Source organism: Saccopteryx bilineata, chromosome 4, assembly GCF_036850765.1.
Source record: "Saccopteryx bilineata isolate mSacBil1 chromosome 4, mSacBil1_pri_phased_curated, whole genome shotgun sequence".
Classification (NCBI taxonomy): Eukaryota; Metazoa; Chordata; class Mammalia; order Chiroptera; family Emballonuridae; genus Saccopteryx; species Saccopteryx bilineata.
In genome coordinates, this window is record NC_089493.1 from 153,822,186 (window position 1) to 154,060,035 (window position 237,850).

The following is a 237,850-nucleotide window of genomic DNA, read 5'->3' on the forward strand; positions in this document are numbered from 1 at the left end:
AGAGTTATGATGAAATGAATAAGAGGGAAACAGGAAAATGTGGGGAGAAATTTAAAATTTTCTATTATATTTAGTGGAACAAGAACTAGATAAAATGGAGAGCCAGGGATGGGAGCACTGCTAGTGAGTTAAAAAGGTGAATTAAAAAAACCCCAAAATGCCACAAACATAAATTTGAGCCCCATATAAGAGAATTTGTTCGTTATTGAGGTTTGAATGAGAGGAGACATAAAGGAGAAAGGAAGAAACTAATACAGAGGGAGAAAAGAAAAAGATAGAGAAAAAAGAAGAGGGAACCCTTAAAAGAAGAAAAAAGAATAAAGAGGAGAGAGACAGAGAGAGTTAAGGGTTTTGGAGTGCAATCCTCATAGAGAGAAAGGAAGAGGAAAGAAAAGATAATGGGAGATGTAACACTTATGGGTAGTGTAGTTCAAGGAGAGGAGAGAGTAAGACCGGCAGAGAGTTAAACGACGAAATTGGAGGAGGAAAAAAAAAATCAAGAATGAAGATAAGGCCCTGGCCGGTTGGCTCAGTGGTAGAGCGTCGGCCTGGCATGCGGGGGACCCAGGTTCGATTCCCGGCCAGGGCACATAGGAGATGCACCCATTTGCTTCTCCACCCCCACCCCCTCCTTCCTCTCTGTCTCTCTCTTCCCCTCCTGCAGCCAAGGCTCCATTGGAGCAAGGATGGCCCAGGCCCAGGCGCTGGGGATGGCTCTTTGGCCTCTGCCCCAGATGCTAGAGTGGCTCTGGTCGCTGCAGAGCGACCCCCCAGAGGGGCTGAGCATCGGCCCCTGGTGGGCGTGCAGGTGGATCCCGGTTGGGCGCATGCAGGAGTCTGTCTGACTGTCTCTCCCCGTTTCCACCAGCTTCAGAAAGAAAAAAAAAAAAAGAATGAAGATAAGAGAAACAAACGAACAAATATATTAAAATGGGATAGGTTATAAAGTCTGCGGATTATTCTTGATTTTGAGAGGTTATCTTCTTGCTTTTTCTTTTCTCTCCCTTTTCCTGGTCAGTGACTCTGTACCCTGAGTTCTGCCCCTTTGGCACGCTCAGGTAGAGGTTTGCAGTTGATAAGTCTCTATGGCAATGTCATGTATTGTGCTTCAGTCTCGTTGGCAGTCGAGGCTCATTAGCATTTATAGGCTCTGACAGTGAGATAGTTCGTGTTCCTGGAGCCTCTCTCCTAATCTTCCCTTCCTCAATTAGTAGCCTGATAATCCAGCTATGGGGTTGTTGCTGCCTCTGCCTGGATAGTAAGAGGCTCAAAGAGCTGGCAACTCCCCACTCTATTCCCACTCAGCACAGGGCTCTGGGTAAGGCTCAGTCAGTCAGAGCTGCTAGCATAATCAGGCGGGGCTTCCACCCACTCAAAGACCTCTGGCTCTGCCACTCTGTCCAGTAACACGGGCAGGCGCCCACTCCCAGGGCGCTTGGAGAAAACTCTCGCTCACTATCTGTGCGCAGACCAGGATATCAGGCCGGCCGCCTCACCCTCTGAGTGAAACCCCCGCCCGCATGGAAAAGTTTCAGCGTTGGAATTGGCTCTTGCTCCCTCCCCATGCGCGCCTTTTTCAGGGTGCTCGGGCGGCACAAGATTCCGCTTCTGGTCCACACAGAGGCCTCTGACTCTGCCCCTCTGTGGGATAACATGGGTGCCCACTCCCGGGTCTTTTGAAGGAATCTCTCGCCCACTATCTGCGTGTGCCGACCAGGAGATCGGGAAAATGGCTGCCTCACTTGTCTTTCTTTATCTGGGTTTGGCGCGAGTGTTAGCTTGTATTGACTGGGTTGCCACAGGCATAGTTTTTCCTTCTTGGCTTGGATCTCCGTGCCACAGCCTGATTCGGCCGTTTGTGCCTGGATCTATTCACCCCCTTTGCCCGCCTTAGTTTCTATACTCTCAGTTCCCAGTGAAAGCAGCCCTATTTAGGTTAGTGAAGAAGGCAGAGCATTTCTTACTCCCTATTTCCTTCGGGGTTTGATTATATGTTTAGTCAATTTTTCGCTCGACCATACCTTCGGGTGTATTGCGAAACATCTGGAGGCTCCAAGGATAGGTTTTTCTGTTTCTGGTTGAAGATTTTGTTGAGTTTTGGGAGAGATTTATCGGTATCGCTTCCTACCATGCCATTACTCTGACGTCATCTTGGCCTCTAATTTCTTTTCTTTGTAATGTCTTTATTTTATTTTAGAATTAGAAGAATGCTGGCCTCATAAAATGAGATTGGGAACATTTTCTTCTGTTGAATTTTTTGGCATAGTTTGAGAGAATAGATATTATTTCCTCTTTGAATCCTTGGTAAAATTCACCTGTGAAGCCATTTGGTGGTCCAGGACTTTTGTTTGTTGGGAGTTTTTGATTACTACTCTAATTTCATTAGTTGGAATTGGTCTATTCTTATACCATACACAAGAATAAACTCAAAATGAATTAAAGGATTAAAGGTAAGATTAAAAGTCATAAAAAATCTAGAAGAAAATATAGGCAGTGAAATCTCTGATATTTCTTGTAGCAATATATTTTCTGATATGTCTATCAGACAAGAGAAATAATAGAAAAAATAAACAAATGGAACTACATGAAACTAAGAAGTTTTTGCCCAGCAAAGGAAACTATCAACAAAATGAAAAGACAACCTACTGAATGGGAGAACACATTTGTCAGTGACACATCTGATAAAGGGTTAATACCAGTGGTGGGATTCAGCCAATTTGCACTGGTTCAGCAGAACCGATACCTACTTTTTGTTGAGTTTGGCAAACTGGTTCTTAAAATGGCACTTGTAATCAGGGTTCTCTTTATGGTGGGCACCTGGGCAGCTGCCCAATGTGGAAATCACAAATTTACATTCTGTACTCTTTTTTAACATTCATCTATGCAGTAGCGTATTCTAAGCACCTATAGTCATGTTCATTCTGTCTATAGATGAAAAAAAATTGCAAGTGAGGATGCCAGTCAAGAAGCAATATGGAAATATCTTAAATAACAGTTTTATTGTTTTTTGTCAGGTATTATTATTTTTTTATTAATATTTTTAAACTTTTTTATAACAATCTTGTTTTGTGTACCTCTTTTATTGTTCTTATTTAAGTATTAAATAATAAACTAACTTTTGGTATATAATTTTTTATATTTAAAATGGTCATTAGGGTAGAGAACCAGTTGTTAAAATTATTTGAATCCCACCACTGGTTAATATCCAAAATTTATAAAGAACTTATACAGTTCAACACCAAAACAATAGCAATAACAAAACAAAAAAAGTACCAATCTAATTTAAAAAATGAGCCAAGGACCTGAATAGATACTTCTCCAAGGAGGACATAAAGATGGTCACTAGGCATATGAAAAGATGTTCAAAGTCACTAGTCATCAGAGAAATGTAAATTAAAACCACAATGACATATCACTGCATACCTGTCAGAATGGCCATCATCAATAAATTAACAAACAACAAGTGTTAGTGAGGATGTGAAGAAAAGAGAACCATTGTGCACTATTGGTGGGAAGGCAGATTGGTGCAGCCACTGCGGAAAGCAGTATAGAGTTTCATTATAAATGGGACTGCCGGGGGAGTGACGTCACGGAAATGGCGCCGTGAGCAGCGCGTCCGACAGCTCTCCCCTAAATCACAACAAATTTATCAACTAGAAACAGAAAAATTTATCCTCGGAGCATTCCGGAGTTCCACACAAACTGATAGCAAAAGGACTGTTATCACTTGAATCTGAGAGACGAGGGTGTGGAGGAAGCTACCGCAGGGGCATTCATTCAAGCCGCGAGGTTGTGCGCCTGGGGTGAGTCAGCCCATACTCGGGAGCCGCGAGCAACCGCGAGCCGCCGCGAGCAGCCGCCGCGAGCCGCCGCGAGCAGCCGCGGGCGCGCGCCCGGTCCGGTTGCAAAGCGAGCACCGCTAACGTTCCCAGCGGCCCGCGCACTGCGAGTGAGAGTCGCCAGCCACCGGTGCCCGGAGCACCCCATTCGCGCGCGTGCCCTGGGCATTCCACGCGCCCAGAGCGCCCTACTGGCCCGCACACCCAGGGTGCCCCATTATCCTGCGCCTGGTTCGATCCAGCCGCCAGCGGCAGGGCGAGCAGGAGAGGCACCAGGGTGGTCTTCCCTACTTGGGAAATTCTCTCCGTGGGCGGGGCACCTCACCCAGCCATTCAAGCTAACAATCAAGCGTTGGGAGAGGGGCGCGCAGGCAGCCTAAAATACCTTCGGGAGCACAGCTGCGACCCAATCACTGAAATTAGCTTAACCCATGAAATCTGTGCACCCTCGGTTCTAATTGATAAGATCTCTCTCAGTTCAGTGACCCAAGACAAGAGGCGTGATATTTTTTAGTGCCTCTCGCTAAAGGGGCAGGGGCAACTTCTGATTGATAGAGCCTCCATATTCAGGGATAAACGCTAACAAGAAGGACTTGGCAGATAATAAGATCTATACTACACTAGTCGCAAGCAGAGACTAGTGCCTCTTCTTCCCAGCAAAAACAGGCTACAAAGTGTGGAAAGCCTGGGTTGAGAGGTACAACTGAATGATAGGCGCTGAACAGTCACCTTGACAACAATTGACTCCCACCCCCGCCTGATTACACTGGAGGCCCTGACTCTCAGAGCCTTTCCCAAAGCCTTGCACTGAGTGGGGATAGAGTGGGGATTTCCCAGCTCTTTGAGCCTCTTACTCCCCAGGCAGAAGCAGTTGCAGCCTTATAGCTGGATCACCAGGCTGATAATTCAGAAAGGGGGGACTAGGAGAGAGAATCCAGGAAAGCAAACTCTCTCATCTTTGGACCCTGCAAACGCCAACAAGCCTTGACTACCAGCAAGACTAAAGCCAATTATAGGACATTGCCATAGAATCCCATCAACTGCAAATCCCTACCTAAGTGTGACACAGGGGCAGAGCCTGGGGTACAGAGTCACTGACCAGGAAGAGGGAGAGAAAAGAAAAAGGAAGAAGTTAACCTCTAAAAATCAAGAAAAATCCACAGACTTTACAACTTGTTCCACTAATTTTTTTGTTGTTGTTGTTGTTTGTTTCTTCTATCTTATTGCCTTTATTTCCTCCACCTCGGTCCTTCTATTCTCTGCCCATCTTATGCTTCCCTTTTCTTGAACTACACTACCCATGAGCATTACATTTTATTTCTCTTCTTCATCCTCACCCTCCTTTAAGGTTATACTCCAAAACACTTAACTCTCACTCTCTCCTCTTTTGTTTTTTTTGTTTGTTTGTTTGTTTTGCTTTATTTTGTTTTTTTCTTTTCCTTTTTATTTCTTCCTTTGTTTTTCTCTTTTTCTTATTTTTTCCTTTCTATTCGTTTTTTCTTCTCTCATTGTACTTTCCTCCCATTTAATCCTCAATCACGAACAAATTAGTTCATTTGGGACTCAAGGCTTTTTTTGGCTTTATTTTTCTTATTTGCTTTTGTTTTTATTTTTTTCTTGTTTGTTTATTTTTGTGGCATTTTGGGTCCTCCCAACCCAAGGTCTCCATTGTATTTAGTCTTCGCTCCACTTAATACAACAGATTTTTACTTATTATTTTTATTTTTCTCTTCTTTATTATTCTTTTTTGGTCCTTTTTTCTGGTTCCCTCTTATCCCTCTCATTATATCTCTTAGTTGACCATCACTTACAAGCAAATCATCTTATGCTTGTCTAAGATTTTCTTCCTTTTTTTTTTTTTTTCATTTAATAGGTCCCTACTCCCTTTTTTTTTGCCCCTTGAACTCTTCACCCCAAATCAGGCCCTCCATTATAGGCACGATATTTCCCTGAGGAGGGGAGAGGAGGGAAAGAGAAGAAAGAAAAAAGGGGGAAATAATAAATTATTACTGCTTTTTTTGTGGGGTGTTTTACCTTTTTTTTTTTTTTTTTTTTACTTTTTACTCTTTATTAATTCTAATTAGTGCTATCAACAAGACCACCCTCAGATGCCAATAAGAAAGAGGAAATCGAATATTATGGATACAAAAGAAAGAGAGGTAACACAAATAGATGTGGAAAAATCTATGGAGAAAAGACTTAACATATTGGAAGCCTTGGAGCTAAATGACAGAGAATTTAAAATAGAAATCTTAAAAATACTCAGAGACATACAAGAAAACACAGAAAGGCAATATAGGGAGATCAGAAAACAACTCAATGAACACAAAGAATATATTACCAAGGAAATTGAAACTATAAAAACAAATCAAACAGAAATGAAAAACTCAATTCACGAGCTGAAAAACGAGGTAACAAGCTTAGCTAACAGAACAGCCCAGATTGAAGATAGGATTAGTGAAATAGAAGACAAACAACTTGAGGCACAACAGAGAGAAGAAGAAAGAGACTCAAAAATAATAAAAAACGAGAAAGCCCTACAGGAATTGTCTGACTCCATCAGAAAGAATAACATAAGAATAATAGGTATATCAGAGGGAGAAGAGAAAGAAAATGGAATGGAGAATATACTCAAACAAATAATAGACGAGAACTTCCCAAGCCTGTGGAAAGAACTAAAGCCTCAAATTCAAGAAGCAAACAGAACACCGAGTTTTCTTAACCCCAACAAACCCACTCCAAGGCACATCATAATAAAGATGACACAAACCAATGACAAAGAAAAAATTCTCAAGGCAGCCAGGGAAAAGAAGAGTACAACATATAAAGGAAGGCCTATTAGATTATCATCAGATTTCTCAGCAGAAACTCTACAAGCTAGAAGAGAGTGGACCCCAATATTTAAAGCCCTGAAAGAGAGGAACTTTCAGCCAAGAATACTATACCCATCAAAGCTATCCTTCAAGTATGAAGGAGATATAAAAACATTCACAAATACAGAAAAGATGAGAGAATTTATCAACAGAAAGCCCCCACTCCAGGAAATACTAAAGGGGGTTTTCCAACCAGATTCAAAGAACAAAAGAAAACAACACCACAAGTAACAGCTCCACCAAGAACACAATAAAACCAAACTTAAACTGTGACAACAAAGGAAAAAAAGGGGGGAGAGGATGGAGATTAACAGTAGCAAAGGACGATGAAGTGCAGAAATACTTATAAGATAGGGTACTACAATGAATATGGTAGGTACCCTTTTCATTACTTAATGGTAACCACCCTTAAAAGCCACCACAAAAACACTTGACTTAAAAAAGGTAGCAACAGAGGAAAGAAGTATGGAACACAAACAAACAAAAACAAATGATAGAAAAACAAAAGAGAAGAATCAAACAAGATACAAAACTAGGCCCTGGCCGGTTGGCTCAGCGGTAGAGCGTCGGCCTAGCGTGTGGAGGACCCGGGTTCGATTCCCGGCCAGGGCACACAGGAGAAGCGCCCATTTGCTTCTCCACCCCTCCGCCGCGCTTTCCTCTCTGTCTCTCTCTTCCCCTCCCGCAGCCAAGGCTCCATTGGAGCAGAGATGGCCCGGGCGCTGGGCATGGCTCTGTGGCCTCTGCCTCAGGCGCTAGAGTGGCTCTGGTCGCAATATGGCGATGCCCAGGATGGGCAGAGCATCGCCCCCTGGGGGGCAGAGCACCGCCCCTGGTGGGCGTGCCGGGTGGATCCCGGTCGGGCACATGCGGGAGTCTGTCTGACTGTCTCTCCCTGTTTCCAGCTTCAGAAAAATTAAAAAAAAAAAAAAAAAAAGATACAAAACTAACAGAAAGCAATTTATGAAATGGCAGTAGGAAACCCACAAGTGTCAATAATTACACTAAATGTAAATGGATTAAACTTACCAATGAAAAGACACAGAGTAGCAGAATGGATTAAAAAGGAAAATCCAACTATATGCTGCCTACAAGAAACACATCTAAGCAACAAGGATAAAAACAAATTCAAAGTGAAAGGCTGGAAAACAATACTCCAAGCAAACAACACCCAAAAAAAAGCAGGTGTAGCAATACTCATATCTAATAATGCTGACTACAAGACAGAAAAAGTACTCAGAGACAAAAATGGTCATTTCATAATGATTAAGGGGAAGTTGAATCAAGAAGACATAACAATCCTTAATATATATGCACCAAACCAAGGAGCACCAAAATATATAAGACAGCTACTTATTGACCTTAAAACAAAAACTAACAAAAATACAATCATACTTGGTGACCTCAATACACCGCTGACGGCTCTAGATCGGTCATCCAAACAGAGAATCAATAAAGATATAGTGGCCTTAAACGAAATACTAGAACACCTGGATATGATAGACATCTACAGGACACTTCATCCCAAAGTGACAGAGTATACATTTTTCTCTAGTGTACATGGAACATTCTCAAGAATTGACCATATATTGGGCCACAAAGATAATATCAGCAAATTTAGAAAAATTGAAATTGTACCAAGCATATTTTCTGATCATAAAGCCTTGAAACTAGAATTCAACTGCAAAAAAGAGGAAAAAAAAACCACAAAAATGTGGAAACTAAACAACATACTTCTAAAAAATGAATGGGTCAAAGAAGAAATAAGCGCAGAGATCAAAAGATATATACAGACAAATGAAAATGAAAATACGACATATCAGAATCTCTGGGATGCAGCAAAAGCAGTAATAAGAGGAAAGTTCATATCACTTCAGGCCTATATGAACAAACAAGAGAGAGCCGAAGTAAACCACTTAACTTCACACCTTAAGGAACTAGAAAAAGAAGAACAAAGACAACCCAAAACCAGCCGAAGAAAGGAGATAATAAAAATCAGAGCAGAAATAAATGAAATAGAGAACAGAAAAACTATAGAGAAAATCAGTAAAACAAGGAGCTGGTTCTTTGAAAAGATCAACAAAATTGACAAACCCTTGGCAAGACTCACCAAGGAAAAAAGACACAGGACTCAAATAAATAAAATCCAAAATGAAGAGGAGAGATCACCACAGACATCATAGATATACAAAGAATTATTGTAGAATACTATGAAAAATTATATGCCACCAAATACAACAATCTAGAAGAAATGGATAAATTCCTAGAACAATACAACCTTCCTAGACTGAGTCATGAAGAAGCAGAAAGCCTAAACAGACCAATCAGCAGGGAGGAAATAGAAAAAACTATTAAAAACCTCCTCAAAAATAAAAGTCCAGGCCCAGATGGTTATACTAGTGAATTCTATCAAACATTCAAAGAAGACTTGGTTCCTATTCTACTCAAAGTCTTCCAAAAATTTGAAGAAGAAGCAATACTTCCAAACACATTTTATGAGGCCAACATAACCCTCATACCAAAACCTGGCAAGGATGGCACAAAGAAAGAAAACTACAGACCAATATCTCTAATGAATACAGATGCTAAAATACTAAACAAAATACTGGCAAACCGAATACAACAACATATTAAAAAAAGAATACATCATGATCAAGTGGGATTCATCCCAGAATCTCAAGGATGGTTCAACATACGCAAAACGGTTAACGTAATACACCATATCAACAAAACAAAGAACAAAAACCACATGATCTTATTAATAGATGCAGAAAAGGCTTTTGATAAAATACAACACAATTTTATGTTTAAGATTCTCAACAAAATGGGTATAGAAGGAAAATATCTCAACATGATAAAGGCCATATATGATAAACCATCAGCCAACATCCTATTAAACGGCATAAAACTGAGGACTTTCTACCTTAAATCAGGAACAAGACAGGGTTGTCCACTCTCTCCACTCTTATTTAACGTGGTGCTAGAAGTTCTGGCCAGAGCAATCAGACAAGAGAAAGAAATAAAAGGCATCCATATTGGAAAAGAAGAAGTAAAGGTATCACTTTTTGCTGATGATAGGATCCTATACATCGAAAACCCGAAGGACTCCACAAAAAGATTATTAAAAACAATAAACCAATACAGTAAGGTCGCAGGATACAAAATTAACATACAAAAGTCCATAGCCTTTCTATATGCCAACAATGAAATATTAGAAAACGAACTCAAAAAAATAATCCCCTTCACGATTGCAACAAAAAAAATAAAATACCTAGGAATAAACATAACAAAGAATGTAAAGGACCTATATAATGAAAATTACAAAGCATTGTTAAGGGAAATCGAAAAAGATACAATGAGATGGAAAAATATTCCTTGTTCTTGGATAGGAAGAATAAATATAATCAAAATGGCCATATTACCCAAAGCAATATACAAATTTAATGCAATTCCCATCAAAATCCCTATGAGATTTTTTAAGGAAATGGAACAAAAAATCATCAGATTTATATGGAACTATAAAAAACCCCGAATAGCCAAAACAATCCTAAGGAAAAAGAATGAAGCTGGGGGCATTACAATACCTGACTTTAAACTATATTATAGGGCCACGATAATCAAAACAGCATGGTATTGGCAGAAAAATAGACACTCAGACCAATGGAACAGAATAGAAAGCCCAGAAATAAAATCACATATATATGGTCAAATAATCTTTGATAAAGGGGCCAACAACACACAATGGAGAAAAGAAAGCCTCTTCAACAAATGGTGTTGGGAAAACTGGAAAGCCACATGCAAAAGAATGAAACTCGACTACAGTTTGTCCCCGTGTACTAAAATTAATTCAAAATGGATCAAAGAACTAAATATAAGACCTGAAACAATAAAGTACATAGAAGAAGACATAGGTACTAAAATCATTGACCTGGGTTTTAAAGAACATTTTATGAACTTGACTCCAATGGCAAGAGAAGTGAAGGCAAAGATAAATGAATGGGACTACATCAGAATAAAAAGTTTTTGCTCAGCAAGAGAAACTGATATAAAAATAAACAGCCAACTAAATGGGAAATGATATTTTCAAACAACAGCTCAGATAAGGGCCTAATATCCAAAATTTACAAAGAACTCATAAAACTCAACAACAAACAAACAAACAATCCAATAAAAAAATGGGAAGAAGACATGAACAGACACTTCTCCCAGGAAGAAATACAAATGGCCAACAGATATATGAAAAGATGCTCAGCTTCATTAGTTATTAGAGAAATGCAAATCAAAACTACAATGAGATACTACCTCACCCCTGTTAGATTAGCTATTATCAACAAGACGGGTAATAGCAAATGTTGGAGAGGCTGTGGAGAAAAAGGAACCCTCATTCACTGTTGGTGGGACTGTAAAGTAGTACAACCATTATGGAGGAAAGTATGGTGGTTCCTCAAAAAAATGCAAATAGAACTACCTTATGACCCAGCAATCCCTCTACTGGGTATATACCCCAAAACCTCAGAAACATTGATACGTGAAGACACATGTAGCCCCATGTTCATTGCAGCACTGTTCACAGTGGCCAAGACATGGAAACAATCAAAAAGCCCTTCAATAGAAGACTGGATAAAGAAGATGTGGCACATATACACTATGGAATACTACTCAGCCATAAGAAATGATGACATCAGATCATTTACAGCAAAATGGTGGGATCTTGATAACATTATAAGGAGTGAAATAAGTAAATCAGAAAAAAACAAGAACTACATGATTCCATACAGTGGTGGAACATAAAAATGAGACTAAGAGACATGGACAAGAGTGTGGTGGTTACCAGGGGTGGGGGGAGGGAGGACATGGGAGGGAGGGAGGGAAAGAGTTAGGGGGAGGGGGAGGGGCAGAGAGAACTAGATAGAGGGTGGCGGAGGACAATCTGACTTTGGGCGAGGGGTATGCAACATAATTTAATGACAAAATAACCTAGACATGTTTTCTTTGAATATATGTACCCTGATTTATTAATGTCATCCCATTACCATTAATAAAAATTTATTAAAAAAATAAATAAATAAATAAATAAATAAATGGGACTGCCTTATGACCCAGCAAGTCCACTTCTGGGAATATATCCAAAGAAACCTGAAACACTAATTTGAGAGAATATATGTATCCCTATGTTCATTGCATCATTATTTACAATAGATTTAGAGCAGCCCAAGTGCCCATCAGTAGATGAGTGGATATAAATCTGTTGTACATCTACACAATGCAATACTACTTGGCTATAAAAAAGGAAATCTTACCTTTGTGACAGCATGGATGGACCTGGAGACTATTATGTTAAGAGAAACAAGCCAGTCAGAAAAAGCCAAATACCATATGATTTCACTTATATGTGAAATTTAATAGACAAAATAAACAAACAAGATAGAAACATACTCATCAATACAGAAAACAGAAGGACAACTGTTAGAAGGGAGAGACTTTGGGGGCTCGGTGATTAAACAAAGGTGTAGGGATTAAACAAACAAAGAAAGCTCCTAGACACAGACAATACTTTGGTGATTACCACAGTGAAAGGGGGTTATGGGGAGGCAGAAGAAGGTAAAGAGGCAATAAATGGCGATGGAGGAAGACTTGACTTATGGTGGTGAACACAAAGTACAATATACAGATGATGTATTATAAAATTGTACACCTGAAACTTATAATTTTATTAACCAATGTTACTCCAATAAATCAATAAAAATAATAAAAAAGCAGGTCCTTACTCATCATCTTCCCTACCCTTTGTTTTTATTTTTTGTACCAACACCAAACCACAATGAGATACCATTTCACACCCATTAGCATGGCCATACTAAAAAATAATGAAAAATAAGTGTTGGTAAGAATATGGGGAAGTTGGCACCCCTGTGAATTGTTGATGGGAAGGTAAAATGGTTCAGCTGCTGTAAGAAAAGGGTTGGTGATTCCTCAAAAACCTAAACATAGGATTACCAAATGATCTAGCAATTCCATTCTTAGGTATATATCCAAAAAATAAAAAATGGGTGCTCAAACAAGTACATGTACACCTGTGTTCTTGGCAGCAGTATTCAAATAGCTGAAAGGTGGAACCAACCCAAATGTCCATCAATAAATGAATGGGTAAAGAAACTGTGGTATATACACACAGTGGAATGTTATTCAGCCATAGAAAGGAATGAAATGCTGATATAGGCTACACATGGATGAACCTTGAAAACATTATGCTAAATAAAAGGAGCCAAACACAAGTCATGATTGATTCTGTTCATATGAAATGCCTAGAATAGGCAAATCCATAGAGATAGAAAGCAGACTGGTAGTTCCTAGGAGCTGGGGGAGAAAGTAATGGGTATTAGGTTTCCTTTTGGCTGATGACAATGTTTTAAGAATGGATAGAGATGGTAGTTGCACAACATTGTGAATATACTAAATGCTGTTGAGTTATTCACTTAAAATGGGTAATTTTATGTTGTATTAATATTTTTTCTCACAGAAAGTGAATTAAGGATGGGGGGGTGATGCCAGGAACAGTGTTCCCCAGGCAATCTTCTCTCCAGAGCCAGAGGTCATCTCCAAGCTCAAGAAGGGCACAAAGGACTCTTAGAGTCTATCCATCCCATTTTACAGATGGGAAAGATAAGCCCAGAGAAGGCAGGGACTTGCTCAATGCCTCGAAATGCATGGGGAGTCACATAGGAGTTAGAGGTAGTACTTTACAACTTGAAGCCAGCACTGCGTCATGATGCTACATGGCCTTTGCTGGCCATGGTAGGCTAGAGGGAGCTCATGGGACAAATGAAGTTTAAACTCACACTGGCCTTTTGAACTGAGCATGTGAAAGGGACAAAATCATCAACTGAATGGCTATCCAGACTCGCTTAAGCCAAAGGCTTTGATGAGTCAACTTGGGTCCTCCTCCCTGATATTCAGTCTCCTCCATAAGTGCAGTTACAGCTGAAGAGGAAAACTCATTAACCAGCTGTTCTGTTTCTGCACCCCTTGACTGAGGTCATCAGTTTCTCCACAAGGGTCATGGGAGGAAGGCAAATGTCCTAGAATTAGGGCATTCATTGATAACCTCTGATAGACTAGTGATCAGTCAGGGCCTGGAGGGTGAGGCCAACTGAGCCTCTGGAGTTCTGAGGGGTCCTTTCATTTTTTAAGGTTTTGCTGGCTCAGACCTGTTGGGCAGGTATAAATGGGAATGGCCACCCTCTGCTGGGCACCAGGCTCTCTCAGTGTGGTCTCAGGTGGATGCTGGCAGATGGAGACAGAGTGAGGGGTGCCATGGAGGAGCCACCTGAGGAAGGTAGATGTGATGATGAGCGATGAACAAGAGGGAGGTGTGGAGGGGGCATCTCTTACAATATTCCGAGGGACCTGGACCTACAGGCAAGGAAAGAGCTGCCGCAACTCGTGCTGCATTCCACAGTGAGGCTGGAGAGGCTGGATTTGAAGCTGGATCAGCCCCACTTCATGAAGTCAGCTGTCTCGCACAGGGGACTGGTGGGTGCTGGAGTCACTCAAAGCTCGCTCCTGGTTTGCCTTGCCTGCACTCTGTAATGCGTCTCTTCTCCTGAGGATTTATGTGGTTTTTGCATTCATTGAGCTGAGTATTTTTCTGTTTTGTGGTTTGTGATTTTAAAAAATGGGTCTTGGTAATAAACAAGCATGGAAAGGGGACAGGAGAGGTTTGGATTTAGAGAGGACTGGGAGTCGGGGTTACAACTGAGTAGGAAAATGGTGGCCACTGTGAGGGGTTGAAACTGGTATCAGAGGCCTGCACAGCCCTCCAGGCAGTGCCTGGTCCCAGGGGCCTGTGCCCCAGGCCACCAGGCCAGAACAATGGTAATGACACCTTACCTTTTGGTTCATGGCAAACCCACCATTAAAAAAAGTACAAGCAGTCATATGGAAATAAACAAAGGAGAATTTCTGGCCCTTCCTCTTCCATTAGAACATTTAAAATGGAACCCAGCCCTCAGACATAGCACTTGTTTGGGTTTAATGACAAGTCTAATGCATTTTTTCTGACTTGGCTGATACTTGCATTTTCTTTTCATGTGAATTTTGGTCTCATCTCCCTGGTGACTTCCATCTATGTTAAACAGAACTAGCAAAATGAGACAGCAAAAAGACAATGCAAGTGTGTGTCAGGGACAACAAATGACCCTCCAAAAGTGTTTCTGTTGAGCAATTATACCATCCAGAAGGGCTGTGTGGGTGGCACAGTCACTGAGCTGCCTGAGGAGACTTGTGGCAGAACTGAGTGACAACCGAAGTCTCCCAGATGCTGGATGAAGACTGGTTGAAGCGATCAGCAGGAGCCAAGACCTCCGCACCCAGTGTTCCTCAGGGATGGGACTCAGGAAAGAGGGGGCCGGGTTCTTGTCCTGGACTGGGCATCTTCAGTAGGAAAACAATCCCATCCTGATTTTCACTGCACCTTTAACTAAAATACACCATTTCCTTTTCTTTTTAACACAGGCAACAAATCATGGTCATATTTTTTTTTTTTTTTTGTATTTTTCTGAAGCTGGAAACGGGGAGAGACAGTCAGACAGACTCCCGCATGCACCCGACCGGGATCCACCCGGCACACCCAGCAGGGGGCGATGCTCTGCCCATCCGGGGCGTCGCTATGCCGCGACCAGAGCCACTCTAGCGCCTGGGGCAGAGGCCAAGGAGCCATCCCCAGCGCCCGGGCAATCTCTGCTCCAATGGAGCCTTGGCTTCGGGAGGGGAAGAGAGAGACAGAGAGGAAGGGGGGGTGGAGAAGCAAATGGGCGCTTCTCCTATGTGCCCTAGCCGGGAATCGAACCTGGGTGCCCCGCACGCCAGGCCGACGCTCTACCGCTAAGCCAACCGGCCAGGGCAGCAGTACCTATGATTTTGTTAGCCATGCAAAATTAGCTATATTTTCATATCATATTGCAATTATTATAGAATCTAAAGATTGTTAATTCACATTGTTGTTTTGAAACTGTAAGGTATTTTCCCCACCAAGGAAGAAAGAAAGACTTAGCCACCAAGTGTGAAACAGCAAAAGCTTTATTTAGTAGAGTGCATCCTGGACGAGGTTCTCTGGTCCGCGAGACGGGGGCCAGAGAAGTCACGCCGCCTTCCCTGTTTGGGGGTAATTTATAGCATCGTTAGAGTGGTTGGGCTGATATGATGTGGCGAAATTTCATTGGCTGACAGATGGTCGTTCTTTTTCAAAGAAATAATACATCATGATCAAGTGGGATTCATCCCAGAATCTCAAGGATGGTTCAACATACGTAAAATGGTTAACGTAATACACCATATCAACAAAACAAAGAACAAAAACCACATGATCTTATCAATAGACGCAGAAAAGGCTTTCGATAAAATACAACACAAATTTATGTTTAAGACTCTCAACAAAATGGGTATAGAAGGAAAATATCTCAACATGATAAAGGCCATATATGATAAACCATCAGCTAACATCATATTAAATGGCACAAAGCTGAAGGCTTCCCCCCTTAAATAAGGAACAAGACAGGGTTGTCTACTCTCTCCACTCTTATTTAATGTAGTACTAGAGGTTCTAGCCAGAGCAATCAGACAAGACAAAGAAATAAAAGGCATCCATATTGGAAAAGAAGAAGTAAAGGTATCACTTTTTGCAGATGATATGATCCTATACATCGAAAACCCCAAAGAATTCACAAAAAGACTACTAGAAACAATAAGCCAATACAGTAAGGTCGCAGGATACAAAATTAACATACAGAAGTCAATAGCCTTTCTATATGCCAACAATGAAACATTTGAGAACGAACTCAAAAGAATAATCCCCTTCACGATTGCAACAAAAAAAATAAAATACCTAGGAATAAACATAACAAAGAATGTAAAGGACTTATATAATGAAAACTATAAACCATTGTTAAGGGAAATCAAAAAAGATATAATGAGATGGAAGAATATTCCTTGTTCTTGGTTAGGAAGAATAAATATAATCAAGATGGCCATATTACCCAAAGCAATATACAAATTTAATGCAATGCCCATCAAAATTACAATGACATTTTTTAAAGAAATGGAGCAAAAAATCATCAGATTTATATGGAACTATAAAAAACCCCGAATAGTCAAAGCAATCCTAAAGAAAAAGAATGAAGCTGGGGCATTACAATACCTGACTTCAAACTATATTATAGGGCCATGACAATCAAAACAGCATGGTATTGGCAGAAAAATAGACAGTCAGACCAATGGAACAGAATAGAAAACCCAGAAATAAAACCACATATATATAGTCAAATAATTTTTGATAAAGGGGCCAACAACACACAATGGAGAAAAGAAAGCCTCTTCAATAAATGGTGCTGGGAAAACTGGAAAGCCACATGCAAAAGAATGAAACTCGACTACAGTTTGTCCCCTGTACTAAAATTAACTCAAAATGGATCAAAGATCTAAACATAAGACCTGAAACAATAAAGTACATAGAAGAAAACATAAGTACTAAACTCATGGACCTGGGTTTTAAAGAGCATTTTATGAATTTGACTCCAAAGGCAAGAGAAGTGAAGGCAAAAATTAATGAATGGGACTACATCAGAATAAAAAGTTTTTGCTCAGCAAGAGAAACTGATAACAAAATAAACAGCCAACTAAATGGGAAATGATATTTTCAAACAACAGTTCAGATAAGGGCCTAATATCCAAAATATACAAAGAACTCATAAAACTCAACAAAAAAACAAACAATCCAATAAAAAAATGGGGAGAGGACATGAACAGACACTTCTCCCAGGAAGAAATACAAATGGCCAACAGATATATGAAAAGATGCTCATCTTCTTTAGTTATTAGAGAAATGCAAATCAAAACTACAATGAGATACCACCTCACACCTGTTCGATTAGCTATTATTAACAAGACAGGTAATAGCAAATGTTGAAGAGACTGTGGAGAAAAAGGAACCCTCATACACTGTTGGTGGGAATGTAAAGTAGTACAATCATTATAGAAGAAAGTATGGTGGTTCCTCAAAAAACTGAAAATAGAACTACTTTATGACCCAGCAATACCTCTACTGGGTATATACCCCCAAAACTCAGAAACATTGATACGTAAAGACACATGCAGCCCCATGTTCATTGCAGCATTGTTCACAGTGGCCAGGACATGGAAACAACCAAAAAGCCCGTCAATAGATGACTGGATAAAGAAGATGTGGCACATATACACTATGGAATACTACTCAGCCATAAGAAATGATGACATCAGATCATTTACAGCAAAATGGTGGGATCTTGATAACATTATACGAAGTGAAATAAGTAAATCAGAAAAATCCAGGAACTGCATTATTTCATACGTAGGTGGAACATAAAAGTGAGACTAAGAGACATTGATAAGAGTGTGGTGGTTACGGGTGGAGGGGGGAGTGGGAGAGGTAAAGGGGGAGGGGGAGGGGCACAAAGAAAACTAGATAGAAGGTGACGAGGACAATCTGACTTTGGGTGATGGGTATGCAACATAATTGAACGACAAGATAACCTGGACATGTTATCTTTGAATATATGTATTCTGATTTATTGATGTCACCCCATTAAAAAAATAAAATTATGCCCTGGCCGGTTGGCTCAGTGGTAGAGTGTCAGCCTGGCATGCGGAAGTCCCGGGTTCGATTCCCGGCCAGGGCACACAGGAGAGGCGCCCATCTGCTTCTCCACTCCTCCCCCTCGCCTTCCTCTCTGTCTCTCTCTTCCCCTCCCGCAGCCAAGGCTCCATTGGAGCAAAAGATGGCCTGGGTGCTGGGGATGGCTCCGTGGCCTCTGCCCCAGGTGCTAGAGTGGCTCTGGTCGCAACAGACCAACACCCCAGATGGGCAGAGCATCGCCCCCTGGTGGGCGTGCTGGGTGGATCCTGTTCAGGCGCATGCGGGAGTCTGTCTGACTGCCTCCCTGTTTCCAGCTTCAGAAAAATACAAAAAAAAAATAATAAAATAAATTTTAAAAAATTATTAAAAGAAAAAAAAAGAAATTAGAGACCAATATTCCAGATGAATATAGATGCTAAAATCCTCAACAATATATATATATTAGCAAACTGGATCCAGCAATACATTAAAAAGATTATACATCATAATCAAGTAGAATTCATTCCAGAGATGAAAGGTTGGTACAGTATCCACACATCAATAATCAAAATACACCCCATAAACAACATGAAGGATAAAAATCACATGAACATATCAATTGATGCAGAGTAAGCATTTGATAGAACCCAGTACTCATTTATGATAAAAAAATTCTCAGTAAATTGGAAATAGATGGGACATACCTCAAAGTAATGGAGACCATCTATGACAAACCAACAGTCAACATCATACTCAATGGGCAAAAACTATAACTGATTTTCTTATGATCAGGAACAAGACAAGGATGTCTGCTTTCACCACTCCTATTCAACATATTACTGGGAGTTCTACCCTCAGAAATCAAAAAAATAAAAGGCATCCACATTGGAAAGGTAAAAGTAAAACTGTCATTAAAATCGTTATGCAGATAACACGATACTGTATACAGAGAGCCCTAAAGATTCAACCAGAAAACTACTAGATAGATTGGCTCAGTGGTAGAGTGTCGGCCTGGTGTGCAGGAGTCCCGGGTTCGATTCCCAGCCAGGGCACACAGGAGAAGTGCCCATCTGCTTCTCCACCCCTCCCCCTCTCCTTCCTCTCTGTCTCTCTCTTCCCCTCCTACAGCCAAGGCTCCATTGGAGCAAAGTTTGCCCGGGCGCTGAGGATGGCTCTGTGGCCTCTGCCTCAGGTGCTAGAATGGCTCTGATTGTGGCAGAGCAACGCCCCAAGATGGGCAGAGCATCGCTCCCTGGTGGGCATGCCGGTTGGATCCCGGTCTGGTGCATGCGGGAGTCTGTCTGACTGCCTCCCCATTTCCAACTTTGGAAAAATACAAAAAATAAAATAAATATACAGAAATCAGTCAAAATTTTGTACAACAATAATGAACTATCAGAAAAGGAAACTGAGAAAACAATCCCATTTCCAATTGCATCAAAAAAATAATAATAAAATTCTTAGGAATAAATTTAACCAAGGATGTAAAAGACCTATACTTGGAAAATTATAATACTTTAAAGAAAGAAACTGAAGAAGATACAAACAAGTGGAAGTATATACCATGTTCATGGATAGGAAAACTTAACATGATTAAAATGTTTATACTACCCAAACCAATCTATAGATTCAACACAATTCCTATGGAGATATCAACAGTGTATTTAAAGGAACTAGAACTAATATTCTAAAAGTTTATATGGAACCACAAAAGACCCTGAATAGTCACAGTACACATGAGAAAGAAAAACAAAGTTGAAGGAATCACACTAACTGACACCAAATTATTCTACAAGACCATAGTAATCAAAGCAGCATGGTACTGGCATAAAAAAAAGACATACCTACATCAATGGAACCGAACAGAAAGCCCAGAAATAAATGCACACCTTTATGGTCAATTAATATTAGACAAAGAAGACAAAAATATACAATGGGGTAAAGATAGTCTATTCAATAAATGATGTTGGAAAAATTAGACCAATACATGCAAAAAATTGTCCTGCTTTTAGCAGATTAGAAAACAGAGGCTCAGAGGGGTGAAGCAATTTGCTCAAAGACAGTTTGCATTTACACAGCAAGTCAGCATCTGAGACACAGCATCGTGTTTTTTTTCTAGCACTTATTACTATCCCACAATAATCTACCACATGGTTTCTGGGCTTTTCCCCACAGAATATAAGCATTATGAGGGCAGGAGCTTGGTCTGGTCTCTTTACTGGGAAGTAGTGGAATGTGTTGGTTAAGAACTTGAACTGTGAAATCAGATTCTCTGGGTTTGCCCCTCACTAGATCTATGACCTCTCCATGCTTCAATTTTTTTACCTGCAAAATGGGGATAATCATGGTACTTATCAAATGGATTTGTTATGAGAATTAAATGAGTTCATATACGTAACGTGCCTGACATCTATTAGATGGCCAATCAATATTTGTTGAAGGAATGAAAGCCAGAGCAATGTGATGGGAACCATGACTGCAAGCACAACACTTTGTTCAGGTGGTAGTTGAGATGGACATGTTCTTGGTGTCCACATGCAGAAACCCCTGGACTTGGCATACACAGAGGGCCAGGCCCTGCCCCCAAACAGCCGCCTTAGAAAATAGACCTGCTAGCCCTCCTTTACATGTCAATCTCTTCCCACGTCGCCCCCTCTTCCTTCTTTTCCCCAGTTTCTTGAGCTCTGTTCCAAGTTCTATGCTAGACTCCAGCAAAGATATGCAGCTGAACAGACACTTTCTCTGCTTTCAAGGAGTTTGCAGCATTGCCTCTTGGCCTCTGGCAGGGAAGCACCGTGCTGAGTGCTACAGAGGCCAATGGACTAGGAAGGGCCAAGGAGACACAAGATATAAAGGTGAAGGAGCAGTACCATGATTGGTCCTGTGTCCTCTTCTCCTTCTACCAGCCTACAGACCCCCACACACTGTGCCTTGGAAGGCCCCAGTGCCAGGACTAGGGCCCAGAACCTCAGCTGAAACCACATTCTCAATCAAGGTACGTTGAGGTACATCAAGCCCCTGTCCAAACCCAGGGCCAGGAAACCAAAGCTACAGATTTCCTGCTGCATGCCAGGCCCTGGGCTGAGACCAGTGGCTCCTGGTATAGGCACCCTTCTATGAAGCGAAGCACTGGCTGTGGTGGGTCCACAGGATGGGCCTTTCCCAGTCTACAAGAACTCCTGCTGCTGACCACTCAACAGTCACCTGCTTCCCACTTTACTGGGCACCCTGTGTGGGGTCCTACTGCCTATGGAGGTGGTCAGAATGGTAGGGATATGGGGGTGAAATGCAGTCTTCTCTTCTTGCTTAGAATGAGAAGAGTGGCCTTGTCCAATTGGATACTAAGTGTTGGCTTCTAAAACATTCTTAGAATACAGAAACCTCCCAACACGAAAGAGTTTCATGCTTTGAGTTCACTAATCTTCATCATATAATAATGCTGAGCATCTTTTTCGCATGCTTATTTGCCACTAACATATTCTCTTTGGTGAAGTGATTTGCACATTTATTATCATCAGGAAGTTTTTTTTCTTATTGAATTTGGAGAGTTCTTTATATATTCCAGATACAAGGCTGTTGTGGGATATGTTCTATGCAAATATTTTTTCTGGTCTGTGGTTTCTCTTGAAAATGCTTTTAAGTGGTAATATGCCTCCTATATGTTAAGTATTCTCTGAATGACTCAGAATGGAGATTCCAGGAAATGTCCCTTACTCTGGGCTGCTTCCCTGGAGCAAGCAGCCTCCTCTCTGCAAGGTCAACAGTTGCAGCCACAAGTTCCCATAACTTGGCTCAGGGAAGTGAGAGAATGTAATCAGACTAGATTATCAGGGCTATGTGTTCCTCACAAGTTTCTGAAGGTGTCTGCAGAGTCATGCTCAGCAGCCTGATCCCCAGTCCCACATGGGGGCATCTCATTACCACCCCTCTGACTGTCCCAGCTCAACCTTCCACAGTTTGGATGTGGAGGTTATTGTTAGGCTGCTGGGGCAGGAACAGGCTGGGCCCAAACCTCTAGGCTAGGAGGAGAGCTGCAGAGACCAGCCTGAGGCTTCTGGCCTGGCCACCCGCCTGGGGCCTGGGGCAGCCCCTCACCAGGCAGTGCCCATCTGATACTCCCATCTCGGTTCTTTAGGGAACCTCTTTAGAAGCCCAAAAGCTGTTCTTTCTTCCTCTCTCCCTCTCCTCTTCCTACAGGCAGCTCGGAGCTGACTTTCCATAGGAGGGAACAGAAGGGGAAACTCTTCAGGAAACCACTATTTGGGTGTGTGAATGAAAAGTCAAAAACAACCTAAATGTCCACCCACAGATACTAGTTAACAAAGTGAAATGTAAAGTTAAATAATGGTAAATGGATATTTTTTAAATCAACGATGTAAATTCACTTTTGTTGGCAGAAAGCTAGGACCACAGAATATTGGGTCTTTTTTCAAAAAGGCTGCAGAACAGCTGGAGCCCCTTGGTGAGCAGATGCACTGAGGCTGCTCCACAAGGGCACTCAGCCAGGGGGCCACACCTACGATTTCTGCAGCCAGCATTTCAGGTGATTTGCTGTTCTACCTTCTTTAAATGTATCAGTGTTGCCTAAAGATTTTTTAATGATGAGAAGGGCTATTCTAAAAATCTGAAATATTTGTTTAGGAAAGAAAAGGAAATAAATGTCAGTTGATATGTCTTAAGAGACTTTGTTTGGTTTTGGTTATTGCCCAGAGTAGTGGTTGGAAAGCCCTTCCTGGCATATTCCAGAAGCAACTCTTCCAGCTGTGGTTTGGCGCCTTGGAGGAAGGGGGATTGGTGCTTGCCCAGGAGAGGTGTGATATGGAGCCCTGGCGAGCTGAGGGAAGTTCACAGTGTACTCCATGAAGAACAGACATGGACACAGAGCCCCTTGTCCCAGAGAGCCCAGGACTCTGCAGGCCATGCCTGCTCAGGCCAGTGCTGGAAGCTCCCTCACAGGCTCTGCAATGGAGCCTGGGCCAAGGACGGGTTCCTCTAAGCAGAGTGCTCTGGCACTACGGCAGAGACAAGCTGGGGCTCGGACAAAGAGCTTCCCAAACTCGGCCCAGCTTGAAAAGTCTCTGATCCCAAGCCCACTGGAGATTTTCTAATTAATCATGGATTCTGTGAGATCCCAGGAATATGGCAGTCAAGGCTGCGGAACGTCAATTAATCCAGCTGCATGACATTCTTTTTCGTACGCATTTAAAATTATGTCTCAGCCTGATGTTATTTGGCACCACAGTGCCCCTTTCGTTTTACGTCAAATTCTTCAACTTTTCATCTCCCCCTTCAACATGCCCCCTGGCATCATTCCCTTCATTAAGAAATATTATTTTTATAAAAGAGTCTCTTTACTTTCTGTGAATCTTGCAAGATCAAGTAAAGCCCAGTGTCTGAAAAACTCAGGTGGATTCAAACCCCAACTCAGTTGGGTAATCTCTTATTCATCCATCCATCCATCCATCCATCCATTATCATCCACACATCATCCACTAATCTACCCATCCATTCATTTATCCATCCATTATTCACACATCTATCTGTTCATCCACTTTTTCATCACATCATCCACCCATCCTTTCATCTATTCATCATCTATTCATCGACTCATTCATCAATCCATTTCTTCGGCATATACAGTGTGTCCATAAAGTCATGGTGCAATTTTGACCGGTCACAGGAAAACAACAAAAGATGATAGAAATGTGAAATCTGCACCAAATAAAAGGAAAACCCTCCCAGTTTCTGTAGCATGATGTAGTAACATGTATGCATGCGCAGATGATGATGTAACACCGTGTATACAGCGGAGCAGCTCACGGCCATGCCAGTCGAGATGTGGATGGTACAGAGGGTAGTTCAGTGTGTTCCGTGGCTCACTAAATTCGAATCTGTGACCAAAGTGCAACATGAATATCGGTGCATTTTTAACGAAGCACCACCACATAGGAATAACATTACTCGGTGGGATAAGCAGTTGAAGGAAACCGGCAGTTTGGTGGAGAAACCCCGTTCTGGTAGGCCATCAGTCAGTGATGAGTCTGTAGAGGCTATACGGGATAGCTACCTAAGGAGCCCTAAAAAATATGTGCGTGAGCCCACATCGAACTGCACTGAACAGGTATAAAACTGGGACAGTTTTCCTTTTATTTGGTGCAGATTTCACATTTCTATCGTCTTTTGTTGCTTTTCTGTGACCGGTCAAAAGTGCTCCATAACTTTACAGACACACTGTATTTATGGCACTCCCCCTGGGGCCAGGGACTGAGCTGGATCAAACCCTAGTCTTATTCTCCTCCTACTGTCCTGCACTCTGTGAGGACAGCATGTCCCCCACAGAGCCATCACAGGGACAGGCAGCATCATGCTGGACAAACAGTGATGTCTTTGAATACCTAACTAACTTTTTTGTCAAGGAGCATAATACTATCTATCTCACCAGGTTATTACACAGTGAGGTGATAATAGTGAACAAATTCCCCATGTGATTATTAGAGCTTAGATACTCAAGTAATAATGGCTGTGAGTACTAAATTCCCTGGCCACAGGGTCCCTGTCTGATTAACTCCTGTACTCTGAGGCCAGCACAGAGGGGAGCCCAATGGCTACTCCCAGATGAAGCCCTGCCCACAGTCCAGCTCCTGAAGTACACATGACCTTGGCTCTGGATGCGATTTCTGCTTCTGCTGTTCAGAGACCTCAATGAGGAGAAAATTCTATAGACCACCCCCACACCTCCATAAAAGAAAACTCTTAAGAAAGTCGGGTGGATGCAAAAACCTGGCAGGAGTTGACCAGACTGGGTGGAGGGACGCAGGCTTGGACTTCACTGGAGAGCCCTCGGGGAAAAATCAGCCTTGAGTTTTCTTTGCTGTCTCCCCAGCTGCCTTTTTATTTCCTTAATGTCTCCCTTTTTCCTCATCTCCTGGTTCTGGGCCAGGTAGCATCTACCACCACCTCCAATGGGTCACCCAGTCCTGCCCAGCTCTGACTGACTAGCTTGGCTGCATCCCCACCTCCCTGTCCTTAGGCACCTGGGGGTGCTGTACAACCCTGAATCCCAAGATTCTCCCTCTCAGAGCCCCCATTTACCTTCCCCCTCACTTCCTAAAACCAGAGCATCTAGGGCCAGACCCTCCTCTATCCACTCTTACCCCAGCCACCTCCTAGCTGCTTCTACTCTATTTAGCTCCACCCTAGAAAGAATCCTCTCACCTCCCCAAGGCTAGCTATACTCCAAAATGACACATTCAGATGATTGTTGATTTTGTTAGACGTGATGGGGGGGGAGTGTCTTTTAGTTTTAGTTTTAGTTTTTAAAGTCGTATCTGTGCAATTTGTCCTGAATATTTGTGGGTGAAATGTTATGATGTCTGAGATTTCATTTAAATTTAAAATACTCCAACAAAAAAAAATCAATAAATACAAAATGAAGAAGGTGGAGAAGAAGAAAGAAAACAGTGTTGGTTGGACTTGAGTGACAAGTACCTGAGGATTCGTTTGTACTGTTCTCTCTGAATCTATGGATTTGAAACTTTCAATCAGAAAAAAATAAAAACAATGCAAATGGAAGCACAGTTGTGCTGAGGCCTTGGGGTTCCTGCTGCCCTCAGGAAAAATCCAAACACTGTCAGAAGGTGAGGTACAACATGGGCACAGTTCCCCAACACAGTTAAGAATTTTTGGCTCAGGGTGATTATGAGCAAACAGTCTGCAGTCGGTTTATTACTGGTTTAAAACGCCCTACAGGGAGTGCAACCAGGGTGTTCTCTCACCACCCTCCCTGGTACATCAGCCATCTTAGCCCTGGCACCCGACCCCATCATTTCTCTGGTGGTCCTGAATGGCCATTTTTCTTGCTTCAGTGTCTTTTCCTATGCTGTTCCCTCTGTCTGGAGCCTCTTTCTCACTGTTTTTCACCTGCTAACTCCTGCTTTCCTGAGGACTTAGTTTCAGCAATATCTCCTCCAGGAAGTACTCCCTGACCTCCCCAGCTCTGTGTTGTCGCAATTGCTGTCCTGTTTCCATTGTGCTGAGAGGACCCATCTTTGTTCCTGATTGGAGGGCAATGATCTTATTCACTATTGCATCCCTGGGCCTGGCGCAAGGGGGAACTCAATAAATATTTGTTAAATGCATGAAATTTTGTTCCTACTTCCATTTTGATACAAAACAAATCCATAACTTCCATGGAAGTAAACATTTGTTAACTGCTCAGCATCAGTTTTAAGCCTCATACTCAATTTTAGGAAGGGCTCTCAATCTAGCCGTCCCTGAAGTCTCAAACATGGGAATGCGAGCCTTCCTGAAGGAAGAGGCCCTGATGCTCACCTTTAACACTTCACCTGAGGCTCTTGAAAGTCTGCAGCTGCAGAGCCTGAAGGTGCAGGGATCCTTTAAGACTCCTGTCTATACCTCACCAGAATGGGAGAGGAGAATCACCTGGAGACCTGCGTTCTACCCTGCAGGCCTGCCCAAACCCTCCCCAACTCCCTACCCCAACCCCCACCAGGCCAATTCAATCTCTGGCCTAAGGCCAGGGGCAGGGTATTCAAAGTTAGTTACTCACATGATTCCAATGTGCATCCAGAGCTAAGAAGCATTGGCTTAAGTCAGAAACCTACCCAGTAGGGAAGGGCCAAATCCCAGAAACACCTGCCACCTGCTGAGAACATTTAAGGCCACACCTGCCACCTGCTGAGGGCATTTAAGACCAACCAGGGTGTTGTGAGCTGTAGCTCTCTGCTAGGTGAGAAACAAGTGGGTGGTGGCCCATTCCTGTGCGTAAGTATGGCTGTGTCTTCTCCAAAGTCTCTTTCCAGGTACTGACCAGACAGCTTGCTCTTATTCAGGTAATGAGACACAAAGCTGAGGATCAGTTGAGGTGCTAGAGTCTTGCCCCCCACAAAATCAGCGGCTCCCAGATGGCCTTGGCCAGGTCTCCTTGTTGAACTAGGCCTCTGTTTACAGAACGTGTGCTCAGGAGCCCTTGGGTTGGTTCCAGGGTGGGTGAGGAAGATGTGGCAGCTGTCGGTGTCCATATACTCTGCAGAGCCCAGTGGGGAGTTTGCAGGGTACGTAGAGCCATCTGTGACCACACAGCAGTCATAGGTCTGGGTGCCTTGTGACTATGCTTGTGTTCTCACTCCCTGAAATATGCCTCCGGAGATTTTCACCTGTGGTAATTGTATACCCAGCTTTGTCCCTTCCACAAAGCCTTCCTTGAGTCTGGGAGGTGGGATCACCAGGAAGAGGGCCTGGTCTCCAGCCTCCCCTCTGGACCAGTGTAAGTCCTGGAGGTAGGCCTGGTTAGGACTCCCTGCATCAAACATCGGTGTTTGGAGACAGCCTATCTATGTTGCCAAAGCCCTTTGGAAAGCCAAAGTACACCGAGATGGCACCCTGTTCCTGGGGCCAGCAACCCCTGTCCGGGAGCCCCACCCCAGCCCTGGGGCATCTGCTTGCTGACCTGTGCACATCAGAGCGGCAGGCAGCTCAGTGCTTCCTGGGGACTAATTCCTTATGGGGCCGAATTTGAGATTACTTAAAAACAGCCCCACATTAGCTTTAGCTTAAATCCCACTTTGTTTGAAAAAAATGTCTGTTAGTGATGTAGATCTCAGCATACTGACATCAAATGATGTCCACAGTACAGGCCAAGAGGAAAAAGTGTCCCAAAACCATGTGGCCAGTTCCCCTTGTGTGTTAGCCACCCGGTGCACGTGTGGAGTACTCAGGCATGTAGAAGGTGGTCCGAGTATTTCAAGGTTAACTTGGAGGAGGAGCGGGATTATTGGGAGTTAATGTTCCACACATTTCTGAAGGCTGTGTTAATTTAAAATCAGAAAACTGCTTTAGAGAAGCCAACCTTGGATGATGAACTATATCTTAATTTAGTACAGTTCTCAGTTCATGAAAGATGCTCACAGTCAAAGCTTGGCTACATTGAAAAATGCACAGGAAAAGATGTCCTGTAATGGCCCAACCAGGAAAAGTGACTCAGGACCATTAACAAGACCTGGCCAGGGTCCCTTGTGTAGGTCTCTGCCACCTGACACCCAGTGCAGGGGTCTCTGTGTGGGGAGCAGCAGAGCTGGCCTGAGGCTGGAGGAGTAGGTGTGCTGGCATTTGCCTAAATAACCCATTTGACTTTCTCTGGAGCTCACATCCAGAAGCGACTGGTACGGAATGACAGGGTCGGCAGCTGTCCTGGACACTGCACACAGCCTGTAAGGGAAGGAAGCACATTTGAGTGGGACTCGAGAGGTTGTGAAAACCAGAAGGGTTTGCTTTGCAGCTGGCTGTGCAGAATGTACCCAAATGAAGTGGTTTGGCCAAATCTGTGACTTTTAAACCCTCAACATGCCTCAGGGAGAGGAGAGCCCCATCTGATCTGAAGTTGAGCTTTCTCTGCTTATGCCATCTCATACTCAATATCTGATTTGTGATCAATGGGATGTGGCAGCCATCTGAATCCCTGTACCCACTTCCAAAGTTCCTTTATGGCCATACCTTCTGGAATGTGGCAGAAGGACAAATGGTTCCCATGGCAATGGTACGAGAGTTAAGAACTGCCTTGGGCCTCCTCTGAAGCAAAAGCATCTTATCACCTTATATATACCAAATGGGCCTCTTACCTATGCACATTCAGACAGTCTCATGAACTGGGCTGGTCTGTCACTGACAATTGGTGACATGGCAATGAGGTGGTCTCCATAGTTTCCACTGCCTGCCTAAAACACATGCTTTCCTGTTTTCCAACACACAGTTTCCAACTTCCTAATGTTAAGTGCCACAGTGGTGACTTGGTGTTTTCCTAATCAGACCCTTTTTACAGATTTTTTGTGGCAAAGATGAGTGATCAGAAGTGTTGGCGCAGGGTGCAGACTGACCTAGGCTGAAGTGCTGGCTCAGGTGTGTGACAGAGAAGGGACTCTGGATTCTGTGGGAGATGGTGTCTGAGATGGGTCCTCACCCACCAAATGTGACTGTCTCTGCCTTACTATTAATGTTGCTTCACTTAATCCTAAGTGTCCAACACTCCTGGCATGTAATCAATGTGTTTAGACCATTGCTCCTGAAATAGGCCCATAATACTAACCTACTCCAGACTGATAAAAGGCTATATGTCTTCTCTCTTGTGGAGATATAGTCTATAGCTTCTTATTAAACCCAAATCTCAGATTCCCACTGATAATCCTCTTGCAACTGAATATTACAGCAACTAGAGAACTCTTTCAAGATGATATTTGAAAGGGTGTCAAAATTAATAGCAACGATTTACCTTTCAGTCATGAAAACCAACTCTTCCTTAGGAGGCAGAATTTGAAATTACTTAGAAGTCCATGAAAGGTTAGGACATGGTCACTCTGGCCTGACCTCTCAGGGCTGAGACTACCCTGCAATATGGTACTCTCCTCTTTCTGACCTGCAGGCTTCTGCTGCGTTGCTGGAGCTGCCTCCAGCTTGACATTTTAACTGAATTAATCCAAAAGGCTGAGATGTTTTAAGGCAACTTCTGTAAACTGCTTCTCCTGCAACTATACAGCTACTGAAGGACTATGGATGTCACCAAGACCCCTCTACTTTATGTAGGTGGTGGGGATGTGGAGGTGGCTAACATGACCTTGTAGACAGAATGGCTGAGAGTTTCTTTAACTTCCTTTGAAGCATCTTTTCACTCTCCACTTCTCCAGACTGAGCTGTGCTGGGGGTTGCAGGAGGGTTTGGTCAACTCCAGGAAGTAATTGGCATTTTTCATTTGTGGATATGCAGACAAATTGTAGGCTATTCTTGCCCAAACTCCTAAGGAGACTAATGCTTTAAAATTGGCAAAATCACCACCACAAATCCTCAGCTGTCAGGTTCTCCTATCTTACTGTGGCTGACTGGTGGTGCTCTGGTCTTGTGACTTGTTGCTGGCCTAGTAGCCAGCTGTTACCAGTCGTGCCGCTGACACTATATTCTGTTGTTCTATCTCCAGTTCCATTGTTTCTCCCGGTCTCTTGCTGGTTCTTTATTCTCTTGGGCCCTAATATGAGTGCCACCAAGATTCAATTCTTGTTCTGTTCCCACCTGGAGTTCATCTCTCTGCATAAGGCATCAGTCTTAGCTCTCAGCTCACTTATAGAACTCTCCAAATTGTCTACACCAGTAATTTTCAACCTTTTTATACTTAGGGATTGGTAAAAATAGGACGATTATGTTGGGGACCACTAAGGCAGAAATCATGTAAATTCTACTAAGATCTTTGGGTCTATAATCTTCATACATTATGGTGGTTAACTGTTGCACAGACCAGCTCTCAATTTCTGATGAACTAGTCCACAGACTAGTAGTTGAAAAACGCTGCTCTATGCTATCCTTTCCAAATTGATATGTCTAAATTAGCCTTTCCTCCCAAAATTATTTTCAGCTCTTATACACTCAAGAATGGAGTCAATAGACTCTGGCCTTCTTTATCCAGCTTTCTCTTTCCTATAGTGTAGTCTTGCACATTCTGTATGCTTGGAAACAAAGTATGTAAATATTCATTACATATTTTTTTTTTTTTTTTTGTATTTTTCTGAAGCTGGAAACGGGGAAAGACAGACAGACTCCCGCATGCGCCCGACCGGGATCCACCTGGCATGCCCACCAGGGGGCGATGCTCTGCCCCTGCGGGGCGTCGCTCTGTTGCGACCAGAGCCACTCTAGCGCCTGGGGCAGAGGCCAAGGAGCCATCCCCAGCGCCCGGGCCATCTTTGCTCCAATGGAGCCTCGGCTGCAGGAGGGGAAGAGAGAGACAGAGAGGAAGGAGAGGAGGAGGGGTGGAGAAGCAGATGGGCGCTTCTCCTGTGTGCCCTGGCCGGGAATCGAACCCGGGACTTCTGCATGCCAGGCCGATGCTCTACCACTGAGCCAACCGGCTAGGGCTCATTACATGCTTTTAAGAAACATTATTTCTACAGCCTGTAGAAACTTCAAACTTGGCCTGATTTTAATAACCTCCTCTAATTGAGGGCCAATTCCCTTTGTGACCTTACCACATACCACCCTCATCCAACAAATATTTGAGTACCTACTACCTATATGTTATGCATTGTGAAGGACCTAAGGAATTGTACACAAGACACACATGGTCCCATGTCATTGGGTGTAGGGGGAGGAAGATACACAAGAAACAAGAGGATATTGGGTGGTGTTAAAAAAAAAACTATGAGAAAGTAAAAGTGAGTAGCAAGATACTTAGATTCTTGGACGGGAAAGCAGTGTTGGAAATGGAGTGGGTTGGGCCAGCTCACTTGGCGTCACAGGGAGTTTGAGTTTTCTCTTAAGATCAATGGGCAGCCAGTAGAGAGTTTTCAGTGGGAGAAATTACATGATCAGATTCTCATCTTTAAAAGATCCCATGGCCTCTGTGTAGAGAACAGATTAGAATAAGGCAATGGCAGAAGGAGGAAGGACAGTTGGGAGGCGATTGCCATAGTGTGGATGAAAGGGGATGGAGGCCTGGGGCAGGGTGGAGGCAGTGCACTAAAGAATTCAAAGAAGCAGGTCACACTTGAGACCCAGGGGGCTGGTGGGTTGTGTGTGGAAGAAGGGGGCCGTCTTCCTCTCAGAGCCTGGTTGGGTTCCTTGCCATCCTGCACACACACTCTGTATAGAAATTCTTGGACACAGCCACAGGGAAGGGGTCAGTGCTTTATTCCCAACCTGCCCTAGCCATCAGAGGCCCGGTTCAAGCCACACTATCCCTAAAAGTTTCCCCTTCCATCTGCAGCCCAGGACCCTTCTGCACTCCACAGTGCTGGTCATCTATGAGCCAGTGATGCCTATGGCGCAGACTTCCTGAGTCTGCTCATTGCTCCACCATGAGCCCCATAAAGGCTTAGAATCTGCGTGCCTTTAACAAGGTAACCCACACACTGGACCCTGAAAATCTCTCTGTAACTGTCCTGCCTGCAGGTGGTTTACTTCTTCCAGTCAACATGCAGACTTCAGAAGCTCCAGAAGAGAGGCTGAGGAAATTTAAGTATCGAGGCAAAGATGCATCTGTGAGTATGAGGCAACAGCCTTGCTCTCTCAATGACAGTGCAGAAAAAGTCACATGGTTATAATGCATCAAAAATAGAATGGGGGGGGGTGTGACAAAGCAAATATAGCAAACTGTTTATTGTGGTTAGGTGAATGAATGTTCATCAAAGAAGTCTTTCAACTTTCTACATGTTAGAAATTTTCATAATAAAATATTGAGAATGAGAAGGACAAGCTCAAGGACTCAGGAGTCAAGCCACTATGGACTCAAATCAAAGTCTCCATGTGGTCTTGGAACCATTTACTTCAGAGCCTCAGTTTCTTCATCTATAAATGAGGGCTGACACCTCCCTCTTAGGGACTGGACGGCAGCATGAGGGGCCTGGCATAGAGATGCCAACATGCAGTCACTTGTGTCAAGAAGACTGACCAAGGAGCTAGAACATGGGGAGTACAGTATGGCCAACAAGCATGCCTTGTAGAAATAGGACTTGGAACTGAAAAGTCCAGACTGTTCTAGCTGCTGGGCTGAGTGCAAGAGCCCAGGGCAGGAAGCAGAGCTGGGCTTGGATTCAGACTCTCCCTCAGCTTCTCTGGGTTCAGGGTTCTGGCTTGAGCTCCATGTCCTACATCTATATGTTTTGACTGTGGTATCAGACAAGGTTGGGTGCACTTTGGGAATCTGAAAGGCAGCTGAGGATGGGAGAAGTCACTTGGTTAGGGCACCATCCAGAGCCAAATCACTGTTATACCCTTTCCAACAAGCATGGCTGTCTGACTTCCAAGACCACTGCAGATGACCAGAAACCATTTAGCACAAAGGAATCGGACCCACTACATGGAGAGCAGCAGGGAGGCCAGGAGATAAGAAGGGAGAATACACAGGGAGGGGCCATGACAATGGGACAACAGTACAATGGGCTCAGTAGGCCCAAAGGTGTTTCTGCCTCACTGAATGACACCACAGTGACCCTACTATCCAGCAAGAATTACGTGGCTTGTTTAAGGAACCAGAAGTATCCAATACATATAAATTCTCTTAAATTAATACTTAAGTCTTCAGCCTAAAACTCATCTCTTCAGATCATTTCTCTAGTATTCTCAATACTACAAAGTCTGAGTTTTGCTTAATATGGCAAAAGGGTTGTTTTTATTTTAAATTTTAATCTCCCTCAGTCTGGTGTCCAGGTAAAACTCTTAGGACTGGATTAAGATTTGCCTGTCCCTAGAGAGTGATTACATAACAGTGGAAGTAGGCAGGGATGTCTGGGCCTGGTTAGTTCGTTCATAGCCTCCCTGGATCCCCATAATTGGAAGGCCCAGGACTGCTCGTCAGGAACTAATCAGCACCAGTGAAGATGTGCCATGCTCAGGGCAATGGGACACTTTGCTAGATGTCCCTATAGCTGAGAATCCTGGCCTGCAGAGAGTGTACATGATCTTCCTTTACTTAGGAGAAGGTGGACTATTCTTCTAGACGTGGTGTAGGAGGAGGAAGCAGAGGAGGACATTGAGCTGGGACTATTTACTAACTGTGATCTTACATCTTCTGGCCTGTTGAATCTGTAAAATGAAATCACATGCTTTAAGTGTGATCTAAAGGCTAACAGCCTGAATTCCCAACTCTAAATCCTCCAGTTCTTTCCCTTACTAGATGAGGCTACAACAGCGGATAGCAGTCAGCCTGCAGCTCCAAAAGGCCAAGAACGATGAGCAGGTCTTAAAGAGAAGAAATATCACCAATCTTTCCTCTGACCCAGCTTCTGAAGAAGGGACCAAAGGGGTAGGTTGGAAATGTGGCAGTTAGAGCAGTTGTGTGTAAAACACATCCTTAGTAAATTTCTCTGGCTTGAAATATTTGATTCAGAACTTGCAAACTCCAATTGAGGATCTTGAAGGAAGGGGCTGGAGAGATCATGGCTAGAGCTAAACTGGTGTTGTCAGAAGGCTAAGGGTCATTACCTTTGTGGCTGTGAGTCTGGGATCTGGGGTCTAATGGGGGAAAATTGCTGCTTCTAGTTGAAAATTTGCTTGCTACCATTCAGCCAGAAACAGGGAATGAGGGGTTATGAAGGTTATCTCTCTGCAGAGGCATCTGGTTATTCAGCAAGTAAAGTCTTGCCTAGGACTTGAATGCTGTCCACTGTCTTCCCTTCTCTGTCCACCCTAAGCTCGCTCAATACAAATCCTGGGTTGACTTCAGGCCAATACTGTTTTTTGTGACCCTTTCCAGAATGCCCTGACCAGGAGTTTTTCCTTCTTAGAACTCCAGTAGCATTGTGTCTACATGCCTTTGTGTCTGTGTGCCTCTTATGATCTGCTGCTGCCTGTCATCACAGCACTCTGCTGAGCTTATGGCTCTTAAAGAACAGGCATCTTTCAGCCTGGGCAGATGGATTCAATGGTGTGTTACCAGCCATCAAATAGATTGGTTATCGCCCTGGCTGGTTGGCTCAGTTGTAGAGAGTCGGCCCAGCATGTGGATGTCCTGGGTTTGATTCCCAGTCAGGGCACACAGGAGAAGCAACCATCTGCTTCTCCACCCCTCCTCCTTCCCCTCCCCCTTCTCTCTCTCTCTCTCTCTCTCTCTTTCTCTCTCTTTTCCTGTCCCACAGCCGTAGATCAGGTGGTTCAAGTGCATCACCGAGGTGCTGAGGAGGGCTCCATTGGAGCCTCCGCCTCAGGCACTAAAAATAGCTCAGTTGCCAGAATGGTCCCAAATGGGCCCCATCAGCCCCAGATGGGGGTTGCTGGGTGGATTTTGTGTGGGGCACATGTGGGAGTCTGTCTCCCTATCTCTGCTCCTCTCACTTGGAAAAGAAGAAAAAAACAAAAGACTGGTTATAACCATTCTCTGAATTGCAGGACTCTGAACCATATCTCTACTTAGCTTTGTTTATCTAGAATAGTCCCAAAGAGTCCCCTCATCCAAGAAAGATGAAACTATGAAATGAAAGAGTTGTTTTCCTTTTTATCCTATATTACCATGCCTTAAAAAAGAACAAATATAATTCATGTATCACAGCGTTCACATTTTTAAAGTATATTATCAATGTTTTTTAGTATATTCACAAGGTAGTACAACCATCACTACTAGCTAATTTCAGAACATATTCATCACCTCAAAGAGAAACGCCACATCCAGTAAGCAATCACTCTTCAATCCTCCTTCCCCCTAGTTTTTGGTGACTATGAATCTGCTTTCTGTCTCTGGATTTATCTATTCTGGGGATGTCATAGAAATGGAATCATATACTAAGTATGAGGAGGGCTCCATGGAGCCCTCTCAACTGAGCATCATGTTGTTAAGGTTCAGCCCTATTGTAGCAGGTTGTATGGATAGACCACATTTGGTTTATCCATTTATCAGCTGGTGAACATTTGGGTTGTTTCCACATTTTGGCTATTATGAATAATGCTGCTATAAACATTTGTGTATTATCTTTTATGTGAATATGTTTTCATTTCTCTGGGTACATAACTAGGGGTAGAATTGCTGGGTCATATGGTAACTGCGTTTAACTCTTTGAGGAACTGCAGATGGTAAGCTGAATAATGCCCCCCTCCAACAGCTCCATCTCCTAAACCCCAGAATCTATGGGTGTTACCTTATACCAGGGGTCCCCAAACTTTTTACCCAGGGGGCCATTTCACTGTCCCTCAGACTGTTGGAGGGCCATACTATAAAAAAATCTATGAACAAATCCCTATGCACACTGCACATATCTTATTTTAAAGTAAAAAAACAAAACGGGAACAAATACAATATTTAAAATAAAGAACAAGTAAATTTAAATCAACAAATTGACCAGTATTTCAATGGGAACTATGCTGCTCTCACTGACCACCAATGAAAGAGGTGCCCCTTCCAGAAGTGCAGCGGGGGCAGATAAATGGCCTCAGGGGGCCCCATGAGGCCCGCGGGCCATAGTTTGGGGACCCCTGCCTTATACAATGAAAGGGACTTTGTAGACATGATTAAATTAGGGATCTTGAGCTAGGAGATTATCCTGAATTACCTAATGGGCCCAATGTAATCACATCAATCCTTATTATAGAAAGAATAAGGACAAGTCAGAGCAGAAGGTGATCTGACAACAGAAGCAGAGATTGGAGTGCTGTGCTTGGAAGGTGGAGGGAAGTGTCACAAGCTAAGGAGCGCAGGCTGCCCTACTAAAAGCTGAAAAGGGCAAGAAAACAGACTCTCCCCTCACAGCCTCCTGGAGGAACCCGCCCTGCTGACACCATGACTTTAATCCTGTGAAATTGATTATGAACTTCTAACTTCCAGAACTGAGAGAGAATAAGTTTGTGTTGTTTTAAGCCACTAAATTTGTGGCAGTTGCAATGGGAAATGGGCTGCCAAACCCTTTTCCCAAGTAGCTGCACCATTGTACGTTCTGATACTCTTACCAGCACTTGTTATTGTCCATTTTTGAATTATAGCTCTCTAGGGCCTGCGAAGGGCTTTATTGTTGTGATTTTGAAATTTTTTTTAATGACTAATGAGCATTTTTTTCATGTGCTTATTTGTTTATTTTCTTTGGAGAAATGCCTATTCAAACCCTTTGTCCATGTTTTAAATCAGGTAACTGATCTTTTTATTCTTGAGTTGTAGAGTTCTTTATAAATTCTGGATACTAAGTCTTTATCATGTATATCATTTGCAAATATTTTTCCCATTCTGTAGATCATCGTTTCAATCTTTTGATAGACTCTTTGAAGCATAGAAGTTTTTAATTTTGAAACAGTCTAATTTGCCTACTTTTTTCTTTGGTTTTATGTGCTTTAGGTATCATATCTAGTAATCTATTGCCTAATCTAAGGTCATAAAGACTTATCCCTTTTTTTTCTAAGAGTTTTATGGTTTTAGCTCTTATATGTAGGTCATTGGTCCATTTTTAATTAAATCAGTAGGAGTCTCATTTCCTTGTTTTGAATGTGAATATCCATTTGGCCCTACACCATTTGTTTGAAAGACTATTCCTTATTGAATAGTCTTGACACATTGTGAAACATCAATTGATAATAAATATGCTGGTTTATTTGTGGACTCTGAATTCTCTTCCATTGATCTGCATGTTTATCTTATGCCAGTCCAATACCAACTTGATGACTGTAGCTTTGTAGATTTTGAAATTGAAAAGTGTGAATCTTCCAACTTTGTTTTTCTTTTTCAAGATTATTTCGGCTAGTCTAGATCCCTTGCAATTCCTTAAGAATTTTAGAACTATCTTGTCAATTTCTTCAATAAACTCAGCTCAGCTTTCAGTGGGGATTGCATTGAATCTATAGATTAGTTTGTGGAGTGTTGCCATCTTAAGAGTGCTAAGTCTTTCGATTCATTAACATGGAATAGTTTTTCATTTATTTAGGTCCTCACTAAATTTATTTACAATGTTCAGCATATGTGTTATGTACTTTTATTAAATTTATTTTCAAATATTTTATTCTTTTTGATGCTACTGTAAATATTGTTTTCCTAATTTTAATTTTGGATTGTTCATTGCTAGTGCATAAAAATACAATTGGTTTTTGTATGTTAATCCTGCAATCTAGCTGAACCCTATTTATTAGCTCTAATTTTTTGTATATGTAGGATTTTCTACATCCAAGATCATGTCATTTACAAATAGAGATGGTTTTACTTCTTCCTTTCCAATATGGATGGCATTTATTTATTTATTTTGCCTAATTGGCCTGTCTAAACTTTCAATACTATGTTGAATAAGAGTGGACAGCCTTGTCTTGTTCCTGATCTTAGGGAGAAAGTTTTCAGTCTCTTACCATTAAGTATGATGCTAGCTGTGAGTGTTTTGTAGGTTTTGTAAATCAGTTTAAGGAAGTTCTCTTTTATTCCTAGTTTGTTGAATTTTTTTTTTAAATCATGGAAGCATGCTGGATTTTGTAAAATGCTTTTTCTGCATTTGAGGTGATCATATGATTTTATTTTCTCTCTATTCTATGAATTTAATTTACCTTGCATTCCTTTTTTTTTTTTTTTTTTTTTAAGATGAGAGGTGGGGAGATAGACTCCTGCATATACCCTGACCAGGATCCACCCAATAACCCCATCAGGGGCTGATGTCTAGCTATTTTATCACCTGAGGCTGATGTGCTCCAGTAGAGCTATCCTCAGCACCCGGGGCCATATTCAGACCAATCAAACCACTAGCTGTGGGAAGGGAAGAGGAAGAGAAGGGGAAAAGGGAGAGAAGTAGATGGATGCTTCTCCTGTGTGCCCTGACCTGGAATCGAATCTGGGATGTTTATAAACCAGGTCAACGCTTTATCCACTGAGCCACCAGCCAAGGCTCTATCTACCCTTGCATTTTTTAGTTAAATCACAATTGCTCATGATGTATAATCCTGTTCATATATTGCTGTATTTAGTTTCCTAGAATTTGTTAAGGATATTTGCATATGTATTCATGAGAGATATTGGTCTGTACTTTTTCTTGTAATCTCTTTGTTTGTCTGGTATCAAGGTATGGCCAGACTCATAGAAAGAGCTAGAAAGTTCCCCCATTTTCTATTTTTAAAAAGAGTTTATAAAGATTACTGTTAATTCCTTTTTAACTATTTGGGAAAACTCACCAGTGAAGCCAGTCTGGGCCTAGGCTTCTCTTTGTGGAAGTTTTTTTGTTTTTGTTTTCTTGGCTTTTTTAAATTAATACTGTAGTTGATTTGTTACAAGTCTATTAAGATTTTCTATTTCTTCTTGAGTCACTTCTGGTAGTTTGTGTATTCCTAAGAATTTGTCTCTTATTCGATAATCTAATGTGTTGGCATATTTTGTTCATCTACTCTCTAATCTTGTTTATTTCTGTGTAGTAATGTTCCCACTTTCATTCTCAACAATAACTCCAGTCTTCTCTTTTTCTCTTGGTCAGGCTAGCTAAAGATTTGTCATTTTTGTTATCTCTTGAACCCACTTTTGGTTTCATTGGTTTCCATCCCCCACTTTTCTGTTCTCTATTTTATTTCCACTCTAGTATTTAATATTTTCTTTCTTCTGCTAGTTTTGGGTTTAGTTTGCTCTTATTTTTCTAGGGTTTTTTTTTCTTCTCATTTTTCTGAAGCTGGAAACAGGGAGAGACAGTCAGACAGACTCCTGCATGCGCCCGACCGGGATCCACCCGGCACGCCCACCAGGGGCAATGCTCTGCCCACCAGGGGGTGATGCTCTGCCCATCCTGGGCATCGCCATGTTGCGACCAGAGCCACTCTAGCGCCTGAGGCAGAGGCCACAGAGCCATCCCCAGCGCCCGGGCCATCTTTGCTCCAATGGAGCCTTGGCTGCGGGAGGGGAAGAGAGAGACAGAGAGGAAAGCGCAGCGGAGGGGTGGAGAAGCAAATGGGCGCTTCTCCTGTGTGCCCTGGCCGGGAATCGAACCCGGGTCCTCCGCACGCTAGGCCGACGCTCTACCGCTGAGCCAACCGGCCAGGGCCGGTTTTTTTTAAGTATAAAGTTATATCATGAATTTGAGACCTTTTTACTTTTCTAATATATGGCTATATATTTTCCTCTTAGCCCTGCTTTAGCTGTAGCATCAGTTTTTATGTTGTGTTTGTTTCATTTATCTCCAAGTGTTTTCTAATTTCCCTTGTGATTTCTTCTTTGAGTGTGTCACTTAACTTCTACAAAATTGTAAATTTACTAATTTTTCTTCTATTATTGGTTTCTAACTTTATTGTGGTAGAAGAACGTACTATGCATGGTTTCAGACCTTATAAATTTGTTGACCTGTTTTATGTCACATGGTCTATCCTGGAGAACATTGCATGTACCTTGAAGAGCATGTGTATTTTGCTCTTCCTTAGAGTAGATGTCTTTTAGGTCTGATTGATTTGTAGTGTTGTTCAAGTCTTCTATTAACTTGTTGATATCATAACTAATTGTTCCATCTATTATTGAGTGTGGGGTTTGATGTTTCCAATGGTCATTGTTGAATTCTCTGTTTCTCACTTTAATTCTGTAAGTTTTTGCTGCATATATTTTGGGGGCTTTGATAGGTACGTACATGTTTATAATTATTATTATATACTTTGGATGAATTGACTTTATTATAAAATGTCATTGTCTTTAGTAACAACTTTTGTCTTTAAGTTTGTTTTGTCTAATATTAGTATACCCACTTTAGCTCACTGTGGTTACTATTTGCATGGCATATTGTTTTCAATCCTTTTATTGTCAACCTGAATCTAGTCTGTCTCTTATAAATAGCATTTAGTTGTATCACGATATTTAAATTCCTTCTGTCAATCCTTGTTTTTATTGGGAGTATTTAATGTGTTTACATATGCAATTACTAACAAAAACAAGATTCATGTCTGCCACTTTGCTACTGTCTTTTGTCTTTCTTGTGCCTTTATTTCTTCATTGCTGTCTTATTTTGTGATAAACAGATATTTTCCAGTTTAATATTTTTATTTTCCTGTTGTTTCTTTTGCTATATATTTAATTTTTTTTATTTTAGTTTTTGTCCTGGGGATAGTTAACATCTTAACTCACAATAATCTAGCTTGGAGTAATATCAACCTAATTTTAATAGTGTACAAAATTTACTCCTATATTAGCTTCATTCCCTCCCCACTTCCTTTTGTTCTTATTGTCACACCAGTTACCTCTTTATACATTGTATGCCCCTCACTATAGATTTATAATTATTGTTTTATGCAGTTCTTTTACAGCATATACCTTATTTCCCTGTGTATAAGACACACCTTTTTTCGAAAACTTTGAGGTCTAAAAACTGGGTGCGTGTTATACAGTGGTTGTAGTTTTTTTACTTGCATTTCTTACTTTTTTGCGCTTGTTTTTGTGCTCATTGTTGAAGACAGTGACTGTCATCAGACACAGATGACGACAAGGTTGGGAGTTTTGACAGTGATGAGGAGTTATATGAATTTTATGATGAATAAAACTTGAGTTCAATAACTGTATGTAATACATTTCTTTTATCTTGGGCCCCAAAATTAAGGTGTATCTAATACATGGGGAAATACAGTAAAAACAGTTACAATCAAAAATATATTTGTATTTTTATGTCTTTTACATTTACCAATATATATCATTACTGGTGTTATTGATTTCTAAATGTGATTTTAATTATTGTCTACTTTTTAGCACCTAAGGAACTCTTTTTGTACAGTTGATTTGCTAACAATGGATTCTGTTTTTGTCTTTGTCTTCAGTCTAGGCATGTCTTAATTTCCTCTTCATTATAGTTTGCTAGATATATAATTCTTGCTTAATAGTCTTTTCTTTCAGCATTTAAAATAAGTCAATCTGTTGCTTTCTGGTCTTCATACTTCCTGGTGATAAATCAGCTCTTAATCTTACAGAGCCCTTGGGTGTGATAAGTTGCTTATCTTTTGATGATTTCAAAATTCTCTCTTTGTTTTTGCCCCTTTCTCTCCTCTCCATCCTTTTATGAAATCATATGCTTGATGGTGTTTCACAGATCTACACAGATCTGCCAATTTTCATGTTTATTCTTTTTTATTTATCTTCCTCAAACTGGATAATCTCACTTGACCTATCTTCAAGCTTACTGATTGTTTATTCAAATCTGCCCCTGAGCTCCTTTAGTGAATTTTTTATTTCAGTTATTATACTTTTCAATTTCAGAATTTCTAGTTGGTTCCCATTTGTAATTTCTATCTCTTCATCAATATTCTCTATTTAGTGAGACATCATTCCCATATTTTCCTTTAGTTCTTTAGACATGGTTTTTCTTACTCCTTTGAATATATTTAAAGTCTTTGTCTATTAAGTTCAATGTTTGGACTCTTCAGGGACAATTTCTATTAATTGTTGTTTTTTTCATGTGTACATGCCATATTTTGCATGTCTTGCAATTTTTTTGGCAATTGGTCACTTTCAAAATATTATGTAGCGCCCTGGCCGGTTGGCTCAGCGGTAGAGCGTCGGCCTAGCGTGCTGAGGACCCGGGTTCGATTCCCGGCCAGGGTACACAGGAGAAGCGCCCATTTGCTTCTCCACCCCTCCGCCGCGCTTTCCTCTCTGTCTCTCTCTTCCCCTCCCGCAGCTGAGGCTCCATTGGAGCAAGGATGGCCCGGGCGCTGGGGTTGGCTCTGTGGCCTCTGCCTCAGGCGCTGGAGTGGCTCTGGTCGCAACATGGCGACACCCAGGATGGGCAGAGCATCGCCCCCTGGTGGGCAGAGCGTCGCCCCTGGTGGGCGTGCCGGGTGGATCCCGGTCGGGCGCATGCGGGAGTCTGTCTGACTGTCTCTCCCCGTTTCCAGCTTCAGAAAAAAATGAAGAAAAAAAAACAATTTAAAAAAATATATATATATTATGTAGCAACTTTGGATATCAGATCCTTTTGCCCACATGTTGTTGTTGTTGTTGCTGTTGTTATTTTTTGTTCAGTGACTTCTGAACTAATTTTTTAAAGTCTGTATTCTCTGTTAATGTGTGGCTACTGAGTTCTCTGCTCAGCGGTCAGCTAACAGTTAGACAGATTTCCTTAAATACTTGGAACCAAAAATTCACCCAATCTTTGCCAATGGGTACTGTGTGCATGTTGGGGCATGCCTTAAATACTCAACCAGACAGCTGACAATCTTGACTTAAGCTTTCTGTAAAGCCAGGAGGCAGGGCCAGGGCCACCATCAGAGCAGCCCGGCCCATGCAGGTTTGCATTGGATTCGGACAGTCGGCAAAGAAACAGCGGAGCCAAAAACTGATGGGCCATAGTCTTTAATTCTAGCTTGCACCCGGCGGGCAAGTAAAAACACACACTGGGCTCCAAAACCCAATCACATTCAGTGCTCACAAAGCTACTGACTTATCCAAGTTTCCTAGAATCAAAGGTTTCTAGCTCACCAGCCTTATTCATCTCTGTTCCCCATCTCCTTCCTTATCCCAGATACAAACTCTACACAAACTGGCATCTCACTTAGCACTCCGCCATCTTGGCTGCTTCTCCTGGCCTACTCCATGTGGCCTCCTTCTGCTCTGCTCTCTCCTCTAATCATCCCAGGAACCAAGAGCCCAAGCTCTCGTTCCGTCCCCATTTTATAGTGTAGCTTCACAACCTCTAATCCAATATACCAAAATAGGGAAGTCTCTAATACAAAGTCACTTCTCTGAGGCATGATTGGATTGTACCACCCCACATCAAAAAGGGTGGGAAAGGCTTAATCCCAAAACCAAGCCCCAGGCTACAAGGATTCTCAACACACGTTAATATCACCTGGGCAACGGCCTCCATCTTTAACAAAGTGAGCATAATACATTTTATCTGCCCAACACTTTCATTTCTTGCTTGCACAGAGTCTTGAAGTTAGCCAGAGGTGAGGGTGCAGGGCCTTCTCGGTGTTTTATAAGCATATGTACAGCCCTGTGTATGCACGTGGCCTTCTAGATTTTGGGACTGTGTCAGAGCTCCCAAAGCCGCAATGAACATCTCACTCCCCAGCTTTTCCTTTCAAGTTTTCTGGTTTAGTCTGTTATTTGTCCCCAACTCTTATTCAGCACCCCTCCTTCCAAAAGCAGCTGTGAAGTTAAACAAATTCCTCTGACTGTCTTAAACAAATGCCCCCAGAGAAAGGACTTTTGCACTGTGCGATATCTGAGTCAAATAAAATAAAGAGAACCTTACAAATGGGTTCTCCCAGGAAACTACCAAATAGGTCAAATAATGATTTATGGGAATAAGACTTTGAAGGAGCACAAACTCATTCTGCCTCCTCCAGTGGCTACTAAGCTGTTGGTTTTAAAGGCTAGCGTGGTGCTAGGGGGGTGGGGGGTGGGATAAGGCAAAGCAAATGGCACAATACTCACTGTCCTTACTGAGATCTAGATATTTTTCTTGAATAAACTCTTTTATGCTTAAGTAAAACAAATTATTGCAAGCCTTTGGTCAGTTTCTAGAGTTCTGAAAAAGTCGATTCCAACTATTGTTAATTTTCTTGTTGCTTTTATGAAGAAGATAATTTTGGGTGGTACTAACTCTGTCATTTTTGCTGAAATCCACTAGCATATTCTTACTGCATGTTATAAAAAGGTTCTGGGATCCAAGTGATGATAGGAATTGCCTCTCCCCCAGAGCATGAGAAGTACCCCAGAGATCTATGAGCCTCATGAGACCAGCAAATCTTCTAATATAGACCAGTATGCAGATTGGGACATCTTGTCCAAGCCAGCCTGTTCTAATCAGATAGATGGCTAGACTCGATGACCTTCATGGTTCCTTTTGGCAAAGACTCTGACCTGAATATGTGTCTCCTTCCTTGCAGGCCAGCCTCACCCTACAGGAAATAATCAATGGAGTGAATGCTTCGGATCCAGACCTGTGTTTCTGGGCCACCAAGGCAGCCAGGTATCACCCAGCAGACAGTGGCTGTTCACAGGTTCACAATTAAAAATGAGTTCCAATGGCCTATTTGGTTTCTTGGCAGTGGCACAATATAAGACATAATATAAGACAAGGCTAGTCCATCCAAAAGTGAGACTAAATAGCTCCTCTCCACTGCCCTTGAGAACTTAAGATACACAAGTATTGTCAGAGATAAATTGCTAAATTTAAATTGGCCTCTACAGGAATCCAGGTAATAGATAATACCTGAAGGGGAAAATGTTGCTTCATCTCTGCAAAGTGCTTAGGCCAACCTTCTAGGATGTTAAGTACCTCTGGCCTAGCCGTTTGTCTCACGTGATCTTAGGAATGCCAGGAACACATCTATAAAGGAAGTTCTTAATACCTGCTTCACGTGTCTTGTTTTTCGTTTGTTTGTTTGTTTCTCTTTCATTGCAAAGGAAACTACTGTCCCGGGAAAAGAACCCTCCTTTGAAACTGATTATCGAAGCAGGGCTCATTCCCAAGCTGGTGGAGTTCCTGAGGTCATCACTCCACCCCTGCTTGCAGTTTGAGGCAGCCTGGGCTCTGACCAACATTGCTTCCGGGACTTCGGAGCAGACCAAGCTGTAGTGGAAGGGGACGCCGTCCAGCCATTGGTGGAGCTCCTGTCTTCCTCCCAGATGGCTGTGTGCGAACAGGCAGTGTGAGCCTTTGGGAATATCGCAGGTGAGCCTCTCCCCTCAGAGGACTAAGATAATAGTGAGCCAGGAGTGTGGCATGTAGTGGGAGTCCTCTGGATAGTACTGTGGACTCAATACTTTAAGTGTAAATACCTGGAAATGCTGGGCAAAGTACAACAGGCCACATCCAGAGGCCATAAACTAAAGCTGAAGATAATGCAGTGTGTCCTGAAGCCACAGGCTACCTAGGGACAGCCACATACCAGGACCTATACCATTAGGTGTTAATGGTTTCAGGAACAAAAGACAAGCCTTTGGCTCCTGCAATGTGGAGGGTTTTGACAGACCTTTATGTAAGCCAGACCCAAAAAGTTCTGCCTCCAGAGAAAGTTGCCAAGGGAACATACAAAAAAAAGTATTTCCTTAGCTTGGGGTAAAGTCTCCCCTGAAAACACAATGCTAAGACTGGCCTTGTGGATTTGGGACTTGCTGCTGTATTCTCTGCATTGTCCAGGAGAGAACAAGCTGGGGGGTTGCTGCTGCAGGGTTGGCTGAATACAAATACAGTGCTCTCTGGTGGAAATGAACTCAACTGTGTCCCTCAGGATTCTGACAAAGTAAAAACAGCCAAATATTAGCAATTTCAAGTTCATAGAATCAACAGCCCACCATGACTGAGTCAGCAGAAACAAACAATATGATTAGACCTCCAAGGACTTTAGATATTGGGGTTAGCAAACACAGAATATAAAACAAGTCTGCTTTTGAATGCTTACAAAAATAAAGCACTACTGCAGATACATTGTCTTTTGTTCTGATGGGTTCAGTAAGGAACAGGCAAAACGGGATGGTATAGCATAACTGATGCCTTGCCTGATGATTGAAGAATTACAAACTGAGACTTCTAGGATCTAGAAATATGAAATTGTAGCCTAAGTCACAGATAGCTGATGACTAACACCTATCCATCTCCCAGACTGTTCTGAGTGCCAGTCTTCTAGGAAGACAATCTGGTTAACAATAGCCTTCCGTCTTCCTGAGAACCATGCTGTAAAATGCTGTTAGCATTTAGAGCACTGCTGGGCCCAGCTGGCTGGCCCCTTATGCGTCCGCAGACCCTGCTTGTGGCAGAGTGTGCCTGCTCACACAGCCCTAGCCACCCAGCCAACGTGTTGGAGACTCAGGATCTAGTTCATGACCACACTCCTTACTTACCCAACATGGGAATGCGTTTTGGCCTCTCACCCCTTGCAGAAATTTTTAAAAATGAGTCACTTATCCCAGGATTCTCTTTATTCCCTGTTTGAATGCCCTGTCCTTATCTATCTGTAGGTGATGGCCCAGAATTCAGAGACTTTGTCATCTCAAGCAATGCCATCCCACATCTGCTGGCCCTGATATCATCAACCATACCAGTGAGTGTCTTTGCATTAGAAAACCTAGCTGGTGGAAAGTTCCCAAAGTTGGGGACATTGAGGCAATATTTCCAAATCAATGCTAGGTAGTTGTCACTGCCTGGCCCCTAGTATAAACAAGGCCTAGGACTGAATATCCCTGTGGGTAGAAATTGATCCAAATTTTCCTCAGCAGGCAGTAGTGCTGATCTTTCTTTTGAGAGCATTGGAAAAGGTCCATTAAGATTTTTCTCAGCTTACATTCCTGCAGAATTAGATGACTAAGCCTGACCATTCAAGGGGCACAGAGAGAATGAGTGGCTTACCAGTTCTTTTCCTCGGTAATAAAGTTTAGGTTTGAAGATTAGTCAAAGTCGATTGATGTGACAATAGGGGACTTTCTGGATTAAAAATTAAATTTGGATTCTAGCCTTATCTCAAACAAACATGAAGAGACGTTAGCTTCCAAAAGCCAATGAAATATTCACACAGCCTTCCAGGTTGGAAAAACCCGGCCATGGTTGAACCAGAAGGCTGGTGTGATCGAAGAAGTTTGCAAGGAGAAGCTGTGTAATGTGGCAGGTAGAGTAAGAAACATGGATATCATCCTGGTGGCAAAGAGAAGCCTTTGGAGGAGTTCAAACAGGAAGTGAAGTGATCTAAGCTTTCAGAAAGACCCTCTGGTTGCTTGCTGGAGGGTTGCTGTAGAGGGAGATGGGGAAGCAGATGGGTCTGGGAGGCCGCTGTGCTTGACACGGAAGTGAGACAGCGAGAAGCAAGGATGCCCCAGGTTCTACACGTGGCTATTTTAGATGACTGTCCTGCTAGAGAAGTGGGGAAGTTGTCCTCCTAGAGAAACATCAGGCAGAGGGATATGCAAGTCTAGACACTTGTGCCCATACAGTCATCCAGTTGGGCAAGATCAACTAGAGTAGAGGTCAGCAAACCCAACCTGACCAGCTGCTTGCTTTAGTAACAGTTTTATTAGAACACAGCCATGCCTGTTCACTTACATACATATTGTCTGTGGCTTCTGTAGTGTCATTAGGGCAGCATTGACTAGTTGTAACAGAGACCCTGTGAGCCCACACAGCTAAATATGTTTACTGTCTGACCCTTCACAGAAAATTTTGGCAATCCCTCCCCAGAGCATGAGGAAAGTCCAGGACCAGGTCCTAGGGGCTCTGACACACAGAAGTCAGAGCCTGCTGAGAAAACTAAGAAACAGCAATAAAATACCAGGTTCAATGTCACAGATGCCAAGAAGGGAGCAACTGGCTGCTAAACACAACTTAAAGGGACAGTAGAGAAAGCAGCTGTAGGACTTAGTGACTTGGAAGGAGCTGATTTCATCATTACCTGCAAGGAAGTAGGGTCAGGAACCAGACGAGGCAAAGTAGAAGCACAAAGGGGAAGCTACAAGGTGGATGGGGAACACAGATGCCTCCTTCACACAGATTCTGCAAAACAGAAGCAGGTGATGGCTGCCAAGGTGCCCAGGGTAAAGGTTGGTGATCACAGACTGTACCTCTATCCTGGCAGAGGTGATCCAGGGGAGAGAGGTGGTCCTGGGGACAGAATCTTTAAAGGTGAAAAGGGATGGAATTCAGAGGCAAGACAGGAAGACTTATCCTCAAATAGAAGATCAGAAATGTGTTTGCAACATGTTGGGTATAGACTGGTAGGAAGAACAAGAAACTCCTGTTTCACCTTCGTTTTGCCGATAAACATTAAAATTGGGTCATCAACTGAGTCGAGTGGGGAAGGACATTTTGAAGAATATAAGGAAACCTCATCTAACATTTAAATAGGAAACAACGTGTTCTCTGTGTCACTAATGTGTGTGTGTGTGTGTGTGTGTGTGACAACAGATATTGACAATAGATATATATATATTACTACCTAGAACAAATTCCTGTTTGTAGCTCAAATTCTTTGGTTCATGCTGGTCAATAATATTGATCAAAGATGGCAAGGACACAGTGCCATTGCATTTTTTCTTCTTTGCACCACCTGATCCTAGAAGCAGTCTCTTTTTACAGATGACATTTCTGCGGAACATCACATGGACCCTGTCCAATCTGTGCCGGAACAAGAACCCGTACCCCTGCAAGAAAGCAGTGAAGCAACTGTTACCCACCCTCTTCTGCCTCCTCCACCACCACGACAGCAAGGTGCTCTCTGACACCTGCTGAGCCCTGTCCTACCTCACCGAGGGCTGTAATGAGCGCATTGGCCAAGTGATGGACATGGGGGTGCTGCCCAGGCTGGTGGAGCTCATGACCAGCTCAGAACTCAATGTCTTGGTAAATGTCTCAGGTCTTGTCTGTCTCTGTGTGGACCTTCTGACTAGAGTTGTGAGTCATATTTACTTTAGCAAGCTCTGTTCTCCCCACCCCCAACCCCCCGGCGGCCTTAGAGATTGTCTGTTCTGAGATTAGTATAGTATTCCTCAGATACCAAGGTCACTTTGGGGATAGTGCAGGTAGCATAAAGGGTATGAAGACAGTATATAAGAAGTTGTTTATCCTGGGGGTTTGGAGGTAAATTACCAGGCCTTGCAAGGCTGTGATTTGGTCCATAGCACTACTTCTACCTCTCACTTGAGTAGCTGATGCCCAGCATAATAGGCTAGAAAAGTTCTAGAACTATTACCTCTCACTAAAGTGCAGAGAAAACAAATCCAAAGTCAGCCCTCCAAGGTCAGTTGTCTGGAGTTCAGTCGTAGACCCACCCTGGAAGCCATCAGAGTCACTGAGAGGGGATTTGTGAATATACCAACAGATGCCATCAGGATCTCCTTAGCTCCGATAATATATACAACAAAAATTTGACTCCGGTGCGAAATATAAATTTAATAGACATCATTACATTATAAACACTACAATCACTTGAACAGTTTCCCTATGTAGGGATATAAAAGGGAGACCATTATTTCTTGATAAAGGTGTCTCTTGACCTCTATCCCCACTTGAACCACTACTGCTGGGAGGCTGGCAATTACCTTTAAGCTATATAAACAGCCATTGATATGCTGAATTAATAAGGGGTATGGCCCTGGCCCGATAGCTCTGCTAGTTAGAGCATGTCGTTCTGATGCACAAAGGTTGTGTGTTTGATCCCCAGTTCAGGGCACATACAGGAACAGATATATATATATATATATATATATATATATATATATATATATATATATATATATCGCTCTCTCCCTCCTTCCCTCTCTCTGTCTCTCTCCCTTGCTTTCTTCAAAAATTTTTTTTAAATTTAACAGGTATTTGGAAGCAGATTCTACTCCCTCCCTCATGCTTATGCCATTGGCTAGGACTTGGCTCATTTAAAAATTAAAAATTAGGCCCTGGCTAGCCGACGCTCGACCACTGAGCCAACCGGCCAGGACCTAGGAATGCCCTTGTTGATCAAGCTACCCAAACGAAAATTATTTGGAGCAACCATGACAGATTGAGCAATTCAGTCTCATACTATTATTCATCACCAGAACGCTGCAGCCCTGTGTAAACAGTTTCAACTTTCTCGGGAAGCAGCACAGCAGATTGGGAAATCCTGTCCAAGGGGTCCTATACTACAATCTGTCCCTTCATTTGGAGTTAACCCTCAAGGACCCATACCAGGACAACTTTGGCAAATGGATGTTACTCATATACCTTCATTTGGCAAACAGTCCTATGTCCACGTTACAGTTGATACATATTCTGGATTTATAGTAACCTCTGTCAGAACAGGAGAGGCTGCTAAGCATGTTATAGCCCATTGTCTGTATGCACTGTTCTATTATTGGATTTCCTAAACTGGTTAAAGTGACAATGCTCCTGCATATGGAGCAAAAGCATTTACTGTATTTTGTCATTCTTACAATCTTTAAAGTCAAGGTATTATTAAAGTGTACCCAGCAAATATTTTAAGGTCAATTTAAAAAAATTTAAAAGGGGGGAGTCATATCCTGGAACTCCCATGGGTCTACCATATCATGCTTTTTACCTAAAAAAATTTTTAATATCTTTTGAATGCTGATGAACAGGAGACACCAAATCTTTTTCTCCTGCAAACTAGTACCTTCTTTATTTGATCCAGCTAATAACACTGTTTTGTCTTTTTCCAAATAGCTCCAGATATATGAAAAAGATTTATATAGATGGATGGGGATCCTCAAACCCCTCAGTGAGATCTTCTGACAATGGCCTTTAAGATACCAAGAGGCAGAAAAAGCCCAATAGAGATCAGGGGAACTACCAGCTTTTAGGATATGCCCTTAAAGGCTCCAATGCCTCAAAGGGGTCTCATAGGATGCCAACTGGGTCCTGCTTCAATAGAGGAAAGGAAGGTCATTGAGCTAAAGCCTGCCAGACTTACATGCCTCTGCTGTGAGGAAACAGGGACACTGGAAGGAAACAGGGACACCCTCTAAAGGAGGGTTCAGTCTCTTCCAACCCTGCTCCAGCCACCTATGACCTAACCTTGTCCAGAATGCTGGGATTTGCCACTGAAGGCTGAAGGTGCCCAGGGCCGTCGGCCCCATCTATGACACTGTGGACGAGCCTAGGGTATTTCTTCCAAGAAGCAGGTAAACGGATCTCATTTGCACAAGGGCCACTTAACTATGTCTTGCCTGAATAGTCAGATTTTTTATTCTTCCCTCAAAGATCTCTGTTGTGGGTCTTGATAGTCCTATTTTCTGCTGCTTTGTTTAATATATAATGTTTCCTTTATTCCTCCTACCTCAATGCCCCACTCATATTTCAGGCTGGGACCTTCTCCTAATTTAGAGCTCTCTTTCCCCCTTTTGCCAAATTCTATTATGAATCTACCTTTGCCACCCAGCTTAGTGTATCCCAAGGTTCTCTTTACCAAGCCACAGTCGCAGAACTCCAGGGAAAAGCAACCTGGTCTCATCTCTCCAGGCAGAGGAGAACAGAAGCTCCATCTCCACAAATGCTGCAGATGGCTTTTCCACTCTACCTGAATCATTACCAGCTAGAAGCAGCAGTCATTGGGACTTGGATGTGAGCTGCAAAGTATAGAATTGTGACAATTCCAATGCCATGCGGACTTTTCCTGGAGGTGGACTTGTCCTGGAGGTGGACTTGTCCTGGACTCCTGCTCCTAGTGACAGCTCATAACAGACTGAACTGGGGTTGGGTTGCATTTTTCAGGGATTTGGCATGGTGTTGGGACCAACTTGGACTTGGTGAACATGTTAAGGACACTACTCTTTTATGGATTCTTGCTGTACTGGCCAAGAGTTTGCTTAAAGGCTTTAATCACTGTAAAAAAAAAAAAATAGAAGACTGGATAAAGAAGGTGTGGCACATATACACCATGGTATACTATTCAGCCATAAGAAATGATGACATCGGATCACTTACAACAAAATGGTGGGATCTTGATAACATTATACGGAGTGAAATAAGTAAATCAGAAAAAAACAAGAACTGCAGGATTCCATACATTGGTGGAACATAAAAACGAGACTAAGAGACATGGACAAGAGTGTGGTGGTTATGGGGGGCGGGGGGAGGGAAGAAGGGAGAGGGGGAGGGGGTGGGGGAGGAGCACAAAAAAACTAGATAGAAGGTGACGGAGGACAATCTGACTTTGGGTGATGGGTATACAACAGAATTGAATGACAAGATAACCTAGACATGTTTTCTTTGGATATATGTACCCTGATTTATTGATGTCACCCCATTAAAATAAAAATTTATTTATTAAAAAAAAATAGGCCCTGGCTGGTTGGCTCAGTGGTAGAGCGTTGGCCTGGCATGCAGGTGTCCCGGGTTCAATTCCCAGCCAGGGCACACAGGAGAAGCGCCCATCTGCTTCTCCACCCCTCCCCCTCTCCTTCTTCTCTCTCTCTTCCCCTCCCGCAGCCAAGGCTCCATTGGAGCAAAGTTGGCCCGGGAGCTGAGGATGGCTCTGTGGCCTCTGCCTCAGGCACTAGAATGGCTCTGATTGCGGCAGAGCAACGCCCCCTGGTGGGCATGCTGGGTGGATCCCAGTCGGGCGCATGCGGGAGTCTGTCTGACTGCCTCCCTGTCTCCAACTTAAGAAAAATACAAAAAATAAATTAATTAATTAAATTAAATTAAAATTAAAAATTAAAATAAATAAGGGGCATGGATATCATCACTGCTCACAGGCTTCCAGAGAGCCGTCATCATAGCACAACTGATGTTTGGAAGGGCACAGATCTTGATGTGATTGTCACCTTCCCCTGTGATAAATTTGCAATATTCGGTTACACTTCTAGCCTTGTTCTTCCAGACCCCACCTCTTCAGACCATGGGGAACGTCGTCGCAGAAACAGATTGCCAGACCCAGGTGGCTATTGATGCGGGCATCCTGAGCATGCTGCCTGGGCTCCTGCTGTACCACAAGTCCTGCATCCAGAAGGAATCAGCCTGGGCCCTGAGCAACAAGGCTGCTGGGCCCTACCAACACATCCAGCAGCTGATCACCTGCAACATTCTGCCCCCCTTGGTGTCTCTGCTAAAAAATGTAAGTGGCACACTCAGTGTCCATGACAGAAGGCTACTTTCTAACTGGCCCTTTATTAAACTCCTTCAGGAATCCAGGCGCAGGCTCAAAAGCAAATTATTAAGACCTCCATCAAAACTGTAAAACATTAGTTTCCCGGCTCTCCCAAACAAATAAACAGGGCCCCACTTTGAATGGCTCATAGAAAATTTAGAAGACTGAACAAGTATCATTTAATGAAAAGGTAGCCCCACAGCTCAACTCTCCAGCATAATCCTGAGCTGTTAGATAGTGTTAAAAGAATGTGCCCAGTACTCCCTACTTGCCAAAAGAGGAAAGAGGTTTTGTTTTAGAAGGAAAAACATAACCGGTTATGCTGATATTATACACTGAAGAATGTATAAAAATCACATTAATTAAAGTAGTAACATACACAGAAAATCCAAATATAAAAGTTGAAATACAATAAAGCTTCCCCTGTCTCCTGACTCCACTTCCCTTCCCAGGACAGCTCCTTTCATCAGCATTTCATTCCCCACCCCCACCCCCCTTTGATGGATGAGCTGTGCTTTTCTGCTTAGGTGTTTCTGTTCTGTGGTTGGATGGTGGGTTCCCAGGTTTTCATTAAGTATGAAAAACTAGGCCAGGTGTACAACCCAAACCATAGCATCTTCCAGCCTGTCAGACGCGTACTGTCCTACGTTCTACTGCGCATATTCTAATCAGAAACATCCAGTCAGGACTCGAGAAGTAATCTTATTTCAAACTGTGCCTTTTGAAGTAGAACTTGATTGGAGCTATAAGCTATTTGGTTTTTTATTTTTGTTTTAAACTGAGGTCCCAGTTTTTGCTGGCCACAAAACAGGAATAACTCCTTCTGCCCAGGGATAGAAGGCCTCGTGATAAATCACTCCCATATCTCTGGGCCAAGTACTTTTTACAAATGCATCAGATGTATCGAGTGATATTTCAGTCGCCTCCCACTGTAACCTCTGGGCTGTCTTCACCGCAAAGATCACATCTTTGTGCTTAACATTGTAGCTGTGAAGCCTCTTATCCAAAGTTTTAATAGGGCAGCAAGACTAGAAACGTAAACATAGGCCACTATAGTCTAAACTTCCAAGCATAATTCCTAATCTGTATTGATTACCTGGGTTGGTTTATGTTGGTTCATCTCCCCCCCTCCCCCAAGTTAATGAAATGAATCTGTTTGAACTTAGAACCTCCTTTTTTCTTTTTCTTTTTTTTTTAATTTTTCTGAAATTGGAAATGGGGAAGCAGTCAGACAGACTCCTGCATGCGCCCGACTAGGATCCACCCGGCACGCCCACCAGGGGGCGATGCTCTGCCTATCTGGGGCTTCGCTCTGCTGCAACCAGAGCTATTCTAGCACCTGAGGCAGAGGCCATGGAGCCATCCTCAATGCCTGGGCCAACCTTGCTCCAATGGAGCCCCGGCTGCGGGAGGGGAAGAGAAAGACAGAGTGGAAGAAGAGGGGGAGGGGTGGAGAAGAAGATGGGCACCTCTCCTGTGTGCCCCAGCCGGGAATCAAACCTTGGACTCCTACACGCCAGGCCGATGCTCTACCACTGAGCCAACCGGCCAGGGCCAGAACCTCCTTTTAAAACCCCACATGAGTCTGCCTGCCTCCATGGCTTCTCAAAGATGTATTCTGCTCATGATCTAGAGGCAAGTCCACAGGATAGCCTGTGTAAGTTGCACATATAGTCCTGGCTTCCCCAGCATACCTTGGAACTGGTTAACATCACTATATTTAAGTTCTTCAGGATCTATGAAGAATATAAACATTCTCTTTCTGCAGGGAGATTTTAAAGTCCAGAAAGAGGCTATCTGGGTAGTGGCTAACTTCACAAGTGGGAGCAGCTTGAACCAGTTGATGCAACTTGTTCAATCTGGAGTCTTGGAGCCACTGGTGAACCTCCTTACTGTCCCAGACACCAAATGTGTCATTGTCATCCTTGACATCATCTCTTTCCTCCTCCAGGTAAACTGTTCTTAACAGATTGGTTTCTAAACAGCAGTCTCCAAATTTAAGACATTTAATTTGGTTCTGAAAACCCAAATAGGATTCTCTTTCTTCCTAACTCCCCTCTCTTCCCTGTGTGCATACATCTTCTGGATAACAATAACAAGAGGCCTTTTAAAGAAGGTACAGCATCTTCATTTTCTCAGATGAGTGTCCTGTGCCCAGCACTGTTTTAAATGCTCAGGACATGGTGTTAAGCCTAATTTGGAGGGACCCGAAACATTGAAGACAGGAACAAGGTCCGTTGGTTACACATCAAAGCTTTATTGTCTAGCTTGGCCAAGCTGCGGCTACTCCGACAGAATTCTGAAGGAAAGCGTGCGCCGGCCCTTTGTTCTACTTAGTTTTTTTAGTTTTGTAAGTGGGAAGTACAGAAGCAAAAATTGCAATTAGGAGCCCCTTACCACTATTGGTTATAGTCATATGTCCTTTAAAATGATAGGGCCACGTTCAATTTGCAAGCCATACATCCTTTTGGCGAAAACAAAGTTTACAAGCCAATACAATGGTAGAAAGACGTCTCTTTACATATTAAAAGGCATTCCTATATTATCTAGTGTTTATCTGCTATCTCTCTGTCCTGAGTCACACGTGTTAACCACATGCATTTACATAGGAGAGGTAGTTTCGGTGGGGACAAATGCCCGCAAATGGCTCATTGCTATGAGAAAAGGTTTATTTTGGCTTTTCTCTCCCTGTACCTGGCTAGCCATTCACCCTTTACCCCACAGGTATAGTGGAATGTCTGGGATCCATGTTTTCCTCCCCTTTGCATTTACAACACAATGCCAAGGGCCATCCTGATTATGCCAATCACACAGTACAGAGACTATTCTCACAATTTCTCTGCATATCTTAACCCAAATCAACAAAATGTTTCTCAAGCCTCCCAAAATATTAATATTAATTCTGTAGCCTTTGGTACTTTACAACACTTGTGAGTGAAATGGCTCAGTGGCTCCTCAATGGCAGAGCAAAGTCCTGGCTCTCATAGATCTCAGTCATAGTGGGAAGGAAATAGACACATCAGGTAGGGAGTTAGGGAGTTATGGGCAAATATATCTGACAAAGAGGTAGTCACTGATGGCTCCAAGTCGGGAGGGGAAGGTGATCTCTCACATGCAGTAGTCCGGAGAAACTCCTCTGAGGAATACAATTTGAGCAAAGACCTCAGAGAAGTGAGTGTCTTGTGACTATCTGGGGAAGAACAATCTAGGAAGAACAAGGAGGGGTGTGACCACAGCAGAATGAAGGGATGCAAGGTGGTGGGAGATAGGACATAGGCACCCAGGAGCTAGGTCACATCAGTCTGTGAGGACTTTGAAATGAGTGAGATGGACAAAAAAAAAATAGTAAGCTACATCACTGGCTCTTTTAGAAGGCTAAAACATAGGATATACTTGAAGGAGCAGCAAGATGTTAGCAGGGATCTATGTGAAGAGGCCAGACTAGAATTCCTTTTTCATTCAAAGGTAGGGCTTGGGAAATAGACTACAAAGCCTTGAATTAGAATTCTAGAAAAGTTATTTCTGAAAGAAAGGTACATTAAGGCAATATTTTAAACTATTTGTCTCAGTTCTATATTGCTGCATAACAAATTACCCGTTGGTGACTTAAAACAGACTATTATCTCACATAGTTTATTATGGGGTTGGAAGTCTGGGACAGCTTAGCTGGATGGTTCTGGCTCAGCACCTCTCATGAGATTCAAGATATCAATTGGGGGCTTCAGTCTCATCTGAACGTTTGATGGAGGCTGGAGGATCGGCTTCCAAGATGGTTCACTCAGGTGCCTGCCAAGTTGTTCTCACCACATGGACCTCTCCAGAGGACCACTTGAGTGTCTGTACATTACAGCAGCTGGCTTCCTCTGGAGCAAGTAATCTAAGGAAGCAAGGTAGGAGCCCTGTGTCTTTCATGACCTGTGAAGCAGTTCATTTCACCCACATCCTATTGGTTTTACAGATCAGCCTATTTAACACTCACACCAACACAGGGGCATGAATGCCATGAGGCAGGGATCACCTGGGGCCATCTTGGTTTAGGTCCTTTTTATCTACAACTAAGCCATTTGAAAAGTTTCAGAGTAACACCAGGGCACTCCTTCTGAAAACTCACTTAAGTAACCATTTCATGCAAGTGTCCTGGGAAGAACTGACCTGAGTCAAGAACAGATTTGAAACACAGCCCACTGGACACTGGGACTTGGAGCAGATCACACAGGGAGCAGAGACTGGGTGGCCAGTAAACTATGCTGGAGATAACAAATTTGGGAAAACAAATTTAGGCTATAGAAATTTAACTTCATCTGCTTCATTTAAATTAATACATGGAATTCTTTCTTGGAAGACTCTGGGTAAATCATATCAGATGGACCAGTGAAGCCCCTGTATCAGACAGAGGCACTTAGGATAGTAAATTAGAAAGATCCTGATGAGACAGGAAAAACTTTGGATGGGCAGCAGCGGTTCTTTGAAGTAACTTTGGAACCATTTGCTGTCAAGATTCAGAATCCTTTGCCCAGGCTCCTGCTGCCCACAGCCCAGTGTCCCTTCTCAGACTAACCTAGCATGTTGATTACTACCCTGCTTTCTTTACTCAAATCCAGTAACTCATAGGACTAGAGCAGTGGTCGGCAAACTCATTAGTCCACAGAGCTAAATATCAATAGTACGATGATTGAAATCTCTTTGAGAGTCAAATTTTTTAAACTTAAACTATATAGGTAGATACATTAGGTTATTAACTTAATTAGGATACTCCTAAACGACCTTTGCTAAAAATGTCCTCAATCTAAGAGCTGCATGTGGCTCGCAAGCTGCGGTTTGCTGACCACTGGACTAGAGGGTACTGAGGTTCAGACATACAGGGCAAACTGTCACCAGGTAAATACTGTGGCCCAAAGAATGTTTAATTTGACCCATAGGAAGTCTTATTACTGCTCACAAAATAGCGAGTAGAGCCCATCAGGATATGACAGCAAAGTATTTCATCTTCCTCCACTTCCCTCAGATCTGCTGTTTAGCTGAACAAGGTCCTTTTCTCCTAACACGTGGCCCTTTTTCCTTCAAAACACTGTCTTTGCCATTCTATCTTTTGGGGATGTCTTGACCCGATGACTGACTTGGCACAGTATTGTTCATTAAGAACTAGTGTTACTTTCCAAGCCTTCTATAATTTAAACCTCTGATCATTTACCATATTATATCAATACTTTCTATATTGTAACAATTATTCACTTGTCCCCCCTGACAGTGTGAGTTATGAAAGGCCTTCTTTCTCTAAATCACATATGTATGTTTTGTGTGCCTCACCAAGCACATATGTACACGTGTATGAGTGAGTGAACGGCCCCAGGTCATAAATCTGGTGGCCAGCATCAGATTAGACCCTCTCACATTGCTTGTTTCCTGAGACTTCATTATTTGCTGTGGTGTGGCTTTTGTGACCAAGGGTCTCCTGTCTTACCTTTCAAGGTCTGCCAGGAGTGCAGGGCCAGAACATCTGCATTAAGGTAGCATTACTTGAACATTCTGTGAACTGCTATTAAAATAATTTCCATTCATTAGGAAGGTGATATCTACTAAATAGTGGTTGTGATATATTTATGGATGGCAGTATATTCAGCAAAAGAGATATTGTACGCTGGCAAGCTCCTGTCCTCAGCTCCTACCCAGGGTCTGTCTGTCTCTCCACTACTCCCAGGTAGCGGAGAAGCTTTCTGAGAAAGAGAGTCTGTGTCTGCTGATAGAGGAACTCGGTGGGGTGGATAGGATCAAGGCTTTACAATTGCATGAGAACCATCAGGTTGCCATGACTGCGCTGAGCATTCTTGAGAACCACTTTTCTGAGGTAGGTGACTTCAAGTATAAAGGAGTGTTCATACCTCCTGGGGGGGGTCACCTCAGCAGGGGGCCACCTAGCAGGTGCCCCTTGCTGCTGCTGTGAGGCTGTAATCACCCAGGTGGGCTTTTCTCGGTCTCCAAGTCTCTCTCCTCGCCATAGTGTAGGGCTTTCTGGTTTCTGAAAACTTTTTTAATTCCATAGAGCAGTGGTTCTCAAACTCTTTGAAGTCAGGGCACATTTAAAATCCTACAAATAATTGTAGGTGCACTATATACAGATTTCTGAGAAATATGTTATAATAATAAAGTCAAATATTAAAGAAAAAAATATAAAGTCCAAGCATGCTTTTATGATAATTAAATGAAATAAATACGACAAAATCAAATTTATTCTGACATTAAAAAATATTTTTGTTACATTTTTTGTTATGCTTTTTAGAATTCATAAAAAAGAGGGGTTAAAATTTTTTAAAAACTACAAAAAAGTTATCCTTTTATATATATAGATACATTCTTAGTAAGATTTAGTAAATTCGGCAGGTCTCACACCAATGTTTTAAGTTTTTTCATTCTTGTGCTTATGAGAAACATGAGCCTGATGTGTCCTAGCAGTTTTTTCAATGTTTGGGCATATATTTGAAAGGCAAACTTTTCAATACATTGAAGAATTCCTCTCTTTTTACTCTTAATTGTGTTGAGTGCAGAAAACCCCCACCATACATATCATCTTAATTTGACACCAAATAAAGGATAGAAGAAATTTGCCTCCAGTCTTTCTGGGAACATAGGGGGTGGTGTAGACAATCCAGCGCCACAGCTTAACAGCCTTTTGCAACCTAATCAGCAAGTGAGGTGGGGGGTTGGGCAGATTATCAGTTTACAGCCAATTCTGCACACCTCTGTCCCCCAAAATCTAAACTTCAAAAACCCTGTTGGTATTTTGGCCCCCAACAGGCACATATTTCTCTGGAATACCATAGGGCGCACCTGGAAATCTTCTAGGGTGCACCAGTGTGCCCTGGCACACACTTTGAGAACCACTGCCTTAGAGGCTTTTCCTGTTGCTTCTGGCTTCAAATTTTACTCTTTTTTTCCTCCTTGACTCTTTTGAGGGGAGGGCAGTAGTGTAGAAGGTGATGAGATGCTACAGCGGCTCTTTATTAAAAAACACAGACAACTAAGGCAAGCCCAGCTCCTGAAAAACCGTTTTGTTGTTTACTGCACTTGGTCTCTTTCTAGAATATGGTGCTTGGGGATAAATTCTACAAAAGGCTTCTAATTTCTCTGCAGGAGCCAGTAGTAATGATCAGATAACATTAGACATTTTTTTAAATGTTTTTTTTATTGTGGTAAAATATGCATAACACAAAATTGACCATTCTAACCAACTTTTAAGTGACAGTTTCGTGGCATTAAGTACATTCATTTTGCTGCGCAACTGTCACCACCATTCATCTCAGAACTTTCTCATCTTCCCAAATCAAATCTCTGTATCCATTAAACACCAACTCTCCATTCCCTTCCCCCAGGCCCTGGTAACCACCATTCTACTTTCTCTCCCTGTAAATTTGACTGTTCTAAGTACAGTGTGTCTGTAAAGTCATGGTGCACTTTTGACCTGTCACAGAAAAGCAACAAAAGACAATAGAAATGTGAAAGCTTCACCAAATAAAAGGAAAACTCTCCCAGTGTCATACTATTCAGTGCAGTTCGATGTGGGCTCACGCACAGATTTTCTAGGGCTCCTTAGGTAGCTATCCTGTATAGCCTCTACAGACTCATCACTGACTGATGGCCTACCAGAACGGGGTTTCTCCACCAAACTGCTGGTTTCCTTCAACTGCTTATCCCACCAGTAATGTTATTCCTATGTGGTGGTGCTTCGGTATAAACGTGCCAATATTCACGTTGTACTTTGGTCACAGATTCAAATTCAGCAAGCCACAGAACACACTGAACTTTCCTCTGTACCGTCCACTTCTCAACTGGCATGGCCGAGGGCTGCTCCGCTGTATACACAGTGTTACATCATCATCTGCGCATGCACACATGCTGCCACATCATCCTACAGAAACTGCGAGGGTTTTCCTGTTATCAATATTTGGTGCAGATTTCACATTTCTATTGTCTTTTGTTGCTTTCCTGTGACCGGTCAAAAGTGCACCATGACTTCACGGACACACTGTACTTCATTTAAGTGAAATCATATATTACTTTTCCTTTTGTGACTGTTTATTTCATTTGGCATAATGTCTTTAAGGTTCATCCATATTGTAGTATATGTCAAAATGAGTTCCCTTTTTAAGGCTACAGAATATTTCAGTGTATGAATATACCACATTTATTTATCAATTTATATCCATCAATGGATATTTGGGTTGTTTTACTTTTTGACTGTAACAGAATACTGTTGCTATGTGTATGGGTGTACAAATGTCTATTCAAGTTCCTGCTTTCAATTCTTTTGGGTATAAATTCAGAAGTGGAATTGCTGGATAATATGATAATTCTATTTTTAATTTTTGATGAGCCACCTAAATTAGTGGATACATATACTCCATAGTGGATACATCATTTTACATTCCCACCAGCAGTGTGCAAGTGTTCCCATTTCTCAACCAATACTTGCTTTTTTTTTTTTTATTATAGCCATCCTAATGTATATGAAGTGGTCGTAGTTTTGATTTGTACTTTTGCTAGATGTTTTTCATATGAGGAAGGTGAGCTCAAAGTACTTAAGTGGCCAGATAAACATGGGACTAGGGGTTTACAGAGTGAGTGATACTCTAGTAGGTGGCAAAGTTAATTCATACAATAAACATCACCCAGGATGGTGGTTGTTGCTAACCAGAGGCAGCAAATCTTGGTTTGGGACCAAGAGAAAGCAGAGAACAGTGATTAGCATCTTTTGAATTTAAAGCCCTTATGAAAACCTTATAATTTAGAAGACTTGTCCCTTAAAGAGAGTTTGGATCCAAACAACTCATCTAAGGGCTCAAGGTTAAAGACTTCTGATCTAGAAGTAACAGCTACACTCATTGTACCCTTATTCACAGTGTGGCTACTGTTCTATATCAAAACTGCATTTAAAAATAAGCCAGACACAAAAGGACAAATACTATATAATTCCACTCACATGAAAGACCTAGAGTAGTCAAACTCATGGAGACAGAAAGTGAAGTGCTGGTTTCCAGGGGCTGAGTGGGAGAGTGATACAGAGGGTGCTTAATGGGTACAGAGTTGTGGTTTGGAAAGATGAAAAAGTTCTGAGATGGATGGTGGTGGTTGCATAGCAGTGTGAATGTACTTAATGCCATGGTGCTGTTCACTCAAAAATGACAAAAGATGTTAAATATTATAATGTGTATGTTTTATTACACACAAGAAAAAAACCCTGCATTTAAGATTCATCTTGCAAATATTTCAATGCTTCCCTTCTTCTAGTTCTCCTCTGAGGGAGCCTCGAGGCTAATTTAGAGTAAGTGCTCATCTACAGAAGGCTTTAAGGAGTCAAATATGTAGTGATAAGTGTTGAGAGCCTAGAGGTATAATAGTGTCTCTCTTCCCTGAAGGAAGAAGAAAATGACACAATGTTACCATCCCGGGACCAAGATCATGTATTCTTAAAGCACTTAACATAAAAATGCAGAAGCTCCGCAACTTCTAAACCAAGGACCAATCTCAAAGGGTAACTTTTTTAAGAAGCAGCACTTTTATATCTTGGTATGCCATGGGTATAAAGCTTTTAAAACTGAATGTTAATAAAATTTTTGACACTTTCACCTCTATCAGAAACACAGTTAAACGACTTTTGTCTGAAAGCCATGTGGAATTAATCTCTTAAGACTGTGGTTTGCCCTAGCCAGGTGGCTCAGTGAATAAAGCATCAACCTAGCACACCAGAAGTCAAGGGTTTGATCCCCCATCAGGGCACATACAAGAAGCAATCAATGAGTGCATAACTAAATGGAACTATCAGTCCTGGGCAGTTTGAGCCAGATTATAATTTAGATGGGGTTCTACAAATCATTCCAGGAGTCGGCCTGAAAAGAAGTCTGGCAGTTATCAAAGTCAGGGATTGCAGAGATATGGAAAAAAGTGTATGTGCATATATATAACGTAGCTTATACTACTAATACAGAACATTTCAGGGAAAGCAGAGTGGGCCATCAAAAGGAGGCAAAAAGAAGCCTGACCAGGGGGTGGTGCAGTGGATAGAGCATTGGACTGGGACACAGAGGACCCAAGTTCAAAACCCCAAGGTCACCTGCTTGAGCATGGACTGGACTCACTGGCTTGAGTGTGGGATCATAGACATGACCCCACAGTAGCTGGTTTGAATCCCAAGGTCACTGGCTTGAGCAAGGGGTCACTGGCTCAGGTTGTAGCCCCCCCCCCCGGTCAAGGCACATATGAGAAAGCAGTCAATGAACAACTAAAGTGCCTCAACAAAGACTTGATGCTTCTCATCTCTCTCCCTTCCTGTCTGTCTGTCCCTATTTGTCTCTCTTTCTATCTCTCTCAGACACACACAAAAAAAGGCAAACGGATAGAGTGACTGGGATAGAATGACCTAGAAACATAATACTAGCCATTGGTAATGAATGTGAGATATGTTTAAAAGAGGGTTGGATTTGATTCATGTAATGTGAGTGTAGATATTAGATCAAGTTATATAAAGCATCACAAGAAAATATCAGGCCCAAAGCATGTCTTTGCTGGTGGTTGATCATGAAAGATGTGTGGGTGTCCATCTAAAACACCGCAGGAAGACAGTTCATGCCCTCACAACTTCTCATTCAGTGGTAAGAACAGATCTACAATTTAGTGGACGCAGCCTTCCAATCAGTGTTCTCATCTCCTTTACGGAGGCTATCCATCCACAGCTGAGGCCTGCATTGGTGAGCTGGCATCCTCCACATGCTCTGCTCTCCTACATGGAAATGGAAGGGACCTGGAAAGCCCTTTTAGCTCCCTCTTTAGTCCATCAGCTCAGGACATTATACCTTGGCACAGGCAAAATCTCATCCTGCAAGGCTTTGTATCTTAGACCCAGGGGCTGAACACAGAAAAAACAAATAGTTGGTGAGTGTTCACTTCCTCCAGTGGCAGGGTTATGCTCAGTGGAGTGGGGAGTCGGGACACTCACAGTGGCTCCCTGCTCCTTGCTTCTCTAAGGCTTCCCTTCGGGTCCTGTACTCCCCCCCCCCATACTCTTCCAATACATTCTCCTTGTTTCAGAAGTAGCCAGAGTTAGTTGCTGTTGCTTATGGCTAAAGAATCTTAACACATGAAGGGTGAGAAACTAAACCATAACTAGTTATTATTTAAATCCAAAAGATCTATTAAATCAAATTTGGTCAAGACAGACATTGTATAAAATTTGAATTTTTAAATTTAAATTATGTAAATATATAATATAAATTATATCTAAAATATTACCACATAGTATATGTACAATGTTTTGGTTATTATTTATAAACATTTTTAATCAGAAACAAAACTAAGAATAGAAAAAGAAATGATCCTACCATTCCAACACAACTATTTGTTTTCATTTTCCCTTCCAGTTTGAGTCAACATACACATTTTTATTTATCTGATTCATTTTCAGCATTTTAAAATATCATTTTATCCCCTATCAGTAGACTGAGGTTGAGGGGAAAGTAGAAGTTTTCCCTCAACTGTTTATAAAAGTACTTCTTCAAGGAAAAAAAATTAATTAAAAATGTTGAAACCCCATTGAGATTAATTACTGTTGCCCAAATGGTCTGCCCTTGTTGGCTCAAAATACTCTTAGCCTTTTTTTCTCTCCTGACAACCTTTTTTTTTTTACTAAAATTGCATAACGCCTGACCAGGCAGTGGCGCAGTGGATAGAGCGTCGGACTGGGATGCAGAAGACCCAGGTTCGAGACCCTAAGGTCGCCAGCTTGAGCGTGGGCTCATCTGGTTTGAGCAAAAAATCCCACCAGCTTGAGCCCAAGGTCGCTGGCTCCAGCAAGGGGTGACTCAGTCTGCTGAAGGCCCGCGGTGAAGGCACATATGAGAAAGCAATCAATGAACAACTAAGGTGTCGCAACGAAAAACTGATGATTGATGCTTCTCATCTCTTCGTTCCTGTCTGTCTGTCCCTGTCTATCTCTCTCTCTGACTCACTCTCTGTCTCTGTAAAAAATAAATAAATAAATAAATAAAAATTTAAAAAAAAAATAAAAATTAAAATTAAAAAATTGCATAACAAAAGAGTATTTGTAGTTTAAAGATACTGATGACAACTTGCCTAGCAAGGTTTTAAAGAAAGGAGCTATTTGCCTGTTGTAGGTGGTTTGGGTGCAGAGATGGTGTTAGTCACCTGGCTGGGTGCCCATGTGCTTGGTCTCAGTGTCAGGAGGACTGGCAGAGCAACAAAGAGCAGAAGGAGGGAGTCTGGCTCTATGTCAGCTCTATAATGTGAAAGCTGAGTTGGGACAACTCTGACCCTCTTGCCTTTATTTCACATTTGCCATGTGCCTTAGGGGAAATACAGCTCTCTTTTAGTTAACCATATACAATCCATCATTTACCTGCAGTCTATTTTTCTGAAACATGGAGTGACTGTCTAATGATAATAGCACATGAAGCTTTGGTCCTGGCTCCTTTTCTAAATAGTTAAGCCTAGAAAAGTCATGTAACTCCTCTGTATCTAAATGCCTCATAAGCCACTTCTTTTCATTCCTTTTGGCTTCCCCTTTTCATTTGTAAAATAGGATTAGGCATTCATGAACTTATTCATCTTGTCCTGAATCTGTTAGAAAGTGGTTGAGCAGAAACTCAAGTACAGACCTTGCTGTATGAATTATCTTCTACATAACAAATTTTCTTAAAAGTAAACAGCTTAAGAAAAACTCACTGCAGAGTTTCTGCGAGCCAGAATCTGGAGACAGCTGAGGTGGTTCTGGCTAAAGTCTTTCATGAGGCAGCATTCAAGCTTCTGCTGGAACTGTAGTCTCTTCTGAAGGCTCAACTTGGGGAGGATATGCTTCTAAATTCACCTATGTAGTATGTAGTAGGTTTCAGTTTGTCCATGGATGTTGGCTGGAGACCAGTTTCCCGCCACATGGGCACCTCCAAAGACTGCCTGAATCTCCTGACCACAGGGGAGCTCACTTCTCCCAGAACCCGAGATCTGAACATGTGTGTATAGGAGAAAAAGTGTGCCAAAGACAGAAACTCTAGTATTTTATAAGCTAATTTCAGAAGTGATATGCTGTCACTCCACCCATATGCTATTGATTATGCAAACTAACTCTGGTAGACCATTGGAAGGCTACATAGCGTGTGAAGACTAGGAGACAGGGATCCTTGGGAGCCACCTTAGAGGCTGACTATCACATTCTGCCACTGTACCATATGTTCACATTTTTAAATAAATCATTTAGATCATAGCTTAGGATCAGTGAATCTCAGCAAAGAAACAGAAGAGATAAATAACCAATGGAAATACAATAAATAACCAACTGAAAAATATAACTAAAATTAAAAGTTTACTGGATGGGTTCAATAGCAGAATGGAGTAGACAGAGGAAAGAATCAGTGAACTTTAAGATAGAACAATGTAAAGAAGCAAACATAGATCCAACTACCAATTTACAGGAAGTACAGACACAGAAAAAAAGTTTATCAACACTTCAGAGATGCAATCAGCAAAATCTGTACTGTGCAAAATTCTTCAGGATAAACAACTCTGTCTCTTCATTTAATATATTACATTTAAACACATGGGGAAAACTATAAATTGAGACAGAAAAAACATATTGACCAGCCAGAATGTATGGACCTTGTTTGTATTCTAATTACAACAAACAAATGTAAAAATAAAACACATGACATTTATGATATAACTGGAAGTTTGAAAACTGAATGGGGGTTTGATATTAAAGAATTGTTACTTTATGTTGGGTTTTTATAATCAAATGTTAACTAAATATGTCCCTATCTTTAAAAGGTATGTACTAAATGATTGCAGATACAGTAATGTTTGACATTTGTTTCAAAGTAATATGGGATAAGAGAAGTAGAAGAGAGAGATACATATGGGTCCAAACTAGCAATGATGATGGCTGGAGATATGTATTTTTCCCTGCCGAGAAGGAAGAAAGAGGGCTAGAGCCACAAAGTGTGGAATAACAATAAGGCTTTATTGAGTACAGAGCATGCATCCCGCCCAGCAGGGTTCCCTGGCCCCGAGGTAAGATGGAGGCCAGGGAAGTTGCATGGATTAAACCGAGTGGGAGATATTTAAAGGGGTCCCTCTAGGGAAGTCGAGCTAACATGACGTGGTGAAATCCCACTGGCTGGTAGATGGTTGCTTTTTTCCAAACGGTTCCTGTGAAGCCTCCTTTGGTGCGCTTGGTTGTGGGTGGTCCTAGCCAAAGGTCACGGTTCTGAGTTCCCCACGTGACCATCCTCCATTATCCACCGACCTTACATTCTGACCTTTTGTGTTAAATAGAAAAAGGGCGCTGTTTATTCATCTGGCTACTTCCTACTGACTAGGGACGTCGTGGGGAGGGGGAGATTAGAAGGTGGTGGCTTTGAGGGGTGTCAGGAGGAACATCTGTGTGGCTGTGACTGGAGAAACTTCACGGATGCGGTCCTGTAAGGATTTTTTTTAAAAAGAGGAGTAATAGGGGGATTTGCAAGGTCCAGCCTTTTGGTGAGCTGGAGATGGATGGAGTCCAGTGGTTCTGACTGCCAGTGGTCCTATATGGACACAAACTTGAGGCAGAACTGCACGTCAGGAGTGGCATAAAAAGGGTAAAGGAAGGGGCCCCATCCATTCCCATAACCGAGACCTGTGAGGGAACTAGAGGTCCAGAGTGTGATGGCAAAACAGAGAAGGCAGCTCCCATGTCCACAAGAAATAAGATAGACTTACCCACTTGCTGCAGCATACCCTGGGTTCTCCAAGTCCAGGCTGTGTCCTAGGAGTTCGAGCAATGCACCCACCTGGCTGGATTGGCCTTCCCATTTGGGCGGCTTGTCCTCCACATAGAGGCACTGAGGAAAAACCTGTTGCCCAAAGGGGCAATCGCTCCGCCAGTGACTGGGCTGCTTGCAGTCAGGGCAGGGTTCAGTGGGCAGCCGCCAGCAGGGGCCCTGCCAGGACCAGTGGTCCTGCTTGCCACACTTAAAGCAAGCTGCTGGCGGCTCTGCTGGTCTCAGGGTTGCCACAAGAGTTTGGGTTTGGAGCGTTACCTTCTGCTGCATGCAGGCCTGGTGAACAGCTTTGGCCTGTTTCTACTAGTTGGGACCATTAAAAACTTTAAATGCCATGTTCACAGATTCCGGATAGGGATTTGGGGGATTGGGGGTAAGAGGAGGGGGGCTCGTGGGGAGCCCGGCACCCAGATCCCGCAGAAAATGCTGGAGCCAAAGGCAGAACAGGGCAGGAACTTCCTGCAAGAAAATTGGGGTTGGACGTCCTGAAAACCAGTGTAAGAGTCAATGCCAGGCTAAGAATGGCCTGACGGAGGAGGGGTTAAAGAACACAGTGGAGGGAGGGGCCCCTGGTCAGCAGGGGAGGAGAAAGAGAGATGGTAGTGGTGAATAAGAAATAGGTTTTTGCGAAGGAAGGGGATGGGGCTCTCAGAGAGAAGAGACCTGAGCACAAAAGAGGTCCACAGAGGGACCAGAGAAAAGTCCCGAGAGAGGGGTGCCCCTGGGGGTCAGGCAGGAGGGAGAGAGAGTTGGGAGTCCATGGAGAAGGAAAGATCAGGAGTGGAGGTTTTAGGTGAGGTTTCTCTGGCCAGAAAAAGACCTGCGCATAGAACAGGCAGCACAGAGATTAAGGACGGGTGCGCGAATAATTAGAAGCCGTGAATGTAAGAGATCTCCAATCAGTTCCCAGCTTTTTTGGCGATAGTTAAATTGATGAGGGTGTTAACACTGGAAGTCCCTTCGGGAGGCTAATTCAGTGGGTTCTGTGGCCTGGCCACAGCAGAGAAGAAGAACAGTTTCTTCTTCTTTAAGGAGGGAGATTCCTGTGTCCCCACAGCCGCCCTCAGTCCTCGGAGTGGTCATATTTGAGTATTAGCGTCCTAAAAACTCAAGGTCTGGCCATGGATATAAAAGGTAAAGTGGATGTGCTTGGGGACAAGCACACGCACTCGGACAGACGGAAAAGACTTCCCTGACGTAGCTATGGTTTCGGACAGGGAGTCTCGGAGGAAAGAACTGAGAGGAAGGCGGAGGCAAGGGACTTACCGCACCGTGTGCCGAAGGTGGAAGGTCGGAGATCCTGGTTCTTTCTTGGAAGGGATGAGGAAGAAGAGCGGTCCTTGCGGACTTCTACTCCTCCCGGGTTTTGGCACCAAAATGTAAGGTATTTTTCCCCACTGAGAAGAAAGGAAGAGGGCTAGAGCCACAAAGTGTGGAATAACAATAAGGCTTTATTGAGTACAGAGAGCGCATCCCGCCCAGCAGGGTTCCCTGGCCCCGAGGTAAGATGGAGGCCAGGGAAGTTGCACAGATTAAACCGCGTGGGAGATATTTAAAGGGTCCCTCTAGGGAAGTCGAGCTAACATGACGTGGTGAAATCCCACTGGCTGGTAGATGGTCGCTTTTTTCCAAACGGTTCCTGTGAAGCCTCCTTTGGTGCGCTTGGTTGTGGACGGTCCTAGCCAAAGTTCGCGGTTCTGAGTTCCCCATGTGACCATCCCCCATTATCCACCGACCTTACAATGTCCATGGAGGGTGATTATACTATTCTGGTTTTTACCCCTGTGGATGTTTAAAGTTCTCCATAATTAAAAGTTAAAGAAAAAAAGCCATAATATCTTCTACTCCATGATGCTGATCATCAGTCCCTTCACGCTGGCAGTAAACAGGAAATTTGTATTTGCAATTGGATAAAAAAGGTTTCTGTAGTGGAATACATTGGACAAGGATGAAAACAGATGTATCATGTAGAATGCAGGGGGATTAAGTAAATTACATAAGGAATAGTGAGCTCCCCTCATCCCACACATGCTGGGTAAACGGAATGCTGCCAGCCAGGTTTGCACCCTCCAGGCAGGAGACTAGAAGATCCTTATCTGGGAAATCTGATCATCACAAGAGGAAAGACCCAAAGACACTGACATGATGGGTTCCTCAAGGAAACCACCTATCCAGAATGCCCCAGGCTCTCAGAGCTTCCATCAGCTCCTTAGTCCCTCACTTTTTTAAAAGGCTTTATTTATTCATTTTAGAGAAAAGAAAAGGAGAAAGAAGTGGGGAGGAGCAGGAAGTATCAACTCCCATATGCGCCTTGACCAGGCAAGCCCAGGGTTTTGAGCCAGTGACCTCAGCATTCCAGGCCAACACTTTATCTACTGCACCACCACAGATCAAGCCAAGTCCCTCACTCTTAAAGCGTACAAACCAATAACTGTCAGACATTTGAAGAAGGCCTCTGACATAATAGAAAATCAAATGGTGCTGGTGGAAGATTTAAAAGAAAAGTCATGCAAGGGGAAAAAATCCTAGTATACTTGATAGATAAGATATTGCTTCCATGAAGTAAAAATAGAATGCTATTTTTTTTAAGTTTAAGAACAAAAAGGTCTTGAAATTTTAAAATATGTATGATAGTAAAGATTAACAACTCCACAGTAGAGTTTGGAAGATGAAGTTGGGGAGGTCTCCCATAAAGTAGAGCAAAACGACAAAGATTAAAAATAGAAAAGGTGAAAAAATAATAGAAAAGATGAGATACAAGGTGATGCAAAAGTAGGTTGTTCATAATAATACAGTATAAATAATAATACAAGAATAAACTGTTTTGAGTATCACAACTATATAAATCTTGGAGTCCAAAATCTGAATAGAGGAATTCAGAAGTATAGGATGAAAAAAATGAGGAAAGAAAATGATCAAAGAAAGAATTTGAGAGCATTTCTCAAAGCAGAAGAAAACATTTCTACCTGACTAGTGGTGGCAGTGGATTGAGTGTTAACCCAGGACACTGAGGGCTCTGGTTCAAAACCCCAATGTCCACAGTGTAAGCACAGAATCATTGACATAATCCCAAAGTCCCTGGCTAGAGTCCAAAAATTGCTGGCTAGAGGCACAAGGTAGCTGGCTTGCTACCTTGTAGCAAGTGAGCTCAAGGTCGCTCACTGGTGTGAACCCCAAAGTTGCTGGCTTGAGCAAGGCATCACTGGTTTGGCTTGAGCCTCCCAGTCAAAGCATGTATGAGAAGCAATAAACAACTAAAGTGAAGCAATATGAGTTGATGCTCCTCATCTCTCTGCCTTCCTGTCTCTCTCTCTAAAAAAAGAAGAAACATTCTAAGTTTAAAAGATCCAACGAGTGGCCCGGAAAAACGGATGAAAAGTAACCTATGCCAAAGCCAGAGGCGGATTAAGGTCAGTTGAGGCCCCCGGCACAGAAGAAAATATTGGGCCCCTTAAAAAAGAGAGACAGGGAAAATAATATACATTTTAACCATATTTTAAATAAATAAAAAATATTATGTACTATTAATGTTAAAATTGCACATATGAAACCAAACTTGGTGTCATTAGAAAGAAGTGTAAAATTGGGGTTTTGTGAGGCCCTTCAGAAATCGGAGCTCAGGGCATGCCTGGTGCACCCACTGTTAAATCTGCCTCTTGCCAAAGCACATCATTGCCAAATTTCAAAACTCTGGTAAAAAAGCCTACAAATTTCCAGAGAGTAAAAACAAGTCACATACAAAAGATCAAGAATCACAATTACTTTCTTCATACTCAGCTGCCAGTCATAAAAAGCTTTATCACATCCATAAGGCACCCAGTTAGCTAATCTATTCATGGGAGAATCCTGATGAAAATACATAGGTGTGTGTATGCAGGAAACCTCAACCAATTGTCAGAAAAATTAACCCAGGCTCCCATTCTTAAATGTGCATGATCAGGCACAAGAAAAAAACCGGCCTGATAAAAGGGAAAGGCTAAAATAAATAAAACAACAACTATCCCCAGAAGAAGCAGAAGCTAGAGGAATTAACTCTCTAATTTATATTCTCAACAGATTTGAGAGCATAGATATGGTAGCCATACACAGAAGATGCTATAAAACAGGAACAATCTCAGAAATTAAACAATTGTCAGGAAAAAATAAGAAAGAGAAGGGTTTGAAGATAAGGTATGGAAGTCTTTCACTTGTAGAAGATTACAAGATAAAGTTGGGAGAAAAATAAGAGAGAGGATTAATTCAGAATCTCCACCATGTGAGTATCTGGAGTTCCAAAAAGGCAAAAGAGAAAACATGGGGAAAACATTATCAAAGAAATCATGTAAAAAATTACCAGAACTAAAGGAATCTTTAGGCTGAAGGATTCACAGAATGCCAATGAGAATAAATGAGTAAAAGATTAATACTTACATCTTATGCTGTGAAATTTCATAATACCCAGAATAAACAGAAGATCCTAAAAATTTCCAGACAGAAAAAATAAGTTCCATACAAAAGAATCAGATCAGATTAACATCAGATTTTCTTCAGGTATACTGAATACTAGAAGATAATGGAATGATGCCTCTAAAGTTCCGAGGGAAAATTATTTAAAACTAATAATAGCTACATAAGGTATAATAATCATATTTTCAGATATAAACTCAGAATGATTACATTTGAAATACTTTCTAAGTAAGCTACTTGAGATTGTACTCCGTCAAAAAAAGTATTAAAACAATCTATTCCCTACCTAGAAAAGAGAAATATATAAAATACAAGAAATGGTGGAACCGATCCTTGTTCCATATTAGAACACAAATGGAGGGAGCTCCAGATAGAATGTCCTCAACAAAAAGACTGAAATAGAACCAAGTAAGAGATAACTGAGAATCCAGATGATATTAATGACATGATGAAGAAAACAATGTCTGTTTCTTCCATCAATTAGAAGAAAGTAAGGCAATTAGAAGCAACAGGAAGAAAACTGTGAGAAACTTATGGCCTGCCTGGCCAGTGGTGGCACAGTGGATGGAGCATTGACCTGGAGTGTTGAGGTCATCAGTTCAAAACCCAGGGCTTATCTAGTCAGGCACATCCGAGAAGCAACTACTACAAGTTGATGTTCCCACTCCTCCCCACCACCCTTGGCCTTTCTCTGTATCTCTTCTATCTGGAATCAATAAATAAAATTTTATTTAAAAGTCATGGCCAAACATGAAGCAAACCAAAGTATGGTATGATTTTGATTCAAACAAACTTTTTTTCAATTACCGTTTATATTCAATATTAGTTTCTATTAGTTCCAGGTTTATAGCACAATGGTTAGACAATTACATATATACTTTACAAAGTGTTCCCCTAATATTTTGCCTAACCAACTGACACCATACATAGCTATTACAATATTATTGACTATATTCCCTTTGCTGTACTTGGTATGATTTTAATCTTGATTCTAATACAATCAACTCATGGAGCAAACAGACAAAATGGGGAAGTCAATCCTAAATGCAGAAGAGAATGTGAATGTCGTCATTCTTGAACTGTCCTAGTTCAGCTGACAAACATGAAGGTGGGAACGTAGAGGAGCATAAGGTAGGGGACAATGTCTTCATCTAACACGGAGGAGTCACAAGTTACAGGCTGATAGAAGAGCAAACACAGTTCAAAAAATTTATTTAAAAGTACAAATACAGCCCTGGCTGGCTGGCTCAGTGGTAGAGCATTGGCCTGGCATGTAGAAGTCCCGGATTCAATTCCTGGCCAGGACACACAGGAGAAGCACCCACCTGCTTCACCACCCTTCCCCCTCTCCTTCCTCTCTGTCTCTCTCTTTTCCTCCTGTAGCCGAGGCTCCATTGGAGCAGAGTTGGCCCAGGCACTGAGGATGGCTCCATGGCCTCTACCTTAGGTGCTAGAATGGCTTCAGTTGCAACAGAAAAACAGCCCAGATGGGCCGAGCAAGGCCCCCTAGTAGGCATGCTGGGTGGATCCTGGTCGGACGCATGTGGGAGTCTGTCTCTCTTTCTCCCCGCTTCTCATTTCAGGAAAATACAAAAAGAAATACAAATAAAAGAATCAAGAATAACTACAAAAATGGAGGCAGGAAGAAATTGGAATAGTTAGCTACCCAGCTTCTCCTCTTTCATAATGGGGAGCCAACAAATATCTTAAATAGGTGAAGCAAGAAACACCAGTGTGTCTATACTATTATTTGTAAGGATATTATATATCTGGTAGAAAAAACTACTGGGAGCCTCTTTGCTGATCTGCCAACCTCCAGCTGGGAGGTTTAATCGAGGGGAGTCAAACTTTGTTGTTGGTAGTTGTTTAGTAATAATTAAAAATAGAAAAACTCTCAAAGACATTGGAATTGTATAATCTCATGGTATATTGCATAAATGTGGATAAGTCTTGAATTATTGAAGCATAACTACATACAAGGAAAGCCTGACAAATGACTTGGGAGTTACCAGTAATAAAAAAACGTGTTCATGTGTGAGTCTCTCCCCCCAAATCAACACTTTTTCACTCAGTTTGGGTGATTATAAATGGGGAAACAGTCCATATACCTGATGTGCTTGTTGTTGAGAAATGTGATTGTTTAGAAAACCTTTAAAGTATTTTTTGGGGGAGGGTGGAAATGGAGTATCATAACTTTTTTTTAAAGTTGTATTTATTGATTTTAGAGAGAGAGAGAGGAGAGAAAGAGAGACAGAAACATTGATCTGTTCCTGTATGTGCCCTGACCAGGGATCAAACCAGCAACCTCTGTGTTTGGACTGAAACTCTAAACAACTGAGCTATCCAGCCAGGATGAGTATCATAACTTTTAATAGTTATTAAATATGGGAACTTTTTAAATAAAGTTCTGGTTACCACCTATGCATTTAGTTGAGTAAATGCATGAAGAAAACAAAAGTCCCTCTCTGGAAGCTTGTAGGTTTAAATACAGATGCCCATAGGTTAAGAACAATTTTTTATATGACACTTATTCAAAGAGTTTTCACTGCAGACATTGTCTTCCATACCAGTGATGCCTACAATAACAGTTTGATGTTGACACTGTATCAGTTTTATAGACATAGATGAAGAAACTAAAGCTCAGAGATGTAAAGGAATCACTGGTGATCACATGGCCAGAAAAGGGGCGCATTTCAGCTTGTTCTGCTGATGTTGCATCTGTTCCAGGTTGAACCCCTAATGCAGTGATTGCCAGGAAATTCATTGCTCTGGGGTTTATTCTGGTTCTCATATGCCTTGGGCTTTTACTTCCCTGTGAATTTTGAGGGAAGGAAACAAATAATTGTTGCTAACAGTTGATGACATGTCTCTAATTTTGACAAAAATTGGAGAAAGTAACATTTGGGTGATCAAGAAGTCAGAATCCTACAGAAGCTTAAGCAGTCTTTAGCAAAATTTCCAAGGAATATACCCACCCTGTAACTCTGTATACAGAGACACAGTCTTTCTCTCTGCCCAAAGCCATAAATCTGGCTTCTACATATAATTTTTCTTCTCCTGTCACAACCCCAAGAATTTTCTAATCTGAGTGACCTAAGGTCTAGGCAGCAACTCTCCTTTGAACATCCAGGCCGGCTCTCTCTGATAAGAAGAGAAATAGCTTTTCGGCGAAACACCCTAGTGGCCACCTAAATACTATATTCCAAGTAACTGGCTGGCTCATAACTTCCCTGAGTTATTCATTGTTGGCACCAATCTCCTGATACCCCCTTTTCCCTCCCACTTATATAGGAATCATTCTGTAGAGATTTGCTTTCAGGGAGTGGAAACTCCTTCAGGGAAGGATGTGTTGTCCCATGGGTTCCCTGAAACATCTCTAGTGAGATGTTCCCTTTTTCCAGGGAAACATTTTCCTAAGACCAGCCCATTATTATCAAAATATTCCATTCAGATGCAATGTGGTTTATTTAGGATAACAAGTAATATTCAAGTCTCTCAATTTTCATCAACAAGTTGAGAAACCATAATCCATAAATTCAGCTGTACAGCCTTTCTTCTTTGCAGCTAGTACTTTCCTCAGTGAAAATAAATTTTCCTATTTGATTCCAAGGACTCTCACTTATTAGAGGCATGGTATCCCTGTCCTGCACTCAGTTAAGACATTGCCGACTTTCCTCTTGAGCAAATTGCAATGTCCAAATTTATTATACCTCTAAAATAAAATAACAACTGAAGGTGAAAACTCACAGCAAAAATAGATGTGGCTTGTTGAGAAAGCTGCTCAGTCCTTCTAAAAAGCCACAGTTAGGGGGCTGCCTAATGAGATAATAGAATTACCAATCATGTGTCTCAAGTACAATATATATAAATTGGATCAGCTCCTGAATTAATCAATGCTAATTTTTTATTCTCTTTAGCAATTTGAGGCTTAAGATATGGAGCAAAAAGCAGTTACCTTCCACATGCTTCCAGGTGAAGCAGTTGAACCCTTCCTTTCATTCACTGACACCAACAGCATATCGGTGTCCACAAGAAAGGGAAGCCTCCAGTCCGGCTCTTCTGCCTCATTGATGCATTGTTGTAATGATTTACTTATGTGTAATCCCCACTACTAGATGTGAGCCACAAAATGCAGGGACCATAACTAATTAACCTTTTAAAATTCTTTGCCAGAAATCCTGATTCAAAAATGGGCAAAGGGCCCTGGCTGGTTGGCTCAGTGGTGGAGCGTCGGCCTGGCGTGCGAGGGACCCGGGTTCGATTCCTGGCCAGGGCACATAGGAGAAGCGCCTGTTTGCTTCTCCACCCCCCCCCCTTCCTCTCTGTCTCTCTCTTCCCCTCCCACAGCCAAGGCTCCATTGGAGCAAAGATGGCCCGGGCGCTGGGGATGGCTCCTTGGCCTCTGCCCCAGGCGCTGGAGGGGCTCTGGTTGCAGCAGAGCGACGCCCCGGAGGGGCAGAGCATCGCCCCCTGGTGGGCAGAGCGTCGCCCCTGGTGGGCGGGCCGGGTGGATCCCAGTCGGGCACATGCGGGAGTCTGTCTGACTATCTCTCCCCGTTTCCAGCTTCAGAAAAATACACACACACACACACACACACACACACACACACACGAAAAAAAAAAGGGCAAAGGCCTTGAATAGACCTTTCTCCAAAGAGGATATTCAGATGGTCAACAAGCACATGAAAAGATGCTAAATGTCATTAAGGAAGTGCAAATAAAAACCACAATGAGTTAGCACTTCACACCCACCACTACAGTGGCTACTATTAAAAGAGAGAGAGCTTGACCAGGTGGTGACTCAGTGGATAGAGCGTTGGCCTGGGAAGCAGAGGACTCAGGTTTGAAACCCAGAGGTCACCAGCTTGAGTGCAGGCTCACCAGCTTGAGCATGGTGTCACTGGCTAGAGCCCAAAGGCCGCTGGCTTGAAGTCCAAGGTCTCTGGCTTGGGCCCAAGGTCGCTGGCTTGAGGCACGGGGTCACTGGCTCGGCTGGAGCCTCCCACCTCGCCCCTGTCAAGGCACATGTGAGAAAGCAATCAATGAATAACTCAAGTGCCACAACTATGAATTGATGCTTCTCATCTCTCTCCTTACCTGTCTGTCTTCTGTGTCTCTATCTAAAATGAAAATAAAAATAAAACAAAGATGTGATTACCATAAGAGAAGAGTAGTTACCAGGAAGGAGCTGGCTGAGTAGGGGATCAGGCGGGCCAATGCAGGCTTATTCCAGGGCCTGGCAATGTCTTCTTTACCTCCTAGTGAATGCACAGGAGTTTTACTTTTCTGTAAATATGTCACATTTCACAGTAAAAATATTTTAATAGCAAGTAAAAATTCTTTGCACATTAATAAATATCTGCTTAATATTCTACAGTACAATAAAGAAAGTGCACTCATATTGCAAATTGGTGCATACAAATGACAAAAATGTTTTCTAAAATATGGTTCCTGGGAAAAAAACTTGAAATCTTAAAGCTATTTTGTGATCTAAGCCCCACTCATCCAGGGAGATCATGGACAGATAGGAGATGGATGCAGGCTGGAGAGATGGACAGATGGACAAAGTGTTAGCTTTCGGCACACCACAGTGCTGTAATAGACACCGATAAACGGATGAAACTGGATCTGAAGTAGCTATGAGATAGCTATCCTTGAAAATCTTTATCCCGTTCACTAAGTAGGAATAATTACACAGCTTAAGCTAATAATTACACAGCAGCCCTCCTTCACACAAACCAGAACCCCAAATTAACTTAATTTGTTTTTAGTTATGTCTTTAAGTAATGAGGTACGGCCCCCACCCCTTTCAGTACTAGGGGAATCTTTGTCACTTCCATCTGCACTTGTTTCTATTTTTGTACAATTAGGGTAAGGTTAGAGCCTCTCCAGATCTCAGCAGAAAGATGAGTTTGATTTAAACAGTGGGCAGAATTCATAGTGATGATTCGGTTACCAGTCCAGCAAATCTGTAGGACTGGGGAACTGGGTCACCTCCACTCCAGCAGAAAGTATGGTTAATATTTGCCACAGATGGGCACTACTACAGCTCTTTTTTGATAATTAGTGCAAGAATGTGTGATTCATGGATTTTCCAATTTGTTTTACATCACAGACTTCCTTCAGTCTTTCCTCTTCTTATACTGCCTCTACCTTCACATTCAAGCTAGTGTGTCCTTGGGGAACCAAAAACTGATCAATAAATTACTGGTATCAGTTTCACTGAATTATAAGAAGTGTTCATCTGCTGCTCTCCTTCCTCCATCACATCCCTGAGACAGGATATTTAATCATTTGGAGGCTGTTCGGTTCTCTTCCTATTAGGGTGAAAGCCCTCCTGTGTCATTTGAGCAGGAGGGCCACAATTTCCACTACAAAAGTAAAAGGGCCTCCTCCTTCTTTCTTGCAGTCCCCAGGACTAGACTCAGCCAACGGGGAACTCCTCCCAGAGTTTACAGTCTTGAGAGAGTGACTCCAAGGTGACAGGATAGGTGGCACTAATTCCTAGGAGACCAGGGGTAGCCTCCTGGCCATACTACTTCTGACAAAAGAGTCTGCTACTTGGCTGTTCAAATGTGTTGATCACTGCCACTTCTCTATTGTAAAATCTAGCAAGGATTCTCTGACCTCCCCGAAGCTCTTCTCATTCATCCCATTTGTACTTAAGTTACAGAAAGTTGTTTTTAACATTCTGGCCAAAATACCTTTCCTTTGAATTTTGTGCATCACTGCTCTTTTCCTTTAGTTAGGACAACAAAAGGTAACTGTACGCCTTCTACAGTGGTTCTCAAACCCAAGCCTGCATCAGAGTCACCTGGAGTGTGTGTTCAACACAGTTTGTGGGCTCAACTCCTGAATTTCTGATGTACTAAGTCTGGATGATAACTGAGAACCTGCATTTCTTTTCTTTCTTTCTCTCTCTCTCTCTCTCTCTCTCAAGTGAGAGGAGGGGAAATAGACTCCCATGCACCCTAATTGGGATCTACCCAGCAGCCCCTATTTGGAGCTGATGCTTGAATCAACCAAGCTGTCTTCAGTACCTGGGTCCAATGGACAAACTGAGACACTGGCTGCAGGAGGAAAAGAGAGAAAGAAGGGGGAGAGGGAGGGGAGAGAAGCAGATGGTCGTTTCTTATGTGTGCTCTGACCAGGAATTGAACCTAGGATGTCCATATACTGGGCCAATGCTCTATCCCAGGGGTCAGTAAACTTTTTGGCTGAGAGAGCCATGAACACCACATATTTTAAAATGTAATTCGTGAGAACCATACGATATATTTAACACTAAATACAAATAAATGTGTGCATTTTATGTAAGACCAACACTTTTAAAGTACAATAAGTCTCTGAATTCTTTTTAATAACGTTGTTATACTGTTGCTAACCAATGATAAATAAAATACTTCTTACCATTAATGAGACTTCTGGTGCTGCATGGTTTTGCTGATGGCTTTGTAGTCTGGTTGATACATGGTGAGGTTAAGCTTCATGCAGGCATTGAGACTTCCATCCGTTAAACGTGATTGTAGGTGGGTCTTAACATTCTTTAGATGTGAGAAAGACTGCTCACATGCATACATAGAGCCAAATATTGTCAGTACAGCAATACTCACATGCTGCAGTGTGTGGTATGAGACAGGAAGTGCGTTTCAAGTTTTGACAATCAGCTGGTCCGCAGGTTGAAGTTTTTTCATTTCTCCCCACTTGTGCTTGCTCGCCAATTCTGCTTGCTGTCGTGCAAGTCTTTCCAAATCTTCATTCAGTGACTTGAACTTATTCACCCACATGTCTGAGGCATTCAGGTCAGCAGCTTGTAGCTCAAAATCTCTGATGGAGACACCGGGGATGTAACTCAGGTCGGCGCTGTCCACTGCACACTCGTGTGGATGGATGATGAACTTAAAAAGAGTGCGCTCACAAAATTCTCCAAAGCGTGCTTTGAATGACTGCAGGAGATTAGATGTGAAGCCCACTAGCTGCTGGAGATCAAGATGTTGAGCAGGGTCACTTGCTGTGCGTGCATCTTTAAACTCGCCCAGCTTTTCAAAATGTAGTAAACGACCTGTTTCAATGTCCGCAGTGTAGAGTTTCAGCTTGTTTTCAAATGCAAACACTGCTTGTTGAAGGGATAAGACTGTATTTCCAACACCTTGTATTTTCACATTGATCTGGTACAGATGTTCAGTCACGTCCACGAGATAGTAGAACTTCAGGAGCCACTCGGTGTTAGCTAACTCAGGATGCTCGTCGTTTTTCGTTTCAAGAAAAGTCCGGATTTTGCTCAGACAAGCCGCGAGATGGCTGAGCACCTTCCCTCTTGACAACCAACGCACATTGCTGTGCAGAAGCAGACCAGGATAATTATTCCCAACTTCATCCAGCAGTGTTTTTAATTGGCGATCATTTAAAGCTCGGGCAACAATAAAGTTGACCACCTGAATTACCAGTGACATCACCTCACCAAGCTGCTCACCACACATCTGAGCATAAAGTGCCTCCTGATGTAGGATGCAGTGAAAACTTAGGATGGGTCTCTTTTCATGTTCACGAAGAAGCGCTACGAATCATCTGTTTTTCCTCACCATGCACGGAGCACCATCACTATACACCGAAATAAGTTTATCCATTGGTAGATTTTTTTCTTTAGCAAACTCAGTGAAAGACTTGAATAAATCCTCCCCTCTGTTGTCTCTTTCATAAGCAAAACAGCAAGACTTTCCTCACGTAGTATGTCACCGACAGCATACCTTGCAATTACGCTGAACTGGGATAAATGGCTTACGTCTGTTGACTCATCCAAAGTGAGAGAAAAGAATGGTGCTGCATTTATGTCCTTCACTTGTGTTGCCTCAATTGATTTGCCATCATGATGGTACGATCGTGAACAGTTCTTGCCGACAGAACAGAGGCATGTCTTTAATTCATTTGATTATCTTGTCTTTATCTGAAAAGTCATCAAAAAGTTCATTGGCAACATGAATGTTTTGGTATACTCCCCATCTGTGAATGGCTTTCCGTTTCCCACAATTGCTAAAGCACCAGCAAAGCTAGCCGAATTCCAGTCACCTTGTTGGGTCCAAACACGGAGTTGCTGCTGACTAGCTTGCACTCTGCACAGTGGCTCCTGACATGCTTTCTTCCTGCTGTCCTCCGCTGGATATTTCGATGCAAATGTAGTATGGCCTGTGTCGAAGTGCTGCTTTATATTTGACCATTTCATCAATGCAATTTTATCATTGCATATTAGACACATCGCAGAACTTGCTCTCTCCACAAAGGCAAATTTCTCTGTCCATTCCTGCTGAAAAATATGATACTCCTCATCTTTTTTTTCTTTTAGCCATCTTCCTCATCAAAAGGATTTCTGCAATTAGCTAGCTGACTCCTTGATTAAAAGGAGGGAAGTTTACTTCCTGACCTCACAATGACCTGTGTACGTTACACATTATCCAATAAAAATTTAGTGTTGTCCCAGAGGACAGCTGTGATTGACTCCAGCCACCGACAACCATGAACATGAGTGGTAGGGAATGAATGGATTGTAATACATGAGAATGTTTTATATTTTTAACTTTTTTTTTTCCATTAAAGATTTGTCTGCGAGCCAGATGCAGCCATCAAAAGAGCCACATCCGGCTCGCGAGCCATAGGTTCCTGACCCCTGCTCTATCCACTGAGTGGACCGGCCAGGGTCAGAAGCTGCATTTCTAACCAAATGACACTGCTGCTCTTGTGATCACCTTCAAGAACCATTGGCCTGGCATGTACAGTATAACTTCCTTCAATGCTGTTCAAAAATGAGCAAAAATACTTAGCCAATAAACAATGAATCAGGGTGTTTCTAGGAATTTCCTTTTAGTTTGTTGATTCTCTGGTTATTGTTGCTTATATATTATAGAAGAGATATAACAAATTTGGAGAAATATTTTTTTATTGATTTAAATTTATAGTGTTTACATAAATTCAAGTGTCCCACCAAATACATTCCCTGACTCCCGTGTTCCCCTCAACATCCCCTTTGTCCCCTCCCCCAACACCCTTCCCTCTAGGATTTTCTTTTCTGCTCTATATAATGCTATGTTATGTATATATAATTTCACCAATCTCTTTCCCTTCTCTGATCCCATCCTCTCATCCCCTTTCCCTCTGTCCGCTTTCTTTCTAGTCCCTTTGATCCCACCTCTGCCTCTATTCTGTTCCTCAGTTCACATTGTTCATTGGATTCCTCAAATGAGTGAGGTCATATGATATTTTTCTTTCTCTGCCTGGTTTATTTCACTTAACATAATGGTTTCCAGATCCATGCATGTTGTCGCAAAAGGTAAGATTTCCTTCTTTTTTATGACCCCATAGTATTCCATTGTGTATATGTACCACGCTTTTTAATCCACTCATCCACTGACGGACACTTGGGCTATTTCCAGATCTTGGCTATTGTAAACAACACTGACATAAACATGAGGTACATTTCTTCTTTTGAATCAGTGATTTGGTGTACTTAGAATATATTCCTAAAAGTGAGGTGGCTGGGTCAAAAGGCAGTTCCATTTTTAACTTTTTGAGGAATCTCCATACTGTTTTCCACAGTGGCTGTATCAGTCTGCATTCCCACCAGTAGTGCAGGAGGGTTCCCTTTTCTCCACATCCTCACCAGCACTTATTATGTGTTGTTTTGTTAATGAGCGCCATTCTGACTGGTGTGAGGTGATATCTCATTGTGTTTTTAATTTGCATTTCTCTAATGATTAGTAATGTTGAACATTTTTTCATATGCCTATTGGCCATCTGCATGTCCTCTTTGGAGAAGTGTCTATTCATTTCTTTTGCCCATTTTTTGATTGAATTTTTTATCTTCTGGGTTTGAGTTTTACAAGTTCTTTATAAATTTTGGTTATTAACCCCTTATCAGACGTATTGTTGAATATGTTCTCCCACTGTGTGGTTTGTCTTTTTATTTTGTTCATATTGTTTTTTGCTGTGCAAAAGCTTTTTAGTTTGATATAGTCCCATTTATTCATCATGTCTTTTATTTCACTTGCACGTGGAGATAAATCAGCAAATATATTGCTGCGAGACATGTTGGAGAGCTTACTGCCTATGTTTTCTTCTAAGATGCTTACTGTTTCATGACTTACATTTAAGTCTTTTATCCACTTTAAGTTTATTTTTGTAAATGGTGTAAGTAGGTGGTCTAGTTTCATTTTTTGGCAGGTAGCTGTCCAATTTTCCCAACACCATTTGTTGAAGAGGCTGTCTTTACTCCATTGTATCCTCTTACCTCCTTTTTCAAATATCAGTTGTCTATAAAGGTGTTGTGTGGGTTTATTTCTGAGTTCTCTGTTCTGTTCCATTGATCTGTATGCCTGTTCTCATGCTGGTACTAGGCTGTTTTGAGTACAATGGCCTTGTAGTATAACTTGATATCAGGAACTGTGATACCACCCACCTTATGTTTCTTTTGCAAGATTGCTGAGGCTATTCATGTTCTTTTTTGGTTCCATATAAATTTTTGAAGTATTTGTTTTATATCTTTGAAGTATGTCATTAGTATTTTAATGAAAATTGCATTGAATACATAAATTGCTTTGGGTAATATAGACATTTGAATGATGTTTATTCATCCTATCCATGAACACGGTATATATTTCCACTTGTTTGTATCTTCCTTGATTTCTTTTATCAACGTTTTATAATTTTCTGAGTACAAGTCTTTAACGTCCTTGGTTATATTTACTCCTAGGTACTTTATTTTTTTGTTGTTGTTACAATAGTGAAGGGGATTGTTTTCTTAATTTCTCTTTCAGACAGTTCATTGTTGGTGTATAAAAATGCCTGTGATTTCTGAATATTGATTTTATATCCTGCCACTTTGCTGAATTCATTTATCAGTTCCAGTAGTCTTTTGACTGAGACTTTAGGGTTTTCTATGTATAGTATCATATCATCAGAAAATAATGATAGTTTACTTCATCTTTTCCAATTTGGATGCCTTTCATTTCTTCTATTTGTCTGATTGCTGTGGCTTGGACTTCCAAAACTATGTTGAATATGAGTGGTGAAAGGGGGTACCCCTGCCTTGTTCCTGATCTTAAGGGGATTGCTTTTAATTTTTGCCCACTGATTATGATGTTAGGTCTGGGTTTGTCATATATGGCCTTTATCATGTTGAGGTATGTTCCTGCATTCCCACTTTGCTGAGAGTTTTGATCATAAATGGGTGCTGAATTTTATCAAATGCTTTTTGTGCATCTATTGATATTATCATGATTTTTCTCCTTCCTTTTGTTTATGTAATGAATCACATTAATTGATTTGCGAATATTGTACCAGCCCAGCCTCCCCAGAATAAATCCCACTTGATCATGATGTATGATTTTTTTCATGTATTGCTGGATCCAGTTTGCTTATACTTTGTTGAGAATTTTAGCATCTAAATTCATCATGGAGGCTCTGGCTGGTTGGCTCAGTGGTGGAGCGTCGGCCTGGTGTGTGGGGGACCCGGGTTCGATTCCTGGTCAGGGCACATAGGAGAGGCACCCATTTGCTTCTCCACCCCCGCTTCCTCTCTGTCTCTCTCTTCCCCTCCCGATGCCGAGGCTCCATTGGAGCAAAGATGGCCCGGGTGCTGGGGATGGCTCCTTGGCCTCTGCCCCAGGCGCTAGAGTGGCTCTGGTGGCGGCAGAGTGACACCCCGGAGGGGCAGAGCATCGCCCCCTGGTGGGCAGAGCGTCGCCCCTAGTGGGTGTGCCAGGTGGATCCCGGTTGGGCGCATGCGGGAGTCTGTCTGACTGTCTCTCCCCGTTTCCAGCTTCAGAAAAATACAAACAAACAAAAAAAAAGAAAGAAAAATATACCTCTTAAATTCATCATGGATATTGTCCTGTAGTTTTCTTTCTTTGTATTGTCCTTGCCTGGTTTTTGAATCAGAATTATGCTCACCTCATAAAAGGAACTTGGAAGTCTTCCCTTCTCTTGAATTTTTTGAAATAGCTTTAGAAGTATAGGAGTTAGTTCTTCTTTTAATATTTGGTAAAAATTTGCCTGTGAAGCCATCTGGCCCAGGGCTTTTGTTTGTTGGGAGTTTTTTAATAACTGTTTTGATCTCATTTGTTGTAACCAGTCTGTTTAGATTTTCAGATTCTTCTAGATTGATTTCACTGGGGAACAAAATTTTTGTTGCATCCACAAAAAACACTTGTTCTTACCTAATTCAAGTGTGCTGATCTCAAGTCTGACATTAGTTTTTCTCTGTAAGCTACAGTTTTTTTGCAATTCAAGATTTTAGGTTTTCATCTTATTATAAAATTTTCAACATTTAGTTTAACATAATGAAGTATAATGTCTTCTTGGGCATCATCTTTGTGAAAATATAATAATTTATATAATGCAGTAAATACACTAATACAATAAAACATGATTGCATCAGAATTTCTCTACAATTTTGAAATAGAACATATTAGAACACATTTTAATCATAAAATTTGCACAAAACTTATTTAAATTCTATTCAGGCAAAAAATTTGCATTTGTAGCTCTTGCATTTGTGTACTTGTTGAGGACAATCTCATTTGATCTCCAGCAGTAGTCTGCTCATCACTAACAGCTCCAAGATATTTGGGAAACTTATCAAGGTGACTGTATAGGAAGTGAATCTCAATGCTCATGTTACATCCAGTGTCATGAAAAGCCAACAGCATCCTTTGAACCAGAAGTTCATAGTTTTCTCCTTTTTTGTTGCTAAGGAAGTTCTTTGTAACTGCCATAGAAGACTGTCTTGCTGCTTTCTCCTCTTTATTCACCTTTCTGGCAAATTCTTCATCACATATGAGGGTTTGAATTTGAGGTCCATCAAATACACCTGCTTTTATCTCTTCAAAAGACAAGACAGGAAAAGCAGAAATAATATATTGAAAGCATTCACTTTCTCTATTCAGAGCCTGCACAAACTGCTTCATTAAGCCAAGTTTGATGTGAAGTGGGGGAAAAATGATCCTGTCTTGATTAACTACAGATTCATTCACAATATTTTGTATCCCTACTTCCAGAGCTTCACATTTCAGCCACTCCTTCTGTGTCCAGTGTTTCTCCCAATCTTGGCTGTCCCACAAACACAGAAAGCAAGGATACTTCGTGAAACCTCTCTGTTGTCCTAGCAAGAAATTTACCATTTTAAGATCCACACAAATGATCCAGTTATGCTCCTCATACTTCAGAAAGTTGAGGACAGTTTTTATGTCATTCTTACTAAGTCATTCAATTCGGGTTGGCTAAACTGCTGAGGGGTTAATGACTGCTTCGCATCAGAAGAAGACCCTTCAGATTCTATAATCATTTCTTCATGCATCTTATCAAAATACACTTGATCACCATGTTTACTTTCTTCATCCTTAGAATAAATAAAACCATTGAAAACTGGAACCGGGAATGTCCCAGAGTATGGTATAGGTCATATTGCTGAAGGAATATTAGGATATGCGATCATATGCCATTTTTTTCTTGTTGATGCCCTTTGTATGGATCAGAAAGAAATAACAGACACTGCTGTGGTACTTAGGTTCACACCAAACCATAGAATACCAAAAGGCATTCCTTTGCGTTTTCCTTTTTGTCTAGTCACGAAGCATTTCCTCACAATTATGACACACAATATGATAAGCCCAATTCTTGTCTTGATTGCCAAGGGGAACTTGAAAATATATATGCACGCGTCACAAATGATGAAATAGTGTGCCTTTGACGTTGAAGTGTGTAATAGCCACATATATAACAGAAGGTGTCAGGACTATTCTTACATTTACGCCTATTCAAAGAAGCCATGATTCAATCTTAAAACAAAATAAGAGGGTGTTTTTATCAGATAATTTTTTACATTTAAAAACAACTACAATTATGTAAAAGTGATGTTTGTAAAACATTAATTGTCTTGAGGTTATGTTCAATCCAGAGCCATTGCCCTTTAACTCCAATTTAAAATCCAATGAATGTCATTAACTGTAACAAAAAGAATTTAAAATTGCATAAAAATTAGAGTGTACACCAAAAAACGGATTTTAAATTTAGAATCAGCAATGCAGAAGTATATAGAAACAGTACTAAAACCTCATGAAACAGAAAATGAAAAAGAAATTGTTCCCCTGTGTTGTTGAAAGATTATATGTATCAAGGAATTTGTCTATTTCACCTAGGTTGTCTAATTTTTGGCATACAGTTCTTTATAGTATTTTCTTACAATCTTTTGTATTTCTGCTGTGTCAGTTGTTACTTCTCCACTCTCATTTCTAATTTTATTTATTTGAGTCCTCTCTCTTTTTTTCTTGGTGAGTCTGGTTAAAGGTTCATCAATCTTGTTTACCTTTTCAAAGAACCAGCTCTTGGTTTCATTAATCCTCTGTATTGTTTTTTTAGCCTCTATGTCATTTATTTCCTCTCTGACCTTTTTATTTCCTTCCTTTTACTTCCTCTGGGCTTTACTTGTTCTTTTTCTAGTCTTTTAGATGCAGGGTTAAGTTGTTTGTTTGAGCTTTTACTTGCTTCTTAAGGTATGCCAGTAATGCTATGAATTTCCCTCTCAGGACTGCTTTTGCTGTGTCCCATAAATTTTGAGTTGTTGTATGTTTGTTTTCATTTGTTTCAAGGAAATTTTTTATTTCTTCCTTGATCTCATTGTTAACCCATTCATTATTTAATAACATGCTATTTAGTTTCTAAGTGTTTGAGTGTTTTTCAGTTTTTCTGTTGTATTTTATTTCTAATTTCATGTTATTGTAATCTGAGAAGATGCTTGATATGATTTCAATCATCTTAAATTTACTGAGACTCGTCTTGTGTCCTAACATGTGGTCTATCCTAGAGTACCATGAGCACTTGAAAAGAATGTATATTCTCCTGCTTTAGGGTGAAAGGTTATTAAGGTATCTATTGTATTAAGTCCAGTTGACCTAGGGTGTCCTTTAAGTCTACTGTTTCTTTGTTAATTTTCTTTTTTGAGAATCTATCCAGTGATGTTAGTGGGGTATTGAAATCCCCTACTATTATAGTATTGCTGTTGATCTCTCCCTTATGTCCATCAAAATCTTCTTTATATATTTAGGTGCTCCTATATTAGGTGCATAGATATTTATAATATTTATATCTTCCTGTTGGATTGCTCCTTTTATCATTATGTAGTCACCTTCATTATCCCTTACTAATGCTTTTGTTTAAAAGTCTATTTAGTCTGATATAAGTATTGCTACCCCAGCTTTTTTTTCATTTTTATTTGCATGAAATTTTTTTCCATCCCTTTACTTTCAGTCTATTTGTATCTTTTGTTTTGAGTTGGATCTCTTGTAGACAGTGTATGTATGAGTCCTGTTTTCTTATCCACACAGCTACCCTATGTCTTTTGATTGGAGCATTTAATCCATTTACATTTAAGGTTATTATTGATATGTAGTTGTTTATTTCCATTTTATTCTTTAAATCTTCATTCCTCTTTTACCATATTTCCCCCCTTTGTTCTGTTTACAACATGCCCCTTAACATTTCTTGCAGCATTGGTTTGGTTGTAATGAATTCCTTGAGGTTTTTTTTGTTTGTTTCTCCTTCAATTCTAAACGATAGCCTTGCTGGATAAAGTAGTCTTGGTTGTAGGCTCTTGTTTTGCATTACTTTGAATATTTCTTGCCATTCCCTTCTGGCTTCAAGTGTTTCTGTTGAGAAGTCAGAGGTCATCCTTATGGGGGCTTCTTTGTAGGTGATTGACTGCTTTTCTCTTGCAGCTGTTAGTATTCTTTATCTCTTAATTTTGGTATTTTAATTATGATGTGGCTTGGTGTAGGTCTCTTTGGGTTCCTTTTTAATGGGATTCTCTGTGCTTCTTGAACTCATGTGACATTTTCCTGCATCAATTTAAGGAAGTTATCAGCTATGATTTTTTTCAACCAGGTTCTCTATCCCTTGTTCTCTCTTTTCCTTCAGGAACCCCTATTATGTAGATGTTGTTTCTCTTCATGTTGTCACAGAGCTCTCTTAGAGTTTCCTCAGACTTTTTGATTCTCTTATCTTTTTGCTGTTCTGCTTCCATGCTTTCGCTTATCTTGTCCTGTATATCACTGATTCGATTCTCTGCTTCATCCATCCTACTTTTAATTCCTTCTAGTGGAGTCTTCATTTCTGATACTGTTTAACATTTCTTTCCAGTTCTTTTTTATGATTTCAATGTCCTTTTTTTTTTTTTTTTTTTTTTTTTTTTTTTTTTTTTACAGAGGCAGAGATAGACAGGGACAGACAGACAGGAACAGAGAGAGAAATGAGAAGCATCAATCATCAGTTTCTTGTTGCGTGTTGCAACTTCTTAGTTGTTCATTGATTGCTTTCTCACATGTGCCTTGACTGTGGGCCTTCAGCAGACCGAGTAACCCCCTGCTGGAGCCAGCGACCTTGGGTCCAAGCTGGTGAGCTCTTTGCTCAAGCCAGATGAGCCCGCGCTCAAGCTGGCGACCTCGGGGTCTCGAACCTGGGTCCTTCCGCATCCCAGTCCGACGCTCTATCCACTGTGCCACCACCTGGTCAGGCTCAATGTCCTTTTTGATGCCTGCTAGCTCTTTGTTTAGGTGCTTATTTTGTCCATCTGTTGTTGCTCTAAGATCCTCAAGCAGCCTAACAATCATTATTCTAAAGTCTGCATCTGGTATCTTGGTTATTTCCATTTCATTCAGTTCTTTTTCTGAGGATTTCTCATTGATCCATTTGAATTGCATTTCTCTGTCTTCCCATTTTGTCTCTGTATAGACTGCTCCTTTAGATGTGTTGTTTATATAGCTAGCTGAGTATAGGGTTGGTGTTGTCTGCCTCCAGCTTTCGGTTGTTTTGTTTCTAAATCTTCTTGGGATAGCTTCAGCTGTTTGTAATCCACTGTGGGCTGCTTGTCTGCTGCTACCACTCTTTTTGCTGTTTGTGACAGTGTTTTCTATGCCTTAGCTGGGTCAGGTGTAAGGAGCCTCTTCTTAAGATACCACTCTAACTATGGTTGTTAGGTCCTGAGCTGATGATCTCCATATCTGGCCGCTGGATGTACCAGCCCTAGACCTCCCTGGCCAGAACCTGGCACAGTCCAGTGGTGGTCACTGTTTTTGACTGGCCCTTAGCAACCTTCTTGGAGCTACAGGCGATCCAGAATTTGTAACTATTAGCTACACTCCTAGGCTGGCTTTTATCTACTCTTGGCCAGCGCGCATGGCCTCTCTATTCCTGAAGTAAGGTCTTTCCACCGGCTCCCCTATACCTCCACCTCCTCAGGCACTTAGGCACAAGCACAGGCTCACGGGCTGCAGCTCGGGCTGCTCTGCGGCCATGTGGAACTCCTTGCCTTGCTGGGCTCTGCCCCCTGCAGGTGCACCCGGAAGCCTCTCCAGGCTCTGCCTTCCATGGGTGCGGGATTCCTCACCTGACTGGGGTCCACCTCTTGCTGGCTCAGAGGACACCTTGCCCTTCAGAGTTCTGCCTCTGTGGGTGCACAGGAGGCCTCTCCAGGCTCCGCCCTCCACTGTTGTTTTTGAAGTTGGAAACAGGGAGGCAGTCAGTCAGACTCCCGCATGCACCCAACCAGGATCCACCTGGCACGCCCACCAGGGGGTGATGCTCTGCCCAAAATTATATTTTTAATAAATAATAGCAGTTCAATAATTTTCTAATTTTCATGGATGACCTCAGCTGTTTCTGAACATAGACTGTCGGGTTCAGCTAGGATCTTTACAGAAAGACATTTAAAAAAGACTATTTTTCTAGAATTTTCCCTAATTACTTGGCTACATATATTTAAAGAAATAATCTATACCTCAAAAAATTCCACAGCCATAAAACAAAACTACATACCTACCAGGATGGTGAAAAGGAATACTAGTGACAACACCAAATACTGGCAAGGATGCTAAGAAACGTTGCGGGTAGAAAGTAAGATACTACATAGCCACTCTGGAAAAGAGTTTGACAGTTTCTTACAAAACTAAACATGTAATTTTCAATATGACTCAGCAATTGCACTTTTGGGTATTTATTCCAGAGTAAAAAAGAACTTATGTTCACATAAAAACCTGTACATGAATATTCATAGTGATTTATTTGTAATAACCAAAAACTGTAGCTAGCCCAGATGTCCTTTAAGGAGTGAATGATTAAGCAAACTGCAATATAGCCATACTATGAAATACTAGTCAGTGATAAAAAGGGTCAAACTATTGATACATGTAATACCTTGGGTGATAAACTTGATACATATAATAACTTGCTTGACTCTCCAGGGAATTATGCTGTTTCCCAAAAGATTAAGTTCTGTATGGTTAGATACACACATGCGCGTGCACACACACACACACACACACAAGATTTTTGAATTGACAACACTTCAGTAAAGGTGGATGTATTAGTGGTTGCCAGGTCTTGGGGATGGGGTAAAGGTATGGTTATAAACATGGAAGGATTTTTGTGGTGTTGGGACTGTTCAGGATTTTCAGTGTGGTGGTAGATACTTGAAACTACATGTGTTAAAACTGTGTAGAACTTAATAAACACACATACACGACCCTGGCCAGTGGCTCAGTAGATAGAACATCAGCCTGGCATATGGACATCCTGGGTTCAGTCAATAATCAGGATACACAGAAGTGACCACCTGCTTCTATCCCCCTCCCATCCCCCATCTCTCCCTCTTCCCTTCCCACAACCAGGCTCAGTGGGTTCAAGCATGACCCCGGTCACTGAGAATAGCTCCATTGGAGCACATCAGCCTCAGGCACTAAAAATAGCTCAGTACTCAAGCATCATCCCCAGATGGGGTTCTTGGGTAGATCTCAGTTGGGCCTCATGTGGGTGTCTGCCTCACTATCTACCCCTTTCACCTAAACAAACAAACAAACAAAAACAAAAAACACATATACATCAGTACTAGAAAAATTGAGAATATCTGAATTTCCTTGGATTGTGCCAATGGCAATATCTTTGTTGTCATATTATACTATTTTTTGTTTTGTTTTGCAAATAATTTTTATCATTGGGGAAAATAGGAAGAGTGTACAAAGTAACTCTGTATTATTTCTTACAACTGCATGTGAATCTACAATTACCTCAATAAAATTTTCAATTAAAAACCCAAGTAAGCCCTGGCCGGTTGGCTCAGCGGTAGAGCGTCGGCCTAGCGTGCGGAGGCCCCAGGTTCGATTCCCGGCCAGGGCACACAGGAGAAGCGCCCATTTGCTTCTCCACCCCTCTGCCGCGCCTTCCTCTCAGTCTCTCTCTTCCCCTCCCACAGCCAAGGCTCCATTGGAGCAAAGATGGCCCAGGCGCTGGGGATGGCTCTGTGGCCTCTGCCTCAGGCACTTGAGTGGCTCTGGTCGCAACATGGCGATGCCCAGGATGGGCAGAGCATCGCCCCCTGGTGGGCAGAGCGTCGCCCCTGGTGGGCGTGCCGGGTGGATCCCGGTCGGGCACATGCGGGAGTCTGTCTGACTGTCTCTCCCTGTTTCCAGCTTTAGAAAAATGCAAAAAAGAAAAAAAAGAAAAACCCAAGTAATAAACCTTACCAATAATAATACTATAGTAAGACTTGCATGTTGGTAATATTAAGTTTAAGTTGTAATTTAAAAGAAGATTCTAATGGTTTCTGGGCATAAAAGAAATAAATGTGCTAATTAATCCAATTGTTTGAAGAACTTGATGTTCAGGTGAAAGGCAAAAGAAGACTAGGTCCTAGATCTAGAAAAGACCTTAAGGCTAATCTGATCTAGCCACTAGCCACCAGGGTACTGGCACAGGTATAGCAATGTGCTCTCAAGAGGCAGTTGTTACAGCCACCTGGGACCACCTACACAACATCCCAAAAGATTTCCAGAGTCATAGTACTAGTAGGTTTCAGAGCAACCTAAAACACACATTTTCCATGTACTAATAAGACCTGTCACTTATTGAATGCCTGATGCAACAGACTGCTAGGTTCCCATCCCTGGTTTGATTTAAATCCATTATTTCAATTAAATGAATTTAAATAAAACTCATCATTTATTTTTTACCTTTGGGTGAGAGAAATTATCTTCATTTTACAGATGAACAAAGTGAGGATTAGAGAACCCTGGCCGATCACTCAGCTTGTGAGAACATCTTCCCAAAGTGTAGAGCAGGGGGCCCCAAACTACGGCCCGCGGGCCGCATGCAGCCCTTGAGGCCATTTATCCGGCCCCCGCCACACCTCCGGAAGGAGCACCTCTTTCATTGGTGGTCAGTGAGAGGAGCACATTGACCATCTCATTAGCCAAAAGCAGGTCCATAGTTCCCATTGAAATACTGGTCAGTTTGTTGATTTAAATTTACTTGTTCTTTATTTTAAATATTGTATTTGTTCCCGTTTTGTTTTTTTTTTTACTTTAAAATAAGATATGTGCAGTGTGCACAGGGATTTGTTCATAGGTTTTTTTTTTAATAGTTTGGCCCTCCAACAGTCTGAGGGCAAGTGAACTGGCCCCCTGTGTAAAAAGTTTGGGGACCCCTGGTGTAGAGGTTGTTGGTTCGCTCTCCTATCAGGGCACATACAGGGACAGATCAATATTCCTGTCCCCTTCTTTCCCTCTCCCTCTTCCTCTCTCTCTAAAAATCAATAAACTAACATTTTTTAAAAAAACTTTTTTTTTTTTAAAGTGAGGCTTGGAGAATTAACTTTCTCTCATACCAGCTAGTAATGAGGGAAAGCCAGGGTAGTCTTGGTCTGCGCAGGTCAGAGCCACCCTCTTTCCAGCATATCCATTGCCTTCAAAGGGGACTACTACTGTGCAGTTTTCTGAACAAATGCATATGGACCATTCCCAGTGTTGTTTGCTTGACCATTTCCTTTAGAGCAGGAATTCTTAATCTAAGAGCTATAAGACCTTACAATAGCCACAGGTTGGTTTCAGATCACATACCCACTGAAATCAGATACAAAATTTGGTGTGTATTTACACACCAGTTTTCCTGAGGAAAGGATCTGTTGCTTCCGTCAGATTCTCCAAAGAGGTTTGGGACTCAAAAAACAAGTAGACAACTCTGCAGTCAGATCCAAAGAGATCTTTTTTCACTGGCTCAGGGAAGTGATGCATCTGGGGGAAATAAAATCAGCTGCTAAATCCCACAAAGAAAGCAGGGTCAAACTGATCTTTGTAAAGTCATTGCGAAAAGGATACTTGAAGACACTCACCGAATTTAATCTCTTTCTCAGCAGAATTGTTTGACATTTCCAGATACTTTTAGAAGATAGTATTTTTGATAAATGTGATACATGATGAAAGGATATCAAGGTACACCTTAAGTTCAGTGTAAGAACTGGCCCACAACCTTAGCACAAAATTGAGCCTGTTGATTTCTAAGTGGGCAAATATCTTTTATCATCTTATCAATTTTTAATGGAATTAAGATGTAAGGATAGAAGATTAAGCACTATGTGACTGCACTTACACTGAAACACATTCATTTTCCTGCCCTTGTACAAGCTGTTCCCTCTTGTTTACAGAGCCCTTCTCCATCTCTTTGTCCAACAAACTTGAACTCTGCCTTTAAGTCCTAGACAAGGTCTTCTATGATTCTTCTGAGATCTGCCCATTTCTCTGCTCCCAGACAGACTGTCCTGTAATCTGTGTTCTGTACACATCTCCATCACGGCATCATTATCAGTTGTTCTTGTCTGTTTCATCCAGTCAGGTGAGTCTGAGAAATGCTATAGCTATGACTGATTTGTGTTCCTAGTCCCTAGTCACATGTAGGTGGCCAATGTTTGCTGATAAATAAAACATTAGCTTCCATTTAGGAAGATCCTACTTGTGCAGGCTGTGTTGAAAGGCACCATTAGATGTAACTAGTTAAATGACAACAGCAATTACTTATTAATGAGTAAAATGAGATGACTTTCGGTAACTTCCAGAAGTGACCTCCTGACTCGGTTGTTGAGGAAACATTAAGCAAAGGAAGGTACAAACGTCTAGGCAGGTATGAAAACAGGTTAATAAATAAAAGGTTTCTAGGTCAGGTAAACAGATGGGTATGAGAAGAGGCCAGAGAGATGTTTAGTCTGGTTTAGAGAGAAGAAACTTCTTAAATATGGAAATAAAGAGGAGGGGGAAATACTACCTGGACTGGAAGAGTGGATTTCTTGGGGGCATCAGACTCCAAATGCATTTTTCCATACCCTGAAAACATAGCTCGTATGCTTCGGTATTTCTCAAGAATCACTGGAAGTCAGAGCTGCAAGGGGTCAGTGAAAGGATGTAGGCCTGTCCTTTATTTGATGGATGGAAGCTCAAAGAAGCCTTGCATCTAGCCCTCTGAATCTGCTTTCACAGGGCTCAGGCCCAGGTAGGTAGGTATGTCAGGAACTCTAGGGCCAGGGCTCTATTTATTCTGGCCTGTGATCTCAGAAAAGGCCCATAGCTACAGGAGCGGCAGCAATGGCTCAGAACCTGATTTCCTTAAGACACAAACTAAATAAAGGCATTCAAAGAATTAGGTAGTTGGTCAAAAACAGGTTTGATAATCAAACTCAGCTTTCGCTCTTTATTAGCATATTATTTTCCTTCTTTAGCAGGTTAAGAAAGAGGAGCTGGTTTGCTGGGGAAAGCATCATGAGCTTTTAGTTTACCCAGAGACTCCGGAAGGGAAATTTGAGCAGAAGTCAGGGAAACAACAGGCTGTAAATGTGTTTTGTTTGGCTAAAATTGTATACATACTGGCTATAACAAACATCTACCTCTCTATTTTATTCTCTCATATCTTGCTTACCTTGTGTGGCACTCTCTGTGATTCTGGCAACTTGGTCATGGGTCAATATAGAGTACTAGTTACACACCTAGAGAGACAACTTTGTCTCTTTAAGTCACTCTCTTGAAATTGTATTATCTAAAAACTCTTTGCTTTAAAAAATAAAAAGGTATTGCCTATTTGTGCAAGATGCTTGGTGTAGTAACACGCAACGGGGTTTATGTAACCACTATCAGGAACCCAGTCTTCAGTAATACGTCTGCAACATCAGCTGGGTTCTCTGACTCTTAACGTCCGCATCTGTAAACAGGTCTCTTCCGAGAACGTGACAAATATCTTCAGCTGCCGCGCCGTCCCCAACCTCTGGGCACCGCTGGTGCTGGCGGCCAGCGGCCTCGTCTCCGCACATCCGCGGCGCGGGATTCCGGAGCCCGCTCCACTCCTGCGACCTGACCTCCTCTTCCAGGATCCCAGGAAAGCTGCCCGCGCTGGAGGGAGCGCGGCGTCTAGCCACAGTATCGGGACCCCCACGCGCCCGAGGCTGGGCGGGAAACGCAGCCACGCGGCGCGCCCCGCCCCGCCGTGCTCCGCGGGGGCGCGCACGCACAAGGCGCGGGGGCACTCAGCCCGAGCGCGCGCGGGGCCGCGCCGGCACGGCGGCGGGAGCGCGCGCGGCTCCAGGAGGCGGCGGCGGAAGCGGCGAGAGCGGCGGGCGTCCGGCTCTGAGGTGGTGAAGGCGGCGGTGGCGGCTCAGGACTGGGTTGGGCTGGGAGCGACCGAGGGTCGGGGGCGCCGGTGGAGCGCTGATTTCCTGGCTTGAGCATCCGCCGCCGCCCGGACGCCTGGGCCGCGGAGTTTGTATCCCGGCTCGGACCCCGGCGCCCAGCCCGGAGCCGTAACCTTGAGGCGGCGGCAGCGGCGGGGCCGGGCCGGGCCGGGCCGTGGGGCGGCGGCGGCACTGGATCCTCTGCTGCCCGATTGTTGGCGGGAGATGTCGAACCCCGGGACGCGCAGGAACGGCTCCAGCATCAAGATCCGTCTGACAGGTACGGCGGTTGGGAGGCCCACACCGTCCCCCCCAGCGCCCACTCGCAGCCCCCGAATTTCCCGCAGAGCGCCCTGCCGAAGGGGCCCTCCCCCACGCCGGCCGTTGTCCCGGGACCTCATCTCTCCCGTCGGCGAGTGCCCCTCTCTGCTCCCCGGCCCGGCCCGGCCCCGCCCCCTCGCTTCTCACCCCGCCCGCCTTCTCGCTTCCCTCCGTTCCCCGACCTGCCCCTTCGGCTCCCTCCTCCTGGCCCACACCTCGCTTCTACTCCCTAGACCCCCTGATTTCACCCCCTTCTTACTCCACCCTTCTCATTCCCCCTTTTTCCTCCCGGGTGTCCCCTCGTTTCTCCCCCTCCTGACCCCATCTCCCGCTCCTCATTCTCCTTCCTTCCCTGGCTTCCCTCTCCCCTCACCTTGCCCCTTGCTTTTCCCTCCGGCCCCACCCCTCCCTTCTCCCCACCTTCCCATCCTCTGGCTTCCTGGTCTCCCCTACCTGCCGACCTGCCGGGCTGCTTTTCCCTCCTCCCCGCCCCCACTTATCATCCCCTCCCTCGTCCTCTCTGGCTTTACTCTCTCGACCCCCCTATGCCCCCTTGGTTCTTCCCTGCTGCTCCCGCCCCTTTCTTCTCCCCTAGTTTCGCCCCCTCACTTTCTCTCCTAAACTCCGCCCCTCATTTTCTATTTAGTCTCGCCCTCGCTTATCTTTCAGCCCCGCCCCTTGCTTCTGTCTCGCTGCCTCCACCCTTTCCTTCAGCCTCAAATTCCTCAATCCCCTTGTAGCTTCTCCCGGTCCTGTTCTCCTCACTTCCCCTCCGGTCCAGACCTCTTCAGTCTAGTCCACTTCCTTTCTCTCTCAGGCCAGGCCGCATTTTGCCATCGCACCCTCCCCCCCATCCTTGAGCCCCGCTTCTGTGTTGATTTCCCCACCTCGCCGCGCGCGCGCGCACACACACACACTACCGTAAACTCCTTTATTCACTCTCATTTAGTCTTCAATGAATTGCCTGTATCTCCTAGGTGGCTCTGTAGTGCCACCTTCTAGAGTGAACGCGAAGCTCTGCACTGGGCCTGCGACATGATGGTTTGGGTGTGTGTAGATGCCAACGGTGGCGGCTGGAGGTGTCCCGCACTAGCCGGCTCCAGAGGCCCTGGACCAGTTCGCGTCCTTATCTACCCCTTCCCACTTTCTTCATCACTGTGGGGCCGCTGCTTGTCTCCCAGTTGAACTTAATAGTTGAGGCTAGATTGTAGTGTTGCAAATACCGTTCTGCGGGGGGACTTTCCAAACTCGAATACTTCCAGCTCTGAAGAGGAAATAAAAAATTTAGGCTAATCCCTGTAAGGGGTTTTCCCCTGGATTTTTATGTTCAGTGGCCTGTCTGAGGACTCCGTAGTTCAAAGAGAGTGAGCATTTTGGACACTTACGACAGATGCATAGCTCTAAATCATTGGTAAATCTGTGAAAACAGCAATGGGTAATTGTTTTCGAACTAAAATATTCTTTGAAAGTCCATAGTTGTTGCACGATCCATTTTTGTTTCAAGATGATTTGAACCCAAACCCAGACCGTGGTTTTGTAAAGTAACAGGCATATGCCAGGGATCTTTGCTTCTGGAGAAACATAAACCTTTATTCCAGGGCTGGTAGGAAACACTTCTCACTCTGTAAGTGCAGTATATACATTGTTATTTTTATGGTTACATAAAAGCCACGTTTTTGACTTTGTAATGCTTGTAAAACTTTAATTACTGACTTTAATTTTGTTACCATTTACAAAGTAATCTATAATTGGCATCAGATTGGTTTTAGTTTTCTTGCTAAAAGCAAAAGTAATTGATTTTGTGAGTTTTGGTAGAAATGTGATTAACGTTTTAGAAGTAATAGGTTTTAATTACAGTGTTTATGTCAGGTGTGTATATATTAGTCCTAATGGGCAGGTCTGTGTGTAGGCCTTTTTCTTATGAAAGGGACGGCTTGGCTTGTCCTCCCAAACTATTTTTGAATTCAGGAATTTAGATGTCATAGATGTAGAAATACTTTAGAGAGTTTTACATTATTTGATATTGAAGGATCAGATAATGAGTGTCTTTTCCAAAGCACCTTTTCCCTTTCCCCCGGTTTATGTTATTAATGATACGATGGAGTGTGGTTATCCTTGCAACAGGATTGAGAGTTTAGGGATGATTGTGGATACACATGATGCCAGTTGTCGAACTACATTACACAGAAACCCACATTAACTACATTACGCAGAAACTCAGAAACATTGGAACTAGATATTTTGTTGAAGATAGTCTGGGTTTTGGCCTCCTGTTTACAGTTGTCAGGGTAAGTTCGAATATATTCACTTCTGGCAAGTTGGCTAGCCATCTTTCGAAAGTGTATACTTTGTTACAGGTTTCAGAATTTATTTCCACATGTGATACTTGAAAAAATGACTTTTAGAAATGAGAGTTATTCTGACTAGTGAGTACTGCACAGTGTAATTCAATGCAAAATATGAAGACATGGGCATTATAAAAGAGCATGTAGAACTTTGGGGGCTACAGTTGTGATTGGTGGTGAGTAGAACATTGCATTTAGACTTAAGAGATTTGATTTTGGTCAGCTCTACCATAAACTGCATGATAAGGAACAAATTATGTAACCTTTCTGAGTCTCAGTTTCCTCATATATAAAATGAGATTGCAACTTCATTTATAACATTCTTTGACTCTCCCTCTTATAATATCTATCAATTTGGCTTATTCCAAATTACCATTCATGTTTATGTTTTATATTAGGTCTCAATCCTGATATTCAGAAATTCATGTTAAAACACAGAACTCAGCCCTGGCTCATTGGCTCAGTGGTAGAGCATCGGCCAGGCATGTAGAAGTCCCAATTTGATTTCTGGTCAGGGCACATGGGAGAAGTGACCATCTGCTTCTCCACCCCTCCCCTTTCTCTTTTTCTCTTTCTCTCTCTCCCTTTCCACCTCCCGTTACCCTTCCCATAGCCATAGCTCAAAAGCTTCCAGCAACTTGGCTCCGGTCATTCAGGATGGCTCCATGGCCTTGCCTCAGATACTAAAAATAGCTCAGTTGCCAAGCAACAGAGCAGGGATGGGCAGAGCATCACCAGTAGGGGGCTTGCCGGTGGAACCTGGTCAGGGCACATGTGGGAGTTGGTCTGCTTCCCTGCCTCTCATTAATTGAACACATACACACACACACAAAAAAAAAAACCCTCATATTTGATTTATGTCAGGCATTACTTTTGTGAATTGATTAGATTTATGATTGCTTTTCTTTTTTTCCCCTTCCTGTGGAACCCCTTTTGTTTTTGAAAACTATTGGATAGTCTGTTGAACAGCAGCTTTAGAAATCTGGCCTAAACAGTAGAAGAATGTTAGAGTCTGTATATTTAAAAGAATATAATTTTAATGAATGTCTTTGTGGTAGTATAGCAGGATAATAGTTTTTAAAGGTATCAGTAGGTTTGGGACATAATCTTTTCAAAATGAATGATCTTTGTTAAAAAACATTATCTTGAAGACAGTTTAAAGTTCACTGGCAAATCAAACACTTAGGAGACATTCTTATTTTAAATTCAAGCAGGATTTGCAAAAACTGTGTTCATATGTGGTACACAAATGAATCCCAGATATCTTACTTAGGCCACTCTGGGTAAAAGAATGAAATTTTGAGCTCTAAGGGTTCCACAGTGCTCTTCAAACACCTTAAATTTTATTCTAATGTTAACCAGTTAGTTGAAATACCAAATGCCTAAACTTTGTGGTGTGTTTATGTCTTGAAATACTCTCAGACCTCCTTATGTTTTTCTCTTTTGGATCATGACTGAGTATTGGGAAGAGAGAAAACTTTTAATTGCAAGTAGAGGGGAGGAGAGAGACCTTCCTTGATAGCATATGAGAATGGAGGCTATTTTTAAAGTTGTAGCTCAGGTAATTTAAGGTTGGCTTATGTTTTGGCATCCAGATGAAGTAACTTGGAGAGAAATAGCTGTAGTAATAGCTTTTAATAACTTCAATTGATCAATAACAGTTAGATGACCTAATTGATTCAAAATATGCATGTTTGTCTTAAGAAAGATAAAGCTGTTAAGAGTGTTGACTTTGGCCCTGGCCGGTAGCTCAGCGGTAGAGCATCAACCTGGCGTGTGGAAGTCCAGGTTCAGTTTCCAGCCAGGGCACACAGGAGAAGTGCCCATCTGCTTCTGCACCCTTCCCCCCTCCTTTCTCTCTATCTCTCTCTTCCCCTCCCGCAGCCAAGGGTCCATTGGAGCAAAGTTGGCCTGGGCGCTGAGGATGGCTCCATGGCCTCTGCCTCAGGCGCTAGAATGGCTCTGATTGCAGCAGAGCAATACCCCAGATGGGCTGAGCATCACCCCCTGGTAGGCATGTTGGGTGGATCCTGGTCGGGGGCATACAGGAGTCTGTCTGTCAGCACCCCCTTCTCACTTCCGAAAAAAAAAAATGTGTTGACTGTCGATTTGTACCAGCAAAGAGTTTCCCTTATTGAGGCAGGCAAAACTTTTAACAACTTTAACTTGGGTAAGTTGGAATTTCTAGCCATCAGTCTTTTAACCTTGCATTGCACCTGACTTTACATATTTTCCTCAGGGTCGACCTCAAGTTTATGAAGCCTCAAGTTATGAAGTACACTTCTTTCGACTAAATTGTTTAAGGATGTGGAATGGGTTAAATTAAATACTATTGCAAAACTTAAACTGCAATTATACTTTAAAAGGAGTCACATTCTGCCAAATACAGTACTATTATTGATTTTATTTGTGATTTCATCACATTTGTATTATCTTAAGAAAATCCCTTTTTTGCCTGACCAGGCGGTGGCGCAGTGGATAGAGCGTCGGACTGGGATGTGGAGGACCCAGGTTTGAGACCCCGAGGTCGCCAGCTTGAGCGCGGGCTCATCTGGTTTGAGCAAAGCTCACCAGCTTGGACCCAAGGTCGCTGGCTCGAGCAAGGGGTTACTCAGTCTGCTGAAGGCCCACCGTCAAGGCACATATGAGAAAGCAATCAGTGAACAACTAAGGTGTCGCAACGAAAAACTGATGATTGATGCTTCTCATCTCTCCGTTCCTGTCTGTCTGTCCCTATCTATCCCTCTCTCTGACTCTCTCTCTGTCTCTGTAAAAAAAAAAAGAAAGAAAATCCCTTTTTTAAAATCCATTGTTTCTTTTTAATTTTCTTGATCTGACTTGAGAAATATTTCATGTACTTTATTTCTATCTGTATTTGTACAGAAGTTGTGATTTATCGGAGTAGAATTTTTTACTTAAGTCTATTTGTTTGTCGGAGTTCAGAATTTCTATTTTGCAATGTGAAAGTGGTGTCTAGACTTTGGGTTTTTCCTTCTCTTCTACAAATTTTTATTTTCTCTGTTTGGTTATGTTGTCCCGTTCTGTATGGAACACTGGCTGAACCAAGGAGGTCTTGGGGGCTGAGTCACTGGTAAAGAAGTATTTCCTCATGAATAATAAAAAAAACCCCATAATATTTCAACATCAGTTTAATAATTCAGTTAACTAGACTGGTTCTTGTGTAACACATCTGTGGGCACTGGTTAAAAGTTAAAACAGCTGACTCGTGCCTTTTGTGAGTGCTAGACTAAAAGGGAAGTTTATAAAACCTTCTGAAATGGATGAAATAATTTGGTATTTTCTGGTTTGGAAAACTTAACTTTGATCTTATTTGGATCAAATTTTTATAATTTCAAAGCCATTTTAGAGATTATATTTTTTAACAAAGAATTAAAATTATGTGGGGTTTTTGGTCACTGAACAACATAAATTACTGGTTGGCTTGTTGTAGGTGAGTTTTATTGAGTAAAAGCTCTGAGCTTAAATTGTCTTGTTGTTCACAGCACTCTGACTCTAGCTGACCAGACCCTAGGCTATTCTAGTTAGGGAAGAGCTGCAGAGCTATGTTGGAGAAACAAAAACTCCTAGCCATATGGATCAGGCAAATCTTTTTTAAAATGTTAGAATTATTGTTGTGTCTATAGATGCAATTTACTTCATTTAGATATTTAAACTAAGTGAAATGTTTCCAAATTTCCAGATTAAAAGGGAAAATCCTTTTATGGTTTTAAAACAAGGCTTAAATAATGTACAATCAGTGTGGCTGGTGATGCACCCCACTCTGTAATTCCAGCCGTATTCACCTCCATTGCAGCTAAAAGGAATTCTAATTGGCTGAGGAATGTTGTCAACATCATGTATCACTGAGCCTGAACCTAGTATGCTGGCTGCTGGGTGATGCATTTCAGATGTTTGAAGCTCCTGACTCCAACTTGGAGATTGCTCTCAGGAGCCTAGAGGAGAATGTTGTGAAGCTGTGGGTTGTAGATGGCGGCAGCCTGCTTTCTCCTGCTAATTCTCTGAAGGCTACAGCGTGTGCTTATGTCTTAAGCACAGGATTAGGAATCAGAAGGTGTGAATTCTGTAACTCACAGAAGTACCACAATGAAGAGAGGAGGTGGGTGGAATTATAATCTTTTCATGACTTAATTTTTCTATTTAATGCGAGATATTTGCCTTTTTTATTGCACAAGGACTTGATATTAATTAAGTAGTTTTGAATTATTTATGGAGTGGCATAATGTAAAAACAGAGTCCTAGATTCCTGTTACTTCTTATTCCTAAACCATCATGTAAATGCTAAAGCTAATGGTGTACATTGACACCGAGGAAAAGATAGAACCTATCGATAAACATGGAAAAATAACACTCAAAAACAAATTGTTAAAATCTCTATGTATTCACAGAGTTCCTTAGAAAAATCATGTTACAAGCCAAAGACAGCATCATCTTTCATTATGAAGCTTTGGAAGCATTTTCATTAAAATCAGGAACAATATAGGGATATACACTGTCACAGTTGTTATTAACTAGAAGAAGACATCAGAAAGAAAGAAAAATTGCTATAATTTGCAGGTGATATGTTTTTATATCTTAAATCCAAAAGATTGAGCTGAAAAACAATTATAAGTAGGTTTGGGGGGGGGTGTTAGAGACAGGAACAGAGAGAGATGAGAAGCATCAGATCATAGTTGAAGCATCTTAGTTGTTCATTGATTACTTCCTCATACGTGCCTTGACCAGGGGCTTCCAGGTGTGCCAGTGACCCCTTGCTCAAGCCAAAGACCTTTGGGCTCAAGCCAGCAACCATGGGGTCATGTCTATGATCTCATGCTCAAGCCAGTGACCCCGCGCTCCAGTCAGATGAACTCGTGCTCAAGCTGACAACCTCCAGGTTTCGAACCTAGGTTCTTAGCGTCCCAGGTTGACATTCTATCTACTGTGGCACTGCCTGGTCAGGCCAATTCTAAGTAATTTTTAAAAACTTTTAGTAAATTAGTTGGATAGAAAATTTCTTCATGGAAGAATAAAATGGATAAAAATCGTTATGCAGCTTGACTGGTGATGGCACAGTAGATAGAGTATTGACCTGAGACAATGAGGTTCTGAGTTCAAAATCCAAAGATCACTGGCTTGAGCACAGGGTTACTGGCTTGAACGTGGGAATATGGACATGATCCCATTGTCGCTGGCTTGAGCCCAAAGGTCACTGACTTGAAGCCCAAGGTTGCTGGTTTGAGCAAGGGATCACTGGCTGAGCTGGAGTCCCCTTGTCAAGGCATGTATGAGAAGCAATCAATGAACAACTAAAGTGCTGCAACTATGAGTTGATGCTTCTCATCTCTCTCTCTCTCTCTTGCTGTCTCTCTTTCTCTTAAAAAATAATCGTTATACAGAAACTAGAAAAAACAATTTGCGATCTCCATGCAAATGAAAGTCTAGATTCCTTAATATATGAAGAACTTTCAAAATCAATTAGAAAAAGGTCAGTAACCTGTTTGGCAAAGAATATGGACAATTCACAGAAAAGAATGAAAATGGATTTCAAATATATTAAGACTCAGCCATATACATACTAAACAAAATACCAATTAAAATTAAAGGTGAGGCTCTGGCTGGTTGGTTCAGTGATAGAGTGTCAGCCTGGTGTGTGGATGTCCCAGGTTCAATTCCCAGTCAGGGCACACAGGAGAAGCACTCGTCTGCTTCTCTACCCTTCCCCCTCTCCTTTCTCTCAATTTCTTTCTTCTCCTCCCAAAGCCAAGGCTCCATTGGAGCAAAGTCAGCTGGGCACTGAGGATGGCTGGCTCCATGGCCTCCGCCTCAGGCACTAGAGTGACTCCAGTTGCAACAGAGCAATGCCGCAGATGGACAGAGCATCGCTCCTGGTCTGGCACATGCTGGAGTCTGTCTCTCTGCCTCCCTGCTTCTCACTTCAGAAAAATACAAAAACAAAGAACAACAACAAAAAAAAACTGAAGGTGAAACAGTTTTTCATATAACAAATTGGTAGAGACCAAAAAGTTTGAAAATATGTCATGATGACGAAGAAAAACAGAAGTTCTTTTACACTGGTTGAGATTTAAATTGATACAGTAGAATAAGGAAGGCAGTTTGGTATTGTACTGTTAGATAGTAAATGTTTATACCCTTTGATCTAATAGTTCTGCACCTAAGGATTTTTCTTACAAATATATTCACATTTATGTGCAGGTTTATGTGCAAACTTATTGTAGCATTGTTTGAAATTATAAAAGACTAAACACAACCTAAGAGATCTAGTTAAGTAAATGATGGTATATCCCCAGGAATGTGTAGTTGTTCAAAAGAATAACATAGACCTTTATATTCTGATATGGACCATTCTCCAAGATATATTATTGAGTGGGGAAAGCATGTTTCAGAAGAGTATATATTGTACATGCTATCTGAATAATAAAACAAAACAAATATAGAAGTGAATTTATAGGTGTAATTGTATCACTGCAAGGATACTCTTGAAAATATTGATTGTGATTTCCTCTGGAGCATGAGGGTTCAGGTAAGAGATATTTTTTCACTATATTGCTTTTGTATTGTTTAATCTCCCCCTTCCCATTCTTTTTTTTTTTTTTCTGAAGCTGGAAACGGGGAGAGACAGTCAGACAGACTCCCGCATGCGCCCGACTGGGGCGACGCTCTGCCCACCAGGGGGCGATGCTCTTCCCCTCTGGGGCGTCGCTGTGCCGCGACCAGAGCCACTCTAGCACCTGGGGCAGAGGCCAAGGAGCCATCCCCAGCGCCCGGGCCATCTTTGCTCCAATGGAGCCTTGGCTGCGGGAGGGGAAGAGAGAGACAGAGGGGGGGGGGGGTGGAGAAGCAAATGGGCGCTTCTCCTATGTGCCCTGGCCGGGAATCGAACCTGGGTCCCCCGCACGCCAGGCCGATGCTCTACCGCTGAGCCAACCAGCCAGGGCCCCCTTCCCATTCTTTTTTTTTTTTTTTTTGACAGAGACAGAGAGAGAGACAGACAGGGACAGACGGACAGAAAGGGAGAGAGACGAGAAGCATCAATTCTTTGTTGCGGCTCCCTAGTTGTTCATTGACCGATCTCCCACATGTGCCTTGACCAGGGGGCTACAGCAGACCGAGTGACCCCCTGCTCGAGCCAGCGACCCTGGACTCAAGCCGGTGAGCCCTGCTCAAACCAGATGAGCCCGTGCTCAAGCTGGCGACCTTAGGGTCTTTGAACCTGGGTCCTCCGCATCCCAGTCCGACGCTCCATCCACTGCGCCACCACCTGGTCAGGCCCCTTCCCATTCTTAAGCATAGATTTATTCTCAAAAATTAAAAATATTAACAAAATGAATCAATCTACAGCTCTTAAGAGTTTCTTAGAGCAACTAGTACATTAATTGCCAATAGTAATTGTTTTCAAAAGTAGATGTTCTGAAAATTCAAAATAATTGTGCCAAATATATTTCAAAGATTTAAAATACTCTAAGGGCATATACCCATGTTTATGTATATTTCCTCATGAGGAAGACTCTTGGGTTCTAGAAAATAAGATATTTTGCATACTCTGTAGGTTTGAACAAACTTACTTTCCCAGAGAATGTTTATTCTAATACTGCAGGCCACCCCCTCAACTGCCGCCTCCCCTAAAAAATTGTTCCAACATGATTTTAGAGTAAGCATAAATGATTCATTCCAGATTAAGAAGTCTGGTCCTCCTTAGACCTACTTTTTATGATGAGTCCTTTGAAAAACTGGGTCAGGTCTTTATTCTGAATAATAGTGTTGGGGTTTTGGTTTTTCTTTTTCTTTAATTAATTGATTGATTTTTAGAGAGAGAGAGAGAGGAAGGGGATGAGAGAGAGAAAAAGAGAGAAGGAGAAACATCGATCATTGTTCTACTTATTTATGTATTCATTTCATTGGTTGATTCTTTAATGTGTCCTGACCAGGGATAGAACCTGCAACCTTGGTGTATCAGGATAACATGCTAACCAGTTGAGCTACCCGGCCAGGGTCTAATAGTGCTGATTTATATCATTTATTTGGAGTGTCATTTGGGGTTATCGCTTGCTTTTTCTATAAAAGTAGAAAAAGTAATTGCTGGTAATTTATTGCCTTTTCTCCTATTAGATCAGTGGGATAAAATCCTAAATTTTATTGGATTGTACTTCTACATATATTAGTTACAAATTATAGATTTGAGAATTGCTTGCTGCCTTTTTTATAAATGTCAGTATTATTAATGCCTCATGTTTTATATTGTTTTATATTTTCCAAAGAGTTCTCCTATACATTCCCTCACTTGAGCCAAAATATCAAGCCAGGCTCAAAAAGTTTATTTGCATGTATTTTTATTTCTAGGTTAAACAAATATAAAAAGCATGTTAGCATGCAGTTTTCTTATTTAAAAACACGTTTTACAGAGAGAAAAGAATGGTTTTCATTGTGTTAAATGGATAACCATAGCATGTCCAGATTAAAAAAAAAATACTCAGAAGCACATTTAATCCAGCTATAGTAAATTCATGTTTTGCAAAAACATCAATAGTCATACTCAGGAGAAGGCTCAAATTTACTCATGGGACATCGATTTAACTCTTCTTAGGCTTTAGTGAGGATAATTCACACTCACAAAATTAGACAAGGTTTTTAGAGATAATGTAGCCTTTTTTCCCCTCCATAATTAGGGGAAAAAAGGGTTGGAAACATGACATTGCTGTTCTCCCCAAACATGCCTTGTAGACACCTTAATCTTATTATTCCAAGACAGTCTTCTTGGTTCCTTCTCCCCAGAAATCTCATCTCCCCAGTCTCCCCCACTTCATTAGATCTACCCAGTTGCTTAAATAAAAAAAATCAAGATTCACTGTCAGTCATATCTAATTTATCCTCAAGTCCTGTCATTTCTGCCACCACAGTTCATTTGGACTGTCTTCTCCTTGTCCATGTCCCCATCCTGGTCCAAACTGTAATCATCTCTTGCTTGGACAGATCCTTCTTGCCCTTTTTTATTTAAATGTTACTTGCAACCCAAGCCATTCTACAATATTATTTATTTCTCTATTTCAAAAATGTTAAAAGATTAATTATAAACTTCCTCATTTTGGCTGACTCTAAAGTGGAGTTGGAAAGCAACTTGCTAACATTGCCCTTTCTCCTGGCCAGCACAGCTCCTTCCTGCTGCTTCTGTGTCCACTGTCTGCAGCCCCTGCTCCAGGAGCTGTGGTGGGGATGGCCAGTTGTCTCTGTCAGGGTGGTGTGGAGCTTCTCATGGTTTGATGATTCAGGATGGCCAGTGGCAAGCTTAACTGTGCACAGTGATGGAGAGAGCTAGGGAAACCAAACTGAAGACAACTATTCGAAAGAGTCAAGAATGGGGAACATAGTAGTCTTCACAGTCCAGAGTGCACATTACTTCGATTGCCTCTGGATAACTCATGATTTTATTACCAACATAACCATTCCCCAAGATGCTCTGACCCTTGTGGCCCCATCTTAGTAAATGACACATCATCAACCAGTCAGTTGCTCAGACAGAAAACCTTGGGGTCCTTCTTGGATCTCTTCTCATCCTCTAGAAGTTGTCACTTCTTACCTCATATACCATGTCCTGAATCTTTTTACTTCTCGCCGTCTTCACTGTTTCCACCCTAGTCCTAGGCAGTATCACCTCTCACTTGGATACCTGCAATAGTTGTCTCCTAAATGGTTTTCCTGCTTCTATATATTGAAATATTTATACGTACAGAAAAGAGCAGCATACAGCTTGTTGATCTTTTATAAACTAAACATACTTGTGTAATGATATCTTAGAGTAGAGGGTCTCACCTGGAAGCAGATTTGTTTCTCAAGGGACAGTTGGCAATGTCTGGAGACATTTTTGATCATTACAACTTTGTGGGTGCCACTGGCATCTAGTGGGCAGAGGCCAGGGATGCTGCTAAACATCCTACCGTGCACAGCACAGAATCCCCACAACAAAAAATTATCCAGTCCAAAATGTCAATAATGCTGGGGAAACTCTGCTCTGGATCAAGAAGTAATATGTTACTAGTATTTGAAATATCCCACCAGCTTCCTTCCCAGTTTCTACTCCTACTTCCCTAAGTCAGCACAGATAATCACTGTTCTGACTTATAACAACCTGTTTTTGAATTTCATATTAATGGAATCATACGGTATGCATACCTTTGTGACTGGTTTCTTTTGCTCAACTCTATATTCATGGGACTCACCACTATTTTTGTGTTTGGTTGTATATCATTCATCCTTTTTGCAGAATAGTATTCTATTGTATGAATACACCATAATTTATCCCTTTACTAGATGATGGGCAATAGAGCAATTTCTAGTTTGGGCTATTATGAATAGTGCTGCTATGAACATTTATTTACATGTGTGTGTTTTGGTGAGGATATGTATGCATTTGTTGGATATATACTTAGCAATGGACGTGCTGGGTTATAGAGTAGGCAGGTGTTCAACTTTAACAAAACTGTCAAACACTCTCCCAAAGTGGTTGTGCCATGCGCATTTCCATCTGCAGGTGTGAGAATTCCAGAGGCTCCATATCTTTGCCAACCTTGGTGTTTTCTTTTTCATCTCCCCCTTTTGGTGGGGGTGGCATGGTATTACTTTGTGGTTTTGCTTCTGCTTTCACTTTTCTCTAGTGCATACCTTAAATGTCAGACCTAGACATCTTGTATTTTTAACTTTTTTTTTCTTGGTAGGGTAGAGCTTTGGTGTCAGCATTATAATACTTACATCAAAGGATTTTTCCTCTCACAAGACACAGTTTTCACCACCCTTCTAGGCAGTATTGACCTGTCGAGACTGAATGCTGAATGCTCTCCGCTGGTGTGTGTCAGAGTCCTCCAGAAGGTTTGTTGAAATTCAGATTGCTAGCACCCCTGCCCCCCACCCAGTCACTTGCAAATATGTTTATATTTTAAAAAATCTAGATCTGTATTTGGGTGTAATGTAAAAAATATTAAAAAAGAATTTTAGTCAAATCTTATTAACTTGTTTCTGTGATCGTTTCCAATTTATTACTTATATAATATTTTGTCTGCATACCAGGTTTTCTTCCTGAGATCTCCTGTATAGATTCAGACTTTTTTTTTCCAAATAACTAGTACTATATTAAAGTAACATGAACAGAGAGTAATTATAGACTACTATATTATAAATATAAATTCAATATTTTTGGTCCAAAAAGAAATAGATGTACACTTTTCATAAAATCACTGTTTTACCTATTTAATCTTTTGTTTTTATAAAAATATATACTAGTTATACTTTTAGTTTTTAAAATTTATTTTAAAATTGAGATATAATTGACATATAACATTAATTTCAGGTGTACAATATGATATGATATTTGTATACATTATGAAATGGTCATAATTCTAGTTAGCATCTGTCACCTTACAGAATTACAAAAATTTTTTTCTTGGGATGTGAACTTTTAGGATGTACTTAAGCAACTTTCAAGTATGCAGTATATTTTTAACTTTTCATTTTGAAGTAATTATTCACAAGAATAATTACTTTTTGAAGTAAAATTACATTTACTACAAAATTACATTTTGAAGTGAAGATTCACAAGAAGTTGCAAAGAAATGTACAGGGAGGTCCTTGTGCCCCTCACGTAGCCTCTCCATGGTTAACGTCTTGCATAATTAGGGGATAATGTCAAAACCAGACGCTGGATGATCATCATTGGTATTAGTCACAGGGCTTCTTCAAATTTCATGAGTTATGTGTGCACGTGTGTGTGTGTGTGTGTGTGTGTGTGTGTGTGTGTGTGTAGAGTGCTGTACAGTTTTATCACGTGTACATCTATACCACCACCACAATCAACAACTGTATTGCCACCACAGAGCTTCTTTGTGCTATCCCTTTATAACCACACTCGTCCCCTCTCTCTCATCCTTGGAACCTCTGGCAATCACTAATCTGTTCACCATCTCAAAGTCTTTTCAAAGCAGAAATCAGATCATGCCATTCTCTTCCTTAAAGTCCTCCAGTGGCTTCCTATTCGGCATCAAATCAGACCCCCCCTGTGATTCGGCCCCACCTGCCTCTGGCTGCCTCTGTGTCACTCTCTCCCTTGTCCTATTGGAGGGTGCCCTTGCAGAGGCAGCATTGTTTTAGTAGGGCACTCCTTTTGGGCTGCATTGTGAGTTAGGAGCCTGAGGACTGGGCAGTCACAGGCTGTTGTCACCAGACTTGGGATTTCTTTGACTGTATGACACCCAGGAAACCTAGTCTGCTTTCTGCTTGGCTTCTGGACCATTCCAGAGACTTGAACCAAAGCCTGAAATGTTCCTAAGTCTAGAATTTGGCCCATCTTCAGGGCCTTTGGTAGCCTCGCCTTCCCCTTATCCTCTCCCTCAAGGCCTTTGGAAATAACTGTTTGGGGGTAGAGGGAAATCATTCACTTGCCCCTCATTCAGGGGATGCTTCGCAGTTAACGTCTTGAATCACCTTTTTCATTTTCAGGATGAGAATACCTAACAAGAGTGTTTGATCTCCTGGAGGTCAGGATTCTTTTGTCTACCCTACTCCAGTCTCATCTTCTGCTCAGTCTACCACCTCCCTCCTCTCCTTAGCCTGTTCTCTCTCTTCAAACCTCTTGAATCGCAGTTTGTAGCTGAAAGTGGGCTTTCTGCAAAGGCATATTTTCCTCCCTTTCTCTTGTCTCCTTACAAGTTCCTACTAAACTATTTGAGAAGTAGAGCTTTTCCTTATCTGGAATCTTTCCTATCAAGTCCCCTGTGCTCCTTGTAGACTTGCTGGGCACCTCAGGCCACATCTGATGATTTTTTTCTTAAATAATAGATAATTAAATGCTCAGGCCAGGTCAGTAGTCTATTGAATTTTACCCTGCCTCAATTCTTAAGCCAATTTCATATTTTATTTTTATGTAGTATTTATAATACCGCACTTCCTGATACTGGTTTTTTATTAGTTAAAAAAAACCAGGATGCTTTCTTATGTAATTAGCAGAAAACCTAGCGTAAATTGACTCAATGAAAAATAATTTTATTTAGGCCCTGGCTGGTTTGCTCGGTGGCAGAGCATCAACCTGGTATGTGGATGTCCTGGGTTCAATTCCCGGTCAGGGCACACAGGAGAAGTTCCCATCTGCTTCTTCACACACACCCCACTTCTCGCTTTCTCTCCCTCCCTCCCTTTCTCCCTCCCTCTTATCCTCCCTCTTTCTTTCTCTCCCTCTCTTCCTCTCTTCACTCCTCCTGCAGCCAAGGCTGTATTAGAGTGAGTTGGCCCCAGGCGCTGAGGATGGCTCCATGTCCTCTGCCTCAGGCACTAAAAAATGGCTGCAGATGTAAGGAGCAAAGGCCCCAGATGTGCAGAGCATCGCCCCCTGGTGGGCATGCCGGGTGGATCCTGGTCGAGGTGCCTGCAGGAGTCTTTCTCTGCCTCCCTGCCTCTCACTAAATGAAAGAAAAAAATTTTTAAAGAATTTTAATAAATTAACTGAAATTTCAAAAGTAGTTCCAGGGTGAGGCATGATCCTGGTTCTCTTCATTTCGTAGTGCTGTGACCCCAAAGCCATTTTTGCTCATCTTTCCCTTTTGTTCAAAAGGTCACTACCAGCAGCGCCTGTGGCTGTTTGCTTTTAGCTTTGACCAGCAAAACGGTTCTCAGCCCAGTTTCCAAATAGCTCATTCCTGGAATAGACGTCTGGAGTTGAATCCTCTTGTCTGATTGACCTATTTGAGTTATTGAACCAACCGCTGTGGCTAGGATGATGGGATGTGCTAGTTGGACAACTAGGGTCCATCTTACAATCTAGTCATGGTGTCTAGACTAGGGTCTTTGCGGGAACAGTGAAAATGGATGCTAGGAAGGCAACTAACAAATAAATAACAATACCTTTTTTTAATAAAAGATGTATAATGCTAGCTTTGTGTATGCTGAGTGTAAGGATGTAAAGCTACCAATTTGATGAACTTCTGAAAAAGAAGTATGCCTTCTTTGTAGTGTGTGAAGCAAAAGACCTATTTTTATAAATGGTGCCAAGCATTTTTGCCAAGAGTTAGGAATGGTAGCCTTATATGCAAACTTCTACAAATTCCATTGTCAATTTGTATTTTAGAATGTTTCTGGACTGTTGTACAGTGTTGTTTTATTTGGGATTATTTCAATACTAAGATTTAAACAAAAATTCAGATTGTAGGAATTCATTTTTACATCATTTCTCTAGAGATAATAGAGTATTTGAAGAAAGAAAAACTCATGTTAATTGTTTTTTAATTAAATTCAGACTGTAGAGAAAATGAAAAAATGACTATGCAAGTGTGTAATTTTTATTAGATGATTACCAGTTCTTCCCTATAATAAAGGCTTTGAATGAATATATTGTTCTTGATGTTTACAGCTCTGTATTTTCACTTCTATAGTCATAAAAATGTGCTATAGGTTGCTTGGCAGAGCTATGAACCTATGCTTCAAGAAATGATTGGCTCTCTCAGACCCAAAGCTCTTCCCTCTGTGGAGTCAGTGAAGTGGCTGGTTAGAGCTGGGCTGGAGCCAGCCTGTGCCCTTAGACAAGTGATCTCATCTCTTAATTTCTTTGGCTGTTAAAATGGGGGAAAATAAGTGGAGCCACTTCAGAATGTCATGGGTATTAAACAAAATAATCCACATGCAGGGAGCACCTGGTACATAGTATTCAATACATGGTAGCTAATATTAACACTGTCATATTTCAGGGAACCTAAGTTTACTTTAATTGAAAGTCACACCATTGTTTTATGTACCACTGAAAAAGAAACACCAGTAATTACAGTATAATGTGATTCATTTGAAGATTTTAGAGATTTTAAAATATCACAAAATGTGTCTTAGAATCAATAATATATGGTATTATAGCTGTCTCTGAACTTGAAAATACTGGCAATTGTTTACATACCCACAAATTAATGTTATCTGTATTCAGTTTATACATAACACACTGTGATCTAAAGTTTCTTTTCATTTTGGTTTTTGTCCTAAACTCATGTTAGATTTGGTCTGATGTGTTGCGATATTGGCAATGTAATAATTACTGATTCATCATATAGGTTCTAATAATGGACTGTACAGGACCAATGCTAGTCTTGGCAACTTTGGTTATTTGCGTTACCTCAGTGATTTAGAAAAAAATCATGATACATTTTTAGAAATCATTAATATTGATTGAATAAACCTATTTGGAAGCTAAAGGCAGGATAAGTGATAGTGCCTACAACCTTTCAGAAGAGCCCAAGTTGTTGGCAGAAAGCCTGATAAGGAAAACACTGTTCATTACACCTGAACACAGTTTAGAAAGCATAATCCCGATATTTGAAAGCAGCGCATGGTAGTTGATTTCCCACTAAAATATAAATGTGGACAATGTATTGTAGTGCTGGAGATTTAGTCACAGGCTTTCTAGGTACCAACTTCGAGTAGTAAAACATTGCTATGTAATATGTTTAGTAAATTTAGAAATAAAATTTGTAAGGGTATCATAGGTAGTGCTGCTTCTCTTGGAGCCTGATATTTAGAATGTTGTGAATGGGGTAGTATGAGCCTGGATTTTCTTTTTTCAGTCCTATTTTTTTATATTAAAATTAAAATAAATTATGGAAGTCTTTTTAGAGACTTGACCTGTTTACTTATTGCATAATTTATGGCTTCATAAGCTGAATGTCAGCAGGATTTTACTTCTGTTGAAGACAACCACATGAACAGAACACATAGACTTTTGGGTTATTTTGTCATGAGCCCTGGAGGCTGTCTGTCCCCTGCCACATCTGGCACATGAAGTATTTAAATATTATTTGAGGGTGTTGATTGTTATTTTAGAAAAGATTGTATGTAAGTTCATTCCATATTTAATGCATTCGGAAACAGCAGTATTGTTATTCTTTTTGGAAACCCAGAAGGGTTTGTGTGCTGTATTTTGTATATGGTTCAGCTTAACAGTATAAAAGGTATAATTTTACTTTAGAAAGTTTGCTAAATTCAAATAACAGGAGAATAACTTCCAAAAGGAGTCAGTTCGTCAACTTAAGCACTTTTATCATTACCTGCTTAGTAGTGGAGTTTACATGTAGAATAGGCAGAAACCAGTCTAATATCTGTCAGCAAAGCTTTTACCAAAGGATATAAATATGTCACTGTTACTCCAGGTGTTTCATTTCAAGTAGGATGAGTCAAGGATTTGCTGTTTCTTCTATTAGAATAGATTGGATTTTTATTCAGAAAATAACATTAATTAATTTATTTATTTATTCATTTTAGAAAGGAGAGAGAGAGGGAGAGAAGAGAGAGACAGAGAGAGAGAAGGGGGAGGAGCAGGAAGCATCAACTCCCATATGTGCCTTGACCAGGCAAGCCCAGGGTTTCGAACCGGCAACCTCAGCATTTCCAGGTCGACACTTTATCCACTGCGTCACCACAGGTCAGGCCCAGAAAATAACATTAATTTGAAGTGTGTATATCAGAGGCTAAAATTTATTTCAGAGTTTTAAAATAGATAATGCAAGCTTATGATATGAAAGGATGCCCATTAAAAATAAATCTCCCGCCTGACCAGACGGTGGCTCAGTGGATAGAGCGTTGAACTGGGATGCAGAGAACCCAGGTTCGAGACCCCAAGGTCACTAGCTTGAGCGCGGGCTCATCTGGTTTGAGCAAAAGCTCACCAGCTTGGACCCAATGTCGCTGGCTCGAGCAAGGGGTTACTCAGTCTGCTGAAAGCCTGTGGTCAAGGCACATATGAGAAAGCAATCAATGAACAACTAAGGTGTTGCAACGCGCAATGAAAAACTAATGATTGATGCTTCTCATCTCTTTGTCCCTGTCTATCCCTGTCTCTGACTCTCTCTCTCTAAAAAAAAAAAGTAATAATAATAATAAATAAATAAATAAATAAATCTCCCTTCCTCCCTGTCCTTTGTCAAACAGCTTGCTTCCAGAGGCGTAACAATTATTCCCATGGTATTATTAGTTTCTCCTGTATTCTTCCAGAGACTTTCAGTTCTCTTTTCCCTCTCTCTTACAAAGCTGGTAGTATACTGTGTGCACTGTTGTGCACTTCGCCTTTCCACATAATCAGGGTTGCTCCATTTTCCTATCTCCAGAGCTGACTTTGTGGCAGAATCATCACTGTTCAATGACTGTTCCATTTCCCAGCCGCCTTGCAGTTAGGTAGGACCACACGATTGGTTCTGAGGCATGAACTATGAGGAGTGATTTGTCCCACTCTGGGGCTCAAGCAGTAAGATCCTACAGCTCTGCCGTGGAGCATCCTGAACTGGCTATCAGAGGGTGGCACCTCTATCAGCCAGAGTCCCTGAATGATGAAGTGGACCAGAGGGCCCTTTTTGCCCCCGCCTGCCACCAGACCCAACCTGTGTTGGATATGTCTTGATACAAGGAATAAACCTCTGATACATTCATTTGTTTCTACGTTATATCAGCCTCCTTGATTGAGGTAGCCTATTCTTCACAACTGAGAAACATATGACACTTTGAATGGCTCAGATCAGATGATCTGATAGTTTGTTTAAGAACAAAAAAGTATCTAATTAAAGAATAATCACTTTAAATAAACAAATTCCAAAGAAATAAATTTTACTCCAGTGTGTTACTATACAAATATGTAACTATTGAAAAGTATAAAGAAAAAATGAGTATTTTATTATTTTAATGGGGCTTGATTCTTTATAGTTCATACTTTTTGAAGTCAAATTTGATATTAATCTCCTAGTCAGATTTTTTTTTTTTTTTTTTTTTTTTTTTGCAAGAGTGAGTGAGAGAGAGATTAAGAGAGGGACAGACAACCAGGAATGGAGAGAGATTAGAATCATCAACTCATAGTTGTAGCACTTTAGTTCATTGATTTCTTTCTCATATGTGCCTTACCCGGGGGCTTTGGCTGAGCCAGTGACCCCTTACTCAAGTCAGCTACATTGGGCTTCAAGCCAGTGACCTTTGGGCTTAAGCCACTGACTATGGAGTCATTTCTATGGTCCCATGCTCAAACCAGATGAGCCTACGCTCAAGCCGGGTGACCTCTGGGTTTTGAACCTGGATCCTCAGCATCCCCGATCGACACTCTATCCATTGAGCCACCACCTGGTCAAGTGCTAGTCAGATTATTTCTAAAGAAGGGTAAGCGCCAAAGTTATATACATTAACTTCACCCAGTATTGAGCAGTCTACTTAAAGATGAAAGGAATGTTGAAAAAATATAATTGTCTCTATGGGGAACTTAGCAGTACAGGGAAGTGAGGCAAGTCTGCTGGGAAGGCCAAATTTGGAGTGGCTCAGGAAAGATCCAGGTGAGAAGAGGGATCATGTAAAGACAGTCTTGAGTGGAGCAAGAGCATGGCCTTTTTGAAAGTCATACTGAAGTAGGAGACACCAGACAAGTAGAGGGAATAAGGACAGTTTTCAGTGGGAGGCTGAAGGGTCTGTCTGCATAGCAGTGGTGAGATGTCAGAGAAAATCCGTCAGGAAGTGAGATAAAAATTCTCATATTTTTGGCCCTGGCCAGTTGGCTCAGCGGTAGAGCATCGGCCTGGCGTGCAGAGGTCCCGGGTTCGATTCCCGGCCAGGGCACACAGGAGAAGCGCCCATCTGCTTCTCCACCCCCCCCCCTCCTTCCTCTCTGTCTCTCTCTTCCCCTCCCGCAGCCGAGGCTCCATTGGAGCAAAGATGGCCCCGGCGCTGGGGATGGCTCCTTGGCCTCTGCCCCAGGCGCTAGAGTGGCTCTGGTCGTGGCAGAGCGACGCGCCCCAGAGGGGCAGAGTACCGCCCCCTGGTGGGCAGAGCATCGCCCCTGGTGGGCGTGCCGGGTGGATCCCGGTTGGGCGCATGCGGGAGTCTGTCTGACTGTCTCTCCCCAGTTCCAGCTTCAGAAAAATACAAAACTGGAACCGGGGAGAGACAGTCAGACAGACCCCCGTGGTTCCAGCTTCAGAAAACTACAAAACTGGAACCGGGGAGAGACAGTCAGACAGACCCCCGTGGTTCCAGCTTCAGAAAACTACAAAGCTGGAACCGGGGAGAGACAGTCAGACAGACCCCCGTGGTTCCAGCTTCAGAAAAATACAAAACTGGAACCGGGGAGAGACAGTCAGACTCCCGCATGCGCCCGACCATCCACCCGGCACGCCCACCAGGAGCGATGCTCTGCCCACCACGGGGCGATACTCTGCCCCTCTGGGGCGCGTCGCTCTGCCCCGACCAGAGCCACTCTAGCACCTGGGGCAGAGGCCAAGGAGCCATCCTCAGTGCCCGGGCCATCTTTGCTCCAATGGAGCCTCGGCTGCGGGAGGGGAAGAGAGAGACAGAGAGGAAGGAGGGGGGGGGTGGAGAAGCAGATGGGCGCTTCTCCTGTGTGCCCTGGCCGGGAATCGAACCCGGGACCTCTGCACGCCAGGCCGACGCTCTACCGCTGAGCCAACCGGCCAGGGCCAAAATCTCATATTTTTGAAGGGTTTCTTTTGGACTTAGAGGGCAGCAGCATCATAGGAGCCAGTGAATGGAGTAGCCTAGTGGTTAAGAGTCTGAGCACTGGACGCCTGAGTTCCAATCATGGCTTTGCCATTTTCTAGGCATAGAAAGTCCCGGGAAGGTGTAAGTGCTTAGAGAAGATAGTTGTGATGTCTACATTGCTACTACTTGGGAAGAAACTTGGTAACAGTGAAAACCCTCTAATGAGGGAATAAATTAGGTCCTTTCACAAGTAGTAAGTGTTGTGTTACTGTGTTTATTATGCAAATGATGAATGGTATTCTTTCTAGGGTGCTTTATAAGGAATCCTTTATTGGTGCCAACTTTAAACTAAATGGCCTACAAAGTTTTTATCTTTTCTTTTTTTTTTTTTTTTTTTTTTTTTAATTGAAGTGAGTGGAAAGGGAGATAGACTCCCACATGCCACCCAACGGGATCTATCTGGCAACCCCATCCAGGCCTTTGCTCGCAACCAAGCTATTTTTAGCATCTGAGGCAGAGGATTCCAGAACCATCTTCAGTCCTGGGGCCAATGCACTGGAATCAATTGAGCCATGGCTGCAGGAGGGGAAGTGGGGTGGGGGAGAAGCAGATGACCACTTCTATGTACCTTGACCGGGAATTGAACTCGGGACTGACTTCCACATGCCAGGTCAACGGTTGGCTAGGGCCCAAAGTTTCTTTTAACAAACATTTACTGAATAACTACTAAGTGGTAGGTTGTCTGACAAGTCTCATATATCATGAAGTGGATTGATACCAAAAGAACACTATCTATGCATTGTTACAAAATCAACATCAGTTTTCTATTTGACTCTTGAAAAACCAACTAGAGGAGTGTCTGCAAAGCAAGTTAAGTGTTGTGTGTACCAAATGATGTTGGACATCCTGGTAAAATACAGTAAGCATTCAGGGGAAGTTGAGTTAGCCCTTCCTTCAGTGTACTAACTTTAGTATCTTGCTGGTTGATTGCAACATGCTTACTTCAAACCTTCTCAGAAGTTCTATTTGGAGCCCTACTGTGGCCTCTCCAGTCTAGATGTTTGTGTAGTGTTTTTTCTTTTGTTTTATTTTGCTTTGTTTTTCTTTTTAACAATTGATACTCAGTTTATTAAAAAGGATGATTTAAGCATCTGCAATGGTGACTTCCACCTCAACTCCTGACTCAGTACTGATGGAAGTAGGCAGTTTAACCAGCTCAGAAGGGCTGTACAAGTCAGTAGGTCTCTGGTGGATCCTCATCTGAAACCCATGCCAAGCCTTAGAACCCTGCCCAAGAGCAGTTCTTGCACAATTCTCAGTCATGGTAGGCATGGAATTGGTCGTTTCACTTTGAGGTTCTTTTCCGTCCGCTTCTGATCAATCAGCACACACCTTCTCCAAAAACTGTATGTTACAGCTTGTTAGAGTAATTCTAATTCAGCGAGTGGCCACCAGGTTCCATGGGTGTCTTTCTGGTACCTTTAAAGGCCATGGCTGCTGCTGGCTTCCTGACCAACTTACTCCTCTGGAGTGCGAACAGCAGTGAGTCAGGAGAGGAGTGGGCAGGACGGAGTTCCACTGCAGCTGCACCCCGTCCACCTCAAAGAGCTAGTGATTTTTTTTCTTTTGACTCCAGGCCAACTTCCATTTACAATCAGGTGCTGTTTCAGATCTCATTGTGGGCAAAGTAGGTCTAATGTAAAGTGCACAGGAGAGGATTGCACAGGACCCGGGATGGTCCTGAGTGCTTTCCCATCCCTTAGCTCTGCCCTGGGTCACTTAGGAAGGCTGTGTAACCGTCATACCCAAAGTTTGGAATCTTTTCAAAACATTTTAGAATGAGAATCTGCCAAGTGCTAGCTTTAAAGCTTCAGTGTTGGGACATAATTCTTTGGAGTGTCTCTTCTGTTCTTTGGCCTTTTTAAATGGGAACTAGGTCAGGTAATACAAACTCCACACTGTAGGTAAACACTATGGTTAGAGCATGGCTTTTAGAGTACAACTGACCTAGGTTTCAATTCCAGCTTTGCTGCTCCGGAACTAGGTGAGTAGGCAATAATAACTTGTCAATTACTGAAACTTACTACTTGCCAGGTAGGCACTACACTAAGCATTTTTTATGAGTTATCGTATTTCCTCCTATCAATCAACTTACAGGGACTTTTTTTGTGTGTGTGTGAGAGAGGAAGACAGAGACAGACAGGAAGGGACGGAGATGAGAAGCATCAACCCATAGTTATGGCACTTTAGTTCACTGATTGATTATCATACATGCCTTGACTAGAGGGGTGGCTCCAGCCCAGCCAGTGACCCCTTGCTCAAGCCAGTGACCTTGGGCTCAAGCCAGTGACCTTTATGCTCAAGCTAGCAACCTCCAGGTTTTGAACCTGGGTCCTCAGCATCCCTGGTCGACACTGTATCCACTGCACCACTGCCTATTCTTGTCTTCATTTTTGGGACAGTGGAGTCAGCCAACCCAGATCCATCAAATACTGTAGCCTTGGGAAAATCATGAATTTCATTTTTAAGGCTCAAGTAATACCTATGTCATAAGGTTCTTGCAAGGAATAAATGAAGAAACTTGGCACACAGCTGTTGGCCATCATCTGGTAGGGGCCAGCTTCCCTAAGTCTTCACTGAGTACCTTCTAAGTAGACTAAAGTTTAACTGCTCTGTAAAGTTACTTTGCTTCTTATTTTATTAGTTGGTGTAAACATTGTTTCTGAATCTAGTATTTAGTTCTTCTTTGTCTCCATAGTCACATCTTCATTAAATATCAATCAGAGGCCCTGGCCGGTTGGCTCAGCGGTAGAGCGTCGGCCTGGCGTGCCGGGGACCGGGGTCGATTCCCGGCCAGGGCACATAGGAGAAGCGCCCATCTGCTTCTCCACCCCCCCCCTTCCTCTCTGTCTCTCTCTTCCCCTCCTGCAGCCAAGGCTCCATTGGAGCAAAGATGGCCCGGGCGCTGGGGATGGCTCCTTGGCCTCTGCCCCAGGCGCTAGAGTGGCTCTGGTCGCCCCGGAGGGGCAGAGCATCGCCCCCTGGTGGGCAGAGCGTCGCCCCTGGTGGGCGTGCCGGGTGGATCCCGGTCGGGCGCATGCGGGAGTCTGTCTGTCTCTCCCCGTTTCCAGCTTCAGAAAAATACAAAATATATATATATATATCAGAAGCTCTTGTGTTCAATCAGCCATCCCAGAAATCAGTCGCTTCAAGGATTGTTATATGGAGGGAAAATGGCACTGGCATGTGACATGATGAGTAAAAATATAAAAAGGAAAGAGAACACTTGTTCTCTCTAATTTTTAAATTTTTTATTGCTATTCCCTACTTGACTACACTCCTATTGATTATTTTCTAAAATATTTTTAAAAATCAGAATAAACTGTGCCTTATTATTATCTATTATTTATTCCTGAAATGTTACTCAGTAATTACTGTTTCACTAAAAAATAAATAAAATTATAATTTGGTAACTTTCAAAAGTGGAGTCAGCCAACCCAGTTCCATCACATACTGTAGCCTTGGAAAAATCATGCATTTCATTTTTAAGGCTCAAGCAATACCTATGTCATAAGGTTGTTGCGAGGAATAAATGAAGAAACTTGGCACACAGCTGTTGGCCAGCATCTGGTGGGGGCCAGCCTTTGAACTCATAAATCAAGTTTGGGAGAGAATTTGCTAGTGTAGATGCTGGGACTTGGAGACATTTCGAACAGTGCCCAAACACAACACCAGCGGTTGTTCAAAAGATGCAGGGAAATTATATGAAATTATGATTATCTAAAAAACGTATAGTTGATGTCAGTGTGATTGAGTCAGTGTTCTTAGTATCAGTAGTGCGGGGAAAGGACATTAACATTTTAAAAAACACTAAAAACAGGCCATTCTACAGTAGTGTTTTTTATTGTGTCCTAACAGCATCAAGCAGCTACCAAGGTGGCACTGTGAAGGGAACATGCCCAGTGGCACAGGTAGTGGAGACAACTAGCTCCACACTCCTTGGTTCCCATGTGGAGCGAGCTTGATCAATAGCTTTCCCAGAGGTTTGAGGAGCTTGGCCTTGGGTGTGTGGTGCTTTCCTCCACCATTTCTGTACTTTCTAGCCTGCTATGATTTTATCTCTCAGCAATGTTCTAGGTTTTAGGGAAAATGTAAAAATGCCAAACCGCCTATCAAACTGAATTTGAAAAAAGACCTCTTGGGAAAGCACAAACTAAATATTCTAAGTGGTCTATGATCCAAAGCATTTCCTGGACTGAGTGTTTATCAAGGCTGGGCTTTACTTCCAAACTGAGCTTGAGAAGAATCTGGGATTGTTTCCCAGCTGATGGGGGGGGAGGGGGGACAAGAGAAGGAAGCTAGTTTGGAAGAAGAGAGAAATCTCAGTCTCTTTTTATCTTTAGCACAGTTATCTGATGAAATCTGCCTACAGATATGGCTTGCAAAATAAAACCATTTTAGAGTATGAAGTTAAAACTTCTTAAAAATTAGCTTTGGCCAGATAGCTCAGTTAGAGTGTCATCTTGAAGCACAGAGGTTGCCAGTTTGATCCTCAGTCAGGGCACATACAGGAACAGATCAGTGTTCCTGTCTCTGTCTCCCCCTTCCTCTCTCTAATATTAATAAATAAAAAGTTTTAAAATTATATAGAATATTTTAATTATATTTTGGGAATGGAACATTGGGTCACATTAACTTCTCAGTGGATCAGTCTTAAATTAATGCAGACAAGAGAGCTTTATCTCCCTGTTAATTGTCATTAATTCCACATCACACCAGTGTTTTTACTATGACTGTTATCTCAGAGTTCAAGATCTAAATTGACACATTTGGGAAGAATGAGGTGTTGAGGAAGTAGTAGTTGTAAGTAAGTAAATGATTTTTCTGTCCTGTCTGACTCAGTGTTCGTGAACTCTTTGTAGACAATGTGTTGATTTTAATTCCTCAATGCCAGATTATATCACTAAAAACGTCCTGGTATAGAGAGTGGTTCCTTGCTCTCTCAGTAGAAATCGTATAAAGAAAACCTGAACCCCTTCTTTCATTTTCTTTTCCTAAAAGTTTTTATAGTCACTACTCCTTTGTTGAGAGTTAAGGTGGTGGTGGTACCGGAAGAAAATGTCTTTGACTGAATAGTGCCAGCTTCACTTCCCTCAGTGGTGATACATTTTATGTAATTTATAGTTGTCCCATCGCCCCACACACACACACTGTGCTGCTCTGCGTGTGGGTTCCCTCTTAGAAGAGGCTGGCTTTGCTGGTGAAATACTTCAGTCTAAATTTAGACTCTTTTCTGAGGTTTCATAGAACAGTTCCTTAAAGTAAGTCACAGACTGCAAATGCTGCTGCTGCGTGTGGCTTCCAGGGTTGTTGTTTTTCTGCTCTAGAAATAAGACAGGGCAGGAAGGACTGGCTCTTACTCCCTGCTGCTTCAGAAAGTTCTGCCCTTGTAGTCAGAACCCCCAGCAGATTCTGTAATGAATTTAAAGATTATAGGAGAGAATCTGATGGTGTTCCAACAGAAATGGCAAACCATCACTAGTCTCAGGGAGTATGTGTCAAACAAGCACTTTGGATTGGATTGTAAATTGGAGGTAGTAATGGAAAGATAGGACTTCTTTTTATCTGACACTTCTAAATATACCTGGAGTCTAGTAAGCCATGAATGAAACCAGTTCACTTAATTTTTTTTTTTTTCTTCTGAAGCTGGAAACGAGGAGAGACAGTCAGACAGACTCCCGCATGCGCCCAACCTGGATCCACCCGGCACGCCCACCAGGGGACGACGCTCTGCCCACCAGGGGGCGATGCTCTGCCCCTCCAGGGCGTCGCTCTGTTGCGACCAGAGCCACTCTAGCGCCTGGGGCAGAGGCCAAGGAGCCATCCCCAGCGCCCGGGCCATCTTTGCTCCAATGGAGCCTCGGCTGCGGGAGGGGAAGAGAGAGACAGAGAGGAAGGAGAGGGGGAGGGGTGGAGAAGCAAATGGGCGCTTCTCCTGTGTGCCCTGGCCGGGAATCGAACCCGGGACTTCTGCACGCCAGGCCGACGCTCTACCACTGAGCCAACCGGCCAGGGCCCAGTTCACTTAATTTTTAAGGATAGCAGTACAGTTGGAAGATCTTCAGTGTCAAGAGAAAGAGTTGAAAATGGTCCATTTGACTATAAACGTGGGTAATTTTATACCAGTGTTTTTCAACCACCAGTCCACAGATGAGCTACCAGAAAATTTGTGCCTGTCCGCAAAAGAGTTAACCACCCTGACACTGTGATCTTAGTCAAATCTGCTTATGTCAGGATGATTTCTGCCTTAGTGATCCCAGAGATAATTCTATTGTCACCAGTCCCCAAGTGTAAAAAGGATGAAAACCACTGTTTTATACAATTTCCCTCTCTGTCCTTGAATCATTAAAAAGGTGTTTTAAGGCTTCTTTCAATATGGAGAGCTCCTTGACCTGTCAGTGCTGAGGTTCAGATGGGAGAGATATGAAGGAAGAAGACCCGGCCTTTCTGTCCCTCAGGAGTTGGGGGTCCTGAAGGTAGCTTGCTGGTTAGCATTTATAGTTGGACCAGCCTGTTGTCCCATACTTAGCCTTTCAGTTTCTGTTATGTAAGCATTACACTGCTTATATAATCTTATAATTGGGAAGTGAGTAATTACATTCTTAAACAGTATTCCAGTACCTTTCATTGTTAGATAAACACTTGTAGAATCTCATTCCCAGGGTCCTCCACCCCCATACACCAGCATGGATCAACAACCTTCTCATTAGTGTATTCTCATTATATAACTACTTCATTTAAATATTTACTCTTTTTAAAAGGTTAATTTGGGGGGGGGGGGGATAGGCAATATATACATGGTACAGCATGTAAACTATACAAGATGGCTTATTTTGAAAAAGAGTTCTCTTCACACCTGCCTCTTGGCCTTAACTTCTCTTTCCCGGAGACAATGCACTGGGAACCGTTTCTTGTATATTTTTTGCATAGGTATGCTAGATAAAAATGCTCTTATATTCTTCCTCTACTGAGCCCCTTTTAAAGAGGGATCATATGCCCTGGCTGGGTGGTCAATTGGTTACAGCATCTTCTGGAAGCACAGAGGTTGCCAGTTCGATCCCTGGTCAAGGCACATATAGGAACAGATCAATGTTCTCTCTCTCTCTCTCTTTCTCCCTTCCTCTCCCAGTGAAATCAATCAATAAAAACTTTTTAAAATAAATAAATAAAGGGGTAACATAGTATACACAGTTCTATACCTTGCTTTCTTCATTCAATAATATATATCTTGCAGAGCATTCCATATCAGTATATATGGAACTGCCTCATTCTCTTTTTTAAATTTTAATATCAATTTTATGTATTTATATATTTATAAAAGTATATAAATATATAAATTTTAATGTAGAATTCACCATGTATAATTCAGTGGCTTTTAGTACATTTCCACTGATATGTAGCCATCCCACTATCTAACTCCAGAACATTTTCATCACCCCAAAAAGAAACCCAGTATCTAGCAAACAGTCATTCTTCATTCCCCCAACCCTATCCCTGGCAACTACTAATCTGCTTTCTGTGTCTATGAATTTTTCTATTCTGGGCATTTCATAAAAATGCAATCATAAACTATATGGCCTTTTGTGTCTGGCTTCTTTTGCTTGGCATAAATGTTTTCAAGGTTCATTCATGTTTTGGTATATATCAATAATTTACCTTTTTTTCTTTTCCAAGTGAGAAGAGGGGATATAAAGAGACATGCGCCTCAACTGGGTTCCACCCAGCAACCCCCATTTGGGGCCAATGGCTCAACCCATCCCGGGCCATGCTCACAACCGAGCTATTTTTAACACCTGAGGTGGAGGCTCCATGAGCCATCTTCCGCACCCAGGGCCAATGTGCTTGAACCAGTTGAGCCAATTAAGGGGAAGAGTAAGAGAGAAGGGGAAGAGGGAGGGGTGAAGAAGCAGATGGTCACTTCTCCTTTGTGTCCTGACCGGGAATTGAACCTGGGACATTCGGACACTGGCCAACACTCTACCACTGAGCCAACCAGCCAGGGCCTAATTTGCTTCTTTTTATGACTGAATAATATTCCATTGTATGGATATACCATATTTTGTTTATCCATTCATCAGTTGACAAACATGTAGGTTATTTTCACTTTTTAGCTATTATGACATTCATGTGCGAGTTTTTGTGTGAACATATGTTTTCAATGTTCTTGAGTGGTATATACCAAGGAGTAGAAATGCTGAGTCTTAAGGAATCCTATGTTTAAATTTTGAGGAACTGCTAAATTGTCTTACACAGTGGCTGTATTATTTAACCATAATACCAGCAGTGTATAAGGGTTCTTATTTTTCCATATCCTAGCCAACACTTGTTATTTTCCTTTCTTTTTTTAGGTTGCCATTATAGAGATTCTAATGGGTATGAGGTGGTATCTCAGTGTGGTTTTGATTTGCTTTTGTCTAATTACTAGTGATGCTAAGGATTTTTTCATGTGCTTATTGGCTATTTGTATATATTCTTTAGACATTTAGAGAAATGTCTAATAATTGGATTGTCTTTTTGTTGCTGAGTTGTAAGAGTTCTTTATATAGATATTAGACCTTATCAGATAGATGATTTCCAAATATTTTCTCCCATTCTACAGGTTGTCTTTTCACTTTCTTCATAGTGTTCTTCATGTACAAAAGTTTTTAATTTTGATGAATTCTTTTATCTTTTTAAATTTTGTTGTTTATAGTTTTGGTGTCATATTTGAGAAACTATTACTTAATCCAGAATAATGAGGAATTTATCCTTATGTTTCTACCTGAGAGCTTTACTGGTTTAGTTCTTACATGTAGATCTTTGATCCATTTAAGTTAATTTTTGTAGATGTTGTTAGGTAGGGGTCCAAATGTATTCTTTTGCAGGTGGATATCCAATTCTCCCAGTACCATTTGTTGAAAAGACTTCTTGTTGAAAAAGACTTTTCCTCACTGAATGGACTTGGTGCTTCGTTGGAAATCAGTTGACCATAAATGTATTGCTTTATTTCTGGACTCTCAGTTGTATACTGTTGATTTATAATGTCTTTCCTTATGCCAGTAGCACACTCTTTTGATAACTATCTTTTTTGTAATAGGAAGGGTCTTTGTTTTTTCTCAAGATTGCTTTAACTATTCAGGTCCCTTGCAATTCCTTATGAATTTTAGGATGACCTTGTCCATTTCTGTAAAAAGGCAGTTGGGTTTTGATAGGAATTGTTTTGAATCTGTAGACAATCAATTTGGGAATTATTACTATCTTAACATTATTAAATATTATGATCCATAAACATGGGATGTCTTTTTTTTTCTTTTCATTTTTCTGAAGCTGGAAACAGGGAGAGACAGTCAGACAGACTCCCGCATGCGCCCGACCGGGATCCACCCGGCACGCCCACCAGGGGCGGTGCTCTGCCCCCCAGGGGGCGATGCTCTGCCCATCCTGGGCGTCGCCATATTGCGACCAGAGCCACTCTAGCGCCTGGGGCAGAGGCCACAGAGCCATCCCCAGCGCCCGGGCCATCTTTGCTCCAATGGAGCCTCGGCTGCGGGAGGGGAAGAGAGAGACAGAGAGGAAAGCGCGGCGGAGGGGTGGAGAAGCAAATGGGCGCTTCTCCTATGTGCCCTGGCCGGGAATCGAACCCGGGTCCTCCGCACGCTAGGCCGACGCTCTACCGCTGAGCCAACCGGCCAGGGCCAACATGGGATGTCTTTATTTAGGTTTTTTAAATTTTCTTATAACAATGTACTGTAGTTTTCAGTATGTCTTCTTCTTCTTCTTTTTTCTATATTTTTCTGAAGTGAGAAACAGAGAGGCAGAGAGACAGACTCTGGCATGCACCCGACCAGGATCCACCTGGCAAGCCCACCAGGGGGCGATGCTCTGCCCATCTGGGGTGTTGCTCTGTTGCAACCAGAGCCATTCTAGTGCCTGAGGTGGAGGCCATGGAGCCGGGTCAACTTTGCTTCAGTGGTGCCTTGGCTGCAGGAGGGGAAAAGACAGTCAGAGAGAAGGGAGCAGGTGAAGGGTGGAGAAGCAGATGAGCATTTCTCCTATGTGCCCTGGCTGGAAATCAAACCTGGGACTTCCACACGCTGAGCTGACACTCTACCACTGAGCCAACCAGCCAGGGCCTACCCTCTTCTTTTTTAAAATTTATTGCCAAGTATTCTTTTTGATGTTAATGTAAATGGAATTATTTTTTTATTTTATTTTTGGATTGTTCATTGTTAGTGTATACAAATACAACTGATTTTAGTGTATTGATCTTATGTAATTTTGCAGAGCTATTTTATTAGCTCTAATATATTTTTAAAGATTTTATTTATTCATTATAGAGAGGGGAGAGAGAGAAAGAGAGAGAAGGGGGGAGGAATAGAAAGCATCAATTCCCATATGTGCCTTGACCAGGCAAGCCCAGGGTTTTGAACCGGCAACCTCAGCATTTCCAGGTTGATGCTTTATCCACTGCGCCACCACAGGTCAGGCGCTCTAATATTTTTTATGTGGCTTCCTTAAGATTTTCTGTATATAAGATTATGCCATTGGTGAATATAGATGAATTTACTTCTTTCTTTTCAATCAGGATGCCTTTTATCTGGCAAGAGCAGACATTATAGTCCTATTCCAGTTGTTAGGGGGAAACCATTTAGTATTTTGTAACTAAATATGATATTATAGCTGTGGGCTTTTCATAAATGCCCTTTATCCAGTTGAGGAAGTTCCCTTCTGTTCCTGCTTTGTTTGAATGGGGTGGGGGGTGTTGTTGATCTAATCATGAAATGTTACTACAATTTGTTAAATGCTTTTTTCCATATCGATTAGGATGTTATTGTGATTTTTTTCCACTACTCTATTTAATATGATTTATTATTTTGCTTTATATTTGATTGTTGAACCACCTTTGTATTTCTGGAATAAAACCCACTTTGTCATGTTGTATAATCCTTTTTATCCACTGTTATATTCAACTTGCCAGTATTTCAGTGAGGGTTGTTTACATCTGTAGTCAGAGGAATATTGGTCTGTGATGTCTTTGACTTTATTATCAAGATGGCCTCACAGAATGAGTTAGGAAATGTTCCCTTCTCTCCTATTTTTGGAAGCATATATGAAGGTTGGTGTTAATTTTTCTTTAAATGTTTGGAGAACTCAACAGTGAAGCCATCTGGTCATGGGGGTTTTGTTTTGGAAATTTTAAATTACTGTATCAATCTCTTTACTTATTGTTAGTTCTATTCAGATTTTCAGTTTCTTGAGTCACTTTTGGTAGTTTATGTGTTAGAATTTCTCCATTTCTCCTAGGTTATCTAATTTGTTGGCATATAATCGTTCACTGTATTTTCTTATAATTATTTTTATTTCTGAAAGATTGGTAGGAACGTACTCACTTTCATTCCTTATTTTAGTGCTTCTGTCATCTCTTTCTTTTGGTCAGTCTAGCTAAAGATTTATCAGTTTAGTTGATCTTTTCAAGGGACCAACTTTTGGTTTTTTGATTCTGTTGTTTTAATATCTTTTTCACTTATCTTTACTCTAATTTTTATTATTCCCTTCAGCCTGCCTTGGATTTAATTTGCTCTAGTTTTTCTAGTTCCTTTAGATGGAAGGTTAGGTTATTAATTACACTGGGGAACAAAATTATTGTGGCATCCGCAAAAACACAAGTTCTTACCTAATTCAGGTGTGCTGATCTCAAATCTGACATTAGTTTTTCTCTGTAAGCTACAGTATTTTTGCAATTCAAGATTTTAGGTTTTCATCTTATTGTAAAATTTTCAACAGTTTAACACAGTGGTAGTCAACCTGGTCCCTACCACCCACTAGTGGGCATTCCAGCTTTCATGGTGGGCAGTAGCAGAGCAACCAAAGTATAAATAAAAAGATTTAACTATAGGCCTGACCTGTGGTGGCGCAGTGGATAAAGCGTCAACCTGGAAATGCTGGGGTCGCCGGTTCGAAACCCTGGGCTTGCCTGGTCAAGGCACATATGGGAGTTGATGCTTCCAGCTCCTCCCCCCTTCTCTCTCTCTCTCTCTCCCTCTCTCTAAAATGAATAAATAAAAAAATAATAATAAAAAAGTGGCTAGTGCCACTCTAGAAAAAAAAAAAAAGATTTAACTATAGTAAGTTGTTTTATAGAGATTTATTCTGCCAAATTTACTTTATCTGACAAAGTATTTGGTAAGTAATTATTATTATATGCTTTAACTTGCTGTAACTCTGCTTTATAAATTTTACAAAGTAAAGTTACTTCCCTACTTTATAAATCACCATTACTGTGGAACCGGTGGGCAGTTAGAAAACTAACAGAGATACAAAAGTGGGTGGTAGGTATAAAAAGGTTGACTACCCCTGGTTTAACATAATGAAGTAGAATGTCTTTTGGGGCATCATCTTTGTGAAAATACAAGTATAATAATTTATATAATGCAGTAAATATACTAATACAATAAAAGATATAATTACATCAGAATTTGTCTACAATTTCAAAATAGAACATATTAAAACTTATTTTAATTATAAAATTTTCACAAAACTTATTTAAATTCTATTCAGGAAAAAATTTGCGTTTGTAGCTCTTGCATTTGTGTACTTGTTGAGGACAATCTTGTTTGATGCTCCAGCGGTAGTCTGCTTATCACTAACAGCTCCAAAATTTTTGGGAAACTTATCAAGGTGACTGTTCAGGAAGTGAATCTCAACGCTCATGTTACATCCAATGTCATGGAAAGCCAACAGCATCCTTTGAACCAGAAGTTCATAGTTTTCTGCTTTTTTGTTGCCAAAGAAGTTCTTTGTAACTTCCACAAGACAAGAGACTGCCATGCTGCTTTCTCCTCCTTCCTGGCAAATTCTTCATCACTTATGAGGGTTTGAATTTGAGGTCCATCAAATACACCTGCTTTTATCTTCTCAAAAGACAAGGCAGGAAAATTAGAAATAATATGTTGAAAGCATTCACTTTCTCTATTTAAAGCCTGCACAAATTGCTTCATTAAGCCAAGTTTGATGTGAAGTGGGGGAAAAATGATCCTGTCTTGATTAACTACAGGTTCATTCACAATATTTTGCATCCCTACTTCCAGAGCTTCATGTTTCAGCCACTCCTTCTGTGTCCAGTGTTTCTCCTGAGCTCGGCTGTCCCACAAACAGAGAAAGCAAGGATATTTCGTGAAACCTCTCTGTTGTCCTAGCAGGAAATTTACCATTTTAAGATCCACACAAATGATCCAGTTATGCTCCTCATACTTCAGAAAGTCGAGGACAATTTTTATGTCATTCAATTTGGGTTGGCTAAATTGCTGAGGGGTTAATGACTGCTTGGCATCAGAAGAAGACCCTTCAGATTCTACAGCCATTTCCTCATGCATCTTCTCAAAATACATTTGATCACCATGTTCACTTTCTTCGTCCTTAGTAGAAATAAAACCATTGGAAACTGGAATTGGGAGTGTCTCAGAGTGTGGGATAGGTCATATTGCTGAAGGAATATTAGGATATGCGATCATATGCCATTTTTTTCTTGCCGATGCCCTTTCTATGGATTAGACAGAAATAACAGTCACTGCTGTGGTTCTTAGGTTCACGCCAAACCATGGGAATACCAAAAGGCATTCCTTTGCGTTTTCCTTTTGTCCAGTCACGAAGCATTTCCTCACAATTATGACACACAATATGAGGAGCCCAATTCTCTCTTGATCGCCAAGGGGAACTTGAAAATAGGCAATATATGCACGTGTCACAAATGATGAAATATTGCGCCTTTGATGTTGAAGTGTGTAACAGCCACATATATAACAGAAGGTGTCAGGACTATTCTTACATTTACGCCTACTCAAAGAAGCCATGATTCAATCTTAAAATAAGAGGGTGTTTTTATCAGATAAGTTTTTACATTTAAAAACAACTACAATTATGTAAAAGTGATGTTTGTAAAACATTAATTGCCTTGTGGTTATGTTCAATCCAAGAGCCGTTGCCCTTTAACTCCAATTTAAAAACCAATGCATGCCATTAACTGTAACAAAAAGAAATTAAAATTGCATAAAAACTATAGCATGCACCAAAAAATGGATTTCAGATTTGGAATCAGCGATGCAGAAATATATAGAAACAGTTCTAAAACCTCATGTGACAGAAAATGAAAAAAAAATTGTTCCCCAATGTTAGAGATCTTTCTTCTTGTTCAGTGTAGGCATTTACAGCTATGAATTTCCCTCTGCATTGTTTCTGCTGCATCTTATGCATTTTGATATGTTGTGTTTTTATTTTTCTTTATCTCTAAATATATTCTAATTTACCTTATAATATTTTTCCTGATAACTTTTATTTTAAATGTATAATTTCAACATATTAATGAAATCCAGATTTTCTTCTCCGATTGATTTTCAATTTCTTAACACTGTGTTCAAAGAAGATACTTTAAATTATTTTAATCTTTTAAAATTTAATTGACACTTGTTTTGTGGCCTGCTACAGGGTGGGTCAAAAGTGAGTTTACAGTTGTGAGTACACGAAATACAGAGTTTATTCTTTTGTGTGTGTATGTGTGTGTGTGTAACAGAGACAGAGAGTGGGACAGTTAGGGATAGACAGACTGGGAGGGAGAGAGATGAGAAGCATCAATTCTTTGTTGTAGCACCTTAGTCTCTTTAGTTGTTCTTAGTCTCTTTAGTTGTTCATTGATTGCTTTCTCATATGTGCCTTGACCGGGGGCTACAGCAGAGCAAGTGACCCATTGCTCAAGCCAGCGACCTTGAAGTTCAAGCTAGCAACCTTTGGGTTCCAGCAACCATGGGATCATGTCTATGATACCATGCTCAAGCCAGCGACCCCACACTCAAGGTGACCTCAGAGTTTCAAACCTGGGTCCTCCATGTCCCAGTCCAACGCTCTGTCCACTGTGCCACCACCTGGTCAGGCCAGAGTTTATTCTTCTATTCTTATTTATTAATTGTATTTTTTTTATTTTTTTACAGAGACAGAGAGAGAGTCAGAGAGAGGGATAGACAGGGACAGACAGACAGGAACGGAGAGATGAGAAGCATCAATCATTAGTTTTTCGTTGCGCGTTGCGACACCTTAGTTGTTCATTGATTGCTTTCTCATATGTGCCTTGACCGTGGGCTTTCAGCAGACCGAGTAACCCCTTGCTCGAGCCAGCGACCTTGGGTCCAAGCTGATGAATTTTTGCTCAAACCAGATGAGCCCGTGCTCAAGCTGGCGACCTCGGGGTCTCGAACCTGGGTCCTCCATATCCCAGTCTTACACTCCATCCACTGCACCACCGCCTGGTCAGGATAATTGTATTATTTTCCAGATGAGTAACTCTTAACCTACTTTTGCCCCACTCTGTATATGGTCTGTCCGTGAATATTCCACATGGAATTGAGAAAAATGTGTGTTTTTTTATTGTTAGATGAAATGTTCTGTAGATATCTGTTAGGTTAAGTTGGTATAGTGTTAATTTTTCTGTTGCTTTGTTGATCTCCTGTTTGGTTGTTCTATCCATTTTGAAAGTGGAGTATTGGTGCCTCTAATTATTATTGTAGAACTTTCTATTTCTCCCTTCATTCTGTTAGTTTTTCCTTCATGTTATTGGGTGCATGTATATTTATAATTGTTTTTATCTTTTTTCAAAAAAATAAATGTTATTGATTTTAGAGAGAGGAAGGGAGAGAGTAAGAGAGAGAGACAGGAACATCTCTCTGTTTCTGTATGTGCCCTGACTGGGGATCAAACTGGCAACCTCTGTGCTTTGGGACGATGCTCTAACCCAGTGGTCCCCAACCATTTTTGGGCCACAGACTGGTTTAATGTCAGAAAATATTTTCACGGACTGGCCTTTAGGGTGGGACGGATTAATGCATCACGTGACCAAGACAAGCATCAAGAGTGAGTCTTAGACGGATGTAACAGAGGGAATCTGGTCATTTTTAAAAAATAAAACATCGTTCAGACTTAAATATAAATAAAATGGAAATAATGTAAGTTATATATTCTTTCTCTGCAGACCGGTACCAAATGGCCTACAGACCGGTACCGGTCCATGACCTGGGGGTTGAGGACCACTGCTCTAACCAACTGAGCTATCTGGCCAGGTCTGTTTTATCTTCTTGATGAAGAGATTCTTTCATTATTCTATAAGGTCTTTGTCCCTTGTAATGATATTTTGCCTTGAAGTCTATTTTGTCTGGTATCAATGTAGCCATCCAGCTGTCTTTGGTGTGGAATATTTATTTCTATTCTTTCACTTTTAACTTATTTGTGTATTTGGATCTAAACTGAGTGTCTTTAAAAAAATTTTATTGAATTTATTGGAATGACATTGATTGATCCAATCATACAGGTTTCAGATGCATAGTTCTATAGTATATCATCTGTAGATTGCATTATGTGTTCACTACCCCAACTCAAGTTTCCCTCCATCACCATCTATTCCTCATTTACCCTCCTCCACCTCTCTCCAGCCCCTTGCCGTCCAGCAGTTCCACACTGTTGTCTGTGTCTGGTTTTTTTCTTTGCTTAATCCCTGCATCTTTTTCATCCAGCCCCCAACCACATACCCTCTGAGAGCTATCAGTCTGTTCTGCATATCTATGTCTGTTTCTGTTTTGTTTGTTTATTTTCTTCATTAGATTCCTCATTTAAGTGAAATCATATACATGTCTTTCTCTGGCTTATTCCATTTAGCATAACAATCTACAGGTCCAGCCATACTGTTGCAAAAGGTAAAATGTCTCTTTTTTATGCTAGCACCATTCTGTTTTGATTACGATGGCTTTCTAGTATAGTTTGATATCAGGTAGTATGATTCCTTGAATATCACTGTTGCTATTCAAGGTCCTTCATGGTTTCATATAAATTTTTGGAATATTTGTTCTAGCTCTATGAAATATGCCATTGGTAGCTTGATAGGAAGTGCTTTGAATTTATAGATTGCTTTGGGTAGTATGGACATTTTATGGATGTTAATTCTGTCTATTCATGAACATGGTATATTTTTCCATTTATTTGTATCTTCTTCAGTTTTTTTCTTTGGTGTCTTATAAGTTTTCCAGTTCAGGACTCTAGCATCATTCGTTAAATTTATTTCTAAGTATTTTATTCTTTTTGAAGCAATTGTGAATGGTATTGTTCTTTTCGTTTCCCTTTCTGATAGCTCATTATTGATGTATAAAAATGCAACTACAACTAATTTCTGGATATTTATTTTGTATCCTGCTGCTTTACCGAATTGATTTATTCTAGTAGTTTTTTGATGGAATCTACAGGGTTCTCTATATACAGTATCATGTCATTTCCAAATTATGACAGCTTTACTCCCTTCCTTTCCAATTTGGATGCCTTTTATTTCTTCTTGTCTGGTTGCTGTGGCTAGGACTTCTAGTACTATGTTGAATAGGAGTGGTGGAAGCAGACATTCCTGTCTTTTTCCTGATCTTAAGGGAAACACTTGTAGTTTTTGCCCATTGAGTACAATGTTGGCTGTGGGTTTGCTATATATGGTCATTATTATGTTGAGGTATGTTCCCTCCATTTCCACTTTGCTAGGAGTTTTTATTATAAATGGATGCTGGATTTTATCAAATGCTTTTTCTGCATCTATTGATATGATCATGTGGTTTTTACCCTTCATTTTGTTTTAGGTGCTGTATCATAGTAATTGATATGCAGATATTGTACAAACCTTGAATCCCTGGAATAAATCCCACTTTATTGTGGTATATGATTTTTTTAATGTATTGCTGGATCTAGTTTGCTAATATTTTGTTGAGGATTTTAGTATCTATGTTCATAAGGGATATGAACCTATAATTTTTTTTCTTTGTAGTGTCTTTATCTAATTTTAGAATTAGGATAATTTGAACCTCATATAAAGAGCTTGGAAGTCTTTCCTCCTCCTGAACTTTTTGGAATAGTTTGAGAAGGATAATTATTAGTTCTTCTTTGAATGTTTGGTAGAATTCACCTGTGAAGCCATCTTGTCCAGGGCTTTGTTGGGAGTCTTGATTACTGCTTCAATTTTTTATAAAAACCACCCACTTTTGCAGTGCTGGTCAACCTGCAAAGTGGGCGGTTTTTATAAAAAGGTTCGCCATCATGGATTTAGAGTTTCTGATTCTTCCTGATTCAGTTGTGGAAGATTGTATGTTTCTAAAAAATTATTCACTTCATCCAGATTGTCCCAATTGGTTGGCATATAGTTGTTTGGAATATTTTCTTACAATCCTTTGTATTTCTTTGGTGTCAATTGTTACTTCTCTTTCATTTCTGATTTTAGTTAATTGGGTCCTCTCTTTTTTTCTTGATGAGTCTGGGTAGAGGTTGTCAATCATGATTATCTTTTCAAAGAACCAGGTTTTATTGATCTTCTGGATTGCTGTTTTTTTACTCTATTTTGCTTATTTCTGCTCTGATTTTTATTATTTCATTTATTCTACTCACTTTGGGTTTTGTTTGTTGTTCTTTTTCAAGTTCTTTTAAGTGGAAAGTTAGATTGTTTCTTTGAGATTTTTCTTGTTTCTTGAAATAGGCTTATGATGCTATGAATTTTCCTCTTAGGACTGTTTTCGTTGTGTCCCATAGACTTTGAGTTGTTGTATTCTCATTTTTATTTGTTTCAAGGTATCTTTTGATTTCTTCCTTGATCTTATTGTTAGTCTATTCATTGTTTAGTAACATGTTGTTTTTAGCATTTATGTCTTTGTGTGTTTTTTGGATTTTTTCTTGTGTGATTGATTTCTAGTTTCATGCCATTATGGTCAGAGAAGATACTTGATATGCTTTCATCTTCTTAAATCTGTTGAGACTTGTTTTGTGTCCTAGCATGTGGTCTATCTTAGAAAATGTTCCATGTGCACTTGAAAAGAATATATATATATTCTACTGCTTTGGGGTGAAATGCTGTGAAGACATCAGTTAAATCCAGCCAATCTAGTGAGTCATTTAAGGCCATTGTTTTCTTGTGAATTTTCTGTTTGGAATGTCTACCCATTGATGTCAATGGGGTGTTAAAATCTACTGTATGGATGTCTTACTGTTGCTCTTTCCCTTATACCCATCAAGATTTGCTTTATGCCTGACTGGTGGTGGTGCAGTGGATAGAGCATCAACCTGGGACACTGAGGTCCCAGGTTTGAAACCTTGAAGTTGCTGGCATGCTTGAACATAGGCTCATCTGGATTGAGCACAGGTTCACCTGGCTTGTGTGCAGGTTCACCAGCGTGAGCATAGGTTGCTAGCTTGAGCAAGGGATCATTGGAATAATCCCCTGTTTGCTGGCTTGAAGCCCAAGGTTGCTGGTTTGAGCAAAGGGTCACTGGGGTATGTATGAACAGCTAAAGTGATGCAACTATGACTTGATGTTTCTCATCTCTCTCCCTTCCTGTTTCTTTCTCTCTCTCTCTCTCAAAAAAAAAAAAAAAAAAGATTTGCTTTACATATTTAGGTGCTCCTATGTTGGGTACTAAGTGTTTACAAGGGTTATAGTCTCTTATTGGATTGTTCCTTTTATCATTTTGTAATATTCTTTATGTCTTACTAGATTTAGCCTTTGTTTTAAAGTCTGGTTTTTTTTTTATTGTTGTTGTTGTTGTTTTTTTCCATTTTTCTGAAGCTGGAAACGGGGAGAGACAGACAGACTCCCGCATGCGCCTGACCGGGATCCACCCGGCACGCCCACCAGGGGCGATGCTCTGCCCACCAGGGGGCGATGCTCTGCCCATCCTGGGCGTCGCCATATTGCGACCAGAGCCACTCTAGCGCCTGAGGCAGAGACCACAGAGCCATCCCCAGCGCCCGGGCCATCTTTGCTCCAATGGAGCCTTGGCTGCGGGAGGGGAAGAGAGAGACAGAGAGGAAAGCGCAGCGGAGGGGTGGAGAAGCAAATGGGCGCTTCTCCTATGTGCCCTGGCCGGGAATCGAACCCGGGGCCTCCGCACGCTAGGCCGACGCTTAAAGTCTGTTTTGTCAGATACAAATATTGCTACCCCAGCTTTTTATTTATTTCCATTTGCACAAAATATCTTTTTCCATCCCTTTACTTTTAGTTTGTGTGTATCTTTTTTCCTGAGGTGAGTCTCTTGTAGAAAGCATTTATATGAGTCTTGCTTTCTTATCCATTCATCTATCCTGTGATAGGAGCATTTAAGCTATTTACATTTAAAGTGATTATTGATAGGTACATATGTATTTATTGCCACTTTATTCTTTTAACTATGTTCCTCTTTTTCTTCTTCTTCTTAAAGCTAAAGTGACTGTCTTTTAGACAGGATTTGTTGGAGCATGTTTTGTTATCCATTCTGTCCATCTGTGCCTTTAATTGAGGAGTTTAACATATTTACATTTATGTACTTGCTGATAAAAACCTCTATCATTTTCATATTTGTTGTCTATATGTCTTATGTCCTTATTTTGTTATTTTGTTGCTGTTACTGCCTTTTTCGTTTTAACCCTTTGAGTAGTGAGTTTTTATTTCATGCTCACTGACCCCTGGGAGTTTTTTTTTTCAAAAAATAAAATTAGTTCCAGTTACAGTTTTATTAACTTAAAATCATGTTTGTTTGATAACCAATTTATGGAAACAAGAAGAACATACACTTACCTTTTTTTAATGTTGCCTTACACATTTTTTTTTTTTTTTTTTTTTTTTACAGAGGCAGAGATAGACAGGGACAGACAGACAGGAACGGAGAGAGATGAGAAGCATCAATCATCAGTTTCTCGTTGCGTGTTGCGACTTCTTAGTTATTCATTGATTGCTTTCTCACATGTGCCTTGACCGTGGGCCTTCAGCAGACCGAGTAACCCCCTGCTGGAGCCAGCGACCTTGGGTCCAAGCTGGTGAGCTCTTTGCTCAAGCCAGATGAGCCCGCGCTCAAGCTGGCAACCTCGGGGTCTCAAACCTGGGTCCTTCCGCATCCCAGTCCGACGCTCTATCCACTGCGCCACCACCTGGTCAGGCTGTTGCCTTACACATTTTTAAGATAAAAATTTTTGTTACGATCATACTCTGGATAGTCAGGAAGCATGCATTTTTACACATGATGCTGCAGTGAATATCTTTGAACACATGTTATTTCACACAGCTGCAAGCATATCTGTGGGTACATTTCTGCAACTAGAAATCCAGCTGCAGAAAGAGTGATACTGACAGAAATAGGAAAACAGGTAGGAAGCCCCTTGTCTCTCCTGTCCTCTTCAGCCTGTTGAGGAGTCCCGCTTGGCAGATATGAACAGGGAGCCGGCCAACACAGGGGTCCGGGAAATATAGTTTGTAGAGCTCTAGCATTCACATCACAGAGTAGATCAGAGTGGGTCTGAAGAAGAGAGAACGTGGGTAAATAAATGCACATACGAAATCATATTTTTTTAACCTTTTACTTTCAAATATACAGACTGATTTTCAGCTTCTTAAAATATACTTAACGTCTTAATATATTAGGGAAGATCAATCTCTTCTAAATTACAGATCACATCACAAATTTGTTAATCTTGTACATTCTGAATCCCATCTAGGGTTCTTACTACCATTCTCCCTGGATTTAAGGTATGCATGTCACATTAGGGTTGCAGTTGTGTCTTTAATGACTGAATTGAAAAAATGGTTCTGGAAAGTGTGTGCATCCAATAGACAGTTCTTCTAAACCCTTTAAAATCTTGTATGAGTAAGAATGCCATCAGTTCCTGCATTAGTAAATTGGACAAACAGCATATTTCAAATATTTCAAGTCTCAGTACCTTCCTTGTTCCCCTAGTTTCTACTGTTCTGCCATTATTAAATAATATGCCTAAGAGGAAATGACTTATTGCATAATTTGGCATTTATAAAACAGTGGAAATATCTCTTGGAACTGAAAAAAAATTTTATCTGTTGGGCATATTCTAGAGTAGCCATATTTTCTTCTACTTGAAACAATTCTGTTTTAAATCTGTTGTCCTTTCACAATTAATAATAGTACTCTTTCTTTTTCTAAAAAGTGTCCTGGTTTGGTTAATTTAGTTACTTGATATAAAAGTTACTTATCTGAATGTTCAAGTCATCTTCTCTGGTATAGTTCTATTCTTAGAAATTCTAAAACTTAATCTCTTAGATGTTTAGCAGTGTCATAGGACACCATGTGAGGAAGTGATACAGAAAGAGGCTAAAGTCTGGAGTTGGGGTTGGCAAAGGGGCGTGAGACTGAAGGCGCGTGTAGATACATAGACATAACATTTACAGGATCTTCAACATTCATGCTTTTGTAGTGTGTGTATACTCATACATCCAAACACCTGCCCATCTCTAAAGAGTTATTTTTCTATCTTAAATGTAATTAGTCTTTATTAAATGGATTATTCTTTTCAAAATAAGAGATCCTCTCAATCTTTAAAAATCAAAAGCCTTGAGTGCAAGGGCGTAACAGGGAAGGCCTGAAATGGACCAGTTGTTGAGACTCTACACAGCAACAATGGCCAAGTGTTCTTTGGGTTGTAAGCAGAAAGTGAGCTTCATTATGATTTGATTAGGTCTGCTCTATTAGTGCCTTTCACATACCTTCAAGGGATTTTCTTAAACTTTTAAGTGAGTTTGGATGTGTGTGATGAATGATTTTTTTTAAAAAAGAATGACTTTTGAAAGAATTCTCACATATGCATATTAGGTTAACAACCATACTTTTCATCCTCTTCACACTTTTGGTATATTTGTCACATATTTTCTGGGTCAGATGTGGATAAATGCAAATAAGCCTGCAGTTGGAGTAAATAATAAAATGTCTCACTATGCTGGTGTTGTTACTCAAAAGAACAAGTGAGATTTGTGAAGGGTAGCAATCTCTTTTCTTTGGGAATCACGTTTGATGCCACTTTGGAACTGGCTTTGGGAAAATTTCGCCCAACTTAATATTTCTTGCTTCCTATAACTGTATGGCATTTGGCACAGGACAGCCCTGCAAGTAGGACCTGAAGATCATTTGCATTGGAGACTGTTGGAGGCTGTTCTTCAGTTTTTTCTGTATCTGAGAATAGTTGTTTTCCTGTTATTAGGTGTGTTAGGGGCAACAGATTTCAAGGAACACTTAATGAACCAGCATCATAAGGAATTAACCAAGCCAAATCAGAAGGATCACCATGTAGGTTTTACATTTTTAAAAGTGAGGCTCTTGTTTTCTGAGGGAAAAATGTGTTCCTTGAGATGTTTCTGTTCTTGAAGATTCCTCTTCCTGCAGGCAGCATGGAAGAGCCCCTTCTGCATGTGGTCTGCACGTGGTGGGCCGTGAGTTGTCTTTGTTTAAATCTTTTGGTGACACAGGAATGTACTTTTACTGAAAACTGTCACAGAGTCTACAGTATGTGATTTCCATTTGGTTAATAATTAACTGCATTTGGCTTGCTTCCTGCCATTTTCATATTTGCTTATCCAAATGGGGAAGATGAAAAGGGACTATTTCATCTTCAATGCAAGGATGGCAGAGAGCTTCTAGATAGCTTTGATTTAATTCATAAGTCACTTGAGGAAACCCAACTGAAGGAAGAAAAGAGATTACAGAGGGTAACAGGATTCTTAAAGTGAGAGCTGGCCACCTGTCAGAGTTGCCTGCATTTATTCCTCTGGCTCTAGTAGCAGCCAGAGTTTAGACTTTTTCCTTGTGGCTCATTTGACCTTATGTTCCCAGTATTTGCCAAATATTTTAAATAGTTTTAAGAAGTTTCCTCCTTCATTTCTCACAGATAGTACGCACATTCAAACCATAAAAGGACCTATTGAGATAAAGTTAAAGTTCCACAAATGATAGTGTCTCTTAATGATAGATTTTTAGAGTACAGGGGCTTAGAGTAGTTTAATGATAGGCTGATTTTTAAAAAAAATCTTTAATATATTCCAGTTTGCTTCATTGGGATTGTCCATCTTGATAATGAAGTCTTCAACTCCTCAATATCCTTAACCTCAATAGACATTAATTGAGCATCTACTTTTTGCAACAACTTTTTTCTCTACAGTGGAGAATTCCAAATAGAAGAAGGGAATTTATCAGATGTAGTCCCTGTTTTCTAGAATCATACACAGGGAAGGAAGGAGGTAATGGGGAGGAATATTAGCAAGTGTGTAGTACATGCCACTAGAGGTGAATAGAACCCCAGGAATATAGAGGGCAGGCAGATTCACTCCATCTGGATGAAAGATGTGGCTTTTGAACTTGGCATTGCATTACTGAATGGAGACGGGCATGGGGCAATGGAAATGACTTGAGTGAAGGTTTAGAAGTAGAACAACACTTTGCATATGTTGGGGAAGGGGGCTGATAAATTGTTCTGTGTACTGGGATCATAATCTTAGTGGGAGAAGCTATAGTACAAGATGAAGTGTTTATTGGTGTTCATCTGTGTGGCAAATATTCTCTTGCCATTTAGGCACCAACTATGACACCTAATAGTAAAGATTTAATGTGAATAGAAAAAAAAATCTGTCATTATAAAACAGAGTCAAGAAGCAGCATGTACAATGGTAAAGAACAGATCTGAAGCTGGATTGCATAGGTTCAACTCCCAAATATCTGTTTCACCTTAGATAAGTTCACTGATGCCTCAGTTTCCTCACATGCAACATGGGGATAATGCTACCTACCTACAGGCTTGTTGCACAGATTAAGTGACTAATATGTAAGGCAGTTACAACAGTGGCTTGCATATAGTAGAGTGGTATGTGAGTATGAATAATTAGTAGTAGTAGCAGTAGCAGTAAGTAGTATGGGTATAATATGCAACTTGATTTTGTTTCTCTGAGAAAGATTAGATTAGTCTTTATGTAGATTATATAGTCTTGTAATGTTACATTAGTGAAATTGTAGGAGCCCAAGCCTGTAAATACATGAAAATTATCATAGCAGATTTTCATTGGAATAAAAATGTCTTTCTTTTTGAGAGCCTTTGTACTGTGCATTACAACTGTCTAGTTTTACTGAGTGCTTCCTGGTACATAGCAGATTGCAAAGGGTGATGGGTCATGTAGCTTATCCATCATGTGTGTTTGCATAGGCACACACAAGCATGTGCACTGCATGTGTATCACTAGTATTCAATGACTTGCCTTTGAAATTAAGGTGATATATAGAAGAGAATGATATCTTGTATATCGGTGAAGTGTTTTGGTATTAAGCAACAGAAACTGACTTTGGCTAATTTAAGCATAACAGAATTTATTGAAAAAATACAATAGGCCCTGGCCAGTTGGGTCAATGTATAGAACCATAGGACTGGCATGTGGACATCCCAGGTTCAATCCCGGGACAGGGCACACATGAGAAGCAGCCATCTGCTTCTCTTCCCCTCCCTCTTCTCCTTCTCTCTCTCTTACCCTCTCACAGCTAGTGGCTCGACTGGTTCAACCATCAGCCCCAGGCACTGAGGATAGCTCTGTTGATTCACGCATCATCCCCACATGGGGGTGGCCAGGTGGATCCTGTCAGTGCACATGCGGAGTCTATATCACTATCTCCCCTCCTCTCACTTATAAAAAAGAAAAAGAAAAAATACAATAATTAATAAGTAATAATACAAAACTAAACTGTGTACTCACAACTGTAAACCTACTTTTGCCCCTTCCTATATATCATTTGCATTATATTAAATTATGTAATTATAATGACAGGTTCAAAAGGCAGGAACAAGTTTGGGAATCAACACAACTGAGTCTCACTAAGCTTATCACTCAAAATGTGGGAATAGGAGTGTGAGGCATACTAGTGAGCAGCCTTCTAACCACTAGTGTTTATCAGGCCATCAGTATGTATGCCTTTTATAAAGGGAATGGAGATGACCAGTTAACCTGGGAAACAAGTATTTAAACAGTCATCTGTTATTGACTGAATATTTGTATCCCCCCAAATTCATATTTTGAATCCCTAATTCCAAGTGTAGTTATATTTAGAAGAAGGAAGTAATTACAAGTTAAATGAGATCCTATGGGTTGAGCCTTGATCTGATCAGATTAGTATCCTTACGGGAAGAGACACCAGAGAGCTCAGTTGCTCTCTACCATGTGAGGATGCAGCAGGAAGGTGGCTGTCTGCCAACCAGGAAGGGGGGCTCTCACCAGACACCAGCCCTACTGGACCTTGATCTAGAACTCCAAGCATCCAAAACTGGGAAAATAGGCCCTGGCCGGTTGGCTCAGTGGTAGAGCGTCGGCCTGGCGTGCAGAAGTCCCGGTCCGATTCCCGGCCAGGGCACACAGAAGAAGCGCCCATTTGCTTCTCCACCCCTCCCCCTCTCCTTCCTCTGTGTCTCTCTCTACCCCTCCCGCAGCGGAGGCTCCATTGGAGCAAAGATGGCCCGGGCGCTGGGGATGGCTCCTTGGCCTCTGCCCCAGGCGCTAGAGTGGCTCTGGTCGCGACAGAGCGACGCCCCAGAGGGGCAGAGCATCGCCCCCTGGTGGGCGTTCCGGGTGGATCCCGGTCGGGCGCATGCGGGAGTTTGTCTGACTGTCTCTCCCCGTTTCCAGCTTCAGAGAAATACAAAAAAAAAAAAAAACTGGGAAAATACATTTCTGTTGTTTAAGCCAAAAAAAAAAAATTTTTGTTGGGTGGAAGGCTGCAGGGAACTAAGAATGACTAGAAGTCTGGGCACCAAACTTGAAAAAAGGCAAGAACCAAGGATTTGGATGGCCAGGGAGCATAGCAGCTATCTCACAGGCCAGTAGCCTGGTCTGTGTGTAGCTCTTGTCCCAGTCACTGCAATTTAGGACATCCACCTTCCAAATAATCGTCTCCACTCTAAATGCCACACTGTAATGGCAAAAAAAAAAAAAAAAAAAGGAAACAGTTTAAATGCCTGCTGATTGGAATCAGAATATATCATGGAACAGCTTTATGATGGAAGACACAGTGGACCTTAAACATTTTATATGAGGATATTTAAGGAGATGGAAACTCTCCACACACTCTATTAAGTGAAAATGGTAGGTGGTAAACTGTAGGAGTAGGGTAATTCTATTTTAAAATTTAATAAAGTAACTACTATCCTATTTGACTTTTTACTCAAGGTCACATGGCTAGTAAGTGGAATAAAAGGTAGTGCTTTTATTATTTATTCTGATATCTATGATGAGCAATATGTTACTTCTATAGTGACCAAACTGATTAAGTTATTATAAAAATTTAAAGTTTTAGAATACCTTTTTCCAGTTTAAATATTGTGTCCAGAGATTTTTCACTGCAAATTTCTTTTCATATGCAATAAGAAGTCCCAATAATTAACTCCATTGCCCTGGCCGGTTGGCTCAGTGGTAGAGCGTCGGCCTGGCGTGCGGAAGTCCCGGGTTCGATTCCCGGCCAGGGCACACAGGAGAAGCGCCCATCTGCTTCTCCACCCCTCCCCCTCTCCTTCCTCTCTGTCTCTCTCTCCCCCTCCCGCAGCCAAGGCTCCATTGGAGCAAAGTTGGCCCGGGCGTTGAGGATGGCTCCATGGCCTCTGCCTCAGGCGCTAGACTGGCTCTGGTCGCAACAGAGCGACACCCCCTGGTGGGCGTGCCAGGTGGATCCCGGTCGGGTGCATGCGAGAGTCTGTCTGACTGCTTCCCCGTTTCCAGCTTTAGAAAAATACAAAACAAACAAACAAAAAAAACAACCAATAATTAACTCCATTAATGTATGGATTTCCTCTGAATTCATATGTATCATACAGTGTGTTTTTGCCATTAATGGAACAAACGATTACTATCATCAAAACTAGAAAATGTTACTGGGATTTTAAACTCAGTGTTGCTGCATTTTCAGTATTACATCAAAGCATTGATAAAATAGTTTGTATTTTAAATGGAAGATTTAAATCTGTGAAGCTTTTTAAGATTTGTGTTTATCATGTCCTGGCATGAGGTTCTCGTTTGTAAAGTCTGGTTATAAAAAGACTCTGGTTTCCATATGTATATTTAAAATATGAGTCATGGACTCAAATAAGTCATAGACATTATATCTATATTAGATTTCTGCTTTGTCATGCCTGAATATGAAGGCAGTGCATTTCTTTTGGTATTTGCAGTAGCAAAAACACTGAGTTGTTAAAAATAGTTTTTCAATTCTCTTCCCCTGTGTTTTTTACTACTTTCCAGAAATTACTTTATTGGACTGAAGATTTGTGTTCACTTTGTCAGGAAGGTTAGGGAAAGAGCCCACGTGTGTCTACACATAGGCTTATGTAAATAATGCTGTGAATGGTGTATATATTGGTATTTAGAAATGAAAACTCCATTATCTCCATTTCCTCTTCCCTTTTACTAAGTTGCAACTCAAATCCAAAACCATGTTGATTAAGATGTGCCACTAGATGTACTGCTAAGGGGGAAAATGCTATGACTTAAGTGATTACAATACTATATTATTACCTATAATTTTTATTTATGCTCTTGAAAGAGCAACTTATTAATTACAGATTTTTATCTCACAGTATCCTTGTGCAGCCAAAATTAAAGAGTATAAGCAAAATATATTAAAGAATTCATAAAATATTTTTACATTCAGTGTCCATCTCTTCTGAATCAGCTGTTTGACACAGAACCATCAATATTTGTATATTTCCACATTCTATGCCATAGAGTGTCGATGATGCAACTTTTTAAAAAGAGCGCTCCATTCTTATCTCTTAACTTTTTAAAAACCACTTTATTGAGATATAATTCACATACCATACAGTTTCACTCACTTCAAGTGTAAAATTTAGTGGGTTTTGGTAGGTTACATTTTTTATTTTTTAAATTATGGTAAAGCGCCTGGCCTGTGGTGGCGCAGTGGATAGAGCATCTACCTGGAGCACTAAGGTCTTCAGTTCAAAACCCTGGGCTTGCACCATAAAGGCACATATGACAAGCAATCAATGAACAACCAAAGTGAAGTAACTATGAGTTGATACTTCTCACTACCCCTCAACCCCTGGAAAATCAATAAATAAAATCTTTTTTAAATTGTGATAAAGTATATATAACAAAACTTCTTATTTTAACCATTTTTAATTATACGATTCAGTGGCATTAATTATATTCATAATGTTTGAGCAACCATCACCACAGTCTCTTATTTCCCATACTTTTAACAAATCACCTCATACAGAAGCTCTGTGATCATTAAGTAATAATTTTTCATTTTGGCTTCTTCCAAACTTCTGGTAACCTCTTATCTACCTTCTGTCTGTATGAATTTGCCTAGTTTAGAAGTGGAATGATATAACACTCATCTTTTTGTCTCTGGCTTCTTTCACTTAGCATAATGTTTTCAAGGTTCATTCCTGTTGTAGAATTTACTTCCGTTTTTTGACTGAATAATATTTCGTTTTATGGATATACTATAATTTGTGTATCTGTTAATGTTGATGGATACTTAGGCTCTTTTTACCTTTGACCTATTGTGAATAATGTTACACATGAGTATACAAGTATCTTATTTGATTCCCTACTTTTAATTCCTTTGGGTAAATACCTAGGAATAAAATTGCTGGGTCACAGTTATTCTGTGTTTAGCTTTTTGTTATCTCTGTAAGTTTTAATGCTGATACTTTTATCTCCACACATGTACAGACAATGACAACTACATCACAACTTTCACAAGGTGTTTGTAAGATGCATCTTGGTTTCAGAGATGTTAAAGTACAGGTCTTAGAATTGATGAGATACTGGATTTTGATATTCCGTGAGGCTGAATACCTTTAAGGTAGGTCAGCATGCCTATATTAGAAGATTTTCACCTAAATGTATTCTTTTTTTTTTTTTAATTTAATGCAGTGACATTGATAAATCAGGGTACATATGTTGAGAGAAAACATCTCTAGATTATTTTCACATTTGATTGTGCTGTATACCCCTCCCCCAAAGTTAAATTGTCTTCTGTCACCTTCTATCTGGTTTTCTTTGTGCCCCTCCCCTCCCCCAACCCCTCTCTCCTTCTTCACCCCATTCCTCCTCCCCCCACCCCCCAAACCCTGTTGCCATCACATTCTTGTTCATGTCTCTGAGTCTCATTTTTATGTCCCTTCTATGTATGGATTCATATAGTTCTTAGTTTTTTTTCTGATTTACTTATTTCACTCCGTATAATGTTATCAAGGTCCATCCATGTTATTGTAAATGTTCCGATGTCATCATTTCTTATGGCTGAGTAGTACTGCATAGTATATATGTACCAAAGCTTTTTAATCCACTCGTCCTCTGACGGACACTTGGGTTGTTTCCAGATCTTCGCTATTGTGAACAATGCTGCCACAAACATGGGGGTGCATTTCTCCTTTTCGAGCCGTTCTATGGTGTCCTTGGGGTATATTCCTAAAAGTGGGATAGCTGGGTCAAAAGGCAGTTCGATTTTCAGTTTTTTGAGGAATCTCCATACTGTTTTCCACAGAGGCTGCACCAGTCTGCATTCCCACCAGCAGTGCAAGAGGGTTCCCTTTTCTCCACATCCTCGCCAGCACTTATTCTGTGTTGTTTTGTTGATGAGCGCCATTCTGACTGGTGTGAGGTGATATCTCATTGTGGTTTTAATTTGCATTTCTCTAATGATTAGTGATGTTGAACATTTTTTCATATGCCTGTTGGCCATCTGTATGTCCTCTTTGGAGAAGTGTCTATTCATCTCTTTTGCCCATTTTTGGATTGGATTGTTTGTCTTCCTGGTGTTGAGATTTACGAGTTCTTTATAAATTTTGGTTATTAACCCCTTATCAGACGTATTGTCAAATATGTTCTCCCATTGTGTAGTTTGTCTTTTTATTCTGTTCTTGTTGTCTTTAGCTGTGCAAAAGCTTTTTAGTTTGATATAGTCCCATTTGTTTATCCTGTCTTTTATTTCACTTCCTCATGGAGATAAATCAGCAAATATATTGCTCCGAGAGATGTCGGAGAGCTTACTGCCTATGTTTTCTTCTAAGATGCTTATGGTTTCACGGCCTACATTTAAGTCTTTTATCCATTTTGAGTTTATTTTTGTGAGTGGTGTAAGCTGGTGATCTAGTTTCATTTTTTTGCAGGTAGCTGTCCAATTTTCCCAACACCATTTGTTAAAGAGGCTGTCTTTACTCCATTGTATTTCCTTGCCTCCTTTGTCAAATATCAGTTGTCCATAGAACTGTGGGTTTATTTCTGGGTTCTCTGTTCTGTTCCATTGATCTATATGCCTGTTCTTATGCCAGTACCAGGCTGTTTTGAGTACAGTGGCCTTGTAGTATAACTTGATATCAGGAAGTGTGATACCTCCCACTTTATTCTTCTTTTTTAAGATTGCTGAGGCTATTCGTGTTCTCTTTTGGTTCCATATAAATTTTTGGAATATGTGTTCTGTATCTTTGAAGTATGTCATTGGTATTTTAACTGGTATTGCATTGAATTTATAGATTGCTTTGGGTAATATAGACATTTTAATGATGTTTATTCTTCCTAACCATGAGCACAGTATATGCTTCCACTTGTTTGTATCTTCCTTGATTTCTTTTATCAATGCTTTGTAATTTTCCGAGTACAAGTCTTTAGTCTCCTTGGTTAAGTTTATTCCTAGGTACTTTATTTTTTTGGTTGTAATTGTGAAGGGGATTGTTTTCTTAATTTCTCTTTCTGACTGTTCATTGTTGGTGTATAAAAATGCCTCTGATTTCTGAGTATTGATTTTATATCCTGCCACTTTGCTGAATTCATTTATCAGGTCCAGTAGCTTTTTGACTGAGACTTTAGGGTTTTCTATATACAATCACCTAAATGTATTCTTAAAGATCATTTTCTTAAAATACAAGTTTTTCATTATAAAGGAATACTTCCTCATTGTACAATATTTAGAAAAAACAGAAAAGTATGAAGGAAAATAATAACATGCCCATTTACTCTCTCTTAGAAATACTACAGTTAATGTTTTACTGATTTGTTTCACTTATTTTGTCAGGCATATATATTTTAGTGTATAGTCTTTATCTTTAGAGTTCTTGACAAAAGTAACATACTCAATTTTTGAATTACAGAATTATTATAATTCTGCCCATTCTCCCCCACTCCCCCCATTACTCCATAAGATGACTGTTGGTAACAGAGTTTGGAATATGAGCCCACAGATTTTGTTTTATGCCTATGTCATCACTTATTGCTAACATTTTATTGTTATTATAGTCTATTGTCATGGAATCAAATTAACATTGTTTTTCTCATTTGTTTTAAAATTAGAAACATCTATATGTCAGGAAATCTAACACTTTCTTTTTTTTTTTTTTTTTTTGTATTTTTCTGAAGCTGGAAATAGGGAGGCAGTCAGACAGACTCCCGCATGTGCCCGACCGGGATCCACCCAGTATGCCCACCAGGGGGCGATGCTCTGCCCATCTGGGGCGTCGCTTTGTTGCAACCAGAGCCATTCTAGTGCCTGAGGCAGAAGCCACAGAGCCATCCTCAGCGCCCAGGCCAACCTTGCTCCAATGGAGCCTTGGCTGCGGGAGGGGAAGAGAGAGACAGAGAGGAAGGAGAGGGGGGAGGGGTGGAGAAGCAGATGGGCGCTTCTCCTGTGTGCCCTGGCCCGGAATCAAACCCAGGTCCCCCGCACGCCAGGCCAACGCTCTACCGCCAAGCCAACCGGCCAGGGCACTGACTTTTATATATAAATAACACATCTGCACATTAGACCAGGATATATATAGTTCCTGCCCTGTTATTGAATTTCAGCTAGACCTTTTTCTTCCTTTTCTTTGGTTTCTTTAAACAATGACTCTAGGAATATACAATGCACCATCATATAGCATGCCTTTATTATAATGTTACAACTAATGAGGAAATAAATTCTCTTTCAGAATTCTTTAGATATAGATAGAGGCATAGGATGTTAGTAGTATGTATAAAGAAGAACAGAAAAAATACTGAGATGACTCCATTAAAATTTTAGAGATTTTAAAATAAGATGTAAATTTTTTAAGTTACTGCTTATAGAAGATCATATTTTGCCTATATTTTATGCAGAGCATAGATTTAAATGGGACTAAAATTCAGTATCTGGAACCTATTATGCACCTATAAAAGGATAACTAACTCATATGCCTTGTCTTTTCTTTTTATTTCAAATGCTTGCCATAATATATCATCTTTTATTCCTCCTTCCAATAATATATTAAAATAGTCTTTGAGCTTGCCTTGGACATGGATATGCAAAATAAGAAAAACTACATTATTGTATATTTCTGTTTGTATCATTTTGCCACTCATTGTAAGATTAAAATGTCTGGACCTTCAGATGTAGGAATTCCCACTTACGTTTACAAAAATTGTTTGTGCCTCCTACCATAAATTAAACATATGCATTGTATTTCAGTTTGAAATTTAACTGTGCATGTCTCCTATAGTGTATTATTTGCATGTCTAAACCTCCCTTACAAATATGAGCCAGAAACACTGTTACTCAGTTTTTAAGTGGAAACTGTGTGTTTTATTCTTACCACTAGTTCCCCCTACCACACCCCAGATTTCTTCAGGACACAATAATGGCATTGCTCCTTATCAAGAATAACATTCATTGGTAACTTTTCAGAAAATTGAACTGAATTCTAAAATGAGAACAAATGGCTGAAACATTAATTGTGTGGTTAAAATTGATTTCCTCTTGCTCTAATTAATCATTAAAGTAAATAACTGGATTAATTACTAAGTAAAGAGTTCTTTTTTCCTGCCAGATTTATCTCTGCCCATTGTTTCTTAGATTTAGATTTAAATTTTGGTGAGGATATCTTGTATCTCTTTTTGAGATATTCTTGTTGCTTCACAGACTATGTCTAAATTTCATCTTTTTTTTTTAGGTAAGAGAAAGGGAGATAGTTGAGGCAGACTCCCACATGTGCCCTGACCGAGATCTACCCGGCAACTTCATCTGGAGCCAGTGCAGTGCTCCAGTACCAAGCTATTTTTAGTGCCTGAGGATGAAACGCGGGGGCCAACTGAGCCTAGGGCCATGCTCAGACCAGTTGAGCCACTGGCTGTGGGAGGGGAAGAGGGAGAGAAAGGAGAGAGGGAATGGGAGAGAAGCCGATGATCACTTCTGCTGTGTGCCCTGACAGGTAATCAAACCCAAGATGTCCATATGCCTGGCCAATGCTCTATCTACTGAGCTACCGGCCAGGACCTAAATTTCATCTTTTCATCATGAAATCTTTCTGTTTCAGTCTCAGTTTGATCACTGATATGTTTTTAGTATTAACATAAATTATGACTATAATGATCATCATTCTAACAAAGATGTAAAACTTAAACATGCTTCCTTACACAAATACCCTGGGAAGGCTAAATACTGTATATATTTCTCTAATGTTGGGCCCAGACCTTGCAATCACATTCTCAAATTGAGGTGCTGGTTGCTCTCTTTTTTTCTTACTAGATAAAGTGCCACATCTTTACCAAACTTACAGATTTCCTGCCATCTGGCCTATTAGTCTCACTGTATTCACGGAAACATTTGAGTGTTTATTAATAATGATCCTGGACCAGCTATTTAAAATAAAAAGCAGAGTCCCTTTTCGTTTCAAGCATAATTTGCTTCAAACCCTCTGAACACAGGAAATAAATGCCTGCACTTCCTTCTGTCCCAATCCATTAGGTTGTTACAGCCCGTGTCTTTACCATTTACTCTTTCCTTTGTTATTTAGTCCACATGCCTAACTAGCTCTGGAATTTGTTGGTCAAGTTGAAGAGATTAACTTGATAGGTCTTAAATAGATCTCCTCTTCCCACAGAACCACAGCAGCTTTGCTGCTGCTAGGGATGAGAGGCAGAGAGACTCAGTCATTCCTATTTCTGCCATGCACAGGGCCTGGCCAAGCTACAGTGTGTCCGTAAAGTCATGGTGCACTTTTGACCGGTCACAGGAAAGCAACAAAAGACGATAGAAATGTGAAATCGCCAAATAAAAGGAAAACTGTCCCAGTTTCATACCTATTCAGTGCAGTTCGATGTGGGCTCACGCACAGATTCTTTAGGGCTCCTTGGGTAGCTATCCCGTATAGCCTCTACAGACTCATCACTGACTGATGGCCTACCAGAACGGGGTTTCTCCACCAAACTGCCGGTTTCCTTCAACTGCTTATCCCACCGAGTAATGTTATTCCTATGTGGTGGCGCTTTGTTATAAACGCGCCGATATTCACGTTGCACTTTGGTCATGGATTTGAATTTAGCGAGCCACAGAACACACTGAACTTTCCTCTGTACCGTCCACATCTCGACTGGCATGGCCATGGGCTGCTCCGCTGTATACACAGTGTTACATCATCATCTGCGCATGTGCACATGCTGCCACATCATCCTACAGAAACTGGGAGGGTTTTCCTTTAATTTGGTGCAGATTTCACATTTCTATTGTCTTTTGTTGCTTTCCTGTGACCAGTCAAAAGTGCGCCATAACTTTACAGACACACTGTACTTCTTAAATGTTATTTTGAATGAGCAAGATAGAATACTTGCTTAAAGGACCTTATAATCTATGGAAAGACATTTGAAGGGCTGAAAATCACAGGTATATGGCTGAATGGAAAACACTGTATTACTCAGCTAAATTCTGCTAGGTATGGTACAATTATAAAACTGTCCAGTTTTAATCAACCACATAGCTTAGTGTTCTATGCCTTTTTCTCAGGCAGAGTGCCTGTGAGTAGGGGCTGATGTGTGCTGACACAGGATAGAAATGTGAGCCAATGAGTGATGAAAACACGAAAGTGGCCATTCGACAGTACAGGCACAGTCAAGTCAGATTTTTAAAAAATATTGCCTGTACATTGTGAGCCAGCTGGCATTCTGTGTTTGTTATTATCTGGCTATTACCCCCCTCTCTCTGAATGAAATGCTCCTAGGCAGAGGTCCTTTTAACTCAGCTGCCTTTGTAGTGTCCAGAAGGAGACATTGTGGTTTCCCTCCCCCAACTTCAATTTTTTTAACTTTTAAAGCATGTTTTATTTTTCAATTACAGTTGACATTCATTATTATATTAGTTTCGGTTGTATACCCTGGTGATTAGACATTATATAACTTTCTAAATGGTCACCATGTTAAGTCTTGGACCCATCTGACACCATACAGTTATTAGAATATATTCCCTAAGCTGTACTTTATATCATGACTGTTCTGTAACAACCAATTTATATTTCTTAATCCCTTTACCTTGTCACCCATTCCCCGATCCCCCCTCCCATCTGGCAACTGTAAAATGTTCTCTGTATGAGTCTGATTCTGTTCTGCTTGTTTATTTTGTTTTTAAGGTTCAATTTGATAGATATGTACTTATTGCCATTTTAGTGTTTATAATTTTGATCCTTTTTTCTTAAAGAAGACCCTTTAATGTTTCATGTAATTTGGTTTGCTAATTATGAACTCCTTTAGCTTTTTCTTGTCTGGGAAGCTTTTTATTTCTCCTTCGATTCTAAATGGCAGCTTTGCTGAGTAGAGTAATCTTGGTTGTAGGTCCTTGCTTTTCATCACTGAGTATTTCTTTTCACTCCTTCTGGCCTGCAAAGTTTCGGTTGAGAAATCTGCTAACAGTCTAATAGGAGCTCCTTTGTAGGTAACTTAACTGCTTTTTCTTGCTGCTCTTAAATTTTTTGTATTTTAATTATGATGTGTCTTGATGTGGGCCTCTTTTGTCTTGTTTAGGACTCTACTTCCTGGACTCCTGTGTCTTATTTTCTTCACCAGATTAGGGAAGTTTGTTGTCGTTATTTTTTCAAATAGGTTTTCAATTTCTTGCTCTCTCTTGTCCTTCTGGCACTCCCCTGACGTTAGAATGCTTTAAGTTGGCCCAGAATCTTCCTATCCTATCTTCTTCTTTTTATTCTCTTCTCTTTTTGCTATTGTGATTGTTTTTTGCTTCCTTATATTCCAAATTACTGATTTGATTCTCGGCTTCATCTGCTCTACTGTTGATTCCCTGTAAATTATTCTTCATTTCAGTTACTGTATCCATTTTTGACTGGTTCTTTTTTATGGTTTCTATGTCTTTTTTCATGCTGTTGAATTCTAAGTTCCTTGAGCTTCCTTATAACCACTGTTTCAAACTCTATATCTGTTAGTTTGCTTGCCTCCATTTTACTTAGTTAGCTCTATTTCTGGAGATTTCTCCTGTCCTTTCCTTTGGGACCTGGTTTTTTGTCTCCACATTTTGGCTGCTTCTCTATGTTTATTTCAATGGATTAGGTAGTCTCCTGGACTTGATAGAGTGGTCTTGTGTAGTAGGTGTCCTGTAGGGCCCAGTGACTCAGTCTCCCCAGTCACCCAAGGGGTGCTCTGGGTGTGCCCTTGTGTTGGCTGTGTGCACTGTCTTGTAGTTGAGCCTTGATTGCTATTGGCCTCACTAGGATTGATTCCCCCCACCCCACTGCCAGGCTGTGACCACAGCAGAGGAGCTGCTGTGCTGCTGTGCAGGAGCTGACCCTACAGTTCAGGACTTGCTTCCTTGGGGCTTTGGTCCTCATGGAGTTCCTAGAGTGTGCTGCTCATGAAGAGGGTAGGGCTATAATCCTGTGTGTGTAGTGTGAAGCTGTCCACCTGGTACACTGGCTCTGGGGCCTCCCAGGAGGCACAAGATCAGCCACCACCTCTGCCCTGCCTGGGGCCATCCAGCACAGCCACAGCATGATCTGCAGATGACTGCCACTTGTGCTGGGCTTGGAGGTGGCTGGGAGAGGGCAAGCTGTGAACCAAGGCTGGCTGCCACTGGTGCCAGGCCTGGGGTCACTTAGCAAGAGGTATGGGGTACATACACATAGGCCAGATGCACCTTGTTTGAGAGATTTTAGGAAAGTCCGAAGCATGAGGCAAGATAGGCTGTTCATATGGAAAAGCCACTGGAAACAGCTTGGGTGGGCCTGCAAGTTGGGTGCGGTAGTGTCTCTGGCAATCACCAGGATGGGGCTAAATGTGAGCCAGGATGATGGAGAATCAGATATGAAACCCACCTGCTGGCTTTTTCTGGGAAGGGAGGGCTCTGAAAAGGAACTGTGGCCTCTGCCAGCACTTCTGTGTGGCAGAAAGCTGCTCCCCTACCCCGCTCTATTCTTGATGCAGGACAATTCAGTTCTTCCCTCTGTGTCCCTTGTTCCTTTCAAGCTATTCTCCCAGTGCTAGAGTTCAGAGGGAGCGAGACTGGATAGGGTCCACGTGCCAGCCCTTTGAGAGGAACTGCCTGGGACTCCTGCGTCTCTCTGTCTCACTCAGCCACAATCCCTGCTGATTTTTACAGCCAGAAGTTATGGGAACTTCTCTTCCCAGCCCTGAAACCCTTGGCTGGGCCCCCTGGCTCCTCACAGGGAACCTCCACAGCTGAGATATCCCTCCCAATTTTAAACCACCACACGTGGGTGTGGGACCGGCCATTCCAGGAATGGCCGCGGACTCCTACCAGTCTTAATGTGGCTTCTTCTTTAATTCCTTAGTTATAGGACTTCCATTCAGCCAGATTTCAGGTGGTTCTGAATTATGGTTGTTTTGTAGTTTAGTTGTAATTTTGATGTTGTTGTGAGAGGATTCAAGTGTGGCATTGACCTATGCTGCCATCTTGACTAGAAGCCTTCAATTTCTTTACCTTACCAAAAATAAAATAATCAGCTGTTATATTTTAAATTTGAGGATCAGTTTAACTCCTCAGTGTAAGGGAAAGAAAGCAGATTATTTTATTCATTCTTATAGTAAATTTAGCTTTATTGTATAATTACTTTATAAAAGTACAACTCCTTTTTGTTTGTTTTATGTGTGTCTTAAAAGCACCTTGTGATGGAAACAATAAAAATTTTCCTTGTGGTTAACTCAGATTTTGATTGATGAGATTTTTATCTTGAAAGCCATTTATGATTAGTAGTGAATTCTATGTTAGCAGTTACTTTCTTGAAGATACTCCCTGTCTTCAAAACTAACGTTGTTGCCCTGGCCAGTTGGCTCAGTGGTAGAGCGTCGGCCTGGCGTGCAGAAGTCCTGGGTTCGATTCCTGGCCAGGGCACACAGGAGAAGCGCCCATCTGCTTCTCCACCCCTCCCCCTCTCCTGCCTCTCTGTCTCTCTCTTCCGTCCTGCAGCCGAGGCTCCATTGGAGCAAAGATGGTCCGGGCGCTGGGGATGGCTCTGGTTGCGATAGAGCGACGCCCCAGAGGGGCAGAGCGTCGCCCCCTGGTGGGCGTGCTGGGTGGGTCCCGGTCGGGCGCATGCGGGAGTTTGTCTGACTGTCTCTCCCCGTTTCCAGCTTCCGAAAGGTACAAAAAAAAACCAAAAAACTAACATTGTTGCTTTTGAGAAGTCAGCCTTCAGTACTTAGAATGTAATCTTTCCTTTTTCGATGGCTGCATATAAGACTTTCTTTTTGTCTTTCATTTTCCTCAGTTTCACTGTGATATAGCCAGGTATGTATTTCTTTTTTTTTTATTCTGCTTGGGCTTTTTAAATTTATGAATTGATGTTTGTCATCACTTCTTGAAAATTGCCAGCCAGGTTCTTTTTTGTTGTTGCCTTTGCCCCATTCTCTCGTCATTTTTCTAGGACTTAAGTTCAACTTAAATTGGAGTTTCTCACTATAACAGTTTATTTTACTCTTTTTCTAATTTATTAAGGTATAAAGTTAGATTTTTTTCATCTGCAAATTTTCTAACAAATTTTTTTCTTATGGCAATTTTATAGATAACTATCTTGGCCTCTGGTTATTTAATATATTGATATTTTAAAAGATGTGAATTTGTTGATTTGTACATTTGATCAAAATATGTTATAATTGGGGCTTTTTCCCCCCAGAATTCCTGTACCATCTTTTCCTATCACTTTTCTATTAATTTTATTTAGTTTAATTGAAAACATAACCTATTAAATAGCTTGAGTTGAAAATTTTCAGCAAGTGGATACTCTGGACATGGATGCACAAACACACAGATACTTTGAACATTCTATTATAGGTTTTCTTAGTGGCTTTGGTTTATTAATGACTCTTAAAAAATTGTAGATGTGTAGCTTAAATGACAGTGGTTATTTGTGGGTAGTCTTCCTATGGTTACCTATTGGTGGGTCTTCAGCCCAGTTCTACAGCATTGGGTATCAACTGCAGAAAGTGAAAAGTTTAATTTTCAGATCTGTTTTCACTGTGCCCTTTACATCAGTGGTTCCCAACCCCCGGGCCACAGATTGGTACCGGTCTGTGGGCTATTTGGTACTGGTCCACAAAGAAAGAATAAATAACTTACATTATTTCCGTTTTATTTATATTTAAGTCTGAACGATGTTTTATTTTTTAAAAATGACCAGATTCCCTCTGTTACATCCGTGTAAGACTCACTCTTGACGTTTGTCTCAGTCACGTGATACATTTATCCGTCTCACCCTAAAAGCCAGTCTGTGAAAATATTTTCTGACATTAAACCGGTCCGTGGCCCAAAAATGGTTGGGGACCACTGCTTTACATAAGAAAAATAGAGAAAGATTTTTATAAGTTTTCTTCTAAGTGTTGCCAAATTCCTCAAATTTTGATATATTAAACTTTTTCTTTCAGTTCAAAATAGTCTTTAATTTCTCTTAAAACTTTCCATTTCACCCATGGATTATTTACAATTGTGGTTTTTACTATCCATGTGTTTGGAGATTTTCCTGTTATCTTTTTGTATTGCTTTCAGTTTCATTATGATCAGAGAACATCCATTGTACAATTTCAATTACCGTATTTTTAGCTTCATAAGATGCACTTTTTTCCCCCAAAAAAAGTGGAGGAGGAAATGCCCGTGCATCTATGGAGTGAAAAATACGGTATTTTATTAAAAATTTTACATACCAGCCCTGGCCAGTTGGCTCAGCGGTAGAGCGTCGGCCTGGCGTGTGGGGGACCCGGGTTCAATTCCCGGCCAGGGCGCATAGGGGAGGCGCCCATTTGCTTCTCCACCCCCACCCCCTCCTTCCTCTCTGTCTCTCTCTTCCCCTCCTGCAGCCGGGGCTCCATTGGAGCGGGGATGGCCCGGGCGCTGGGGATGGCTCCTTGGCCTCTGCCCCAGGCGCTAGAGTGGCTCTGGTCGCGACAGAGCGACGCCCCCTGGTGGGCAGAGCTTCGCCCCTGGTGGGCGCGCCGGGTGGATCCCGGTCGGGCGCATGCGGGAGTCTGTCTCTCCCTGTTTCCAGCTTCAGAAAAATAAAAAAAAAAAAAAAAAAAAAAAAATTTACATACCATTTGGTTCAGAATCTTTTCTTATTTTCCTCCTTAAAACCCCAGGTGTGTCTTATGGTCAGGTGCGTCTAATGGAGCGAAAAATACGGTAAGTTTGTTAAGATTTGTTTAATAAATGTTCCATGCATATTGACAAGAATGTTTATGTGCCCAGGGTGGATAGCTCATTTGGTTAGCGTTGTCCTGAGGCACAGAAGTTGCTGATTCGATTCCCATCAGTGTACAAACAGGAACAGATCGTTGTTTCTGTCTCTCTTTCTATCTCCCTTCCTCTCTCTAATATCAATAAATTTTTAAAAAAGAAAGAGAAAGAAGAATGTGTGTGCTGCAGTCTTGTGTGGAGTGTTCTATAAATGTCAGTTTGATAGTTAGTTGATGGTGTTCAGTCCATCTAGATCCTTGCTGACTTTCTACTAGTTCTGTTAATTACTGAGAGGAGTGTGGAAGTCTTCAGCTGTGATTTTGGATTTTCCTACTTCTCCCTTTAATTCCGTCAGTTTTTGTGCCATGTGTTTTGAAGTTCTTTTGCTTGGTGCATTTACATTTAGGGTTGTTATGTCTTGGCAAATTAACTTTTATCAATTATGTAATGTCCCTCTTTATCCCCTATAATTTTCTTTGTCCTGAAGTTTACTTTGTCTGATATTAGTATAGCCACTCCAGCTTTCTTAGGATTATTTTTTGCATGGTATATTATTTTTACCCTTGTGAAATATAATTTTTCTTGTTCTCTGTATGCTGAGTAATTTTGGATTGTATTTTGGACATTTTGAATTTATTTATGAGACTCTATGGTTTGTTCTAATCCTGTGGTTAATGTTGATGTACAGTGTGGTGCAAAAGTATGTTTACAGTTGTTCTTATGGGAAATAATACAGTAATTAATAATAATACAAGAATATACTGTATGTTTCCCATACTCACAACTATAAATTGACTCTTGCCCGCCCCGATTTGTCCGAGCGGGCATGCCCCTCCCCGTGTTTATTTGAGCGGGCATGCCCTGCTGCTGTTTGTTTGAGCAGGCATTGATTTAGCTGTGTTCAGGGCATGTGTTTTAACCAGCCAGCTATGGGTCATGGTTTCAATGTCAGTTCTGTTTTCATAACTATATATAGTGTTATTTGTGTCTGACCTACCTGTATGCCACCAGTGCTCACCTGTAATTTGGCCGGTGGTTTACCCTGGACTTCAGATGTATTGGACGTCTGTATTGGGAAGTTGGCCATGGTAGCCCAGAACCACAGCTTGAGCTTTTTTTGCCCATCCAGCTGATACAAAGCTGAGCTGTTGTCTGAACTCCTACACCCTGTGTACTGCCTTTGTGGGCTAGCCCAAACTAGGAGATAAATCATCAGAACCCCATTTTTGGCAGTTAACAGATTCCAGCCCACATTTTGCAAACCCTAAAAGGACGCCTCTCAGCAAATGGCTCTGGCAAAAGCTACTGGACTTCTGGATTCTTGCTAGGCTCAAGTACTGACTTGGATCTGGGCTCAGCGCATCCTCACTGCCTTGTCAGGTATTTGGTGCTCTAAGGGAGATAATATTTGTATTTCCTTCAGAGCTTTTGTTGTTTTTAGTAGACTGGCTTCATCCACCATTAGACTGACTGACTTCATCTACCATTACCAGGGGCTGGAAATGATTACTTTTAATATTTTCCGGTCTGTGAAGTAGAGGTTGTTATAGATTGCATTGTGTCCCTCCAAAATTCCTATGTTGAAGTCCTAATCCCCAGTACCTGAGAATGCAATTCATTTGGAAACAAAGCCATTGCAGATGTAATTAGGTAAGATAAAGTCATAATGAAGTAGGGTGGGCCTCTAATCCAATATGACTGGTATCCATATCAAATGGGAAAATTTGGACATAGACATGCATGAAGGGGGAATGTGATGTGAATAGAGATCAGGTGATATATCAGTCAACTGAGGCACACCAGAGCTGCCAGCAGACCACCGACACTGGGAGAGAGGCTTCTCTTGGCAGCCCTTAGGAAGAACCGGCCCTGCTGCCACCTTGATCTCAGACTCCTAGTTTCTGGAACTGTGAGACAATAAACTGTTGTTTCAGCCACTCCTGCCTCGCACTTTGTTATGGCAGTCCTAGCAAACTAAAGAGGAGGCGCTAATTTCTCTAAGTTGAGATCTGTAAGAAAACATATTCTCTGAGGCCCTGAATATAACTTTGAGTACCTAGCCCGTTGCCTGTATGTAATAATAAGTAGGCACTTGGTAAGTATTTATTGCTCTTTCTGTTATAATGAAATATTTCTGTTCCTGAAAAATCTTGTATCCTGCACATCATGCACTAAAACTAGAGTCTTATGAGAAAAATAAGATTATAACAGATCTCTTAAAATCTATACAACTTGGTAACTTCTAGCAAAAGCAATAATTGTACCTCAGATCACCTGAACCACCAGGTAAACATCTCAGTTTGGATGGATATTGCTAAAATGAATACTACTAACACACATAAACCAGCAAAGTGGAAATTCTAGCAATGCTTGAATTGGTACATGGATTGTGGGTGTTGAGGCAATTCAAATGAAAGTGAAACTCTGATATTATGGTGACCATTGACAGTAAAGCTGACTGAGACCTCTCACTTGGCCCAGGTGTGGGAGCACTCGGCTGGGGAGTGAGAGCCAGGGATAGACTCTCTATACAGCTTTCTTAAAATATAGTTCCTGGCTAAAGCCGAATTAGGTGAGAACTTTTTTTTCTTGCCTAAGATGGCAATTCCATTTTCTCCACTTTGCTTTGGAAATACACAAAAAAATCAATGAGAGTTGCATGCCATTATGGTGTCATTTCCACTTATCAGTCTAACATGAGCTCATCTGTGGTTGAGAAACTTACAGCAGGATAGATGGTATTTAAATTGAATCAAATTCCTTTTTCTACTCTTCAAATTCACCTGTTAGTTTCCTGCACAGTTGCTTATGTTAAATTTAAGTTAGTTAAAAGACACTTAGAGCTGTATTTTGAAAATTGCTTGTAGAGTTATTTAAAAGTTGCTAAATATTGTACTAAACTTGTTCAGTTTTAACATTTTAAATAGAAGATATTCTTTATAATATATTAAACTATATTCTTTTTTTTCTTGATTTTCTTTCTTATAAAGGGGACTATTTATGAATTTTTAGTTTGATCCTGTTTGTATTTCTATTATTTTTAGCTTGCTATGCTAAAATATCTCAGGTTACTTATAGGTAACAATTATTGGATTTTAATTTTGAGATATTGTATATATGGTTTCAGATAACTTCTATCTTTCAGGAGTTTTCTTTCTTTTTATTTTCTCATTCAGTGAGAGGAAGGGCGGCAGAGAGACAGACTCCCGCATGCGCCCGACTGGGATCCACCCGGCAAGCCCACTAGGGGGTGATGCTCTGCCCATCTGGGGTGTTCTCTGGCTCAGCAACTGAACTCTTCTTAGTGCGAGGTGGAGGCCATGGAGCCATCCTCAGCACCAGGGGCCAACTTGTTCTAGTCAAGCCATGGCTGCAGGACGAGAGAGAGAGACAGAGAGAGAGAGAGAGAGAGAGAGAGAAGCAAGAGAGAAGCGAGAGGGGGAGGGGTGGAGAAGCAGATGGTGCTTCTCCTGTGTGCCCTGACTGGAAATTGAACCCAGGACATCTACATGCTGGCCTGACACTGTATCACTAAGCCAACCAACCAGGGCAGTATTTTTAATCTGTATAAATTTCAACTGAGTTATTAATGAAACTTACATTTTGACTTGTTACAGTTATTTTTGAAAATTCAAATTAATGAATTACAACATAGAAAATCTGTTTATCAAACCTTTAATATTTAGACTGCAAAGCTTTTACTTAGCAAATTATTTATAATTAACAACTGAAAAATTGGTTTTGTCTAGTTCAACCTAGGGATATATACTTGGCTTTTTTTAAAAATTGAAATATACCTACAGAGGAGTACATGTAGGACAGTATACTTTGGAGTAGATTAATTTTTCTAAATAAAAACTGTCTTAAAGATTAACCCTTATATGAAGAGAGAAGAAATTGTATACTATATTTAGCTTGGCATAAAAATATTTTTGCACAATAATTTTAGGAAAGAAACTACAAAAGCTCATCAGGATTTGGGTGCCATTTCTGTAGGACTCTGACAATTTGGTAATAACTTAATGTTATTATAGGGTAATGGTTTTGTTGCCTTTTACTGAATTTTTGGTGGTGAATTTCAGGCGAGGTTTTGTTTTCCAGGACATCACAGCCTAAATCTTTGTGGTGCCAGGGCTCCCCATGTTCCCACTTAATTCCTTCAGCCAGAGCTGAAAACAGAGTGGAGAGTGGCTTTGAATTAAGAGAAAATGAAATTTGAAAGTTATCAAGAATGCCAGACTGAAGGCAGCTTTAAATTTGGTTCATTATTTTGTACTTCATTTTTGGAAACAGTTTCTGAATCTAGGGATTTCAGAAATTGTAATTCTGGAAGTAGGGAGGGGCAGGTTCTGGTGCAGCGCTGGCATTCTCTCTGCTCCTCTCTTTGAGCTGTAGAAGATTATGGGAACACCACACTACTACGACTTTTCTTCATTCTGCTCTTGTTCCTTCCTCTGTGTCTAATGGATGGCATGCCATGGCTGTGGAAGTATCAAGTTCTGGTAGGAGTCTGTGTATAGTGCCAGGGTGTGGATACTAGACCCGACGGTCAGTAGAGAGAGGACCACGCCATGGATTCTTATGTTCATGGTAGCTGTATTCTCTGAAGTCACCATGAACACTGAATTAGTGAATACCGAACCATCGTTCCTATGAGCCTCTGGCCACATTTTTGTCAACTGATTGATACATAAACTTATTTCATTGTATAAGACATCTCCTATAGTATATATTGTCTATTCATTAATATTTAACTCACAGCCAACAGCACTGTAAGTCATGCCTGAATGAAGCATGTCTAACACATGTATTTTTTCCTGAGGCACAGCACGGCCTTCTTGAGTTTAGGACTAGTAGACTGCACTTCAACACTATACTTGGATGCTATTTCAAATAGCAACACCACCAATAAAAAGCACCAAAATTGAAAAAGGTGGCCTTAAATAGACCTCAGAAAGGACACTGGTTTATAATTTTAGATTTGAAACAATAAGGCAGGATGTCATCTTGTTCAACCACAGCTGGGAATATGTACAGTGGATAATTCAAGTTTTTTTGTCCCTCTGCACATGTCTGTGAGTGACCAGGAAAGTGCCATGGGTATTGATTTTGGGGTTACAAATAAATTTTAACAAATGGGCAGATACAGATAGAGTCTACAAATAATACGGGTCAATTGTACTTGAAATACTAGGATCAGAGTCCTGAACCCAATTATCTTAAGCACATTACTTAACCTCTCTCTGTTTCCATATTTGTAAAATGAGGATAAATATTACATATATCAGATGTTTGTGAATTTAAATGAGTAAAGTTGTCACATTGCCAGACATTCTTGATAAGTGGTAGTGGTGTTGGTAGTAATTATTAAGATAAGTTAATAATAGCAACTATTTTTATTGAGTACCTATTTTGATGCTTATAGTAACCCTGAAAAGTAGGAAGCATTATCTCTATGGTACAGATGAGAAAGTAGAGACTCAGAGAGATTGAGTAGTTTGCTCCATGTTACCCATCTATATAGCTGAACTGGAATTTGAACCCAAGGCTTAGTAATTTCAAAATCTTTTGGCCAAGCCTGACCAGGCGGTGGTGCAACGGATAAAGCAGTGGTTCTCAAAGTGTGTGCCAGGGTGCACTGGTGTGCTCTAGAAGATTTCCAGGTGTGCCCTATGGTATACCAGAGAAATATGTGCCTGTTGGGAACCAAAATACCAAGAGGGTTTTTGGAGTTTAGATTTTGGGGGACAGAGGTGTGGGGAATTGGCTGTAAGCTGACAGTCTGCCCAACCCCCCACCTCACTTGCTGATTAGGTTGCAAAAGGCTGTTAAGCTTGGTGCTGGATTGTCTACACTACCCCCCATATTCCCAGAAAGACTGGAGGCAAATTTCTTCTATCCTTTGTTTGGTGTCAAGTTAAGATGATATGTATGGTGGGGGTTTTCTGCACTCAACACAATTAAGAGTAAAAAGAGAGGAATTCTTCAAGGTATTGATAAGGAAATGAGAGTTTGCCTTTCAAATATATGCCCAAACATTGAAAAAATCACTAGGACACATCAGGCTCATGTTTCTCATAAACACAAGAATGAAAAAACTTAACACATTGGCGCCGGGACCTGCTGAATTTCCTAAATCTTACTAAGAATGTATCTATATATCTATATATCTATATAAGGATAACTTTTCTGTTGTTTTTTAACCCCTCTTTTCTACAAATTCTAAAAAGCATAACTCAAAAAATGTAACATAAAAATGTTTTTTAATGTCTGAATAGCCTGACCTGTGGTGACGTGGTGGATAAAGCGTCGACTTGGAACGCTGAGGTCGCTGGTTCAAAACCCTAGGCTTGGCCTGACCAGGCGGTGGTGCAGTGGATAGAGTGTCGGACTGGGATGCGGAAGACTCAGGTTCGAGACCCCGAGGTCACCAGCTTGAGCGCAGGCTCATCTGGTTTGAGCAAAGCTCACCAGCTTGGACCCAAGGTCGCTGGCTTGAGCAGGGGTTACTCGGTCTGCTGAAGGCCCGCAGTCAAGGCACACATGAGAAAGCAATCAACGAACAACTAAGATGTCACAACGAAAAACTGATGATTGATGCTTCTCATTTCTCTTCGTTCCTGTCTGTCTGTCCCTATCTATCCCTCGCTCTGACTCTCTCTGTCTCTGTAAAAAATAAAATAAAATAATAAAAACAAAACCCTGGGCTTGCCCCGTCAAGGCACATATGGGAATTGATGCTTCCTGCTCCTCCCCTTTCTCTCTCTCTCTCTCTTTGTCTCTCTTTCTCCTGTATCTCTAAAAATGGATAAATAATGTCAGAATAAATTTAATTTTGTCATATTAATTTCATTTAATTACCATAAAAGCACACTTGGACTTTATATTTTTTCTTTAATATTTGACTTAATTATTATAACATATTTCTCAGAAATTTGTATATCATGAGCCTACAATTATTTGTAGGGTTTTAAATGCACCCCGACTTTAAAAAATTTGAGAACCACTGGGATAGAGTATTGGACTGAGACCAGAGGACCCAGGTTTGAAACCCCATGGTCTTTGAGCCCAAAGGTCATTAGCTTGAAGCCCAAGGTTGCTCGCTTGAACCCAAGATTGCTGGCTTGAGGAGGGAGTTACTCGCTCTGCTGTATCCCCCCAGTCAAGGCACATATGAGAAGGCAATCAATGAACAAGCAATCAAAAAACAACTAAGGTGCCACGATGAAGAATTGATGCTTCTCATCTCTCTCTCTTCCTGCCTGTCTGTCCATATCTGTCCCTCTCTCTGTCTTTGTCAAAAAAAAAAAAAATCTTTTGGCCAGGTGTAATGAAGAAAGATTATATATGGTTTCCGGTCCCCAATAATCCAATTGAGATCTACACATCCAGATGAGGACAGAAGGTGGTTAGATAAAGAGAAATGTGTTGTGAAGGATGAAGGCTCTACTTGCTGCCCAGAGTGATCCAAGTGACAAGTCCCAAGATGCAAAGTCATAGAAATATTATAATTTAGATTGGAGTAGAAGCCAAGGGTGGCTAGAAAGGTTAGAGGCCATAGTTAGGGTTCAGCAGGATCAGGACTTTGGCAAGGAACATTTGTATTTGAGGAAGGAGACGAATTTGAGACACTGGTATCAGACCAACTTCTGTTGGTCATCTTCCTAGCTCTACAATACTGGACTTATAACCCTTTGAGTAGGACGAACGTTCATGTACGTCCTCATTGCCTCCTGACCATCTTGAGTACGATCATACAAAAAAATTTTTATTTTAAAATGTGTAAGGCAACATAAAAATAAAAGCCAAATGTATGTTCTTCTTGTTTCCATGAACAAACATGATTTTAAGTTAATAAAACTAACTGTAACTAATTGCATTTTTTGAAAAAAAAACCTCACTCCTGGGGATCAGCGAGCATGAAAAACTCACTACTCAAAGGGATAAAGAATATCACTTACAATTGCTTTCTTATATGTACTTCTGACCTGTATATGTCCTTACATCTACAGAAGAGTCAGCATTTTGTGAAAGCTCTTGTTTTTCAAGTACTCCAAATGACTGACTTATGAATATAAATTTTTTTTAAGTGAGAGGAGGGGAAAATAGCAAGACAGACTTCCTCATGCACCCTGACCAGGACCCACCCAGCAAACCCCACCTGGGGCCAATGCTCAATTCAGCCAAGCTATTTTTAGTGCTTGAGGGTGACGCTCAGACCAACCAAGCCACTCTCAGCACCTGGGGGCTTGAGCATTCACAACACCCTCAGCACTCAAAATGATCAAACCGCTGGCTGCAAGAGGAGGAGAGAGAGAGTGGAGAGAATCAGATATTTGCTTCTCCTGTGTGCCCTGACCAGGAATTGAACCCGAAATGTTCATATGCTAAGCCAACACTCTATTCACTGAGCCAGCTGTCCAGGGCTATGAGTATAATTTTCTTCCAAGTCTTATTCCAGAGATGGGTCCTTTCTTTGGATGGTCTTGGAGGAAGGCCTCCCAAAGGCAGTTTCTACTCTCCCTTCCCAGTCATGGCTGAGCAGTGTTGTGAATGCTCAAGCCCTCAGGGAGACACGTGGAAGTTTTCTATCATTTTCTGCTTGTAATCTGCAAATACTTTTCAGTAGACTACAACATAGCAATTTGACAGAAATATTTCATGATGTTTGTTCTTGTGGAATGATTATTTTTTACATCTGGTTCAAGTTTGGTGGGTATGCATTGTATGAATATCACAAAATTGTGTTTGTATTAACATCCATATAAATTAATGAATCAGTAGTCAAAAGCCAGAATAGTACTGGGGAGAATATATTTTCCTATTCCATGACTTCCCAAGAAGTTTGTCCACTGAAAATACTATGTATACACAGCCTTGGAGCAGGGAGGAGTTTATGTTTCTCTCTGTGAGTGGTGTGTGTAGGAGAGTTACAGAATGAAGAGTGTTTTATTCATTGATCCAACAAGTAATTATTTCATAATTAAAATGAATTAGAAGAGAGATGCCAGTGCCCATTGTAGTAACTCAGAAATGACACAAGAGAGGCTTGGAATTGAGCAATAGCAGCAGGCCTGGAAAGAACAGATTTAAGCTGCTACAAAAGATAAATTGATATGACTTGATGAGTAACTGAATGTGGTGAGCAAAGGTGGTCTGCCTGGCACTGTTGTTTGTCAAACTAAACTGTAAACTCTTTGGAATAGACACTGCATTTTTTGCTTTTGTAGTAGATGCCTATTATTTTTTATACCTGTTTAAATAATATATTTAATATGTCTTATTCCACACAGCATGGCATTTTAAACAATGACCCAAAACTCCCTAATAAGATAAAGCTAAAACTAAAAGGTTTGTCTCATGAAAAACAGCATTCATATTAGTCTTGAAATCACTATTGCATTTTTTTACTTGAGATGTAATTATTATACAGTGAACTTTACCCATTAAAAGTACAATTCAGTGTGTCCGTCTATTCACAGAATTATACAACCATCTCCATCTAAGTTCAGGATATTGTTATCACCATCAAAGGAAACCCTGCGTACGTTAGCAGTCAATTCCTATTCCCTTTAGCCTCTGTCTAACCTAGTGTCCTTCATCTACTTTCTGTCTCTATAGATGTCTTACTAGTTTGTTTGGGCTACTATAACAAAATGCCACAGGCTAAGTGCATTATAAACAACACACGTTCATTTCTCACAGTTTTAAAGGCTGGGAAGTCAAAGATCTAGGTGCGGCGCATTTAGTGTCCAGTGAGGGCTTGCTTTCTGGCTCATAGATGGTTGTTTTCTCACTGTGTCCTCACATAGCCGAAGGGGCTCCAGAGCTCTCTCACGTCCCTTTTATAAGGGCACTAATTCATGAGGGCTCTGCCCATGACCTAATCATCTCCTAAGGCTTCACCTCCAAATTCCAGTACATTTAACATACGAATTTTGAGGCAACACAAACATTGTTCATAACAATAGACTTGCCTGTTCTGGAGATGTCATATAAATAGGATCATGCAACATGTGGTCTTTGTGTCTGACTTCTTTCACTTAGCAGGTTATATTCAAGGTACGTTTATACTGCATATATCATTTGTGTGCAAGACTTTATTTTCAGTTCTCTTGAGTACACCTGGGAGTAGAATTGCTGGTTCATATGAAAACTCTATGCTTAACATCTGAGAACCTGCTAACCTGTTTTCTGAAGTGACTACACCATTTTACATTCCCACATCCTATCTGGTGCTACATTTGTCCCTTTTTCATTTTAGCCATTCCAGGGGGTAAGAAGTGATGTCTCCTTATAGTTTTTATATGCATTTCTCTCTCATAGTTAATGATGTTAAGCATCATTTATGGATTTATTGGCCATTTCTATACCTCTTTGCAGAAAATTTGTTGAGGTCTTTTGCCCATATTTTAACTGGACCATTTATCTTCCTGTTATTGGTTTGTAAGAGTTCTTTATAAATTCTAGATACAAGCCCCTTACCAGATTTTGCAGATATTTGATTTATAAATATCTTCTCTCGTTCTATAGTTTGTTTATTCTCTTTCTTGGGAGTATCTTTTGAGACAGAAAAGTTTCTAATTTTGGTGAAATCTAGTTTATCTAATTTTTCTGTTGCTGCTCTGTTTTTGGTGCTACATCTAAGACACCTCTGCCTAGTCTCAGGTTATGAAGACTTATGCGTTCTTTTAGTTTTTATATATGATGTGAGGTAGGGCCCAACTGCATTCTTTTGCATGAGGATATCCAGTTGTTCCAGCATCATTTGTTGGAAAGACTTTTGTCTTCCCATTGAACTTGCTTGGTACCATTATAAAATACTAACTTTTATAAGTTTGGCAGCACATTCATGAATTAAGTTGTAGACATCTACTGTTGTAACAAATCAACTTTAAAAATTATTGTTTATTGGGTTTGATTTTATAGAGATTACTTAAATTAGCAGTGATTGTGGATTTGGAGCACATTAGGACTTACAAACAACATATGATAAGTACTGATAGTATTATGAAATTCATGGTCCTTTCCAAAGCTCAGTATTTGTTTGCAGCCAGGGGATGTCATGCTGCCTGTCTCCCTATTATGAATTGGCGTGATGATACCCCTGATTTCTCCTAATAATTTTAAATGGTTCACATTAGTGAGGATGACTTCAAAGAATTTGTGTATGGAATTTTCAGCGGCCTAATAAAACTCCAGGACTCTTAGGGCCCTAGTGGTGTCTAATTCAGGCTACATGTAAACTGCAGGTGGTTGGCACCCATTGATGGTTAGGTTTGCCATGGTTTGTACCCTTAGGAACTGAGCACTTGCATCCACAACAGGCACAAATCTGATAAGTGACACAGCCTGGACCAGCCTTGTACCCACTGTGCATGCTTTATTGGTTTAGGCTGCAGCTCAGGGAGCTGGCCTGTGCTGCACATGATCCCGTGTTCTCCTCTAAAGCTTCCAGGGCACTGTGGGTCACAGCTGGCCTAACTAATGTCTGCCACTAAGTAGGAAGGCACACGTTTTTGTGTAATGATAAGAATTTTTGTTTAAGTTACTTTATATATTAAGTGGTATTACTTCCAAGGAGACTATTGTGGTACTCAAAATACCTTTGATATATTTAAGCCAATTTTTTTTTTTAAGCCAAATTTTGCAGGACATCAAAATGTGGAAAAAGGGATAATGTAAGGGCCACAAACAGGGTGAAAATATTTGTAAAGAATAGACCTGATAAAGGAGTGTTAATCCAAAATACAAAGAACTCTTGCCTGACCTGTGGTGGAGCAGTGGATAAAGCATTGACCTGGAACACTGAGGTCACCAGTTAACAACCGAGCCTGACCAGGCAGTGGTGCAGTGGATAAAGCGTCAGACTGGGATGCAGAGGACCCAGGTTCGAGACCCCAAGGTCGCCAGCTTGAGCGTGGGCTCATCTGGTTTGAGCAAAGCTCACCAGCTTGGACCCAAGGTTGCTGGCTCGAGCAAGGGCTTACTCTGTCTGCTGTAACCCCACGGTAAAAGCACATATGAGAAAGCAATCAATGAACAACTAAGGTGTTGCAATGTGCAACGAAAAACTAATGATTGATGCTTCTCATCTCTCTCCGTTTCTGTCTGTCTGTCCTATCTATCCCTCTCTCTGACTCTCTGTCTCTGTAAAAAAAAAAAAAAAGAAAGAAAAGAAAACTACCTGAATAAAAAATGGGCAAAAAAAGACCTGGATAGACATCTCATCAAAGAAGATATACAGATAGCAAATAAACATATGAAAAGATATCACACGTTATGTGTGATCAGGGAAATGCAAATTAAAACTACGGTGAGATATCACTACACATCTATTAGCATGGCAAAAATCCAAAACACTGACAACACCAAATGCTGATGAGGACGTGGACCGCTCATACATTTCTGATGGGAAGACAAAGTGGTGCAGTCACTTTGGAAGACAATTAGCTGTTTCTTACAACACTGAACACTCTTACCATATGATCCTGTAATCATTGTCCTTGGTATTTAACCAAAAGATTTGAAAACTATGTCCAAACAAAAACCTGCATACAGATGTTTATAGCTCCTTTTATTCATAATTGTCAAAACTTGGAAACAACTGGTACCTCCAGACAATGAAATATTGTATCTTTAGTAAAAAGAAGAAACGAGCTATCAAGTCTTGAAAAGACATGGAGGACACTAAATGCATGTTACTGAGTGAAAGAAGTTGATCTGAAAAGGCTACATACTGTACAATTCCAACTATATGATCTTTTGAACAAGACAAAACTATGGAAACAGCAACAAAAGATCAGTGGTTGACAGAGAAGTTAGAGAGGAGGACAGGATGACCAGGCAAAGCAGAGAGGAATATTAGGGCAGTGAAATTAATCTGCATGATACCATGATGGCGGATACATACTACACATTTGTCAAAACCCAGAGAATGTACAATTCTAATAGTGAACCCTATTGTAAACTGCACTTTGGGTGACTATGATGTGTAGATTGTAACACATATAGCATTAGGTGGGGGTGCTGATGCTTCTGTGGGGGCAGGGAATAAGTGAGAAATCTCCGTACCTAACATTCAATTTTGCTGTGAAGGTAAAATTGCTCTAAAAAAGAAAGTCTGCTTTAAAAATATAATTTAAAGTAGTACTGTATAGATTTATATGTCAAAGGCAGAAAGTACTTTAGAAATTCAGAGAAAGGAGAAATTGCTGTTGACTTAACAGGGAAGAGATCAAATTTCAGCTGTAATCCAAATAATGAATAGAATTTTAATCACAAAACAGAGGTTCAGTGTGTAGCCTTAAAGCAAGTAACATCCTAGACTTCTAGTTTCTTTGTAGCGTTTGTGGGAGAATTGCAGGAGATAGCATGGGTGAAGTGCTTGGGACAGAGTCTAGCAAAAAGTAAGGCTACAGCACCTACTATGTGACAAGCACTATGGCTGAGCTCACATTCTAGCTCAAGAAATATTGGTTAGATGTCATAAAAGAGGATAACAGGCAATGTGGAAAAAAGGCCCAGAGATAAGAATTGCTACCTTGTGGTTTGGGAACAGTTAAATAACCATATTTTGTTGCTGAGGGTGGTAAAGTAGATCAAGAGAAAATTGTATAGTATTTTGTGTTTTAAACTCTAAAGAAAGTAGCTAGTAGGCAGTGGAGACCCCTGAAACATTATAAAAAAAAGGATTTTGATAATGTTTTAAAATTAATTTGGATTTGAATCATCCTAGGTAGTGGGGTTTCAGTTGAAATCATTGTAGCAGTTTTTAGTTGGTTGTTTAGGAGGCAGGTTATTTACTTGTTGATCTAAAATGTTCTTGAGCAACATTATAAAAGCAAAACAGCAGATTTTTTCTTCCCCAGTTTAACATGATGACAATCATATCAAACTTTGTTTCATATTAATTTAATGTTCCATGTGAATCACCAGTGTTTTAAGAGTGCCTTTTTGACACTAGTCTGAAGAAGTGGAACTTCTTCAATTGAGATAAATGCAAGAGTGCAAAATGCTGAGCTTGTTTCACTCACTCCGTCGAGTTCCTTCTTTTTCTCATTTTCATCCTTCCTCTCTTCCTCCCTTTCTCCTTTCCCCTCTTCCTCCCTTCCCTCTTCTTCCCTTCCTCTTTTCTTTCCTTCCCCTTTTGTCTCTTTGATAACATCTATATTGAGGTATAAGTCACATATCATAATATCCACCCATTTAAGTGTACCATTTAATGGTTAATCAATTGTAGAACATTTTGTTACCCCAGAAAGAAACCCTGTACCCCTTAGCTGTCACCCCCAAATTCCCTCATCCTTCCCTTCCCTATGCACTGCTAATGTACTGGAAAATAAATTTTAAAATGATTCCTTTTAAAATAACATCAAAAAATATTTAGGAACAAGTTCAACCATAAAAATTCAAGACTTGTACACTGAAAACTTAAAAACATTGTTGAAAGAAATTAACAAAGACCTAAGTAAATGGAAAGAATTCCCATGTTCATGAATTGGAAGACTTCATGTTGTAAGATATCAGTACTCCCGGACTTATCTGTAATACCCACCTATCAAAATCCCAGGAGACTTTATTTATATAATTCAACAAGCTGATCTTAAAATTCATATGGAAATGCAGGGGATCCAGATTAACCAACACAGTCTTGAAAAATAAGAATTAAGTTGGAGACGTACATTTCAACTTCAAAACTTATTACTAAGCTGTGGTAATCAAGACAGAATGTTACTGACAATAACCACAGGTGTATATATAGATCAGTGGAATAGAATCAAGAGTCCGAAAATAAACCCTCACATTTACAGTCAATTAAATTTTGACAGTGATGTCAAGACAATTAGATGGAGGAAAGAGCAGTCTTCTCAACAAATGGTGGTGGGACAGATAATAACTGGTGACAAGAGGTAGAGAAATAGGAACCATTATATATTGCTGGTGGGAATATAAAACTGTGCAGCCACTTAGGCAAAAAATTGGCAGTTCCTCAAAATATTGAGATCAAATGTTACCACATGACCCAGCATTTCTGCCCCTAGTATTGAAAACAATCTACATAAAGCCTTGTTACATGAATGTGTATTAACAGCATCATTGACAGTAGCCAGTTGGAAGACTTCACATTGTTTGTGATAACTGAAATGTCTATTATCTGATGATGATTAACAGAATATGGTGTATCCATATAATTGAATATTATTTGGCCACAAAAACAAATGAAGTCCTGATACTTACTGCAACATGAATGAACCCTAAAAGCATTATGCTAATTGAAAGAAACTAGTCATAAAATGTCATATATATTACATGATTTCATTTACATGAAATGTCCAGAATAGGCAAATGCATAGAGAGAGCAAGTAGATTAGTGGCTGCCAGGAGCTGGGGAAATGAGAGTGAGGAGTACCGGTAACTACTGATAGAGAAAGGGCTTCTTTGATGTATTAATGAAAATGTTCTGAGATTAAGTGGTAATGATGGTTGTACAACTCTGACTATACTAAAAGCCACTGAATTGTACTCACACTTAAAAAGTATGATTTTTAGGCCCTGGATGGTTAGCTTAGTTGGTTAGAGCATCATCCTGAAACACCAAGGTTGCAGGTTTGATTCCTGATCAGTGCACATATGGGAAGCAGCCAATGAATGCACAACTAAGTGGGACAACAAATGAATGCTTCGCTCTGTGTGTCTCTGTCTCTCTGTCTCTAAAATCAACCAGTTAAAAAAAAATAAAATCACAATTGGAAGTATGAGTTTTATGGTTTGTGAAGTATATCTTAACAAGTTGTTATATTTGAAAATGTATACTTAAAATACCACAACTTTACTATTATTTTCATCTAGTTAGAAATAGGATCTGGCAGATTTCCCTTTTTACTTTTTTAAAGTCATATTTGTTTGACTTTTTAAAAATATATGTTTCTCTAGAGTATTCTGGCTTCCTTATGTCAATTTCTCACCACAATTATACCTTTTTCTTCTTTTTTTAAAATTAATTTTAATGCGGTGACATTGATAAATCAGGGTACATATGTTCAGAGAATACATCTCCAGATTATTTTGACATTTGATTATGTTGCATATCCTTTACCCAAAGTCAAATTGTCTTCCGTCACCTTCTATCTGGTTTGCTTTGTGCCCCTCCCCTCCCTCAACCCCTCTCTCTCCTTCCTCGCCCCCTCCCCACCACCCCACCCCTCCAGCCTGTTACCATCACATTCTTGTCCATGTCTCTGAGTCTCATTTTTATGTCCCATCTATGTATAGATTCATATAGTTCTTAGTTTTTTTCTGATTTACTTATTTCACTCCATATAATGTTATCAAGGTCTATCCATGTTGTTGTAAATGATCCGATGTCATCATTTCTTATGGCTGAGTAGTATTCCATAGTATTTATGTACCAAAGCTTTTTAATCCACTAGTCCACTGACAGACACTTGGGCTGTTTCCAGATCTTCGCTAAAAAATGCTCAACATCACTAATCATTAGAGAAATGCAAATTAAAACCACAATGAGATATCACCTCACACCAGTCAGAATGGCGCTTATCAACAAAACAACACAGAATAAGTGCTGGCGAGGATGTGGAGAAAAGGGAAACCTCTTGCACTGCTGGTGAGAATGCAGGCTGGTGCAGCCACTGTGGCAAACATTATGGAGATTCCTCAAAAAATTAAAAATCGAACTGCCTTTTGACCCAGCTATCCTACTTTTAGGAATATACCCTAAGAACACCATAGAACTGTTCCAAAAGGAAAAATGCACCCCTATGTTTATGACAATTATACCTTTTTCAAAACACACTGTACCAGAGTACAGAGCAGCGCAGAGCTGGGCTCGCGAATCAGACTCTTGAGGCTTGTGGTCCTGCCTGTGATTCCCTTATTTTTTGTGACTATTAGAGAAAATATAATTTTATTTATTTATTTATTTTGTGACAGAGACAGAGAGAGAGACAGATAGGGACAGAAATGAGAAGCATCAATTCTTCATTGTGCCACCTTAGTTTCTCATTGATTGCTTTCTTATATGTGCCTTGACTGGGAGGCTACAGCAGACCGAGTGACCCCTTGCTCAAGCCAGCAACCTTGGGCTCAAGCTTGTAAGCCTTGCTCAAACCAAATGAACCCATGGTTAAGCCAGTGACCTCAGGGTTTTGAACCTGGGTCCTCCACGTCCCAGTCCGACGCTCTATCCACTGCGCCACTGCCTGGTCAGGCGAGAAAATAGAGTTTTTAAAGTGATATTAATAGTGTTTTTAGCCCAGAATAAGTTCAATAAATATTAGCAATTGTTATTGTTAGTTTCACAGTTGATTATTAACTCAACCTCTAGATATGTCTGTCTAATTGGGGACATTGGTTTCTACAAAATCAAACCTTGAAGTTTGTTTGAAAAATAAATCTTGGCCCTGGCCGGTTGGCTCAGCGGTAGAGCGTCGGCCTAGCGTGCGGAGGACCCGGGTTCGATTCCCGGCCAGGGCACATAGGAGAAGCGCCCATTTGCTTCTCCACCCCTCCGCCGCGCTTTCCTCACTGTCTCTCTCTTCCCCTCCCGCAGCCAAGGCTCCATTGGAGCAAAGATGGCCCGGGCGCTGGGCATGGCTCTGTGGCCTCTGCCTCAGGCGCTAGAGTGGCTCTGGTCGCAATATGGCGACGCCCAGGATGGGCAGAGCATCGCCCCCTGGGGGGCAGAGCACCGCCCCTGGTGGGCGTGTCGGGTGGATCCCGGTCGGGCGCATGCGGGAGTCTGTCTGACTGTCTCTCCCTGTTTCCAGCTTCAGAAAAATCAAAAAAAAAAAAAAAAAAAAAAAAAAAAAAAAAAAAAAAAGAAAAATAAATCTTATCATGTTTATTTTCTTCCTGGTATAAAAAGTTGATAAACTGAAAAAATGCACCAATAAATAATTTAAACAGTTTCCTATCTTTTGAAAAGGTGGTCTCAAGAGCCCTTCTAATCTAAGATTCTACAAATACTATGAGTTTCTTCCTCAGGTTTAAAATTTTAAATGACTTCTTCCCTCTTTCCCCTCCTCCTTAACTTTCTTCCCCTTTCAAGTTTTTCTTCTTCCCTCTCCTCTCCTTTCTTTACCTTTCCTCATTTTTTCCCTGGACCTACGAGATTATTTTTAAATAAGATACAATATATAAATAAATACATTCTCCTTATGGAAAAACAAAAATGTTGAGTTGAAGTCCCCCTTATCCACTAATTCCAGCCAAGCCTGGTGTTCTCCCTGCATCCATGCTCCCCTTTCCATCCTCCATTTCCCCTCTGCCCAAGGCAAGTGTTACTTAGTTTTTGCACATGTTCATTTTGAGTCAGTGATGCTGTTTTCCACATAGTCATTGAGATATCAAGGCTGACAAGGATTCTGCCTTTTCAAGTGGTGGCATCAGGCTTGACAGACGCATAGGGTATCTTCCCTGTTATTCTGTCCTTTATTCCAGAAGTGACCACACCACTTCTGCTAGAAGTACTACCTGCTAACTTGGGAGCAGGGGACTGTAGTCTTCCATTTGCCTTAAAGGAGAGGAGGGCTACATATTGTGAGCATTAGGAATTTCTACCACAGCTTATAATTTTATTTTCCTATAATTTCTGGTTTTGATATCAGCCTCATAAACTCGGTTGGAATAGCTTCTCTCTCTTTTTTATGAGAGGGAACAGTTGTGGGTGTTTTTTGTTTGTTTGGATTTTGGGGGTATTTTGTGTGTGGGGGTTATTCAGTGAGGGGGGTCAGAGACAGACTCCTTCATGCACTCTGACTGGGATCCTCTTGGCAAACCCACTAGGGAACGATGCTCTGCCCATCTGGGGCGTTGTTCCGTTGCTCAGCAACCAAGCCCTTCTTAGCATCTGAGGTGGAGACCATGGAGTCATCTCAGTGCCCCAGGGCCAACTCGCTCCTATTGAACCATGGCTGCAGGAGAGGAAGAAGGAGGGGGTGGGGGAGAGAGAGAGAAAGAAGCAAGAGGGTGAAGGGTGGAGAAGCAGATGGGCACTTCTCCTATGTGCCCTGACTGGAATCGAACCTGGTACATCCCCACACCCAGCCGGTGCTCTACCACAGAGCCAACTGGCCAGGGCCAGAGAACAGTTTTTATAAAGTGGGAATTATCTGTATCTTGAAATTGTGATTGAATTCTCCTGTAAAACTATCTGGGCTTGATGCCTTGTTTTTGTGGGTAGATTTTCAATTACCATTTCAATATTGGTCAGAGTTTTACTACTTTGGTGGCCAATTTCAGCAGTTTCTATGTTCCTAGAAAAACTTTTATTCTAGCCATTGATTTAAGGTTGTATCTGTGGTTCTCTGTGAAGATTTGCAGAATTTACTCTTGTGGTTCTATCTCTGCTGTTTGTCTTCATGTGAACTCTATGTGCTGCCTTTCTTTTTTTTTTCTTGAGCTTACTTACAGAAGATTTGTTTGTTTTTTAAAAAATGATCTTTTGAAAGATCAGGCTTCTGATTTTACTGACAGCTCTCCTGTTTTCATTAATATATGATATTTACTAGTTCCTTCTTTTGCTTTCTTTGGACTTATTTATTTTTCTTGAATTAAAAGCTTAGTTCATATACTTAATATCTTTCTGGGATTTTAATGAAGTTAAGCCTACACATTTGAACATACAGTATTTTTGTGTGTGTGTATTTTTCCAAAATTAGAAGTGGGGAGGCAATCAGACAGACTCCAGCATGCACCCAACCAGGATCCACCCAGCATGCCCACCATGGGCTCTGCCCATCTGAGGTGTTGCTCCGTTGTGGCCAGAGCCATTCTAGCACCTGAGGCAGAAGCCATGGAGCCGTCCTCAGCACCTGGGCCAACTTTGCTCCAATGGATCCTTTGCTGCAGGAGGAGAAGAGAGAGACAGAGAGGAAGGAGAGGAGGAAGGATAGAGAAGCAGGTGGGTGCTTCTCCTTTGTGACCTGACCAAGAATCAAACCTGGGACTTCCACACACCAGACCACACTCTACCACTGAGCCAACTGGCCAGGGCCAATACAGTATTTTTTTGTTTTCATTTGATTCTAAATAATTCCTCATTTTCACTTTGATTTTTCTAAATTCCATGGGAATTTGAAAAGAATGTGTATTCTCAGTTTGAGAAGAACTATTGAGTTTATTTTTCTCTTTCATGATGTCACTTTCGATAAAAAGAATCTGGTGACTCTTTGTTATATATTCATTTTTGCAGCTGGGATTTCCTGTTTCTTAGTCAAGGTGCACGAGGGATGGAGGGAGGAGGTATAGGTGCTGCAGAAGGGGCTGTTATTCTGTCCCTCAGTCACCTGTTTTGTTTATGAGGCTGATATCAAAACCAGAAATTACAGGAAAAGAAAATTATAAGCTGTGGTAGAAATTTCTAATGCTCGCAACCTGTAGCTCTCCCCACAACATGAGTGGTCCTGTGTCCCAGAGCCGCTCTACATTCAGTCTTGCAGCCCGAGGCAGAGCCTGGCCCCAGGTCTCTGCCCCCATTGGGCAGTAGGCAGGCCTAACTAGGGGCCTGACCCTAACTCCTCAGCAGCTCATCAAGCCCAGCTCCCCACCCTGGGGGCCCCTCCTGGGCTCTTCTTCCTACTGCACACCTTGGGTGCCATGCGTGTTGGTGCCGCCTCCTGCAGGAGACTTTGCCTGTGTGTGGCTGTATCATCTGTCTACAGCTACAGTTTCCCTCTCCTCCTTGTTTGCTCTCCATTATTTAGGGATTTTAAAAATTATGAGCAGAGTTAAGTGAATAATGTGGGTCTATTGTGTGTTTTATTATTCCTCTTGGTTTTGTGAGAAAAAGTCAGATAGCAGAATGTATGGAAACCTAATAATCTGTCAGTTTTACTCAAGTTGGAAGTGTGATCAATGTGGTGCTGCCATTTTTTCCTAAAAGAAAGACGTGAAAAGCCACAAGATTTTAGGTAGCAAAGCAGGGAGCAGAATAATAGAATGAATGCTTTCAGAGCTCTGTGAAAACTATTTTGTGACTTTTAAATTTTGAAAACCTTATCCTCAGGACAGTCTTCACAGTTTTATATTTCTATGCTGTTACTGACTTTAGCGCTGTCCCTTTTTCATTTGCTTCTACCTCTCCTGACATCTTTTTTGCCAACCTGGAACATGCCATTTCCAGCCGTTTATGTTGCCCAATGATGGAAATCATGGCATATTAATACAGTAAGTCCCCAAGCCACAAACATCCAGCTTACATACAACTTGTACTTACAAACGGAGTGTCATCAGGGCTATTGGGAATCAACTACAGTTGGACATTAGTGAAAATGACATCATAGAGTTATGCGACATCCATGGCAAAGAACTAACCCGTGAAGACCTTATGGAACTAGAGCAGCAGATGATAGCAGTTAGGGAAGAAAACGAGAACCTAGAAACTCCAGAACTGAAAGAATTTTCTACAAGAGTTAGCTGATGCTTTTCATCTCACTGAAGCAGAAATGGCAAAGTTAGAGGAGCAAGATCCTGATACAGAGAGACTCACCAAAGTTTACTGTACAGTTACCAAATGCCTGTGGTGCTACAGGGCCATCGATGATGAGAGAAAGAAAAGCCCTGTACTAACCTCCCTTGATGCCTGCTTCAGGGAACTGACTCCAGCAGCAGAAGCAAACCCTGACTAACACCAGTCCCAGCCTCTCCACCAAGTCCATCATCTTCTGCATCACCCAAGATTGTTTAAGGTTGTATTTTAAAATGTTTAAGTATTATATGCAGAGAGGTAAAAATAAATACTATGTTAAGCCAAACATCTGTCTAAGTTGCATTTAATAGGTAAATGTACCTGTTCCCATCTTACATACAAATTCAATTTAAAAACAAACCTATGGAGCCTCTCATTCGTTACCCAGGGACTGCTTGTAATCTGAATGGAGACTGGTGAATGAATGAAAGCAGTATTAGTGCCTATGCTGGGGAATGGACTAAGAATACTTGCTGTTGTATCTTTTTCACAAAGTCACTAATTTTTTCATAAAAAAGATTTTATTTTTTCCTGTAAATGTTAACTTATGTAGTCATTCTCTGTAGAAAGTTTAGAGTACAGCTAAACTAAAAGAAAAATAAATTGTACCATATTAGTTTATATCACTTCAAACTTTTAAATACATATGATCTACTCACACAATTTTACCCAAAAAAAGGTCATACTGTGCATATTGCTTGTTATATAACCTGTTTTTGTTTTGTTTTTTTGTTCAAAGACTTTATAAGTTTTAGATGTACAGTATTACTGTAAAGATAGTACAGCCTTCCATATTACCCCCATACATGACACATTCCTGTGCACCGTTTCCCTAGTTACTAAAATCTAACACTTAGTGTGGTCCATTTGTTACGATTAATAGCCCAATGTTAATACTTCATTACTGACTGAATATTTTGTTAAGGTTTTCTTAGTTTTTACCTAATGACTTTTTCTGTTCCAGGATCCCATTCAGAATATGACATTTAGTTGTCGTGTCTCCTTGGGCTTCTCTTGACTGTGACTTTCCTTGTTTTTTGATGACTTTGGCAGTTTTCAGGAGTACAGTAGGGTATTATAGAATTATCAATTGAAATTGTCTGATGTTTTTCTTGTGCTTAGACTGGAATTATGCATTTTGGGGAGGAAGATCACAGGTAACATGGCTTTCCCATCACATCATATCAAAAGTGCATACTTTTGATCAGTGTGGTTTATAGCTGTTGGTGTTGACCTCAGTCACCTGGCTGAGATGTGTGTCAGGTCTCTCCACTGTAAGGTCCTCTCCCTCCCCTTTCCCTCCTCTGCTCTTTAGGAGAAAGTGTTTGTGCACAGTGCACATGGAGGAGTGAGGATTATGCTCCCCTTCCTTACTGTATTTGGAGTCTTCAGCTCTTTAGATTTGTCTCTTTTCCTCTATTATTAGTTTACACTATCATTTATTAATATCAGTATGGACTCATGAATATTGATTTTATACTTGGAGTTGTAGTCCAATACCACTTTACTTATTTTTCATTTATTTTGTTGCTCAAAATGTTCCAGCTTTGGCCATTTCAAGCTCTGTCAGTTGGCTGCTGGGCCCCTTTATTATTCCCTCATGCCCATCAATGTGGTGGGATTTTTTTTTTGAGCATTTCCTTACCTTCATCACTATAAGATGCTCATCTTGTGTACTACCCGTCCCAGTGCTAGAATCATCCATTTCTCCATGGAGCCTTTTTTTTCTTTTAATGGATGATGACTTAAGAAATTTAACCTTTTTCCAATTAAATGTACTGATTTTCTATGTCATTATATATATTTTATTATACATTCTTGTATAGCACTGACTTTTTTTTTTACTTTTTAAATTTTTTATTGAATTTATTGGGGTGACATTGGTTAATAAAATTATATAGGTTTCAGATGTGCAGTTCTATCCTACATCATCTGTATATTGTGTTATGTGTTCACCACAAAGTCAAGTCTCCTTCCATCCCCCTTTACCCTCTTCTACTTCCCCCTACACCCCTTACCCTCTTGTAATCTCCATACTGTTGACTGTGTCTATGAGTTGTTGGGGTTTTTTTAATTTATTTATTGTAGAAAGGGGGGAGAGAGAGAGTCAGAGAGAGAAAGAGAGAAGGGGAGCGGAGCAGGAAGCATCAACTCCCATATGTGACTTGATCAGGCAAGCCCAGGGTTTCCAACCTGTGACCTCAGCATTCCAGGTCACTTTATTCTCTGCGCCACCACAGGTCAGGCCTCGGTGAGTTTTTCTATTTGCTTAATATCTTCACCTTTTTCACCCAGTCCCCCACCCTGTCCCCTGTAAGAGCTGTCAGTCTGTTCTTCATATCTGTGAGCCTGTTTCTATTTTTTTGTTAGTTTATTTTGCTCATTAGATTCCACATATAAGTGGAATCATATGGTACTTGTCTTTCTCTGATTGGCTTATTTCACTTAGCATAATGATTTCCAGGTCCATCCGTGATGTCCCAAAAAGTAAACTTGGTTGAAGTGTAATATACCTATAATAAAATGTACTCAATTTAAATGTATAGTTCAATGAGCTGTAACAATGTATGGCACTCAGGTAACTACCACCCAAGTCAAGATATAGAACATTTCCATCATTCCAGAAAGTTCTTGATGACCTTCTGCAGCCAATCTTCCCACCTAGCTCTTGGAGCCAGTTAAGCAGTGATTTGCTTTTTATATTGATTATTTTTTCCTGTTCTCAAGTCTCATATACATGCAATCATATAGTATATACACAAGTGTTTCTTACTGTTTCTGAGATTTATCCATGTTTTTACTTGTATCTATAATTCCTTCTTTTTTGTTATTGTGTTATCTTCTTTGTGGGAATACAGCACCATATTTTTGTCCATTTATTTGTTGATGGATGTTGTTTTATAATTTTTGGCTGTTATGAAGAAAGCTGTCAATTTTCATGCACACATCTTTTTGTGGACACATTTTCTTTGGATGAAAATCTAGGAATAGAATTACTAGCTCATAGGCTAGATGTCTCCTAAACAGTTCTAAGTGACTATTCCATTTTATACTTCCACACACGATACATGAGAGTTATAGTTCACCACATCCTCGTCAACACTTAGTATTGTCAGCTTATTAATGTTAGCTATTCTAGTGGGTATGTAGTGGTACCTTATTGTGGTTTTCATTTGCATTTTACTGATGATTAGTGATATTGAGCATGTTTTCCTTTGCTTGCTGGCCATTTGATGTCTTCTTTGGTGATGTGTCGAAGGTTTTCTGCCCATAAATTTTTTTATAATTTAATTTATATAATTAAAACATAATTTTATTATAAAATTTAAATGTTTATATAGTCTGCATACAAGTCAGATATATTTATTATAAAGATTTTCTCCTAACTGGGGGAATTTATTCTTTCCTTTTCATTTTGTTAATGGTACCTAGTGTGTATGTTTGTGCTCTGTTTCAAGTCAGTGTTTGTGTATGTGGTGAGGTAAGGGCTAAGGTTTATTTAGTTTTTTCCCCCTACACACATCTCATTTATTACAACTAGATATCCTATTTTTCAGTCCGGAACAAAACTATCTTTTTTTGCTTGAATTATTTTGGCACTTTTGACAAAAAAAATGATCTCATACCTTTGGGTCTGTATTTGGACTTTCTATTCTGTTCTATTGATTTTTATGATTGATTTTTAAATATTTACGTGTACAGCTCACTGAATTCTCACAAGATGAACATACAGGTATAACAGCACCCCAATCGAGAAAACAGAGGCTAGCCAGTTTCCCAGACACCTTCCTCATGATATCTTCCAGTCATTACCTCGCCTGCTAAAGGATAGTCATGCCTGCGTGACTATCAGTCAACAGTATTCTTAGTTCTGTTTTTGTGCTTTACATAAATGACATAGTATAGCATGTGGTGTGCCTGTCATTCAATACTATGTTTGTGAGATTCATTCATAATTTTGTATGTAGTTGTAATTTGTTTTTCTCATTGCTTTTATAATGTTCCATTTTGTGAATACTGCAACTTCTTTATTATTATACTGTTGATGGGCATCACAGTGGTTCTCAGTCTTTGGCTATTACTAACTGCTCTACTGTAACCATTCAACTATGTGGTGAACACATGTATATGTGCATTTCTGTTGATTACATACTAAGGGTGAAATTGCTGTTATGTTTGATTTTTTTTTCATTTATACAATCTTAACAATCCAATATTACCAACAGTTTGAAACTTTTAATGTTACATATTGTTTCATTCCTGACAGTTATATTAAAGAAAGAGTGTAATTAAGTAAACTATATGTTTTCATTGGGAATGGATCAAATTCATTTTTTTAAAAAGTTAGAGTAGGGGAGATAGACTTCCACATGTGCCCCTACCAGAATCCATCCAGCAACCGCCTGTCTGGGGCCAATATTCTGTCCATCTGGGGCCAGTGCTCACAACCAAACTATCATTTTTTTAAATTGTTTTAGAAGGGGGTGGACAGGAAGCATCAACTCCCATATGTGCCTTGACCAGGCAATACCAGGATTTTGAACCAGTGACCAGAGGCAGATTAAGGTTGGTTGAGGCCCTGGGTGCAGAAGAAAATATTGGGCCCCTTAAAAAAAAGAGAAACAGCGAAAATAAAAATACATGTTAACCATATAAATAAATAAATAATATTATTTACTATTAATGTTAAAATTGCACATATGAAACCAAATTTGGTGTCATTAGGAAAAAGTGTAAAGTTGGGGTTTTCAGGGCCCTTCAGAAGTTGGGGCTTAGGGTGCATACCCAGTGCGCTCGCCATTAAATCCACCTCTGCCAGTGACCTCAACATTCCAGGTTGACGCTTTATACACTGCGCCACCATAGATCAGGCAAAACCAAGATATTTTTAACCCCTGGAGTAGAGGCTCCAGGGAGCCATCCTCAGCACCTGGGGACAATGCACTTGAACCAATCGAGTCATGGCTGTGGGAGGAAAAGAGAGGCAGAGAAAAGGGGGAGAGAGAGGGGTGGAAAGACAGATGGCTGCTTATCCTGTGTGCCTTGACCAGTAATTGAACCCAGGACATCCACAGGACATCCCAGGGTCAACCCACCAGGGCCAGATCAAATTCTTATTTCCACCACAAACTTTGCTAGGTCACCTTAAGGAAGTTGTCCCATCTCCTGAGCTTTTATTTTTCTTGGCTAAGTTGAACATAATGATTTTTCTCTGACTTATACCATGATGCAAATAATGATTAGCTAAGTAATTATAAAATTTTGTATGATTTATTACTAAATCACACAAAATAATACCTTTAAATATATCAGTATTATAGACCTAGGACTATAATATGATAAACAGGAAATAAATAGAAGGGGCTTTGTTCCAGAACAGCTATTTCAACCATTTTCATCCCGTGACACATATAAAATAATTACTTGAATTATGTTTTTTGCCGATCTGAGTATAACTTTGATTCATTTACACCAGATGGCTGTTGTTGTGTTGCCTGTTCTTATTTTTTATCTGACAATCTAAGGGGAAAAGAGGTCAGTGCCCCTGGCTAAATAGTCAGGTATTGCATGTTTTAAAAATTCTTGTGGCACACCAGTTGAAAATCATTATTTTAGAAGATTGTGTATTATGGATTTTTAATAACTAACTGTGTGAGGATTTTTGCAATATGTCACCTAGCTAAATTTTGTGCTCACCTTTGGGTTTTCTGTTGACTTTTTTTAAATGCATCAAATTAATAAAGCCTCATTTGTCAGCTTACTAACTGAAGAAGAGAAAATGTTGACCAAACTCTTACTATTATTTATTATTACATTTTTCCTCTCCTGTTTATTTCGGGTCTGGTCTGATTATCTGGTATTATTATCTGTAAACTGCTCTGCTCTCTTCCCAGTAAGTCCCCACTCCTCCTTTACCCTCAGCTGTCCTCACCTTGTTAAAATGGCTTCCCTAGAGGAACACAGCTTCTTTGTATGGGAGCCGATCTTCGGGACTTGGGTGGGTGAGTATGTGCGCTCTCCACCCTATTAGCCATGGGTTATGTCCGTTTCCTTCTAGGCGACAATCAAATATAACTTACTGAATGACAAACTTTGTAGTTAAAATTCATCTCCTTCCTGACAAAATTGAGATTTATTTTATACAGTATAACCTTAGGAAAATAGACCAAGCATGAGAAGTCAATTTTTTTAAGGTTATTTTATTTTTATTATTGTTATTTTTAGAGAGGAGAGAGAAGGGGGGAGGAGCTGGAAGCATCAACTCCCATATGTGCCTTGACCAAGCAAGCCCAGGGTTTCGAACCGGCGACCTCAGCATTTCCAGGTCGACGCTTTATCCACTGCACCACCACAGGTCAGGCCGAGAAGTCAATTTTAAACAATTGTTTTTTAAATAAAATAAAAGGTCTTAGTTTATTTTCTGTAAAAGTCAAACTTTCAGGCATGGAAAATATTCCTCAGGACAAGCCACTTTTTTGTTGTTCTTTTGTAATCCTCAGAGTTTAGGGCAGGGTGTGACCTGTGGTAAGTAATCAGCAAATGTTGAAATGGATAAAAGGATTCAGTGCTCAGAAGCAGCAGCTTTTACTAACTGTGACTTTGATCAAATTATGTGATCTTTTAAAGCCTGAGTTTTTTCTCAGGAAAATGAATGTATAACAGTAACCATTTCATGGAATTGTGGTGTTGAAGAAATGCAATCATGCATGTCAGATACTTTGCTTAGTGCCTAATTAATTACCTTGTAAAAATATTCAGTAAATTTTAGCTGCTCTTATTAATTATACTAAAGGGAATTGCATTACATTTTTAAAGTTTCACTGAACAATGACAGTTTCCAGTCCTTCTAAACTGTCTACTGCAGTTCCGTTGATAGGTTTTGTCAAGTGTTTTGGCAGAGGCATTGATCAGACGGTTGCCTGGGAGACAGTCTGTTTCCAGAGTACCTTCAGAAGTCAAGTTGCAAACCGCTCCTTAGTTCCTGGTTCTAAAATCACTGTATGCTTTTCAGAGGGATACTAGACATCTGAGGCTGAAGCGTTACAGTTAGTAAACATTGTCTTTGTGTATGGCATTTGGGTGGAAAAATAAACATGTTAAAGGAGAAAACATGAATAATTAACTGATCCAGGAACTGATTACTTTTGGGACATAACTTTAAATGTTTAGATAAAACTTTCTCTCGTGAAAACCAGAATTGTCCTATACTCTAAAGCAGCAGTTCTCAACCTGTGGGTCGCGACCCCGGCGGGGGTCGAACGACCGAAACACAGGGGTCAACCCCCGCCAGGGTCTCGACCCACAGGTTGAGAACCGCTGCTCTAAAGCAAGGAGATGCGCCTCCACTTGTGGGGTCACCTGGACTCTTGATGCATTTGTTTCACTCTAACATGGTTGAAAACCATTTTGTTTGCTTTATTTAAGACAGAAACATCACCTGACCAGGTGGTGGCGCAGTGGATAGAGCATCAGCCTGGGACGCAGAGGGCCCAGGTTCGAAACCCCAAGGTCATCAGCTTGAGCGTGGGCTCATCCAGCTTGAGCATGGGGTCGCCAGCTTGAGTATGGGATCATAGACATGACCCCAGGGTCACTGGCTTGAGCAAGGGGTCACTGGCTCAGCTGTAGCCCTCCCCCCACCCTGGTCAAGGCACATTGAGAATGCAATCAACGAACAACTAAGGTGCCACAACGAAGAATTGATGCTTCTTGTTTCTCCCTTCCTGTCTGTCCCTATCTGTCCCCTCCCCCCCCCCTGTCTTTCTCTGTCTCTGTCCCTGTCTCTCTTGCTAAAAAAAAAAAAAAAAGACAGAAACAGCATCTGGAGATAAAAAAGACAGACTAAATGAGATACTTTTCTTATCTTCCAGGGCAAAGGTATCTAACCTATAGTACTTGGGAAGGAATCAAACAACAGAAGTTGCTTTCTGGGAAGCCTGTCTTCCTTCCTCACCCAGGGCGAAGTCAATTCTGTAGGTTCTATAGGGCAGACCCAGGGTGTCAAGAAAAGCAACATTTTAAGATTAAAATATAAAAAATATGTCCCTTAGTTATAAATTTTCTTGGAATGTAATGGCCTAATCAGTCCCTGGAAATCGTCCCTCAAGGTGTAAAAAATGACTATTCATTAATGAGAACTTTGTTCAAACAAAAAGTTCTAAATGCCCTCCGGACTTGTCTTTTTGGCATGTACTTTATTTCTCTCTCATTGTACTACTACCTCTGGTTTAAACTGCAGGGGAACATTTTGTTTTCTTAGTGCCAACCAAATGTCACTAATGACACCCCGAGGAATAGTATAGAACCTTTCTGAAGAACAGTGCCTGTCAGGCAGCTAGCTGTGTGTGCAAGGCCGTAGCCCTGGGCTGCTGGCAGGGGGAGGTGAGCGGCTCAGCCACACTGTGCTGGAGCTCAGCAAAACCACCCCACTCATTCACTTGCTCATTCACACACCTACTTAACGTCAGATACTTACCAAGCCTTTAATTTCCGGTGCGCCATGCTAGGACTGAAATGGCTCAGGAGAAAAGTCTCTGCCTTCTTGGTGCTTATGTTCTGTGAGTAATTAGTTAAGAAGAAAAAAAAGGTTTTGACCCAATTTCTTTGTTTGACATAACATTTTAAAGTAACCTCTGTGAGCACCGTGCTGAGCACTGGATACAGTGGAACGTACAAGAGACACCGTCCTTGTTCTGGTTACTAGTTTCGTAAGGGAGAGAGGCCCATGTGGAGCAGCATGTAAATAAATAGAGGATTTCATCTCAGAATCTGATAACAGCTGTATAGTGTAGAGTGAGAAGGGACAGTGGTGGGTGTAGCTACTGAGTCTTTCTGGGTCATAATAATTTTATGATAAAGTGGAAAAAATGACACCTACCCTGTATGTCCACGTGCTCCATCGATCTGTCAGACTAGGTGGAGAAAAATTTATGCAAAAAACCTCCTGAGCCTGACCAGGCAGTGGCACAGTGGATGGAGCATCGGACTGGGATGCGGAGGACCTGGGTTCAAGACCCCGAGGTCGCCAGCTTGAGCGCGGGCTCATCTGGTTTGAGCAAAGCTCACTGGCTTGGACCCAAGGTCTCTGGCTCGAGCAAGGCGTTACTCGGTCTGCTATAGCCCCACGGTCTAGACATATATGAGAAAGCAATCAATGAACAACTTACTAAGGTATCGCAACGAAAAACTAATGATTGATGCTTCTCATCTCTCTCCATTCCTGTCTGCCTGTCCCTGTCTATCCCTCTCTCTGACTCTCTCTCTATCTCTGTAAAAAAATAAAATAAAATAAAATAAAATAAAACCTCCTGAGACTCTAAAGGCACAAGAATGGTATTGGTGAGGACCCGGCAGGGACAGGCAGCGGAGCAAGAGCATCCCCTGGTCCCTGGAGCTAAGCTCTGCCTTACGGCAGAGGGAGGCAGAGTTTCTGCCACAGCAGCCTTGCCTCACCCTTTAGGGTTTGGGGGATGAGCCAAACTCTGGCATACTTCTAAGTTCAAATAAATTCACAGAGTTTTGTCATTTATTATTTTTTTAATTTAATATGTTTGTAGAAGATGAAATTATAACACTCATTTGAAGCAAGAGGGTGTTTTGAAAACCTGTCTAAGGATTGTCAGTTTAGCAGAGTCCCCCAACCCCCAGAGCCAGTAGGGACAGCTTGTTGACTTAGACAATTTCCCTGCAGAGGAGAGGTCATTTTGTCATCTAATGGGTCTGAATAGTGAAACGTGGAAGTGTGTTGTGTATAAACTTACTAAGATTGGGAAAGTTTTTTATTTCATTAAGCAAGTAATGGAATAGAGTTTAGTTCTCTATGGATTTAAAGGTTTTGAGTCTATTGCTGGAACCAAAAGGTAAATTATATTTTTCTCTTAAGGCAAACTTGAAGATTTCCTAAGCTTGTATGAGAGCTGACGGATGAGTGACCCCGGTACAAGGCCTGGGAGATGACGTGCTAGTGAGCTACACTGACCAGGAAACCGGCTCTGCCTTTCACAGGGGTTCCATTTCTTCCCCTTTGGTAGCTTAAAGAATTTTTCCCCAGGTAGATAAAAATTTGACTTTTAGATGTAAAAGTTAAATGAGGCCGGCAGCTAATAAGCACATATTGGCAGCTCTCCTAGATAGTAAACTGTGCGGTTTTTTGTTTTTGTTTTTTTTTAAGTGAGAAGAGGAGAGATAGATTCCCGCATGCGCCCCGATCAGAATCCACCTGGCAGCTCTTCTCTGGGGCTGACACACAGACCAACCGAGCCATTGGGTGCAAGAGGGGAAGAGAGAGAAAAGGGGGAGAGGGAGGAGAAGAGAAGCAGATGGTCACTTGTCATGTGTGCCCTGACCAGGGATTGAACCCAAGACATCGGCACTCCAGGCCAATGTTTTATCCACTGAGCCAACCAGTGAGGGCCTATAATTTTTAATAAAGAAAAATTTACTGAAATGTTTCAAATTATTGAGATACCTTGATTTTTCATATATATATTATGACTATTACTCTCTTTGACTTACCATACTTTTTTTTGTTTCTTATTCATCATAGTCTGTTGTTGGCCAGATTATGTTGTTGAAGCCCATGTCTAAGGGGGTGAAAAGGGTTGGGTGGCTCCTTCAGAGGAACTTGACTTAGTAGGGGAACAAAGCCACCTGTACGAAAAGGTATGGTCTACTCAGCTATATGGCTTTTAAAGTAAAGAGGAGTAAAAAGAGGGAATAGGGTGCTGATAGTTAGAGATTCCCAGCCTGACTTGTGGTGGCACAGTGGATAGAGCATACACCTGGGATGCTGAAGTTCCAGGTTTCAGACCCCAAGGTCTCCGGCTTGAGCACAGGCTCACCAGCTTGAGCATGGGATCATGGACATGATCCCAGGGTCACTGACTTGAGTCCAGAGATCATTGGCTTGAAGCCCAAGGTCACTGGCTTGAGCAAGGGGTCACTGGTTCAGCTAGAGCCCCCCAGTCAAGGCACATATGAGAAGCAATCAATGAACAACTAAAGTGTTACAACTACCAGTTGATGCTCTTCATCTCTCTCTCTCTTCCTGCCTGTCTGTCCTTATCTGACCCTCTCTTACACGCATTTAAAAAGAAAAGGAAAAAAAAAAAAGAAAAGATAGGATTTGGTGACACATATAAATATAAGAGGAGAAAGGAATAAAAATCACAGCCACAAATAGTATTTGGGAGAGCCTGTGCTCTTGTCAGGGACCTGGTAAAGAAGTTTGCCTCACTAATTGAATGTGCAGCTTTAGCAAAACACCGCCCGTCCATGTATTTTGAGGTGCTAAGTGAACATTATGTAATTTGTTCTTACTTTATCCCCAACATTAGGAACCTCTGGTATATGATTAGGAAATTATGGCTATCAGAGACATGATTCCAAAGTAGAGGGGGCACTTCAGAGCTGGAATTGAACCAACCATGCAGTGGTCTACACTGAAAAACTAAGCTTTGTTTTGTGTAAATGTCTCTTTTGTTTATTGTTATATCCCCAGAACCTAATTCGTAACTGGTGTGTAACATATTTGTTTAAAAATGAGTGGTAGATTCAGAAAATGTGGGATTTTATTCTGTGTAATAAATTATCTTTTATCATTAACATCTCTTAGAGTGGACAAAGAGAAATCTATCTTGATATCACAAAGTTATTCTAGTGGGAAAATCATATGGCATTAACAGAACCAGTATGACCCTAAATGACCTTTGCACAAAATTGAAACAAAATTCTCTTTGTGCTGACACTATTGTGAGACTTTCTGTACCTTATGATATAACCAGATTCCACTGCAATGAGCATTAAATGAAAATATTGCTAGTCTTGTAAATATGAACAACAATTACTATTTTTGAGATATGATAAGAATTCTTTCATTCAGAAGCAGTCCAGCAGCTGCCCTACAGAAAGGCTAGGGCCTGGAGCTGGTGGACAATATTGAGGCTCCAGAGTTGAGGTGTGTCACAGTCAGAGCATGACAAGTCTGGAATTTTGCAATAGGAAATCACTGTCAGATATTTAAAAAGGAAGGACACATGAGATTTAAATTTTTAAGACGTACTTTGTGATAGCTAACATTGGGCACTTGAACAAGGGTAGCAATGGCAAAAAGTCAACACATTTGAGAGAATGAAAAGTAAAAGCATGAGCCTGACCGGGCAGTAGCACAGTGGATAGAGCATCAGACTGGGATGCAGAGGACCCAGGTTCAAAACCCTGAGGTCACTGGCTTGCGCACGGATTCACCTGGTTTGAGCAAGGGCTCAGCAGCTTGAGTGTGGGGTCACTGGCTTAAGCATGGGATCATAGACATGGTCACTGGCTTGAAGCCCAAGGTCACTGGCTTGAACAAGGGGTCAATGGCTAGGCTACAGCCCCTCAGTCAAGGCACATATGAGAAAGCAATCATGAACAACTAAGATGCCACAACGAAAAATTGATGCTTCTGATCGCTCTTCCTTCCTGTTTGTCCATCCTTATTTGTCCCTCTCTCTGACTCTCTCTCTTTCTCTGACAAAAAATAAATTTAAAAAAGAAATAAAAGCATGACACACAGATTTCTGGCTTGTTCTTTGATGGGCTCCAGACACTGATGATCTCCAGAGTCCTGAACCCTGGGACAGGACCAGGTTTTAGGTCGAGTAGGAAGATTTCAATTCAGTTTTGGAGAGTATGAGTTTGATATGAGAGCCTTTGAGGCATTCAGAACTGTGGGAAAGAACAGGGAAACTGAAAGAAACCATCTGAGGGGAGTTGAAAAAGATAGCTGATGGAAAACTAATGTGAGAAAAAGCTTTCCTATATTCAGATAACAGTTAGGAAATGCAATGAAAGGAACACTTCCATTCATAATAGCAACAGAAACCAACATTCAAGAGTAAACCCAATCAGCAATGTGGAAAACTTTTATGAAATACTTTAAAACCTCACTTAAGGACATTAAAGAAAAATGTATTATAAAGAGGTAAATTCCTCTTAAATTTATTTATGAAGTAATTTTTTAAATTTGCTCAAAATGGTTCTTGGCCCTGGCCGGTTGGCTCAGTGGTAGAGCATCAGCCTGGCGTGCAGGAGTCCCAGGTTCAATTCCCGGCCAGGGCACACAGGAGAAGCGCTCATCTGCTTCTCCACCCCTCCCCCTCTCCTTCCTCTCTGTCTCTCTCTTCCCCTCCCGCAGCCAGGGCTCCATTGGAGCAAAGTTGGCCCGGGCACTGAGGATGGCTCTATGGCCTCTGCCTCAAGTGCTAGAATGGCTCTGGTTGCAAGAGAGCAACGCCCCAGATGGGCAGAGCATTGCCCCCTGGTGGGCATGCCAGGTGGATCCCGGTCGGGCGCATGCGGGAGAGTCTGTCTGACTGCCTCCCTGTTTCCAACTTCAGAAAAATACAAAAAAAAATGGTTCTAAAGTTCAGTGGGAAAAGTAAGCATGTGAGACTAGCCAAGAAAATGCTAAACAAAGAATGATGATGAGGTTTTAGCGGCGTGTATTTTTTATTTACACATTTCCCAGTCTTCACTTTTTACAATTAGAGAAACAAGAACTTTCCTAATTAGAGAAACAAGAACTAAAACACCATCAGAAGCAGTAATAAATTATAATCTATCTAACAAAAAGACTGAAAAATGTGTATATGTGTGTGAATATATATGTATATGTATATATATGTATACTTACATTGGAAAGGAAGGATATAGAGATTACAATAAATAGGAAATATTATTGGTTTTACAGAAATAAAAAGAATTATCAGGGAATACTATAAATAACTGTATGCCAACAAATTGATAACTTAGATGGAACCAACAAATTTTTAGAAAGACTACCAAAGCTATTGTACAAACTACCAAAGCTATTGTAATTCAAGAAGAAATGGAAAAGCTTATAGACCTATAAAAAGTAAACAGATTGGGTTATTAATTGAAAAACATTTCCTACAAAAAGGGAAAATAAAAGACAAGGTCTAGATGTCTTACTGGTGAATTCTACTAAACATTAAAGGAGAATGAATACCATTTCTTCACAAACTCTTCCAAAAAAAACAGGAAAAGAGGGAATACTTTCCAACTCATTTTTTGAGGTCTGTATCACCCTGATACAAAAGAATTAACGTGTGGACCAATATCTCTTATGAATATAACAAAAATTCCGCAACAAAATATTAGCAAACGGAATACAGCAGCACATTAAAGGTTGGGCACGATAACCACGTGGAATTCATCTCAGAATGCAGAGTTGGTTTAACATCTGAAAATCAACCACTCTACTACATCCTGTCAATAAATAGAGGACAAACACCAAATTATCACCTCAGTAGATACAGAAAAAGCATTTGATGAAAGCTGACACCCCTTTCTGATTAAAACAACCAACTAGGAACAGAAAAAAGCTTTGCAATCTAGCAAAGGGCACCTATGAAAACCCATAGCTGACATCATACTCAGTCACTGAAAGACCAAATGCTTTGCCCCAAGATCAGGAACAAGACAAGGGTGCCCACCCCTTCTACTCAGTATTGTATTAGAGGTACTGGGCAGTCAGGCAAGAAAAAGAAAGAAAAGGCATCCAACTTGAAAAGGAAAAATATCTCTATTTGCAGATGATGTGATCTTAAATATGGAAAATTCAAAAGAACACAGAAGCCTGGCCTGGTGGTGGCACAGTAGGTAGAGCGTCGGCCCGGGACGCAGAAGACCCAGTTCAAAACCCCGAGGTCCCTGGCTTGAGTAAGGGGTGACTAGCTCAGCTGGAGGGCCCCCCCCCCCATTCAAGGTACATATGAGAAAACAATCAATGAACAACCAAGGTGCTGCAACAAAGAATTGATGCTTCTCATCTCCCGTCCTATCTGTCTGTTCCTATCTGTCCCTCTCTCTATCTCTCTCTCACTAAAAATAAAAGAAAAAGAAAAAAATTTTTCAGCCAAAAAATGAGTTTAACAAAGTTGCAAGATGCAAACTGATCAGTTGTATTTCTGAACCCTAGAAATTAACAATCTGAAAATGAAATTTAGGCAAACAATTTTATTTGCAATAACTTCAAAAAGAGTAAAACACTTAGGAATAAGTTTAATAAAAGAAGTATAAAACTTACACACTGAAAATTACAAAACAAAGTTATAATTTTTTTCTTTTTTTATTATTAAGTGAGAGGTGAGAGGCAGAGAGACAGACTCCCACATGCACCCCGACCGGGATCCACCCAACAAGCCCCCTATGGAGTAATGCTCTGCCCATCTGGGGCCATTGCTCCATTACTCTACAACTGAACTATTTTACCATTTGAGGTGAGGCTATGGTGCCATCCTCATTGCCTGAGGCCAACTTGCTCAAATGAGTCATGGCTGTGTGAGGGGGGAAAGAGTAAGAGAGAAGGGGAAGGGTGGAAAAGCAGATGATTGCTTCTCCTGCATGCCCTGACCAGGAATCGAAACCACGACTTCCACACGCTGAGCCAACTAGCTAGGACCCAAAGTGATAATGAAAGAAGATGACCCTGGCCAGTTTGCTCAATGGATAGCACGTCAGCCTGATGTGCAGACATCCCAGGTTCAATTCCCCGTTCAGGGCACATATAAGAAGTGACCGTCTGCTTCTCTTCCCCTCCCCCTCTTCTTTCTCTCCCTCTCCTCCTCCCTTTTTTCTCCCCCTCCTCCTCCCATTTCTCTCCCTCATCCTCTCTCACAGCCAGTGGCTCAATTGGTTCTAGCATCAACCCCAGATGGGGTGTGCTGGGTGGATCCCGGTCGGGTACATGCAGGAGTCTAGCTATCTCCCTTACACACACACACACACACACACACACACACGATGTAAATAAATGGGAAAGCATCACATATTCAGATTTGAAAATTTAGTATTGTTAAGATGATAATCCTCCCAAAATTTATCTACAGATTCAGTGAAATTCCTATCAAAATCCAGGCTGCCTTTTTCAGAGAAATTGACAAGTTAATCCTAAAATTTATGTGGCAATTTAACAGATCCAGGATAGCCGACATAGTATTGAAAAAGAACAAAGTTGGAAGACTCATACTTCCTAATTTAAAAACTTCTTATAAAGCTATAGTAATTACTGTGGTCTGAATGTTTGTGTGTCTCCCCCCCCCCATTTATATGTTGAAATCCTAACCCCCTAACATGATGGTATTAAGTCCGGGACTCTGAGAGGTACATAAATCATAAGGGTAGAATCCAGATGCCTTAGAGAAGAGACTCCAGAGAGACCCCTCGCCCCTCTGCCTTGTGAGAGTACAGTGAGAAGTCTGCATCTGAAAGAGAACCCTCCCCCAGCCATGCACTCTGATCCTGGACTTCCAGCCTCCAGGACTGAGAGAGAAGTATTTGTTATTTATGAGCTGCACAGTCAATGCTATTTTATTATAGCAGCCTGAACAGACTAAGACAGAAATCAAGACAGTGTGGTCATGGCACAAGGAGAGACATACAGATAATGGAATAGAACTAAAAGTCAACAAAGAAACTCACATTTATAGCGACTTGTTTTTCAACAAGGGTGTCAAGACAAGTCAATGGAGAAAGAATGGTCTTCAACAAATGGTGCTGGTATAATTGTGCATCTACCTACCTGCAAAGGAATGAAGTTGGACACTTCACATCATACATGAAAATGAACTCTTTTAGTGAGAGGAGGGGAGGTAGAGACAGACTCCCGTGCCTCAACCGGGATCCCCCTGGCAAACCTACTAGGGGGCAATATTCTGCCCATCTGGGGCCATTGCTCCATTGCTCAGCAACTGAGCCATTTTTTAACACCTGAGGCAGAGGCCATGGAGCCATCCTCCTCATCCAAGGCCAACCTGCTTAAACCAATCGAGCCAGGGCTGCGGGGGGAGGGGGGAGGTGTTGGGAAGGGTGTTGGGGAGGGGAGCAGATGGTCGCTTCTCAACTGTGTGCCCTGACCAGGAATCGAAACTGGGACTTTCACACTCTGGGCCGACGCTCTACCACTGAGGCAACCAGCCAGGGTGAAAATAAACTCAAAATAGATCATAGACCTAAATGTCTATTTAAGAGTAGTGTAACAGCCTGACCAGGCGGTGGTGCAGTAGATAGAGCGTTGGACTGGGATGCAGAGGACCCAGGTTCGAGACCTCGAGGTTGCCAGCTTGAGTGCAGGCTCATCTGGCTTGAGCAAAAAGCTCACCTGCTTAGACCCAAGGTCGCTGGCTTGAGCAAGGGGTTACTTGGTCTGCTGAAGGCCCACGGTCAAGGCACATATGAGAAAGCAATCAATGAACAACTAAGGTGTCGCAATGCGCAATGAAAAACTAATGATTGATGCTTCTCATCTCTCCGTTCCTGTCTGTCTGTCCCTATCTATTCCTCTCTCTGACTCTCTCTCTGTCTCTGTAAAAAAAATAAATAAATAAACAAACAAAAAAGTAAAAAAAAGTAGTGTAACAGTAATTTGAGTAGAGTAGCTAAAAATATGAAAAAGCTAACAATATAAATCTCTTAGAAGAAAATATAGGACTGAATCTTTAAGACCTTTGGTAAGGCAAAGCCTTCTTAGACATGACACCAAAGCACAAACAACTAAAGAAAATAGATAGATTGAACTTTATCAGAATTGAAATTTTTGGTGCCTTGAAGAACATGATCAAGAAAGTGAAAAGATAACCCATGGAATGGGAGAATATTTGCAAATCTGATAAGTATATTTTATCTTTAGAAAAAGAGACAAATAATCAATTAAAAATAGGCAAACACATCTAAATAGAAATTTTTCCAAAAAGATTTACCGATAACTAATAAGCATATGAAAAGATGCTCAAAATGATAGAGAAATGCAAATTAAAACCACAGATAAAATCCACAGAGACAGGTAATAAGTGTTAGTCGAGGCTGTGCAGAATCAGAACACTCACACTCTGCTGGTGGGAGAGGAGAATGGTGCAGGTGCTGTGGGAAGCACTGGCAGCTCTCAAAGTGTTAAACATAGGACTCAGCAGTTCCACTCAGAGGCTTGTAAGAGAAATAAAATATGTGTCTACACAATAACTTGTACCACATTATTCTCAGTGACCAAACAGCATAAATAGCCTGTGTCCATCCATTGATAAATCAATAAAGAAAATGTGGTATATTCACACAGTGGACTATTTCTGTTATGGAAAGGAATGGATTCATACTATAAAAACATACTAAGTGAAAAAAGGCAGTCATAAAATACCACATATTATATGATTTCATTTATATGAAATGTCCAGAATAGGCAAATCCATTGCCTTGGACTGGTGGGATTTGAGAATAAATGAAGAGTGACTGCTAATGAGTATGGGATTTCTTTGGGAGGAGGGAGGTAATGAAAATGTTGTAAAATTGATTGTGGTGATGGTTGTATAACCTTGTGAGGATACTAAAAACCACTGAATTATATATGTTAAATGGATGAATTGTGTAGTATATGAATTATATCTTTATAAAGCTGTTATATAAAAATATACTAAATGAAAAGTCTGCAGAAAAATATTATATGAATATATTTTTGGAAATAATATATTTAAACAAAACGTATTCTTTAAAATTTGTGAAGCAATGTAAAAGAAACATTGATGTATATTCTCTTGACATAGTAGCTTTAATCATGTAATAGTTCCAGTGACAAAATTTCATTAAGAAGATACAGTAATAACAACAATAGCATTTATTGCATTCTTTCTATTTGCCAACACTTTGCTAAATTCTTAACATACATTTTTCTCATTTGTTTTTCACAACACCTGATAATGGCCCCTGATTTTCTGTTCCTCTCACCTTGCTTTCTAGTCGCCAACACACTGACGTTTACATTTACAAAATTGTATTATTTATCAGAATATCAAAAATGCACAATTTCTTTTGTTGTGGTTAACAGTAGCTAAAAGCTAACCATAAGTCTTATTTGAATTGATATTTATATGATCTTAAGCAGTTAGAAGTGCATATTGATAAATCCACCTTTATATGTTTAGGTAAGATTTTAAGTTTGAACTAAAACATTTTGTATTTGTTATAGTTGATTCCCAATAGGAAAACACTTTTTAATTACTTGAACAGTTTTTTGTTTAATATAGTGCTAAATTTGAAAGGCAGTCATTGGCAAAGATAATTTTTAGAATTCTTCTCAGTCAGTTTGGGCTGCTGTAACAAAATACCATAGACTAGATAGCTGGAACAGTCAACATTTATTTCTCATAGTTCTGGAGTCTGGAAAAGCCTAAGATCAATGTGCTGGCAAAACTGGTTCTTGGTGAGGGGCCTCTCTGGCTTGTAGATGTCACCTCCTTGCTGCACCTTCTCATGCAGAGCAGAGTGAGAGAGCAAGCTCTGTGTGTTCTCTTCTTGTAAGAACACTAATGCTGTCATTATCCCCACCCTCATGACAGCAATGAAACTTGAGCCCCTCCCACAGGCCTCATATGCAAATCAATCACGTGGGCTTCAGCATAGGAATCTGGGGGAGAGTGGACACAGCTTCATCCAAAGCCACTAGCTGTGGTGAAATTTGTCCATAAATGCTAACCAAGCATTTTTGTTTGTTTTTAGTATTATGTGCCAAGAACCTTGCAAAGAAAGACTTCTTCAGTAAGTAAACACCCATTTTTGCTCTTACAATATTAATATTTTGCACATATCTCTGAAATTTTAAACTTATTAAAAATGCTGGTTGTATTCTCCTAAAAATCAATCCTGCCCTTTACTGAATAAAAATCCATGGTTTCAAAAACTTTATTTCTCAGTTGACTACAACATAGAGAGACTCCCTAGCTCCTAGGCACAGAATTTTAACTCATACAAGAAAAACTCTCTCATTTCCTATTTCAGCCACACCCTGTTTTCTCTGTTTTTCAGCTCAAAATCAGACAAGACATTTCTCTATAAAATAGCTGGTTTAAATGAAATTATTAGTCAGGTTTTATAAAACTCATTTTAAAAGGCTTGTAATTAAAGGAATTGTGAAAAATAGAGAATCCTTTTCTGAAGAAAGGAATCACCCCCTTCACTCAGGAAATTCACCTGTTGTAAAGTAGGCGCCTGCAGCTGGAAGTCTGCACTGTCTTCTTTCCTCCCAGGCATGCTGCTCACTGCTGAGGTGGTGGTAGCCACATTTTAAAGATGAAGAAAACTGGGTTCACAGCCTTATTCAAGTAACTGGGCAGCTCCAGGACAGAGGTGCACCTCCAGGCCTCTAACCTGCCACCTCTCGGATTTGATACACCTGTCGAATTCTTTTAGGAGCTTAACCTGAAGACTCAGTAAATACTTGCTTCCAGAGATCATATAGACAAAGTCAGTAAGCAAGATTTCTAAATATTATTTATTAGACAACTCATTATAGACACCTTTCCTCTATTTAATTAGCCCTACTACTTAGTGATTATCAAAAATGATATTTGAATTTAAGCCTGTTTTTTGCTGTTTTCTGTAAACCCAGTTTTTAGCCTCTAAAAATCTGAGGGTGATGTCATACTGGGTTACTTTCTTAGAAGGGAAATAGATCGAAACTAACCTTAAATTAGAGAATCAAATCTACCAAGGTAATCTTGGTTACCAAATCAGAGGATCTTGACGCTCCCGTTAGCCTGCCTGTAAGACTGAGTACTGATGTCATGTGATAGATCTGTCCCCTTTTCTCCAGGACTCCCTGACCCTTTTGCAAATATTGTTGTGGATGGATCTGGGCAGTGCCACTCAACGGACACTGTGAAAAACACATTGGACCCAAAATGGAATCAGCACTATGATCTGTGAGTTGAATATTCTATAAGCTATTTGGAGAGTGGCAGGAAAGTAGGTATCTAACTTTTAAAAGAAGCATTTTATTTAAAAGAAAATGATAAAAGAGAATTTCTAACTTGTTGTTATTGATAATAAAAGTATATAGCCAAATGAATACTGCCTATACTCGGAAGTTCTTGCATTTGACATTTTTATAGGTTTTCATGGTTTGTTTCTGTAATTTTTTAATCTGTTGAGCATTCTAACAAAAAATAAGAGCCATAGTTCAGGTCCTCTTATGGGCTACTTTATCTTTTTTTCGTGAAACCCTAAACCTGAGAGTTTTTACTTTAAAACACATTATTATTATACATTTTTATTATGCAAATAAATACATATTTTACATATATTTCTATTGATTTTTTTAATTCAGCCTTTGGTACAAATATATTTTCTGTAGGAGAAAGTATAGTTTGGTATGATTGAATATGTATAAATCTACTTACCACCAGACAATTTCTTATATTTGTTTATAAAATGGATTGCACTTTGAAAACCACTATTTTGTATGCACCTATGTTTTCATATCCCTGCTAAGAAATGTTTGTCAAAATAATACTGAATGATTATTGGTTTTTTATTAACACAAATTATGCTGGGTTTGGGTGGGATTTTAATAGCTGGATTCTAAGACTGACTTTCAGGTATACTAAGGTACCATTAGTGATCTGGAAAGTGGTTGTCAGCTCTTGTCCTGAAAGCTCCCCTCTATGGTTGACTTGCCCTGAGAGTAAGTGGGGTTAATGCCTGAGTTAGTACCCATTACTGTCCTTTGGATGGATCTGTGGGTTTATAGGTAGTTCCCTGTTGCAAACTAATGTTCAGTAGTAAGCCTAACATTGGTAGGAATTTCTGAATCATGTCATTGTCTTTTGGAATCAATTATATTATGGTAAATCTCTGTTACAAGGTAATTACTTATGTGGTTATCTACATTTGCTTCTTACATATCTGGTTAGTTCTTTTCCCAGCCCGTTGAAGTCAGTAGACATATATTTATTGAGTGCCTCCTACATGTGGAATATAGAACCAACACTATTTTTTAAGAATTCTTCTATACTGACAAGTCAATTAGATAAACTCTCAGTGGGCATAATAATTCAGAAATACAGTTAAAAGTGAGTTTGCATGTTGTTTTTAGATATGTTGGGAAAACTGATTCTATAACCGTCAGCGTGTGGAACCACAAGAAAGTTCACAAGAAGCAGGGAGCCGGCTTCTTGGGCTGTGTGCGGCTGCTCTCCAATGCCATCAGCAGATTGAAAGATACTGGATGTAAGAACCAAATGCTTTTCTGCCTCTTCATGCACCTGAGGAAGACTCATGAGGCATCATTTTTTAAATACTGAATACAGAATTCCTGACTTCCTCCTTAGTTAACATTTCCCTGGGTTAAGTTTTGAATTGTTTGTTTGCAGACCAGCGTTTGGATCTATGCAAACTAAATCCCTCAGATACTGATGCAGTTCGTGGCCAAATAGTGGGTAAGAACTTTCTCATCTGTATAAAGAGATGCTTTACAGAACTTAACATTCAACTCCTCATCACTGAGAAAACACACACAAGCACTGACATGTTGACATACTTCAAAGGACAGACCACATATGGGGGCCATTTCTTCAGCACTAAAGTGTCATCTTTTGTGGTTTTTGTTATTTTAGCTAATTCTCTTCAAACTATCCTTCAAAGCTGAGCTAAAATGACTAAGGTACAAAAGGATTTAGGATTGTAATTTTAAATGTCATTTTAATCATCATACAATGGTTAACTAATTTGTCATTGTATTACTCAGAGGTAGATGAGAAGCATGGTGGCCACATATTCAAGCGCTGAGAAATAGTTTCTTCAGGAAAACCCATCATATATATAAAAAGCAAAGATGATTTCGGAAGACTTCCATGTAATATGATTTTGTACAGTTAGAGGACTGAATTATCTTAGCATGAACGAATAGAATGTGCTTATGTTACAGAGTGTTGACTGGCAGTGTTCTCTTGAAAGTGATTTATCTGTTAAGAAGCTCATCGTATTATCTATCCAGTTTTTCTTAGCATTTTAGGGTAACTCTGAAATGCTGTGTGCTGACTGTATGCATTACAAAAGAACCAAAGAAAAGATAGGATTTCAGCAGCACACCAGAGTGAGCCCAGATTGCTCAGGTACTGTCTTATGTGGGCTTGACCCAAGATAAACGCACTGTACGTGAACCTCCTAAAAGCTATCATAATGAAAACATTTTTCTATATGTGATTTTTTTTTTTCCTTTGTGGAGGGATGTGCCCGGGAAAACGAGTAACTGGGAGCAACTTTATAAACATCTGTGGTGTTCATAGTTGCAACCAAAAATAAATGTTTGGATCCATCTGAACTTTGCAATTACTGAAAGTGCTCTCTGTGTCATTATTAAACGTAAGTCAGAATGTCCTTAAAGAATAAGGTGACTTAGAGGAAGAGACTGTGTTCCATTGTGTTTATAGAGAGCACGGAAACAAACCCCTCTTCTGCCGTATTTACAAGGACTGGTCCAGGCAGTGTGCAGTGGTGTGACCTCCTGTAATAGAATGCTTCGTGCTTGAAAGCATAGGAATATATGTGTGTGTCTATGCGCACATGCCTCGCTTTTAAAAAATAATATTTTGCATAGATTATGCATTCACAATGGCTCACTGTATTACAATTGTATGAAATACCACTGAATTGTAATGCAAGATGTTATTTTCTGTTTTAGTCAGTTTACAGACACGAGACAGAACAGGCACTGGAGGGTCTGTGGTAGACTGCAGAGGACTGCTAGAGAATGAAGGGTATGTATCACCGTGACAACGCTGCTGAGCGCTCTGCTGTCTGAGCTCGCGCTTTGTATGAAACTGTCCTTCCCACCTTTTCACTGTGCTGAGTGGTGAGACGCAGGTTAGGACTGTGCGATAACACTTATAAAGGAAGTTGTAGCCTGACCTGTGGTGGCGCAGTGGATAAAGCGTCGACCTGGAATGCTGAGGTCGCCGGTTCAAAACCCTGGGCTTGCCTGGTCAAGGCACATATGGGAGTTGATGCTTCCTGCTCCTCCCCTTGTTCTCTCTCTCTCTCCCCTCTCTCTCTAATAAAAATGAATAAATAAAATCTAAAAAAGTAAATAAATAAATAAAAATTTTTAAAAAATGAAGAAAATCTGTTTAAAAAGAAAAAAAAAGAAGTTGTAAAGACTTATAGTAGCATTGTGCCCAAAGACTCAGGATCCAATTTAAAGAGGTTCCCACTGGCCAAAGATAGAACAATTTTATCATTAATATGAATTGTAACTAATGGATTGAAAGACATCAAATATGTTGGTTTGTTTTTTTAATTTTTAAATTGTATTTAGAAAATTAACAGAGTGACATTGATCAATAAGAGGACATAGGTTTCAAGTAAATATCTCTATAGCATTTGAAGTATTGATTATGTTGTATACCACATCGCCCAAAGTCAAATTATTTTTTATCACCTTATATTTGTCCCTAATATGTTTAAAATGAACATTATATGTTCATAATGACACAGAGAGGAAAAAAAAATCCTAAAACAGTTTTTAAAAAAATTCTGTGTTGTAGAATTGTGCACCTGAAACCTTTATAATTTTGTTAACCAGAGTCACCTCAATAAATTCAATTTGAAAAAAACTCTGAAAACTCTCATTGGTCACTATCACAATTTTGTAATCCCTAATGAATTAATTAAGGTGGGTGATAATTAGTAATAATTTTTATCAACACCACAACAGAAGTAATCTGACGTTGACATACCTCTTGGAAACACAGGGGACAGGAGAATGTGTTACATAGTCCCAGTCTAGAAGTGGGCACTCAGGAGAGTGTAGAAGATGCTAACCTGTGTCTACACAAACATACACTAGAAAAATAAGTAAATCACAAGGGAGGAAGAGAACCTGCACATTAATAATAAAAGACTTAAGAGACAAACCTACTAAATGCAATGTGTGGACCTTGCTTGGATCCTGATTGAGACATTTGACTGGAGAAAGTAAACACTGACTGGTATTTGATGATATTTAAAAATTCATGTACATTTTTTAGTCATGATAATGGAAAAAGTCTTTATCTCTTAGAAGTATATGCTGAAATATTTAAGGATGAAATGGGAAATGGTTGGGATTGGTTTCAGAATAATTCAGTGGGAAGGGGACGTCAGAAGGAGTAGCCACGAGAAAGTCATTGTACTAGTGATGAGTCTGGGAGATTAGTCTCCCAATTTGTGAATATATTTGAAACTTTTCAATGTGAAGTGTTTTCAAAAGTACTTGCTTATAAGAGAAAATAGTCTGTTAAAGTAAATTGTCTTCAGAATGGCTCAGGGGGTAAAGATTTATGTTAAAGAGTACTTAAAGTCATTGCAGTATTTTATGTAACCAGGAATTTTACTACAGAGGAAAATGGAATATTTGGATTTGACTTTAAATCAAGAAAAATCAAATCTCATTTCATGAGCCCCTTATAGTCCAGGTTGGTGTTTTCTCATCACTCAGCTCTCCCCAAAGATGGAATCCCATGGGGACTTTGATGGCACCTCTTGGCCACTTGTTTTGTGAAAAGTCTTTTTATTTAAATAGGACAGAATGAATTCTATGGCACAAAGCACTTAGGACACTGTATATCAGGGGTCCCCAAACTTTTTACACAGGGGGCCAGTTCACTGTCGCTCAGACCACTGGAGGGCCGGACTATAAAAAAAAACTATGAACAAATCCCTATGCACACTGCACATATCTTATTTTAAAGTAAAAAAACAAAACGGGAACAAATATAACATTTAAAATAAAGAACAAGTAAATTTAAATCAACAAACTGACCAGTATTTCAATGGGAACTATGCTCCTCTCACTGACCACCAATGAAAGAGGTGCCCCTTCTGGAAGTGCGGTGGGGGCCAGATAAATGGCCTCAGGGGGCCGCATGTGGCCCGCAGGCCGTAGTTTGGGGACCCCTGCTGTATATTGTTCAAGGAATGCAGAATGAATGGATGTGAGAGCCCTGCACTGACTCTCCAGGTCCCTGTCTCGCTGTGTGCCCATGCGCACTGTGTTCTGCCCCTTTCAGAACCGTGTATGAAGACTCAGGGCCCGGGAGGCCCCTCAGCTGCTTCATGGAGGAGCCTGCCCCTTACACAGATAGCACTGGTGCTGCTGCTGGTGGAGGGAACTGCAGGCTCGGGGAGTCCCCAAGTCAAGATCAAAGACTGCAGGCACAGCGACTTCGAAATCCCGAGATCCGAGGGTCCCTCCAGACGCCTCAGAACCGACCACATGGCCACCAGTCCCCAGAACTACCTGAAGGCTATGGTGAGAGAGTTCATCCTGTATGCTGAGCATTTTCTGCAGTGTTTCAGGGAGCTTTCGTTTTTTATCCTTTTTTAGTAACTCATTGCGTGGCTTCACTGCTGCAGTTTGCAGAGCTGTGTAGTACAATGGTTGTGTCAGTATAAAGACAAGTAACCAGATAAGGATGGTGATAAATCTTGCTCTTCACAAATTCGTCAGCAGTTGTACCAGTTCCCCAGTTTAGCAATTGTGTAAAAATTTTAGGCAAATGAATATTCCAGAAAATCAGGATAGTGTGTGGGCTGGATGAGGGCATTTGTGGTCCTCTGATTTGCATATGGACAGGACAGTATGGTGTCAGAGTGAAAAGAAGGGATCATTTGACAATGTAGACAGAGGACCTGATTAATGAAGGAGAAATTCATTTAAATGTGGCAGATCACACCCAAAGTCTGACAAGTGGAGGTGGTAGAGGTCAAGGTAAGGTCAGTCCTGGTGAGGTGGGGACACAGACCCGGCTCCTCCAGGGCTCTGACAAGGAAGGTGTGAGCAGGAGAAAGGGAGGCAGGCTCAAATGTTTGTAAGGGCTGGTACCATGAGGAAGTCTGGCAAAGTTAACTACTGCCCTTTTAATTCCTTTTCTGGATGATTTTAAACAATGTTGAAAAGAAGCTTAGCCTGGTCTGTGGTGGTGCAGTGGATAGAGCACCAACCTGGAATGCTGGAGTCACCAGTTCAAAACCCTGGGCTTGCCTGATCAAGGCACATACAACAAGCAATCAAGCAATGATCAACTAAAGTGAAGCAACTACGAGTTAACACTTCTCATTCCTCGCACCCTCTCCTCTCTCTGTAAAATTAATAGGAATAAAAATCTTTAAAGAGAAAAAAATAAGCTTAGACCTATGCTTAGAGGACTGGTTGAAAACTTTCCTTGGAATTAAATTTAATCATATCCCCAATTTCTTGTACAGAACAAAGAACAACAGTGCAGGGGCAAGTGTACTTTTTGCACACACAGACTGGAGTTAGCACGTGGCACGACCCCCGGATACCAAGGTAGGTTTCTAAAGTGCGCATCAACCTGGGGTCTTGGCCTCGGGGTCTCTGGTGTGTCACAGCTCCGCTGCCACCTCCAGACCCTCTACCTGTTAAGGTGGCAGCTGCTAGAACTAAGGGTCCTTTGGACCAGTCCTGGGTCTTGAAATCAGGTCACAACCAAAAAAGGCCCTCACCCCTAGATTAATCAAATGTGCTCTCACTTGGAAAGCCAATAACCCCTCCAAGATGTATCTTCATTTTAAACTAAAAATAATGGTGAATGAAATGATATGATGTCTGGGATTTGCTTCAAATAATTGGGGTGGGGCAGTGAATATAAAGGTGTATCTGAAACAGGTTGACTATGACTTGATAATTGTTGAAGTTGGTTATTCATTATGGTTTCTCTCCTTTTTATATGCTTAAAGTTTTCCATAATAAAGCATTAAAAGGAAATATAAAGACTCTATTACCCTTTCTCTCTTCTACTTTACTATCCCTATTGCCTCAGTCCCTTGGGGACCATTCCTGAGGGAGATGCAGCTTTTCTATACGAATTCCTTCTACAAGGCCATACATCCGAGCCCAGGTCAGAGAGCCCCACCCCACCCCACAACAGAGTTATGTTTCTTTATTTCTTTGCTTTGCTTTGCTTTAAAAAAAATTTTTGTTTGTTTTAGAATAGCATTACTACTTAATAACATATTTTAAGTAATGCTCATTTTCTTTTTATTCATGAATTGTTTCATCTGAGAATAAGCTTCCTATCTTTGATTTTCCAAGTCTGTGTTAAATTTATGATTCAGTATCTATAATTTGCGTGGAAATACTACCTGCAGATGGATGAGGAGTCTCGACAGTACCCACTCTAAGAAATGTCAGGCTTTGTGCTAATTAGAAAAGCGTCTTGGTCAGTAATGCTGTGTGTCTACATGGCTGTGGATTGTGCTGGAATAATTAATCAAGAGGTTGGAATTACAAATAGTTACTTAACGGAGCCAACTAAAAATGAGAATACCTCTTCCCAGTGCACCTGTTTAGAGTTGTGAGATTTCAAATGCATGTTAATACATCCCCTCAGCTGCAAAAACACTTATGCTGTTTGGGGCTCTTCTATGAGGCAGCCTTTCTGACCTTGAGTGTTTCATTTACTGTGAATTCAGATCATTTTCCCAGAGTGTCAGATGCTTCCTACTGTTCGGGCCGTTTTCAGTACAAGAAGTGATGTTCCCCAGGTAGATCATGTCTCCCTCATGTGTATAAGCTCTGAAAGTTTCGTTTTTATCTGTTGGCTTTTGCTGCCACCAGCAGCACAGAAGTCTGGATTCAGTGGGAATTTGGCGTAAGTAGCACCATGATTGTCCCTCTTAGCAGAACGAGGACATGGCCACATTGATAAGGGACTCCTGTGGTTCCTCTTGCTGAAGTTTTGGTCTTATGCCTCTATATTCAGATGTACATACCTCTCTGTATCTTCCATTTTGGTAGAGACCTTAACAGTGTGAATTGTGATGAACTTGGACCCCTGCCGCCAGGTTGGGAAGTCAGAAGTACAGTGTCTGGAAGAATATATTTTGTAGATCATAATAACCGAACAACCCAGTTTACAGACCCAAGGTTACACCACATCATGAAGTAAGACTTTTACACAATATTTGTTGACTTACATTTATCATTTAATGTTTTCTGCTAATATTTTTCTTAATTTGTTTACTGCATTGTTTCTTAGTGGAGAATAAGCATTAGCAAAATATGATAAATATTTTGGTGGGCAGTTGAATGTCTTAAATTCTCAAATTAGCTGTGAACAGCACTAAAGCCATCTCTTGTTGCTGTTACCACTCTCTTCTTTCCTGCCCCTGAAATTAAATTCACCAAGATGGCATATTAGGCAGGTTCTTAAATGAAGCTTCCACCCCAGCACTATGATGAAATGCGTGGTTCTTAAGTACGAAGCAGTAAAATGAGGTTTTCCATAGTGCCGGCTCATCAGGCTCAAAGCAGCCACAGGCAGTAATGCCACTTGCTGGGGCCTTTTCCTGTGCCTGTTGTTCCTGGATAACCTGGAACGACCTTGGCTCCTGCATGTGTTCTAGGTTCGTTGTGTCCTCAGCACATAAGAGCCTGCATGGCTTTTCTCACTGACAACTGACATCAATAGCAAAACTTGAAAAAAAAGGCAGATACCACTTTATCCCTGTACTAGTCCTAGTCCTTTTATTTTACTGGAATTTGCTTTCAATGAGTAGGCTTAGCCGTCTGTTGGTTCTGAAAACAAGGATTAGTTTTCACTTGAGTTGTTTGCTCTTGTGCTTATTGCCCTCCACTATAATTTGTTTTTAATTTTTTTTAAGTAAGAGTAGGGGAGATACAGAGACAGACTCCCACATGTGCCCCGACCAGGATCTACCCAGTGACCCCCATCTTGGGCTAATGCTCTGCGCATTTGGGGCCATGCTCGCAACCAAGCTGTTTTTAGCACCTGAGGTGGAGGCTCCACAGAGCCATCCTCAGCACTTGGAACTGACGTCTTTGAATCAATCAAGCCATTGCTGCGGGAGAGAGAGAGAGAGAAAGGGGAGGGGGAGAGAAGCAGATGGGTGCTTCTCCTGTGTGCCCTGACTGGAAATCAAACCTGGGACTTCCACATGCCAGGTCGACATTCTACCACTGAGCCAACCGGCCAGCTCCTGTTTTTAATTCTATAATATAATATATTTCATTGTAACCACCAAGGTACATCTAACAGTGCACTGGTCACTTGCAGATATGTACTAGATGATAAGTGATAGCAGTTGCTGTTTTTATTTATAGCAGTGATAATGTCTGAGCTTAGCTATTGTGTGGAAGTAGGGTATTATTGTATCATAGACCTATATTTGGGCTGATGGTGGCACCAGTAATTTTTACATATCCGTGTCATCAGAGAAAAAAATGTTTACTTGAAGGTCTGTGTAATGAACTCTTGTCTCAATCCCCTTGGTGTGGGAGCAGTGCCTGCAGTCCCTTGGCCACGGCTCTTGGTGTGACTTTGATGCTTCTGTTCTTCTCAAGTCACCAGTGCCAACTGAAAGAGCCCAGCCAGCCACTGCCACTCCCCAGCGAGGGCTCAGTGGAGGACGAGGAGCTCCCTGCCCAGAGATACGAGAGAGACTTAGTTCAGAAACTGAAGGTCCTCAGACACGAACTCTCCCTTCAGCAACCGCAAGCTGGTCATTGCCGCATCGAAGTGTCCAGAGAAGAAATATTTGAGGTATGGAATTTAGTGCAACTAACAGTCAGGCACAGACCCTGCATTCGTGTTGATAAACACGGTGACTGAGCTGAGGAGTCGCCTTCTGAGTGACTGTCTTACGGTGGTGCTCTGAGGGCGTGGCTTCGTAAGCAACCTCTGTGTTTGGCGTTCAGGGTACGGAGTGTATTACTCTGTGCAGTGTGGGGTGTGTTGGAGCCAGGGGCCTTGTAGAATGGGACTGCCTTTCCCCCTGGGGTAGAAGTTCATGCCCTCAGATGGTTTCTGGGGCGAAGGCCCAGAGGCACGTGTGGGAAAGAGAAGGATGGTCAATGCCCTCATCTGCACACACAGACTGTAGGTCCCTACAGTCGCACTTTTGTCAGAACTAGCCAGTCCTGCTGCTATGGCCTCACACAGGCTGAGCAGCCACCTTGGTGTCTTTTTCGGAAATAAGAAGCTCAGTTGGTTCCCCCAAAGGGCTCTGCCCGTATGCAGCCTGCTGTGGGATCGGTCCCCGAACAGAGGGCCATCCAGTAGAGAGGGCCCTTTTCTCAGGGAACAGGATCATACAGTGAAAGCTCAGCTGTGTTTGGGCCACAGCCTGCCCACCTTTGTGGGATCACTGCAGATGTGAGTACACAGGACAGGTGGGGGCCGGGCTGCCTCCCAGGGGCAGTGGAGAGCACAGGGAGCCAGGCCTGGGGAAGTGCCTGCCCTGGATGTGCCGGAGCCGTGTGCGCGGCCAGTGGGGGAGCAGCCAATGTGCACAGTGTTCCCAGCGAGAGTCTCAAACGGTCACCAAGGTTAGAAAAGAGCTGAATTATGGACATTTTGCTACCAGATCATTTCCACTCAACCTCTGCTTTCCCTCTTGGGATGGCAGAGTTTGAATTACATTAAATTTTCAAGCATGAGAAAATTCTTAATTGCCTTATCACTTGAAAATATCTACAAGCACTTACCTAGTTCTCCTAAAGTGCTGAATCTCAGAGTGTTGGGCTAACAACGTGTTTTCGGGTGAGCTACTTTATGTCTCACGTAAACCCTGTTTTGCTTTTTGACTCAATAGAGTTGAATGATTTTTTTCATTTCAGATATAAAAACAGGCTCAGAATTCTTTTTTTTTTTTTTTTTTTTTTTCCATTTTTCTGAAGCTGGAAACAGGGAGGCAGTCAGACAGACTTCCGCATGCGCCCGACCGGGAGCCACCTGGCATGCCCACCAGGGGGCGATGTTCTGCCCATCCGGGATGTCGCTCTGTTGCGACCAGAGCCACTCTAGCGTCTGAGGCAGAGGCCATGGAGCCATCCCCAGCACCCGGGCCATCTTTGCTCTAATGGAGCCTTGGCTGCGGGAGGGGAAGAGAGAGACAGAGAGGAAGGAGAGGGGGAGAGGTGGAGAAGCAGATGGGCGCTTCTCCTGTGTGCCCTGGCCAGGAATCGAACCCGGGACTCCTGCATGCCAGGCCAACGCTCTACCGCTGAGCCAACCAGCCAGGGCTGAATTCTTTTAATATTCAGACTCTCTAGTGATGTCTTCATTTTGGTTAAAACATATAAAGTGTTTATAGGACATAGTGAAATTAATTTATGTACAAAAAATTTGATTTGTGTAAAGAAAATCAACTATAATGAGGACATTTGTTTTTAAGTCGTAGTAATTGTGCTGAAAATAAGTGTGTTTCCTTTGGGTACAGTATTGTCTGGTCCATACTTGTTTTGTTGTGGTTTCTGAGCTAGAAACAGTGGGAGGACCTGATGACTATGGATAAATTCTGAATAGGAACCACAGAGAACTCGCATTTGAATGAATGCCTTTTTTTTTTCTTTTTTGTAGTTTTCTGAAGCTGGAAATGGGGAGAGACAGTCAGACAGACTCACGCATGCGCCCGACCGGAATCCACCCGGCATGCCCACCAGGGGCGATGCTCTGCCCATCCTGGGTGTTGCTATGTTGTGACCAGAGCCACTCTAGCGCCCGAGGCAGAGGCCACAGAGCCATCCCCAGCACCCAGGCCTTCTTTGCTCCAATGGAGCCTTGGCTGCGGGAGGGGAAGAGAGAGACAGAGAGGAAGGAGGGGGGGGGTGGAGAAGCAGATGGGTGCTTCTCCTGTGTGCCCTGGCCGGGAATCGAACCCAGGACTTCTGCACGCCAGGCCGACGCTCTACCACTGAGCCAACCAGCCAGGGCCGAATGAATGCCTTTTTTAAATCGGGCTCCATTATCAATAACCTTTCAGCTTTTTATTACTTTAAGAATAAGAAAAGTTGTTCTCTCTGAAACTGTAATTTTGATATCTAGGAGTCTTATCGCCAGATAATGAAGATGCGACCAAAAGACTTGAAAAAACGACTGATGGTGAAATTCCGTGGAGAGGAAGGCTTGGATTATGGCGGAGTGGCGAGGTGAGAGGCTAATTTATTCACGCTTTCTGCTGTGTGGACTTCAGCATAACTGTGATAAAAATATTTACAGAAGGAAGTCATTGGCCACTTTCTGGTGCTCAAACAGGATTTCAAATGTTGCTGCAAGCTTTTTTAGAGTAAGAATTCCTAAGAACATGTGAACATTGGCATCTTGCCATAACCTGTCAGAATGCACATGACCCTTGCCATTAATTTGCTTTTTATGAAGTGGGAACTAAAACTTTTTTTTTTTTTTTTTTGCATTTTTCTGAAGCTGGAAACAGGGAGAGACAGTCAGACAGACTCCCCGCATGCACCCGACCGGGATCCACCCGGCACGCCCACCAGGGGGCGACGCTCTGCCCACCAGGGGGCGATGCTCTGCCCATCCTGGGCGTCGCCATGTTGCGACCCTCCTGGGTGTCGCCATGTTGCGACCAGAGCCACTCTAGCGCCTGGGGCAGAGGCCACAGAGCCATCCCCAGCGCCCGGGCCATCCTTGCTCCAATGGAGCCTTGGCCGCGGGAGGGGAAGAGAGAGACAGAAAGGAAGGCGCGGCGGAGGGGTGGAGAAGCAAATGGGCGCTTCTCCTATGTGCCCTGGCCGGGAATCGAACCCGGGTCCTCCGCACGCTAGGCCGATGCTCTACCACTGAGCCAACCGGCCAGGGCTGAACTGAAACTTTTTAATTTAACCCTTTTTCATCTGGAAGGACTGAACCTGAACCATGAGAGACCTGCTTCTGAAATCAGTAACGGAAGTGGCTTTCTTTCTCATTAGAGGGCTTTCAGGGGCGGGGAAAGACATGTGAGTTGCGTTTGTGTCAAAGAAATTTTGTAAAATGAAATTTTGATCAAAGTAATTTATTGAAAATATTGTTTGAAATGGACTATAATAATGAAAAGCTATTATTTCCTGTCCTACCTCTTTGTACTTTTAAGATAATGCTCTTGCTTTTAACTGTTTATTCTAATAGATATCTTTATATCACCAAGTTGATCAAATTCAGATATTATCTATTAATTTCAGGTTTTATGACCACAGACATGGGTAAACTAGATGAATATTGGTTGTGATGAGGATCTAATTTAATACTCCCACTTTCCAGTGTAGTTATATCAATATTTTTAGAACTTCTATCATTATCTTTGTAACTTTACATAATGTGTTTTCACCATTATTTTTTGGTTTGTCAACAGGAGACACTATCTCTTGACCTCTTTTTTTTCCTAAGAAAAGGATAATAATACTCCTCACTTCCCTTTCAGCATACCTTCTACTGTTTCTTATATTCTCTCACCTATAAAATGGCAAGGTTAAGATTTATTTCTACTCTCTATCCAAAACTAAGTAAGTCTCCTTTGCTTGTCTACCTTTTATTTTTAAGAATTGAAAATCAATAGATTGTTTACTGTTTTAATAATGTAAATATTCACTGAGAGGTTAAGGGGTATTCTATAATTTACTTTATTCCTTTTTTTTTTTTTTTTTTTTTTTTTTGTATTTTTCTGAAGCTGGAAACGGGGAGGCAGTCAGACAGACTCCCGCATGCACCCGACCGGGATCCACCTGGCATGCCCACCAGGGGGTGATGCTCTGCCCATCTGGGGCGTTGCTCTGTTGCAACCAGAGCCATTCTAGCACCTGAGGCAGAGGCCATGGAACCATCCTCAGCGCCTGGGCCAACCTTGCTCAGATGGAGCCTCAGCTGCAGGAGAGGAAGAGAGAGACAGAGAGAAAGGAGAGGGGGAAGAGTGGAGAAGCAGATGGGTGCTTCTCCTGTGTGCCCTGGCTGGGAATCGAACCCAGGACTCCTGCACACCAGTCCGACGCTCTACTACTGAGCCAAATGGCCAGGGTCTACTTTATTCTTTTGAACAGATTTTATTTCTTCCAAAAATTTCTGCTGCTTTTTCTTCTTTTTAAACTAGGCTTTGGTTTGATTGTCCCATTTAACTTAATCTTTTTTTATCTCGACCCACCCCTTTCCTTCCATATGTCTGCCTCATGAAGACTGTCCATTCTGAGTGGTGATTTTTCAGGCCTTTTGCACAGTTGTCATCATGTCATTCACTGCTTCCCAGGATGAAAGCCGTTGTTTTGTGGGTCCTGTGGCTTCCTCCTTCTTGGCTTACTCCCTTGTGTTCCTGAAGTATATCATCAAGTAACTTTCTTAGAATGGGTGTGTGGGAGGCAAATTTTCCAAGATTTTGCATCTGAAAATGTCTTTTAAGTTACACCTTGACTGATGGTTTAGCATTTTATAGACTACTAGGAAGAAGAGAATTTTCATTCAGAACTTTGAAGGCATTGCTGTGCTACCTTCTAGCACCCAGTATCACTGAAGAGTCACTTCTCCACCAGAAGTTATTTTACCCCATCCAGGACTACGTATCATCCACAGATTCTACCACCTTTTTTCTTTTTTTTCCCTGACTTCCTCCTATCTTCACTATCTTCACTTCTTACTCATATCACCTTGCTCCTCTTTCCATTTGCTGCACTTGCCTGGCAACATCCCAGCTCTGAGTGACCCTCTCCTCAGGCTGCTCTGAGCCACACTGCAGCATCTGGAAGTGGCAAGGGGCAGACACTTCCATGCCATTGGACTTTCTCTGCATTGATGGCAACAACCTCAACGAGATTTCAGTTCTCTCCTCGCCCCTCCAGTTCTTCTCAGATCTCTAGCCTCCCTTCCACCCAGCCTCGCTCTTTGCCGCTGATTTGCTTCCTATTTAACTGAGGAAACAGAAGCAATCTGAAAGGTCTTTCCTCAGCACCACCAAACACCCCATCAGCAGAGGTCTGTCCCCACAGGTGCGGCCTTCCTGCTCTGGCCCTGAGTGGCTCCTTCTTGTTCCTGTGTGAGAACAGCCCCCTGCACAGTGCATCCCAAGCCCTTTGCTCCTGTTGTTATTTCACATCTACTTCATTTCTTCAAAACCTTTTCTCTTGGCTCAGTCTTATCCACATACAAGTGTGCTATAACAACTCCTTTCTTAAAGAAACAATTATGCCCCCTAAGCTTTCCCTGGACACTATATCCCATTCCTGTCTAAGCTTAGGGAGGCAATAAAAACAAGTAAAGGAAAGTTAAAAGAAAAACAATTAGAAATTCTAGGACAAAAATGTATTCAAGAATGCTTAACTCCCAGTCATAGCCCTGTTTTTCTCTTCTCTTAGTAGCAAAACCCTTTAAAAGATTTGTGTGCATCCCTATTCCTGCTTCCACATCCCTCCTTTTTCTTGAATCTGTTCCACATGGGTCTTTCTGCCCTTGGAAGCCTTTGTGTCAAGGTGACCACGAGCCATATCACACCAAACGCACAGATGCCTCCCCTGGCCTGTGCCCGGTGTCCTTCCCTACTTCTCAGAACATTTTGTCCACTTGGTTCCTAGGGCAGCACATGCCTGGTTTTCCTTCTGGCTCACTCCTAGTCCTCTTTCCTGCCACTTCCTTCTCTTCCTCGCCTCTGAACGTTGGTGTTCCCCTGAGCTCAGCCCTGAGTGAGTGCCCCTCTGTGCCCCCTGGGTGCATTTGCCCAGTTCTATGACTTTAAATACTGTCCACCTGCTGATGGCACTCAAATGTATCCCTCTGCCCACATTGGTTTACCTAACTGCCTTTTGTCTCTCCTTGAATATATTTTTAAAAAATTTTTTCCATTGGTGAGAAAGAGGAAGGGAGAGGGAAAAAAGAAGCATCAACTCGCTGTTCCACTTAGCTTTATTTAGTTGTGTATTCATTGATTACTTCTCGTATGTACCCTGACCAGGCTCAAACCTGTGACCTCAGGCCCTGGCCGGTTGGCTCAGCGGTAGAGCATCGGCCTGGCGTGTGGGGGACCCGGGTTCGATTCCCAGCCAGGGCACATAGGAGAAGCACCCATTTGCTTCTCCACCCCCCCCTTCCTCTCTGTCTCTCTCTTCCCCTCCCGCAGCCAAGGCTCCATTGGAGCAAAGATGGCCCGGGCGCTGGGGATGGCTCCTTGGCCTCTGCCCCAGGCGCTGGAGTGGCTCTGGTCCCCCGGAGGGGCAGAGCATCACCCCCTGGTGGGCGTGCCGGGTGGATCCCGGTCGGGCGCATGCGGGAGTCTGTCTGACTGTCTCTCCCCATTTCCAGCTTCAGAAAAATACAAAAAAAAAAAAAAAAAAACCTGTGACCTCAGCATGCCGGGACTGTGCCATATCCAGTGAGCAACCCGGCCAGGGCCTCCTTTATTATTTTTAAGCATCTTAGACTTAGCAGTCCAAAATTTCTGACTTGCCTCATACCAGTTCCTCTCTAGCCTTTCCCGCCTCGCTGAACAGTCCCCTCAGTTCCTCTGGTTCAGATTGTGGAGTCATCCTTACCTCTCACCTCCTTTGCTCACCTGTCCCAGCACAGTCCATTGTGGTCCCTCAAGACCCCTTCCTCCCCTCTGCCTCTCTCCTGGCTTAGGCTGGGTCCAGCTCCCTCTCGGCTGCTGCAGCAGTTGCTTTGCTTATCTGCCTACTGCCTTGCTTACCCAACAGGCCACTTCCCAGCAGCAGTCAGCAGGGTCTTGCTAAAAATTCCGCAGAGGCCCTGGCCAGTTGGCTCAGCGGTAGAGCATCGGCCTGGCGTGTGGGGGACCCGGGTTCAATTCCCGGCCAGGGCACATGGGAGAGGCGCCCATTTGCTTCTCCACCCCCCCCCTTCCTCTCTGTCTCTCTTTTCCCCTCCCGCAGCCAAGGCTCCATTGGAGCAGAGATGGCCCGGGCGCTGGGGATGGCTCCTTGGCCTCTGCCCCAGGCGCTAGAGTGGCTCTGGTTGCGGCAGAGCGACGCCCCCTGGTGGGCAGAGCTTCGCCCCTGGTGGGCGTGCCGGGTGGATCCCGGTTGGGCGCATGCGGGAGTCTGTCTGACTGTCTCTCCCCATTTCCAGCTTCAGAAAAATACAAAAAGAAAAAAGAAAAAAAGAAAAAAAAAATTCCGCAGAGTCTTTCTCCTGTTCCCGAGCCCCTGAAGGCTTCTCATCCCACCTGCCGGCCCCACAGATCTGCCCGCCCTCCCCCGCACGGCTTGGCCGGCAGCCTCGCTGCTTCCCCTCAGCTGCTCACGCTGCTATTCCTGGTACACAACTGGTGTGCCAGGCCTCGGGGCCTTTGCCTCCCGTGCTCTCTGTGCCTGGAACTCATCCCCAACATGCCACATATCCCAGGTCACCCCTCAGAGAGGCCTTCCCCGACCGGGCTATTTAAACCAGTGGCTTTCAACCTTTTCACTCTTGGAGACAGGTGAAAATAGAATAATTACTATATTTCGGAGACCGCCAAGGCTGAAATCACCCAGAGTATAATAAGTGAATTCAACTAAAATCCTCACACAACATCAGGGTGGTGAACTTTTTCGCAGACTGGCAGGAAATTTCTGGCAGACTGGCAGCGGTCCGTGGACCAGCAGCTAGCTTACAAACAGTGCCCCACACCAGCCAGCATGTGGTGCTGTGGGCTTTCTTTGTTCCTGCATCTCCAGCAGACACACTACCTGCGGCAGGTCGGGCGCTCTGTCTTGCTCACAGCTGAACCCCAGTTCCTAGAGGAGCACCCGTCACATGGCCAGAGCCCATCTCATAAACCCTACGGAATGAGATTGCTCTTCAGTGACCTCCTCTCCCATTTCCTCGCTGTAGTCTTTCTGAAGCTCTTGTGACCCAGAGTTTTGGATTCCCTGTATTTGTCCTTGATATCTGTTATCTTTGTCTTATTTCCCACCTTTGCTCTCTCCCCTGGGAGATTTCCTCTGCTCTTCTTCCAGTGCATCAACATTTTTATTGTGTTTTTTTTATCGTATTTTTTAAGTCACCATAGCATACTTATTTATTGAATTAATTACATTGTGATAAAATATAAAATGAGCCTGACCGGGTGGTGGCGCAGTGGATAGAGCATTGGACTGGGATGCGGAAGGACCCAGGTTCAAGACCCCGAGGTCGCCAGCTTGAGCGTGGGCTCATCTGGCTTGAGCAAAGAGCTCACCAGCTTGGACCCAAGGTCGCTGGCTCCAGCAGGGGGTTACTCGGTCTGCTGAAGGCCCACGGTCAGGGCACATGTGAGAAAGCAATCAATGAACAACTAAGAAGTCGCAATGCGCAACGAGAAACTGATGATTGATGCTTCTCATCTCTCTCCCCATTCCTGTCTGTCTGTCCCTGTCTATCTCTGCCTCTGTAAAAAAATAAAAATAAATAAATAAATAAATAAATTAAATAAAATGAAAAAAATAATATATATCATGTGATTGAATCTTCATAAAGGAGAACTCCCCTATAATTTGTATGTGCTGTTATAATTGTTTTTATTCCTTAACTGCTAAAATCTGCCGTGTACTCGGTGCTAGAGCACAGTAACGTGTTCTCTGCCCCTTCTCCCCTCCACACCCCGTGCACAGGCGCTCTCGGTCTGAGAGGTGCAGGCATTCAGAATGCACAGGTCGATGCACAGCCACCAGCCTGGTAAGGGCTACAAGAGCAGACTCATGTTCTGTGAGGATATATAATGGTGGCCCTGGCTTGGGGAGTCAGGGCATAGGACAGCCTCCCACCTTCAGAATTTGGAAAACACAAGCCAACCCTCAGCTCAACAGCAGTTATCCCAACCAAAATTATGTTCTGGTAAGCATTGTAATGATGCCTTATTCAGTTTCTGGGCAGAGTTGGGATTTTTTTCAGTAGCCAAAGAGAAAGAATTAGAAGTCACAATGTGCCTTCTGTTCCTGGAAGAGAGCTGCTGCTCTGACTTATTCCCATGCACTGTCTCTTCCTTACCACCCTCCACCCTCCGCCATTCTGAGTCTCTCTGGGGTTAGGGTACAGAAAAGCCTGCGTTTTCTTTTCTTCTTTTCTTCTCTTCTTTTTTTTTAAGTGATAGGAGGGGAGATAGAGAGACAGACTCTTACATGCGCCCTGACTGGGATCCATCTGGCAACCCCCATCTGGGGCCCATGCTTGGACCAACCAAGCCATCCTCAGCTCCCAGGGCCGACACTCAAACCAGACGAGCCACTAGCTGTGAGAGGGGAATAGAAAGAGAAGGATGAGAGGGAGGGGGAGAGAAGCAGATGGTCACTTCTGTGTGCCCTGACCCGAGAGCAAACCCAGGATGTCCATACACGCTGGGCCGACATTCTACCACTGAGGGCCACCTGCACATTGGTACTACCTCTCCACAAGAAATACTTTTCCTTTCAAGATTGCCCCAAGTTTCTTCGTTGATCTTCTCAATCTTGATTCTAGAAACCATCTTTCTTTTGGCAAATTAACTTCTATTTGCCCTTGATAACTCTAATCCCATTTCCTGGCAAGAGACTTAGGCTTTCAGTACCCATTTCCAGGTGAGAATCTTCCTACGTAGTCATTCATATTTGCCCTAACAATGCAAATCGGACTGCTTCCACTTCCTTTTATATGCTATATCCTATAGTCTCAAGATGTCTCAGGAGTTCAGGATCTCAGACTGTTTTAATTTACCATTATTTCTTTGCATGGCTGATATTCTGATTGTAGGCACACATGTGAGTAGCTTGGTTTGGTTTGGTTTGGTAGGAGTTCTGTTCTTCTGCATTTCTATCATTACCAAGTCCTCGCCGTGAAGGTAGCCTTTGTGTGGCTTCCGTGGGTTCCCTGTGCTTCATGGGAAAGAGCTGCGAGCCCTGCTCCTACCACCTCACCTCCACTTTGACCTCACATTGCTACTTCAGCCTCAGATTCTTCCACAGGTCCAGATGGGATCGCACCTGTCTAGACATGAGGGAGAGACTGAAATTACACGTGTGTGTGTGTGTGTGTGTGTGTGTGCGCGCGCGTGCGCGTGCACACATGTTCATTATCTGCCCACTGAGAATCAGTCTACACTAATTTTCCCAGTGTTTCGTTCTGAATCATTTCTATTCTCTTTTGCCTGTGTAGCTCTTCCCTTCCCACTTCCAGAACATTCCTAATAGACCTCTTTCCCTTGTCCATGGCTTGGTCAGAATGTTTGCTTATATTTAATCACTTCCTGTCTAGACAGTTGCAGGTCCCTGGTTTTTATGAAAAAGAGTCTTCTCAAATTCAAATTCCCAAACTTGGGCATAAATCAAAGTACCATGCTTGGGAAATTCTGCCTTTGTAGTCAAAGATTTGCTAAGGTTTGGAGCTGCATCTCCCTGGAACTCCCTTCTGTTCTCTGGAGTTCGATGCACTAACTTTGTTCTGGCCTGACCGTTTTCTGTGTATTCTCAGAACTTTCTGAGATTATTTGCATTTGTGCTTATCTTTTCTTATTCTCTCTCAATCCTCTGTCTTTTTTATTTGAAAGAGTAAAGAATTTCAGAATGAAATTTGGGGCTGCTATCTTAATGAGGTTTAACCATTTGAAAGGAGCTTGAATAGAAAGAATAAAAGTCTTTCTGTAGAAACAGCTGTTTGTATAAGGTCTCCATCCCTGGGCATCTTGTGTCCTGGCCGGAGCAGTCATCCTACAGCTTCTAGTTAGAGTACATTTTAAATTTGTTTTGGGTTTGGGTTTTTTTTAATACTGAAATGATTCAAACCAAAAGAAATTCAGAAAATAATTTATTCTTATACACTGCATCCAGATTTGAAAATTCTTAGAATTAATACTTTTAAGCTTTGAACTAGTTCTTTAAATTATAAACATGAGGCCCTGGCCGGGTTGGCTCAGCGGTAGAGCGTCGGCCTAGCGTGCGGAGGACCCGGGTTCGATTCCCAGCCAGGGCACACAGGAGAAGCGCCCATTTGCTTCTCCACCCCTCCGCCGCGCTTTCCTCTCTGTCTCTCTCTTCCCCTCCTGCAGCCAAGGCTCCATTGGAGCAAAGATGGCCTGGGCGCTGGGGATGGCTCTGTGGCCTCTGCCCCAGGCGCTACAGTGGCTCTGGTCGCAACATGGCGACGCCCAGGATGGGCAGAGCGTCGCCCCTGGTGGGCGTGCCGGGTGGATCTCGGGCGGGCGCATGCGGGAGTCTGTCTGACTGTCTCTCCCTGTTTCCAGCTTCAGAAAAATGAAAAGAAAGAAAAGAAAGAAAAAAAAAATTATAAACATGATAAGTGTTAATGGCAAAAAGAAGAAAGAATTCAACAGGACAGAAACTTATGAAGGAGAAAAACATTCTTAAACAATCCCTGCCTCTCTAGACTGTGAAATATTTGCTCTCTATTTAAACATTATAAATGTTATTACATGTTATCGATCAGAAATTTTAAAACTAGAAAGCAGAAGATGAAATGCCCCAGAATGCTAATTCTCAAGTTGACTCCTGTCAACATGTTAGGGTAAGGCCTTCCCATGTTTTCTGTGCTCTGTGTGTGTATTTTTTGTTTTGTGTATGTGCACACCCTTTAAATAAAAGTAGAACCCTGCTGCTTTGTACTGCACATGTCAGTTATTCCCACATCGTTAGCATCATCTCTGAGGTTCGGATCTTTGCAAAGCGGCAGAGGAAACCTTAGTGGAGGGCCAGGCACACAGACAGGTGAACAGCTGAGGACACTGCACTTTAAGGTGGTCCTCATTCAAGTCAACCACAGAGTGTTGGCATGGTGGGCCGAGGAGCCATTTCTGATAGAACCAGAATGGTTCCCACTTCTTGAGGTTTATTTTCCCAATCTGTACAAATCACAGTCTCACAGCCAGGCTTTGTACCAGTTTTGGCCTCTAGTGGTTCAGTTTTTGTTAGGATCCAAAACCAGAAATTTTAACACATATAAAATATTGAGTTTTGTTTTTGTTGTTGCTATTATTCCCAGGGAGTGGCTTTACTTATTGTGCCACGAAATGTTGAATCCGTATTATGGTCTCTTCCAATATTCTACAGACAATATATACATGCTGCAAATCAACCCAGATTCCTCCATCAACCCTGTGAGTATTAATGAGTAAAGACGTCAGGAATTTAAGTTGGATAATTTTTAAAGTGGATTTTCAGTTTAAATCTCAATTTTGGGTTTAGTTACTGAGGTCTTACTCAAGGTCTGTGGTAAATAAAACACAGTGTGAGTGGGAAGCGGATGAAGGGGGACGAGTTCAGGCCTGTATTGCTAGTGATGGGGTCCCAGTGTGTTCTCAAGGAGAATAAGGAATGCTTATGCACAGCCCTCAGTTGCCATGCAGGGTGCTCTGGTACAATGGCCACGATCTCATCATTCTGAAAAGTGGGTTACAAAGTCCATCTGCCCAATCAAATTCAACATTCTCGTAACTGACCTTTTTGGCCACCAGTGCTGACACTCTTGGCTACAGAATGAGTGGCCTACCCAAGGTTGGACTGCCCCATGGGGCTGTGTCCTGCTGTCTCCAACGGAGTCACACGCTGGCTCCTCTGCAAGCAGTTGCTGGGGCTGCACCTTTTACCAGTGTGGAAACTACATTTTGACTAATTATCTGATTATAATTCCAACCTGAAAGTAGAAACATGAGGTTCCCTTTTAAGTTAAAAACTTAAAAACAGACAGTCTGATTTTAAAATGGTTCTTTTACTTGGGTTGTTCCTGATGGTTTTTTGCTGCATTCCTTTCTTTTCTCCTCTGGATTTCTTTTCTTCTTTCTTGTGGGACTGGGGGAGGGATGGCAGAGGGGACAGGGGAGGTACCCTTTATTTCTTTCTCATGCATTGGAAAGGAGGAGTGTAGCTGGCAGCCGGTACAGAGCACAAGGCCCCACGCACAGGGCCATGCTCAGTTTGAATCTCTGCTGTTGCCATGTTGGGATTCTTTTTTTTTTTTTTTAAGTGAGAAGCAGGGAGGCAAGGAGGCAGAGTGACAGACTCTCGCATGCACCCTGACTGGGATCCACCCAGCAAGCCCCCTTCCGGGAAATGCTCTGCTCATCTAGGCCGTTGCTCAGCAACTGAGCTATTTTAGCACCTGAGGCAAAGCCATGGGCCATCCTCAGCACCTGGGGCCAACTTGCTGCAACTAAGCCATAGCTGTGGGGGGAGAAGAGAGAGATAGAGAGAAGGGAGGAGGGAGGAGTGGAGAAGCAGGTGGTCACTTCCTCCGTGTGCCATGACTGGGAATTGAATCCGGGATGTCCATACGCTAGGCCAACGCTCTACCACTGAGCCAACCAGTCAGGGTCCATGTTGGGATTATTAATAATTTTTGAATAAGGGATTCTGCATTTTCATTTTGTACTGGGTCCCACAAATTACATAGCAACTTTGAGGAAAAGGTGTTTGAACTAAGAGCAAATAAAATATTCAGAAGATCTACAAAAGACATGCTCTCAATTTTGACTTACTAAACAGCCTTCTTTCATTTGGTCATGAGCATAGCCTCTGAGTAACTGGCTGAGTGTTGGTTGTGTATGTGAGAGTTTCCCCAGGAAACTGGAGAAACCAAAGGAAACTACCTTGACCAATTTTTAATGAATGTATGTTCTCTGGTGCTCCCTGCAGGACCATTTGTCTTATTTCCATTTTGTGGGCCGGATCATGGGTCTAGCTGTGTTCCACGGACACTACATAAATGGGGGTTTCACAGTTCCCTTCTATAAGCAGCTATTGGGGAAACCCATCCAGCTCTCTGATTTGGAATCAGTGGACCCAGAACTACATAAGAGCTTAGTGTGGATTCTGTAAGTATTGACTCACTGTTCAGTTAATAACGTGTATATATAGCCACCATCTGAGTGTACGCCAAATATATTTGTTGTGTGTGTACATGCACGTATGTGTGTTTTGGGGATGGGTGTGAAACTGGAGAAGAGAAGTAAACAAACTGTTATGACCAAAATGTAAAGGTAGATTTAACAAAAATATACTTAATTGACTTATTTTCCTCATGATGTTTGGCCAGTTTCTCTCATGGACTAGTTTCTTCTATTGTTTCCTTAATTATTAACATATAACAACAAATGTTAACCTCCAGGCTTGGTGTTTGGTTGGTTTTTGACACTCTCAGGTATCACCAGTTTATCTCTAAAGGGAAAGTATCACAAACAGAATTGGTATCAAAGTATCTTGTATCAAATACTTTGATAAAAGACAGTATGAAAACAAATTAATATTTAGTCACCTTGTTTTGGAATTATCCTAAACACTCTCTTAAAAGCAATAGGCAGTGACATGGTAAACCACATGTGTCCTCTGAATCAATTTCACAGGAAGGACAGACAGTCCCAGGCTCAGGCAAAGGTTGGACAAGCTGATGAGGTGACGGGGCTTGGGCCTCCCGCAGTATCCTGCCCCTAGGCGTTCTGTTTCCACCTCCCGTTAGGAATGGGTCGTCAGCAGGGGTCAGGGCCTTCACCCTGCAGGAGGTCTTTCACTCCATTTCAAGAAAGATGGCAGATTAAGGAACCAGTTGTAACTTTCAAGTGCTTGTTTGAAAAGGCTGCCTTAAAATTAAAAAGGTGAATGAAGTGTGTTTTCTCAGTGTGGCTTCCTGTAGGTGGATTTCCCTTCGACTCAGTCACCTTTTCAGGATGCCCTTCTTTCTGGTTCTCGATCTAGTTTACAAAGCAACCAGGTGTTTCATAAATCCTAGACTGGTAGAAGTACTGTCACCCCTATGAGTGAGGAAACTGGGAGTCAGGACACACCTGGAACTGGAGCTGTGGGCTTTCTGGGTCTGGCAGTCTGTAAAGGTTCTTTCTTTCTTTCTACCAGATTGTTCCATTTAACATTCCATTCACTGCCACCTGGTGGCGGAGGTCTAACTGACATCTGTCTTCTCTCCTAACTTCAACAGAGAGAACGATATCACCCCTGTGCTGGACCACACTTTCTGTGTGGAGCACAATGCTTTTGGGCGGATTCTTCAGCACGAGCTGAAGCCCAATGGAAGAAATGTTCCTGTCACAGAGGAGAACAAGAAAGAATATGTCCGGTAATGTTCTGGGGAGCCTGGGTGGGGACACCCATGCGGGGGGTCATCGTGGCATGGCTGGGGTCACGTTAGTTTGTGGAGGTTCCTTTGAGGTGCGAGGTCACCTGTCCCCATCAGCACTTGTGACCAGAATCCTGTTACAGAGAGACTTCCTGAAATAGTCAGGTTCAATAGTTAGGAGCTCTGTGTGGGGGAGTCCCAATGTGACCAGAGCTAGCCTGGTGACCAGGGGAAATTACCCCAGAGCCCCAGGGGGGGAAGGCCTTTCAAGCGACCCCACAGTTCTATGTGAAGGTAGCACAGGAGAGAGGAGAAAACCTAGACATTCCTTGAGCTCAGCCTCTGAGAAGTCTGCTTCATAGCACTGTCCCCCAACTCTGGGCGTAGTGCTGCCCCCACCTCTGAGCGTAGTGCTGCCCCCACCTCTGACCCCCACCTCTGAGCGTAGTGCTGCCCGCACCTCTGACCCCCACCTCTGAGCGTAGTGCTGCCCGCACCTCTGACCCCCACCTCTGAGCGTAGTGCTGCCCGCACCTCTGACCCCCACCTCTGAGCGTAGTGCTGCCCGCACCTCTGACCCCCACCTCTGAGCGTAGTGCTGCCCGCACCTCTGACCCCCACCTCTGAGCGTAGTGCTGCCCGCACCTCTGACCCCCACCTCTGAGCGTAGTGCTGCCCCCACCTCTGACCCCCACCTCTGAGCGTAGTGCTGCCCGCACCTCTGACCCCCACCTCTGAGCATAGTGCTGCCCGCACCTCTGACCCCCACCTCTGAGCGTAGTGCTGCCCGCACCTCTGACCCCCACCTCTGAGCGTAGTGCTGCCCGCACCTCTGACCCCCACCTCTGAGCATAGTGGTGCCCCCACCTCTGACCCCCACCTCTGAGCGTAGTGCTGCCCCCACCTCTGACCCCCACTTCTGAGCATAGTGCTGCCCGCACCTCTGACCCCCACCTCTGAGCGTAGTGCTGCCCCCACCTCTGACCCCCACTTCTGAGCGTAGTGCTGCCCGCACCTCTGACCCCCACCTCTGAGCATAGTGGTGCCCCCACCTCTGACCCCCACTTCTGAGCATAGTGCTGCCCGCACCTCTGAGCATATCACTGCCCCCACCTCTGACCCCCACCTCTGAGCGTAGTGCTGCCCCCACCTCTGACCCCCCACTTCTGAGCGTATCACTGCCCCCACTTCTGAAGGCAATTAAGTGATTAGTCACTTCCAGTGGAAATTTAGAAACATATGGGCATCTCTGTGCCTAGGCTGTCAGACTGCTGTGTAGTTCTAACAATATCCTATATTTTGTTTTCAAATACACTTTTAAACTGTGGCCGTTGCTGGAACAGGTCAGGTGAAATTCTACTGCTATTCCTTGGAATGAATCAAAATGTATAAAGGCACGTGTGGTTTACTCAGGTAACCACCTGTAACTTAGGTCAGAGGCTGCCATCTGGTGGGTTTCCGGGCCGGCAAGACCTTAGACTCAGCAGATGTCAGAACGTGGTAACAGAAAAAAAGATTTTTTCATCAACGATGAGCGTTGCTTCCAACTTGTGGACTTTTCTTCCAGGTTATATGTAAATTGGAGATTTATGAGAGGAATTGAAGCCCAGTTCTTAGCTCTTCAGAAAGGGTTTAATGAACTCATTCCTCAACACTTACTGAAGCCTTTTGACCAGAAGGAACTAGAGGTATGTACCCAGCTTGCTAGAGGTATGTTACCAGGCTCCGGTGTGGTGGGGCCTGGGTTTGCTCCTGGCTGCGGAGTGAAGCGTGCACCGCTCCCAGCAGGCCCGGGGTGCACAGGGCTCCCAGCAGACACGGGGCTGGAGCAAGGAGGAAAGTGGAGGGTGTGTGAGCCAGATACGACAAGACTAAGTGCCTACTTGGTGGAGGTGAATCAGATAGTTCTGGGGACCTTGTTCACGGTGTTTTGTGGCTTATCAGCTGTCTCAGGCTCTGTAGCAGTGGAGAGTCCTCACCACCTCCTGGTTGTCACCTTGGATTGGGGACATCACCTCGCGTATAGCCGCCTTCTCCCACAGCATCCGCCCGGAAAGGAAAGGGGTATGGGGGAGGGACAGATAGGAAGGGAAACAAACGAGAAGCATCAATTCTTTGTTGTAGTTCTTTAGTTGTTCATTGATTGCTTCTCATATGTGCCTCGCCTGGGGAGGGGGATACAGCCAAGCCAGTGACCCCTTGCTCAAGCCGTCAACTTGGGACCTCAGCGTATCAAATCAACACTGTCCACTGTGCTACTGCTGGTCAGGCTGGAGAGGACTTTTTAAGCAAGTGCTGAAACTGCACATCACCCTTGCTTCAGTGCCTTCAGACTTTAAATTCCGTGTATCATTTCCTGTGAAGTCACTGTGACATGGCCCCACTTTACACTCGGCTCCATGTGTCTTGCTGGGTGGTTCTTCCACACTCATGCTCACCAGTGGCAGTGTACAACCACACGCACACCGGCTGTAAGAAACGCCCCATCCGTAGCCATGCACGTGGTCCTAGGGCTAGAAACCAGCCTGAGGTGGCAGAGGAGTGGGAGTGTCATGCTGCAAACATGCTGTTGCTTTATCTTTATTCTTGTCTAAACCTGTGTCTACTTTATTTGAAGATAGTTTCCTCTTTGCCCTGGGAACCGAGTTGTTAACCCCTTTGCTACACTGGGACCGTGGGAGGCATGTCATGGCGTTGGATGTGCATTTAGAAATCACTTGCCTCTGAACACTTTGCAGTTGATCATAGGTGGCCTGGATAAGATAGACCTGAATGACTGGAAGTCCAACACGCGGCTGAAGCACTGCGTGGCTGACAGCAACATCGTCAGGTGGTTCTGGCAGGCAGTGGAGACTTTCGACGAGGAGAGGCGGGCCCGGCTCCTGCAGTTTGTGACGGGGTCCACTCGAGTCCCACTCCAAGGCTTCAAGGCTTTGCAAGGTGACTGATGTGGAGGCGGGGTTGCTGGCACCGTGTATCCACACTGGGCGTATGGGAAGAACTGGATTGTGGTGGGTGGCTTCCTGAAATGTCTACTAGAAAACTATGTGACATTTGTGCTTTCGTAGCAAGTGCTTAGCACTGTGGCCACATTCACCTGGGGGAGGGCGCTGTGCGACCCTCCACAGAGCTGAAAGACACTATTTATAAATACCAAGGGGAGGCTCTCAGCAAAACCAAGCCAGGCTGCCTCTCCGTCTCCTTTCTGGGTCTCAGCGGGTCTCCCTGTCTCTGCAGCCGTGGCAGGTGCCAGCCGGCCCGGTGCCCGCGCAGGACTGAGTTTGGAATGACCTGAGCAAGGGAGGGCCCAGTGGAGCCTGATGCCTCCCTGTCCCCTGCGGAATTGGTTGATAACAGGAGGGTACAGAGAACAACAGGTTTTGGAGAAAGAAATCACAGGGTTTGTTTTTGTTGTTTTAAGAAATAAGTTTTTCAGGCATACTACCAGGTCATCTGTAGAAACAGGAGGGCTGTGGCCTCAGTGTCAGCAGACGGGTCTGTGTCTCCCACAGGCCGGCGGCCCTGGCCCTCGGGGTCCTGGTCTGTGCAGTGCGCCACTGACAGGCTCCCTGGTGCCATGCTCTCACAACCCTGCCAGCCCTGACCAGGTCCCCGGACACCCAGGTCTGCCTGGCGGGGACCCTGAAGAGCTTGTGCTTCACAAGGAGCTTGGAGGGTGCTCCATCAGCCACGACCAACCGGGAAGGTCCTCGCAGGCTTCCTCCGGGCCTTGCAACTTGCAAACTTTTAGATTTTTGTCGCTTGATAACCCCGGTAGCCAGAAGGAATAAGGTGAAGAATATTAATATGTTAAAATTCAGTAAACTGAACTTGACTAATAGTGATAGCAGATATATTTCATGTATAAAACATTCTCCGTAGACTTTTTCTTATTTTAAGAGTTTCTGAGAGAAGTTACTTCCGTTCCCTTGGGCTTTGGTCCTAGGCGTTTGTGTGTTTTTTTCTTTCCATCATCGCTCCGCTGGGAGAGTCCCTGACTGCACAGGCTGCTTTAGACCACACCGCCCTCCGCAGGCGCGGGGCTGCCCGCTAGACATTCCTGCTCAAGAAAAATATCCCCGGGGACGTACAGAGTTTACCCTTCAGATCCCCCAGCGGCCAGCCTGTGGTGAGGGTGCACAGGAGGTTTCTGCTCATCGGTGCTCCATGCCTGTGCTTTTCTAAACGTCTGGTGTTAGTCACTTGCTGGCCGGGCAGTTGCCACGGGACCCCCTGAGCCTTAGGCTGCACAGCAGGGGTGAGGGGGTGGCGGCAGTGGGGCGCAGCTCAGCCTGTGAGGGGCAGTAACTAGAATGTTGTCTTGTAAGGTTCTACAGGCGCCGCAGGGCCCCGGCTGTTCACCATCCACCTCATCGATGCCAACACAGACAACCTCCCAAAGGCCCACACCTGGTAAGGACGAAAGTGCCCTCGCCGTCCGGAAGCCCATGTCTGCAGTGCGCTCTTCACATGGCCTTCTAAACTATTTAATTTTTTTTTTAGTATTTTTAATTTATTGATTGAAGGGGGAGAAAGGGAAACATCGATTTGTTGTTCTACTCATTGTTGCATTCATTGGTTGACTCTTGTATGTGCCCTGACCAGGGATTGAACCCGCAACCTCGGTGTATCAGGACCTAACCTGTTTCTGATTTATAGCTCTTGGCATTTCATTTATGCAGAATCCCAGGTAGAGCTGGCAGTGGCCCCAATGTCACATGGGACAGGTGCTTGGCAGTGGGTCCCAGACGAGGGTTATCAGTTTTGTTGTGAGATGTGATTAGGGTTGGCTGCCATTTCAACAGCCCCCTCCCATCTGCCCTCGCCTGGGGCTTGTGTCGCGTGTGTGTGCACACGTGCTCATGGGACCTGTCAGCATCAGGGGAGCAGTCTAAGCTGGAGGCTGGTCTTGCTCATCTGACATTCCTGGGGCCTGGTTTCCCTCTCAGAGCTTTGCCCGTGGCAGATGCACCTTGCTTATTGAAAAATATGGCCTCCTTAAATTTCAACTTACATAATATTTTTGGTGGGTTATTTCCTTTATGGTTTAAAAGTCAAAAGAACGGTCACCTCTAGGTGAAGAGAACCAGTCCCATGTGTTGTGCATTGCTATGTGCTGGACGGTTCCTGACTGGCATCCAAGGACGTGGGTTCAGAGGCTGGCCTGACCTCCTCAGTAGGATTTTGGGCCAGTTCCTTGATTTGCTGACTGGGGCTTCCACGTGTGTAAACGGGCTGAGAGCCCATGGCCCCACCCCAGCAGGTGTTCCGGCCCAGCCCGTGGGCTCGCACCGCCACTCTCCGCCTCAGAACACTCCGCCCCTTCGTGCTTGGAATAAAGCGGGCGAGAGATCCGCTCCCGCAGGAAGACCACTGCCCTTCACCGCTGTCACAAGGGGAGCCCAGCCGTCCAGGCTGCCCACACCTTTGTAATTCAGAAGGCCACTCTGTGTCCTCTGGGACACAATTTTGTATTTTTTTATTTGTTGAGATAAAGAGCTTCTTAGAGGGTGTCTTTTTCTTTGCACATTGTAAATGAATCTCCCCATAGAAATGTTGAGTCAGAAATTTAAGATTCATTTTATCTACCAGAGATTTAACATTTTATTAGTTCTGCAGGGAATTTTCCAGACTGCCCCCTTTTTTTTTTTTTTTTTTTCCAGACTGCCCCTTTTGGTCTCAGATCAAGTCACAGAAGGATAGACAGACACAGAAAACTGTTGGCAATTTGCCTGCCGGCCAGACTGACTTAGGCTGGTCTGCAAAGGTGGTGTTCCTGCAGAGTAATTTCTCCCAAAGACAAAAAGCAAATGAAACAAGTTGAGAGCCTTGTCCTAGTATTCCCAATAAATACTAATTCGGTTTTATTTTAGTTTAAGGATCTTAAAACTTATTTTGCTGTATATTCATTAAAATATCCTTGCATTAGAATCGGAAAAGTACAAGGGGGAAGGAAGAGTCCACACATCTCTCCCCTGGCCCAGAACTGGGGGTGGAGGCTTTCCTTCTCTTCGCCCACACCTCTCCTGCCTATCCCTGTCCTGGAAGCAGGCCATGGGCCAGATTGCCCAGCAGTGACTCTCACCCTTCGTCCCATTCTAGCTTTAACCGGATCGACATCCCACCTTATGAGTCTTACGAGAAGCTCTATGAGAAGCTGCTGGTCGCGGTGGAGGAGACCTGTGGGTTCGCTGTGGAGTGAGGAGCAACCGAGGGCAACTGATTCTCGCTCACAACCACCAGACCAAAGCCTGTCGCTCCTGTGTGCCTCCTGCGAGGCAGGCCAAGGCACTGGGGTTCTTGATGACCTGAGGGAAAGGGTTCTCTCCCCTCCTTTGTGTGGGGGGAGCGAGGGGGCGAGGGGACTTTGGTTGGTGGCTCCCACCCATATTTTCCTCCTTTACAACAGTACTCCCACCCCTTCCATCACCCATCCAATAAAATGCAGCCAGGTTCAGATTTGGCTCTGGCCACACAGGACACCTGCTGCAGCTGCCCCGCGTGGCGGAGGCTCCCTCCCTGTGGTCCTGACAGATGTCAGCTGTGGCGGTGGGCTGCGCCGGGCTTCCTGGGGTCCGTAGCTGGTCACTCTACTGGCTCTTCTGCCTCAGAACAGTCCTTTGGCCGCTTCCCAGTTCAGAAGCTCAGATTCCGAACTTCACGTCCCAGCAGCCTGCTCTGGGTCACAGACTGATTTCTACCTGAGAGATAACTGTATAATACATGCTTATTGGAATTGTGCACAGCAGGAAGTGTGGGTCACAATGGGCTTCCCCTTGTGGGAGGTAAAGGGGTTGGGGCGGCTTTCACTGGAGGCCCAGGACATTGCTTTTCAGGGTATCCTGGTTGGAAATTTTGTTTTGCATAAACATAAATGATCTTTTTTTAAGAGTTCCTTTTGCCATATTCTCTATCCAGTTCCAAATACTTCTCCCAGGAAAACACCACATCACGGAGCTCCCACACTGCAGCTCCTGCACCGCCTGTCGCAGGAGAGTGTCCTCTGGGTCACTCAGATGCTAGCTAGCATATGGAAACTGCTAACAACTAAACTAATAAAACAAAATTCTGTTAATTATAGCTGCTGGCTCGGTGCAAACTAGCTTAAAAGGGAAAGGGGGAATGGACAACCTCGATGACCAAAATCTACCCCAAGTTACTGTTTTACAAAAAGCGGGTACGGGGTGAGCCTGACCCATCGGCCATTGCCGCAGTGCCAGTGCAACGTTGACAACTGTTACTTGAGTCACTTGACCTGATGTCTTCAGATGATGAGCAAGGCCAAAGCAAGCTGAGACCCTAAGTTTCTAATACCATTTTACAAATTTGCACAAAAGTTTGAGTAGTATTTTCACAAATGGCTGGATTCTGAGCAGCTGAACGTCCGTGAAAAATGGCGGCAGCAACAGATTTTCCCATCTGGTTTTTTGTTGTTTTAGTTTCAGGGCAAGCACAGGGTTATTCATTAGCGAGACATTTCCCTGTTGGGATCGCTGTTGCAGTTTCTGAGTGAGGCACTGGGACCCAGCCCGTGAGCCTGGGAGGAGCTGTGGCCAGCTGTTCACTGTTGCCACCAGGGCCGCAGACAGGCAGGTGGGGCGTGCTCCCCTTCTGCCTCTTGCTGCACCTCGGCTTGCCCAGCACAGTCTGTAGCTTGCCATGGGGGCACTCAGATCTTTAGAAGAGAGACCCTGCCCCCACACAGAGGTTTGTCCAGTTTATGGGCCACGCCTGCCTGCTGTGGGTTCCAAGGGCCACAGAGAGCCAACCTCTAGGCCACTCACGGAGTCCAGATAGGGGGGTGGATGTCAGGTGTGCTTTGCTGCAGAAGGAAAACTCAGTCCATCCACGAGTCCAGACCAGACTATGGGCTCTGTCAAGAGGGCTACTGTGTCCCAGTGGGTTTGCTCTGTCTCACTCACTGTGATGCTCTCTGAGGGCATCCTAGAACTGGCTCTCCAGCAAGTCCACCAGCCCCCCCCCCCAACCACCTGGAAGAGTGAGGAAATGAAAATCCAGACCTCACCAGGTGGGTCTCTTCTCTGACATGGACCTAAACCAGGGAGGAGAGGACACCATCAGCAAACGGAAAGACCCTACGCCTGAGGTGGGAAGACCCCCCTCTTCCCTGTGGTGGTGCCCAGACCTGCAGTACTTAGGAAGGAGACGAGGGCCCAGTGCTGGTGAGGCTTGGAAGCAGGAATGTCACATTTGACTCCTTTATTACTCCTTCCTGCCGCTAGGAGGAGCCAGGGACTGGCCCTCAAAGTCTGCACCTGTCAGCCCTGTGCTGCTCTTGTGGCAGATGTCACCTCAGCGAGACCCTGAGGGCTACATCCTGGCCCCTCCGGGATCTGTGCAGCACACACATCACTGTCCATGAGGCCCGGGTGTCTACTTTGCACATGGCATCTTCCAGCTGTGACGTTACCAAGGAGCCAGAAAGAGCAGAACTTCCCAAAGCTCCAGAAAGGCCTGTCTGTGTCATGGACTTTTAGAACCTTCAATATGGACAATTGTTTGGGCCTTCTGAAAGTCCCAAAGAATAGTGTAGCAAACAATTGGTATGCTCCCAGCGATTCCACTCTGGGTCTGCAGGCCCCATGCACACGTGCGCTCTGCTCAGCTACCTTCCTGGTGACCTAGGCAGTCATCCCCATGCCTCTGCACAGATGCAGCTGCCTCACCAGTGGTCTGCAGGACCCTCAGGGACACAGCAGCCACCGCCCTGCCAGCTTTCGGTGAGAAAAGCCAGGGGTGCTTGCAGGGACAGTGACTCACTCTTGACCTCTGAAGGGAGAATCCCTCTCCCCCACCCAACGGAGTGGTGGCCCTGAGCCTGCTTAGCCTAATGTCCAAGTTCAGGTTAGGTGGTCTCAGATCTGAGCTGGCAGGAGGGGCCTCGTGCAGAGTAAGTGCCCCCCCCCCCCATCTGCAGCCAGGCGTGTGCCTCGCGGCTGCCTTCCAGAAACATAGTATGAATTTTTAAAATTTGTTTATTTTTGTTTCTCAACCACTTTATAATGTATTTTTAATTTATTTTGTAATGTCTTGTTTTTAAGTATTGCTGCTATCCTTGTTATTCTTCCCACTGTTTTTATTGCTGATTTATTTTGTGAAAGTCGTACACTAATGTTCTATGTCAAAATCAAAAGTATTTAAAGAAATACTAGTTCTATTTAATGTGGTTACGGAACCAGTTGGAAACACAAAACAAACAGTGATTGTACAGCAGGCTGGACCCGGGAGGTCAGGTTCATTTTGTTACATATGCAATAAACTCACAACTTTACATTTCCCTCATCTGTTCTTTTGCTGTGGAAATGAAATTCCAATTTCTTGACAGTCACACAAGAAATAAAGTCAGTGGTCAGAAATGCTGACGGGGCAAACGTTAGGAAAGAATTGTAGAAGACGCCATGGGAACACAGTTGTCACGAGAAGTGCTCTATCGAGCAAGAACAGGTGGGGTCGAGAATGCACCTCATCTTTTTGGCTTCTCCTTCACATACTGGTCATGTTCATTGATTTGGGTTCTTTTTTTCTTTTTTTAATTGATTTTATAGAGGGAGTAAAACATCGATTTGTTGTTCTACTTATGCGTTCATTGGTTGATTCTTTTTTTTTTTTCTTTTTTTTTACAGAGACAGAGAGAGTCAAAGAGGGACAGATAGGGACAGACAGACAGGAATGGAGAGAGATGAGAAGCATCAATCATCAGTTTTTTGTTGTGACACCTTAGTTCATTGATTGCTTTCTCATATGTGCCTTGAGTGGGTCTGAGTAGACCGAGTAACCCCTTGTTCAAGCCAGCGACCTTGGGTCCAAGCTGGTGAGCTTTGCTCAAACCAGGTAAGCCCGCGCTCAAACTGGTGACCTCGGGGTCTCGAACCTGGGTCCTCCGCATCCCAGTCCGACACTCTATCCACTGCACCACCGCCCAGTCAGGCCATTGGTTGACTCTTGTATGTGCCCTGACTTGCAATTCTGGCATAGTGAGATGATGCTCCAACCAACTGAGCTACCCAACCAGGACTTATTTTTCTTTTTAATATATTTTATCATGATAAAATATACATATTTATTAATTGAACCATAAGTTAATGTATATATAATTCAGTGGCATTAA

The 237,850-nt window shown here is 41.9% G+C and overlaps 1 protein-coding gene and 1 pseudogene across 4 annotated transcripts; both read left to right on the forward strand.

Annotated features, from left to right (window-relative positions):
- Positions 1 to 32,329: 32,329 nt before the first annotated feature.
- Positions 32,330 to 62,809, forward strand: LOC136335794 (importin subunit alpha-8-like; annotated as a pseudogene).
- Positions 62,810 to 95,670: 32,861 nt separating this feature from the next.
- Positions 95,671 to 237,013, forward strand: SMURF1 (SMAD specific E3 ubiquitin protein ligase 1). 4 transcript variants are annotated; one of them, XM_066272251.1, is made up of 18 exons: positions 95,671 to 95,947; positions 201,647 to 201,685; positions 202,740 to 202,848; positions 204,021 to 204,154; positions 204,298 to 204,363; positions 205,608 to 205,683; positions 207,973 to 208,214; positions 209,168 to 209,252; positions 210,723 to 210,869; positions 212,289 to 212,487; positions 214,771 to 214,874; positions 224,641 to 224,755; positions 226,290 to 226,468; positions 227,584 to 227,721; positions 229,289 to 229,409; positions 230,460 to 230,661; positions 232,059 to 232,134; positions 233,824 to 237,013. In XM_066272251.1, exons 1-18 carry the CDS (start codon positions 95,884 to 95,886, stop codon positions 233,921 to 233,923), a joined length of 2,196 nt encoding a protein of 731 aa, XP_066128348.1. In that variant the 5' UTR covers positions 95,671 to 95,883; the 3' UTR covers positions 233,924 to 237,013. The 4 variants fall into 4 exon arrangements, with proteins under 4 accessions (XP_066128348.1, XP_066128349.1, XP_066128346.1 ...); XM_066272249.1 differs by having other exon boundaries at positions 95,672 to 95,947; positions 232,050 to 232,134; XM_066272250.1 differs by lacking the exon at positions 95,671 to 95,947 and adding an exon at positions 97,007 to 97,395 and having other exon boundaries at positions 232,050 to 232,134.
- The last annotated feature ends 837 nt before the right edge of the window (positions 237,014 to 237,850 follow it).

Bases quoted from the DNA above. Each gene is read 5' to 3' on its own strand.
- SMURF1 (XM_066272249.1), top strand. From the start codon at position 95,884: ATGGAAGCTCAAAGAAGCCTTGCATCTAGCCCTCTGAATCTGCTTTCA. The intron at 204,155-204,297 runs GTAAGAACCAAA...GTTTGTTTGCAG, and splicing joins CAGATTGAAAGATACTGGAT to ACCAGCGTTTGGATCTATGC. The intron at 229,410-230,459 runs GTATGTACCCAG...AACACTTTGCAG, and splicing joins TTGACCAGAAGGAACTAGAG to TTGATCATAGGTGGCCTGGA.